The sequence below is a fragment of the Nesoenas mayeri genome, assembly GCF_963082525.1.
Source record: "Nesoenas mayeri genome assembly, chromosome: 5".
NCBI classification, from domain to species: domain Eukaryota; kingdom Metazoa; phylum Chordata; class Aves; order Columbiformes; family Columbidae; genus Nesoenas; species Nesoenas mayeri.
In genome coordinates this window covers 3,028,141-3,285,289 of record NC_137548.1, presented here as the reverse complement: position 1 = coordinate 3,285,289, position 257,149 = coordinate 3,028,141, and the positions used below count along the sequence as shown (strand labels likewise).

General features: G+C 46.4%; 3 protein-coding genes across 4 annotated transcripts; 1 reads left to right on the top strand and 2 right to left on the bottom strand.

Annotated features, from left to right (window-relative positions):
- Positions 1–26,218: 26,218 nt before the first annotated feature.
- On the top strand, positions 26,219–47,287 carry NAA30 (N-alpha-acetyltransferase 30, NatC catalytic subunit). Its single transcript, XM_080346105.1, has 5 exons — positions 26,219–26,313; positions 26,613–27,524; positions 34,773–34,896; positions 37,527–37,582; positions 44,137–47,287. The coding sequence occupies exons 2-5, from the start codon at positions 26,616–26,618 to the stop codon at positions 44,272–44,274; spliced, it is 1,227 nt and encodes a 408-aa protein (XP_080202231.1). The 5' UTR covers positions 26,219–26,313; positions 26,613–26,615; the 3' UTR covers positions 44,275–47,287.
- Positions 47,288–67,632: 20,345 nt separating this feature from the next.
- CCDC198 (coiled-coil domain containing 198) lies at positions 67,633–78,074 on the bottom strand (the record flags this gene model as incomplete). The annotated part of the gene is made up of 6 exons (XM_080344579.1): positions 67,633–67,877; positions 69,185–69,350; positions 70,178–70,276; positions 70,947–71,033; positions 74,788–74,864; positions 77,900–78,074. 6 exons carry the CDS (start codon positions 78,072–78,074, stop codon positions 67,633–67,635), a joined length of 849 nt encoding a protein of 282 aa, XP_080200705.1.
- Positions 78,075–84,584: 6,510 nt separating this feature from the next.
- Positions 84,585–229,435, bottom strand: SLC35F4 (solute carrier family 35 member F4; the record flags this gene model as incomplete). Of its 2 annotated transcripts, none has more annotated exons than XM_080344834.1 (8): positions 84,585–84,826; positions 85,643–85,732; positions 87,305–87,497; positions 89,213–89,338; positions 96,771–96,990; positions 104,630–104,927; positions 109,325–109,513; positions 229,333–229,435. In XM_080344834.1, the coding sequence occupies 8 exons, from the start codon at positions 229,433–229,435 to the stop codon at positions 84,585–84,587; spliced, it is 1,461 nt and encodes a 486-aa protein (XP_080200960.1). The 2 variants fall into 2 exon arrangements, with proteins under 2 accessions (XP_080200960.1, XP_080200961.1); XM_080344835.1 differs by having other exon boundaries at positions 104,630–104,924.
- Between the last annotated feature and the right edge of the window lie 27,714 nt (positions 229,436–257,149).

Sequence of the window (257,149 nt, the reverse complement as noted above, 5' to 3'; positions counted from 1 at the left end):
GAAACTAGGCCTTTAAAAGTATGTAGGCACATTCTCAGCTCCTGTCCCATCCGAGCCCAGAGCAGCCACATCTTCCCTGGGTTGGTCCAGGTGAGCAGAGATACATCGTGCTGGGAAAAAAACACCCTGATGACTACAACAAGCTGTGAAAAGCTTTGAAATGGCCTCAAGGTTATATTCTCAAATTGCTATGAAATCACTTTGCCACTTGCGGGACTTCTCCAGGGTTTATTTTGGTTTACAAATGCCACAAGTGCAAGGCTTGGGAGTGCAATATTATGCACCTTTCACATCTAAACCTCATTAAAAATGCAATAGCAAGCATAAACTATGACTTTGTTTCCATTTATCTACTTATTGGCAGAAAAAAGTATGTCCATACTTCACCCTGAGCTTAATTGAAAGCCAGTAGAAACAAAAGGTCCAGTTGGTGTGGTTGTATTTATTGATACCAGTGGGTGAGCTGAGATTGCGGACTAAACAATTGGAAAAATAACGCTGCTAAAAGTAACGCTGCTAAAACAGACTCATTTGGCCTCAAGCTGCAGGGAGAACAAGCGGCATAAAGCGACATCAATCCATTCCTACAAAATCACTTTTCAAATCACTGCACCAATCCTTGCTCTAATGCATCAATCACACTTCTCGGTCTCATTTGTGTTTGTCCAAGGAGCAAGCTGGAGAATAAGCGGTGCCACATGAAGGGAGTTTTATTGTCCGACTGATTTGAGAGGAGAATTGGGGGCTATCACGGGGGGAATAAGTCATCTCTAGACATTTCTTCACCTTCTCAACATGTGCACGTATCTGTTTCTGCAGCCAAAGGGAGCTGCTTTCCTACATGAAACCGTAGATCCGCAGGCAAGCTCCCGGTGGCACTTCTAATTCAATTAACTTACTCATTGGAACTACCGGAGAAACTAAATATGACGAGAACAAGAGGAGAGGCTGGGCCAAATTAATAGGACGAGATCCTTTTACTGGCTGGCCAGCAATCCTGATCAGCAGCCCTGAAAAGTAAATTGGAACAAGCAAATTGCTGTTGAAAAATTCTTTCAGCACTCGGCTGTTGCTACTCAGCCGGTTATTGCCCGGGAGTCAGAGGTTGAAAAATCCTGGGTTGGTGCTGACAATGGAGGCATTATTATAACAAACATTTACATTTTATTTATTGAAGTGTTGGAGGTAGATTAGTCTCATCTTCAGCTGCTCTGGGTGGATTGCACCATTCTGAGGGAAGACTAAGGGAAACAAGCATTTTATTGTGGGAAAAAAAGCAATCATATTTCCCACTTCCAGCCTAATGAAAGGAAACTCAGGTTTTGAATATTACACTCAGAGAAAGCTTTTTCCCCTCTATTTAGGAAAAGCACAGTATGGGGGATTTTTTCCTGATTCCAAATCAAGTTATCTTAAAAATAATGTCATTTTATTCATATAGCTGACTTGACATGTGTTTCATGCAAAGGTCCTGCAGCTTTTCTTCATGGAGAACAGGGTACGCAGCAAACAACCCATTCAAAGTGTCCAATTGTAGCTTCATACAGACGCAAACTAATGTGTGAATATTGTTTAAGTGGTTGTGTAATCAAATATAGCGATCATATATGCACGGGATATTCATTAGCTCGTAAAAAGGATAATTGTGTTTTCATAGCTGTGATTTTCAGTGAACCTTTTGACTTTAAATGAGGAGGAGGAGAGGGAGGGGAAGCTGAGCTGGGGGAGCACACGCAATCGTACGCACATCACGAAACATCCTTCTTCTGACTTACGTCCCGAATTTTTATTTTATAGACAATAAAGCACTGATTCATCTGTAGAATAAAATATTGGGAAAGAAAAGGGAAATGTGCTCCGAAGCAGCAGGTCCCACACCAGCGCTCGTGTTATGGGGAGGGCTCTGACCCCAGATGTCCAAGCGAGGGGCACAGTCTCCAGGAGTTTTCCTTTGCATCATGTATGGAAGGAACTATTCCACCCATTTGAGATGGGATGAGCGATACGTCTTTATTGGTCCCTGGAGAATGGGTGTACGATCCCTTTACACACCCTTGTAAGCCTAACGCAACCCTTGTAGTGTGAATAGGTGGACTGCTGATACCTAGTCCAAAGAGTAAGGTCACCGTATCAAATTCCTTGCACCTTTTTGATTCCAGTGACTTTATTTAAAGCATTCAATATTTTCTATCATTTTTGTTTCAACTTCTTTTTAGCCTTTTTTTTTCACTGTCAAATGTATTGAAGCTGACATAATTATCGCTCTGGCTTCCCCAAAGGCATGTATTTACCTACTTGTTAAAAGGCTTTTTCCATGCTGCCATGCTGTTGCTGTGACAAGATGACTTTGAAGGCACAGTAGGTAAAATAATATTGTATATTGCACAGCAACCCCAACAACTAAATGTTAATTTAACCAATAAAGTAACCACATCATAATTATAATAATCACTATTCCTTATCTCTTAACAGGGCTAAAAGTGGAATTCAGATTTGCCATGTAGTGCTTGTCAGCTCTGAAATTACTACACAAATCACTCAGAGCAGTGAAGTTTTTAGCCCCACTGCCTCTAAGTCATGGAAAGTGAGGAAAAGATTCTCTGAGGAGATGGATGTGGTCTCATAGCCATCATCTTCCTCCTCCGACTCCCTCCTGCTCCAGTTTCCCCCCCTGCTGTGATTGTCCTTGTCAATGAATGGGATATTTGGGTGGATATTTGAGATTTTTCTATCTTGGTACTTCTTCAGCTGCTGTGAATACATCCCTCTGCTCCATAGTCAAGCAAAAGAGCCTTCTCTAAAGCAACCAGACCCAAGGTATGAACCCTAAGGAGCAGACCAAGGGCAACATCGTCACCCATAGAGCAAGGGGAGCTCTCCATTCGGCCAAGACCAGCTGGTGGCACAGGTTGGACCTACATTTCCCCACGTTCTGTGCTGGGCCATGCATGGTCATCCTCACCATCCAGACTGGGCCAAACCTGGGGACCATGTGGCTCCAAATCTGCTTTATGGGTTTTTGTCTTCCATCACAATCGAGGTTCAAGAGCAGCAGCTCTCAGGTAGGTTCTGCTTCGTCTGCAGGTCATCCAGGGGGTGTGCTGGGACAGACTATCTGCTCAGGTAATTCAAAATCAGCCACAGAATTTAGCCATCGTTCTTTTGTGCTTCTAAACCTCTCTGTCAGCTTTGAAAGTCCCACCCTGAAGCTCATTCCCAGTGTCACATAAATGCATGGATGCCAAGTTCTCTTTTAGACTCAGAAACAAGTTACTGAAAACATGGTCAATCTGGAGCACTGATGGACGTTTAGGAAGGCAAGGGGCTTACAGTGGGAAAGAAAGGGAAAGAGATGGAGAGTCTTTTTGTGTCTGTAGGCATGGCGAAGAGATACGGCAATGCTGCAAAAACTGTGCTTGCCCTTTCGCTAAGCGGCAAGTTAGAAAAGCTGTGGTTCAGCGTAGCTTGAGGGAGGATGATCTAAAGCTGTACAAGGGAATTAGCATGTCTTAATCCGTGGCTGCTCCCCAAAATGGCAAGACGGGAACCATCTCAGGGTGTTTATCTCAGGCCTGGCAAGGAAGAGTCTGGCACTGCAGATCTCACTGCTGGGACCAGCAGGGACAGGGCAATTGGGCCCAGCCTGTGCCCAGGGTCTCACACATGCTACGGAGAGTCCCACAAGCAAAGCCAAGAGGTCCAGGGACTGGGCTGAGCTTGGGAATCGCGTCCAGCTCAAGCGAAAGGGGCTCATTTTCCTGCCCTTACCACCCCCTTCCATGGCAGAGACAGGACGGTCCAGCCGAGCACTAGCTCAGCCCTCAGCAAGGCCAAGCTCAAAAGCCACAAACCCTCTTGAGATGTGGGGCAAGAATTTTAGCTCAAATAGAAATGGCAATATTTCAGGCAGGATGGTGCAGTAAACCTTGGTAAATACTGGGCTGTGGTCCTTAAATGGCACTGAGTGCAAGAAATGAAGCAGCTCTTGATGAGGCCAGTGGCTGCTCTAAGCAAGAGCTCAAGTTGTCCTTTTGCACTACTAGCCAATATGAATCCAGCAAGATATTTCCTATATGTCCCACTGCTCCTTCCAAAGCTGGTCTTTCTTCTTTCTTCCCCTCTAGGGATATCACAGGAGCTGGACACCAGAAAATTACCCACAGAGAATCCATCCTTTCCTCTGGCTAATGAGGAAATGTGCCAGTAACTCTTTCCTCTGTGTTAAAAGAAGGGGTTTAAGCCATCTCCACATGCCTTCTTGTCACCCCAGCGCTCCCAAGAGCTTTTAACACCAAATCCACAACCACGCATGGCATTTCCTGGGAGAAACCTTCATTGTCACTGGCAAATGCCACATTCGACATTCTGGGGACTAATGGTGGGAAAATGTAACCGTGCCTCTTTTTAATTTTCTCATCAGGTTAAAGGCATGTACATCGTAGGGGTTAATTGTCAGAAACTTTAATTGTTGCCCTATGACTCCTGCTTCCCTTGTGTGTTAGTGGCACGCAGTCGGGGCTAATAGTGAGAAAATTTGACTGTAGCTCTGCCACACTCTCTTCATTAGGCTAATGGAACATTTTCCTCTCATTTTCTCCCTAGGGTAGCTGTAGGAGTGCTACCTTATAATTGTTGCTCTTACTGTAATTGGCAGTAGTAGGAGGATGTATAATCTCATTGTCTTTCCTGTGCGGTGGTAGATTTATTTATGACCTATTGACAATTCCCAGCCAGCAGCTGTACCGCAATGAGTATTGCATTAGCCTCTCCCCCCGCAAAGGGACGACTACACAAAGGCTGTTATTAACCAGAAAGAACATGAACCCAAGATGTCCCACAGGACCAAATATTAACATCACCAACTGCAAACAAAGGCATTGCTGACCCCAAAGATACATTGGTGTCTTATTCCCAGGAATAAGAGCAAGCTTTGTGGATTTGCTTGGTTTCTGGCATGCCTCATCTCACCGGTAAAACACAACTGGTTGAATTCATCTCCAGAATTGCTTCAGCAGATTAAAACCAAAGATGGATCTGGTTATCTCTGTGGGTGTGCCACACTACCTTGCACCATAGTTTGGTGAGATTTGGTCTTGATTCAGCAGAGCCCATAAGTGAGAGGGGATATTCCAGCCCCACTTGGCCAAGCACATGAAGAAGTGCTTAATTTTCAGTTCCTGCTTTGGCATTTTGCTGAAGAGGGACCTAAACTGATTTGACATGAATAAACCTGATCTTTCCTCCCAAATGTGGCTGTTAGGATCCAGAAGCAGCTTGTAGGTCGCAGCTGCTGTTGCCAGGTTGCGGAAAGACACGGCTTTCTCATGGATGACACCCTACAAGCAGTTATTTCCATCTGAGGCTGTCAGTGATTTTATTTCTGTTTCCATGCACTTCCTATTGAGGAGTCGCTGCTCCTCTTGTCTCAGCTCCTGGTGTTTACTCATGGATCGGCATTTTCAGCAACCTCAGACGTTTCAAAAAGCTGGGGTCAGTGCAAGCCAGGAAGCTCTCCCAGCTAGAGGAGCATCCTCCTACAACAGCCTGGGGACAGGTGCTTATCCAATGGGCCTGACAGAGCCAGGATTAGGACCTGAGCCATAGTGTCATACTGTGTGACAGCAGCCACTGTCATACTGCTGCTCCACGACCAACTAGGGTGGAGAAAATAAATCATAGAACCATTTTGGCTGGAAGAGATCCTCAAGATCATAGAGTTCAATCATTAACCTAATGCTGGCACTAAACCATGTCCCTGAGAATATGGTTCTTTTAAACCCCAGTTTAAAAGGTTTACACAGAATCACAGAGTCACAAAATCCCAGAATGTCAGGGGTTGGAAGGGCCCTGGAAAGCTCATCCGGTCCAATCCCCCCATGGAGCAGGAACACCCAGATGAGGTTACACAGGAAGGTGTCCAGGCGGGTTGGAATGTCTGCACAGAAGGAGACTCCACAACCCCCTGGGCAGCCTGGGCCAGGCTCTGACACCCTCACCATGGAGAAGTTTCTTCTCGTATTTAAGTGGAACCTCTTGTGTTCCAGTTTGAACCCATTACCCCTTGTCCTATCACTGGTTGTCACCGAGAAGAGCCTGGCTCCATCCTCCTGACACTCCCCCTTTCCATATTGATCCCCAGGAATGAGTCCCCCCTCAGTGTCCTCTTGTCCAGCTCCAGAGCCCCAGCTCCCTCAGCCTTTCCTCACACAGGAGATGCTCCACTCCCTTCAGCATCTTGGTGGCTGCGCTGGACTCTCTCCAGCAGTTCCCTGTCCTGCTGGAACTGAGGGGCCACAACTGGACACAAGATTCCAGGTGTGGTCTCCCCAGGGCAGAGCAGAGGGGCAGGAGAACCTCTCTGACCTACTGACCACCCCCTTCTAACCCACCCCAGGTACCATTGGCCTTCCTGGCCACAAGGGCCCAGTGCTGGCTCATGGTCACCCTGCTGTCCCCAGGACTCCCAGGTCCCTTTCCCCTAAGCTGCTCTCCAACAGGTCATTCCCCAACTTATACTGGAACCTGGGGTTGTTCCTACCCCGATGCAAGACTCTACACTTGCCCAATTTAGTTTAAAACCATCACCCCTTGTCCTATCACAACAGGCCTTGCTAAGAAGTCTGTTCCCATCTTTCTTATCGGCCCCTTTTAAGTCCGGAAAGTCCACAATAAGGTCTCCCTGGAGCTTCTCTTCTCCAGCTGAACACCCCAGCCCAGCCTGTCCCTCCCAGACTGAGCCTCAGTGGTGCCAGGGGAAGTTTTGCTTGCACAAGAGGGAAAACCAGCCCTTATCAGGACAGGATCAGCCCCCACCAACAGCAGCACACACATATCGACAGACAGGATGGATTTTTGGTGTCAGAAGAGTGGTTTTGCTTATCTTCCACTGCACGCAGATGAGCTTATTAAAGCAAAGTAGGTCAGGCACATGATACAACAGTATGATCTATGTAAAAGGCACTGGGAGGTGTTCATTGTGCTGAGACACTCCACTCCTGACAGATTTATTCCTCTTTGTATGAAAAGGCTTGACCAGAGTCAAATCTTCCCAACAAAGCCAGCAGCAAGCTCCCCACTAACTTCGGTGAGACCAAGATTTCAGCATCATTCACTGCTTTGTGCAGAGAATATTTTAACCAGTCCACAAAAGGAATTTCTCCCTCCTGAAATAATGGAAAAAAGAAGCAGCAGAATTTTTCTTTTAAAGCCTGTAAATAAAAGCCAGAGCTCATGGATGTCTTCAGAAGGAGGATGAGTTTATTTCTCCAAGTTGTAACAGTTCATGTCATTACTGAACAGAATTGCTGTTGCTCTGTCAGACCCAAGCTAGCAAATCTGAGATGATCGCGTGTTTCAGAATCACGCCTGGAAAACAACATCTTACAGTTTTCCAGGCTCCCGAATCCAGCATAAATGTTATTGTAGTATATGAGACTCATCTACATTGCGGTCAGGCCTCATTCTTCCCGACGCAGCTGCAGGGACATGAGCAGCTACATCTGCCCCATCATCCAGCTGAAAATAGCCAGGTTTGTTCTCAACTGCATCCTCCCCCTGACCTGGCTGGCCACAGCGTGGGTGCTGGTACAAGCCTGCAGGATGGATATGGCCCAGGACTTCATTTCACCTCCTAGACAGAAGATAATTCTCATTTAGGTATTAGCTGGAAGTGGTTCCCCCTTCGGTTGGTGTTGGATCCAGCAGAAGATCCATCGGCTGGTGGATAATCTCTGTCTCGTGTGCTCCCCAGCGACACGCACCATCCAGCATTATCAAATCCAGCTGGTTCGCCTGACGGGCTCTTGCTCAATCAGCAGCTTATTTAGAAAAGTCGGTTTGCTAATTGAGAAAAGTTTAATGAATTTTTGGTGCAGGAAAAAAAAAAAAAATGATTACTTTATATTACCAATGTGTTCATTTGAAAAATTCATTACATTTATGTATTGTGTTTTCATGTAAATACCCCTTCCAAAATGTATTAGCAAAGAATACAATATTATGGTTCATGGTTCATGTGGTATCTGAAAGGAATAATTGTATAACTAATCAGTGAAAACAAAGTAAATGTTCCTCTTGAGCTTGTACAATAAAAAAAAACTGAATTAAAACTATTCAGGCTCAAAAATGCAAATATGCCATGTTTCCCATCAGCAAGAAAATAAAAGATTAATATTTAGAAACCTTACAGGAGATCCAAGGTCTCTCAGATTTCCTGGCAGTATCATCACAAGGCACTGGCCCAGTCTTTGTTCAAACCATTACACCATCCTACAGCCCACCCCCAAAATGTTCCAGGGCTGCTTTGCTTTTGGGTAGTTTATTTTGGGGGTGATTTTTAATTGCAAATTTGTCAAATGATCTCTCCAGTGTCAGGGCAGAATGGGAGCAAGGTGTTCCAGGGAAACAACCATGGGGGTCTCTCAGAGAGCAACCTGCTGGTGAAGGATATGTTTGAATTTTAATAGATTCAAAGCAGGTAACTAGTGTTGGTATTTGTAATTCAGAGTCAATCCTAGGGGAAGAGAGCTGGGGGAGGTGAGTCCAGCCTAAGCTGCTGTCACCACGACCATGTCTGAAATGGGGTAGAGTTAAGAGACCCCAAATTTGTGCTCTGCTCCGGGTGCTGCTGCATCTCAACCCAGCACCGATGGCATCTCCCACCTAAACCCTCCAGGGTTATCTGGGGTTACCTGTAAAATACAGCCAGGAAGCAAACAGCAATACGTCTGAGTAGGAATATTGATCAATTAAAGTAATTTCCCGGTTATTTCTCATTCAGATGTCTCTTTTCATGTCTGTATGTGGCTCAGACTGGAAGCAGGAGAAAGCTTTTCTCAGTGATCTCAAGGAGATCCCTGTCCTTGCACAGGCTGCTCTGAAAAACCAAGGATCAGACCTACAGCAGAATGGGTTTTTTTGGAAGTAGAGAAGCTGGATGAGCAGCACAGCCCATATAAATGGTACAGCAGGGACACAACCTCTGTTTTCTAGATGACAGAGAGATGTGGCAAGCAGGTCAGAAGGAGGGAACAAACCAAGGGGAGTCCTCCTGACCTTGGGCACTCCCAAAAAGCAGGAAAAAGGAAGTTTTGCTCAGACTACAGAGAACTCAGTGTGGGCACTGATGCTGTGTCTCCAATGGACCCCAGCAACTCAGACAATCACAGAATTATAGAATGTCAGGGGTTGGAAGGGACCTGGAAAGCTCATCCAGTGCAATCCTCCCATGGAGCAGGAACACCCAGATGAGGTTACACAGGAAGGTGTCCAGGCGGGTTGGAATGTCTGCACAGAAGGAGACTCCACAACCCCCCTGGGCAGCCTGGGCCAGGCTCTGACACCCTCACCATGGAGAAGTTTCTTCTCATATTTAAGTGGAGCCTCCTGTGTTCCAGTTTGTACCCATTACCCCTTGTCCTATCATGGGTTGTCACAAAGAAGAGCCTGGCCCCATCCTCCGGACATGCACCCTTTACATATTACACTCCTTGTCCATGCACAATGCACAGCATGGAGCCTCCTGGATAGGATCTGTGTGTCCTGGCAGCAAAAAAATAAAAGCATGAAACAAAGGAAAAATAAAACACTTTCAGCACTACTTTGGGTCTTTCTGATTTTCACAGACAAGCATTGTTTTCATCACTCAGGTACTGATGGGCTTTGGCCAAGCTGCCAGCAAAACCACAAAAAGCAGAGGTAGAGGAGATTCAGCACAGCTAAACCAGCTGCTAAGGCCATAGGGTATGAGATGGAGGGCATCCAAAGCTGCTCACCTGGGGAGGATGCATAGGCAGACCTGCCTGTTCCCAAGATAAATCAACTCATCCAGGATGCCCTGTGTAGGGTGACATGAATCGCATCCCTCTTAACTGAGTGGGGACCCGAACTCCCAGCCCTCAGTCCAGCAGCTGGCGTGTCCCCTTCCCTAGAACCAGGCTCATTCCTGCAGAAAGGTTAATATCCACAGTGGTAAATTATTAACCGCCTCAGGGCACACACGGCTGCCCTGAGCCGAAGCTGGATAAAAGCACTCCTGCAGGCTTTTAAAGCAATTTTGGGGACTGCTGCAGTAGCGTTTATCATTATGGATGCTGTGGCTGAAATGTAGTAGCTGGTGCCTTCTCGGTGGGGTGAGTTCGGTGTCCGCTGCCATCCTGTGACCTGAGCAGGCAGGACAAGCCACAAGGGCCACCCCAGCTTCTCTGGGCTGCTTTGTGCAGAAATGGCCCCGTTCGTCCCTGGAGACATCCCAGGCCAGGCTGGACGGGGCTCTGAGCAACCTGAGCTGGTGAAGATGTCCCTGCCCATTGCAGGGGCTTGCACTAGGTGACCTTGAAAGGTCCCTTCCAACTCAAACTATTGTATGATTTTATAAGTGTGCACTAGCTCTCTCTAACCACAAGAGTGTGCCTGGACCACAGTTTTGGGAAAATGTAAGCATTTGGCTAAGATGATGTTAAAACCTTTCCCTTTCATCTGCAAGAGAAGGGTCCTGGCTCTACCTTCCTACCCACATGAGATCTCCCAAAACATCAGTGTCATCTCCAGAAGCCACTTTGCTCCATTACTGTTCCCATCTTTCACCCACTCTGTCCCCAGTAAAACTGTGTTTTGCCTGAACTACCAAGATGAGGTCTGGGTATTCTGGGAGAGTCTCAGTCTCCCTTCATCAAAGGACCAGCCAGGATCCTCTGTAGGCTTGGAGAGAAGAACCAGACTGATAAAAGTGATTGTTGACCTGCATACGGTTGAGAGTTTTCAGAACACCCAGCTCCATGTGGTGGGATCACACCGAGCATCTGAGGTCTGATTTGGAGCTGAACACTCACATTCCGTGGGGATTTGGATGGAACTGCTTGGGAGACACTTCAGGAATCAAGCCAAGCTGCTGAGTCTTGGGTTTGGTGCAAAGCCGAGTTCTCTCAAAGCAAAGGTGATGGGGAAGGTGGATTTGGGTTGGTAATAAATCCCCATCGTTTCCAATTTGTTAATGAAGACCAAACTCCGCCGGCAGCTGCCATCTCTACCAACCTGCTTGGACACAGCCATTTCTCTGCTTGGGATCCAGGCAAAAGAAGACAGCTGAGATAAATACTTGGTTCAAAAGTGCTCATAGCTTAACAGAGCAAAATGACATATTGCTCATCTGACCACCAGGGTTCCTCCTGGTCCACTGTCTTAACCTCTCCAAAATGGGAATGGTGGATTGCCCTGTCTGTGCATTGCTCTTGACATCAGCTTTTCTTAAGCAGATGGGTGGGAGGAGTGATCATCACATCCATGCTATGAAAGCACTAGAGCAAAGAACATTTTGGAAGCTACCTGGCTATTCCAGCAGCAGTGGTTTCCTGGCTCTCCACCTATGTGGCTGCTCAAATAATTGAACCGCTTTGGTTGTATTCATTCAGCAGGGGTGTTTCTGTGGGCCTTTGTTGGGGAGAGGTTGTTGGTGGCATCTGTACATGCACGTACATGTTTTCTCTGCCTGCCTTGGGATGCAGCAGACTTGGGGAGCATATTCTGACCAGGCTTCCCAGCTCCAATCTGCCCCTCCCAGCATACGATAGATTTGGAGAATTTTGCTTTCCTTCATCCCGCTTACAAAACAGTCAAATATTGTAGCAAATAAACCAACCACAGTGAATTTTTTTTTTTTCTATATACATTGCTTTCTATATACATTACGAATACATTACTTTCAAATGTCTCAAATTATAATTACAGGTGAGCTTGTGCTGTCTGGACTAGAGCAACAGTTTTATTCAACAACCACATGTGGAATTGAAATGAGGCTGACAACTGAGTGCTAAATGCCTATTAGTTATTCTAACAGTCTTTAAAAAAATTGTGGATTATATTAGGAGACAGATTCTGCCTTCTCTTTCTCTGCTTAGTGCATTATTTATCTTCAATTTTACTGGGAATTGAATTTTTGTTTCCATAGAACTATCAATACTGCTACTGAGATTTCCTTCCAGAGCAGATAAGAACCATTAGAGTCTATCATTACATATACATAGTTAGTTATTTTTCTTGTGTTTCTAATTTGGGACTTATCAGAGCTTCCCTGGAGTTTACCCTACAGTCACTAGGTATTGGGATCTATTTTCTTCCCTAGACATTGATCTTTAGCTTTGACTATCCCACGTAATTGTGTACTACCAGCAAGCTGTGGCATCTCAGAAATGCCCTGGTGAGACCACACCTGGAATCTTGTGTCCAGTTGCGGCCCCTGAGTTCCAGCAGGACAGGGAACTGCTGGAGAGAGTCCAGCGCAGCCACCAAGATGCTGCAGGGAGTGGAGCATCTCCCGTGTGAGGAAAGGCTGAGGGAGCTGGGGCTCTGGAGCTGGACAAGAGGACACTGAGGGGGGACTCATTCCTGGGGATCAATATGGAAAGGGCGAGTGTCAGGAGGATGGAGCTCTTCTCGGTGACAATCAGTGATAGGACAAGGGGCAATGAGTTCAAACTGGAACGCAAAAGATTCCACTTAAATTTGAGGAGAAACTTCTTCCTGGTGAGGGTGGCAGAGCCTGGCCCAGGCTGCCCAGGGGGTTGTGGAGTCTCCTTCTGTGCAGACATTCCAACCCGCCTGGACACCTTCTTGTGTAACCTCATCTGGGTGTTCCTGCTCCATGGAGGGATTGCACTGGATGAGCTTTCCAGGTCCCTTCCAATCCCTAGCATTCTATGATTCTGTGATTCTGTGAAATCCATTTTTTTTCTGGTCAGCTCCAAATATTCTGAACAGTTTGAATAGACCTTTAGGCAACCCTGCTTGATACTGTCTGCATGGTGAAAAATGATCATTATTTCTATATTTTCTTTCCTCTCTTTAAAAAAAAAAAATGTAATTACTGACACGGCTTCCCTCTTACACCACGATAATGTCATTTCTTCAATAATTTATTGCGATAAATCCACGGAAAGCCTTTTGTAGTGACTGAGCTTCCCCAGTCTTCAATATTTCCAAGTATCCTAGTGTAAAATTCCATAATACATCTTGCCAATTTGCCTGCTACACAAACAAGACTTGCCAGTCTGTGGTTTCCAGGGTAGCGCTTGCATCGCCCAGCACCATAACCACACCAAAATAGGCTGATTCAACCCACACTTGTTTTATAACTTGTCTCCGGCACGGGCCAAAGCGAACATCAAGGAAAAGAACAGGATGAACATAAAGTGTGTTTTCTCTTACACTGTCTCAGTCTACAGCAATTTGCCTCTTCGGAACTATCAAAACCAAAGATGTTTGCAGATAGAAGCCCTCAGTCGATGCTTCTCTCTGGCCTCTTGAACCCACATAAGCTGTTGTAATTCACAGTTCCACTTGATCTACAGCCTTTTGCCATCCCACTATACATACATATGTTTACATATCCCCCTCTATATCCATAAAGGAACCAGATACTCAAGATGGAGCGAGTCATAGACTTAGATCATGACATGAAAATGTTAAAATCTAGTATCACATTGACCACTTTCCATTTTTCTGGTAGGTATCACTGTGTTCATAAGACTTTTTGGTTACATTTCTATGCTTATTTTTTCTCTTTATAATATTCAAATTTAGGAAGTTTGACATTTTCTACCCTCAGTGTTCCAAAGGATGCTGGAAAACACCCAGTACTCATTTCATCACTTTACTTTTTGGCCAGATTTCAGTGTAGCCCTTTTCATGCGGAATTAAAAGATCATACAACAGATTCATTTTTCATATGTTTCATTGTTTTAAATAATTAGTTTAATTTAGGGTCTTTTTTGTGTTTTCTTTCACAGACTTTGCAATCAATATGTTTACTACCAACTGAAGACATCATGAATATATGTGCGCATTAGCGGATAAATGCAAAAATTACATTTTGAATTCACTGTCACAAGCACTCACCCCTACAACACTCTTTTGAGGGTTTAATCAAGAAACAAAAACTTGTGAACCCAAAGAAAACATCTCGACTTTCTAATTTCATCTGCTAAATACTCGCCTAGGCTGTATATGAATGAATTACCGACCTGAAATTATGCACATAAATTATTCGGCAAACAAGGCTGAGTAATGAACAAATGTGAGTGAATTGCTGTGTTGGGGAAAAGAAAGCGAGGCACGATTCATTCAATCACCTACTCGTTATGGCTGATTCCCTAGGCTCAAATTAGGCAATAATCAAGGATCCTTCAGCATGGCGTTGCTGGGGCTGGTGCCTCTGGCATCCAACTCTCACTCATAGCACTAAAAGCCCTGATAGAAACACTTGGACACCCCACATGCATCAAGAAACTGCAATTCCTGATCTCGCTTCAAAATACTCCCAGGTGTCTTTGTGCCAAACAATAGTCAATGTGTGGCCTAATCCAGAATCATAGAGTCATTTCAGTTGGAAGAAACACTCATTGAGTCCAACTATAACCTAACCCAACTCTAGCATGAAACCACATCCCTAAGAACCTCGTTGAAACATCTTTTAAACCTCTCCAGGAATGGTGACTCCACCACTGTCCTGGGCAGCCTGTTCCAATGCTCAACAACCCTTTCCAGGAAGAATTTCTTCCTAATATCCAATCTAAACCATCCCTGGTGCAACTTGAGGCCAAACTTGAGACCAACTGCTATCTTGTAGTGTAAACTGGGTAATGACATCAGCACAGGTAAAACCCTGAGGAGAAGGAATTGGGAGTATTGGTTGATGAGAAGCTCAACATGACCTGACAACGTGGCATCACAGCCCAGATCTATCGTATCTTGGGCTGCACCCCCAGCCCCGTGGGCAGCAGGTGGAGGGAGGTGATTCAGCTCCTCTGCCCCACTCTGGTGAGACCCCCCTGCGGTGCTGGTCCAGCTCTGGGTCCTCAGCACAGGACAGACATGGACCTGCTGGAGAGGGGCCAGAGGAGCCACAGAAATGATGCGAGGCTGGAACAGCTCTGCTGGGAGGACAGGCTGAGAGAGTTGGGGTGTTCAGCTGGAGAAGAGAAGCTCCGGGGAGACCTTATAGCAGCCTGACAGTACATAAAGGGGACCTATAGGAAAGCTGGAGAGGGTTTTTTACACGGACATGTAGTGATAGGACGAGGGATAATGGCTTTAAACAGAAACAGCGGGGATTTAGATCAGTTATAAAGAAGAAATTCTTCCCCACGAGGGTGCTGAGGCCCTGGCACAGGCTGCCCAGAGAAGCTGTGTGTGCCCCATCCCTGATAGTGTTCAAGCCCAGGCTGGACGGGGCTCTGAGCAACCTGGTCTAGTGGAAGGTGTTCCTGCCCATGGCAGGGGGTGGAACTAGATGATCTTTAAGATCCCTTCCAACCAAACCATTCTATGATTCAATGAAAACCTATTTGGTGTCATATTTGAGTTTCAATACTCACACTGGATACAGAACATGCACTGATGCTCCTGCACACTCTGCTTTTGGCACATCCACAGGATAAACTCCAATGAGGATTTGCTTGCAGCAAGCCCTTTCTTCCAGCCTCAGACAGAAAGGGCCGCTCTAAATCTCCATCCATAATCCTCATCCTTGCAGAGTGGTGGGACAGAGTGAGGATGGGCTCTCACTGCCACTGAGGACATCACCCTCAACCCTCCAGAAGGGTCCCTCCAGTCAACCCAGCACCAAGTACCGAGTCACTGGGGCTGGAGCAATCCCACCACCATGCCACCACGTTGTCACCTGCAAAACTCTCCCCTACACTCCCCCAACAGGTCTAACAAGACTTTGACAACAGGCTTCCCAGGGTTATATTGCAGGATAAACTATTCCTTGTTCTGTTATCTGCTGCGTGATGACTTTCTGCTCTGCGAAGGAGCAGGAGGTGCTGTTATCATTATGCACCTCTGCAAATGGGAACAGCCATTACTTGAAAATGTGGAAAGGATGCACAGACCAAATCAGATCCAAATCTGTATTCCCACTTGTAATTACCAAAGAGGTTTAAGAGTGATTTAGGAGATCTCCACTTCTTGAATAAGGCTGTCTTCTAGCCAGTTCTTCAAAGGCACCTTCTTTTTCCATGCAGAATTCGCTTAGATTTTGTGGTTCACATGGGACTTCTGGAAACCTTGTTCTTGATGAAGGATCCTGACTTGTGCACAGCTTATACATTGGGTGTGACCTCTCACCGCAGCAGCTCATCCAACCATGCCCTCAGCCTTCATTTCCCGCCCGCTGAGACAACACGACACACAAAGTCCAACTCTCAGCTTCCCGGCTGCCCTTTGGCCTCACCATGCATGTGTTTCATAGCTCTGATGTTTTGGGGAGAAAAATTGTGCTAGCTGTGCTAGATGGTTGCTCTGTGCATGCACAAAACAGAGCCAGCATGCAGAGATCTCTCAGGAAGCCAAGGACTGACAAAACACCCTCTGCCCTGAAGCTTTTTTGGTTAAACACCTCTCCGATCAGACTTCTGGTGACTTAATCTTCTCCTGAATCACGTGAAAAGTAATAGGTGGAGGTTTTCTATGCAAACACAGCGCTAAACAGATTATTAGCATGGGACAAAATGAGCTCTATTCTCCTTTCATGTGTCCCCATCGCATTCTCAGGGTCCACCCTGAAGTGCCCACACCTTTGGTTTTGGCTAGCAGTGTTCATTTAGTGCTTAGGCAACATGGAACATATTTTCAAAATGCCTTGAAGGATGTAGAAGTTACTATCCCCTTATTTTTATGGGGATAGCAACTATATTTTAAAGGAGAGGAGAAATAAAAGCAGGAAAGAGATTAAAACCACCAATCATGTAGTGGAGAAAGAGGTTTCCACTGTACAAGTCCACTGTATTGTTGACAGCTTTACCATTAAATGTCACCTGTTTGTTGCAAAGGCTGTAGCAGCTGGTCTGTTGTTTGGTTTGGTTTTTTTTACAATGGACAACTTTTAGATCAAGACCATAAATTTTAACAGTTTTGTCCAGAGCCATGACAGGGTATTGGTAAATGAGCAGAGTAAAAGCATTCAGAGCATCAAGGGTCCTGTTGTTTTCCTTTCAAGGAAAATATACAGCGAAACGAGATCGAATATTCAGTTAAATCTGAATTTTGGTTCTGGTGACCATCAAAACAAATGTAAAGGTGAGATTCCCAAGCCACTTTTACTCCAGCCACCCTCATCCAGCCAATTCTGATTTCCTGAGTAGGAGTAGCAGGTGGTGGAGGAGATACTGCCAAGAGTTACTTGCAGGATATTTTTGAAAGTATTAAAAATAAATATCCCTGGAACTATCCTGAGCACTGCAAGCAGCACTTTTCTGCCTCAGAAAGGAATGTGGACACTTGTATTTCCTCACTAAATGCAAAATACCACTGCCTATCTCTGGCCCTGTGTGAGCCAACTAAGCCTCAGTGTAGAATAGCCAGTACGAGTTGAATTCTTGCCCCAGGGAAATCAGAGCTGAGTTATTGTTTGGTGGCATCAGGATTTGATTCAGGGTGAATCAGAGAAAAATGAAGGCAAAACTATGACATCGCAGCCAGCAATATATTTAAACCCACATCTAAGCTTAAGATCACGAATAGTCCCAAATCAAATACACGTACTGGATGTACTGGTCTTAAGTGAATAAAAATGGGTTTGCGCATGCATGATAATAAATTGTAAGAAGGATGATGGTTTAAGTTGCCTAATTCCCTGGAGCATTTTGGAGTTTCTGCTTCTAATTATCTTAAATATCTACGCCATGATGAAGAGAGAGTGACAAGATCAGCATTGCTGCAGTGTGGTGTGGAGCAAGCAGGAGTTTCACTTCCCAGGCCAGATATTCTCCCTTTCTGCTCCTCAAAGGAGTCCCATTAAAGGGAAATTTGCCCCTGTAGCATCACATAAGAGAAGTAACCAACAGTTTCATATGCCACTTTACACTGAAATGTTCGTTTAATACTCACCGTAATGTAACCTTTGATATAATTAGATTAGCAGACACAAAATACTTTGCTAATTGCATTCTCAGTACCCCACCAGTGAAGTTAGTATAATGATTTGGCGTCAGCTTCACGTTTGTCACACGTGCTTGTAATATAAAATCCACTTTTTATGATAAAAGATTATTCTATTCCTGAAATTTTAATAAAAGCAGAGGATGAAAAGACCTCAAGAACATCCTCTAATCTATTCCTGTGTAACCAGAAAGGATCAGCTATACATTTTTTGTTCTTAAAAGCTTGCCATGGTGATCGTCTCCAGGAGCTGACTGCAAGACTTCACTGTCTGCAGTTAACATATTTTTCAGGATTCTTTTGGTCAGTACTTCTCGCCCTGTCCACTCTGGACATGAAGATGGTGTCTTGTGTTTGTTGACTCTTTCATAAGCTGAAGAACCCCATGACAAGTCCTGGTTTGGAGCTCTCTGCTCATTGCTGTGTGCCACTTTGCATGCTTCTGAATTAGCCCTCGGGGTTCTTGCAGAGCCCAACACTGGGCTCCAGCTGCCGCTTCCCGACAGCTCAGGGCTCCTCTTCGTGCTCTTTTCCAAAGAGCTCCAGCTGCTCTCCTATTGTTTTCCAGCCTGCATTTGTGTAGCTGTTTGTTCCTTCCTAAGTCTAGCACCTTGTGCTCCTCTTAATTGAAGTGTTCTGCCTTTTTCAGACTGTGTTTCTCATTTCTCAAGATCCTTTGCAACTCTGGTCCTGTCTCTGCAGTCCAGCCTTGCATGGCTTTGCCTCCAAATGTAAAAAATACCATTTCTAGTCCATTGAAAATTTTGAATAATACACCAGCTCTCACCCATCTCTTAGACTTTACTGGTGAACCATTGAGAATTATTCTCCGAACCATTTTGCACTCAGACTTTTACAACTTCACATACACCACATTTTCCTGGCTTGCCTGTGAGAATGGCCGGTCAAAGTCTAACTCATGTCAAGACTTACGACTTGAACCATTTCTCCTCTGTCTCAACACCTGTTACTCTTGTCACGTAAGGAAATTAGATCAGTTTAACATGATTTGTCCTTGACGAATCCATGTTGACTGTCACTAATCTCCTTGTTTTCTCTTAAATGCTTAGAAATGTTTGATTATTTGTTTCAGGATTTTTAAGATAAGCTGATGCATCCGTAATTCCTTAACTCTTCCTTCCAATCCTTCCCTTTTCCAGTAAGTTTCCATTCCCATCTTCTTCATCCTCCACAGTTATGAAGGGTGTTTACTCACTTAAATACTTCATATCATAAGGAATCTATAAGCAAAAGTAAAACAGCGGCTGGCAGAGGACCTTCTGAAAATATTATTGTATTTTAATGACCACATGCTAAATCATATTTTAAACAGTTTTAGGTAGCTTTTTTTCAAAAGACTATAGTGTTGATCTGTCTGTGTTTCTGCTAAAGTAAATAAGAGATTTCTCATTGGCTCCAATTTATTTCCTTAAATCCAGAGATGTTCAATATACATTGGTATGGTAAATGGTGAATATGGTGCCTATTGTTCAGCTTTCAGCAAATTCACTCAAAAGGATAAAGAGCCACATGATTTTTTAATCTGCTGTAACTACATTCTCCTTTTGCTTGACAGCTGTAAACCAAACCCAAGCCAAGTGGTCAAACTGAGCCTAAAACTGTTGACGGGTGTTATTGCAAGAATGTACGCCTGGATTTCCTGCCAGCGTGCTCCGTTCACGCAATAAAGTGGGATGGGTCGGAGTGTGTGGGTGAGCAGTTCTTGCAAGAAGATCAGCATATTGACTTGCTCAAGTGAAAATATCTCCTTGTGCAATGCCGAGAGCACCAAACAATGACGGAACGAGCAACCGGCTGGATGAGAAAGCCAAACGTGTAATTCTCACAGCACTTTCCCTTCTATGCCAGGGACTGTTTTCAGCGGAGTTGGGTCTATACACATCACTTAGCTACTGGCCTTAGCTTTGCAGCTCTACATTGAGCTTTCCCGTACATCACATTTGCAGCGTCTCCCTGAACCCTTCCTTCTCTGCCCCTTTTTGATAAAGGGTTGTGAAGAGAAGAGCTGGCTCTGGCTGTCCACAGCGCAGCACATCATTTTAAATTAATAATTCCCCATTAGCTTCACAGGCCAGATGCCAGGCATAACGGAATGTTCTATGAAATCATCTCTAAATAAGCATCTCTGCTCTTAAGTATATTTTTACTGGGTTTCTAAGCACACATCAAGTGCAGGTTCAACAGAAAGGTGGGGAGATTCCCCGTGCTCTGTTGCTTCTTCCAATACCAGTAAGGGCTGCTGTGTCCCCAAGAGATGGGGAGAAGTGAGAGGAGTCTTGGCAGGGTAGCAAAGACAGAAAGAAACTCTTCCTGGAAAGCTCAAGAGCTCCTTATTAGAAGGAGTATTCTCAAATGAGGTTACCGACACACCTTTTACTCCTGCTGAGCCAGGACTTCTTCCTGCCATTGAGAGTAGGCAAGGGTAAGGGAAGTCAGCTTTACTTATCAAGGAGTCATATGATTTCACCTATAGTAGGAAAAATAAAAGGTAAGTCCAAGAAATTGAATAAGTATTGCAATGATTCATCTTTAATAGATCTCTGCTTTATTTGGTTTTTTTTTTTTTTTAAACCCCTCAAACCTCTCTCACTGTTATTTCACACTTGGTTTCAACGTAGCTACAAAGGTGGAGATGGCAATTCTGCTGCTGTATTGATCCTGATGCATGCGAAAAATGTCATCTTCCCAAGGACTGCTGTCAGAAGAGATGCAGATCATGACTTTTGTATCTTCCTCTGCTAAAATAAACTTGGTTTATGGCAGAGGGTCACTGCTGTGGGAATTGCAGAGAGGCTGGAGTGCTGTACAACACTACCCTCTTGTGATTTCTCTTGTTACGACACTTTCTGAACTGCAGTTTTTGCAGACTGACCATTTTACACAGAAGATTCCCTCTCTGAACACGAATCCTACCATTAAACAGCCAGTTTCCTCACTGGGAACTGAACAACGCTATTTGATACAAACATCTACATTTTGTTTTTACTGAATTCCTCTTTTCTTGTGTTTATAACTTTGTGTAATTTTTGTACGCTTCTGTATTTGCTGCTTCAGGAACTTGGACAGACACAGTATTTCCACCTCTGTCAGCACATGTTGCTTCTCCTCTCTGAATGCAGAGTTCAATGCAGAAATTTCAGACTTGCACATACATCTTTGCTATCATAGAATCATGGAATCATAGAACGGTTTGGGTTGGAAGGGACCTTAAAGGCCATCTAGTTCCAACCCCCTGCCATGGGCAGGGACACCTTCCACTAGAGCAAGTTGCTCAAAGCCCTGTTCAACCTGGTCTCAAACACTCCCAGGGATGGGACACCCATCTCCTCAGTTCCAGAAGGACAGAGAACTGCTGGAGAGAGTCCAGCGTAGGGCAACCAAGATGATTAAGGGAGTGGAGCATCTCCCTTATGAGGAAAGACTGAGAGAGCTGGGGCTCTTTAGTTTGGAGAAGAGGAGACTGAGGGGTGACCTTATTAATGTTTACAAATATGGAAAGGGTGAGTGTCAGGAGGAGTGTCAGAAGAGCCAGGCTCTTCTCGGTGACAACCAGTGACAGGACAAGGGGTAATGGGTTTAAACTGGAACACAGGAGGTTCCACTTAAACTTGAGAAGAGGGTAACTGAGGGTAACAGAACACTGGCCCAGGCTGCCCAGGGGGGTTGTGGAGTCTCCTTCTGTGCAGACATTCCAACCCGCCTGGACACCTTCCTGTGTAACCTCATCTGGGTGTTCCTGCTCCATGGGGTGATTGCACTGGATGAGCTTTCCAGGTCCCTTCCAATCCCTAGCATTCTATGATTCTATGACCCACAGCTTCTCTGGGCAGCCTGTCCCAGTGCCTCACCAGCATCATGGGGAAGGATTTCTTCCTTATATCTAATCTGAATCTCCCCTCTTTCTTTTTAAAACCATTATCCCTCGTTATACACTCCCTGATAACTATCCCTCTCCATCCTTTTGCAGGCTCCCTTTAAATACTGGCAGGCTGCTATAAGGTCTCCCCAGAGCCTTCAGTCATCTCATGGCTATTTGAACTGCAGAGGACCAAAGCCAAGCCGCATTAGTTTAACAACAGTCTGCCAGTTGTTCGTATCCTCTCTTTATCCTTAAAGCATCACAAAAAAAGACAAGGAAATCGGCACAGGGAGCCCTGCTCTCCATGGCGAGGTGCAGGGATGCTCATACACCCAGTTGCCAAGGAACAGCAAAGTTGGACGCTGGTTGTCCAGCTGGTTGTGACAGCAAGGTGGGCTGGGTGGAAGAGGTGAGGACAGCAAGGTGGCCTCAACAACAAAGACACAGCCCAGCAGCACCCAAGCAAAGCAAACAGCGATGCTTGGGTGACAGCCCTGGCCCAGGCTGCCCAGAGAGGTTGTGGAGTCTCCTTCTCTGAGACATTCAAACCCGCCTGGACCCACCTGTGTGATCTGCTCTGGTGACCCTGCGTGAGCAGGTGGGTTGGACTGGATGATCTCCAGAGGTCCCTTCAACCCCAACCACCCTGTGATTCTGTGATTTTTGACAGTGACCAGGTTCATCTGAAAGTCCAGATGATCAGACAAGTCCACGCGATGGGGCCAGTGCAGGGAGAAGCAGACACAGTCATGCTGGTCAGCCATCCACTGCACTCAAAGCTGTCCCTGAGCCCAACCATGCAAACCCCCAGGAAGGGGGATGTCCATGGGGCTGTAACGCCGACAAGGCACATGAAAACCTTCTTACTTGAAAAATCAGATCTTACATTTTAACATCTCATTTATTTTTTTACTTAGACACATGGAAAGGAAAAAGTGACAATTTTATTATTGATTTGCTGCTGAACTCAGAGTTCAAGTAACATGGTCACTGTTACATGCTGGGTAACTCTTTTCAAGAGTCATTGTTGATAAGTGAAGAACAATGAAGAACATTTTAGATGGAAGGAATGCTACTTCCATGTCAAATGCTCATGTCAAACTACTTCTCCTTCTTTGAGAAAATAAAAGAATGCTTCTTTGTTAAGCACTGACCTGCTCCCACTGTTTATTGCCCAGATTAAGTACATCTCAATATACTTTCACCGACATCCCTATTTCTGGTGTAGTTGGGATGTCACCTTTATTATAGGAGGGATCGTGGCATGTTTAGATGTCCATTTTCCACCAAGGTCTCCTTGAGTTCAAATCTAACGTAGAGCAACTGTGAAGCTAAATCAATTTGTAGGTATTTCCCTTAAATACTGAAGAGAAGAAGAGGAAGGTCATGAACAGCTCCCTTTCTTTTCATAGATAAGAACTACACAGGGTTTCCCTAAGTGTGGGCTGTTTTCTTAACAAGTAAGTTAGCCATAGAAAACCCCAAGGTCACAGAGTTACTAAACAAAGAACTAGAAACAAGGAGGCTTGTGTTCCAACCCCATCTCTGCTTTAGAAGATGTGATTTTCAACAGCATGAGCATGCTCAGGGCTGCCAGAGGTCCAAAAAACACTGAGAGGAAATCTACAGAATAAAATGTACCTAAAGCTATTTTTAAAAGACAAGAGATAAAACAACTAAAAGGTACAGTAGGGACTCAGACTAAGACCATCTCAGTAGTGACTGTAGGACACCTTCCACCTAACGTCAGAGAGTGACAGCGGGGTTATCTGTCTGAGACAAACCAGTTATGTCAAGTTCCCTTTATTGAACAAGATGACAGCAAATCCAAAGCACAACTTATCTACTTTAGGATGAGCTGGATCCCAGCACAGAAGTGCCTTTTCCTCTCCATCGACGTTAAGTGGAATCAAAGGCACCAGCTCAGAGGCATCTGTCCTGCCCGTGTCTGCTTTGGACAGATGGATCCTCGCTACAGATAAGGAACAGTTAAGACCTTTTGAGGTTGGAAGTGGTTCAACAGGTATTGGAAGCGGAACAAAGAATGTTACGGGTGTGTAGGAGAGCACACAAAAGAGGCTTTTTTTTGCATGGTTCCTGTAACCTCACTGCAGTTAACAGCGTGTTTCCATGATAAGTTAGATGATCTTCACCCTCTCTAATAATGTTTGGTGGCATTGGATCCTCTTCTTAACACAGATATCACCCTAATGTGTGGCTGAGACACCCTCAATCACCCTGCAGCGACATATAGCAAACTAGAACAGAATTTGGGCCACCCCTGCACTGACAGGACATTTGTTTGTTCTTTCTGTTTAAACTACCGGAGGACAGTGAACGTAACAGCACTGCTGGTGAGCCAGAGCAGTTCTGATCAGGCCCACAAGTGTCCTTTGGTGCCCGAAAACACATCAAAAAAACTCATTAAACTCCTGAACAAAATTATGTATGTGAACACTTTTGCAGAGCAGATACAAGTGTCTAAAATCTGCAGAGCAACTGGACACATGAAGCCAATGTGAATAGAGATAATATGCATTAAACTTTCTGAATGGGCACTTGGAAAAGAATAAATATATCTCAAAGGATACAGAGACCAATTTCATTGTCAAAAATTAAGCATTTCCATCATTAATTACTTTTAATAATAGCTTTATAATTCACTCACTTTAAAATAGCTATTTTACTCTTTTCCTACTTTACTTCAGAACTCAGCAATTCATAAACAGAAGCCTGTAACCCCACAGTCTATTTTCTTCCTAATTAAAGAATCCTGTTAGGACACGTAGGGTAGTTGCTGGATTTTCCTTTTAAGTCCAGACCTGTCACTTCCTTGAAAAATAACTGTAGCAAATGAAAATGAGCAGGTCTTACAACAGCCCTGCAAAGCTTTCATGTGAGAACAGACTGAAACACAGGAGGATCCATGTGAACATGAGCAGAAACTTGTTTGCTGGGAGGTGCCAGAGCCTGGCCCAGGCTGCCCAGAGCGGGTGTGGAGTCTCCTGCTCTGAGACATTCAAACCCCCTGGACCCACCTGTGTGATCTGCTCTGTGACCCTGCGTGAGCAGGGGGGGTGGACTGGGGGATCTACAGAGGTCCCTTCAACCCCAACCACCCTGTGATTCTGTGAATAGAAAGAATGCGCTATTTCTTTGTGCCTTGAAGAGTGGTGTGTGTACAATAATGGAAACCTCCGATTGAAAGGATTTGTTGCTGAAACCTAGCAGTGTCTTCTTAAAACTGGGATTATTTAATGTGGAACAGCGGTGGAGAAACTGGATTGCTTGACACTCAGCTTTGTCAAGTTTCCACCATTTGCAGATGCACAAGGCAGCCGTGTGCCCATCCAGCTGAGGAACCACGTCCAGCACGCGGAAGGAAGAGCAACAACTCCTGCACTCTTCCCTCATCTGTAACTGAGCATCACCCACCAGAACACTGTCCCCAGATCCAGCACTGCTGGCAGCGTCCTGTGGGCAGCGCCTGTGCTGACCAAACAAAACAAAGCACAAACACCAGTGCGAGCATCTCCTGGGGCAGGGGAGGTGGCAAAGGGAGATGTTTAAACATAGAATCACAGAATGTCAGGGATTGGAAGGGCCCTGGAAAGCTCATCCAGTGCAATCCCCCCATGGAGCAGGAACACCCAGATGAGGTTACACAGGAAGGTGTCCAGGCGGGTTGGAATGTCTGCACAGAAGGAGACTCCACAACCCCCCTGGGCAGCCTGGGCCAGGCTCTGCCACCCTCACCAGGAACAAGTTTCTTCTTATATTTAAGCAGAACCTCTTGTGTTCCAGTTTGTACCTATTGCCCCTTGTCCTATCACTGGTTGTCACCGAGAAGAGCCTGGCTCCATCCTCCTGACACTCCCCCTTTCCATATTGATCCCCAGGAATGAGTCCCCCCTCAGTGTCCTCTTGTCCAGCTCCAGAGCCCCAGCTCCCTCAGCCTTTCCTCACACGGGAGATGCTCCACTCCCTCCAGCATCTTGGTGGCTACGCTGGACTCTCCGCAGCAGTTCCCTGTCCTGCTGGAACTGAGGGGCCCAGAACGGGACACAATATTCCAGGTGCAACACAATATTCCAGACGCCGACACAGGCTCCGCAGGCGCAGGGACACCGGCTGGGGGCTGAGCGGGCCCGAAGGCCCCAGCCTGACCCCAGCGCCGCCTCATCCGGCCAGGCCGCGACCCCAGCAGCTGCCCTGGGAGCGGGTGTCCCGCCCCTCGCCGGGCTGTGCAGCGGGGGCAGCAGGACCCTGCGGGCACACACACCGCACGGGGGGCGGCGGGACCGGGCCGCCAGCATGATGAACCCGCTCCCCGCCCGCGCTCGTCGCCCCGCCCCGCCGTCGCTAGGCCGCGCCGCCAAGGGAGGAAGTGTCGTAAAGGCTGACAGGAAACTTGGCCGCGGGTTACGGCAGCGGCGGCCGCGCTTGGCGGCCGCTGGCTGAGCGGAGAGTGGGAGCCGCGGCGCTGAGGAGACGCGGGGGTGAGTGGCGGCGGCGGCGGGCGGGGAGGCCGCGGCGGCGGCGGGTGCCCGCCCGGGGCCCGCAAGGGAGCGGGGAAGGGCCCTGGCGGTGGTGGCGGGGGGAACGGGACGGCAGGAAGAGGCGGCGGCGGGGCGGCGAGGCGGGGCCCGGGCACCGTCTCTGCCTTTGTTCGCGCCCCCCCCCGCCTCTTCGCCCCCCTCACCCCGACCGCGGACCGTGAGGAGGCCGCCCCCCCCCCCCCCCCCAGTCTCGTCTGACGCCCCCCTCCTCGGTGGGTTTGTGTCGGTCTCTCCCGTAGGATATGGCCGAGGTACCGCCGGGGCCTAGCAGCGTCCTCTCCCCGCAGGGGGACACGCTCTCCCCCTTCCCCGGAGGAGGAGGGGGGGGGGCTGCTTCCTCCTCCTCCTCTTCCCCCTCCTCTGCCGCCGCCGCCGCCTGCACCGGGGCCCAGGACGAGGAGGCCGAAGAGGAGGAGGAAGAGGAGGGACCCGCGGGCGGCCGGGAGCAGCAGCAGCGAGGAGGAGGAGGCGGCAGCGACAAGGGGGGGCAGCAGCACCGCCTTCACCGCCACCACCACCACCATCCCCCGCACCACAACCACCAGCTCAACGGCCTCATCAGCCCCGAGCTGCGGCACCTGCGGGCCTCCCTCAAGAGCAAGATCCTCAGCTCGGAGGCAGGGACAGCCCCCGAGGGGCTGGAGAACAAGCGAGCCAGCAAAACAATGGGCTCCGGACAGCAGCAGCAGTCCTCGCCCCCGACCACAGCACCGTGCTCGTCCCCCCTTAGCAACCACCTCCCTCCCCAGGGAAGGACTGCGCCCTCTCCTCCTCCTTCTCCCCCAGCAGCGGCAACAGGGGACAGGAGCCAGCCTGCTGCCACAACTACAACTGCTGCTAAGACTGCAGCCCGCAATGGACTGGCAGGAGGGACTGGCTTGGAGGAGGAAGAGCAGGAGGATGGGGATGAAGGAGGTGAGGAGGAGGAGTCCCTGCTGCTGCTCTCCAGGTCCTTAGAGGCAGCTTGCAGTTTGAAAGGCTCGGGAACGGACTCTCAGCCCGAGGAGGACCTAACGATACGATACGTCCGATATGAGTCAGAGCTGCAGATGCCCGATATCATGAGACTGATCACCAAAGATCTGTCTGAACCCTACTCCATTTACACATATAGGTATTTTATCCACAACTGGCCACAACTTTGCTTTTTGGTAAGTGCCGGAGGGGCCAGGGAGGGCAAGAATTGGGAGTGGTTTGGGGCTGGGGAGGAGAGGATTAAAGGGTTGACATTTGTGGAAATACTTCTAATAATATTTTTGTGGATATGGCCAAGGTTTTTTGGAAGTACCTGTCTTCCTAATGAAGTTCCCTTGTGACCTGTGCTTGTATAAGTAAAGCACACGACTGAAGTTCCTACATTCATTAATTGATGTTTTAAGTGGTGGGGTAAAGGTTTGAGCACAGGGCTAGGATCCAGGAATTCAAGGCTTCTAATCTTGGGTTTGACATTGACTTTTGTGACCTTTGGTAGATCATTTTGTCGTTCTGTCTCAGTTCCTAGGTTTGCATTTAAGAAAAGAATGTTCATAGCCCACTAATGTCTTATGAGTGCTTAGTAATTCTTGCACAATGGTTTTAAAGAGACTTCATGGCTAGCTTATAAATGTTAAGTGATACATGGAGAGACAGTTGAAGGTTTTGTAGACTTTTTGATCTACCAGCTTTGAAAAAGACAAGTACAACTATTGCTTCTTATAGATGTGATAGTGTTTGCTGCTTAGATTCTCTTGCTGTGCTAACAATGTGATCAGTTTTATATTCTTCCTACTGTACTATTGGAAAGACTGATGTAGGTGTCACCCTGTCTTTCTAAACGTTCAGCGCTACTTATGGAAAAACTTGTGTTTGGGTTGAAAAGGATGCTTTTAGGATGCTAATCTGTCCACAGATAGAGGAAACTGAGTGTAAGTTGGCCTGGGGGGTGTACGTGCATAGCGTGAGCTTAGCTGTGTTTGATTTACTCACAGGAAAACTGATATCCTCAAAAGAGAACATTTCTGGGAGTGTGTGGCACTTCCTTGTTAAGGTAAATGATGAATTCTTCTCTCTCAGTATTTTAATCAAGGCTGGACACCTCTCTGAAAGGTGTGATTTAGCCAGAGCCAAGACACTCTTCGATTCAGGAGTGTCTCTGTAAAATTTCAATAGAATATGAGTACAGGAGGTAAGACTAATGGAATCCATCTGGCCATAAACTTCCTGAATGTTCTTGGTTTAGGGTCTGGTATAATTTATGGCAGTATTTATGTGATTTATAGGAGGATTTTCAGAACTGTGCTTCTTAAAACCCCGCAAAGGGAATACAGTAGGATTATACGAAGTTGAGCAAAGCATTAACTTCTGGAACAAAATAGAAATATGAAAATATTTGAAAACATTGTTCGATACAGAGTCATGTTTGCCATTATAAGGATGCTGATGGGAGCAGAACGGTATTTTTCAAGCCCTGAGCTGTGCATGCGACCGATTCACCTCATATTGAAAGGAAGTGCTTGTGAACTACAAATGTCCATCCTTTCAGCATCAAGTGTATTGCTGGTAATGTTGGATACTGTTAGATCACAGTGCATCTGTTTAGACTTTAAATGTTGTGTTTGTTGGGGTTTTTTTTGTACAGGAATAACCAGGGAAATTTTGTTAGGAAAAGAGCAATAGCAAGTTGTTTGACAGAGCACTCAATCAGATGATTTCTAATAAGTGCATTCAAAGAATAAGATATCACTCAAGGAAAAGAAAGTGTCTTAAGCTTATTTTGTAATGACAGCTTCTTATCAACAAAACTTCACCTGAACTCTGTGTATTTGCCATTTTTTTTGAAGGGTGGCACAATGTAAAGTACATAAAACCATAGAGAAGAGTATATGGCTATGAATGTCTAAAGCTGGTAGCAAATTGTTATCTACTTAATAATTTCAAGCTTTTGCAGTATGTTGAGTCAAATTTGATGGTGTTTTTGTGACTCATTTTAGTATTTGTAAGGCTTGTTTTTTAGGGGTTGTCTTTAAGACTTTGTGTTCTATAAAATCTAATTTGTTCCTGCAGTTAATGGATTCCTGAACTACTTCTGTCTAATAAGTCTCTTTGAAATATTTATCTTCAGTCAGGGACTGCATATTCCAATTAGCAAAAACAGTGTCAGGATGGTGAACAGCAGCATAGCGCCTGATCTCTCAGAATTATTTGCCTTTGATACCTTGTGGCCTCACACCCGTCTGGTTTCAGGTTTTGGTTTGATTGGTCTTGGAAGAGAGAGGTTAGTCTGCAATTCAATTGTATTTGAAAAAAATACCTCTAGGGGTTCAATCAATTCCTTTACAGAACGTTGGCATCATTTTTTAGAATCTTCCAGTGCATATTCAGCTGTCTTCGTTGCACTGTCATGGGCTCCTTTCCCTTTCTCCACATGCGAGGGGAAAGTACTAACACCATTTAAATTGAACATGGGATGTGTATTTTCCATATGTGATTGGCAACTGTCCTTTGCTAATATTTATTCAATCAACCATCTTAAACCACCATATTTTTGCTGTCTAGCGTTTTGCATACCTGACAATGCAGAGCTGTTTCCTGGGGACGTTATTAAGATTGTTCAGGTCAATGATTATCTCACGGGTTTGAAACTTGATGAGTTTTGGCTTAGCTTTCCCAAAGTGTGCACCAGTGCTCCCAGGGCAAGTGTAATCCAAAAGACTCCTTGCTTTTCCTTTTTGTTCATCTCCCTCTTCCTGGCTTTACTAACCATTGCATTTCTCTGATTTAGGAAGTTAAGGTAGCCCTCCCACCACCACCATATATTTAAAAGTGTGTGTACGTATGTATATATTTTAGGGTCAGGCTTTTGTTGGTTTAGGGCTCCAAATATATTCACAGTAGAATATCACAGGTGTTGGTACAAGGGAAGAGGTGAGAATGCCCAGCAGGAGGGAGGCCATCGGACCAACCCGAACTAGTCACTGTATGAAACCACATCCTATCTGTATGCTCAAAAAAGTAGTTCATATTCCGCTTTAAATGAACCTGGAGGTACTGGGAATGTTCAAAACTAGAGTCAAATGTATCCATGTAACTGTCTTCCTGAATCTAGGGGTAACAAGTTGAGAACACCTGATCAGTTCTGATGTGTTACACTCCAGCAACCGAGCTGTTGCAAGGTAATAACCTTCTCCTCCATAAACTGCAACTCTCTGCTTAGACTCAGGTTTTACCTGTCTTTGGGAGGGCAGGTTCGCACTGCGTGCTGGCTGTGGATGCCCTGTAAATGCTTGGTTTGTACTTATTCCCAGGTGCTCTCTCAGTCCAATTCCTCTTCAAACGACTTACGATAACCACTCATCTGTCAAAAAAATGACAGGGGAAAGGGCTCTTTTCTTTTCTGTGAAGCACTTTTAAGCATCACTACAGCTATGTCCTCGTATGGATTGGAAATGCATTTTCAAAGTTGAAGCTTCCTTTTAAAGTGTTTTCATGGCTTCTGGTCTTAGCGGTGTTCAAGTTCTAAAGCTTCCATTTAGAACTGATACATTAATTATTTCCAAAAATTGTTTTCAAAATACTTTAGCGTGGGAGAGGTGAGTTTAGGAAGCCTTGCTCTGTGTCAAAGTTTGGATAAGACAGGACATAATAAAAGCAGAGTTCGGGCTGGGTTTTGTAACCTCTCCTGTAATTCATAATACCATAGCACTCAGCTGCCTTTTAAGAAAAATCTGGAAAATCTGTGCTTTTATTGGGTTCTTAACTTTGCTACTAGCTATAGCAGCATTTATAATTTAAATTTTCACAAGTTTAAAAATAACCTATTAATTCCATGTGAGTAGTTTTAGATGTGTTGTGAATCCTAAATGACTGCAGTTAAGATCTTGTTTTATATTAATGCTTTGCCTTTTTTTTTTTTCCATTGGATTTTATTCAAAAGTCTGAGCATCCTTCCTGTTGAAATTAAGACTTTTAAGGCATCACCCCTGCTTTTCAGTTGTGGAAACCTTGAGGAATAAAAGAAGAACCAGAAAAATTAGGAAATTGGTTGGGAAGTCTCCTTAGCCTCATGGCAGACCTAGGAAGAAATTCTCTCTCCCAATTTGCAAACTCTCTTTGCATTCCAGTTTCCTCTTAGATACGATTGTGGTTCCAGATACCGACTTGCTGTGTTGCTTCTCACTGTCAGAGGCTTTGTGAAAACTTCGGTTATTGCAGCATCCGAGTACGTAAAAACAACCAGTGTAGTTATTCTGGCAATGCCCTTGTACGGGAGGGAATTACTGGTGTCCGGTTTCATCGAGTGGAAACAGAGCGACTTAGTGATTTGCCCAGTATTGTAAAGAGCTCTGACTGAATTGCCAGACTTTAGGTTAAAACCATTAGCCTAAGTGTATCCTCTAATGGCATTCAAGAACACGATTGCAAAATGTGAGCCGAAGGATTCGTGCAGAGCTGTTTGTGTGATGCTTCAGGATGGATTTTGGTGCATGTGTAGAAGGGAAGTTGTGTTGCGGTAGCGCAGGTTCTGCTGCATTTGAATCACAAAAATATTTCTCTTTCAGGGCTAGTTGGTTGTTTTAATCTTTAAATGGGAACAAGCGTCCCAGAATCTGGGTATGAAATGCATACTCGGACTGTGGGTGACAGACTTAATGCTGTCTTTGCTAATGAAGTTAATGGCAATTGTTTAATTTTGTGAAAAGTAATGTTCTTGCTGATTTACAGCCATTTCTGTGCTAACTCTTCTAGGAATACATGGTTGCAATACAAAGATATTAAAATCTAGTGTATTTTAAACATTTAAACTTATTCATAAGAACAAAGTTGATGCAAATATTGGATTTGAATTCATGTATGTAAATCCTACTAATGACTTACGATTGAAGTAAATCTAAGAGTTCTCTGTGGGGTTTATAATATATAATAGTAACTTGGGCTGAATTCTGTTTGTAGAAACTCATGTATGTTTAGAAGTAATCTATATACCTGAAAAGAACATTTGGCCCATGATTGACTTTTCATGAATGGTGTTCTGTGGCTGCTGCTGCTTCTCTCTCCTCCCCACTCTCTGTATTTCAGTCTGTTTTGGTTTTATTTAAATACTTTAACCTTCTCCAGGGAATTAAATTATGAAGTTTTACATCACATTTTAAGTTCATTTCTGGCTCTAGGTAAGGTTGGAAAGAAGGAGAAAGGAGAGGAAAGGCAACAAAAAACCTCAAATTGAGGCGGAAATAACGCAGCACTCCCTCAGTAAGTGGAAAAAACATAGATTAACTGGCAGATTTACCTGCCTAAAGACAGAGAAATAGATTCACGTGTTTGGGAAACTGATTACAAAGTCATACTTTATTCAGCTCTGTGGCTACAAGTGGTAAAACCAGTGGGTATTTGCTTCTTTGATCACTGAAACAAAATTCTTTACTGTTTATTTAGCGCTTTAAATCTATGATTCACGAACGCAGCTTTTCTGAAAAGTGCCCCAAATGAGAACAGACACAGATATGCAGTGTGTAGAATGTCACTCTCTTGAAGTTAGTAAAAAATACATCTTAAAAATTCTCCGCATGACTGTTACGATCAACAATTTGCACGTGTTCACTTCAGGGCAAAGCAAAAGTGTAACGTGCTAGTTTGTAGTGTGCTGCTTTTTTTTAGTGAGGTATAAGATTACATCTAGGTACTCTGCATAATTATAGCAGTGTTATGAACAGTCTGTCTGCTGATACTCTTTATTTAACTCCCTGGTTTTCTCAGGTCTGAGCCGAGACACAAAACTTGCCTTGAGCTGACACTTTGCATACACAGTTTTAGTATAAGTACAGCTTTTCTAGGGAATAAACTGTATTTTAGACCAAATGAAAGACTGCTTAGAGGCTGTGTATTTCAGGCCTTTTAGATCATGCTACAGTTTTTAAGAAACGCTTGTTTAGATTGTTCAGAGTTGCTCTCGGATACTGCTAAAACATGTATTTTCCTGCCAAATAAAAACTTTGCAATAATTCTATTTGCCTGATGAGCTTAAACTACATTAGAAGTGGTGTTAGGATCATGCTGTGTCATGGAGCTTTGGAACTGCAGCATGTATATTTTGGGCTTCTTCATTTTCACCTTTGATACAGCTACGTGGTTAATAAGGTAGAGATGCTAGAAGACATTCTTTTTAAGACAAAAAAACTGTGGGTCTGTGCCTGTGTTATGATCTGCATGAACAAACCTTCTGTCCGTTGAGCTTTAGCCTACAAGCTGTGCACAAAAATGTTTAGATGGTTGGAGACTATAGAGTCTATACCATAGACATTAGAGATCCCGGCTTTGCCAAGTCTTTTTCATTTGCTGTGTTTTCCTGCTGTAAATTTGGATTATCCCGAAGCACTTGTGGCAGCACATGCTTGTGCCAATCATGTGCTGTAGTCCCGGTTTAGCTGCTGCACTTGAGCCGAAAGCTGGTTCCCCCCTACAAATACAGGTCTGTCAAAGTCTGTGGATCCACTTATACGCCCATATGTACAATTAAGAGTTTCTTTTTATCTCTGTCAGTCTTTCCTGAATGAATAGTGTTTCATTTTGCCTGTGGATGCTGTCCTACTCTGCAGCATTATTCAGTGTTAGTGCTGCAGGTTATAATGTCATTAATCCCTCACGTTGCCTAATCATTCAGTTAACATATGACTTAGTTTTTCTTACAGTCTTTCTCTAATATATTTCATGGTAAAATTTTGGTGAACAGAATAGTTGTGCAAGTAGTTCGGTAAGTGGTTGGGGGGAGTTATTTTCTTTTCCTTAACATTTCAGAATAACTACATCTCCTTGACCACACTTTTTGTGACGGTGCCGTTGGGATTAACTGTCAGTGCGTAGCTCTTAACAAATGGAATCTCTGAACAGTTAAAATGTGTGAAATTGTGTGCTTTTTTGTTTGTTCTTTGGGTGTCACGTGGCTGAAAATGACAGTTTCTAAAGATGAAACACAGCAACATTTTTCTCTGATCCATTGTGGCCTTGACATTAAAACCAGGCAAGAATTAAGCATGTTATCTACCATAGCTCTTGTACATGAAAATTCAGATCAGTATAAAACAGAAATGGACTTTTTGATAAGATGATTTATGCCTTAACCTTTTTTTTTTCCCCTATCACACACCTGTAGACTTCATGGAATAGTACTGTGATTCTCTCCAGGACAACTCATTGATTGTTAATTGACTGTAACTTTATTTGAATGTAATAAAGAAATAAGAGTCCTTTAATGTTATTTATACTTCTGGATAAGTTTAAAAAAATTATTTAGTTGGGGTTTTTTTAATAGCTTTTATGCAAACAAATTTTATGTGGCTGTTTGAGTTAAAATGAACTGGTTTACTGCTTTGGGTAGCACTGGAGATCACAAACTGAGAATGCGTACGTGTATGTTTGTCTTTAAGGCCATGGTAGGTGAGGAGTGTGTAGGTGCCATCGTCTGCAAGCTGGATATGCACAAAAAGATGTTCCGCAGAGGTTATATAGCCATGTTAGCAGTGGATTCCAAATACAGAAGAAAAGGAATTGGTAAGAATAGCCTTTTTTTGTTATTTCCTACTTCAATCCTATAGTTGGGATAACTGTAGCTGTCATAAAGATTTCAGCAAAACCAGACTTCCAGATGTGGTGGTTTGTCTGTCATCCCTGCATTACTCAACCATACGAGCTCCCCGGCGGCCTTTTTTCTTGTGTTAGAATAACCCGAAATGCCCTATGAGGTTTATACCTGGGATAAGATAAAGCTAAGAAGAAAGGCAGTCAGCAGCCCCTTGCTTCTGCCTATTACCACTCTCAGACAACCACAGTGGGAATTGCTTTGCATTCTTATTTGTGCCCTCAACACTATATTTCTGTGTTGTGTTCAGTCTGTCTCCTTTCAGTCAACTTATCCCCTGGCTTTCCCATATCAATTATGCATATATTGCCCATTGGGGAGAATGTATGTAGCTCACTGTTGTATTAATAAGAGAAGAAAAATAGTTGTATGTTGCTACTTGAACAACTGAAAGGGAGATCTGTTTTGTTGGGGAGTTATATAATAAAAGAAATGGTCTTGGCAGGGAGTTTGCCCTCCCTCATTGATCATTTTTCCCCTCCCTCATTGATCATTTTTCCCCTCCCTCATTGATCATTTTTCCCCTCCCTCATTGATCATTTTTGCCCTCATGAAGGAGTTTAATTCTAACACTAGTTATCCTAGTTGGCTTAATTAAAGATCTATTCTAATGTAACTTGATTTTTTTTGCTTGTTGGTTATTGTGAGATGACATTTTAGAACCTTTTTAACTTAAAACGTAGAAGTGAGCTTTGAAGGTTAGAAATGTGGTTCACTGCTCATTCCCACCAAACAGGTCATACTTTTGTGATTAAAGACAGAAAATTCCTTGCAATGGAAAAATACGGTGATACGATGCAGAATGGTACCATTGCCTTTGTTCTGCTCTTCAAAAAAAAAACCCCTAAACTCAAAAAAACTCAAAGCACTACCCATTATCATGATTCTTGAAGCATGTGCAGATTTCTTTTCGTTCTTCAGTGCAGTTCAAAAGCCATTGTTGGTTTCTGAAGTGGAGCAGAGGGAAGAGGATACTGAGAAATCCCTGTGTCTCCTTCCCTTTTAGCTGAGTCACGAAGGAGACTGCCATAATTTAATTGCAGGTGTTTGGATTCATAAGTAAATAAGAACTGATGCTGTTATTATTAAGATCTCTGCAAGATTTTCCCCTCGCTTTAGTCAGTACATTATTTTAGAATTATATAAATAGTATTTATATGTAAAGCATTGCTTACTTTAGCGTTCTGTATGTTGACATTTTCCTACACTTGCCACCTTGCTGTTTCTCAAAGCGTGCTGTTAATCTGAAGATTTGTTTTAAATGTAGTACAGTTTTGTCATACGTTCCATGAAAATCTTAATTGATTAAAGTTTTGAGACTACTCTAAAACATTCTCTAGATTCCTTGGGGTTTTTTTTCCTTTTCCTTAGCTTTCTTATGGAAGTGAGATTTATGCAATTTCATTGAACAGCAGTTTTTTCCACTAATAACTTTGAAATCAACTTTCAATTTCACCCCAATTCTACAGACAGGTAGGGATATTACATTTGTAGAACTGTTGTGAAATAGATGAAAAATAATGATAAAGAATTAAATTAATGCTTGGCTGAGGGGAAGGGATGGGCTTCAACCATATTATTAGATACTAGCAAATCCAAATGGGAGTGAGCCCCAAGAAAAGTGGTTTCATAAGTTCTGTTACTAATAGAAGAATTTGTTTTAGTAAGAGGAAATTCCCTTGGAAGATGAATGTCCTTCAAGTACGTGCCAGCGAATTTTGACTTTAAATGCAACAAAAAGGAATGAATCACATCTTGGAAGGCTATATATAACACTATGTTAAACATTAGAAGCCTGTTTCTAATATCCTTGTGTTAGAAGAATTTTGCGCTCAAGCTGAGTCTCTGGATTACTTTATGGATTATTTTAACATTCAAGCTTGAGACTGCAACTTCCCTTCTCCTCTTTTCCCTTCTCCTCTTTTCCCTTCTCCTCTTTTCCCTTCTCCTCTTTTCCCTTCTCCTCTTTTCCCTTCTCCTCTTTTCCCTTCTCCTCTTTTCCCTTCTCCTCTTTTCCCTTCTCCTCTTTTCCCTTCTCCTCTTTTCCCTTCTCCTCTTTTCCCTTCTCCTCTTTTCCCTTCTCCTCTTTTCCCTTCTCCTCTTTTCCCTTCTCCTCTTTTCCCTTCTCCTCTTTTCCCTTCTCCTCTTTTCCCTTCTCCTCTTTTCCCTTCTCCTCTTTTCCCTTCTCCTCTTTTCCCTTCTCCTCTTTTCCCTTCTCCTCTTTTCCCTTCTCCTCTTTTCCCTTCTCCTCTTTTCCCTTCTCCTCTTTTCCCTTCTCCTCTTTTCCCTTCTCCTCTTTTCCCTTCTCCTCTTTTCCCTTCTCCTCTTTTCCCTTCTCCTCTTTTCCCTTCTCCTCTTTTCCCTTCTCCTCTTTTCCCTTCTCCTCTTTTCCCTTCTCCTCTTTTCCCTTCTCCTCTTTTCCCTTCTCCTCTTTTCCCTTCTCCTCTTTTCCCGGTATCATATCATGTAGGTAGCACATGATAGTCATATATGAACCAGCATCTTTTGCATTGCAACTCTGACACTGAAATCTATATTTCAGGTACAAACTTGGTTAAGAAAGCTATTTATGCTATGGTTGAAGGAGATTGTGATGAGGTAAGATTTTTATAATAATAAACTTCCATAATGTAAATGGTTTGCATTCTTCTATATGTGGATTCATTTCACAGGGTTTTCTTCTACAGGACTTTTTTTTTTTCCTAGGTGGAGAGTGTGTTGGTAAGAAGCTATTTTTTTATCATAAAAAGAAAACCTCAGGAAAACACATGGCACAAGTAGGAGAAGGATTTAAGTTCAGTATAAGTGCTCAATTTCAGGTTTTGTAATATTTTGCGAAGCTGTCCCAGCCTTAGTCACAGGCGCATTTTCCTCCTGAGACTCTAGCGGAAGGTGCTGCTGACCAGTATAACTTGCATGTCGTGTAACGCTTCCGTGCTTTCAGAATGCACGGAGATGCTGGAACGGTACGTGCTGTAGAGCTGCAGAATGTGGTTTTATCACAGCAAGTCATCAGGCTGTTCTGACAGCGCGGAGCTGCCTTACGTAGCACTAACAGAACTCGAATAATCTCGCACGTCAACCAAAACTTGGAAGGAAAGTTGACTGAATCACTGTCAAACTTTCTCTGCCTTATGTTATTAGTGTTCCCTTTTACCAGATTACAGTCCCTACTTTGGTTTTTTGTGTATATAAAGCAACTAACTATCTTTATGTGCTGTTCAATTTGTGAGGAGCTCTCCCTCCATCCAAGCTCCTTAATCTGCTTATCTCTCCCTTTAACTTTCATCTGCGTGCTACAAAGCAATGGTTAGTTTGTTCCTGCTGTGTGAGCATTGTGTCATTTCAGTGTGTCACAGTTAACGATCCTTTCATCTCTCTATTACCTTGTTTCAACTGCTCCCTTAATTGTCCTACTGCTGTGTGGCCAAGTTTCTTAAGCAAAACTTCAATTTTTGTTGCAGGACTCTTGGCACGTACTCTGTTAATTTTTCCGCTTGTGTTGTGCCTCTTGCAGCATCCTTGCATGTGTTCTGACTTCATTCATTGCTTGAGATAGTTATTCTTCCCTTCACATTCCTTCACACCTCTGTTTATTGATGTATTTCTTTTTCTTTCTCTAATTTATGTTGCACTCAGGCAATATAGTGCAATCTGATATGTTCTGTGATTCTTTAAGTTCTTTGTTTTGGCTTGTTGCTTCTATGATTGTGTGTAATGTGCTTTGCTGTAATCTGTTTTACTACTTCCTACACTGAAACAATCAAGAAGAGGGGGTTTGCTTGTTTGTTCTTTTTTTCCATTGCTTTCCACTGTGCTCTTGAATTCATTTGCCATTGCTAGAGTATTCAAAATTTTTAAAAAATTAAGAAATAATTGAGGAATGGTATCACACTGTTCACATCACAGCTGGAGAATTGACATGCAGAGAAGTGAATTGCCTACTGTTGTAGGCGATCACTACTAGAATCACTACTAAAACTGGCTATTTCTACTCAAGCTACCAGCGTTGCAGTAATTACCATAAGATTTATGAGTGATTATGTATTATTCTGTACCACTTCTCATGTAACTTCATTTCTGAATTGGGCTTTCCAACAGATATATGCCAAACGATCTCTTTTGTGGCTTTTTTCTTTTCCTACCACTGTAATATTAGTTCTAAATTCCTTGCTGTTTTCTTTTTCCCTTTGTAAAAATGAAATAAATGATAAGGATTGCAAGCTAATCTGCAGTGAGACCTCAGGAGGTTTAAGTCACAGATTTTCATCTATGGTGCTGTATAAATGGTTTGCACCAAGTGCAGGAGGCATTTTTCAGCCTGTCCCCCTTTAATGGAAGGTGCTACAGTTCCAACTTCTTGAAGCGTGTGCTGGACGGGTACGGGCACGTTGCAGCTCCGCTTTGGAAATCTGTGGGCTGATGATTCTGAACTAATTATCCTCTCCCTCTTGGGGGCTCTTGCATTGGCTGAGACTTGTGCTGGCACAAAATTTGGAAATGGGAGCTTATTATACTTCGGCGACATAGAGCATAAGCAGAGCATATTTCTGACTTCCGACACTGATCAGCACAGGCTTACTCACACTGATTTGATATATTTATGCTCTTTTTCACATACAGGTTATCTATAGCTGAATAGCCAATTTTTTCATGTTTTTTTTGCCACCAAGTGTAGGTTTCTTCCAGCTGTACATGGTACAAAATAATGATGTTGGTCACTTGTACCTCATGGTGGATTGTTTAGTTCTCAGTCATGACCAGAACCTGAAAAATCCAACTACCCACCCATTAAAAACTCTGACAGAGCCAAGACACTTGGCCTCACCAGTTTTTACACCATTTGTTATGAGGACAGTTTCTGTCTGATCCAACATGAAATAGCACATCACAGTAATTTGTCTTTGTGAGATGTGTAAATAGCTTAATAATCTCTGCTGCTCTTAAGATGTTTTTCTACATCCCATCATAAAATCAGAAGCATGGTGAAAATAGAAAGATGCTGCTACTTGATGATATAAAATTAACTGCAATTCAAAAATACAGTGTTTTCTGCAACTTGCTTGGAACAGGATTAAGAACGTGAATATGCAGCTGTGGGCGTCATGAAAGATTTCCAAAGGCTGCTTGGAAACTCTTCCCTTCAATCTAATTATGGAAGAGATGCAGTAAATGTACTTAATTTTAATAACTTGTGGCATATAATCTGATAAATGCTTTGTTTAGTGTATTGCATTTCAAAGTCATATAGATTGGACTTTTGAGGTATCAACATTGAGTCCTGAAGAATATAGGATTTATACACCACCATAGATGAAAACCTTGAAAAATCACTACTGATGTGCTGGCATTTTTAAATATGCTGCAATATTTTAGTGATTAAGGATGTGGTTTTGGGTGTTCATTGGTTATTTTGCCTGTAAGATAGTTTAACCATGGCCTATGTTAGAGTAGAAATGAGGGAAGTGATCTGATTTGGGGGATGGGTGGTTAAACTAGAAATAACCTTCAAGCCTAAAGAAAGGACTTGGATATTAATGAATTCTAATATTTGCGGTAGAGAACTGAAGGTTTTCAAGATTATGATGGCCTGAGTTTCCAATAGGTCACAATGATCTAGAATAACTTTATGGGTTGGTTGCATTAAAAAAATGTAAACTATGGAGATAAATAAAGGAGGAATAGTGTTTCTCCCATCTCCAAAGTCTTGAAGATATTATTGTTCCAGCGTAAAAAGGAAAGTATGTGCTAAATTCAGCAAGCTGGGCATCTGGCTGCTTTTTGTACATTTATTTAGGTTTTATTTTTCAAAAATGGTCCTGCTTAAGTCTTTCATGTGGAACTGGTACATCCCTTAATTGCAGCGAGAAAGGAGCAGTTGTTCATTCATACGTAGGGTTTCCATCTGTAACAAATGACTCTAAGTAATCTGCATACAAATCATTCACTTCATATTACTGAAATAATGTACCGTGTAACTAGGAACTAGTCAAAATAAGACTCCAGTAAGTGGGACTTTTAAGAGCTTTTCTTTAAGCAAAATGTAGAATCTGAAAAGAAATTGCAACTTTTCATTAAAAATTTCCCTTGAAACCTTTAGAGTGATGTAAAGTGGGATATTTTGACCACACTGGTAGATGTGACATTTGAATTCTCTACCCCACTTGTAAAAATTCCATTTATACTTTATGTAGTTCTATTTGAAATGATCAAACTATGGACATGTTAGCTTTTTCTTAATCTACAGATTATCTGAATTATTGTTACATTTTGGGTACTACTTTTCTTTAAAAGTTAAGGCCATTAAACTGATAAGGGACACTGGACAAGCACCTGTAACTTGAGTCTGATATGCCAGACTTACAAGTAAGAATAGCAACCTCTGAGAGAGAACTTTATTCATTTGCTTATTTGATTTGGCTTTATTCATTCTGTGATGTGGTCGCTAAACTTGAGTTCATTCAGAGTTTGAAATGAAGCAGCAAGAAAGCTCGACCTCTCCATTTTTTCTTCCATTTAGCAATAAAAGGTAGGTATCAAAAAGTAATAACAAGCAGCATTGCACTCTGCTCTCGCTTTAGAAGCAGAGTTCTTACTTCTAAACACAGTTAAAATGAGACAGTTGAGATAAAATATTAGGTTTATGAAATTTAAGACATAAGAGAAATGAGCAGCCTTCAGAAAGTTGAAACTTTTGCAGAAAATGCTGTGAAATCCAGTCAGACCTTTGCTGGTCTCCAGGGGAGGATGTGATTGTGTTTAATATTAGAGAACTTAACAGGCAAATGTGTACGACAAAATAGACCCTGTGAGACCAGAAGTAAATGTAATGTTTGAAGGTTTGGAGCTCAGTAGAAGAGACACAGAACAGAAGGGACAAATCCTTCACAAAATGAAGCGAATGAAATTCGGGTGAGAAATTACCGTGTTTCCATTTTAGACAACAGAAATGTGTCTTTAGACACATTGAGATCAGCGCTCCTTGTTGAGATCAGGGAATTATGTTTCACTGTGCTGAGTTTTCCGTAGGAATCCCAAAGCAAATCTCTTGCATTTGCTTTCAAGATGGGCAGTCGTTCAGATAGTGGGATTCCAACAAACCTGAATTTCAACATTTAACCACTCCCTTAAATTCAGTGATCTGTCAGGAATCTTTTAGCATTGCGAGGTGTGCGAGCTTGCAGTTGAATATAGACTTGTTATATCACTCTGCCGTTTGTAGTTCCGAGTTCAAATAATAGTCCCTTGCACTGGATTTACATGGGTCAGATTTGCCCTTTGGCAGAACGCTTGGTGTTAGTTGGAATTAAACAGTTGTACAATGCGCATAATTGCACAGAAATTAGCATTCTTTAGGAAAACTATTGCACTTCCATAATTTGCTAGAAGTTATATATTTTAATGGATGTCACATCTACCAGTGTGGTCAAAATATCCCACTTTACATCACCCTAAAGGTTTCAAGGGAAATTTTTAATGAAAAGTTGCAATTTCTTTTCAGATTCTACATTTTGCTTAAAGAAAAGCTCTTAAAAGTCCCACTTACTGGAGTCTTATTTTGATCAGTTCCCAGTTACACGTATTGAGACTAATTGATCAAGTCACAAGACTGGGTAGTAGTATCCTATGTGGTGCCAGCTAGAGAAATTCAACCTGATTCTTACCATAAGACTAAGAATTGAATTAGGCTTGTCCTAAGTGAGTGGGTACAACAGACTGTCCTGCTGTAACTTAAGAACTCTGACTATTAATATTTTAATGCGCGAGTTCGTTTTCAGAAAACAAACGACTACGTCTTACGTTGTTCATTGAGTTGTTAGCCCCAGGTTTACTATTCATGCAACATCTTTACACTGAAAAGTGCAGGGAGAATTAACAATTGGAATGTGGTTAGAGTAACTTGAGACTCAAGTGCTGGTCAAATATATACATTAAATGGATTTTTAAACCTTATTGAAGGTGACCAGTGTAAGTCCCTACCACCTCTGTCTTTTGAGTTAAACTGCTCTACAAACACAGAATAATATTTTGTTCCTGGTTTTAAGGCGATGGGGTGATGTTAACTACTTTTTATTGGAAGAGAAGGGAGTCCTGGGTTTTGAAGTGGGGTAGATGACTATTTTTTGGCCTGACTACACAACATGGGCATCAAATGCTGGTTTAGAAATAGCCATTAGTGGACTCGACACCAGCAGCAATCACTGGTTTGCTGCAGAAATTGCTTCGGCTGCATTTTCATTCCATGCTCTTTCTGCAGTTAGAATCATAGTATCATTTTGGTTGGAAGAGACCCTCAGGATCATCAAGTCCAACTGGTTGTCCATCAGTTCTTGTTTAATACACGATCGTACATTGTCTGGTCAGCTGAGTAGTTCAGCCTCGTGCAACCATCATCTGTCCTTAATAGCAGAATCCTTAAATAATTGAGTTGGACAAGAGGCAAAACAAGTTTCCGTATTTGACTTCTTCCACCAGTGTAGTTTTTTTGCCTGTACTTGAAACTTCTGGGATAATTTTGAGTCTTTCCTTAAATTAGACTCTATTTACATTTGGGTTTGGGCTGAGCTATTTACGGCAGGTCTTCCTACAACTGGGATCTTAAAACAGGTGGAAGAAGCTGCTTTTTCTTCCCTGATTTGAGTTTGGTTGAGCCCAAATATTGGTAAGCTTGTATTTAAGCCTAAATCTATCGAATTGGAGGTCAAAGATACTCAGTGGCTAAAGAAAAGCTCATGTGCCAAGTTCTTGTGACATGCAAAAGTTCAGTTGCTCATTCAAAGTATGTTTTGGACCTTAACCTGGTTGGTAGGTTGGGTTTTGGGAGGATTTTTTTGTGGGGGAGGTGGGAGTTTGGGGTTTGGTTTGTTTTTTTTTCCCCTAGCTATTAGATAATGAGTTGAAATCCTATTTACCGCAGAGAACTAAAATCTTGATATGAATGAAAGTTGCTTACAGTTCCAATTGTTGATTAACTGCTATATTTTATTAAATGTGGGAATGGAGAGGGGTTGCTTGACTGAGGATAAGAAAGAAATAGTTCCACTCATTGTTAATAAGTGTAGCTTTAAATAAGAACTTTTAATTGGTTCGCTAGTCGTGCAATTGCAACTGCTTTCTAATATCCGCTTCTTTCTTTTGCTTTTTCCTTAAAGGTTGTATTGGAAACAGAAATCACAAATAAGTCTGCTTTGAAACTTTATGAAAACCTTGGTTTTGTGCGAGACAAGAGGCTGTTCAGATACTATTTAAATGGAGTCGATGCACTGCGTCTTAAACTATGGCTGCGTTAAAAGAAACCATCCCATCGAGCAACTGACGTCCCAACAGCGCAGAGTTGTCCTTTGCATGCAATGCAATTTGTCCAAAAATTGCTTTGCAGGTGGACTTAGTAATTTCCATGCAGCTCTTTAATCTGTCAGTGTCTCATTGAGTGTCGCACATATTTGTTGCACTTTGGCATGGCGCATTATTTGTCAGAATTAAACCCGATTGGTTTCAAACTTGGAGTTCTTTTGGTACCAGCGAGATGTGCCAGTTGATAGCCAAGATATGTTCATTCATTTGCAAGTCTACTGACTGTACTACATACACAGTGAACATTTTATCAAAGAACCTGTATGCGGAGCGCGACTTTTGGTTCCAGAAAAACAAAAAAGCCAATGTAGATTGTAAAAATTCTATAAGTATACTAACATTTCATACAAAAATTGCCATAGTTTTCTGGAAAAGGAAAAAAAAAAAAAGGCTTCAATTTTAGGTTTTATTTTTCAATATTGAATTTTCCATTCTTAAATATTGGTACCTCAGTGATTAGTGAATGAAAAAAATGTATTGTAGGGTGGGGTGTGTGTTACAACGAGTAACAGTAACAATTAAATTGCGTCTGCCAGTGCCTGTATAGATAAGTATATTTGTCTTCACCTCTAAGTTTGGAGTGCATGCTTTTATTCTTTTACTCTCTTCAATTGTCTTTGCGAGAAAATTTCGGCTTTTATTTAAATTCTGGATTTGATAATAAATTATTTCAGATTTTTATAATTTGGAATACTTCTCCCAAACGAGGGTTCGCAAGGCCCTTCTTTTCTTATAGCAAGAAGTGTAAGCTATTTTGAAAACCTTGAGTAGCTGCTAAAAGAGAACCTGATGTCACCAGTCATTCTCTGCTGGTTTCGGATGCACTTTTTTCATTCAAAGAGTGAGGGACTTTAAAAAAAAAAAAGAAGATATAGCAAATTAATGTAAATTGGTATGATTTTATTTAATCAAAATTATTGCTAGAAGCTCTGAGAAACAGCTATTTTAAGATAGTTGGAACAATTTTTTTTCAGATTGCTTTGCTTCAGTGTTCTAAAATGCTTCAATCTTTGGTTCTTGGTCTTGGAAATAAATTTCAAGGTGTATTGTATCCATTTTTAGCTGCTCTCATTTTCTCTAAACTTACATGAGCTAAATTATTGGGGGATTTTTTTCCCCTCTAAAATCAAAGCCGTGGGGAAGGACTTTTCTCTCTCTTTCTCATATTCACTCTTGCTTTGTTTTTCTCTATATTTTCCCCTTTAATTGGGCTCACAAAGGTTTTACCCATCAATATTTTTTCAGTAACTCCAACATCTAGATTTTCTTGTTCAACGTGATCATAGAGCCCAGTTCTATGAATCAGTCGGGGTTTTATTTTCACTTTGGAAAAAAGGTTCTTAGTTGACTTGTAATCTGTGAAAAGGATGAACTCAGTGAATCTGCTCTTCTGTAGCTGAGCATAATCTTCAGATTTGCCTTACTACACTTTCTTTTGTTTGTTTAGAGGTTGATTTGAGTCTTTTCTTTTGCTAATTACTGTACATTTAAAAACAAACCCAAGAAACCCCCTACCTCCAGTAACATGTAGAAAAGAGCCCTGTGCAGGAAGACTGGATTTAAAGGAAAGCCTTATTTTGCGCAGATGTGGTGGCAGGCGTTTCTTACCATGTACAAACCACGAGTTGTATTTGAAAAGAAAGATTTTTGAGCGGAAATTGGCCCTTCTGGCTTTTCTTTATATATTTAACACGGTGCCCGAATCAAAGTGCTATAAACTGGAGTCTGTTATTCACAGAACACGTTGGGAGTGAAGCCTCTATTGCCTTGTGATGCACCTGAGCCATTTGTTTGGATTATCCTGACCCTTCAGTTCTACCAGATTCTCTGGGCAGCTTTTCAGGAGGTTAAGGCTTAAATATTGATAATATTAAATGAATCAGAGCAGATTTCTCCAAGCGCAGGAGGTGGTGGTTGCTCTGGCTCAGTTGAACTAAGGAGACAGATCAGGGAGGTTTTGTACCTTGTTAACAGCTATGGGACCTGTATCCCAAACTGCAAACTGCATCTGCTGATGTTTAAAAACTGAAAAGCCAGACAGGCAAGTTTTCTACACATTAATATTTAAGCCGTGGGTGTCTTTGGATTCACAAACTGACTTCGAAGTCGGCCAGAATGGCTTTTCGTGAATGCGCTGCCAAAATGTATTTCCTGAGCAAACTTCCAACACAATTCTGTCTGTTCATTGTAAGGAGCGGTCGTCACCGCGCACGCTTCGAAAACTGCGCAAAATAGGTGCCTGTTTCCTTTATAAAAAGCACATTGCCCAAAAGGTTCTGCTATGGCTGCTACGGAACGCGCGGTTCACAACCGAAGATACTGAAGCTGTATGTGTTGGTTCATATGAAAAGAAACAGATCAGTTCTCTGTGTTGCTTGGGGTTCGAGTATCAAGTGGGAAGTTCCGAATTTGCAAAGAGGTGAAAGCAGGTTTTCAAAACTCAGCCGTGAAAAGCGGGTCGTTTCTCCTGTCTGTTGCTAAAACACAGTCCTCTCCCCCCTCTCACCTTTTGCATTGACAAATCGAGCGAAGGAGTTGATCACTTTTACATTTAAATTTGCTCAACTGTTGCTCTGGGCTGACATGTTGGTATGGATGTTTGCATTATATTGTGGGTTTTTTTTAAGAAACGATCAGGTTCATCACCGTCAAGAAAAGTCGGCAAAATGGAATTGGCGTTGCATAGTGTGTCGCAACCAGTTTTTCAGGGCACTGCAAGAAATTGCTGAAAGCGAGTGCGATGTTAAGAGTTCCAGGTCTTGTATGAACATGGCAACCTGTATCGGAGTTCAGGTATCAGGTGGGCATCTGTGAAAATATCAAATGTATCTCAAAATACTGGACTGCTGTTTTGAGTGGATTATATTCTGTCCCTTTATCCTTTTTGATGAGAACAAAAACAGTGGGGTTAAGAAATGTACAAGCTGTCTAAATACAATGCAGTCAAATAAATGGTTGTTTATCTATTTCCTTTTGAATGGGAATGTTCTAATCATTGTTTTGCTTTGTCGACAAAACACGAAAACACGCTTGAGGGAGAAATGGAAACGTTTTTACAAGAGTTGTTTATCGCTATTTGATTTTAATTCCCATGCCTGTATTGGAAGAATCTTGAGTAGCATTTATATGAACATGAGTGTTATAAATGAACTGAAATGGGTCTTTTTTTCCTATTAAGATATGACTATGTAGCCATTCTGGACTTTCCTGGGAGGTAAGAAATGGGGTTTTTATTACTTCAGTTGTTACAAGCAGGGGTTGGAACTGCTTGCGGCCCTTGTGGAGCTGCAAACTCTTGCTCTTTCGAGTATACAAGGGAGCCTATGGATTTGGAAAATCCTTGGTGCATTATTCCCTCCACAATTAGATTTAGGCTCCTAAATCTTGCTGAGAATTTGCCAGCAAATATTGCACCTGTTTGGCCAGGAGTTGGTAAGATGAGTGACCCAGAGTTGTAACCAGCTCCTGCTAAACTCCCTGCTCACCCGTCAGCAGCTCCATCTCTTCTTCTTCCAGCTGCTTTTCTGATTCCTTCCAGTATCTAAATACCAGGATTTGTTACCAGTGAAGGCTTCACGGACATTTCACCGCTTTTTACTCTTTGTTTGTCCCGGTAGTAGGAACTGTTGCATATAAATGGAAATTTCCAGCTTCAGGAACTGAATGCTGAGTGTTGGATGTACCTTCTCAACCAGTTGTAAGCCAGTGATAACAACCCTGCTGCTTTTGTTTTACTCCTCCAGTTCCTCCAACTATTGAACTCTGTGCAAGATAAGGGTTAAATTATTTTCTTGCGCTGCAGTGTATTTATAGCCCTAGTAGATCTAGTTAGTATCCACGGGCTAAGATATATTTGGAGAAGCCTAACATTTCTTTTAATGTGAAATTATAAGAAGTATTTTTCTCAGAGCTAGTCCAGACTATACTAGTATTTTTAGGAATGAGTGTTTCATGTGTTGCCCACCAGTGCACCCTATAAAAATCTGTGATTTCCTCAAATCTTGCAGGGCAGAGGGATCCCGAGGTATAATTTGTACAGGGGAAAGAAGAATGTCTTTATATCTGCAGAAAAGGTTTTGGGAAAGAAGCGGAGGCTTTTCTCCTATTGCTGCCCGACTCCCTGTGGGGAAGACAGGACTGGGGCTGGTCATTGCAACGCTCAAGGGTGAGATAAGAGTGATATTCAAAGGAGTTTAGAATAGATGACATATTGATGTTCTTAATGGGCAGTGAAGCCCGCGAGCCCTCTGCAAAGGAAATCCTGGATACCCGCAGTTCCCGTGGGTCTGATACTGCCAAATATTTGGGATGAGAGGCCGCACTGGACTGAGGTTCCAGCATAGGATGGAGCAATGCGACCCCATCTCCCAGGGCCCATGTCCCACCTTTACAAGCTTCAGATTCTAAAAACGCTGTTAATTTGTAGACTTCAGATGTGGGGCTCTGGAGGACAAGTGGTGCTTTTATTCAGTAATATTCCTTTACTCTAATTCAGTGCCAGTAAAGCTGCCCTTGAGGATAAATAGGTTTTTGTGCGTTTTCCTCCTGGGCCAGGGGTTTTCCCCCTTGCACAGTCAGAGGTGAGAGCGACACCCTGTTACAACTGCAAAGTGCTTGCTCACCTCGCATTTTTATAAAATGTGCCTCGCTCGACGCTGATCGGTTCTTGCACGTTCCTAGGATCACGTTTGGTGCGATCCGCTGTTGGGGTACAATTGTGTTCTTCCTTCACTTGAACATCTGTTGTCATTTAGAAAATGCAACTAAATAAAAGGAACATCCCCTCTGTCTCACCGCCAGCAATCTCTATTGATCCTCCTTCTGCATAAGAAAGACAAGAAAATATCAAATCCCATTTATGACTGACAATCCGCACGCTCCTCTGCTAAAGCTTGAGGGCAGGTCACTGCATACTCGCTGTATATATTCGTATAGTATAGGGCTTAGGTTGATGATTCCTAGATTTTAGGTGATCGAGTAGGAAACGAGAGGAGATTCTCTTTGTTTTAAAAGATCTGAGTAGGAAAAAGAGCATCCTGAAAAGTTAAGAAAAATGTCCCTGGGAGAGCACATGTGACCTATTAGAGAGCAGTGTAGGGAACGGGACCTGGGGGTCCTGGGGACAGCAGGGTGACCATGAGCCAGCACTGGGCCCTTGTGGCCAGGAAGCCAATGGTACCTGGGCTGGATTAGAAGGGGGTGGTCAGTAGGTCAGAGAGGTTCTCCTGCCCCTCTGCTCTGCCCTGGGGAGACCACACCTGGAATCTTGTGTCCAGTTGTGGCCCCTCAGTTCCAGCAGGACAGGGAACTGCTGCAGAGAGTCCAGTGCAGCCACCAAGATGCTGCAGGGAGTGGAGCATCTCCCGTGTGAGGAAAGGCTGAGGGAGCTGGGGCTCTGGAGCTGGACAAGAGGACACTGAGGGGGGACTCATTCCTGGGGATCAATATGGAAAGGGGGAGTGTCAGGAGGATGGAGCCAGGCTCTTCTGGCGACAACTAATGATAGGATAATGGGCAATGGGTTCAAACTGGAACACAAGAGGTTCCACTTAAATTTGAGAAGAAACTTGTTCCTGGTGAGGGTGTCAGAGCCTGGCCCAGGCTGCCCAGGGGGGTTGTGGAGTCTCCTTCTGTGCAGACATTCCAACCCGCCTGGACACCTTCCTGTGTAACCTCATCTGGGTGTTCCTGCTCCATGGGGGGATTGCACTGCATGAGCTTTCCAGGTCCTTCCAACCCCTGACACTCTGGGATTCTGTGATTCGCATGTTGTTAGATCTCAGTGTTTTTCTTTCTGGTGGGGTGGAAGATGAACAATTCACTGAATTTTTAGCCATTGCTTTGCTAGTGCCTGGAACGTGTGATCTCCAGGTAGGAGACACAGATTTAAATCCCACCTCTGCATCAACCAGAAGTTCCATTCTGGACCTAAGAAATTATCCAACAGTCAAAACCCTCAATATAAAGAGCGACAAAAAATCACCTGTCCAAAATGTTTATTGAACATTGATAGATGTTTTTCCTATTCTTTGCACCAGCTAATGCTTGTGAGTTTGGTTTTTTTTTTTCCAAAAAGATGCCAAAACAGGAAAAAAAATAACATTTCTATCAAAGTGAATGTTTCTTTCCAGGTGCTGGAGAGTGGGAGAAGCTGATAAAGAGGAGGTAGTGGCTGAAGATGTAATATGGCAGATTCATAGGAACTAGTTTCTACTTTGTGGTTTCAGTAGTAAGGTGCAAATGAAAAAGATGAAGCCGGTGGTAAAATATCAATAAGGATGAAGGTTGAAAAAGTAGGTGACTGAGCAGCATTGCTAAGGTAAGAAAGGTTAATGCAAAGCTCACGTTATTATTGATATTATAAAGGAGGGGCCCAAAACTCAGCCCTGCAATCCCTGTCTTTGAAAATACTTGTTCTGCCCATGTCAACACGCTCCTTTCCGTGAGTAATTTAGAGCAGACAACTAATTGAATAATGTTGTGTTGTCGCAGCTCCCTCCTGGGGAACGGCTGCACTGGAAAAGGCTCTTAGTCCAAATCAAAATTAGTCTGTAATGTTGGAAAGGACAAACAAACGAGCTCCCCGAGTTGGGTGCGTTTGCTGCAAGCGGTTGATGCGTCGCTTCGGAATTGCGCTACGTGCTCTTCAGCCTCATTGACTCGGAGCTCGCGGGAGGAGTTAATTATGTTAAGAGGAAAACCAGCTGCCAAATTAAGGTTGTCCTCCTTTCTCCTCTCCCTTCTCCACAGTGATCTGAGGCTCCCGCAGTTTTCCAGGGAACAAACAGCAGTTTCAGGTGTGCAAAGCTGCCTTTGCCCAATTAAAGGCTTGAACCATCCGTGAGACCAATTGCCAGAAGATGTGGGTTTTATTTTTTCCTGGTTTTAATGTTTTTTACACAGATGACTCGACCCAGCAGCTTTTTGGTTGCCTGAGGTCTGAGTGTGTCTCGTGCTTGGCACAAAGTGCTTTTTTAAACCGAGCTTAGTGAGCTTGGCTCTCTAAAAATGTAAACAGCCTCCAAAAAGTAAATAAATTAGGATGTGGTTCAAGCCACGAATGACAGTCGGAGTCTTTTTCTGCAAATAGCAGAGATTTTTATCTTGTTATCTGAAAGTGACATTTAGAAACTTGCTCTCTTGGGGCTGGAAGAGAAGTTCTTCATTACAGCAAACAGGGCTGGATATGATGAAAAAGAAGAAAGTGATCTCCTTGGGCTTTTTTGTTTTATTGAAGCGCCAATTGAAAGCTGCGATCTCTGGGCTGTCAATGAACCGACGAGCACTCCAGCAGTTTCATATATTAGCTGGCAAATGGAATATGTAGAGAGCATCCACACGAGTGCTGCTTTGCACTGAGCGGAGTTAAGAGACTGCTGTGTAGTCTCAGTATATTCAGTCCTCTGTATCTTATTGAAATATGCCAAAAATACATTTATTGAAATGTAAAACTTCAACATTCTGACTGTCCAGGTAGAAATAGCTTTTCTATCTCTCAACGGGAATTCTGCCGTTCTCTGCGAGGCTGTTTTTCAGTAAAATATGCGTTCTTGGAAAGTCCTTCGGAACTTTCCCGGCGTCAAAATCCCAGGAACACTTGGAAACCTACAGAAAGAACCTTTTCTTTTGCAGATCCTGGAAGTGACTTCTGCTCTTTGCTCACCAGCTTAGCAAATACTTCCAAGCGTGGAAAAAGAAAAACCAAAGATTTGGAAAAACATCTTTTACATATCTTTTTAAAGATCTTTACCCAGCTTCAGCCGCCTTCCACTCCTGTTTCAGTTTTGCAGACTTTTAGTCTTTTAACCATTCAAAGAATGCATCGCTGTACGTTTTCTTTCATAAATAGATTCTAGGAAGATTTGAATTTCTTTAAGCTGCCAACTTCTGATCCTTAAAATTGAGGTTTCTTTCCATTGTATCCAGCCTCAAAACTGTCTTCTGTCACTGTGCAGCAGAAATCCAGCACTGTTGGTGGGGTTGGTTTACACCGAGTTGCTTCTAAAGCTTCTCCTGTTGTCTTAATGTGCTCTTGGAAGCCCTTCCCAGTGCTGGGCAGGGACAACCTCATCCACGTGCAAAGTGCATGATCCATGTGCATTCACTTGGATGCCACCAGCAGCAGATGACAAGGGGTGATGGTTTTAAACTAAAGGAGGGAGATTCAGGCTGGACATGAGGAAGAAATTGTTGCCCCAAGGATGGTGAGAGCCTGGCCCAGGTTGGCCAGAGAGGTGGTGGCTGAACCATCCCTGGAGACATCCCAGGCCAGGCTGGACGGGGCTCTGAGCAACCTGAGCTGGTGAAGATGTCCCTGCTCATGGCAGGGGGGGCACTGGGTGGGAGCTGGGAAGGTCCCTTCAACCCAAACCATTCTGTGATTCTATGAACTGTTTTAGGGAAGAGCTGCAGTCCACAGGCAGGGAGGAAAGGGGAAAGAGGGTTCTGCTGGCATCCTTATGACAACCAACGATAGGACAAGGGGTAATGGGTTCAAACTGGAACACAGGAGGTTCCACTTAAATTTGAGAAGAAACTTGTTGGGGTGAGGGTGGCAGAGCCTGGCCCAGGCTGCCCAGGGGGGTTGTGGAGTCTCCTTCTGTGCAGACATTCCAACCCGCCTGGACACCTTCCTGTGTAACCTCATCTGGGTGTTCCTGCTCCATGGGGGGATTGCACTGGATGAGCATTCCAGATCCCTTCCAACCCCTCACATTCCATGATTCTGTGATCCTTTCAGACATACAAATTCTGGCAATCAGAACTGCTGCTGTTTCATCGTACTGCAGGGGATGTGGGTTGTCTGAGTCTCGCCCAGACGGGAGGCTCAGGATACACTGTGGTGCATCATCCTACATCCTTAGGAAACCTGCAGTTTTCATCCTCTGCACTCTCCTCTCTGTTCAAAAAATAATGACTTGAACTAGCGTTAGGCTGCTTAAAACACCAGATCAGACCAAACAGAAAGCAGGAATTTCATTTTGGAGTTATCCTTTGTTGGTGCTTATTTATTACAGGAGCCTGATCTTATGGGCTTGTGCCAAAGCAGTTTTTGCTGGGACTTTATGCAGCCGTGGGGATTAATCCTTAAAGCCGGTCCTGACGCAGGATGGGGCCCCTGGCTCCTGTGACTCAGGTGAGGCTCAAGGCTCAGGCTGCCTCCCCTCACCAAACAGAAACCAAAGCTTTTCCTTAAAATTAGGACTTCAGGGGAAAATGGGATGCTGCTCCCCATTCCCAGCACCAATAGCATCAGGACCACCTGGCTGTGAAACTACACCTGCAGTTGTGCTCCTGGGTATTTTATCCGGTTTCCCCATTTCTCACTGTTCTGCAGCAAGAGGTTTCATCAGGGTGCCTGCAGAGCCGGGTGGTGAAGGCATTGAAGTGGATACTGGGAATAGGGTTTCAAAAGGTGGTATGAAAAAGTGTGTGAAAGTGAGTGAAAAGGAGGGTTTAGTGGTTTATTTTCATGATATATGTGTCGGCTGTGGATAAATGTGCAGAGCCTCTTAATGGCAAGTTAAATCTCCTTTGGAAATCTGCTAGTTTCCTAGTACGCTTGGCAAGCTGAATATCATCCCCAAAATTTGCCTATCACAGTGCTGCCCTAACCTAGGCCAGCTTAACCCAGCTCAAACATGGATTTAAGCAGTGAACAAAAGCTAAAACCATTCCTAAACCTCCATGTGCCATGCGTTCACTGCTCTCTGCCTGCTTGGCTTACTGCAGGTGTATGAGTGAGTTTTAGGTGTTTGTCATGGGCTTACATGCTTAATTTGGTTCCTCTGACAACAAGCCCACCAGCATCGGTTTGTAAACACCTGGACATGGCTCTGGGGGGCTTCAAACTTCTCCACATCCTTGCCCTGAATTAGCAGTGATCACTCAAAAATCATAGAATCATTTTGGTTGGAAAAGACCCTCAAGATCATCAAGTCCAACCATAACCCACTCCTGGCACTGCCCCATGTCCTGAGAACCTCATGTCCGTCTGTCCAACCCTCCAGGGATGGTGACTCCAGCACTACCCTGGGCAGCCTGTTCCAATGCCCCACAGCCCTTTGGGGAAGAAATTGTTCCCACATCCAATCTCAGCCTCCCCTGGCGCAACTTGAGGCCGTTTCCTCTGCTCCTGGCGCTTGTTCCTGGTGAGCAGAGCCCGACCCCCCTGGCTCCAAGCTCCTTTCAGGCAGTTCAGAGATCAGAAGGTCTCCCCTCAGCTCCTGTTCTCCAGCTGAACCCCCCAGGTCCCTCAGCCGCTCCATCACACTTGTGCTCCAGCCCCTCACCAGCTCCGTTCCCTTCTCTCCACTCTCTCCAGCACCTCAAGGCTTTTCTTGGCGTGAGGGGCCCAATGAGACAGGAGAAGGTTGGGATACACAGGTCTAATCTCTCTGCTTGGTTTATAATAGGAAATAAGAGGAAAAGCAGGTGGGCTGTGCTGATGGACAAAGCAGTAACACGGGGCAGAAGATGGAGATGGACACAGAAGTCCTGTATTTTTGTGTGCTTTACACACTTGGGTTAAATCGAGCCTGGTTAAACAGAGTCTTCCTTGAGGGTAAGTGTTTGGTTACCCTTCAAATTACCCTGCAGGGGTTGGGAGAAGGGATAGAGGTGAGGGAGTGATTAGGGGAAGAAGGCAACAAGCAATGTGTGGAGCAGATGAACTGTCTCCTGGGCCTCCTGCATGCATGGAGATACGTACTTGGTGGGACTTGGCAGATTATAGAATCATAGGATAGTTTGGATTGGAAGGGACCTTCAAAGTCATCTAGTCCAACCTTTGATCCATGATAATCCATGAGTGAAAAGCATGAAAACATGGTGCCTGCTGCAGAGGGTTCAGGAGGATCTGCGCTGAAAGGACAACACTGAGGAGCTGCATGTGGCCTGAAGGAGATACCCGAAGAGGTCGAGAGGTGATGTCAGGAAGACTAACCAAAAAATCCTTGAGCACTTGGTGCAGAATGGGCCCCTAGACCCTATGGAAAAACAGAAATAGGGTGAAAAAGCAGTCCTGACTGCAGAGCAGGTGTGTGCCCTCCTCCGAGAAGATCGTATCTTTTGACAAGGATATGCATCTTGTGATGTATTTCTGCCAGGTTAGTGAGCTGAACCAGCTCCTGTCAAGGTTCAGCTAGCAGAGAAAAGGCTGGGAGTGGAGGAAGGGAGAGGTGGACCTCCATATATCAGCTGTGATGGACCGAGAGAGCAGCTCAGCCATCACCTTCCCCTGAAGACAGGTCTCGGCTGAATGCTGACAGCACTACCTGCCCTCTCTGGGTGCGTTCCCGTTGAGTAGCTTCCAACTCAGTTATAAAATAACCCAGATTTTAAACCCAGGTTAAACCCTGCCCTTGTGTACATCTCTTCTAGGAACAAAAATACCTGCCTCTGGGTTTCCAGCCCCCTCTGATTAACCTTTCTTCCTCCAATGTAAAGCAGCAGCAAGGAGCCTCCCAGAGGAGTGGGAAGGTAGAGGGACTTCTCAAGATGTTGACCCCAAGTTCTGTGTCCAGCATGTCCCCTCCTCCAACATGCACATGGCCAGGGAAGGACCACATCCTTCTCATAGGCATGTTCTGGGTGCACTGAGCTGAGCCTCTGGGATGGTTTAAGCAGGCGAATAGATGTTCTCCTATTTAAGAGCAGGGAATTAATCACACCTGCCAAATCCTTCTTGGTAAATAAGATTAAGCTTCACTGAGGAAACCTGAAATTATAAACCATGCTTTTCAATTTGAAAACTCCCCTGTTTCCTTTTAGTAAAGATTTGTATGTCTTAAGAACGCTTTTGGGGTTATTGTCTGGTTCTCGCCAGTCACTGAAATGGGAAAAATAATGAAAATTGTGCAAGAGACCTTTCTCCTTCAGGTAGAAAGAGGCACCATAGGAGATGTGGGCTGTGTCTCCCTGAGCCAGCTACATCTGCTCCAAAACATCCCCGGGAGGGGGATGCTCAGGGGTCCCTGCTCAGAGCTTTCGCAAAGGCCACAGCTTCACATCAGTCCAAAATTACGGTGTTGCACAAGTCCCTGTGACAACCTTGAAGCGCACCCCCCATCCTTAGCAGAACAAAGGGCCTTGTTATGCCTTAAACATCTGGTTTTTGTTACTTTGGGAGTAAGAGATAGATGACACCTCTCGTCTTATCTTTCCCAAAGTTTTATGGCCATGGAGTTGTAAGTATTACACCTTGTAATATAAGGACAATTAACAGTGTTGCTGTAAAAGGTCTCATGGCCTAATTGGGATGATAGAGATGAACCATCTGTCGGACAATCAGCTACCAGAAGAAATCATGAACCAACAGCTACCCCTGATGGGCAAGACAACTCACTTCTGGTCAATACCATGAACTTTCCTCTAGTTTGAAGACCCCAGACCCATTTCCAGAAGAGTCTTCCTAATTAGCATGAAGAGCGAGCAAAGGGAGGAGACGAACCGCCCTCTCCTATCTCACATGTAAATGAACTGGGTTATAAAACAACCCCACGTATGGTACAGGTTGGTGGCATGTAAATCTTCAACGTGTCCCCCTGCTCCAGAGGTCGTTGCGGGACCGATGTACCTGTGGAGTGGTGATGTCTTGCTATCTGTCTCTCTCTCCCTTTCTGTTTCTGATATCTTAGTTTTCCTCTTCTCTCTCTCTCTTTCTTTTTCTTGAACATATAAAAGTAATATCATTGTAAGTTCTGCTGCTAAAGTCTTGTTAAGTTTTACATTACAGTTACTAATTGTTGCCAATCTACCATTTGTAGAAGTACTTTTGCCGTCAATGTGTTGATAACTTTTGTGTTACTATAACATACTTTTGCCAAGTCACTAATCGCTGTAATTTGTATACCACCATGTGTAATGTGGTATACATTTTAGTAAATTCATAATTGGACCCCCGGAGTGATTGCCTGTCATTCACTTTGCATTTCCATGCAGAATTACCCGCAGTTAACTCACACCTGATCTCATCTGTTGAGTCAGGGCGCGTGTCACGTTCAGGGTTAACTCATCCCTCATCCCCTCTGTTGGGACAGGACAGTCCCTCAAGAGGCCCCTGAATGGAGCTTGAGCAGAAGACCACGTCCATTTCTGAAAAAACACCATGGGGAGAAATACATTGGCAATAAATGATCAAGGAGCTATGACTCTTAAACCTTCAGGAAATGTATCGCTGCAGCAGAAGATGTTGCAGGTTGGGAACCTGGGCAAAAGCTGAGTGGCCTCAGGTAATGTCACCTCAAGGGATGGGGAAAAAGCCCATGTTGGTTCTTTCAGGTGACTTTGCTCTTCTGATCTTCCAGCACATTTAACCCAAGATCTCTAGGCTGAGTTTTGTGTTAACAGGCTTATAATTGTGTGGGTAATGCACTTACTTCTCCAGGTGCTGGATTACTGGCTCTCCTTTGAAAGCAAGGATGTTTCTCCTCAAGGTTGGGAGCTTCATGTGCATTCATCTGTCTGGTCACCAAAATAAAACCTTTCTTCTTGGAAAGGAAGGTGGTGGTGGTGCTTTCTGTGCTGTGTAAAAAGCACCAGCAGAAACCTGAGACAATGCTGTTCACGTTTGGGGGTGGGTGGTCGGTTGATTTTTTTTCATCTGGGATCTTTTTGCTTGTCTTTTTAAAAAAGTCATCTTTCTTGGGCTCTTCAGAATGCACCAAGGGGATGATGACGTGCTGGAAGCATCCAGTCTCTGGGTGTGATTTGTATGCTAATCAATAAAACCAGCACCATGGCACGCTGGTACACTGGGATATCAAAGGACATTAGGGAACAGCTTGGAGAGCTCCAGTGATGGCCACGATCCCCAGTGACAGCCATGGGGCGCTGCGATGGCCATGGGTCCGGGGAGCTGGTACTGGTGGCCGGATGTGCCCCCTCAGGACTGGAAGTCCCATGGCAAGCAGGTTAAGACTCGACTTTATTCCTGACTCACTGGTGTTGTTTAATAGGAGAATCTCTTTATGATTGGCAAAATCCACCACTGAAGGGAAGTAACTTCAAGGAAAACGTTGCCCTAAAAGCATTTAATTGTTTTTCTTATGGCAGAAGCCGTCTGAATAGAAGCACTTTGGTACGTTGAGCCCAATTACATCATGCCATTCTCCCCAGCTTTGTGAAACCTTCGTTCCAAAAACATCACGGTTTCAAATACATCCCTAATGACCATCGGTCCCATGAACCCCAAAGGCAAAGGACTTCATTCTATACAAACAAACAAAACGAATAGGTAGGGTTGCCGTAGATGGGTGTTATTTTCATGGTACGAGGCCTGAATGTGAACACATCTTGGTGAAGAGGAATTATTTTCTTTGGAGGTTTTTGTTAGCACGGATTCACTCCCTGCTCCAGATCTCCGTGTTCCTCTCCAGTCCCTGGTGTGAGCAGGGACTCACTGTGCTTAACAGAACATCAGTTACAAAATCTGAGCACTTGAAAGCTGGGAAATGAAGAGGTAAGGCCTCGTTCATTTTAACTATTTCCACATCATAACCACTTCCGTGATTTTTCTTGACTAAATACAAAAGCCTTTTCCATCTGTGCAGCTACTCAATCCCAACTCAGACAGACATTTAACAGTCTTCCTTGTTTTTTTAATAGTGGACTTTTTTTTTCAATTTTTAGTGGTTTGTTATTATTTATCTCCTCCTTACACAGGTGAAGACCAGGCTCTTATAATTTAAACACCTGGATCCAAAAACTCATCGGTTCATTGCATCAAAAGAGCAAAAATGGTGGCTAGCCTTGTATTATGAGCAGCTGAACATCTGTTTTCCCACGGTAAGTGAAGATACGTCACACTGGCCATGTCCCGGGCCCTTCAAGTCCCCTGTCCAGAAGTGATACCTTTCTATAGAGGCTACAGTCCTACAGAGAGAAGGCCAAATACCTGATCCTACAGCTGCCAAATGACACGATCTTCCACTTTTCTTGAAGGGAAGCCCTTTGACAACTTCACAGACCACCATCAACCCCTACAAGCCAGGTGCCAGGCTGTCCAGGTCTCCAGCACCAGTAGGACCATGGTGGCTTTACCTCCTCATCACACCCTTTCTCCAGGCAATGTCTTATTTCATCTAAGCCTGAAGCCATCCCTGTGCCCTTGTGTGCCAGGAAGGCCAATGGTACCTGGGGTGGGTTAGAAGGGGGTGGTCAGTAGGTCAGAGAGGTTCTCCTGCCCCTCTGCTCTGCCCTGGGGAGACCACACCTGGAATCGTGTGTCCAGTTGTGGCCCCTCAGTTCCAGCAGGACAGGGAACTGCTGGAGAGAGTCCAGCGCAGCCACCAAGATGCTGCAGGGAGTGGAGCATCTCCCGTGTGAGGAAAGGCTGAGGGAGCTGGGGCTCTGGAGCTGGACAAGAGGACACTGAGGGGGGACTCATTCCTGGGGATCAATATGGAAAGGGGGAGTGTCAGGAGGATGGAGCCAGGCTCTTCTGGTGACAACCAGTGATAGGACAAGGGGCAATGGGTTCAAACTGGAACACAGGAGGTTCCACTTAAATTTGAGAAGAAACTTGTTCCTGGTGAGGGTGGCAGAGCCTGGCCCAGGCTGCCCAGGGAGGTTGTGGAGTCTCCTTCTGTGCAGACATTCCAACCCGCCTGGACACCTTCCTGTGTAACCTCATCTGGGTGTTCCTGCTCCATGGGGGGATTGCACTGGATGAGCTTTCCAGGTCCCTTCCAACCCCTGACATTCTGGGATTCTGTGATTGGGTCGTGATGGGAAATCTGGTTGCTTAAAGCACGGAATAAGTGCTTCACTTGTTATATTGCAGGAGTCAGTGCTGTGGTGGGAGATGCTGCAAATGGCCGGGCAGGACCAGTCCCCACCACGGGGAAGTTTTTTTACACTGAGGGTGGTGAGAGCCTGGCCCAGGTTGGCCAGAGAGGTGGTGGATGAACCATCCCTGGAGACATCCCAGGCCAGGCTGGACGGGGCTCTGAGCAACCTGAGCTGGTGAAGATGTCCCTGCTCATGGCAGGGGGGGCACTGGATGGGCTCTGAAGGTCCCTTCAACCCAAACCATCCTGTGATGCTGTGAGGTTGGAGGGGGCTCCCCGGGCCAAGAGCAGCGTGTGGGTGTAAGAAAGAATCAGAAAGGGAGGAGCTCCCTCATCCTTAGAAACCGCACGGGGCTGGCTGCCTTCAAAGCAATTTCCGAACATTAACTGAGCTGCGCAAAATCCCTGCAGGTAGTTAATTAAGTATCATCTTCTTCTGAAAGATGGGAAGGAGTAGGAAAAAAAGAAATGAGGGCAGAGCAACATAATATGCCTTAAGGATGAAGGAAGGGGTTATCAAAACAGGCTGTTCCCAGCTCCTCACCCTCAACTTCAAAAGGTGCCTGGGCAATTTGTTTTTAGCAGGTAACTCTTTAGCAAAATAACCAAGATTTAGGGTCTGCAGGAATATTTTGGGTGTTTTTTTGCTTTGTGGCCACTTCCAGATCTTCTCACAACAACAAAGTGGACCTGGAGAGCCTTGGGAATGAGCAAATTCAAAATAAAGTTTGAAAGCAAGAGTTACTAAAAAAATAGGTTGTAGAGACAAAGGGACTCCTTGATTTTTGCCTTATTTTCTGCTCTGGTTTTAGCACAATGCTTTCTACATTTTGGTGATATTTTTGGTAGCATGCAGCTAGATCATTGTTACAAATCAGCTTTACAAAAATAGCGACAATAACTTGTCGTGGCTGAAAATTGGGTTTTCAATAAATGAAAAACAGAGGAAAAACCCCAAGACAAAACCCTACTCTTTAGCTTGTTTTGGGTTTGATTTGGTTTGGTTTTTTGGTTGGTTTGTTTTTAAAGGTGGCCAATTCTTAAGGAAAAAGTGCAATTTAGAAATATATCTTTTGCAAAGACCTACAGACACATTTTGAATGAAATAATATTGCTCAAAATAATATGTACTTCTTTAAGTATCGAGTTTGGGAGAACACCCAGAACCATGTCAGCACTGTGTGCTAATTCTCCATCTGACCTTAAGAAAGGCTTTAAGCACGTTGTTTTGTCAATCCCCATCGCACTGAAGCAGCGATGGGCTCACAGTCCCCCATAGTGCGACACAGGGAAATGAAGCTTCAGTCGCTTCTTTCCAAGACAGAGCAGCACTGTAAGAAAAACCAGCTCCGGCAAGTCTCACAAGGGAGGCTTTGTGTGGCAAAAAGCTGTATTTTTAGGTCAGCTCAGCTAAACTGAAGGAGGTGATTTGTGTGTTAAATAGAAGGGCTGCCTGGCTTTTAAGCTCAGTCTTTTTTTTTATGCAGGGCAGACATAAATCGTGAGCCACGCTGGTTGCTTTTGGGTGGTGTTGGTAACCGGGATCAAGTGGCTACCAGCAAGAGGCAAGTGCTTGCTCCTCAATGTTTAATGAAAGGTGTTTCTGCAAGGCGGGGGCTGCAAAACTGGTGCTTTCTTGCTCCTCTTTTCTCCCAGAGCAGTTATTATCTAACATTTTAATTGAGTACCAAGCTAACGGTTTGGGTCAAAGGGACCTTCAAACTCATCCAGTGCCCCCCCTGCCATGAGCAGGGACATCTTCACCAGCTCAGGTTGCTCAGAGCCCCGTCCAGCCTGGCCTGGGATGTCTCCAGGGATGGGGCACACAAACACGTGAGCTTGGCCCCCTAATGTATATTGAACTCCACCCCAAGCGATGAGTTAGCACCCTTTGTGCATTGCTTGAGCCATCAAAACAGGATTTAAATGAAGCTGAAGCAAGGCAGGGGGTTCTGCAGAGACCTTCTGACTCTGATCTGAAGGCCTCATCTCAGCTAAGGAACAAGGAAGGTCCCAAAGCAAACCAGAGTCCTTAGGGGGTGATGAAAGGAAAAGGAAAATAGATGAACTGGAAATATAGAAGGGGGAGCATCCAAGGCTTTGTTTTGCAAGTGAGACGTGGGATGAAGCAAAGAGTGCTCAAGGAATTGGGCAAGGAGGGAATTATAGAAAGGAACGAAGGATCAAGTACGTGTTGCTCTCCTGTTAGCAAGCCGAGTGCCGAATTTACTCTCGGTTTTATTTTTGCAGAGGGCTCAGCCCATGCCGGACGCGCTACCAGCACCACCGAGCCTTTCTGCAGGAATGCACAGGACGAGCCGTTCCCACAACGTGTCAGTAGGTGGCAAAAAGCTACAACCCTTGTGTTCTGCAGGAAATAAATGTTTTCTCTACTCCCACACGAACCAGAGGTACCTGTGGGCAGCTCCATCCCACCGGTGGAGATGGATCATGTTCCCCTGGGCCGAAGATCCAGCACCAGCACTGCTGTAATATTTGCTAGTTACTAAGTTAGCTTTTTATACTTGTATTTTCCAAGTATTTTCTCCTGACTGCTGTGCTTCGAAGAACATGGGCTTCAAAAATGGGATGAACAGATGAAATGTTTCATGTAGGTGAGGTCCTTAGGGACGTGGTTTAGAAGTGGACTTGGCAGGGGAAGGTTAATGGTTGGACTTGATGATCTTAAAAGTCTCTTGCAACCAAAATGATTCTCTTGTTCTATGCTGGGAAGGAGAGGACATCATCCCAGAAAGGGCAACATCCCACACAGGGAGCAGGTAAAGAGGCTCAGAAGAGAAACAGGAGCTGCCTCCCTCCTCTTAATTCATCAAGGACCCTTGTGCCATCTCATGACTTGAAAATCTGGCCTGTAATTGCTGTTTCCAGCATTGGGAAACAACAGGTTTAGGGCTGCGCTACAGCGGTACAGCCTGAGGTTGCCTACTTAGACTAACCAAAACGTGCCACGGTTGGTATTTTTCAAGCTGATGATAATACTTTAATCTCCATGTACAGCCTGAAACGGAGCTGCTCAAGTCAGTGTTCCTGGACGCTTTTCTCTCACGGCTTTGTGTAAGCAGATTGAGGCAATCCCAGTTGCCTGTCACACACCTTCCAGTGAGGCAGGGCAGATAAAGGGTTTAATAAGGTTAGTGGATATATCCCACTGCCTTTGATGGTGGGGTTTTTCTGCTTTCTGAATGTGTGTGTGTATTAGAGAAGTGAGAATGTTGCGTGAGCTGAAAACCCACATTTCCGAGGAGGTCAAATACTCTGAGCACCAGGTAGAACAGCTGAGAAAGGTTAGAAAATCGCATTAATCCAGATTGCTTGATGGGATCGAGTTACAGCATGGCTTTGTTCAACTTTATTTACCTAACACTTCTCTTTACTAAGTGTAAGCAAATGCTTTTTTCTGCTTAGGAGCAGAGAAATTACAGCCACCCTATACAGCTGCAAGGTCTCTGAAATACCTTCCTGCTTTTTTAAAATACAGGGGTAAAGTTCATCAGCATTTCCTCTTGTAAGTTGGGTGTTTAATTGCTGATGATTTTGCCAGACGTTCCCCACTAGTGCTGACTTTCCCCACCTCAGTTGTCCGCTTCAGGCCGAGCATTATCATCCTTTTTTAACGTCTCAGCAAAACTGGTTCAGCTAATCCTGGGCTGGAGGAACTTGGGTTCCTCTGACCGTGTTCATACCAATAAAACATTCTATTACCATTCCTCTGGGAAGATCAAATGTCCTTGGGCTTTGGGGCAGGGGTCTATCTGACCTACATCTCCCCTTTCTTCAGGGCTATGCCATTTGCTGACATCCATAGCCACATCATTATCTGCATAAAATCTCATTTTTTTGGTCATTTTGGTGAAAAATGACATGAATTCTCTGAAGGTGCTGAATCTGGGCTGAGCAGCCTCAGCAGAGCTCCTATGTGGAGGTGTGTTTAACCTGTAGGATGGGTACAGCCTTGTCTCGAAGCTGGTGTGAGATACAGGAACACCGCTTTAGCCAGCAGGAACTCACTCCATCCCAGGAAAAACAGGGAAATGTCACCCCTGGAGATATAAGAAAGATTGGGACAGACTTTTTTAGTAGGGTCTGTTACAATAGGACAAGGGGTGATGGTTTTAAACTAAAGGAGGGAGTTTCAGGCTGGACATGAGGAATAAATTGTTGTCCCTGAGGGTGGTGAGAGCCTGGCCCAGGTTGGCCAGAGAGGTGGTGGCTGAACCATCCCTGGAGACATCCCAGGCCAGGCTGGACGGGGCTCTGAGCAACCTGAGCTGGTGAAGATGTCCCTGCTCATGGCAGGGGGGGCACTGGGGGAGCTGGGAAGGTCCCTTCAACCCAAATTGTTCTGTGATTCTATGACCCCTTACTCCTTCTCCCGTGCTCTCAGCAATGACCAGTGTAGGTGACTGGTTTATATCAGTGTCACAGCCCTTTGCCAGAATCAGGCCAGACAAATCCCACTCTACTTCCCTGCTCTGAAATCTCCCCTCTTGGCTCTTCCTCCTCTGGCTACACTTTGCTCTGTACCGCCAATCAAACCCAGCTCAGGTTCCTCTTCATTTTCCTTCAAAGCTCATCCCGCATCCATCCTGCCAGCCAGGATGCAGCTTCTCCTCCCCAGGGATGCTCGCTGGGGTCAGGGCAAGGGAATTTCTGTGGTTTCACCGGTTCCTGTGGTGCGTGACTTGGATTGAAGCCACGTGTGCTGAGTTACATTGAGTGGCAGGTTTCATCCTCCCCATAGTTGACTGTAATGACTCAGCCTTCAACTGATGAGCTAATATTGAGCATCTGGAATCGGGAGCTATTCAGAGAAAAACAGGTCTGTGAAGCCTTCCTTGCTGAATTGCAGCATACATGGTGTGGGGTTTTGGTTTTGGTTTTGTTTTCCATCTTCTGTAGTTTGTAGAAAAGTCTAAGTTTCGCCTTTAGTAACAGAGAAAACATTTTCATTTCCAGCCTCTGGAAGGATGTTAGAAAACATGAGATGTGGATGAGTTGCTGTCTGCCTCTCTATAGGATGTGATGAATTAATAAAATCAAGAGCAGCATAGTCAATCAATTTGGAGCACCAGGAGTAGAAAGGTTTGCTGAGTTTATCGCATCCATAAGAGCAAACTTTGCACGCTGCAAATTGATAAATTAGTGCTCAGAGTCTCTTCTCTGCACAGTCTGGGATATGGATTGACTGGTCCGCACGCTCTTCTCCGTGGGCAGCACTCTTTCCCAATGCTGGCAACATGGTTATTGGAAAAATAATCAGCTCTATCTGAGATAAATTGCATTTCCACCAATTATAGCTTAATTGTTGACAGATGGGAACACAGAAGGGAGATGTGTCACATCATTAAGAGGGCAGGTGTATAGACAAGTGCCAGATTAATTGTTCCAGCCCATTAAATCATTGACCTTTTCAGCATACCCTCAACATCGCATTCAAAGCTCTCACGATATTTCCAGCTCCCGCATGATGACTGTGTTTATCAGCAATATTCTCAGGGGCATTTTTGAAACAAGCAGACAACAGCCATTAGCCATGAGCAATTCTCCTTTCTTGTTAAAATAAGTTCTCGTCTTCTTCCTTCTCTTGGTTGGGGTTTGTGTTCTTGGCTTATGGGCTTTCTCCAAGGAGCCGTTTTCTCCATGAAGCATGGAGACATGCTGTAATGGGTTATACATTCAGGGATGTCAAAAAGAGAGAGGAAGGTGAAATCAGGACGGAGAAGCTCAGTGCTGGGCAGCTGTGCTGGAGGCTCCACCTTTCATTTGGACCTTTGGCTGTGATTTCCACCTCCTGCTCTGCCTGGGATTTTCAATAAAGCCTTAGAGAGACAAACAGCTAAATACCACTGAAGCTGAGTCAGCCACGGGTGTCTAATTCCCCCAAATATGCGTAAAAATGTGTCTCCTGGCCTTTTTTTTTGGCTAGGTAATCCAGGAAGCTGAGGATGGAGTACAGACACATCCAAAACATCTTCGTGGGAGGTAGCACAGGGAGATAGTGATGCAGGACAAGCTTCACCTGTCCTGAGCTACTCAAGCCCTGCACTGTCCTGATAATCAAGAACTGGCTCCAGATCTACTTCTTTTTGCATATCCTGACATGAAAAATAAGAGGATAAGATTCCAGCTGAAGGAAATGAAAATCACTGTGATGGTAACTGTATTTGTGACTCCCGGAGTCCAAGTCCTGTGTCAACAAGTGATTTGAAGATGTGCTACCCACTGGTAGGTTTTAGAGAGACTGAGTGGAAAGCAACCCAGGGAGACAAGCAGAAGGTATGAGGAAGGCTTAATGCCCTTCATCAGCTCTTCAAACAGAGGTAAAACTGATGCAGGTAAGTCTTTTCCCAGAGCTGGTGGTGGGCTCTCACCCCCCCTTATCTAGCACTGGTACCTCACATACCCAGTTTGTCACAAGAAAATTTTAATAACTATAAGATGCGTAACTGAAATGTCAGGGAATTACTTCACACATGTGCTTGAATAACTTACTGTTTCCCACAAGGGTGATGCAGCTTTACTACGGTGGCCTTTACAGACCTACAAAGACAACAAGATAAGAGACAGGAGAGCTGGGTGAAGTTCTCTCTCAGATAACACATGATTTTATATGGAAAAGTAGATAACTGTATGAAAAAAATGGTTTAGAAGAGATGGAAACTGCGAGTATCTCTTTGATAGATCTGGTATGCTTCATATAACCATCTTTTTCAATATACTTGGAAATGTCAGGGTGCAACAGGGCAACTTGTTCAAATGCTCCGTGGATGCAGCAGCCTTGACCAGCACCACCTGGGGATGTGTCTGCAGAAGATGCTGGAGATTGCTCAGCTTCCAGTGCTGAACCCTGGACAGAGAAGGTGAGTGAATGAGTCCCAGCTGTTTCAGATTATCCATAGAACTGGAGGTTAGTACTGTAGAATGTGCATATATTTCTGTGTCTGGGGCAGGAGATTAAATTTTTAAAAAAGTCAAAAAGGAATTTTAGAAATGCCAAAATATTTATTTTAAAGGTTTCCTAAATGACTAATTTACGCTTGCATTTTGAGCTGGCTTTTTGTGGTTTAGAAAAGGATATAAGGTTAAAAACAAGTTAAACAGAAAGGCTGAGTAATCCAGAGGCAGGCAAAACATTTCATTGTAGTTGGAACCTAATATCTGGGGTTAACCCAAAATATTTGCCAGCTTCTACTTGTTTTTATCTTTTTGCCAGCCTCCTCCCTCTATCCCCACTTCAGTGTTGCTTGGTCCAAGCTATTTTTTCCCCACATATTTTGATGCAGTCATATAACCCAAGCAGTCATTATTCACTCCACATCAGTGACCTCCTCGTTTCCAGCTGTCCTTTCCTCTGGGCATGAAATGTCATTTATCGCAAGCATTGTGTCGCCACCCTTGGTCAACCCAACCGGGGGTTTTTCAGCCCCCACCAGAGCTGGGGCTTGTTTCTTCAGCTTGTCCCTCTCACCCCACGCCGTCCCACTAGAGATCTTTATCAAAGAAGTCATCAAAGAGAGAAACTCTCTCTGTCCTGGTTCTCACGAGCGTAGGCTTGTGGTAAATCTTCTCTTCCCTTTCCCATTCCTCAGAGTCTGTGCTGGAGGTGTCCCAGAACAGATCCCTCATGCGTGGCTCCATGGAGAACCACAGGTCAACCTTCTCACTCCTGCCTGGAGAGAGGTCAGCCCCACCATGTTGTCCGGAGGGTCTTCCATCCCATGTGTTTCCTTAGGGGAAAGAAATAATAATAATAAAATAAACCCCATAATTTTGCAAAGCTTGCATGCCCAGTCCCCTAGGGTTTAGCTGGAAATGGCTGTGGGCAGCTGAAGGCACGTAAAGAAGATCCCGAGAGATGCCCTCCAAAACCAGACTCCATGATCAGGGCTGGGCAGGGTGAGGTATAATATATTCAGGGTTATATTTGGTGAAATTATAGAGTCTGGTAAGAAGCAGTATGGTTTTATCACCAGGCAGAAGAGAGCTGAGACAAAGAAATGCAATGGAATAGGAGCAGCCGTGTCTGTTACCCTTTCTCTTGGTAAAAGTTCACTGGCAGACAAGTTTTTCACTGATTTAAGCACTTTTACCCTCAGTGATACGTTTCCAGAATGTGCCGAAGGTTCTCACATGCAAGCAAAGCATAACAGAGCTCATGCATTGGAGATGTCAGTACAAAGTTACAGCTGAGATTCGCTTTGATTTCCCCTTCACTGGGGTCAGTGAGGTCAGCTTGTGTGTCCTGGCACCTTCAAACCCCGCAGCTGCACCCCAGCCTGCACCAACCAGTGCCCCAAAGCTTCCATCAGAGTCACGGCCACATCCAAAGCACTGCAGGTTGCCCTCCAGATTTACAGAATCACAGACTGGTTGGGTTGAAGGGACCTCTGTAGATCCCCCAGTCCAACCCCCCTGCTCACGCAGGGTCACAGAGCAGATCACACAGGTGGGTCCGGGGGGTTTGAATGTCTCAGAGCAGGAGACTCCACACCCGCTCTGGGCAGCCTGGGCCAGGCTCTGGCACCTCCCAGCAAACAAGTTTCTCCTCAGATTCAGATGGAACCTCCTGTGCTTTAATCTGTGCCCATTGCCCCCCATGCTGTCATTGGGCACCACTGAACCGAGTCTGGTCCATCCTCTGACACCCACCCTGCAGGTATTGATCAGCAGAACTAAGATCCCTTTCAGCTTCTCCAGCTCAGTAGCCCCAGCTCTCTCAGTCTTTCCTCATCAGAAAGATGCTCCAACATCTCTGGAGCCCTCTGCTCAACTCTTTCCAGTCTTAATCCACATCTGCTCAGGTCTCTTTGGATGATATCAAACAAGTAGCCCAGACACCTGCATCCTGCCCCTCGGCATCACAATGCGCTGCGTTACAGCCACATCTCACTGCTTCCCTCCTTCAGTCTTTTGAATTTTTACTATGTCATAGCAGGAGATGGAGCATTGGAAGCAGCTTCCACTGGGAAGCTTCTCTAATGGCGTTTAAGAGGCTGGTGAGTTTTACATCTCCTTGGAAAATTATTCTACTTACCGTGGTCGTCTCCATGAAAACGCTGATTGAGCTCAGCAGGGACGAGGTCTCGGCTTTCAATGCTGCTGCCTCTCTGGAGAGTGTCAAGGACTTTCTCCGGGCTGAATTCCTTGATTTTTTGTTTGTTGATTTTTGCCTCCCTGTGGAGATTTCGCTTCAGCTCTGCCTGGGTTTGCAAACGAGTCATCAACACGAGCAGCGGAGGAGCCAACACGTTTTAACAGTTCTACAAGGCACAGCATTAGGGGGCCAGGGCTGAAAATAATTACGCAGTTAAGTAGTTTAACCAGGGCAAATGGTATTTGCCAAACTGGATACATGACAGAACATGACCCGTATGCAGATTTTTGGTTTATCCACAGGCCATGGCCTAATGAGAGCAAAGCGTTGCAAAAATCAGAAGTAATTACCGATCGTGGGGGTCCTGGAGGTGTTCACCACTTCGACTTTGCCTAAACTACCAGAAAAGCTTCATTTGGTCTTCCTAGTAAGAGGCTTTAAGCCCTCTGGTCCATGGAAGAGACCCTGGGGATGGACAGACCCCCATCCAAGAGGGGAAGACCTATGGGGAGAGGCTGAGGAGCTGGGCTTGTTTAGTCTGGAGAAGAGGAGGCTTAGAGCTGAGCTCAGCACTCTCTAGAACTACCTGAAGGGCAGTTCTAGCCAGGGGGGGATTGGGCTCTTCTCCCAGGCATCAGCAATAGGACAAGGGGCCATGGGCTTCAACTCTGCCAGGGGAAATTGAGGCTGGAGATGAGAAAGCAATTCTGTGCAGAGAGAGTGCTCAGGCATTGGAATGGCTGCCCAGGGAGGTGCTGGACTCACCGGCCCTGGAGGTTTTTAAAGTGAGATTGGACATGGCACTTAGTGCCATGATCTAGTAAACAGACTAGTGTTGGACCAAGGGTTGGACTCGATGATCTCTGAGGTCTTTTCCAACCCAGTCGATTCTGTGATTCAGTGAACCTCTCCCCAAATCCATCACAGCGTTACCTCTCGGTGCCTGCGTGTCAAGTCCAGCATCTGCAGCTTGTGCAAGTGCTGCCGCCTGCCAGGGGGGTGTCCCAGGCTTTGCCCCCTCTCCTCCAGAGCCTACGGGGTGTTCATAAACACAAATAAATACACCTGTGCTTTCTGACAGAGAAACAGCCACCAGCTCTCAAAGCCATGCCTGCGCGCTTGGGTTCCCCACGGATACAGACAGCAAGCATCTCCCTGCACAGCCAGCTCGCAGCGATTTATCACAGACTTCTATTGCACTTGTAGTTTATCTCATAGCTCTGGGGCACAGTGGGAAAAATTTTAATTAAAACAAAGTATAACTGTTCCTCCTGCCCCCCCCCCCAGCCTCGAGGTGTTACCGCTTTGAGTTGTTTGTCCAAGATAATCTCGTGGTCCAAAGGGAGGAAAAGGCTTTTGCACGTTTGGGGGTGCAGGGGGTGTTTACCGCACTTGCAGCTTTTTCCCTGCCCACTGCAAGCGGTGGGTGCTCAAGTCACTCGGCCATTTCAAAAAGTGGTCCCCAAACCTTTAGCCTCAAACGTGTATAAGGTCCTGGCTCAGCAGGGAACTGTAACGCTGGAGATTCAGAATCTTTCCCTGTATTTCGCATCCTTTCACCCACACACCAGTTATTTCAGCCAGGGATGGGAGCGCAGGTGGCATAAAACACCAACTGCTGCTTTTTGGGGTGCCTGAATTGTGAGGGAAAGCAGTCTGCAGCCAGCAATGACCCATTCGGGAGGCTCAGCCATGTACTTACCTTTTTTTTGGGGCTTGCAGCCACTTCTCGCTGACTCCAGGGCTTTGCAGGAGTGATTGCTTGCACAGGGCCGGCAGGTTCAAGCCTCTACAAGTCCAATATTTATAATATTCAGCATTGCTTGTTCCACATAATCACAAAACCTGATATGAAACTAGCGTGACATTTTTCCAGCTCCAGTTCTGGCCTGGCTGCTTGAGCTGCAGCAAAGAGATTGGCATCTCTAGTAGATGCTCAGTGAGATGAACATTTTTATTACGGTGCTTTGGAAGTGGACAAACCAGGGGGGATACCCTGCATGGCAGTCAAAGTGGCAAAACCCCCGTCTGAAATTGGTTTCATCCCTGTAGGTATTTGTCTTTGAGTCTCAACAGCTCCCAAGGCTCTAGCCAAGGCCAGAGTGAAGACAAACTCCAGCTCAAATTGTTTCATGTCAAAGCTGAATCATGGAGATGTGTCATAATTCAATATAAAGTCTCCCAGCAGGACATCCGAGGGCAGATCCCGGTTACATGAGACCCAGAGCACCATTCCCTCCATCCATCCAGCCTCACAGAATCCCAGGATGTCAGGGGTTGGAAGGGACCTGGAAAGCTCATCCAGTGCAATCCCCCCATGGAGCAGGAACACCCAGATGAGGTTACACAGGAAGGTGTCCAGGCGGCTTGGAATGAGACTCCACAACCTCCCTGGGCAGCCTGGGCCAGTGTTGTTACCCTCACTGAGAAGAAGTTTCTTCTCAAATTTAAATGGAACCTCTTGTGTTCCCATTTGAACCCATTACCTCTTGTCCTATCACTGGTTGTCACCGAGAAGAGCCTGGCTCCATCCTCCTGACACTCCCCCTTTCCATATTGATCCCCATGAATGAGTCCCCCCTCAGTCTCTTCTTGTCCAGCTCCAGAGCCCCAGCTCCCTCAGCCTTTCCACCTGTGTTGGCCTGAGCAGGACCTTTCTCTGCATGGTACAAAGTACCTTTCCTGGTGGCTTCTGAAGTGGGCAGACACTTTGTTTACAGACTAAGCTATACAGACTAAGCACAGATTTTTGTTGTAAGGAGGCAAGTTGTCTCCTTAAATCATGCCAAGCTACTGGCTGATCGTGGGCCACTTCATGGTTTGATATCACTAGTGTCCCCTTCTAGGATGGGAGCTCAAAAATAAAGGGGGCATCATCGAGGATGCCATCAGCAATACCTGGCTTACACTTTATGTGGGACATCAGTAACTCCTTGAATACGAATTAGAGTGTCTTCTAAATGGTGACAATGCTTCTGGCTGCACTGAACTGCCAAAGCCTGAGCTATAATTTGTAAGCCTCTTGTAAATCAATGCAAAACCACAGGAGAAAATAAGCCAGCAGCATCATGTAAAGGGAGAAATCCCTGTCAGTCCTGAATGCCAAGTTCACATGTCTCTTAGCATTAAAAAACTCCTCACAAATCTGAATACGAAGCTTAAAAAATGGCACTAGATGGCAGCATGTGACACCACAAGCTGCAGTCCGGGCTGTGCATCACTCCTCTATGCCACCAAGGCAGATAAACTCCTGCATCTGTCCCCTCATCTCACTGCACCTGGTGGGGTGGCCAAGTCTCAGGATTTTGGCTAAAGTTATGTCACAGGCTGCAAAATCAACTCTTTTGTCTCTGTGAACCTTTTCTCTGGAAACACTCCCTGACTGAAATCCTTTAGAAGTCCTTGGGAAGGCCACATCATCCTGCTTTGCTGTCTTTGAAAATATTCCCCCAGGGATAAGGGGTTTTTCTGGTGCCATTTACACTCCCCAACAGCAATGGCAGAATCAGGGGTAGGATTAACAGTTTTGTTGTCCTGCAATAAGTATTAACAACGTCTGAATAATACATAATTAGAGCTGTAATGGAAATAAGATCAATGAGTAAAAATTACGTGCTGGCAGGAAATTTTAAAATGAGGTTGTGATTCCACGTGACAGTTCACAGGGTGTAGCTGGGCTCATTCCAGGTGTTGCTGCCTCATCCTCACACCAAATCCAAGGACACATTATTCAACAGTCGGTGGCTGCCTGTGCTCTCTGAAGCCACCGGTCTTGGCCTGGAGTGTTGGGGTTTTATCTGACCCTGTCTGGTGTCTCTTCTGTTCTTGATTGTATTAAATAGACCTTAATCACAGCAAGGAAGGCGTGAGCCAAGCAGCTCTACTTCAGCAGGTTTGCTACTCTGGGACATGTGCAGAGGGCTGGTCACCAAATTTTGGGAGAGTGGAGATGCTCTCAGGGGGTCTCAGAGCAGCACAGGGAGGTGAATTGTTCACCCAAGGATTTTAATGGCAAGCGGTTATATAGGTGGCTGGGAAGGAACGTGACCAGCACGGGCAGCTGAAGGACAGGTTGGTCCTGGTGTAACCCAGGGCTGGGACAACCATCACCTACAGGAATGCTGCAGAGAAGGCCATGGCCCATCAGGGCAAATACATCTCTTTCATGGGTTAAACAGCCAAGAAGTGTGTTTTCTTCTGTTTGTCCCCAACCACTGCTAAGGACTCCCTCCATCTGCCTGATTAGGCTGCTAATGTGCCCCATGCAGCTGGGCTCTCTTGGAGGGTCTCAGCAGCAGGGCCTTAATTGCTAATTAAAGTCCTGCCTAAATGAGGGTATAGGGCAATGGGAGAAGTATTTCCACCAGCTGAATACTTCCTGGAGCAGGATACTCTGCTTCACCCATGCTTGAGGGGTCTGCTAAAGCTCTTCCCTTTCTCTGACTGGTTTTATTGTTTGCTCCCAGTGTTAGAGCCCACAGATCTGGGCTGAGCAGCAGAGAAGAAACACAGCTGAAAGCCTTGGGCTGGGATGCCAGAGGAGAAAGATTTGATTAATAAATTGGGGGAGCTGCAGCTCTGGGGCATCCAGAGTGGTGCTGGTGTCCCCAGTGTCCCTCCCTGAGCCTCTGTGGGCACGTGGAGAAGGAGGGAGGACTCCATCTTAGCCAAACGTCATCAGCTTTGCATCTTAAATAATGAGCAGGTAAGAGATGGGAAGTTGGATGCTGTTGCTGGCTGGTTTGGGAGGGTGTTGAGAAGCAATGAAAATGCAAGTGGAGCAGATGAAGGGCTTGAGTTTTAAATAACCTGATTCACAGCAAGAATTGTACAGCCATGGTAATGCAGCTCCAGCTTAACCCTGTGAGCACATCATGGCCTGAGCCTCACCCAGGTTTTGTATTGTATAAAAGCATCGGTGCAGAAAAATATCAGCACAGAAAATGCATGTGGAGGGCTTCTTGTCACTGTTGTTTTCTTTTTAATGAAATGACAATTCTGCCCCTTAAGCAGCATGGTGCACTAGTGATGTTTCCTTTCCTTCTTTGCAGTAGATTATATGGATATAAGTACATTTTTGAGCTTTAGTTATGTTGTGGTAGCTCTTGTGTGGGGAAAATTCCGATTGCCAGGTCAAGCAGTGTTATGGGTTTCAGAGCTTGGAGTGGATGGAATGTGGGAAGTGCCAGAAGGACAAAGGAAAGTCATGGAGGAGTGAACAAGGGTGTTTTATGTTTGTTGGGGGAGGCTTTTTTTATATCTAGATATACAGATGTGTGCATACACAAGTATATAGTGCTGTTGAGGGGAGAAGGTGAAGGTACATGTAGGTACAGAGCACGTATAGAAATTGTTGAAACCTAAAATAAATAAAACAGAACTCAACTAGAGATGGTCATCTAAAGGTAGGACCTTCTACTTGCATTGTAGTAGATTCTTTGTTTCCCCCATCGTGGTGCTGTGACACATGCCCACATCTCCAAGAAAGCCCAGGTCATTGGGTCAATCAGAGCAACACAGGGAGCTTTTCAAACTCGCCTTACTTGAGGTCTTCGGGGTGGGTGCTGTTTAATGATGCTGGTTTCTTCCTTTTCCGGCACCATGTTGAAAGAAAGGGGCCCTTAAAAATCAGAGAAGAAATGGGTGAAGCTACTTTTGGGTGATTATTGGCTGCTAGGCTATACTCACCAATAGTTTTCTGCCCTATTTTTTGATTGGCATGTCCTACTAACATCTCTCTTGGTTTACCCATGTAACACATGGTATAAATTATTCTATTAGCTGCAGAAATAACGAAAGGATGTACCTGTGGTTTCTAACAACTGTGTCTGCTGTGTACCTCTCCTGCTTACCTCTACAGCCCCTCATACATCCTATATGTGACAATAACCATCCTCCCTGTCTCCTGTAGCCTCCCTGACTCCTATGTGTGACCAAGGGTCCTCTTCTCTCTGTGACCATCAGCTGGCCAAGAAAACTGTGAGCTTTACTGCCTCCTCACTGCCTTCTGAAGTTGGGAACAGGCAGCAAATTCAGTTTTTTCTTGCTTCCTGAGACTTTATTATCATTGTTTTTTGGTGGAACTGAGAAATACCTCTGTTTTTACGGACCGTGGCAGAGTTGGGCTACAGCCAGCCAGTGAGTTCAGAAGTTAGTGGGTTACGGCGAGACAAGCGATACGATCACAGACCCTCATCTTTGGAAATAAGCCCAAAATAACGTGCTACACACCAGCGATCGCTTGTTAATTATTAAAGTCGTGCTTTCACTGAGGCCTGAACGTGATCTGGGCCCGGGCCTGTTCTGCAATGGTGCTCTCAAGTGGACATTGCTGCCTTTTCATTTTCTTGCACAAATAAATACTTACTACTGCAGTATTTCTTTTACAAAAAGAGTTTCACCATCCCATTTAGTCTCCCCCAAAACTGCCTTGGTGCATTCAAATGCCATTTTACACATGGAGCTGAGTGAGGTGTTGCTCAGCAGCTCCTGCTCCCACATGCTGAGAGCGCCGAGGTGGCCACAGGGAAGGAGAGCTGGGGATAAAGTGCAGGAGTTACATCTTGATGCCAAACTCAACAGTTATATTAAAAAGAAATATGATAATTTGGGAGAAATATGATAATGGGGGACCTCAGTGGTCACTTTAAATGAGCCCCATGGAAGATCACCAAGGAAGGGCTCTGGGAGAAGAGAGAAAGCGATGGAGGGTGTTGGGATACAGGAGGTGGTGACTCCACCAGATAAATGATTGCTGGGCTGTGCTGAGCGCTGGCAATGATTAACTGCTGCGCGGAGCTGCGGCTGCTCTGCACAGGCAGGACTGGGAGCCTGAGTGTTAATGTCCAGCGCTGGAGGTTCCTCTGGAGACAAACTCCAGCTGCCGGGGAGCATGTGCTGAAATAGCAGCTTGTGATAGCAAAAGGGGGTTATGGAGTTGTCACATCTCAATCTGCAAGACAAATTAGTGCGTAAGGAATTTGTAAGGGGGAAAAGAAAGGTAAGGGAGTGGTTCACGGTGCTGGGAATGTGGGATGGATCAGAGGGATGGAACAGCTCTGCTGGGAGGACAGGCTGAGAGGGTTGGGGTGTTCAGCCCGGAGAAGAGAAGCTCCGGGGAGACCTTATTGCGGCCTTTCTGTACTCAAAAGGAGTCGAGAAGAAAGATGGGGACAAACTATGAAGCAGGGCTTGTTGCAATGGGACGAGGGGTGATGGTTTTAAACCAAAGGAGGGAGATTCAGGCTGGACATGAGGAAGAAATTGTCCCTGAGGGTGGTAAGAGCCTGGCCCAGGTTGGCCAGAGAGGTGGTGGCTGAACCATCCCTGGAGACATCCCAGGCCAGGCTGGACGGGGCTCTGAGCAACCTGAGCTGGTGAAGATGTCCCTGCTCATGGCAGGGGGGGCACTGGGGGAGATTTGATTCTATGACATGGCACAGGCAAGGGGCTGGGGCTCGGGAGATGCTTGTTCTGATGGGAGAATATGGCTTTGGGGAAGTTATTTCTCCCTTATGAGGTTTGCTGGTTTGTTTTGTCCATGTTTGGGTATTTTTAAAATTATTCTCTCTCATCCTATCCATGTGTGTCTTGCAGGAGATTCGCCCTTATCCTGTACAGACACAGAACTGGGAGCCAAGTGCTCGCTGCCCCCAAACCCCCTCAGTCCTGGGCAGGGATGGTCCCTGGTACAGCTGGTGATACCACCAAAGAGGGACCACCGTCCCCCCATTCCATGCTGCCAGCTCAAAGCCACAGCTCAAGGCATTCTCATCACTTTTATTCTTCACCTTTGCACGTCAGTATCTGCAGATTTTCCCACTGGAAGAAGTGGGATTTAACACAAGCCAAGATGAACCCTCCTAAACCAAATAAAAGCTATTCTCTTGAAGGCTTTGCTTAGTTAGTCAGCAGCTCAAGCTAATACATCACTCAAGTACTCTTTTTAATTCTGGAAATGAAAAGTAGTAGAAAAATATATTTATTGAGGGGGGGTTAATTTTTTTCTATAGAAGTACACCATCCAGCTCCTTGATTTGGATGGGCGCAAACCTCCTTCCTCGCCTCTGGGAAGGTTTAGTGTGTTGATGGAGTTTAAGCCCTGCTGTGGAAGGCTGGGGGAGAGGCTGCACGATGCCACTTGTAGGCACACACACACAGTTGTGCTATTTGCCTTGCTCTCCCTCTTAGGTTATGAAATTAGTCCTGTGCGAGACACGGGTGTAATTCATTTTAATGCTGAGTTTTACCTGCTGAGTGCATTACGCAGAATTTAATGCTAATTAAGCTAATGACAGTGATATGCCCAGTGGCAGCAGGTGAGCAGGATGGGTGTATAACCGAGAGTTATGGGGTTGCCGTACAAGGATTTGCTTGAACACAGACTGGTGTCAATGTAGAGGAGTGGTGCTGTTCCTGGGGGGTGACTGATGGGAGCAAGGAGCCTGGGATCTGGGCGCTGGTGATCGAGACACTTCCTAAAACAGGCCACGATGGGGGAAAATAATAGTCTTCTCAAAGCTAAAATGTCCTGGAAATGGCAAAAAGCTACTCACGTAGGATGGCATGTCCATGTACCTACACCCACCCCACACTCCAGCTCCAGCCAATGCCCCTGTCCTCTGCTTCACAACAATTTGGTGACAACCCCCTTACCTGCAGAGGATCTCCCGTACCAGGTCTCCCGGAGAGGTGGAAGTTCGTGACGCAGGCTGGGCTGTCCCGGCACCCCGAGGAGCTGGCATGGGGTGACAAGAGCAGGCAGGTCCCCGGTGTGCATCGGTGCCACCTTGGTCACCTTGGGATGCGCCTTGGAAGAGCTCAGGCCCATTTTGCAGAGCGGTGGCTTTGAAAGGAGAAGGAGAAACCCCTTGTGCACCGTCCTCCCTGAACATAGAGGGATCTTTGTGAGCGATTGTGGCTCCTGGGGAGCTCTGTGCTGGCTGCCAAGGCCAGCGCTGATTCCCACGGACGTGCCCGCATGTTGTTCCCAGCTTGGTTAAACATTGACCCGACTCAGCCATTCCCCCACGGGGAGGAGAGGCGGCTGCTGCTGATGGGAAAGTGGAAAGCAGCTCGGGCAGTCAGCACCAAGCCCTGGGGAAGCTTTGCTTTTACCTACAAGTGACTTTTCAACCAGGGGCACCACCTCAGCTGGCCACAGGCTGACCTGGAGGTATTCCTACAAGCAGCTCTTTTGCTAAATCTTCAGTTTTTGGAAGGAAATTAAATCCTTGGAAGGGTTAAAGTGTGTCTCACCCTGCATGGGAGAACAGCCTGAGGACAGGGGCTGGCTGGGGAGCATCTTCCACCCTTGCTCCTGCCAGCTGGTGGCAGCTTTGGCACAAACCCATCTGAAAACATCAGCCGAAGTGTGTCATACCCTGCAGTTCTGGAGCTGCTGCAGGACTTGTGCCAAGCACAGCAGGATTGGTGCATAAGGGAAAGATCTGCACTTCTCCATTGCTCCTAAGGTGAATGAAGGGGTTCAGAGGCCACAGTTTCCTTGGAGCTGTAGTCAGGTGTTCATTTCCAAGACAGAGCAATTGGAAAATATGTAGGGAGGGTTATTTATGCAAAAAGATTACTGTTGCAGGGTGGGTTTTTTGGTGGGAATAGGGTTCCAAGAGGAGGTCAGAGGACCTGTGGGCTCAGCTGCAAAACATGTGGAAACCAGCAAAAATGGAGTGTGTGAGGAGAGCTCAAAGAAGTGTCAGAGCTGGGGTTCATTTAGCAGCAGCTTATCCCCTTGGGACCCCTGGAGTGATCCTGTAGAGGTCAGGAGCAACGAGGGCCTCTTCTGGTTTTTATCTTGGGAGAGGGGTGCTGGGAGGAGGCTTGTGCAGGACATGAGGGTCATGGTAGAGCCAAGTGTCCAGCACTCATGGCCAATAGATCCACAGATGGAACCACTCAACTCCCCATTGACAGACACGAGGAGGTTTCGAGCTGCAAAATACCACCGGCCAGGGGTGGCAGCTCCCAGTAGAAACTGTTCCTTCCTGGAGCAACCCAACTGGTTCATGTTTTCATCTGCAAAGCACCAACATCATTCACAACTTTGCTTTGCAACAAGTCACATAGGGTTTGAGGTAGCAGCGTAGCTTTGTCTGTATTTTTTTTCCTTCTTCTTCTCAAATGAAAATATAAAAACAACCCCTGGCTTGCATCCTGAGTTCCTCAATGCTTAATGTCTATTTTTCCAATTTATTTGTTTCTCTTTCCCCTCCCCTGCTGAGAACAGGTAACTCCTGTTAAGCAGCTTGGGAAACTGAATTGAATGCAATGTTGGTGGTGTCGGAGCAGTGGAAAACCCACATGGCTGTTAAAGATGGTGCCTGCCATGTATCTGGGTGTTTCACCTGGCTGCCACACTGTGGCCTTGGACCTGCTGAAGTCCTCACAGGGTCCCACTGCTCCCCATGCCACCAAACCCCCTCTCTTGGCCAGGTTTCTTTCCAAAGCCACATGGGTTTCCCCACCTGTCGTGTAGGATGGCACCACAGCCCATTGTAGAGTGATTTAGGGAAGAGGATTGCAAAGGGACAGACGTACCTGAGGCTGATATTGCTCCAAGTGATACATCCAGAGGAGTTTTAGGTGCAGAGATGTTCCTCTTTGCATGTAAAGGTGTTGCAGTGTCCTTCTGGGACGTCACCACTCCCCTGCTGTGGTACAGCTTTGGGGGACACGTGCCCCAGGACATTAGTGTGACCAGGACCTGCTGGAGAGGGGCCAGAGGAGCCACAAAAATGATGGGACACCTTTGCTATGAGGACAGGCTGAGAGAGTTGGGGTGTTCAGCTGGAGAAGAGAAGCTCCGGGGAGACCTCATTGTGGCCTTTCTGTACTCAAAAGGGGTCGAGAAAAAAGATGGGGACAAACTATTAAGCAGGGCTTGTTGCAACAGGACAAGGGGTGATGGTTTTAAACTAAAGGAGGGAGATTCAGGCTGGACATGAGGAAGAAGTTGTTGTCCCTGAGGGTGATGAGAGCCTGGCCCAGGTTGGCCAGAGAGGTGGTGGCTGAACCATCCCTGGAGACATCCCAGGCCAGGCTGGACGGGGCTCTGAGCAACCTGAGCTGCTGAAGATGTCCCTGCTCATGGCAGGGGGGGCACTTGGGGAGCTGGGAAGGTCCCTTCAACCCAAACCATTCTATGATTCTTGATGCTGCATCAGTTAAGGACCAATATCTCTGAGTGTCCCTAAGAAACTTGGCGTCTTTGTACCTCGGAGCTGTGCTTTGATTTTTCACATGCCTTTACTTTGTAAATCGAGGAGCGCTGAGAGCAGCCAAGAGCTGTGATGTGGGTTTGGGGTGAGGGAGGAAGGCAGGATGCAAAAATATCCCTTCCTGCAGGTTTGGCGGGAAAACCAAGAGCAAGCTTGGGGTTGAACTGACTCCCAAAAGGGCCCAATGGGACTGGAAGAGGCTCCCAAATATTATCACTTGCAATGGCTGTGCTAAAATGAACCTTTTGTGCCTTTGCCTGGGCTCTGTGCACTGCAGCTGTGCAGGGCGCTGGGTGGGTGTTGTGGGGTTTGCTGGGTGAGATGTCCACGTGTGGTGGTGGAGATCATGGTTATCAGCATCATATCGACCTGCTCAGCAGAAAGCAGTAATCCCACATTAACCCCCTTGCTTAAACCTGCCTTTAACACCAGCATCTGACGGGGGAAGGATGGGCTGAGGTGTACCTGCTCAGGCTGGCTTTGTCACTGATCCGATGTTGTTAAACTCATCCTTTTCTTTAACTGGGGGAGTTTATTGGGTTGCAGATTTTTTTACCTGTATTTAAGGTTTGGTTTGATTCCCAAGTGCTTTAGAAACATGGGGCTGGAAGGAGCTTTGTTCTCATTCTTTGCCATTAGGGACATCATGTGGTCCCTCCCAGGACAGACAGAAGCTCTTTATGCCTTTCTCCCGCTTCATTTATTGCCTGAAACCCTCCACCAAATTCAGCTGGAGCCTAAAAGTGATACCGATCTTCTCAGAATTGGATTTTCCAGCAAGTTTAGTGTAGTCAAAATGAAATCATTCACCCTGAAGTGCTCTGATGCCCTTATTTTAAGGAAGATACTGGGGAAAGCTCAAGGGTAGGGCAGTGCCGTGACTTGGGGCAGGGTGTTTTCCCACGGAGGAGCAGACTTTGCTCCATGTGCAGGTAACAAAAGTGAACCAAGGGCAGGATTCAGCACAGGGCACCGGTCCAACATCCAGCTGCACCAGCAGATTGCCTCTGTCTTAAAACTCCTCCTTAAAAATGAGCTTTAAATTACAAAAAACACAGGCACGGGAGGAGATGCAAAGTGGGCAGCAGTGATTTTTTTTTTCCTGAAATAATGACTTTATGCGAATCTCCGGACAGTAAAGCAGAAAGAACCATAACAATGTGATAGTGTTGGTGTTGTTTATTATGCTGGAAGCGTGTTTAGCTAGAGATAGCACGAACAAACAGCGCAGCGAAGAGAGTAAGATAATCCTGCGCTGTTTCACTGGCTGGGATGCACACCGGTGCGACTAATAGATCCTGGTATTAGACATCTGTAATGTCAAGAAATACGGCTCATTCCTCCATCTGCTGCTTGTCGCTTGTATTAACAGGGGATGTTCATCTTATCGCAGGCAGGGCTGAGGATTCCAGCGGTGCTGAGATAACACTGTCCGCAGTGCCCGGTTGCTGAGCACTCTGGAGCGTGTACATGCAGGCAGCGATGCTTGAGGTGGGTTATTTGTAGCATGTTTTGTTTTCCTCCCAGAGAGCCAGGCCCTGGTGTGAAGGAGAATCTGATAACACGGCTACCAGCTCAAAACTGGCAAACAAGATGGTGCAAACAATATGAAACCCTCACGTTTTGCTGGAGGTGATTGAAGGGCTCATCAGAGACACCCAGAAGTAACCGCATACTGATCAGTGACTTGACAGGTGCGATTATTGGTTTTCATTAATCTGATGGGTAATCAATGTGGTTGTGGCAAACAGCCTCCATTTATTGTCTGATTTCTTGGTTTAATGGGTTTTCTCTGGCTGAAAGGCAGAGTTGTGCTCTAGGAAAAACAACTGCCTCCCTCTTCAGCCTGGAGAACAGGAGCTGAGGGGAGACCTTCTGATCTCTGAACTGCCTGAAAGGAGCTTGGAGCCAGGGGGGTGTTGGTCTCTTCTCCCAAGTAGCAAGTGATAGGATGCAAAGAAACGGCCTCAGGTTGCACCAAGGAAGGTTGAGGTTGGATCTTGGGAACAATTTCTTCCCCAAAGGGCTGTGGGGCATTGGAACAGGCTGCCCAGGGCAGTGCTGGAGTCACCATCCCTGGAGGGTTGGACAGATGGACATGAGGTTCTCAGGGACATGGGTTAGAGGTGGACTTGGCAGTGCCAGGTTAATGGTTGGAAGTGATAATCTTAAGGACCTTTTCCAACCTAAAAGATGCTGTGATTCCATGGGGGATGCTCTCTTCTAGCAGAAGGCTTGGCCTGGGTTAGGTGTTGTCTGTTAAGCCTGAGATGAGGTGGATGGCGGCTGCTGGGCTCAGAGCTACGTGTCCTTGCTTCCTGCAGAATGTCAGGGTGATACCCTGGGGATGGGACAGCAAAGCGCTGCGCCCCAATGGGAAACATCCCAAATAGGGGAAAACCAACTCAAACACGGGGATTCCACATGATTTTTCCCTACTGAATACTCAATGAGGCTCCTTGAAGGATCCAGTCCTGGGCCTGAAGGTGCTGCCATGAGGCTCCTAGCCAAAATGTACTCATCACTGCATGCTGAAAGGGAGTGTTTGTTTTTCCCATGTGTTCAGTTTGGCAGGAGCTAAAATCCCAGTAAAACCCATCTCCAAAACTATGTAGTAATGGAAATGAATATGCCAACTCCAAAATGGACTTGGGGCACTGCTCAAGCTGCCATGTGCTCTTTGCTCTCAGCTGTATTGTCCCACCAGTATCTCCTGTTCACCATAAATGAAAGCAGCACACCGGGAGCTGAGTCCATCTTCTCAAAAGCTAGAAGAGACTTTTAAAAGACCGTGTGTGTGTGTGTGCATATGGGAACCTTACAAATCTGTATTGAGTGCAAGTGGTTGGTTGAGTTGGTTTTTACAGCCCTATTCTGCAGTCATAAGATGACAGAGCCCAAGTTTGTGTAATTTTTTGGTTGGTTGGTTTTGTTCGGTTGGTTTCTTGTTGGTGATTTTGTGGGTTTTATTGTTTTTAATATACACAAGTACTTTGTTGGCTCTGCTGGTTGCAAGGAACAGTTTAGACAAGAATTATTAGAAGATAAAAGCCATAAAATAGAAGGGAGCCAAATACAAAAAGGTGCTTTTGTTATTATTTACACAAATTGCTTTGTTTGCAGCAGTATTAAGCCCTAAGGACTGAGATAAATACCATTAAAAAAGCCCTACTAGCTGCTCATCCAACTCCCAAACAGTGGGCAGGAATGCTGTGAGAGGGAACAGCCAGTCTAAACTACATGGTGATGGGTTGAGTATGGAACTGGGTAGGCTGGTTGGTTGGGTTTGGCTTTTGAAAGCCTTTTCTGCATATTTCTTTGCCTCAAAACTCACAAAAATACAGGTTGTTGCAAAAAAGATGGACCCAATTTGAAATCACTTCATCTCTGCAACCATGAGCTGCCAATGAATTAAACTCTTACAGTCCATTAAGCAGATGTCCTGGGTGTTGTGTTGGGTAGGACATCGATGGGTTTCCACTGGCTGCAAGCACAATATTCAATAGAGAGGAGGTGAGTTTGCAGCACTGGTGCATGTCCAGGTTGTACGTGAAATACCTTTCATCACATATTCCACAATAACGTAATGAAAAATTACAGTTTCGCACATCACAGAATATGTATTCTGCTAATATTTCCTAATAATTCCTAATATCACTGTGAGCATCGGCTTCTTTTGGAGACGAATGCCAAGAGAGGTTTGAAATGGCCTTCCAAAACTACCACCTCACTGAAATGCCACTTTATTGAAAGTAAGTAAGTCGACATGTTCAATTTTGAGATCTAGCTGGAAATATCCAAGATTTGTATCCTTGAGAATGGCAGCAAAAGGAGATAAATGATGTAGACATGATCCATATTTTAAACCCACCAGTTCAGTAAGACACAAGACTAAATGTTTTTTATTACAAAACTTTTTATTATAGTTATTTACACCCGTTCCTTGATAAGTGTATAAATGTAAACATTTATTATAGATGTATTTCTCTTATCTTACAGTTCAGCTCCAGTTCAGAGTAAATGTCAGTTTTAAGCATACAAGTAGTGAGGGAATTTAAGCTATATTCACAGAATATACATCTGCGTGCAGTTGAAGTCCACCAGCCCTAAGCTAGTGGTATAGACACTGTCCCATTAGCTCTACTTCTGCTTCTCGTGTGTACGCTGGACTCTGTGATGTCGTCGACGTGATCCTCACTTTTCTTCTCCTTCAAGCTGTTGATGAACCTCAGGGTTATTTCATCCCATTCCTCAGGGAGCAGCATCAGCAGAAACCCCATGCAAATGATGATGGTGGCTCCCAACCTCACCACGCTGAAGATCATTTTGTGCTTCAACAGATCAACAGCTGTGAAGGAGAAACAACAATGCCATGAGAACTGCAAGGGGATGATCTACAGCATCAGACCAAGCTGGCACATCTCCATGTCACACTCTGAGCCCTCCAGAGTGACAGAATCACAGGCTGGTTGGGGTTGAAGGGACCTCTGGAGATCACCCAGTCCAACCCACCTGCTAATGCAGGGTGACCAGAGCAGATCACACAGGTGGGTCCAGGCAGGGTTGAATGTCTCAGAGAAGGAGACTCCACAACCTCTCTTAACTATCTCCAGCAGGTTGCATCAGGATAACGTTTCCTCGGGGTTGCATGGACCAGTGATGGGCAAAGAGCAGCATGAAGGTCAGAATGCTGGAGTTGATGCCTCCAGGCCCAGCTGTCCAACTCCACAACCAGCAACACCAGCACATCTGAGCCCTTCAGCAGCCTCTCACAGGTAATGACTGTTGCACAGCTCTGACCTGCATCCCCCCAAAACCAGATGTTTCTCTAATAACAGATGCGCATACACAGCGTGGTGAGGGTAACGGGGTGGAGGGGGAGACTGGAAGAGCAGAGATGGGGTGATTTAAGAAGACTCTGCAGTAAACTTCTACCCTGCACCATGGGTCCCATCACATCTCAGCAGCAACCAGCTTTGCTGGTTGGGTTTTTTCACCAACTGAAACACCCACCATCCCCAGGAGCATCTGTGGAAGCTGACGGAGACTGAACTGCTTTTGAAATATGTGACAACAGATTTACATCATTTAGACAACAAACGTTTCTGCTGCCTGCACGCCCGTGTGCTCGTCCTCCTCCCACCAACCACCACGGCGCTTGTACCTGCGTTTCCAGGGACGCTGAGCACCGTTCCGATGGAGATCAGAATGGGGTAGGTCAGCACTACGCCAACGTTAACCAGGATGTTGAAAGCTGGGGAAAACCAGAAAATAATAACTATGGGGAAAAGCACCAGAGTGAGACTCTTCTCCTCCACCTTGACCCTACGAGCATGATATATACTCTGTGTGCACGAAACAATGAGGTACTTGTCCAAGTGACTGATTTCTTTTCTTCTTTTTTTTTTATATATAAGATGTGAAATGAGGAGAAGTTCCTCTTGGGGCAAGAATGAGGGCTGTAGGTCCTTTCATAAACTGTAACACCGAGGTTATCACACTGCTATTTCACAGGTTTGTCCAAGCTTTAATTAGATACCAGCATCCTAGTTTTGCTGCCGTAAACCATCATTTCTCCTCCTACCAGGAGGATGGTGATCCCAGTTTTTCCTTTGGGCTGAGGCCATTCTGTCCTTGTCTCAGCAGGACCTTTCCCTGTTGAAAGGCCTCATGCTCCCCCAGCCGGAACACACAGCAAAGGTGACAGTAGCAGGGAATTCAAGCTCTAAAGGACACTTAAATACAATTAGCTGATGGAGATGTTAATTGCAGAATACGCAGACTGGAGTGACACCACGGTCACGCTGCCATGTTGAAGGCAAGGTGAAAACTGACAGAAATACAAATGTTCAACACTTAAAAACCAGAAAATCCAACCCATAAATTATTTTTTAATGTGACAGCATTTCCAGGCAGCTCCACTTTCCTTTAGTTTGAAAGCAGACTGCAAAAACTTCCCTTTTGTACCATTTTCTAAGGTGCTCTTCCAGCTCTCACACCCAGTTCGTGAGCCCCAAGGTTTCTCTGCTCCACAGGATTGTTCCCTCATGGCTGGGGTTATATACTTGGGTAGATCTCTGGGTGGTAAATGATCCCTATTGTTTGTCCCTTAGGTGCTCATAGAACAGCTGTAACTCAAGCTAGAGCAGTTTCAAGGTGCTCTCAGCACCTCGGCCACGTACCTGGCAACGCCATCCTCTTTGTTTCCATTTAATAGACTCACAGTGGAGACAAAACCCTCTTCAATTATGCAATAATGGAGACTTTACTAAAGGAAAGGATGTTGTTGTATTTGGAAATTAAAATGCCCCTGGGCTGAATCCAACAGCTATTCTGCCTGGCTAGAAGACTCAAGATCTGCAGGTAATGAAACAGCGTCAGCCTTTGCATGCTATAGCAAAGCTGTGCAAACTCTGCCCAGCGCCCTGCAGCACCCACTGAACTGTGCCCCAGCGCCGGGGGTCCCCGTGTCCTGCAACCACGACCCACAGAACACACCAGGAACCCGCTGGGTACACGCAGCCCTTGGAAATTGGAGCTACAGCAACCAAGCTGTGCCAGAGACGGGGAAATCCCAATGAAATTATGGGAGGAATGCAAAGACGGGAAAACAGACAATTAGTATGACTACTTCGTGTTTATTCTCTATTTATATTAGTATGAAGGCTGCTTATGAAAAACACAAACCATTTCTCAAGGAGCACCTGTTAGCAGTGGGATCAGATTTCTCTCTCCTTAAGGGGGGGAACTGTTTGTGCCCGAGGCTAATTTTGTATTGGGTGGGAAGAGAAGAGCAGTACAATGAGCAATGGTTTTTAACACTTACCTAACCAGAGGCCGGCTACTCCGCACAGGTAACCCCACGGCACAGCAGAGAAGGGGGACCAGTACTCCACTTTTGTAAAATACAGTATGATCGGGGTAACGGAGATGAAAATTAAATTGAAGAAGCCCAGAGTGGAAACAAAGTGAGCAGCTTCCCCAAAGTTCGCACTGCCAAGAAACATTTTGAACAAAACCTGCAAAGGAGAGGAGAGTTTCAGAGCTCATGCATGCCATGGGAAGCAAAATTACCCACTCCCTTGGGGACAGGGGGTCACAGAGCAGCCCTGACCAGGACATCACGCCACAACCTGGCCCTTTCCTAGATAAAAGCTTTTCAAGGGGCATTTTGGACTGATTTCTGCCCTTTTCTGCTTTTTAGCACTGAGGGGGATATCATGTTATTACCATGGAGGGGGTCGTCTGTATACAAAATACTGCTGAACACAAAATACTACTGAATACAAAATGCCATGAGAAGCAAGCGTAAGGAAGAACCCAAGAAATACACCATCCATACACTGTCAGGGTTTTGAGGGGACTCCAGGGACTTCCACAGCATGAACCAGCTGTGAGAGCAAAGCCCGGCATGGAAGAACTCGCTTCAGGTTCACAGGCAGCACGACCCTCATGGAAGATGTGTCCTACATGAGCCTATACTTATGTACTTAGAGTGACTTGTAAAGGGTCAGAACAAATTTATCAAGGAGACAATCAAAGTCTAAAGCTGGGAGGCAGCTTCTCATCCCACTACAACTAACTCCAATCTCCTCCTCCTCTTTACACACACTTAATCACAGAACCATAGAACAGTTTGGGTTGAAAGGACCTTCCAAGCCCATCCAGTGCCCCCCCCTGCCATGAGCAGGGACATCTTCACCAGCTCAGGTTGCTCAGAGCCCCATCCAGCCTGGCCTGGGATGTCTCCAGGGATGGTTCAGCCACCACCTCTCTGGCCAACCTGGGCCAGGCTCTCACCACCCTCAGGGACAACAATTTCTTCCTCATGTCCAGCCTGAATCTCCCTCCTTTAGTTTAAAACAATCACCCCTTGTTCTACTGCAACAGGCCCTGCTCAAAAGTCTGGCCCCACCTTTCTTATCAGCCCCTTTTAATTACAGAAAGGCTGCAATAAGTTCTCCCTGGAGCTTCTCTTCTCCAGCTGAACACCCCAGCTCTCTCAGCCTGTCCTCCCAGCACAGCTGTTCCAGCCTCGCATCATTTCTGTGGCTCCTCTGGCCCCTCTCCAGCAGGTCCATGTGTGTCCTGTGCTGAGGGCTCCAGATCAGGACACAGAACTGCAGGTGGTACGTACTTCACCCTCCTTGAGCTGACAATAAATCCATCCACCTTTAGCCCAACCTGTTTCTAACTCGGACACATCCTTGCCCTTTTCATCCCTCTCCTTCCGGAGCAGCCACAGCTTCCAAGCAGCTGGCAAAGCCTCACGTGTCTCTGATACCAGGGGCTCTGAGCCCAGCACGAGCACGGAATACGCAAGAGAGCTGCAGTGCGGAGCAGGACGAGCTGCCTGTCCCTGCGCGGGGACAGCGGCACTCTCCGCATTCTCTCTCCTCCCTCCTGCATATGGCGAGTCCCTTTGAAACGGTGTCGATAAACCGTGGTGGCGGGAAATGATTAAAACACAATCCTAAACTCCTCACAGCATAGTTAATGGAGATTTCATTACAGGCTCATCAAGAAAAGTCACGCCGAATGTTTGGCAGCAGACAACTAATTACCCCGATAGTAGAATTCCTGACATCGTGACATCGCCTGGTCACAGTATGAATGATGCAGGAGGGATTAATAAAATAAAACATTGCTTTTATAGCGATCCGCTTCGTACTCGTGCATTTTAAACATGCAGAGTTAAAGATTATAAGAATACTAATAAACAGTTATGACCTACCTTATACAGTGCAGATGTAGAGGCTGATCCAACAGCATATGCTACCCCGATAATTGAATCACCCTGGAAACCATCTGCATATGCCATCATTACGATTCCTGTGATTGCCATTATCGCTGCGACTATCTGCAGAGACACAGCAAAGCAATGTAAAGCTCAGCGCGATTTCATTACACGGAAAGAGATTACCGCTGCATGGGGGTTTAATGAGTGCCACTAGCTACTTTCTCTGACTTGAAGCTTTCTTGCTTTCCCTTAAACAGGGAAAATTATGTACAGTTGGGAGAGATGTAAAACATAATGGAAGTGTATGCACTGATAGTGGTATGGATCTATAGCATTGCAAACACTCCTGGGACCTACTGACAGAATATTCATCATTAAGTATTTTATCAGCTATACATCTACTTCAGAGATACAACTCCAAGAAATTTTTAGACATTATGCTCTATATACAACAAGAGAAATATTTAGCAATGCCATAAATTTGGCTTAAAACACCAACACTGAGATGGACATCACTGCAGGAGAATTAACTCTGTGCTGGGGAACACCAGTGTCTTACTGGGAGCTCTTCCAGGCTGCTCCGTATATCCTAACAGCCCTGCCAGCTTTCTTGGGCAGACACAACCACAGCTCTTTATGAAGCCTTTACCTTTGCATTTAGGTTTTTAGCCTCATTTGAAAACCGCAGACAGAGCTTCTAAGGAGCTTCAAAGAGGAAGAACAGAAATGAGTAACTACATCATATCTGAAATCCTGGGTCTTGACTCCAGGGACCTTAAGGAAGTGGTAAGGAACCCAATGTGTTCTATTCTTTGAAAAACTCCTCCTCTCTACTGAAATGCCCTTAACAGGTAAATAGAGAATCTGAATTTCAAAGACACTGAATACCATGGACCTCAGAGGAAAAAGTGTTTCCCCAGACCTATGGAAAGTCACAGCTCCATTCCTGAAACATAGTTCTTTTAACAGAGATTTAGAAAAAGATATTAGTACGATGTTAAACATGTTATCATTATAAAAAAAGGTTGTTTGTGTATTAGAGCTGGGTGTAGAGCGGGAGATGCACAAATGCCAATACCAAAGCTGGCTGTTACAGAATCAGCAGCGACATTTAAGGCTCAGACCCTGTTTTCTATTCCCATGTATCTATTAAATCACTGTTACCGAGGCAAGGCAGTTCTCCCCACTCATACAAAAGGAAGAAACTAATGATGTTCACCTCGACAGCACTAACCCCCACAAACCAGCTGTCTCCTGCAACAACTGAGCCAACACCAATGTGAGCTGGACACTCGCTTCCTAGAAAAACCTCATTAAACTTCCTTTAAGACATATTTACTGCAAGATAAACCTCAGCCTCACATGCTCCACGCCACAGACTCTGAAGGCATCTTGACCAAATTTTGCAGAGAAACCTCGACTTTCAGATCTCACGTAGTTTTACCAAGAGTCCCAGAAAACCCACTGAGGCTCACACCAAGCAGACGGGAGCCAGAACCTGGCAATAAGCACAAAACCCCCATAAAACAATTTCAACACAGCCAGTCAGTAGAGAAAAAACACGTTTCAAGGAACACACGCCTGACTCAGATAAAGGTGTCCATGCATGGGGGACAACCGGGAACCAAAAATCAACCCCCGGGGTTGTGCCAATCTCTGAAATTACAGTAAAAATGTTAGTCCCACTGGCATCTAGGCCAACTTCTTCACGAGGGACACATCTCCTGGGTGCAGCGTTAAGCACCTCCCTCTCACCATCAGCCCTGTTTTACCAGCAACCAAGGCACACGGATTCCCCATCACGTTGCAGTCGCAGTGACAACGGCAGAGTCACAAAGCACAGCACACATCTAAATCCCACCTTGCTTCTACTTATAACATCCAAGCTCCAGTCCAACAAAGCTGCCCAGCTGTTACTTAAACCTGAAGACAGAGAATCCCAGAATGTCAGGGGTTGGAAGGGACCTCGCAGGCTCATCCAGTGCAATCCCCCCATGGAGCAGGAACACCCAGATGAGGTTACACAGGAAGGTGTCCAGGCGGGTTGGAATGTCTGCACAGAAGGAGACTCCACAACCCCCTGGGCAGCCTGGGCCAGGCTCTGACACCCTCACCGGGAACAAGTTTCTTCTCATATTTAAGTGGAACCTTTTGTGTTCCAGTTTGAACCCATTACCCCTTGTCCTATCTCTGGTTGTCACCCAGAAGAGCCTGGCTCCATCCTCCTGACACTCCCCCTTTCCATATTGATCCCCATGAACGAGTCCTCCCTCAGTGTCCTCTTGTCCAGCTCCAGAGCCCCAGCTCCCTCAGCCTTTCCTCACACGGGAGATGCTCCACTCCCTTCAGCATCTTGGTGGCTGCGCTGGACTCTCTCCAGCAGTTCCCTGTCCTGCTGGAACTGAGGGGCCAGAGCTGGACACAAGATTCCAGGTGTGGTCTCCCCAGGGCAGAGTAGAGGGGCAGGAGAACTGTTGATACCTCCAAATTCACCATGAAATGGCACTCGAAATCACAGACCCATTTTGGTTGGAAGAGACGTTCAAGATAGTAGAGTCCAACCACGGCCCAACTCTAGTACTAAACCATGGCACTAAGAACCTTGTCTATGCACTTTTAAAAATATTTCCAGGGATGGTGACTCCACCAGCCTGTTCCATTGCCTGACAACCCCTCCCAGGAAGAATTTTTTCTTAATATCCAATCTGAACCTTTCCTGGCACAACTTGAGGCCATTTCTTGTCCTATCACTTGCTCCTTGGGAGAAGAAACCAACCCCCTCCACGCTACAACCTCCTTGCAGGTAGTTGTAGAGATCAATAAAGTTTTCCCTCAGCTTCCTTTTAAATCCAAGGTCCTCAACCTAATGGGCAAGGGTGACAAGGGCTGGGGTCACATACATACTCACAGTCTCTCTGGGGTAATGCAATGGTTCCAGGAGATCTGGAAGTGCTTTAGCAAATGGGGACCAGATGGCTTCCCACCATCCATCCCAGAATAACACATCCCAGCAGTCAGGTCATCTCAGGAGTGCTTGAGTCCCTTTATCCAGGGGAGGGATCCAGGATCCATGGATCCAGGGCTGCCACCTCTGGACTTAAGGCTGTCACAGGTGAGCTGCTGAGGAGGACAGGGGAGCACGTTGAGTTTTCTAGTGCCTAAATGGGAATCTAGCCTAAATGAGCTGGGGTGCTGGAAAGGATCCGGCACAGGACGCACACACCATCACCCAAGGTGCAGCAATGCTTATTCCGATCCTTCAGCATACATCTGTACAAGCACACAGTTAAATTCTCTTAGAAGAAAGAGTTTCAGTCCTGTTCTGTGGGAACGGTCCTCCAGAGCTTCTCCCTCCTACCTTTGCTTTAGCAAGCAGTTCGTTAGTAATATAATTGTCTAATGCTGCTGTTCTCCTTACAGCTTTCCCTAAGATACAAATACCACACAAGTCCAGCCTTGAAGCAACACAGAATTACAGCCAGCAACTCTCAGACACCAGCGCTGTCCCTCCAAACAGTTTCCAGAAGCTTCTCCTTGCCCTGTTACACTGCCTGGCTGGTTCCATCTCAGGCTGTACGTCTTGCCTTGCACATAAATTCAGATCATAGAATCACAGAATAGTTTTGCTTGGAAAAGGCCTTTAAGATCATCAAGTCCAACCATTAACCCAACACTGCCAAGTCCAGCTCTAAACCATGTCCCTAAGAACCTCATCTATGCATCTTTTAAACACTTCCAGGGATGGTAACTCCACCACTGCCCTGGGCAGCTTGACACTCAAGGATCCACAAGAAAGGCCACATGAATGCCCCCAAACCAGGAAACCATCGATCTCATTACAACACTCAAGAACAGTGCTTGAAACATCCTAGTTATCAAGCTCAATCACCCACAAGACACAGACCAACTGGAAAGACACTTCAACAGTTCTGGAGGTCACAGAACTATTCTTTAATCATTGGAAATATATTTTGAAATTCCCAATTCTTTTGAACTTTCTGTCTCCCAATAAGGAAGTGTGAACCTGGTCAGCCATCTCCACGAGATTTACACAAGTAAAAAATACTGCTGTAGCATTTCATCTGTCAGCTGGGATATTTCAGCTGTAATATATCAAGCAATGCCTCTCACAAGGCAAAACAAAAGTGCAATGAAGTTATCTCCTCCTTCCAGTGGAAATGATCAAGGTCTCATTGTCAGTGAACTTGCTGCTCAGACCCAGCAAGGGACTCCTCTCCTTATATTAATCAGTAGGTCCATAATCCCTGATAGGAGATTCTTCCTATTGGGAAAAGAAAAAACCTTCCCAGTCTGACTACACCAAATTTAGAGAGACAGTTTCCTTATTTAATCAAATATTTAGAAAGCCAAGCACTTGTTTTCCTGAAATGACCAAAATGATGGATACATCAGGAGCTCTATCGCATGAGACATCAGACAAATAAGACCTGACACTAGAAAACAGCAAGAACATCATTTAAGTTGCATGTTCCAAGCTCTTCATGTAAATTATACACCACAGCATTAGCACAGTTGACCTCTACTGAGTAACTGTCCCGTGTTTGCATTTGAAACCTGGTTGTTGTAGCTAGCAGCACATTAAACGGGGCTTTTAATGAATGGAAGAGGGTAGTACCTTTTTTTCCATGTAGAGCACAGCAATAAATGAGGTGCTGTAGTAAAGAAAACTGCCTCGAGACTACAGACAACGTTTTCGGGGGGAAAATGTCCCCAGACCACACCATAACTACCTAATAAGCATTAATTCAGCTTCCCAGATGAAACAAAACCAAGGGCTCAAACGTGCAAACATTTAAGTATGTGGCTAAATCCAAGCAACACAAGCCAACAGAACTCCTCAAATACCTGAAGTCTTTAAATATTTGTGCTTGCTCAGAGCCAAAGCTGTCTGAGCTTCCAGAAGTCCCAGCGTAACAGGGATGCGTTATTAATTTGTGAGATGCTCAGAAATGCCCAAGAAAGATTACGATGCAGGCGGGATTGTGCTGTTTTCTTGTGCAGGGCACCAGGTACTCAAGGGTCATAGAATCACAGAACACTTTGGGTTGAAGGGACCTTAAAGATCATGTAGATCCCACCCCTACCATGAGCAGGGACATCTTCACCAGCTCAGGTTGCTCAGAGCCCCGTCCAGCCTGGCCTGGGATGTCTCCAGGGATGGTTCAGCCACCACCTCTCTGGCCAACCTGGGCCAGGCTCTCACCACCCTCAGGGACAACAATTTCTACCTGTGCCACTTTTACAGGTAAATAGCTACATAGCCATTGCTGTACATGTCCTCATATGAATACCCTTTTCTTCGTGGGCAGGGAACTGGTGATGCTGAGATCTGCTGCAGAGCCGCTGAGCCTTGATGGACGTTGGTTCTCAAGCCTTGGAGGATGGAAGTTGTCTCAGGTACACAGGAGCCGGCTGCATCCCCATCATGTGCCACAGACGTGCCTGACGGCTCTGAAGCTCCAGAATCGCTGCTGGGAGCTGAGCCCCTTTGAAAAACCAGCTGTGCTCCTGCTTTTGCACTCACAGTATGCGATTAAGCCCATATTTCTTTCTTGTCTCCTTACTGTCCAAATAACCTAATTACATTTGCTCTGCGAGAGGCTTGGGGGGTGAAAGCAGCAGAGGCATTCAGAGCACAAAAGGCTGAGTCCACGCTGCTTCGTCGTGTTTTAGTTCTCAAAATACTCTCCTGCGTGGTTCTGAACATCATTAAGCGTTATTCTGGTAGGAGGGCTGCTGGAAAACGCTGCTATTACTTTTCCAGTGTTGTGCATCCACCATCTCCCAGTTAGCAGCAAAACCCAGTTTCTTTTATGTGCCGGATTTGCTGCTCACTTCTGCCAGATGTTACTTGTGCAAGCCTCATGGTGTTTACAGCATTAATACTAATGCATATTTATAGTGATGATTTCTTAGTAAGCGAAAAATTAATAAATGAAAATAGCTTTAGTGTTTTTCATCTGGGCTTCTTTAAGAGAACAGGCTGAGAAAATACAATAGCTGTGCTTACTCTTCTAGAAAGAAGTTGATTTTAGGCAAAAAAATAGCTTAAAAGGATCAAAATTTCCGATTTTTTCAGCTAGACTCAATATCAGCTTACACAAGCGAGTAATAACAGAATCACAGAATGTCAGGGATTGGAAGGGACCTCGAAAGATCATCCAGTCCAATCCGTGGAAGCTGAGATGATCAAGGGCCAGAGGAAGGAACTACAGCCTCAGAAATTACCATTCCTGTTGATTTCTGTAGAGAAGAGCTGAGGATTTGAAACCCTGCTTAGTCTTCAGCAGGCTGAGGGTTGGTCACACTCACCTGATAATGCTATATTTTAAATTGTATATGAAATATACAGGTGTCTGGCTAAATTTAGCACTGCAAGATGAAATATTTGTGTCCGTGGATGAACTCTGTGGAACAAGGGTTCACCTCCTGGGCTTTGTCAGGTCTGGACAGACCCTGTCCTGAGCCAGCCTAACAAAACCCTCCTGGCAGATCCTCGCCTAAGAGCTCACTTCTGTGAGTGTGTCTTGAGGTGCTCAGGCTTCAAGCCATTACGAACTGCCCGAATACCCCTGTCTGACTGGGAAATTAGACCTTAAATTCAGTGTTTAAGACTAATTAGAATTTAAACAATTTCTTCTTCTGTTCCCAAACCTCCAGCACAGTGCTCTCCATCTGCTGGTGGCTTCTCCATCAGATGCCAATGGATCAGGATGCCTTTTCCGAACCCTTCTATCACACTATCAATCAAAACAAGCTGCTGCCCCCATTTCTTTACAAACGAACCAACTCAGATGAATGTCCTGCTCCACCACGTTGCCCATGGAAATTAAATCCAACTGCTGGTCACAAGCAGCAGACCTGGCCCCAGCCAGTCCCTGATGAAGTTCGAGGCTCTGGACAGTTCAATCAGGATTGTACCCAACACAACCATTAGTCGTTGAGCCCTTTCAAAGGGGGAATCTCCATCAGCAGAATTGGCAGGGTCCATATTACTGCCAGTGAGTCCTATTACAATTTAGTGCATAATAAACCTTCATGCAAAACAGCTGCGGTCCCTTTTAATGTATATTTGGCCCATGCACAGGTCTATGCATTTATGTGTATGTAGAAAGTAACAGGGTGGCATAAGAAAAACACATTACATACTGGAAACAGCTATCTACCCAAACAAGGAATAAAATTGCTTTGTTTAGAATGTAAACATCAATCACTAAGTTAAAATAAAATTAATTGACTGTATTTCAGCACTGTAACCCAAGAAAGAATAGGCTTATATGGAACTGGAAGTCCTCCTATTCTAATCGATCAAATTACACTTAGCTGTAATAGCTTCTTCAAATTCCCACATTGTATTACCTCTGGAGCCTGAGTGATCTTCAGGCTTAGGTTTGCGTCATAAAATTACATGAGAAATGGTTTCATGGTATACACAAACCATAATGCAGCAGTACAACGGCAGCACAATAGCTTATGGATTTAAAGGCAATTATGAAAACAAGAGAGAGTTGAAAATCAGGCATGTCATTACCCTTGCTCCCATGAACCTGTCTTTCAGCACAATCCAAGAAAGCAAGAAGACAAAAGCTTTGTTACAACAGAATAGGGCAGAGACGTCTGTGGCTGTCAGCTTCTTTAAAGCCAGTAAATACAGGTAGTTAGTCAAAGTCCACAGAATAGAAAAGGGAGCAGTCCTTTTAAGAAAGAGTTTCAGCGTCAGACCATCTTCACCAAAAATCCGACTGCATTCCCTATGAAAAGAAAAGAGTTTAAAACTCAGCTAGGATTTTCCTTAGCATTCACCCCAGCACAAAAACCACATCCTTTAGACTTTTATCGCATTCAATTAAGTGCTTTTCCTAGCTACTCCGCACACCCATAAGAAGCTGTTGTTTAATTCACAGAGAGAAAATAACCTACAAGCTCCTTAGAACAGCAGTTTCACAAATAGAAAAGCAGCGACTTACCTGGAATAATCGCACTCTATGCAACAATAATCCCAGGGACTCACAGGCAGAAATGTGGGTTATCTATAATGCACCGACAGTTCTCAGACTCTGCCTTCGAGGCCGTGAACAGAGGGATTATAGCTGCAATATTTTCCCTGTAGCTTGATAAATTTTTCTTGCTCTGCTCCAAAACCTGTTTTGCTTCTTATTGAAACATATGGCCAAGTAAGTTTTGACAATCACCTAAAGATACTTGAAAATACTGCCAGGGACATCACCACGGTGGGAAAGAGCGATGGACCAGTGGGACTGAGTCAGTCAATAAGAGTGTAAGAAAAGGAGGGAGAGGGAGGAGTATTTAACAGCTGTATTTTGTTTTATAGCAAAAAGTTGTGTTCACTTAGAGATCCTTCTCTGTGGACTAAATTGCAAACAACATCTCCAGTTTCCCAAACACTGCGTCTCACACAACTTGAGTGAGATGTTTGTTTCTGAGGGTTTCGAGAAAGGGAAGGGTCAGCTCAGAAGACATGGCTTTTGGGGTTAGCACAAGTGGTACCTGAGAAGACCAACACGCAGCTTGACTAAAGGTCCATCACTGCATCCCTCCTGAGACATCTCAACCTCTCCCAAGCTGGGAAGGATGATTTTTAGCAACTCTACTGTCTGCATTCATGGTGAAAGGGATTCCTCGTGATATTCCCGATACGCTTCATTTCTTGATGTGGCAGGCTCTCTGAAAGGTCAATTTAAAACATTCCCAAAGCGACTGTTTCGTACAACCGAAATGCCAATGAAGCGAGCCAAGGTGCCATCAAACACAACACATCCCTTCGAGGCAACATTAAAGGACTGATTGAAATGCCGTGAGGCCTCAGGGCCCCAGAGCATTCACAGCCAAACACGGCTGTGTTTGGAAGTTGCTAAAATGCTAATTATGTAGAACTAATTGGTAACTTCAAAGACTGTACTGCAATGTGAAGTCAAAACTACTTGCTATTTGGGGGGTGATGGTAGTGGTGTAATAATTATCCTGGTTTGGCTTTGCCTTTAAAAACAGAAACATTTTCGGTTGTCCTAAAGCCCTTTTTGTAATTCTGGGGAATTCTACTGTTAAAAATATTGTAGCTTATTACTACAAAGAATGGAAACCAGCACTCTCATTTCGAGGAAAGTAGAATAATAACTTCTGTGTAATATATGAGATCAGCTATGTCTTAATAACCATTCATTCCCTGCTGGCACTAAAATGATCTGAGGTACAAAGCAGTCATTTCTGGCAATAATAAATTCCTTTCTCAAACTCTGTGCCAGGGTGTCCAACGCTCAGGCAGGCAGATCCGCTCATTATCTCCTTCCTTCTGGTTGGCCCAGACCTTCTCACAAGTTAGTCTGATCTCCAAAGATCAGAACAGAGATGTTACACATAGAACGGGAATAGTTTGTATCATTTACCTGAGATGCAAAGCAAATCAATGCTCACGTTTGACTGTAGGCTTTCGTATCACCGATTTCAACAACACTCAAAAGCGATGAGGTTCCTTGTCTGAGAAGGGTCTCAGTGGTAGCACAGACCTGAATGTTTGTTGACATGCAGATGCAGTAGTTTACGTTTAAAAGATGTTGAGGCTTAGGTGGATGCAGAGGGTGATTCTGAGCTCAGACTATGTCTCATTTCAAGATGTGTGGCCTCTGAACCGGGCTGTGCCATGGCTGTGTCACCACGACGTGACACCAGAGCCAGGATTTCTCCTGGCAAGAACAGATCCGTGCTCTGAACTACAGACCTGTCCGGAGCTGCTCTCTCCAGCCCAGCGGGAATTCTGCCGTCGGTTCTGATGCACCACTGGATCGTTACACGGTTGTAAAACCAACCTGTCTCAGAAGCTGTCAGGATCTGTCTTAGAGGAAACAAGCTTGTGCTGTGTTAAAACATGAGAGGAAGGTACTTGGGCTGCGTACAGTAACGCAGAGCGCGGTTAAGCAGCCCAGTGCTATGTTGACAGCGTACGAAGGCAACAGCAAAACCAGCCAAGCACATCACTGATGGAGTCTGCAGGAGGAAAAGCTTCTACAAATGTGCCATGGGAAACTGTACCCCAGTCACCCACCGTGGTCCCCCACGGCCGGGGAGATGCTGGGAAGATGCCCGGAGCTTCTGCTTCTCCATCTACGGGGAGGATGGGTGCCTTGCACAGCCAAAAAGTGGTGTAGGATGCCAGATGGGTCAGGGTTTGCTTGTCTGCAGATCTCTGGGATGTTTGCACACAGACAAAGTCAGAGCAGGGTCAGGAGGATGGAGCCCAAAGTGCCCTGACGGTGAATCCTTGGGAGGACGACGCCTCATGGATTATTATATTATTCCGAGCTGGACCCCGTGGGCTGATCAGCTATTTGGGAGAGGCCGTTGTGGCAACGCTGCAAATGTCACTTATCTCTGAGTTTCCAGAAGCAGTGGGAGGGATGAGCACAGATTCACCGCTAGGAAAAGAAATCTGGAAGCACTTCAGAGGCCCCGGGCAATGATCTGTTTGAGCAGAGGGAAGAGCCTCCAACACACAGAGCAGCGTACAATGACCAGACAAAACAGGGGCCAGCGGTTCCTCACCTCTCAATTAAAAATAAACAGTGAAGACTTGTGACAGGCTCATGCTGCGTAAGACAGAGACCTGATGAATTCGCCCCTGTGCCTAGGAGAACTCCATGATTAATGCTCAGCGAGTGAGGAGATAGGAAGAATGCTTAATTTTCCCAGCCATGGCTACAGGAGATCGCCTGGGGCTCTGTAAGGGCTGGTTGCTCAGTGGTTAACTCAGCCTCTTTGGCATGCAACTAAAATTAAACTTGCAGGAGTCACCATGACATGACAGCGATTAAAACCCTGGGCTCAGGAGAGACGGCTCCATGGATCGCTCCCCATACGGATAACATCCGCAGGCTGTTGACTTAACGGCAAAGACATATCTAAGGGCAGCTGACCCTGAAACTATGACACAAACTATTTCCAAATGCACAACAAGTCTATTTAAATCCTGCCCTCTAACATAAATAGCTCTTTTTATTTGCAGGTAGCCCTCAGCCATCAGCTCTGGGCAGGGTGCCACGCTCGCAGGAATTACAGCACCTCAGGCAGCTTTGCCTCTGGCACCCACCAAATAGCCTGTGTCGTCTCTCAGTTATTCTGGTGCCACGTCCTGCCGAAAAATGGGTTTATTCACCCCTGACGCGCAGCAGCCTCTGGAGTGTAATGCAGCAGCTGGTTTTAAAACAGCTGAGAGGAAATGAAAAGAGCTAACAGACGCGACCTGGGGTAACGCGAAGACGGTGAATGTAATTACATCACCTGGATTAAAACTTGGCAAGGCCACCCGTGACATTACGGCAGCAAGAAGCACCACGAGAGCTGTTGTGAACACAAGTTGTTACGATGCCATTTGGTCCCTTTATCTCGATGATGGCATCTGCTGCAATAAAAGATCTTCTAGCTCCATTTCATAAGATGAACATTGAACAGAGTAATCATGGTTATGCAACTGGTGAATTGATTTCCAAGACCGATCGAGTTCTCTTGTTTTTTGTCTGAACATTAAGAAAGAACCTGGTCAGCTGCATTTGTCTGCTCGGGAGCTGGAGCACAAGGAAAGGGGATTGTGTGTGAACCTCTCACATAAGCAGAGGCTGGCTTAGGGGAGCAGCACCACAGCATGATGTCCTCCAAAAAGGAATGGCCCAAGGGAAGCTGCTTTGTGCTGCTGGGTTGAGCCATTCGGAATCAGCATCTTCAGAGATCCTCATCTCTCCTCTGCAAAGACCCTTGGAGTGAAGATCCATATTTGCACTGCTATTCCAGAGGGGGAATAGATGGAGAGACTTGTAGGTGACAAACTTGCAGGTAGAATCATAGAACAGACTCATAGAATCATTTTGGCTGGAAGAGACCCTCGAGATCATCGAGTCCAACCATTAACCTAACCCTAGCACTAAACCATGTCTCTGAGATCCTCATCTATACATCTTTTAAACATCTTCAGGGATGGTGACTCAACCACTTCCCTGGGCAGATGACAGATGATGGCAAATATCAGCTACTTTGGACTCTGGTTTTACTTCAAGTGATGGTCACATCTTGTTATCCTCCTTGCTAGAAAACCAACTCTTCCCAACATGTTCATATTTATTAAACCTGCGCCTACCAATACTCTTCCCAGCCAGTGTCTCAAGGATGCACAGTGCCTGCAGGAATAACCTCAGGACTAACCACATCATGGATATATTCTGGCAGAAAGCTGCTGAATGTCACAGTGTTTGTCCTTGAGAAGCCAGGACAGTGGATGGGGAGGCAAAATCTATTGACATTCAAAATACCATCCACCTATTCCAAATCATAACTCTCTTAGGATCCTATGTCGAGTCTGTGAGTGTTTTCTGCTGTGGTAAATACTGGTAGGGTTAGATTTCCTATTGCTGAGCTCGCTGAGCTTCAAATCATTTTATTCACCACTAATGTAATGGGTTTGGTCTCACTCACATTTCAAGCTCTTTATGTGGGACATACTTGTTATCTACAATACTGGGAAGGTACTAAAAGTTGTCTCTTCTGCTTCAAAACAACCAAGATATTTTACTGAAAGGCAGCATGGAGGTAATAACTGTGAGTTAGTTTCTAAGACCATGAAGTTTAATCTCTAAGGTAAGCCGTGAAAGGGAAGAAATACCTAATTCACAATTTTGAAGATTATAAGCCTTTCGGAAAGCCCATCTAAAGTTGAAGATTGAGACTTTGATCCTTCCAAGTGGGATTTATTAAAGTTGCAGTGGCTCCATGCAGCTTTGCCAGCCCGGGGCAGCACTTTGCGAGTCACTCGCACCATCACTGATCTCAGCCAAGATCTCGTACACACCGTCTGTTCTGATCCACCGGGAATATCGGCTGGACAAAATGTCTTTAAAGCACCTAGTGAGTAACTCCAGCCTTCAGAAACACAAGACAAATCACCTCTGGACTCTGAGGTACGCCTGGAATCATTATAGGATGGGTTTTGTTGACAAGAACTGGTGACTCCACAGAAATAAGACCAGCAAAGAGGCAACAAGAAATCTTACAAAATGTAATAAAAAGCCCCGTAACAGGAACAATATCAAGAACACAAACCAAACAATTACACAACCGGTTGATCTGGCTTTGAAAAGAACGGTGCTCTGCGTAGGAGGCTGGGCTAAATGATCTCCAAAGATCCCTTCTGAAGTAAATCCATCTATAACTCTCTGAATTTAAAACTACAAATGATGCTTTTCAGTTCTTTAAGCCATCAGAAAATCGAGTGCTCATCCTAAAGAGATGTCCATTCCCATATCCAAATGGGAAGAGTTTGGGTCGTCGAGTCATAACAGGCAAGACCAAGCAGTTGGACCTCATGATAAAGTCAGTACCTGCCAGCAGTTTCCTCCTCCCTGATGTGAATTCCTGGAGTAGGAAACACTCTGGGAAGATGCCCATCAGCTCTAACACTGACCTCCCATTTCCACACATTCGCACACCAACCTCACATCTCCACGTGTGCACAAATTCCTCTGGGTACGTAAGCATGAACTCCTAATAGCTTGGGAAATGTATCCATTATTTAAGTGTACTGATATTATGCATTGCCACAGATGTTTTACCCAAATTTTTTGCTCCGATGGGTATATAACCAACCAACTAACTGCAGAGGATCTACCTGCAGGGATATTTATTCTCACCTTCGTCCTTACCTGCTGTGCATTTGTTGTTAGTTTACCCCGTACCCAGAAGCCAAGCTGACACTGTTGACATTCCCACAAATACTCCAGCAAGAATCTGAATGAAGGTGTCATTAATGCACAAAAGCACCGGGGTTTTCAGAGAAGCAGTTAATTAAGTGCAACCGCTCAATATCAGTCACGCTGACTTGACAGAAATGATAATTTAGGGCCATATTACACCCCAGATGCTGGCAAAAGCAGTCGAGGGAAGAATTTGGCCCCGCTATGCTCCAGCGTGACAGTGACAAATTGAATTCCCTGTGTGGTCGGTGACAGCTGTGCCGAACCCCTGTCAGCGGGAACAAGGCACAGGCCACAGGCTGGTTAATACCTTTGTAGAACAGACAATTCTGCTGAAGTCAATAGGGTTGTTTTCAACGCAAGTCTGCACTGGAGCAACAGAATGAGGTCCCAGCTCAAAATTTTCCTCGGAATTTCTTCCCTCCATGAGCAAGGCGTGTTATCTCCTGGCAAGCTGAATTTAGTTCCATCCTTTAAAGCAGTTTCTACGTCACTCTCAGATTGGTGGGATAATGGAAGTGGAGGAGGAACCGTGAAGTGAATTGTCCCAGAAGGTGGTGGTGGTACTTCTAAGACCTGAGGACAGGTTAGATGTGGCTTTCTTAAGGGCTAAGACGAAGCTAAGTCAGCTTGGTCCTGCTGCAGTGCTGATAGTTGGGCTGGATGATCTCTTTGAGTCTAACCTTGTATTTCACCACAGCTACTGAAGAGGGATGTAGAGATTTCCACCCTGCAGACTGATGTTCTATTCAGTACTATGGGCCCCTTTGCAGCCACGGAGTGTGGAAGGTAGGAGTAAGGAAAGAAGTAAGGAAAGGCTGAGGTCAGAGGTGTCTTCCCCTGGCTCTCATGAAACAAAGCATGAGGTATTTCCACGTGGAGCCTGACAGAAGATGGGACAAAGTCTTCACATCATTTCCTCAGGACAACAGCCACTCAGCTACTACAGAATCACAGGGTGGTTGGGGTTGAAGTGACCTCTGGAGATCACCCAGTCCAACCCACCTGCTAACGCAGGGTCACCAGAGCAGGTCACACAGGAATGCCAACTTACCCCTCACAACTACAGTGGGACAGGAGCCAAGAGTCTGCTTTAATTCCCACCCCATGGCCAAAGAAAGCAGAAAAGGGTCCTGGGATGCTCCTCCTCCATGCTATGACTGAGTGGGAGGGGGAAAGGGCAGTTTTCATCCTGCTATATGAGCTGAGCATAGACAGCAAGCCATGGTCTTCCTCATGGAAACCATATTCTGGGCTTTGAGCACCGTTCTTCTCAAGTACGAGTTGTTCTGGTTGCACTTTACGCTCCTGTTCTATCATAAATGGACTAGAACAGATTAATTAATGGTCTGATCCAGACGAGAACACAAAATATAGTGCTGTTAGAAGCATAACAGCAAGATTATAAGCACATTACTGACCTTTTCAACTCAGTAAAAAACCCTCTCTAACAATCAATTATCCATTTATTCAAGATATCACTCATCTGTTAGCCTTCTGTAAGCTATTTATGAATGAGGTTTTCTGCAGCATGACCTTTATTCTGTCTTCAGACACCACGGGTCAAACTAAGAAGAGCAGTGACCTCAATCCACAGAAATCGGGTTGTTTAAAGGGATATTGCCACGATAAAGCCTACCTGAATTTCTTGATCGGTGACTGCTTTTCCTGCGCGGTTGCAAGGTGCCCAGAATAATAAATGGGAAAAATCATAATGTTCCAGTTTGTTGAGAACCAAGTCATGAAAAAAGGACAGTCAAAGGTCTCATACGTGATTTTGACAAACTGCGTGGTCCCAACCCAGGAGGATGAGACGGACAAAATGATCAGAAATCTCCAGATAAGCTTGAGAAACGTGGATGTGCAAGACTGGCATCGCGTCTGTCCTTCAGCTTCTTGGCTGCTGCTCTCTGTGTGCGTTTGCGTTCCTTCTTCTCCTGGAAAAAAAGGCAAACGAATAAGAGAAATGCTGCACACCTGATAAACGCGTTCAAAACAATCCTTGCCTCCTCCCTGTAACTCCTCTACACCCCACAAACACTGAAATCCTACGTAGAAATACTTCAGGAGTACTTTGGTAATGCCACCTCTGTCATTTCAAGGGGATAGGAACAAAACACAAACACAATATCGAGGATTGAGGTAACAGCGTTATCAGCTGTTCTCTCCTTCTGTCAACCAAACCTTTACCATAGAGCTACGTCTCTTGGAACCAACCACATTATAAAGTCAATTGCTGTGCAAGTGTGCAACATAAAAACTATCTGAGACCGTACATCGGAATCCACGAAGAAGTTCTTATTATTCAAGATTTTAACTTGATAATCGCACCTTTTTAAAAACAATATTTGCAAGCTGTGAGGGGAAAAAGGAAGAGTTTGGTGGTTCTATGTACCCAAGTGGAGAAAGGATTTTTGGAGTCAAGTGTATTTCTATTTTTGAATTTAAAAAAAGGGAAACTACACAAAACTGAAGCTTGGCATGCTGTCCTGGTTTTGTTAAAAAACATGTTTCTCTTTTAGTGAATTTGCCTGTCAGCTAAAGCTTCATATCAGCTGCATTTTCCTGGAGAACCGGATACGTGTTTTGGTGAACACAGCAATGGAATGTGAAGTTATTGATAAGCATGGATGGACATCTCGCCAGAGGAGCAACGAGAAACAGGTGACCAAAAACTGACCAACTGAATATAACATCCCATTCATGTGATATTTCATATAAAAGTGGGAGATCATGAGGATCTCGTCCCTTTTCCTTATGGCGACATTAGGAGAAGACCTTGCGAGTTGCCCCTGCGAACTGAGGCCAGTGACAGACTGAATCCAGCTCCGGTTGGCTGCAGAGTCCAGTCCAGGACTTCGGCTGCCGGCTCTGCAGTTGCTGAGACTTTCAAGATTGGTTTTGTATATTTTGTATTATTTTCTCTATTCTTATTAGTAGCATTAGTAAAACACTGTTAATTTTTCCAACTCTCTTCTCTCTGTCCTTCTTTCCCTCCCGATCGCCTGTGCTGAGTGGGAAGGGGGAGAGGGAGGGATAAAAGGGGGAGGAGGAGGGAAGAGGGAGGTTAACAATGCATCTGCCAGGGTTTTATTGTCACCCCGCAATCTTGCTCTCCAGACACATCTTTCCCAGGTACAACCCACAAACCCCATTTCTGATTTCACAGATCCCGGCTGAAAATGAGGGACCAAACGGCGCTGGACGCTGCGGAGCAGTAAAGTGGTGACACGAGCTCAAGTGGCACCACTGAACTCCAACCATTTACCAGTTTAATACTAGAAACAGGAATTCCCTCTAAAAATCACGACCTGCAGCTATTCTTAACTATTACTACCAATTACCAGTTGCATCAACACATGATGTGAGATCTATAAGAAACAATATACTACAATCTTTGATGGAAAAGGAGCTATGGACCCACTCCAGTGAGAGCATATGCTGTCCTATATTCAACTTAAATGTGAAAAAGTTACCCCTTCAGACCCAGGTTTCCTTTCCTTTTATATTACTGTTTCTGCTACAGCCATAAAGAAATGTCAGACTGAAGTTTCCAGTTATTACTTGAGACCAAAATTAAATCTAAAACCCGATACATCGCAGCAAGGAGCGCATTTGCAATCATGCATTTTCCCAACCAGGACAAGGAGTTTTCTGTAATTGCATGTTGTGTTTTTTTCCTAAAAATAATTAGTATTTAGTGGCTCCACTGTTTAGTAGTAAATCAGGAATTTAAATAAAATTACAGGTTTATTAAAAACACGCAGAGGATAATCAGATACAGGTCTGAAAAGGCAAGTATTTTAACATTATCTTTGGCTGCTGAGAGAAAATAGATGTTTTTATGGTACTAATAATGACTGACGTCCTCTATTAAAAGGTAAATTACAGATTATTTGCAAGTTAGAATGGCTTAAAAAGTACATATTATCTAACATACGCTTGCGGGTTTTCCTGCTAAGCACAAGTACCATGCAATTAGTCCTTCTTCAGCTAACAATTACAATAATCGCGCAGTGATACAAAACCAAAGCACCTTTATCACTGCTTTCTATTCCTCAGTTATCAAATAACTATGTAATTGCTGTTACTATACATGACATTAACATTAGCATTTCACTTGGATTTTACAGTCCCAGGTTTGAATGCTAAGGAAAGGCACAGGAATATAATCTTGTTCCAAGTCCTACCTTAGTTTCAAAGATCTATGGAAGTTTTAGCCCAATTAAATGCACAGTGGGGAGCTTTCCTAAGTACTTAATGGGTATGATTAATCCCTAGTAATGTAGTTAGCAAATAATTGTGTATTCAGACTAAACATATTGGCTAGGGCCCCTTTATATTTAATGATAATGGACAGGCATGGTGAGAAGGTACCTGATTTCATCCTCATATATAATATATCTAAGTCCACTGGAGATGCTTATGTCTACCTAGGTGAGATATTTACATTTAAGTGAGACTGAGATGGATCCCTGGACAAAGTGACACAGTAGCTTGTTGCTTTCACCTAAATGGTGGCCAAAGCATCGAAAGGTCAAGATAAGAAATAATTGCAAAAATAATCGCAGGGCTTGAACTCAAAGGCACACGGCAAGCCGGCACACAATTAATACTAAATAGGTTTGAGGATTTCCAAGTCACGAAGTTGGGGCTGGACAGAGCTAGAAAGTAGCACTTGTGTCTGATAGCAAATGATTTGCTAATGAAGGGAAAACAAATTGATCAGCCAAAGTGGTTGGCAGATAGTATTTTACAGATAGCGAGGTGGCAGAAACCAGTTCAGTCTGAACAAAAACACCCAACACATTTACCCTGGCAAGAGCACAGAAACAATCTGAGAACTCGACAAGGATAAAAGGACAGGGAAAGGATGGAGATGACACTGGTCAACGGCAAACTGTGTTGAAAGGCAGAAATACCCCTGCACAGTCCTATTGTCTATAATATAATTCTTGCTTGTGACGTCTCTGTAACAAGACAATGACAGAAAAGCCTTTTGCTTTCGTTTTTCAGAAGAGAAAGACGAGGAAAACCAAAACTTACAGCTTTTCTTCTGGCAACTACATTCTAGAAAATAATATTCTTAATATTTGTTCACTTACCTGTCAGGTCAGTCCTACTTAGACCTCACTGATGAGGAACTGAAAATCAGGATTAAAAGGGAAATTAAAAAAATGCAAACTAAATGTTTAGAAGAGTATGATGTCAAGGCACTACTCTTTTCACAAGGGGAGTAAAGTCTTGTCTTAGAGAAGATGGATTCTGATTTGGATGTATCCTAGAGCCAGCATGCACAGAGTTATTTCAGCCTCATATCTGCGAAAATGAGAATAAATTGGTTTTCTGGTATCTTAGGTATGATCTTTACCGCAAAACGCTGTATCATCCACTCTTTGCAGCAATAACCACCTCCAACGTTTTTCTGAGGCCTTCCATCAAGAGAGGACTCCTAGAGTATGAGATCCCTCCATCCTCCAACACAAGAAGAAAGTGGTGGACTCTTGCTGCCATCAGTGGTGAAGTGACACGAGGAAGGTTCATCTCCAACAGTTCCAGTATGCAAGGGAGATCCAACCTGTTCTTCCTCCCCTTTTTGCTCACCATATCTACACCAACAGTCTTCCCAAGAACTTGGACAGTTAAATAATTCCAGTCATCTAACGGCTCTCTCCTCAACAGTACAATTCTGCAGACTCAAAGGCCTGTGGTTGCACATTATAACTGTTCCCATCCCATCCCTGCTGGTGACGGATGGACACCATGGTGAGGAAGTCTATGTTCACCATATCTATAGGTTCCTTTGAGCTAAACCGCTGCAGTAAAGTGGGTGACACAGTGATGGAAGCCCTGATGTGCAGGAGATCGATGATCTGAACAGCCATGGTCTTCCCTAGATATCCTTCCACCTGTTGCTCCTTCTCTTCCTCTTCATCAGACCGTCCATGGTATGAGCTGAGATTGTCCTTGTCTTTGAGAAGGAACATGGCTGGCTCTTAAAGGTCCTGGTCTCTGGCCAGGCCGAAGCTGAGGAAACACAACCACTTTGTAAAAAGTAATTTGCGTGCTAACGCTAATCACCCTTTCAAGACCTTCTGTGCATACTGGCCTTATAACTCCACAGCGATCTACCACATCACACGTTCCTACGGAGGTCTTTTCCTCCCATCCTCGCTTCCTTCCCGCCTAACCCCAGTTTGCACCCCGGTACGGGAAGGACTTTCCACCAACGTCAACACGCTGGGGACTCTGCCCCATCTTTGCAAAAGACAGACGAGAAGGAGGCCTTTCGCAGGCATGCTGTGGGGCCGGGGATGCGGCTGGTCGTGCCTACCTGATCTGCTCTGCCTCTCGACTCTGCTGTGCCGACAGATTCCCGAGGGACTTCGATTCTGCAGCTCAAGAATGGGAGCAGCAGAATCTTCAGCAACAGATAGAGGGGAGAGCTGCCTAGTCATGCCTCTGTGTCTGCTGGGGCAGTTGCCTCCTGGCTTGCATTGGATGACAGATGATCGTGAGGCACCTGAGAAGAAAGAGTTTGCATCAGTTTTGGCTGTAAAGTCCCTGGAGGAAAGCGGGGCTTTCAAAAACCCTGTCAGTGAAATGCGTGCAAACAATTCAGCGGGAGGAAAAGGAAGCATACTGCGAAAAATCAACGTTTCAGCTCTGGTGAGAATAAAGTAAATAAGTAAATAAATACTTAACTCTCTCCCCCCTTATAGAAAAAATCAAAGGTGCTGCATGAAAACCAGTCTTTCCCCTGAAGAAACAAGAGCCCTACGCTGCAGTATATTCTCAGCCCTATGTCTCTTTCCATAGGGTCTGAACAGGCAAAGGAATTTGTACTCACGTGGGCCCCTTCCTGAGCACTGACACTGAATCAGGCCAGGGGAGAGGTCACCGTTCTCCCTTAGGGTGGAAAGAGGGCTGAGGAACCACCGCCTCCCAGAGGAGAGCGTCCTCCTTCCATCCTCCAGAATGATCCTTCAGGCTCTTGCATGGAGTGAAGCCACGGTCACTGACAGGTCTTTTGGATGAAGACTTCTGCTAAACCATTGAAGATGCCAGTTTTAAGCCTTTGTATTCACCAAATCAGAATCTCCACATGTTCTGAGAAGCTGCTTTCTCTTCTTCTGGTAGGTGCAGACAACACCAAGACGCTGTACAGAGGCACAAGGCAGCAGAGAAGACCAGGTCCCAGAAATACCAGTGGTACCAGGCAAAAGGTTTGCCAGTAAGAAGGACACCATATTCTACAACTAAGAGCTTGAAGGACTGGATGAAGAACCAGCAAACAACCGAAAAGAGTGAAGCGGTGGAATCTGGCAGAGTGAACCTGCACATAATTTATTGAAGGTGGTTGTTTAAGAGGTGGATGCATGAGCAGCACAAGAAGATCCTCTTCTCAGTCAGAAAGGCAAGATGACAGGCCATCTTGGTAAGTATAAGCGTGTGTTCACGGGCAGTTGAGATCACCCACCGCTTGTTCTGCAGCTGCTGCTTCAACTGGTGACCATCTTACCTAAACTTACAGTACATACATGCACCCAGAGTAGCCACTGACCTTGCCATGACTTGGAAGGATTTAGTTTGACAATCACACCTACTTCCCATTGAAAAGAATACAAAAATACACACAAAACCTACATGCAACGTGTCAAATGTGCAACAAATACAGCAAACTTCTCAGAGGGCAACATTCCTTGCTGCAACTCGAGCTGTTTCAGTACACTGTGCAATAACTCCACGCCAAACAGCAACACAAAAGTACACTAAAAAGCAAGGACTGTGTTCAAGATTGAAGAGATTCCATGAATCAAGTCAACACTCTTTTGCCAGAAGAAGCTATAGGGTTCAGATGACCTTTCACGAAGTTAAAGCCATGTTTGGTACACCAGGTCTAACTATAATAAAAAAATCACAAATGAAGAGATGTATAGAATACAGTATTATACAGAAAAACCCTCTCTCTGGTTATTTAGAGCCTCCAAGGGTAGTTTTTACCCACCAAGTAGACAAGTGACTGAACCAGCAGCTAAGCCCCCAGAAATGATCCTTCTCAAAGATGCTCTTCCCCTTCTTCTCTGTCCAGTATAAGGGGACTTTGACACAAGGGGACACCCAAGTCTATGTTGCACCTTGCCACGTGTCCTACAAATCCTACCAATGCCATGTACAACCCACAGTCTGCAACTGTACACCTAGAAAAGTCAACTTTGAAAAATGAAGACCTATATGAACTTTAAACACTGTACTGTTTCCCCTCATTTTTTGGTGAGCTTTACTTCCCAAGAGCTTTTTAGAGCCATTCAACTTCATATACATATTTTTTAATGGAGAAAATAATAATCTAACAGCCACACAGCTCCCCCCATGACTTTGTTCTACTCATTTCATGACTCCGCTTGACTTTGTTCTACTCAATTCGTAACTCCACTTGACTTTGTTCTACTCATTTCACGACCCACTTGTCAAACAAGGAAAACATTACCTGCTTCATAAGACTGTAAACATCTTGCAAGTCACTCTGAGGCTGAAAAGTACATTAGAAACGGCAGCCTTTGGCCACTCACAAGCATAAATAAAGACATTACGCCTTTCTTTGACAGCCAGAAGTTAGTTCCAGCCTCTACGAGGTTAAGACAACCAGTACTTTTCGGGTTAAACATTCAAACAGGCACTTAAAATTTTTCAGGTCCGCAACATAAAGAAGTTTGATTTTCAGAAAGCACTTTCTGACTGCTTGTCCTCTGAGAATCAGCCACCAAGGTGTCCTGACCCAAATCACCACTCACTTTGATATGCATCATTTAAAGAGATTTCACTAAGTTGAAAGACATGTTACATCTCCATTTAGATATAATTTAGGACACGATCAAGATTCACATTGCACTCGGCAGGCGTCTAGCAGATGATCCGCAACCAAAATTTCAAGGAAACCTGTTTCTCCTCACATGCAAAAAGAGCTCTGAGTTATTTATATCTGCTACAACAAAGCAGCATCAATCTTTCCCTGTACACTGAGAAACTCAGCAGTTGGGACCAGAACAGCAATTCAAGAGATTGCATTTAATCGAAAGTCACTGCTTGATTCAATGAAATCTTCACTCTGCTTGAAAGCAATCAGATAGTACAGCGATTTATCAATATTTCATTGCTACAGCTAGAAAGCCTGCACCATCTAATGCTACTGAAACTGAACATATTTTAAGGATATACTTTCTTGGGGAAGGTGAATAGATATATGCTGGCCTAACTTAACCAAACCTGGTCCCAGCAGCAAGGACAACAAATCACCATTTGCACAGAAGAGCAATGAAACCTCATACGTGCGCCAAGCTGCCCCATGTGAGAGGAAGGGAAGGAAGAACTCATGTAACTTTGGTTGTCTCATGCAGCAATTATCAGCGATCAAGTAAGGATCACAGAATCCCAGAATGTCAGGGGTTGGAAGGGACCTGGAAAGCTCATCCAGTGCAATCCCCCCATGGAGCAGGAACACCCAGATGAGGTTACACAGGAAGGTGTCCAGGCGGGTTGGAATGTCTGCACAGAAGGAGACTCCACAACCCCCCTGGGCAGCCTGGGCCAGGCTCTGCCACACTCACCAGGAACAAGTTTCTTCTCATATTTAAGTGGAACCTTTTGTGTTCCAGTTTGAACCCATTACCCCTTGTCCTGTCACTGGTTGTCACCAGAAGAGCCTGGCTCCATCCTCCTGACACTCACCCTTTCCATATTGATCCCCATGAATGAGTCCCCCCTCAGTGTCCTCTTGTCCAGCTCCAGAGCCCCAGCTCCCTCAGCCTTTCCTCACACGGGAGATGCTCCACTCCCTGCAGCATCTTGGTGGCTGCGCTGGACTCTCTCCAGCAGTTCCCTGCCCTGCTGGAACTGAGGGGCCACAACTGGACACAAGATTCCAGGTGTGGTCTCCCCAGGGCAGAGCAGAGGGGCAGGAGAACCTCTCTGACCTACTGACCACCCCCTTCTAACCCACCCCAGGTACCATTGGCTTCCTGGCCACAAGGGCCCAGTGCTGGCTCATGGTCACCCTGCTGTCCCCAGGAACCCCAGGTCCCTTTCCCCTACATCGCTCTCTAATAGGTCATTCCCCAATTTATAATGGAAGGATCCACTAAGGCCCAAAAAATCAAAAAGCAGCATCTCCCTTTGAACTTTATACCTTCACAAATCATCATAGAATCAGAATGTTCCAAGTCGGAAGGGACCCATGAGGATCATTGAATCCAAATCATGTCCCTTCATAAGACAACCCCAAAATTCACACCATGTGAATTCCACACACTGCACACATCCCACATGTGGTGACCTCATGGGTTTAGGCAGTGACACCATGTCCTCTCCGGAAAGGACAACAGCAGTGTGCTGATACAGCTTGCCACGTGCAAATGGAAAAGCAGCTATGCAAAAAGAAGGTACCATAATACATCTCCACAGCAAAGGAGCTGGACTGACTTATTTTAGATGCCAACCTTAGGATGAGAAAAATAGTGCCCTGGAACTACTGCATCTCCCTGTGTCCATGACAAGGACCATCCTGAGCAGAGATATTTATGCTGGGTGGAACTTTTCACCTGACTACCTGACGTAAGAGGTTGCAACAGATACTGGTAACTCAGTGTGGACAGAAGGCTCATCCAGTTCCTCGTAGAATGACCCAGTCAACTCCATGAACGTGATCCATGGTTTTAGCACAGATGAATCCCAGGCTGAGAATGAATCCGCAGTTTGGGCATCATTTGGTATTTTAAGGGAATGTTACTGGAAGAGATTAGGAAAAATCCTAACAAATAGGAAAAAAACTTGCCAGACTGCCAGATCTCGCTGCTAAAAATGTTCCTTGATTACTTGGAGCTTATAATTGCCCAATTATTTTCAGAGTGTTTACATCTATATGACATATTTAGCATGTGCTTGGAATACGAAATACCCCTCGCGCAATTTCATTTGGGACAACTTTTCTGGTTTCAAAGCAACACTCAGTCCCACAGTATTGACAAAGGAAGGAACTGGAAAGGACCACACGCGATTGCATCAAGCACGTCTTAATGAGCCAAATCCATCTGGATGGCTTTTCATCATTGGATAAAAATTAATCCCTTCTCTTTCCCAGTTTTAAAGATTATTTTTAGTTTATCATTCAGTTTCAACAAAGCCTTTCCCTTGCCTTGCAAGTGTGGTCACTTTACAGCATAGGAAGTAAAGCCATTTCTCTGCACATGGAGACCAAAGGGAAACCAGCAAGGAGAACCTGCAGCTTTCCACATGCTTCCATAATAACAAAGTCCGTCCTTGTCTTGAATTAATTATGATATACTTATTCCAGCCTACGTCAATTTAGCAAGCTAATTATGCTTATGACTACCCTAGACCACATGATTAATATCACCAAATTCCATGTTCTTGAATATAGGAGGAGAGGAGCCACCATGAGCTGCTGCCGCCGTGTCCAGTCAAACCAGTAACCAGCAGCCTGTACCTTGTCCTGAGCCATTCTCACCTACCATCTGTAACCTCCTGATCCTCTGAAAGACGTGATACCTTATTTTGTGCATTTTAGTTCATACACAGACTTCACACACAGTGAGACAACACGACCTCTCCTCAGCTGGACAAATCCCTCCTGTTCTGCAGCGGGCTTGGAGAGAAGGGATTATGCTTTGAGGTTCAAACCCAATTATTTTCAGAGTGTTTACATCTATATGACATATTTAGCATGTGCTTGGAATACGAAATACCCCTTGCGCAATTTCATTTGGGACAACTTTTCTGGTTTCAAAGTTATTACTAAAAATAGATTAAATGGACTGACTGGACCCCCCCCTTATAGAAAAAAACAATCAGAACGTCCACATCTTCCAAGCAGTTGCTTTCTCTTCTTCTGGTAGGTGCAGACAACACCAAGACGCTGTATGGAGGCACAAGGCAGCAGAGAAGGCCCAGGTCCCAGAGTAAAATAATGAATGCAACATGAAAATGCAGCCCTGGAAGTAATTTTTATGGCCACAGAACTGATTTTTTTCTTTTTCTTGTATTTTTTTAGCCAACTGCCTTGCTGGAAATTTAGAGCCTCTCAAACAGGGAAATCAACTCCCTTCCAAAAGCCATCCCTGCATTCATGAGCCTGGATTACCAACATGAAGCGCTGGCTTATTTGGAGACAGCAACACCTGGCTTGCTGGTATGCGCCAAAATACATCTTCTCTTTTTGATGACATAACTAAATCAATGATTAAATGATATAAGCGAGCTGGACAGTTTCTTCGTACCATGTTCACAACACCCTGAAGAATAGTGGTCACTGCTGGTGGTTTGGAGAGAGACTAGCTTTTCCAAAAAGTCAGTCAAGGCATCTACAATCTATCTTACTCATTCAGTATTAAAATACACTTACTCCACTGTGTCCTCAAAATCTCAGCTCCTAATATGTCATTGTTTTTGCATTGTCAACACGATGCCCTCACACCACTGCCGCGGAAACAATCGCCGGGATTTGACAGATGGATGGAGGTAGAAGCCAGCCTGGTGTTATGCGGCATGTACGTCAATCGAATGTTCCTGCTAAATGGGGCTCTGGTGAAAGAATTGACAACATTTCCTTTACCCTGTGATGCTACCTGCGAGGAGTGAGCATCCGCGGCGATGACGGACCCGCTCACACATCACGAGCCTATTGTTTCCTGCAGCCTGCGCACAGGCTCACGTGGATAAGAATCAGTTCACCATCGTGAGGGCTGGAGACTTAATTCTGGCCATAGTGTCACGCAGTGAGAAGATTACGTGAATTTTGCAGCCAGGGAAATATCAGACGCATACGACCCCATGGGAAAGGGGACTGAGTTGCACTGCTACTGGTAGAGGCGAAGAGAGCGTATTCTGCCTGTTTAACGACAATAAAACCTCATTAGCTTGGATTAGTCACGGCTTTAAATGGATTGTTTGCTACTCTTAGCACTCAACTGGGGGCAGGGCTATCCAACACCATCAATCCATTGGTGAGTTAGGTCCATAGCTTGTTTTATTTCAGCTAAAGTGACTTTAAAATCAAATCCTGCCTTCCCTTATGCTGGTGTAAACCCATAGCAACTCAGTACAATCAGCAAAGCTGTTCTGGGCATACACTGGAGTGCCTGAAGGTACCAGCTGAACTGGGAAGTTAAAATTCAAGGGCAAGCTCTCCCCAGCTTTTAATGAGTTCCGAACCAGCAGTTTAACTCAGGACATGAAGGTGTAATTACATTTACTAAACCCAAGCAAAACTCAGGGAGCTTGTCTTTGCAGACAGCGTGTTCCACAGGTTCGAGGAATAAGCATCTCTTGTTCAGTGAAGAAAAACCATTTTGCCACATCTCAGATGTTTGGAGACGACGTTCTCCTTTTAAACACATCCTTCCGAGACACTGCTGTGGTCTGTGTATTAGAATTATGCACATATGTCTGCTCAGAGTAAAGCCTTACTCATTTACTACTTGCTTGTTTTGGAAGTTTTTGTGTTTGCAGGGGATAAGAAGGTTACAACATATCTTGGGGAAAACAAGGTTTTCAGATTTTAATGAAAAACAAATGACTCAGTGATGGCGTACAGCATTTCTCTTGTACTATGATTAACTATTGTCAAGAACAGAAAGCAAAAAAGCAGATATTTTTGTTGTAGTTTAACAGTGACATCCATCAGCAATTTCTGCCAATTATCCCTTCGGTGTCTGTACACAGCCATCCACTTCAGATCAGCAGACAGCAACTTCACTCACAATTAGAAACCTCAACAACTTCCATGTGTCCTCCTATCCTTGCTATAAAGCGAACAAAGAGGCACCAGAGGGGGTAAACAACCTAAATTTCACATCCTATAACTAAATTAGCCCCTGATCAAGGGATGTGTCACTCTATACCCTCGCACCTACTTACCCTTCCAGATGAGAAGTTCCAGCCTGATTGAAGGAAAGCTCTGACCACAGTGACCATTAAGAGACAGAGAGACCTGTGGGGATGGCCAAGGTGTATCTGACTCTACCTTAGAGTCACAGGTAACTTCCTGACGTCACCTTGCAGCCCTGCATCTCCTTGGCTTTCTGATGGTCACAGTGTTGGGACCCGGTCCCAAGGTGCTAACTTCTCCTGATGTAACATCCAGACTGATGAACAAGGTGGCCATGGACCTTGACACCACTTACAGCTAAGATCTAGAGAAGCAGCACAACAATCTAAAGCAATATATAAACAGCAAGAAAACCTGATAATGCCCGGATAGACCAACGATACATCATTAGGTCAAAGAGAAAAGATGAGCCCAACTCTGCCAAATCCAAAACCGTAAGTTTTGAGCAAAACAAATAAAAAGAGCTAAGGAGAAGGAGTTGGGTGCATCTGCATCTATAACACTATGAGATCTGGCAACTTAAGGAATTCAGAATTTAACTAAAACTACTGGAATTGGGCAAGACCATCTGTGTATGGTCCACCTTAGCTGTGAAAGCAACCTGGGATTGTGTATGTGCTCTCAGCTTCTTCGGTTGCCACACAGCAGATGGTTTTGGGCTGCACTGCCAATATGGAAGTTACATCATGCTGCTGCCCCTGTGCTTGATATGATCTGTCAGATGAAATTTGAGGTCAGAATATCAGTGACATCTGTTCATACAAAGTTCAAGGTCTGTAAAAGGCCCCGGCAAGACAAGGTGTAGCATTTGTACACACTGTCTGTGCTTGGAGTGGAAAAATTGTAAGATCTGTACACCAAGGACATGCAAATGTACATTATTGTTAGAAGTAGTAGCAGTAATAATCATACTGAGATTTAACACACATATATTGAAGAGACAAGGAGCTTCCATTTACGCTATTCTGCTGACTCTGCCCTGCTCTGGTGAGACCCCCCTGCAGTGCTGGTCCAGCTCTGGGTCCTCAGCACAGGACACACATGGACCTGCTGGAGAGGGGCCAGAGGAGCCACAGGAATGATGCGAGGCTGGAACAGCTCTGCTGGGAGGACAGGCTGAGAGTTGGGGTGTTCAGCTGGAGAAGAGAAGCTCCGGGGAGACCTTACTGTGGCCTTTCTGTACTTAAAAAGGGCCAATAAGAGAGATGGGGACAGAGTTTTGAGCAGGGCTTGTCGTGATAGGACAAGGGGTGATGTTTTTAAATCAAACAACAGGAGATTCAGGCTGGACATGAGGAAGAAATTGTTGGCCCATGAGGGTGGTGAGAGCCTGGCCCAGGTTGGGCAGAGAGGTGGTGGCTGAACCATCCCTGGAGACATCCCAGGCCAGGCTGGACGGGGCTCTGAGCAACCTGAGCTGGTGAAGATGTCCCTGCTCATGGCAGGGGGGGCACTGGGGGAGCTGGCAACGTCTCTTCAACCCAAACTATTCTATGATTCTGTGATTCTGTGATTCTATGATAAAGATTCTCTATGAGAACACATCAATAACAACTTCTGAATGAGTTCCTTGAACACACGTTCCAAGGGATGTCTTCCGCTGCCAAAGATCTACATGACTTTGTTTTCCCCAGATAGGCTTGACCTGACACCAACTCAAGCCAGTCACAAGATTCATCAGCCTGAGACTAAACTTGCTTTTCAGCACTTCAGCACTGACTGAGCAAGAGATAAACACAAATCACTTCATTCAAAGCTGCACATCGTCCCATTAAAGAAAACCTCTCTTATAAACTTTGTAATAAATTATACCAGATGAACCTCCAATAGGTTCACCATTCATATACTTTACTCCAAAATAAAACGTTACAAAACTCTATAAAGCTTCCTTTGAAAATGAATCTTGTTATTGCTAAAATTGAGTGACATTTCCAAAAAGAAATGGACATTCTGAATTACACTCTCATTTTTACTTTCAGTGCAGTAAACCAAGAGTAGTTTCAAGGAAAGACATGCGACTGCTTTGACATAAAGTTGTTGTGAATGGAGTTTAGACCCAGGACACTGCAGAAAGCACTCATATGCATCTCATTATTAAATAATTATGATATAGCATCTACTTCCAAGAAACACTGCAATAAATCCAGGCCAGTTCACGTGTGTGCTAAGATCCGAGCGTAAAAGCAGTCAGCACACTGACACACAGCCCAATATCAAACCACCTGTACTTATCTCCTGTTTGATGGGTGTCTCCAGAGGGTGATTCATGACACCAGCCTTGGGAGATGAATCAGCTCTCGGAGGTGCCCACCTCTCCTGCTGACTCCTGGAAGCTCAGACAACTTTCTTAGTACTTACTGACGGTGACACCCCTGCCTTTCCACTTAAATTTGAGAAGAAACTTCTTCTCAGTGAGGGTGGCAGAGCCTGGCCCAGGCTGCCCAGGGGGGTTGTGGAGTCTCCTTCTCTGCAGACATTCCAACCTGCCTGGACATGTTCCTGTGCGACCTCACCTGGGTGTTCCTGCTCCATCAGGGGGACTGGACTAGATGATCTTTTGAGGCCCCTTCCAGTCCCAAACATACTGAGATACTGTGATTGAGATGCCTCGGGATGAGTCCAACCCTGGCGGTCTCAGGCTCAGTGTCCGTGGCAGCACTGCAGTACATGAATTAAGCACATGCTTTAATTTCCTTGCCTTAGAGTCTAATTAAGAACATTTGAGGAAGAGTTAAAAGAACATTTTACAGGTAAGCAGCTGGGGCAAAAGACAGGAAAGGAGGCTGAGGGGAGACCTTCTCGCTCTCTACAACTGCCTGTAAAGAGATTGTAGCGTGGAGGGTGTTGGCCTCTTCTCCCAAGGAACAAGTGATAGGACAAGAGGAAACGGCCTCAAGTTGCGTCAGGGGAGATTTATATTGGATATTGGGAAAAATGTCTTCACTAAAGGGGGTTTTCAGGCATTGGAACAGGTTCCCCTGGGAAGCGGTTGAATCATCATCCCTGGAGGGGTTTAAAAGAGGAGTAGATGAGATTTTCAGGGACATGGTTAGGACCACCTTAGGTTAATGTTAGACTTCATGATCTTGAGGGTCTCTTCCAACCAAAACGATTCTATGATTCTATTTATCACTGTATTCCTGCATTTTGTAACCCCAGGAGATACTTCCAACTGTTTTCTCCACTGCCATTCGGGCAATACCTCCGACAGGTCTCACCCCTGCCTTTCCACGATGGCGCATTTGGGATAAGTCTCATTCTCAGGGTGTCCATACAACCCACCCGCCTCAGGCGCTCACTACATAGAGCCCTGGTGCTGTAGCCAATGCTGGGACGGGAGAGCTGGCCAGACCAAAACAAAGGCACGTTCTGAAAATTACTCAGTGTTGTGGGTCTCACCTCAATACCCCCCTCACATCTCCCCGAACCACACAGACCACGTGCCAACCCTCCTCGGCAGCTGTCCCCACTCCATTTCTTTCCACGTTAGAAGAGCTTTCTGTGTGGTGATCTGCAAACATCTGCGTGCCTCTTTACTACTGAAGGAGGCTGCTTGTTTGGATTTCACTCCACCACGCAGGAGCCAGCAGTTTCTGTGATTCTACCAGAACATTTCTAGGAAGCCACAAACCTCAAGTGCTTGAAAATGGGCAACACGGAGCATGCTGGTCCCTGCTCTCCAACCAGAGCACAAGATGCTGCAGCATCTGTTCCACGTGCCCTCCCCACGCCAGGGAAGGGGACAGGATCAGTGCTTTTGGGAAGCTGACTGCCCTACCCCATTAGGATTCTTTGGGAATCCCTGCTAAAACCTTTGCTGATCTGTAAAACTGGCTGCAAACACTCACATTTAATGTATGGGTCCAGTATTAGTTGAGCTTGGCCGGCTTCGTCCCCAGCAAGAACCTTTCCATTTTCAGCCTGTCGGATCTGACAAGCGCTGTCATGTAGTCACTTCCAGTCTGTTGCTCTTTCCTCCTACCACGGCTGGATTTTCCCTGCCTAAAGAAGCAGGCAGCGCAATATCTGACGCTGCTGCTGCAGCCCAGCATGGGGAGGAGGTTAAGACCGGACGGAACAGAACCGCCCGACAGCACTTGGAGTGGTTACGTTGGAGGCGACCGCGACTTATGAGTTGTCTTAGACCCTACAGGGTAGGGACGGTCTCTCGTCCTCTGCATTTACTGCCTGGTGTGACATGAGCCCGGGCTGTGCAAGGAGCCCTCAGGGAATAAAGGGCAGCAAATCACCCTGTTAACCAGCACAGAAGCCAGCGCACCTGGCCGCAACGCTGCTGCTTTTACAGCAGCCGACTGTCTGAATTACAATGCCGCACGTCCTAAAATCTGGTGCTGTGCAGCAGCGACGGACCGACATCAGCAGGCAGGTCCATCAGCTCCTTCAACTTTCTTTAAGGCATTTTTTCCCCCTCCAGAAAGGAACACCAGGTAACCACCATGCCTGCAGAATACTCAATAGCACACATACGTTCCAAGGGAAAACGAGACAAACTATTGCCTGCTGTATCAAAACCCAGCCCTGTTTGTAATTTAACCAGCCTGACCCAGGTAGATCGAAGAACTGGAAGTCACGCTCTGCTGACAAGCGCTGCACCGTGGCTCTTGCTTTGTTTTTATCCTGGATGTAGCACTGAATTTAACTCACCGCGAGGAATCACATTTCATTGTTGGTCGGCATAAAAGCTCAAACCAGAGACAGCACACACCTTGCGATTTTACGGCTCGGGTGTTCTCAACAATGTACCACATCTGGTGGGAAAAGGGTCCATTTCTGGCAGAAAAGCAACTTCAGAAAGTACCACTCAGCTCTTTAAAACATTTGACGCTGAATATAATAAACCTGCAACAGTGCAGTCAAAGCCTGAGGTTTCTACAGACATTGAAAACAAAAACTTGAACATCAGGAATATTTTTAGAAAGCTTGACTGTCCACCTTTGATTTATACCACACATATACCCGCTGTATTTTTTCAGCATGCCGAGCTTTATATCTGCATCACAGCTACAAGCGCAGTCGTATCTCAGGCTGGACAACATCACCACATTCCCAGTTGACACTGAAGTGTGATGTGAAGTCGCGATGTGCTCTGCAAGGAACGAGGCTGTCGTGTCCGATTGAGAGCACACAACAGATCCACAATCTCTATCTCGTGGTTTTTGTATTAGGTAATTGCCTTAGAGCTGACACTTCTAAAAATAAGGGTGGGGGAAAGCAGCTGAAGGGAACAATTGCTATCTCAAGCTCAGGGGCAGCAAGCACAAAAAAGTTGGTGACTCTGTCTCCAAAGCAAAAAAACCCAAAAAATCTAGTGCACAATATTAAAATACTACAGAAAATCAGATAACATTATGCGGACCTGATTTCACATCATTTTAAAAGCCAGAATTGAAGTACGACAACTTTATCAGTTGTTCACATTTCAACAGCAGTTTCTTCATCAGGAATCATTCACACAGCAGTTGAATACGAGCAACCGGAATGTAACTGTACTTTTCCTAGATGATATTAAAGTGCTAAAAATGCTGTCCAATAATTACTTTAAAAATATACCTACACATACACACACACACTCACATTACTTTGCATGGAACAGAGCAGGAGCAATTACTTTGCATGGAACAGAGCAGGAGCAAAGTAAATCCCTGCCTAAGGTTAGATATATAGGAAAGAAAAGAATTTACCGTCTGGCACAGGCGAATTTAATTCAGAAACATTGTAAGACGGTAACGGTGCCACTCTCGCCGAACGTTTCTTCATCCTTTGAAACTGCTCTCCCACTCACACGCTCGCTCCGTCTTTGGTCTGCATCGCGTTTGGTCCCTAGTCCTATAGTAAACCCCCGGCTATGGCTGGTGCTGGATGTTTTTCTGGAGATGCTGCAGCAGGCTATGAGGACTGATTTGCTGTTTCCCTGGGAAACCATTTGCAACACATTCAAACAATGCTTGACCCCCGCTAACACTTTTTCTTTCGTTCAACTGTTAAGCGCGGCAGATAAAATACAAATATATATTAGCGATCGCGCTGCGTAAACTTGAAAGCGCGGCAACCCCTTTGCATGAAAGCAAGGGTTTCATCAAATATCCGCGCTGTGGTAGCAAAGCAGACGGCAGATTTCTCAGACAACTGCAAGAGAATTCTGCAACGCAATTTTCTGGTTCCTTACACTGTGACAATATAGGGATGATTACAGTAATTATTTTAAATAAACTTTGAATAATGCAACTCCTATAGAGCTGCCAAATCAGGAATGCCTTGGGCAAGAGAGCCAGTAGTATCTAGCTCTGTATCAGATAGCAAAGTAATGGTATTGGAGGAGTCTCTTCTTTTAATGCCCTACAAAATTTGCCACCACCAGGAGATACATATATATATATATATATATACATATAGGCCACAGTTGGTCTACATTTCTTCCTCACTTCCCTTGAGGCAGCTGGGACATTTTTTTCCCCTCTTTCCCTGACATCTTCTCACTCTTTTACTCTCTTTTTATTATTATTATCTATATTACTGGGAGTTGTTCCCATCCTGGGGCTTGGTCCTCCATCCCCTACTATATCACCAAACAGGGAGGAGTCACCAGCTGTAAGAGTCGGCATGAAGAAGGCTGAGAGTGACCTGATCAATATCTCAGGGTGGGTGTCAGAGGATGGACCAGACTCCGTTCAGTGGTGCCCAGCGCCAGGGTGAGGGGCAACGGGCACAGACTGAAACACAGGAGGGTCCATGTGAACATGAGCAGAAACTTGTTTGCTGGGAGGTGCCAGAGCCTGGCCCAGGCTGCCCAGAGCGGGTGTGGAGTCTCCTGCTCTGAGACATTCAAACCCCCTGGACCCACCTGTGTGATCTGCTCTGTGACCCTGCGTGAGCAGGGGTTGGACTGGGGATTTACAGAGGTCCCTTCAACCCCAACCACTCTGTGGTTCTGTGAGGAAGGACATTTGAAAAGGATCAAGAATCACTGACCTAGAATGTCACACGCTGGGCTTCCTGAAGCAGCTGGCTGGCATCTCACGTGTTTTACACAATAACAAGCATTGTGATGGGTATGTGTGCAAGGACCCGTCCCTTCACTCACCCATAAAGAGCCAGCACACACAGAGGAGCAGAGGGGAGGAAGCAGAGTCCCCACCAGACCATCCTCTGGCCGCAGTCAGAGAAGAGCCTGGCACATGAGGAGAACTGAGCTACAGCAGCTCATGACTCCACCATACCCAGAAGGGGCAGGAGACCACCCTTAGGTCTTTGTGGCAACCAAGCCAGAAGCACAGGACATTACTTTAAATGCATGACCTTGCTCTGCACATCCCTTTAATGCCGCTCTCCTATTCCCCTTTGGGAGACAGTGCATCCTGCACTCTTTATTCTGTTGATAGAGTCAGGGAGAGACAGTGGTTAACCCTACAGAAGGGCGGGAGAAAGGACCTCATCACTCCCTCTTCCCAAGGCCATCCTGCCCCAGTATCTCATAGTTTATAGAATGTCCTGAGTTGGAAGGACCCACAAGGATCATGGAGTCCAACTCCTGTCCCTGCACAGGACACCCCAAAATTCATACCATGTGTCTGAAGACATTGGCCGGTCTCTTCTTGAACACTGTCAGGCTTGGGGACGTGTTCAGTGCCAAGTACCAGGGACACACTACAGAACAAGTACATGGAAAAAAAGTGGTTACAGTTGCTTGGTTTTCCACCCAGCACGTCCTCTCCTAGAAGGCTTGGAGCTCTCCTTTAGGATCTTCATTACATTGCTCGCGACTGATAATGCTCTCCACCGTGACAGTCTTTTCCAAAGCAACGCACTGCGTTGCATAAAGCTAACTGGCTTTTACTGCTTATCTGCATGCAGACGATTTCCAGCACTGTGTAACAACCACTTTTCCAAACAAAATTATCTCCTCAATTTGCAGAAGGAATTTTATTCTCCCATCTTAAGCGCTGAGAGTCAGCAGACTTTGAGATAGAGCAATCACCAGTCAAGTAATTGCTGGCTCCACAATCACAAGTCTATCTATTAATCCATGTCTAGTCCTTGAGCACTTATATAATATAAACAACATAATAATATAACACAGAGATTGTTTTTAGAAAACCATTTCTGCAAATAGGCGCTTATAATGGAATCATTAATGAACCTTAACAATGGTGAGGATGAAATGCATGAGACAATGTCAAGCAATTCGAGACATTTCTTGCAGACAATTTCAACACTAACAGGAGAACGTGATTCCATCTAAAAGCTGCTGCATTTCCTTCCAAGGAAAAATCAGCCATTGTTCTAGCACTGTAACTCAGAAGCCATATGCCAACCCACAAAGCCCTCTTTCAAATAACCACCCCAGCAACCTCCGCTTCATACAACACTTACAAGAGGAAAGAAGCCAATATAAAACTGTTTTAAAAATATGTGTGATTGGTACCTGTGACTCCCATCAGACTGAAGCTTCTCTGGTTACACAAGCAAGAGCTTTGGCCGTCTGTTTCTGCTCCTACTACGAACACCTGATTGCACTTCTTATGAGATGCTATTCATATGGGTGCTCTGATCTTTCCTATGTACTCTCTATCTCCACCCTAAATGTGCTGAAGAATGAAACAATATGGAGCAGAAGTGAGAGAAGCAAGCTCTGTTCCTCTCTCCTGAGGTACATCAGATGCAAATCCATCTACAAGCGGCGTGTGATGCCCAAATTTGCCAGGATGGTATGATAGTTACTGCTCAGACCGCAAGCCAACATCAAATCTGTGCTGCTGTGCCGCATCACCTCATGTTTATGCAAGACACCACAGTGGGAAAATACGGGTGTTTTCCCCCAAAAAATTAATCAGTAAACTAGTTTTCAAGTACCTTTAAAACAGATCTCCATATGCTGGTGCTTGACTCGAATTCTGCGCTCTCAGTCTACAACGTGTTGGAGTTTTCTCATTCGCAGGGAATGGGAGCCATGGGATACCTGGAAATGCAGCTCACGACTTCTCTGACCACGTCTCCTGCTCTGAGACATTCAAACCCGCCTGGACCCACCTGTGTGATCTGCTCTGTGACCCTGCGTGAGCAGGGGGGTTGGACTGGGGGGTCTACAGAGGTCCCTTCAACCCCAATATCATCCTGTCTTTCTGAGCCCCAAGGTCCCTGCCAGTTGCTGCCGAGCGTGTGGGCTCCACAGTCTGGAATTAACAAAACCCAGTGCGATCCAATGCTCCACATAACCAATCTACATATGCAATTATTTCACTCCGGGAGTCCCTGTTTGTCAGGAAAACATGCAGTATGAATTACAGCAGTGCAAATTATACAGCGTGTAACTAACGACACAGTGAAAACGAGAACGCGGGCTGCAGGCTCACAACCTCCGCATCTGTTCCTAGTTGAAGCGAACACTGCTAAGACACCAACCAAAGCTCTCAAGACTGAAGCAGCATCCATTCCCTTGCACTGATTTTATTGCAAAAGATGATTATCAGATGTGACGTGTCTCAGGAGAGATTCCTCATCCCCAGACAAGCGTCTCAGTGGTTGGAGGCCTCTGAACTGCATCCAGGTTGCTTCATACAGCCATCCTTGTGCAGGCACGCTGCCTGCAGCTCTGTCCCTCGGCTCACTAAATATTAATCTGGACAGGAGCACGGGGAAGCTGGGGCTTGCTGACTCACTAACCAGAGAGCAAACCAGCGCTGGAAGCGGAGTCAGAACTAGAGAGTGCTGAGTCACATCCACTAACAAGTACTCCACGCTCACGGCAGAAAGGGACCGATGCTGTCAAAACACACACCATCCTCCTGGCTTGCAACATCTCTGTTTGCAGCAGTCAGTCATACATATTTATGGGATCTACTCCAAAACTAAAGGCTATTTGCTTCACTGAAGTTGTAAGCTACATCAATTTTTCTACACTGAGGGTGGTGAGAGCCTGGCCCGGGTTGGCCAGAGCGATGGTGGATGAACCATCCCTGGAGACATCCCAGGCCAGGCTGGACGGGGCTCTGAGCAACCTGAGCTGGTGAAGATGTCCCTGCTCATGGCAGGGGGGGCACTGGATGGGCTTTGAAGGTCCCTTCAACCCAAACTGTTCTATGATTCTATGTTCAAAAGCTGCAACTGACCTCTGAGGTTTATCTCAAGTGTCAGACTCACGTGGATGGATGCTTGCCTGTGGCCAACCACGCTCCAGTCACAGATGTACTCACTTTCTGCTGACAAAACTGGCAAGAGAGACCAAAATCATTCGGAGGTTTACCTCGTGGTTCAGATATAAAGGACAAGGTCCCTGTGAAGGACACTACACCGTCTCGCATCACCAGTTGGTTCTGATGTCTACAGTCCTAATCAGTGAACAAATTGAGCTATGGCAGGTTCAGCTTAGGGGGCTTTTTTCCCTATGGGAAACAATTAATAACCAAAATTACAATATGAATGTAATCCCAATGGGGAGTGACAGAATATCTGATCCAGAGAAGATGACAAGTGCACTATGGCCCCAGGGAGACAGAATCATCTCAGCTGAAGGAAAACAGCTGCACAAGTACAGGAAACACTGATTTTCCACACTGATAATGCGATTCATCTCACTTGGCTTGGGACACCAAAATCTGAACCAGCTATTCCAAACTCTTTTTAAGGTGAATGGTTGGAAACTGGCAACTCTAGAAGACAACTTGCTTGGTCTCTGTTAGATGTCTACTGTCAACTGAGATTAGTAACGCTGTGAAGGCACCCACTTCAACCCACTGACCATGATGACGAGGAGGTGACTTGCTCACGCCTGGTCACCCTAGTTAAGGCAGATGCTCACAATGGGAAAACACATTGTGTGAAGACCTGGTAAAGACACGAAAGGACTTTCTTTGACTCAAATCCATTTTGTGGAACAGTGTTCAGATACAAAACTCTAGTCTTGGTTTGTTTTGAACAGCACTAGTTACAAGATCCATATGAAACCCACTTTGCATGCAATCCTGTAGCCAACAGGTCAGTCTGTTCCCAATCACTAGACTATAAGACTCTCATAAACATGACTTTTATTGGCTCTTCCAGACTGAGCATGTGATTTAAGATGACAAGCTAAAAGGCCATTACCAAGTTCATTTTATCCTGGTGGAATACAAATCAGACGCAAGACGCCAAAGAGACAAACAGTCAAACTGAGATGAAAACAGGCGTAGCCCACAAAAGGGATTTTTATGTGTAGCAAAGTCAGGGCTTTAGTTTGAACTTTTACCTCGCTTCTAGCAAAACTAGAAGCATGCAGCAAATGTTATTTAATTCAAACAAACTCAATCCAAAACAACTTCCAAGGCTCGCAGAAGAAAGTACAATGCGTCTCACTGCTGTGCCCAAAAATCCATATGGATTTTTGAAGAATTGAATCCTGAATTCCTTACTCTGTCTTAACTTTCAGTGACTTAAATACTTTTGGATACTCCTGCTCAACAACCCAGAATATTGGTTGTGTTTGATAAGCATTAGGGAAGTTCCTTTTCCTTAGGTTTCCCATAGCAGAGACTTAGGCATGGATTCCAGAAATTCTTCTAAAATTAATAATTCATTCACAAGCTACAGCGTAGAGCAGCTCAAGCTGGTGCCTCCTGAAGAGGGACCCTGGACAATTATACCCCCTCAATCCAAGCTCCCGTCCCCCAGGTGTCCCTCTGGGCCAATGGCAAAATTGGAGTCTGGGGTCTCCCTGTTCTCCACTGGATCTCTTAATTATCATCAGGTGGGTTGTCAATTAAAATTCTGACCTTCAGGTGCTATTTTGCACCCACAGCTGGAGCCAAACATCATTCTGTTAGACACGTCCTGTTCCTTTACTTATCTCCAGGGACGTAGCTCTCCTTATCTTCCAGCTTAAAGACTCTGGGGCCTTTTTTCCCTTAACGAAGCAGCAAGTTCAAAGGTTCACAGCTTGCAGAAGTTACGCTAGGCAAACTCACACTAAGCAAATTCTATATAAGCAGTTCTATATTCTATATAAGCAACCTGAGCTGGTGAAGATGTCCCTGCTCATGGCAGGGGTGGCACTGGGGGAGCTGGAAGGTCCCTTCAACCCAAACCCTTCTGTGATTCTATGATCCAGTAGCTACATGACCAAACACCTGACTGCACCACAGACATACGGCAATTAATCATTCCCCAAGCGTAAATTAACCAGCATTCACAAGCCCATACTCCAGTGGTGGCCATGGATTCACACACCCACAGGAGCCCCAGATTCGAGTATATAAGTGCTTAGAGGGTCCCACTTGTTTAAAACAATTGTGTCCTCCATCGGCTCCCTGGTGGATGGCATCAAAATCACTGTGCCAGCAGTGGCGAGTTCCTGCCTCTCTTCTCCAGATCTTCTGTCCAAAGAGCTGGAACCAGCAAATGATTCTACAATAGCATTTCAGCCTGGGATCCGCTGCTCCCAGCCAGTCCCTGGCTTGTGACATTAACAGAAAGACACCCTTAACCTCGACCTCGCTAATAACCAGGTATGGTTTGAGAACATTCATATTTAAGGCACACTAAAGCAGAAGAGGCAGAAACTGAGCTTTATCCCAATTTGCTGGCATTCTGCAAATACCAAGAAGCAAGGTACTCATTGCCTGCTAAAATCTCACCTAACAAATGCGAGAAATACTACAAAATCTGAAGGGATTTTAATTCCCCTGGTGTCTGGGTGTTTCTACAGTGATGTCCAGTTCACGCTAACATGAGTTGCTATTTTCAGTAAATCAGCCCAGGAATTCACTCCTTAATACCCACCCTGTTTTCCTAACAGGAAAAAAATGCAATGTGATCTATTTTTAGGTTTCCCAAGCAGGCAATTTCCAGAAATCAGATTAACAGCACCAGCTAAACATCCTTTCAAAGGCAAGGATGTGGACATAAGTGGCCTTTTCAGCCTCCGAGGAGCTGCTGCAAACCAGCCGAACTGCTGGAAAACCCATTTAAAAACGCTTCAATCCCCGACAGCCGGTTACAGAATCCCAGAATGTCAGGGGTTGAAGGGCCCTGGAAAGCTCATCCAGTGCAATCCCCCCATGGAGCAGGAACACCCAGATGAGGTTACACAGGAAGGTGTCCAGGTGGGTTGGAATGTCTGCACAGAAGGAGACTCCACAACCCCCCTGGGCAGCCTGGGCCAGGCTCTGCCACCCTCACCTTGTCATTCATTCACTCCAACTACGTTCAAGTAACACTGAGCTAATAACAAAAAACTTGCTAATAATAAAAACTTGCTATTATTAGCTGAGCGAGTAATAAAAACCAGGGTGAAGGAAAGAGACTCAGAGCTCAGAACGGGTGTCAGAAGTAGGATGCTCTGCAGAATTCCCAAATAAGCATCTTGTCCCTGCATCCAAACCACTGCAAGTGGTGTTTTCCATCCTGTATACCACAGGCAACTCAGAACGGCTGTTAAAGACAGGCACAAAATATTAGAAAGAAAAACAAACCTGGTGCCAGCCTGGTGCTATTCGGCCTTCTGTGTCTTCTTTGGAAGCAATTTAGGTCTCTCTAAGTCAAAATAGTTTGACACCCATGAGCATCAGACACTGGGTTCCAGCAGATTCCCGAGGCAGATGTGAAGCCTTGTGAACAACTCCTGCACGAACACGAGGGAACACGAGGGAACACGAGGGAACACGAGGGAACACGAGGGAACACGAGGGAACACGAGGGAACACGAGGGAACACGCCCTCCGTATCGCAGCTTTTCAAGAAGAACAAAGCGACCAAGTCCTGATCCAATGGCGGACTCTGTTTTAGGACTAATTTCCAGCTGCTCTGGTAGTCATAAAATCTCCCACCCCTTGGTTTCGGGCTATTTGACTTAAAAGCATTTTAGTTTTCCATTTTAAGTGCTGATGTAACGCCAAGGTGGCTTTGCTTCTGCAAAATTACAGCGACATTTACTTACCGATGGTGAAATAACAGCCAAAAATTGCAGCTGCAAGAGATCAGCCCGACTCCACCGCAACCAGTCCTTACAACTGCGGTTGTGAAAGCTCAGCACCAAACACATTCCAGCACCCAGAGAGCTCCTCTGACACCATTGATCTCTGCTGAGGGGCCAAGTTTACCTGCACCCATCAGCACGGGTACCACGGAGGATGCTCATGTATCCCTGGTCCAGCAGAAGGATCCTGTGTGAGTTTAATTCCCCCTCTATTTCCCCCAGAACTTAGGCTGGCTTTAAAAACAATATTATACAAACAACAAAAAGATCTCAGGTGACAAATTCAGCTCTTACTAGTCTGGAAAATAAAGCAGTGCTGAAGTTCGACAGAATTCTTTAGATCAGTAACAACTTTTTGAATTTTCTAGCAGGAATTCTCTACAAATTCATTGAAAAATAAAACAACGACCCAGTAAAATCCTCGCACTATAGGAATGAAAAATTTTGGTACTAAGAAATCTCCAACCTTTTGTGAGTACTTGTTGTCTAATCTTCATATAATCCTCCCTAATACCTTTCAGTGTAAATCTCTGTTACGTGCGACATCTTATTAGCAAGACAATGAAGAGAACACAAGAAAAGGCTCCTGAGCAGCATTAGGGGATAAAGGAAGGATTAAACAGTCGTGACACAATGGAAATGTGGGAGCTGTGTATTCACCAGACCAGTCCGGTTTCTAATACTCTCACTGGGTCAGTTACTGAAGTCCCTGCACTGTCCTGCAGGACTGTGCTCGGGGTGACGGGTGGTGGCAGGACCCGGCCATCGTCTCACCACTGGAGATGGTTTTCCAACATAAGAGGGGAGACACGGATGCTGTTCTCGACATATATGAAAAGCTGAGTGCATATGCACCAGAAACAGTCAGTAAAAGTGAAACAGGCTCTTGCTTTACTTTTACACTTACAATTCAAGCCTGGAGAAGAAAAGGCTCTGGAGTGACCTTATTGCAGCCTTTTCATACTTAAAAGGGATTGAGAAGAAAGATGGGGACAGACTTTTTAGCAGCGCCTGTTGCGATAGGACAAGGGGTGATGGTTTTAAACTAAAGGAGGGAGATTCAGGCTGGACAGGAGGAAGAAATTGTTGCCCTGAGGGTGGTGAGAGCCTGGCCCAGGTTGGCCAGAGAGGTGGTGGCTGAACCATCCCTGGAGACATCCCAGGCCAGGCTGGACGGGGCTCTGAGCAACCTGAGCTGGTGAAGATGTCCCTGCTCATGGCGGGGGTGGCGCTGGGTGATCTTGGAACGTCCTTTCCAACCCAAACTATTCACAGAATCACAGAATCGACTGGGTTGGAAAAGACCTCAGAGATCATCGAGTCCAACCCTTGGTCCAACTCTAGTCTGTTTACTAGATCATGGCACTAAGTGCCATGTCCAACCTCACTTTAAAAACCTCCAGGGACGGCGAGTCCACCACCTCCCTGGGCAGCCATTCCAATGCCTGACCACTCTCTCTGTAAAGAATTTCTTTCTCATTTCCAGCCTAAATTTCCCCTGGCAGAGTTTAAGTCCATGGCCCCTTGTCCTATTGCTGACTGCCTGGGAGAAGAGCCCAATCCCCACCACTCTAGTTATAGAGAGTGATGAGGTCACCTCTAAGCCTCCTCTATGTTTCTATGATTTCTTTAGGATGATGATATCCTTTCAGTAACGTGGAAGGGTCTGTTTCCCAGAGAGGAACCAGCAGCCCCATGCACAAGGAACCTATTCCAGGGACACTTTCACAGGTCACCCTCTCCACACACATCCCCATCATGGGCTGGGGAAACAAACACACCACCCCAGCGGCAGGGCCAGGAAACCCGCTTCATCTGATGGAAATGGGAGATATTTTTATGAGTAATTTCTTCAGGTCCTTGCTCCACTTAAAGAATTGACCGGTGGTTCAAAACAAGGTGGTCTCAAGTGAAATTGCTCCAGTCAAGGGTACCCCTGAGACCTCTGCTGCCTTCTAGTTGACAGGGAGGAGATGTACCCCTGCTTATACTGGCTCCCCAAGCAAGGCTTTGCAGAACCCGAGATCTGGACCAGCTGGGGGCCAGCAGCCATCCACAGGCTTGATCTACTCTTTACTTGAAAGACCAGTGCACTCCATCCTTTAAAAATCAGACCTTAATCCAAAAGAAGTTCTTACTCAATACTTAAAATCAAGACTATTTACTGCAACAGAGTACAATATTGATCTGGAGCTGGTTTAACTTGTCAGAGGTAAATCAGAGCCCGCAGCAGGATTCTATTAAGTTATTGAAGAACCCATCTCCTCGTTAGGCAACTTGCTATGCTATCAGCACTCAGTTCCCAAACCAATTAATCTGCCATCCAAGCATCCTCTTATGTCCTTTGCTGGATAGCGGCATCTTCAAGCCCAAGACAACCCTCTGCTTACAATACCTGTGTGTCAGCGTAGCCTGTTAATGGGTAGGAATTGGTAGGTCTGGTCAGAGAAGATCAAGTGCACAGATCTCAAGAGATTCAGCACAACTTCCCATAACCCATGGGACACGGTTGCCCACTCATAGGATTATTTTTAACACCTCCACATTCATGTTAAATATCTGAGGAGGGGTTGCCCCACTTCTACAAAAACATTTTCAGAACCTGGAATCAATGTTGATGAAAAGATGGAGGTTTTTTAGACCTTTTTCTTTTCCTTGTCTATGACTTTCTTGCAAACCATAGAATCATTCTGGTTGGAAGAGACCCTTAATATCATCCAGTCCAACCATAACCTAACTCGAGCATTAAACAACGTCCCTAAGAGCCTCATCTAAATGCCTTTTAAACCCCTCCAGGGATGGTGACTCCAGCACTGCCCTGGGCAGCCTGTTCCAATGCCCAACAGCCCTTTCCAGGAAGGAATTTTTCCCAATATCCAACCTGAATGTTCCCCGGCACAACTTGACACCACGTTTTGCTCCAGCCATGCAACAAATCACAGCACAACAGCTGATTGCCACCATTTCTGAATAGATACCACATCCTGCCCACTGCATCAGTGTACACAAAAGGTCTCCTCCCAGTAAGTGCTGCTCAGGGAACAGAAGGACTATGATTAATCCTGGCTCTTAAACTTACCAGGTAAGGTTCCTGGTGCCATGTGGACCACATACAGCCAACATCATCCATCACAGTATCACAGTATCACAGTATGTTTGGGATTGGAAGGGACCTTGAAAGCTCATCCAGTGCAATCCCCCCATGGAGCAGGAACACCCAGATGAGGTGACACAGGAAGGTGTCCAGGCGGGTTGGAATGTCTGCAGAGAAGGAGACTCCACAACCCCCCTGGGCAGCCTGTTCCAGGCTCTGTCACCCTCACTGAGAAGCAGTTTTTTCTCAAATTTAAGTGGAACCTCTTGTGTTCCAGCTTGATCCCATTACCCCTTGTCCTATCATTGTTTGCCACCGAGAAGAACCTGGCTCCATCCTCGTGGCACTCACCCTTTATATATTTATAAACATTAATAAGGTCACCCCTCAGTCTCCTCTTCTCCAAACTAAAGAGCCCCAGCTCCCTCAGCCTTTCCTCACACAGGAGATGCTCCACTCCCTTCAGCATCTTTGTTGCCCTACGCTGGACCCTCTCCAGCAGTTCCCTGTCCTGCTGGAACTGAGGGGCCACAACTGGACACAAGATTCCAGGTGTGGTCTCACCAGGGCAGAGCAGAGGGGAAGGAGGACCTCTCTGACCTACTGACCACCCCCTTCTAACCCACCCCAGGTACCATTGGCTTCCTGGCCACAAGGGCCCAGTGCTGGCTCATGGTCATCCTGCTGTCCACCAGGACCCCCAGGTCCCTTTCACCTACACTGCTCTCTAATATGTGATTTCCCAACCTATACTGGAACCTGGGGTTGTTCCTGCCCAGATGCAGGACTCTACACTTTATGGTGTTCAGCCTTGTGGAAAGTGGGTGTATTTGCTGGCACTCATGGGCGCTGTGGGCTCATCTCCCTGGCACATTCCACCAGCTCTCCCGGGCTCGGCCTCCAGCACAGACAGCGGCTTGGACATCTGCAAACTGGCACTAGAAAACAAGGCTGGCCCAGCACTCCTGTGGCTAAACCGGTAGCTTTGCAGGATTACAAATGCACAAGTCCAAAACAGCAGTGCAGCATCAGTGAGGAAATGTGACCTTGAAAACGAACCACTACAAAATTCTGAGGGTACACCATAAGGTGCTTTGTAGCAAGCTTCCCAAGCCTCAGGCTGGGCAGGAACACACACAGATAAGGGCAAAGAAAGAACAAACCCCATCTCTGGTAGGTGTGGTGTCCTTCCCTTGGCTGGGACATTGGGGAATGAGTCACCCCGAGATGCAGCAGCACCAACGGCTGCTCCCCAGGGGGCTTTTGCAGGTGGGTGTTGGGACCTGGCAGAGGGTCCTTTGGGAGGGATAACGCAGGGTAATGGTGCAGAGACCCTGGCAGAGCACACAGACTCTTCTGCTTCTTACAGACGCGACTTGGCAGCAAAAACCCTTTGCGTTAGTTTTTGATGTGTGTAACTTGCCTGTGGGCCTCACTCTGCAACGACTTTGTACAAATTCAGTTTCCTGAGAGCTCGGTCAGACTAAGAATCTATTTGCTCTCTCCACCAAACTTCAAGAGTCTGAAGAAAAAAAAAAACAAAATTAAAAGCAGATTTCCATGTGTCATGCCCACTGTGCAGCTCACCCAGTAATGCAAATCTGCATTTACTGTGCACACAAATTGCTCTAATAATGAGAACTATGCGGCGAATTGACCCCGGGGAACCACACGTCCTCCTGTATTGCTTGGGATCCATTACAGGTGGAGCCAGCCTGGCCTCTCTCACACCCCATTCTCATCTGAACAGCAGCTTTTCCCACAATTGGTATTTTCAAACTGTTTTTACGCTGCAATAAGCCATCCACAATGGCTTTCCCTGCTCTGAGGAACCCTATTTCAGGAGATCTTCTCTAGCTATTAGCTCCTGGGGTTTGTAAATGAATAAAAACTCAGCATTAACCTCATTAATTACTTCAAAAGAAGGTTGCGCGGGGTTTCATTGCACTTGTTCTTTTATATCTCTCTTTTCTCTTTTAGATATATTTCCCTGCCCTTTTTGCTGCAGGATTCTGGGTGTTTAACATGATTCCCTCCTGAATGCCAAAAGCAATAAAAAAAGGTATAAAAGAAAAGAGGCACAGGACAGCCCACCTGAGACAGGGATTTCATGCACATTAGCAAGTTGGTCCTTGAAGTGATGTAGTGTCTTTCTACCTAATGAAGCTTTGCCTTCAGTTTCTTTGGCCTGTGAGCACACCTGTGCCACTGTGTGTATATATAGAGGATATGTCTATAATTATATGTTTTTTATATATATACATACATGTACATATACACATAGGCTCTGTGCTCTGCATTGCAGCCCAGCCCAGCTGTCCCCTGCCATGCTGGGGTGACAGAGCATCTCTCCCACGAGTGGCGGAACAAAGGGATGTTCTGGCTCACACAACCGCTCTGCCTGTCATATAGCAAGGAACGGGCCCAGGGTTTAAGCCCAGCTCATTCAGGCAGCCCTGGGGCTTGGCTGGTGCTGTAGACAACACTCAAGTGTTGCTGGCATAAGCCTGGACAGCTGAGATGTCCCTGCTTGGCTCAAGAGTCCCCAGAGCTGTGGAGTGGTGCTGAGCCAGGCTCTGACACGGAAAAAAGGAAAGCTAGTTTTAATCTGGTCCCCAAATGACCTCCTGATGGTTTTGTCAGGGTGAGGAGCTGAAAAAAACAAAACAGGAACAAATGGCTAAGAACGCACAGGCCAGGGATGAGGTTAAACCAGCCCTAATTCTGTAAACTGATCTTGAAACTCATTCCTTTCAGAGCAGCGCGAGCTACCGAGCTTGCGGCGATTAGAAACGACACACATGGGAATGCAGAGATGCACACACAGGGATCTTGTCCAGGAGGGAGCGCAGAGCCGGGCAGAGCAGAGAGCTAAGCCAGGCTGAGCCCTTCTGTATTATCAGTGACTATTTATAGGATTTACAGATACGGACCTGGACTAAGATGTTACATAAGATGTTTTTCCAATAATTGCTATTAAAAACACACCACACTGATGTTATCTTTGTTTCAGTTACGTTCCCACTCATTCACAGATCAGGCCCAAGGACATTCACACATCATACATATGGGGGTGGTTTTCTGACCCGAGATATCATTCTCGCTGGCCTGGGCTATCACTTCTTACACTCATAAAAAACTATACTTCTGTAAAATCTGTCCAAGGCCCCTTAGCTGGAATTGCTGTTCCCACAGAGCTCTGGGCTCAAGAGTCCTTGGTCCTGCTCAGAGCAGGTACCACCATGAAGGACCTCAGAAGGATGCAGCAGTGGGGCGCTCCGGGGCAAGGGACAGGAGGCAGCCTGGGGATGCTGCTGGGCACGGGTGGGACTGAGAAGACAGTGATGGAGATCAAGGCAAAGGGCAGGACAGAGGGCAGCAGCCCAGGCGGAGAAGCAACGAGGCAATGAGGAGGGAGGAGGACCGCCGACAGTGAGCAAGCACTGACAGGAGACCAGCTCTCCAAGATAAAGCTTTTAGAAGTCACATAAGTCAAATTCAGCTTAAATCACCTCTTCTTTTAATCTCTGGTTGTTTAAAGTACCTATTTAAACACTCTTGCCAAGGAGGGAAAAGCTGTGTTGGGAGAAGGCATGGAAAACAAAGACCAAAGCAGCTGCTGCTCCTCCAGCAAAGCTCCAAGCAGTGGGGCGGGATGCCAAGGACTTGTCTTGGTGTACGAGCATGCAGGAGGCTTTGGAGGGAGAAGCTGGATGCTCTTAAGCTAACAAAGAAAACCTCTTTTGGATTCTCTGCATACAAACACCTTTCTGCTTGATACTCTACGCTTTGGTTTCGTAGAACAGGGCCCTGGGTTGCGCAGCTATAGAAATGAAAAATCCTGCAACCACATTCTTTGCAGCTTTTATTATCTCGTGCCTTCCTAACCAGAGACTCAATTTAATTACAAAAGCTGTGCTAGGCACAGCTGCCAACAACACAGCCAAAAGCCCAAAACTGTTTTCCTAGTGGCGGGTGAAGCAACTATCTCTCTTTGCATTGTCAACAAGCATCTATCAAACTAGTCCCTCTCCTGTCACACCTTCCCTTTCTTGCTCCAGCCGCAGCTCCCTCTTATTCCACTTCCAGGCAATCAACACTTGGGTTTTTGGCTTTTTTTTTTTCTGAAGCACAAAGCAAATTAAAAGATAAAAGGGACATGTGCACTCCAGTGAGATCTGGACATTTCTCTCATTTACAGAGCCCCTGTATTCCCCACTTGCCCCGGAGCAAGGACACCCCATAAGGTGACTCCAGCAGAACAAACCCATCACCTCCCTTGATGACGCTTTCTTGCATGAGCTACTGTGGCGTGAGTAAAATACCCACAGGATCCACTTTCTTTGTGGGCTTCCTACCGTGTTTATAGATCTTAATAAACTATAAAAGATTAATAATTTCTCTGCCTGTTTCCCAAGGGGTCAGCAGGACTTGAAAGCGTGAAGGTTCGGGCAGAGCAATCCGTCCTTTGGTTCCCATGCTGGGTGCACAGCTCAAAGAAAGGCTGAAAAGCACCAAGCAGGGTCACCAGCACCAGCTCAATCTATCTCAGCTCTAATACTGGCTCCCTGTGCCCCCAACAAGGGCAAGAACAGCATGTTAGTCAGTCAATACCTGCACCCTGGGAAAGAAAGATATATAGCTGCTGTTGTCCCCAGCAGTGGCAGCTGTATTTTGGTTGGTTTACAACAGGGTACCAGCTCCCTGATACAGGAACCAATCCATAGGATAATCTACACCTCAAAAGATTTTTCCTTCGCATTAGTGGGATACTGGCTAGGAAACTATTATCCCAAATAACTAAATCACTGGTATAATATCAGTGTTACACTCTCTTAAAATAAAACACAAGCTGCGTTATTCAGCGTGCAGCACCCCAGCAAAGTGCTTTTTCATAAGCACAACCTGCTGTCCCCGTTCTGATTTTCATCAGTTCTTTAAGCGGCAAAAGAGAAAAATCAAAGACCAGGAAATCTGTGGGCATTTTCGGTTGTGCTCATTAGTGCTAAATCACCGCTATGCACTCAGATGGGTAATCTAATTTGAGCTGGAGCCTTACCTGAGAGCTGCCATGATATACCCACAGCTGTATTTCTCCGTACGCCTAAATTCTGGATTTTATGTTCTTATTAAAAACATTCTCAGTCGCCTGACTGTATCCCTGCTGTAATCCCACAGACAGCAACACTTCCAGTGGCTCTAAGACATCAGAGCTGGCACCGCATTAGGATAATTATACTGCAAAGAGACAAAGTTGTGTGGTTGACCTCCAGCCCAACCGCACCAGCATCGTTTCCTGCGGGCAAATCCCTTTCAGCAACGGGATCAGATCAGGGTAACGGCTCCAGCTTTTGACAAATGCCTACAGACACGTTTCCCGAAAGCCAAAGTGAAACGATGGATGTGAATTCAAGGACTTGCAATATTTCACCATGGGGATGTGAGTCTGTGATCACTCATTGAGAATCTCATATTATCCGTGACATATTGAATGGGTCTCTCTCCCCAAAATCCCCATTTCACTCTGTAAGGGACTGACCTGGGCTGAGCTTCCAACCTTCCCACAACTTAGTCTCTCCAGCAATAACACAATGGTGGAGATCAGGCTCTTCTCTCCATGCTCAGGACCCAAATATAAAAGCGACCTGATTTCCAGGAGTCCTGAGCATCATAAATTCCCATTGAAATTAAGGATAACAACAAGATTCAGCACCTCAGAAAACGAGGACATGTGCACTCCGAGCTGGCTCGGCACAGATTTAGAAGCGAGTTTGAAGATCTGGCCTGCTAATTTTACTTTCCAACAAACTGTTTCTTATTTATAGCTCAGACTCTATCAAGTATAGCACGTAGTATCCACCCAGGAACTGGGGTGAAAGGCAAGAATGAGGACAAAAAAGCAAGAGGTGTTTAAAAAGCTTTAAAGGAGAGAAGGGGGAGGGAAAGCACCTATTTCTTCCGAGCAAAAATACGCTGGATGTTTGACAATAGGCACAGCCCAACACATAGGGCAGGATCCAGAGCAATGGTCAGGGGATGCTGATGGCGCTCAGAGCCACAGATCACCTGGTAACTCGAGCAATGCCATTATCCAAAAGGTGAGGCAGAAATTGGAGATCTGCCGTCCTCCCTCGCCCATCCATAATCAGACACTGAAAAACGTATCAAATCCAGCAGAACCAATGTATTTTTATTCTCCAAAATCAGGACTTGATTTCCAGGTTGAGACCTGAGCAACGTACCTCATGCAGCCCACAGCACAGCTCACACAGACGAGTAGCAAGACAAACTTGGGGCTCCTGTGGCCAAGACCAGCATTAGCCTCCCCCGGCCATCCTTTCCTTTGTAAGAGAAAGGCTGGAAGAACACTTCACATGAAGCCAATTTTAAAAGATTGACCCTTTATCACATGGAATTGCAATCAGGTGTAATTTAAAATAGACAGGTATCAATAAGCAATGAAGCTTAACGTTTGGATGGCAACTGCAGTTCCCTGCATTTAATTCACATGTCCACAACGGCAGCAGATTTGGGAATAAATCTTCTATTTTTTATGTCTGTTCCCCAGGGAAAACATCTTCCAACTTCCTCTCCAGATCATTCAGGGTTAACTAGTAGCAAAGTAACCCTAGAAGCACAACAGATGCCTGAAATGTCTTTCCTCTTCTGCCCATTCACACGTGTGTTTTACGCCTGGGTGAACCCTTCTGCATCTCAGCAGAGTCCACAGCTCCCTCTTGTGTCACTAAAGCATCGCCGGTGCTTTCACCTCCGAACTCTCCAACCACCCCTTTGCATCTGGACACCTCAACCTCAAGCACAAACTCACCCCAGCTGCACCGCAAATTCACTGGCAACCTGCAGCAGCTCCTGCAGTCTCCTATTTTTCATGCCTCCTGCTTGCACATGGTGCTTTCCAGGCTGCGAGGTCACAGATCTGTATCTCGGGGCAGCGTTGAAGGGATGAAGTCGCTCTGGGGCAGAGACTGTGTCTGGATGTATTTGCAGGAAGACAAGAAGTCTGCGGTGACATACTGCTGTAATTCTGCACCCGACGAAGCGCTTACGTTCGAGGTTTCAAAGCACATTTGAAGGCAATATCTGGGAGAAGAGTGTTTCTTACATTTTATGAGCCTAAATTATTCATTATTCCAAAGAAAAGAACAATTAAAAAAAAAAAAAGGAAGTACAAATCCAGAGAGAAATAAACCAAATACAGAAAAATGCTCCAAAATACCCTAATTTGAAGAGAAATGTGTTAAGCAACCTGGTTTTTGCAGCAGGGAGCTGTCAGGTTCCCTGACTGCAGCTACATTAAGACAGTGTATTCTCACTGGCGCTCTCCCAATGAGGCTTTTCACACGCTGTCCCCTTCTAATATTCCTCTTCAGATCCAGAGGAAGTGAAGGACGAGCTGAATCGGAGCCAAGATGCATTTGTATCCGTTTTTGTCCATTTCCTCTCAGTTTGTATCACCAATTAAGGGTTAGCATTATGTAGTAAATGGAATTAGGTTGTCGTTGCAAGGTGGCAACAGAAGGAAAAGAGATTTATACGCTGCGCTGTTCTCCCCTAAGCAGCTTGAGTCTGATGGATGTTACCAGGTATTGATGACTACCAAATGAAACTAATTGAACCACGCAGGTAATGAACCCTGAAGGAGGAACAACTTCAAGGTGACCCCATCAAGGACAAGCAGGAATCACCATGCCAAATATATTTGAAAGAATCAGTAGCTGGCGTGCCAGCAGTGGGTTTCGGCCTTTCTGCAGCAGGAGCTGGTCCCTGCTGGGACACTGTGAAGAAAGACACAAAGTTGTGGGGCAGGAAATATTGCTGTTTAATCAGCCCTCCGCAAATAGTTGTCACAGAAACATAGAATGTCCTGAGTTGGAAGGGACCTGCAAGGGTCACAGAATCCCAGAATGTCAGGGGTTGGAAGGGCCCTGGAAAGCTCATCCAGTGCAATCCCCCCATGGAGCAGGAACACCCAGATGAGGTTACACAGGAAGGTGTCCAGGCGGGTTGGAATGTCTGCACAGAAGGAGACTCCACAACCCCCTGGGCAGCCTGGGCCAGGCTCTGACACCCTCACCAGGAAGAAGTTGCTTCTCATATTTAAGTGGAACCTCTTGTGTTCCAGTTTGAACCCACTGCCCCTTGTCCTATCATTGGTTGTCACCAGAAGAGCCTGGCTCCATCCTCCTGACACTCACCCTTTCCATACTGATCCCCAGGAATGAGTCCCCCCTCAGTGTCCTCTTGTCCAGCTCCAGAGCCTCAGCTCCCTCAGCCTTTCCTCACACGGGAGATGCTCCACTCCCTTCAGCATCTTGGTGGCTGCGCTGGACTCTCTCCAGCAGTTCCCTGTCCTGCTGGAACTGAGGGGCCACAGCTGGACACAAGATTCCAGGTGTGGTCTCCCCAGGGCAGAGCAGAGGGGCAGGAGAACCTCTCTGACCTACTGACCACCCCCTTCTAACCCACCCCAGGTACCATTGGCTTCCTGGCCACAAGGGCCCAGTGCTGGCTCATGGTCATCCTGCACAGGACAACCCACAGTTCACACCATGCGTCTGAGGGTGTTGTCCAGTCTCTTCTTGAACCCTGTCAGGCTTGGGACCGTGACATCTCCCTGGGGAGCCTGTTCCAGTGCTCCAGCACCCTCTGGGTGAAGAAACTTGTCCTCATGTCCAACCTGAACCTCCCCTTTGCTGCAGGAGCTGCTCCGCAGTGTGTCAGCAACAAGTGAAAGCAGGAAAAGCCTCCCCGCAGTGTAAGCAGACCAAGCTGTGATGCCAGGTCTGCAGCACAGACACTGTGGACCAAGGCTCTGGGGGACAGACCCTCTGGTGTGTCCCCACAACACTGCTAACAGAGAGCAGGCCCAGGGTGGCAGGGCAGGGCCTGCCAGAGGAGAACGGCTGCAGGCAACTTCATCTGCTTGTCCCCTCGTCGCCATCACCCTGGCCGTGGTCTCTTTTCCATGCCTGCTTCTTTGCTTGTCTCCTGCCACCTGTTCCTCCCTCTGTTTCCAACCCATGAGACATCTCTCAATGCCTCTGGCCTCCCAACATAACCCAGACACCGTCTGGCCCAGCCTGGCCCCTCATTCAGGCACAAGTCCTGGATGGCAACCTCCCCATTGGCCCCACACACCTCAGACCAACTTGAGGGAGAAGCCACCAAACCAAACCCTGCTCAGACCTCCCCCAAGGCAGATCCTACCCAGGGCTGGTGAACATACACACAAGGCACAGACACTTGTCCCATCCAAGCACTGGTGCTAAGATGGGGAACTCCTGAGAGAAGGTCTGAGTCCATGCAAAACATCACCCTTGGGTGCATCTCCTGCCTTTACATAGACAAGTCCTCACTCTTGGTGTGGGGACGAGCCAGTGTCTAGTTGAAAAAAATGACCTCATTAATGGTTTAGTGCTGGAGTTCCATTAGGTGATGGTTGGACTCGATGGTCCTGAGGGTCTCCCAACTGAAACGATGCTATGGTTCTGTGAGGCTAGACTTTCAACTGCTATTAAGTGACTTCATTTTGCTCCATCCTCTGGAAGCTCCTCTCAAACAGGGGTTATTCTTGCCAACTCTTTATTATCATAAGCTGTTTGTTACAGTTCTGGAGCGTTTGGGAATTTCATCCCATTTCCAGGGGTTTATCACCTTCCAAAACTGCTCCCTTTCAAGCCAATGTTTCTCACACTGGCATTCAGCCTGGAGGTGAATTTCTTCAGAGAGTTTAAGTATAATCTGTTCAGTATTTTCCTTATGATAATCAGAATACAGAGTGGTACAATCTTCTGATGACATATTTCACGCAAAACTGCACTCTTTGTTTTGCTTTAAAAGGAATTTTATCGCAGAAGACAGATAGGGCTTTCGGTAAAGTAAAATCAAGGCCATGAATTGTACAACATCAAGAGACGGAGACGTAAAGCTGCAGCAGCAGCTCCAGCCCCCTCTTTCCAGTGTATGTATTGCATCCCTGTGCAGAAGCACAACATAAGCCAAGTGATGCATGCTCAGAAAAATACTACAGAATGGGGAAAAAAAAGGTTATTCCTCCAAGAAAGCTAGATATGACTTCTAGCTTTTATATAAAATTAACCTTTAAACTGTAATTTTACCTTTAAAGTGGATCTTTCTGGATACCTATGCAGCATTTTGGGTCAGCGCCTTTAAAATGCACCATCACAGAAGGAGATGAGTGCAACCAGGGATGCACAGCTACAGTTTGCTCCGGGAACCTTAACTGAATTCCGCAATTTAGCTGCAATTAAAATCTTAAATTGACTTAGAGGGAGGCCAGGTTTTCTTCCTCAGTCATTTCAATGGAAGATTCCGACTTTACCAGAATCTCAGGAGGTTAGGTAATTATTTACCTTTCCTCTTCCCTTTAGGAAATTTTAAAGGGTGATTTTTATTTCCTTTGCACAAAGCTTAGCCTTAGCGAGAGAACTGTCGAAAACCAATAGCTAGTGTTAATTATTCATACACCATGTGAAAATTCCCTTCAGTAGATTGAGAGAGGTTCTCCTTCCCCTCTACTCTGCCCTGGTGAGACCCCATATGGAATATTGTGTCCATTTCTGGGCCCCTCAGATCCAGCAGGACAGGGAACTGCTGGAGAGGGTCCAGCGTAGGGCAACAAAGATGCTGAAGGGAGTGGAGCATCTCCCTTATGAGGAAAGGCTGAGGGAGCTGGGGCTCTTTAGTTTGGAGAAGAGGAGACTGAGGGGTGACCTTATTAATGTTTATAAATATATAAAGGGTGAGTGCCATGCGGATGGAGCCAGGCTCTTCTCACTGGCAAACAATGATAGGACAAGGGGTAATGGGATCAAGCTGGAACACAAGAGGTTCCACTTAAATTTGAGAAAAAACTTCTTCTCAGTAAGGGTGGCAGAGCCTGGAACAGGCTGCCCAGGGGGGTTGTGGGGTCTCCTTCTCTGGAGACATTCAAGACCCACCTGGACATGTTCCTGTGCGACCTCACCTGGGCGTTCCTGCTCCATGGGGGGATTGGACTGGATGATCTTTTGAGGTCCCTTCCAATCCCAAACATACTGTGATACTGTGTGATACTGTGATTTAGCTGACACTGAAAACTGAAGTATAAATTTAGTTATTTCTAGATTTAGGACTTTTCACTGGTCACTTACCCACTAAAACCAGCGTGGAAATCACACTGAGGCCGCGCACGGACGGTGTGATCCGCAACATGGAAGCAACACTGGATTTGCACCTAAAGGGTAGAACAACACCAACTCACCTACACCAGGTTCGGTGATGGTTGAGAGCCAGCCCTTGGGAAATATCTAGTGTGATGGTTTGAGCAAATCTGCAGTTAAATTTGGACCACTGACTTTGGATGCTTGGCTAACACATTTGAAACACATTTTACCTTGCCTCTGCCTTCTGCCAGCTGTCTCAGACATACGTTGTGCTGGCCACCAATGCTGTGAGGGCATGGAGCTGAATGGCTCAGCAGCTGGAGGACCTTCCCAGTTCTCCCCTCCACTGCACCCTGGTAGAGACCACATCTGGAATATTGTGTCCAGTTGTGGCCCCTCAGTTCCAGCAGGACAGGGAACTGCTGGAGAGAGTCCAGCGTAGGGCAACAAAGATGATTAAGGGAGTGGAGCATCTCCCTTATGAATAAAGGCTGAGGGAGCTGGGGCTCTTTAGTTTGGAGAAGAGGAGACTGAGGGGTGACCTTATTAATGTTTATAAATATATAAAGGGTGAGTGCCACAAGGATGGAGCCAGGCTCTTCTCGGTGACAACCAATGGTAGGACAAGGGGTAATGGGATCAAGCTGGAACACAAGAGGTTCCACTTAAATTTGAGAAGAAACTTCTCAGTGAGGGTGGCAGAGCCTGGAACAGGCTGCCCAGGGGGGTTGTGGAGTCTCCTTCTCTGCAGACATTCAAAACCTCCCTGGACATGTTCCTCTGTAACCTCACCTGGCTGTTCCTGCTCCAGCAGGGGGATTGGACTGGATGATCTTTTGAGGTCCCTTCCAATCCCAAACATACTGTGATAATCCACCCTTACTGCAGCCCAGAACGACACCGAGCCTGTGAGGAGTCAAGGGCAATGCCTGCAATAGGTCATGCAGCTGGCCAAGAAAAAAACCAAGTTATTCTTCAAAGCTACAACTTTGAATCACACACAACAGGGCTAAGAAGACACCTCCAGAGGTCACTCCATGCATTTCTCCAGCACAGCGAAGCCTTGCAGGAGGATGGTGTGTGCCTGACCTGCTATCTAAACCCTCCAGTAAGGACTCCACAATCTGCTCAAGAGATTTGCTGCTCTGAAGAGATAACACAACTCTGCCCAGCTGCAGTTTAAGCCTTTTAACTTCTTGTCCTGTTCCCGGTGGCCACCACAACTAATGCAAGTTGACCACCTCCATCTGGGAGGGTCTGCAAGCTTTTCAAGCTTTACCATCTGCTCCAACATCTTTCTGAGCTCTGAGCTACTGAGTGTGCATCAGTTTAGAGGTACAGTGGTTCTCTCACGTGTGGCCACGGGCAGGTTAAAGTTGTTCCCACAAGAGCAGCAGAAGAGAGATTTTCAGTTGCGTTACCAGTAGCATTGACACAGATGTGTGTGATGGTCACGCTGCGGGTTTTGAGGGCAAAACCCAGGAGGAAAACCGCTGCTCTTACATAAGCAAACACTGAAGTTCGACAAATATAGCTCAGCTCATCCTAAAAGGTACTTCCCTGTAAATTAATGGGTGAGGGAGGTACACACAGCGAGCAAGATGTACACACAGCGAGCAAGATGTACACACAGCGAGCAAGACACACTCAACTCAACCACAGACTTTCCTACATAAAGGACAGCTCTACAGGCAGCGCTCAGCCTGCTGTGGTTAGAAACAGAGAGAATCATTAATATTTGAAGGAAGAAGGGTTGTGAGGCTTGCTGGTAATTCTCTTTGGTATCTCTACGCCTGCGAGATGTATCCAGACAGGACAGGCTGGAAGGAAATCCTGCCCTGGCTTGGTTTTGTGCACCTGATGAAAAGCATAGACTCCCCTTTTTGTGAACAAAGCACAGCCAGCTCCCAGAGACATCGTATTTCCTTGCCTGCACGATTTTCACAAAGCCATTAGACCACCCTAAAACTCACCGACATCCCCCTCCTCAACGCCATGATGATATTTGTGGATAATACAATATTTGGTTGTGAAGCATTGGAACAGGCTGCCCAGGGCAGTGGTGGAGTCACCATCCCTGGAGGGGTTGAAAAGACATAGAGATGAGGTTCTCAGGGACAAGAGGTAGTGCCAGGGGTGGACTCAATGATCTTGAGGGTCTCTTCCAACCAAAATGATTCTATGGTTCTGTTCTACGATTTAGCAAATCAATCCCACGAGGCAAAACAACTTCCCATTTGACTTCTTCAGGGAAAACATCAAAGTGCTGTGCTCTGCTTTTTACCAGAGCGTGGTGCTTCATCCTGCCTTTTACCACGAAGGTTCGAAGGGACCTCACGGTGCTGTTGCACCGACACAGATACCGCATTACAGAAAGATTCCATCCAATGGCCCCCAACAGCAAAGAGCTCCCCGTGCTGCAAGGACTGAGCTTGGATGTTCCAGGCACGGATTGCTCCTCTCTCCATGGAGGAAAACAGATCCCTGGGGAGTAAAAAGTTCAAACTACTCGTTGTCTTAAGCACAGACACTCCAATAGTCACGTTACCTAAATTAGGTATCTGTTGTAAGCAGATCTCGAGTCTGCGTGTGTGAATTGGGACGATCCAGCTGGCAGATGGGCATATGGTGTTTATCTGCTTCATATGGGTGTAGGATTAAAAAAAAAACAACAACCAAACAAAAAAATCAGACAACTAATTCCTGAGAACTACTCTGAGATCCATTGTCAGAGAGTCAGAAAAGCAGTCCAGCGCCATCACAGCTCAGTCCCTTGGGAAGGAGCTGAACATCAATGGGTTTATGGAGATCAAGGTAGCAATAAAGTTATAAAGCATCATAGACCTGATCTTTGAAAATACAGCTACCAAATGATGTCAACCACATCCATCAATCTACTCAAGTCCATTCAGGCCCAATATTTACCACTACTCTACACAATCTTAACGAAAGTCAGCATGAAGTGTTTCTTGCCAACTCTGCTGGCATTTGGGGAACTGAAGTCTGAACTGTTTTCTGTACTGTTTTCCTTCCAGCTTTCCGGAGTAAGAAGATGTGGTGCTTGCAAACCCTCTAAAAACCACCTTCTCTGGCAGTCCTGACCTTCTCTGCCCCAGGGACTCAGCTCAAAAGCCTTTCAGCTTCTGGAGTCATTGGTTTCATTTATCTCTATGCAAAGTGTGCATCAGCAGTGTATGAAACAGCAGAGGTTAGCAAAGTGTGATGCTTCATATGCTTTTGGAACAGGCATCACAAATAGCAGCTACCAGAGAATGGAGAATGAGACTCTGGTCTAGGATATTTTTAGTCATTTAGGTTTTGTTCCTATTAAATAAATGAATAATCATAAAACTGTTCCACTGAAATCAATGGCAGTTCTAGTAATCACCTTGCTGGGTTTAGAGCCTGACCCTAAATACCCTTTTTCTCTGCCAGCCAATGTACCAGAGCAGGCAATATGCTCCCAGACAAAACGTAACTCACCTTTAGATTCTGTTCTTCAGGAAATTTCAGGAGCAGGAGGGAAGACAGAAGCGCCTCATTACAATTTACACCTCAGTCAGAACAACAGCCAAGCTCTCCTGGGGCTCTCAACCCCATGGCATGAGAGAGGACACCACGAGGGCTTTGTGCCCCAGATGTCTTTTGAAGAAACCTCAGAGGGTACACACTGAATTATTTTGGTTGGAAGAGACCATCAAGTCCCACACAGGCAGTACAGCCCATCGCCACAAACCTGATTGAGCAGAAGGACCTTTGGTTTGCACGTCTATGCTACACACAGTATCATAAAGGCTTGAACACTGTCTCTTTCCTGTTTTTTTTCTAGAAAAGCAACCACAACAGCCACCGTGCTTTAGGGCAACGCATGTCAAGGCCAAATCCTTGTCAACAGAAAAGAGTCAGGAAGCTCCACTTCACTACCGCTTGTACAAGAGGAGCCAACCCCAACTGTAGTAACCAATTGCAAGTGTACCAAGAGGAGCTGGTTCCTGGCCCAAGGAGGATGCGTGCCAAGGGATACAAGAGAAATAGTTAAGATGGAAGAGGAAGGAGGTATGACTGTGTTCATACACCTCCAAAAGATATCCACACACTTTGTTCTCATCAGCTAAGGGACCATTTCACAATTCCAGACCGGAGTCCACATGTCCTTTCCAAAGGTGAAGACAAGTCAAGCCTAGAACTGAACTGAGACCTCAGCTGCTGCTCAATAACTTCATAGCAGGCCTGTCCTCTCCCTTACTAGTCAGTCCCCAAAAGATATTTACAGCTTAAACGTCAGGGTGAAGCTTAAAATTACCATAAGAACCAGACAACCACAGTGACTTCAACTAAAGTTGGAAGTAAAACCACCCTGAGGCTCCGCACTGCTCTGCTCTGCACTTCAAGGCAGGGAAGAAAGGTAAATCCCCTCTCCCTCATCCAAACACCCGTTGTTAAAGTAAGAGGGAGGACACGTTCCCCAGAAGACTCCAGAAACTCTAATTGCAACATCCAATTCCAAAGAAAATCCAAACACATTGTATTAGGAAAAAATAAAATCCGTTATACTAGAAGCATCATTGAAATAATGTGATCACACTAATTAGGAGTACATCAGTAGGTAGCTCTGCAAGTAAGAATCTTTTACTAATGTCTCAAGGGACATCTGTCAAGCAAGGCTTTGATAAAAAACACAGCTGATTTGGGGGCTCTGTATTGTGAAGCTGAAATGGGCCTGATTTTCAGAAGATAATGGGACTTTACCTCTAAAAAAGGAATAGGCTTTAAAGTGCAAGACCCCAAAATTGCTAGGCAGTTTGAAAACTATTTCCCACATCCAGCCCTCTGCTTCCTGCAAAGCTGCAATGAGCACGTTCTATTCCTGTGACTGCGGGGAAACAGAACCCACCTGTGTCCCAGCCCCTCATCCCGGCTGCAGAGCACCCAGGACATGACTCATCCATCCTTCCCCAGACCCACAGTGGGCACCACAACCAGGGCAGGAACCACAGAATCCCAGAATGTCAGGGGCTGGAAGGGACCTGGAAAGCTCATCCAGTGCAATCCCCCCATGGAGCAGGAACACCCAGATGAGGTTACACAGGAAGGTGTCCAGGCGGGTTGGAATGTCTGCACAGAAGGAGACTCCACAACCCCCCTGGGCAGCCTGGGCCAGTGTTCTGTTGCCCTCACCGTGGAGAAGTTTCTTCTCAGATTTAAGTGGAACCTCCTGTGTTCTGGTTTGAACCCATTACCCCTTGTCCTATCACTGGTTGTCACCCAGAAGAGCCTGGCTCCATCCTCCTGACACTCACCCTTTCCATATTGATCCCCAGGAATGAGTCCCCCCTCAGTGTCCTCTTGTCCAGCTCCAGAGCCCCAGCTCCCTCAGCCTTTCCTCACACGGGAGATGCTCCACTCCCTCCAGCATCTTGGTGGCTGCGCTGGACTCTCTCCAGCAGTTCCCTGTCCTGCTGGAACTGAGGGGCCACAAGTGGACACAATATTCCAGGTGTGGTCTCCCCAGGGCAGAGCAGAGGGGCAGGAGAACCTCTCTGACCTACTGACCACCCCCTTCTAACCCACCCCAGGTACCATTGGCTTCCTGGCCACAAGGGCCCAGTGCTGGCTCATGGTCACCCTGCTGTCCCCAGGAACCCCAGGTCCCTCTCCCCTATGCTGCTCTCTTAACAGGTTGTTCCTCAACTTATACTGGAACCTGGGGTTGTTCCTGCCCAGATTCAAGACTCTACACTTCCTCTTGTTATATTTCATTAAATTTTTCCCTGCCCAGCTCTCCAGCCTGTCCAGATCTCTGGATGGCAGCACAGCTTCCAGTGTCACCACTCCTCCCAGGAAGAAGCAGCACAAACCCCTGAGAAATGCCCCTTGTTCCACGCCAGGCTCCAGCCGGCAACACGCCTGCAGCCAGAACTGGATGCATTTTTAAAATCAACTTAGCCAGTGCTTGACTCAAAACCTCATGGATCAGTGCTTCGGTGAGAAAAATCACTGCAATTGGTGGGGGGTGTAAATTCAATCCCTCTTGCTTATTCATTTCAGTGCTTAACTCGGTATCAGGCAGTACGGTCCAAGCAGCCTCCCTGCACATCATGTATATGTTGTTTTGACTCTTCACGCCAGGGAGCAGGGCCCGTGGATGCTAACCAGAAGGGAGGGCTTCATTTTTTTGCTATTTGCAGACATTGCAAGTTGACATGAACAACAGCTGACAGGGAAGCGCATGAGGAATTAAGGTTTCAACTGCTTTGAGGGAGGAGGGGTAGAGAGAGGAAGATCACCCGGTTGGAAGCATTTGGGAAAGGGATGGAGCTGCATGGTCAGGGAGAGGTGACTGGCAGGAGTGGGGCCAGAGGAGTCCCTCGATGGCCACATCCAGGCTACACTCTGCAGAGTCAGAGCTCATTTCCCCATCTCCCTCCTCTCCTGCTTCATTTGTCAGTTTCCTCCCCAGCAGAATTTGATGCCAAGGTTTTCAAACTCTGCTTTGCCTCGAGTTAGACACCTCAAACCACGTCCTGCCAGCACCTACCAGAGCCCTTCGCAGGAGGAAAACACTAACAGACTCAGTGACTTCAGTGCCTATTTACCAGTTCCAGAGACTCAGATGGGGTATCCGAGCTCAACAAACATGAAATATTTGAAGTCCCATTGATATTCCCCCTACTTCTTTTACACCAGTGGAAGCGTGACCAAGGCTGACGTGTCCCAGCATCAGCTGATGCTCCTCTCCCTGCTGTGTGATCTACCATGACATTGACTCATGCAGATCAGAGAAGAGCATGGAAGGGTGATTATCCCGAAAACAACAGCCAAATATGCTCAGTACCTTGTACACAGCGACGATGCAGCTGCAGAGACGTGCAAGATGTGTTTAGCAATGCTTAGACCTGTTCTAGCTCCACCTGGGTGTAACCACGTTGTACATGCATTGACGTGGTGCAGCCCGTGGGCAAAGACTACAGCTTCACTTTGAGAGCAGAGATGCCACCTCAAGGAGAACAAGCCTTTCTGGTCCATTAAGAAAGCTGTTGGGGCTTTTTGGGTGTGTAGTGAATTTTTGGGGGGAGTGTTCAGCTGTTCTTCATGGTCATGAATCCTATTTGAGTCTGTATATACTATTACAGTTGACCAAAACTACCAGGTCTCTGCTTCAAGACCTTTCACGTAGAGTATGGTTCAACAGGACTTTTGTCCCACTTGGGGTGAACTTCAAACTCTAAAGCAGAACTGGTTTAGACAGACTGTCTGACCACATATTACATTTATCTGTCTGACAAGCCAGCATCCCATTGTGGTAGCCACAGTCCAAAAAAATTCTAACTGGAAACTCTTTCTCCTTCTGATTCAAAGTATTTTGTGTCAGGGGATAAAGAGTATTTCATAGCAAGGTTTCCTCAGGGTGCCTGACAAAAAGCAGGAGTTTCAGGTCACGTCTGTTGACACAGAGTGAAAACATTCAGGAAAACTGACATTTTTAACGCAATTGTCACCCAGCTTAGAGCTTCTGTTCCCACGGGCAGTAAGAACAGGGACATAAAGCAGAACATCTGGTCAGTCCTGAGGGACAGTCCCATGAGTTCACCTTTGGGGATCAGGTGCCGGGTTACGGGACTTGCTGCGGGGGTTTGAAGGCACACCAGGAGACGAGGTTTTTAAGCAGAGATCTGAGGGACAAGCAGAAAGGACGTGGCTGTTGGGAGGAAGCCTCCTTCGTGCAAAGGGCAGCACAGGTGAAACACTGAGGGTGCTTTGTGACAAGCTGCCTTAAACGGGCAATGAAGAGCAGCTCTGCAGAGCAAAGCCAGACAGGACACGGATGGTCAGCAGAGCCCTCAGAAACCAGACACATCATTTACATCTGAGACAGAGGAAAAGAAAGGAGCTAAAAAGAACAAAGAGCAGCCGCCCCATGGCAGGGCAGTGAGCTTTACAGCAGCACTTAGAGGGGCATAAAGCAGGCAGAGGGGAATAAGCACTCACAGGGATCTGTGGTGGATTTAGCTGGATTTAGCTCATCGTCCATCTGAGCCGGAGAAGACAGGAATGCTAGAACAGCCACTGCTGCAACTGGATGTTCTTATTCACACAGTCTCCGTGTATCTCTCCCACTTGCAGAGCTGTAACAGTGATGGATTTGGGCTCTAAGCACATCACTCATGACCAGGGTTAACCATGTTCTGTACTGTCATTTTCTTCTTCCCAGACGCTGCTTGCATTGGCAGAACATGACCTTTCTATTCCCCAGTTTCCTGCAGCTTATTTGTTTGTGATGGACAGAATACTAACGCACCTGGTGACTAGTTTTCCACACATTTTTCTCTGACACATCTGAAGGTGAGCCCAGCTGAAGACAAATCACAGGTCTGAAGCAGCGTGCCTCCTTGTCCGTACAGCACTTAAAGCTTGTTCTGGCCTCCGACTGCAACTCTGAAGAGATAAACAGCGACAGCTCGTGAGCTGCAGTGCAGAGCCCCTGCGCAGCCTCTGACCCTGCTCGGTGCATCTCCGCTGTCACCAAACAGCCACGGAGCGGCAGACGAGGTCCCCTGGAGCACATCAAAACACCCTCCTGCAGCTGAGAATGTCTGCGGCACAAAGCTCCCCGCGCTCAGCACCGTCCCAGCCTTGCTGCGCTCTCCAGAGCCGAAAGGGATCATTTGAAGCCCTGGGACAACTCCAGATTTTGCAAAATTCAACTACTTGACTGGCTGGATAGCCCTGTGGGATCCTTCCCTATAGATAACAGCATATGACTATCCCATATATAACTTTGTGAAGTCAACACAAAACAACTCCACTAGAGAAGGAAAGGCTCTGGGGAGACCTTATTGCGGCCTTTCTATACTTAAAAGGGGCCAATAAGAAAGATGGGGACAGACTTTTTAGCAGGGCCTGTTGTGATAGGACAAGGGGTGATGGTTTTAAACTAACGGAGGGAGATTCAGGCTGGACATGAGGAAGAAATTGTTGTCCCTGAGGGTGGTGAGAGCCTGGCCCAGGTTGGCCAGAGAGGTGGTGGCTGAACCATCCCTGGAGACATCCCAGGCCAGGCTGGACGGGGCTCTGAGCAACCTGAGCTGGGGAAGATGTCCCTGCTCATGGCAGGGGGGACACTGGATGGCCTTTGAAGGTCCCCTCCACCCCAAACTATTCTATGATTCTAATTAAACAGCAACAAATTACCACAGGGAAGCCAGTGTTGTGGGCAGCACACCCCAAACTTCCATTCGGCTGAGACTCAGTGACTATGTTCTTCAGAGAACAAAAGACAAAGTTATCTCCACAGAGAGCTCAGCAGCTCCCCAGCAGGCTGTGTGATGATGCTGGGCTGCCCTTGCTGTTGTGTGGCCCTGGTCAACAGTGTCTTAGTTCCCCCTTCATCCCACAGCATCTCCTTCAGCATAGATCCAGCTGCACAAAACCACCTCATTTGTATTATGCTTAAATCACATCTGGCTCAAAAGCCACAGGTTGATCACACTAATCTCAAGGCTCAGCCTTACAAAAAATCCAGAGCGGAACTGGGTCCTTTTTCCCCATCCTACTGAAGGCAATTCGCACACACAAGCCCATAACCCAAATACCCTGACGTTCCACCTGGAGTCAGCAGAAAGAGCTGGCTTCAAATAAAAGCCACATTATCTTCTGAGAAATATCTGTGCCGTAATATGCATGAGCCAAAAATAGACGCTTCAGTAGAAGTGAAACTGCCTCCGGTACCGGCAGCTCTTGTCAGTCCCCTGCTCCATCTCTCCTGCAGTTCTCTGCTCACACGCTGGTGCCTCCTTCCTTGGCCTAGAACCGGCTGGAATGCTTTTCTCCTAAATCACTGAACTATACATATTAGGAAAGACGGGTGAAATCTTACCTAGGTCACGTTCCAGCGCTTGGCTCTCAATGCGAATTTAATGGAGGCCTGAACTTCTCTTTTCAAGTCACGTAAAGAGAATGGGAGAACATGGGCTGCTCCTTTCGACACAACCACCGAAGAGCCACATTGCAGACGTCAAAACAAGTGATTGGGTTTGAAATATGGGGAAAAGTTCATTCTAATGATCGTAGCAGCTTACAGACTTATGTAACGTTAAAAAAACCCAACAACCAAAACAACAGTAAAGCATTCTCCAACTTCCCATCGCTTGGTGGGGCGATGGTAGACATGGTGTGCCTACAAAACGTGTTCTTCTCATTCCAGCCCAGTGAAACAGCAAAAGGTACCACGGTCTGCAGAAGGGAGCTCATTGGGCTTTTGTTTAATATCTGTCTCAGCTACAGACACCCTCATGACTTGGCCCTAATACATTCACCTCTCTGCAGCTTCCTTGTCCGCTTGAATCGGATGCTCTTGGGGCAAGATCCGTCTCTAAAATCCAAGCATGTGAGCAGCACTTCAGCACAACACGTTTCACACGTCAGAGACAGCCTCTCCGGTGCTGCCGCAACAGAAAGAAGAGTAAATATTTGCTGTAATTCTTCAGTACTGTGGGATTTGAGCCTGTCAGATACTGATGCAAAAGCAGGTCAAGAAAAGTGGAAATGGCTCAGCTGACAGGCTCCCAAATTTGACCTCCTGGCTCTGTGGAAAGCCATTGAGCTGGCACTCCCAAAAGACATGAAAGCATAGAGATAGTCCTGGCAACCAAGAACATCACTGGTGATGGGCCAAGCAGGGGGGCCCAGCAACCAGAGCTGGGGTTGGTTCATGAGCTGGGTATGAGGTTTGGGGAGATCACAGGATCCCAGAATGTGAGGGGTTGGAAGGGACCTGGAAAGCTCATCCAGTGCAATCCCCCCATGGAGCAGGAACACCCAGATGAGGTTACACAGGAAGGTGTCCAGGTGGGTTGGAATGTCTGCACAGAAGGAGACTCCACAACCCCCTGGGCAGCCTGGGCCAGGCTCTGACACCCTCACCAGGAAGAGGTTTCTTATCAAATTCAAGTGGAACCTCCTGTGCTCCAGTTTGCACCCATTGCCCCTTGTCCTACCATTGGGTATCACCAGAAGAGCCTGGCTCCATCCTCCTGACACTCCCCCTTTCCATATTGATCCCCAGGAATGAGTCCCCCCTCAGTGTCCTCTTGTCCAGCTCCAGAGCCCCAGCTCCCTCAGCCTTTCCTCACATGGGAGATGCTCCACAGATAAACTGGGAGCTGACCGGTGCTTCCAGTGGGAAGGACCTGTCTTCTCCTGAAAGGTCCCACCATGCTGATGCCACAGGAGTCACCTGGAAAATCACGTGTGAAAACCAGCCTGGCCCTGGTCAGTCACACGCCAAGGGAGAAGGGAGTAACGTGAGCACCAGAGAGAGCAGAGGGCCTGTAGGACAACATAAATCATGGGATTTGAGACAAAGTGACTCACTGACCTCGACAACAAGCTCACTAAGGTAGCTGGGACCACATAATCTCTAGATGGCCACCACCACCCTTTGCACAGCTCATTTGTTGAGCGCAAGGCCTTACCCAAGGTAGAACGTGAGCCCAAGGGCCCTGAAACCAAGGTCAAGAAGATCAAGAATCTTGTAAGTTCAAGCTAAGCCTGGGGAGATTTGAAAAACTGATGCCTTGTCCACATTAGGACAGTGAAGAGGGTCCCCCAATGCATCCCATGGCAGAGCCACAAGCCAGGAGGAAGGGGGCAGATCACAGATCAAGATCAGGACCTTGTTTATTGGGTAAAATTCCAGCAAATTCTTCACTGTTTCTGGTCAGCCTTGTAGCTCCTCAAACCAGGAACTGGTCTGGGCTCATATGGCTCTGAAGAAATAATAATTATTTTCCAAAATTATTTAAACTGATATGAAGAGTTATTTATTGTTCTTTTTACTCATTTTTACTTAATTTATTCACTTTTCACCCAAGCAGTACATTGCTTTTTAAAACCAGACTTCAGAATATATTTAATTCATTGATTAATAACAGAGTAAATTAGTCTTACTTTTTGCTTAATGACCTAGCAAAGGCCTTGGAATTTGGCTTAATAACAGTGCTGCAAGACACTTCAGCTGATGAATTATAGCATAATAATTAACATCCTTACAGTTGTCAGGCACAAAGCCCAGTGATGTACGAAGCCTCTGCATCCGCAGGATATAAATGATTCCAGTAGCCAACAGTCTGATGTGTTTATCGCTGTCATATCACAGCTGATATTTAATATATCTGTAAAATATCCCAAGACTATTCTTTCTTTCAGTTATAGAACCTATAAACATATTTAAGCTCCGGAACATCAACTGCAGGTTTAATACAAACTGTAAGGAAACAAGCCCTCTCCCAGACGTTTTTGCCTCAAGAACCCATTAAAAATATCAATTCAAATTTTGCTTCCAGAAGAATCTTCTGAGCATTAATCAGCGAGCTGTTCCCAGCTCTACGATTCTCTAATCAAAGTTGATCCCAGCCTGACCTAAGCCAGAGCAATTCACAGCAGTTAAATGGCTGCTCTTATTTACATGACCTGGCTCTTCTGAGAGCACCCACTAGCTCAGAATATCTGTAGGTCCTACACTATGTGGTGTTTCATCTCTTCCAGCTTTACACGAAACAGCTTATAATAATGTGGAAAACTCATTTTTATTTTTTTTTTTTAAAGAAAGAATAATTCAATCTGGAAAGAGGAAAATATTATAGCACATTTGGACAAAGCCACCTGAAAATGCACCCTAATTCTCTACATGTGGCACGGCACCGATCTCCTTGAGCATCAGTAAATAACAGGGCAGGAGATTCAGGTGATTCCCAGTGCTCCAGCACTCAGATGCTGCTTTGTGAGAAATACACCTGCGAGCTGTGATGCTCAGAGCTAAAACTCACCTGTCGAAGCAAAGGACGTGCCCGACCAGCTCCTCCGTTCTGGTTGTGATGAGGGTTGTAGCAAAGTCCAGTGGGACCAGAAGGTCCTCAACTGGCACAGCAAAGATCCAACTGGGTGTTTCTACCCTTTCACCAAACAACCCAAGTAAAGCCAAAGATGGCCAAAACTCCACTTAAAATGATAAAAATTAGGTGTATTCAGTCAATGAGAAATCTAGCACAGCAACGTCCATGCAGACTAAGTTGTCTGGATACAGCGATAAATATTAGAGCAGGAACTTCCCCAAAGCCCTCTGGTTTGAAACAGGCACCTTTCACTCAGAAGCCAACAAGACAATCATGGCTGTTTGAAAACCTGCCCTTAAACAACACGTGAATGTGTCCCCATTCAAAATAAGAGCAGATTATAAAAATCACCTCAGCTCACTTAGCTGTAAAACAATTGTGTATGTGCAGTTGACTGGACTGCTTCATCGGAAGTTGTTCACCTCTGGAACCTCCAAAATGCTGCTCTGAGGATGAGCCAAGAGCCAAGGGGCTTTTTGCAGGGGTTGTGCAGGTTGTTCAGGGTCTTCTGACCACACTCATCTATCTTCTCTGAGGAAAAGAACATGTGGAAGTGTCTGTGGGGTGGAGAAATCTAGAGCAAACGCTATAGCAAGGAGACATTGAAATCCATCTGTTATACCAAAAGCAACAAAAAATGAGGAAGGCAAGAACACACCTTCTAGAAACTGGTTCTGTTATAGTGTTAAGATACCAGTTGAACCTTCAAGACAAGCCTAAACAAAGTGAAGGCTTGAGCTATGACTTCAAAACATATTCTTTTGACCAGGTAGGTTGAGTAGTTTCAATCTTCTGATTAAAGTTGTGACACCGGCGTAATCACCCACCTTGCCTTATCAGAGCAGTTATCACAGGCAGCGATGGCCTGCACCCACATCCACCTTCGCCTGAAGAAAGGTCTAAAGTTATGAGCACAATTTCTGTACTAAAACAATTAAAATGGAAGGTTTGCAGCAGCTCACGCTGCCAGGGAAGTTGTCAGCCCTCAGGACATCCAAGTACAAGTGGTCTCTCCCACTCGTCCAGCCAACGTGGAGACAACTGCTGAGTTCTTGCTTCACTTACAAACAGGACTATATTGGCATCGGCACGAAATCACAGACTTTCAAGGGCAAAGTGGAAACTTGCTGCACAGGATCCACCACGTACCCGATGCCAATTTGTTTTAGCCACTTTGGCATTTATACATATTGGATAGCAAGTGGCTCTTCCATGAAAAGGATTAAGTGTGGCAAAATTCAGCCAATTTTGAATGCTCAAGACCGAGCCTAAACAGACCCTCTGATTTCTTCCAAGAAGTCTTAGGAGTGAAAAGGATGCTCCAGCAGAGAAGATGATCCGGTTTTGGTGGTGTTTGCTTCGCTGAGCACACTTCAGCAGAACATTTAATCAATCCATTTAACATAAAGTGACGGTTTGCCTGCACATGCAGAATTGAAAGCGCTTTATTTTTAGGCTCGAGTGGGAGAACTTCAACCTGACCATGGCAAACATCGCAGTGATTTAATGACCACATCATTTTGGTCACCCCAGCAGCTTGCTGACATTCTGTGTGTGAAAGCGAAGCAGATGCTCCTCGGCTTTCCTGTGATGATTTTTAAACCCAGAGGTTTTAAATGTAGCACATAGCAGACATCAGGCCCAGGAATGACTTTAAAGACAGCTTTACAAACCCCACCTTAACGACTGTGGGTGTCATTGGGAAATGACTGCAAAGCACAAAGGACACTTGGTGAAGAAGAAAGGAGACGTTGTGGGTTATAAGGACAGAAGAGCAGAGACACCACAAAAATTCACTGAAAGGCTGGTGAGAAACACTGGAAACTGCCATGGAAGAAGAATACAGAATAAAAGGGAACTGGAAAGGAGGAAACACGCAGAGGAGAATTAGCTTGAAGGGCAAGAGGTCCAGCAGAGATAGCACATTGGCACCAAAGCTTGGCCTCATAACCCACAGGGCAAGAGAGCGTTTTGGGACCAGTTTTCCTACCTGTGTGCCCTTCCAGGCCACCCCAGCAAACAACAGTCCTGTCAAGCCTGCAGGCAGTTTCTATACAAACCAAACAAGATGTCAGAGAGCTCCTTCAGGGAAAGGATTTGCTACAACCATCCACTGCATTGTACTGATGTCACAATAGCCCTGAAGCCACCATTCCTCCAAAGACGTAAAGAAAGCCAAATTTTTAAGCCTCTCTCCTCCAGAAGGGCAGTAAGTTCTGAGAAATGATTTGCTGGGTCCTGATGCGCTCCAGACAATGCCAGCAATCTTGTGATTCCAACAAAAATCAAGGGTCTTTTCATGAGGCTCTTGCTCTGTTCTCGTCCCTCCTGATCCGAGTCCACAGGGACAGAGCAGCATTAAATCACCAGCACTGCTACACATTACAAAGCAGCACACGGCAGCCAGAGATCCCTGGCCAGGCTGTCCTGGTTTTGTTAAAAACAAGTTTCTCTTTTAGTGCATTTGCCTGTCAGCTAAAGCTTCATATTAACTGCATTTTCCTGGAGAACCAGACACATGTTTTGGTGAACATAGCAAAGGAATGCGAAGTTATTGATAAGGACAGATTGACATCTCGTGAGAGGGGCAACAAGAAACAAGTGACCAAGAAACTGCTCAACTGTGTATAACATCCCATTCACCTGATACTTCATATAAAAGTGGGAGATCACAAGGATCTCGTCCCTTTTTCCTTATGGCGACATTAGGAGAGGACCTTGCTATCGTCCCTGCGAACTGAGGCCAGTGACAGACTGAATCCAGCTCCGGTTGGCTGCAGAGTCCAGTCCAGGACTTCGGCTGCCGGCTCTGCAGTTGCTGAGACTTTCCAGATTGGTTTTGTATATTTTGTATTATTTTCTCTATTCTTACCAGTAGCATTAGTAAAACACTGTTAATTTTTCCAGCTCTCTTCTCTCTGTCCTTCTGTCCCTCCTGATCGCCTGTGCTGAGTGGGAACGGGGAGAGGGAGGGATAAAAGGGGGAGGAAGAGGGAAGAGGGAGGTTAACAATGCATCTGCCAGGGTTTTACTGTCACCCCGCAATCTAAACCCTCGACACGGGCACAAAACGTTCTTGCAGCAGAGTCGGCTGGCACCAAGTTTAACCGGATCCCTCCTGCTCTAGGGCAGGACAGCTCGAGAGGTCTCACACCACCCCAGGTGTGAAGGATGTTGTGAAGCACTGGAACAGGCTGCCCAGGCAAGTGGTGGAGTCACCATCCCTGGAGGGGTTTAAAAGACATAGAGACAAGGTTCTTAGGGACACGAGTTAGTGCCGGGTTTAGGTCAAGGTTGGACTCGATGATTTTGAGGGTCTCTTCCAACCAAAATGATTCTATGATTCTGTGTTGTCTCCTGATGAAAGCCAAGCCATACATCCGCAGAGGAACGTCTTCTCATCTTCTAATGAGGTGTCAGGGGAGATGAGCTGTGACTGTCTTTTGGGAAATACATCATTCTGCAGGTAGCAGACGGGCTGAAATGCCACCGTTTGAAGGCTTTTGAGAGCTCTAAGACCTCAAGTGGCTTTGGACTAAGGGGCTCAGTGTCTTTGAAGAAAATTATTTTGGCAGGAAGTTTTGTCAGAAAGGACGAATCGAATACCCAAAGGAATGTCCCAAAGAACTCACCAGTGATGAGAGACCTCGCAACTCTACCAGGTACACTGCAAGAACTCCATGGAGAATATTGCGACTGCGAAGTTCCCAGAAAGCTCGTAGCAACAGCTCTGGCTCAGGTGGATGTTGGGTTCAAAGTGGAAACAATCACCAAGTCACAGACACTGTTAAACCACAAAACGCTTTCATGCTGCAGCACAACAAATGACAGGACTCCTTTTTCAAGGCAATAACAACAGGAAAGCTATTTTGCCAACAGCAGACTTACCACATGCAAATAAACGTTAAGATTAGTGTAAGGTGGGCTGCTAACATGATCACTTAAATCCTTCCTCCAAGTTATGCTGTAGTATATTAGAATTTCTGAAACCCAAGATAGGCAGAGCAGGCAGTCTCCTTTGCATGAAGATCAGCTAAAACAATGGCTTAATCTTTCTTCTGGACTACTTAAATCCGTGTTTCTCTTCAAGAATCCACGAGGCAAAATTAAACACAGATAAAGCCACTTTGAACATAGGCAGGACCAATGAGAAACAAAATAAAAAAGCCACAAACCCTTGAAAGTGTCTCTGTTAATTATAAATCACTGAGGAGTGTTCGGTCAGTTAAGGTGGTGCAGATTATAGCTGGCATGGACAAAAGGCAGAGACACCTTTCCTGCCTGCTTGTTAGTCTTGAGTTTACATTGAAGTTACACAAAGGGAAAAGCTGAGGCCTCTTGGCCATGACCAGAGTCACAATGAGGTTTATCGGCCCCTCTGATTTCCCAGTTTAACCAGTGGGAGTAGATCATGCAGCAGAACCATCAACCCAAAACTGAGGAAGATCCACCGGGAACAAAAGGAGACAGACTTAGTCAAACTTGGTCATAAATGAAGACTTCCAGTCCACAAGTGTTCCCCACCTAAATTACTGTGACATGTAAAAAAGAGACATGTTGCCTCAACTTTGCAGAAAGCTTAAAAATATTCCCAAAGTCTCATGAGGAGCTTGTGGAATTAAAACCAAACCTCAGTCCCATTTCCAGCCTTAACCTCCGTATCATCCTTTGTCTCCTCTGCGAAGGCTCAGCTGAGCAGACACAAGATCATTCGTAAGCTCTAAATAGAGTATAAAGAATGGAAAATAACTTTCAGTGCTGACAATATTGTCCCTATTTAGCTAACAAGTATTGATTTTTCCCCTCAGCCATTCACACGCAGATGAAAGCAGCACAGATTTGGTTCTTTTGTTTAATTCCCCGAATTCAATCAGTGTTAGTGATGCTATCGCCAGGCTCTGAGGACTGATTGCCCATATGCTATTTAAAGGCAGAGAGGTGCTTACATCTCGTTTTATTTGGGACCAGCGGGGGATTGTAGGTTACGCAGGAAGTTTGAGCATTTTTCCCCTCCTTTTTTTTGTTGACAAAGCTCTCCCGTGTGAAGGAGATCTTGGAAAAACAAGCTGTTCTCAGAGCAAGGGAACAGATGACGCCTTGTTCTCCGACAGATTTATCCCTTTTCTACCCAAATACCCTGTTCCACTCCTGCTGCAGTTTCATCCCTCCATGAAATTCTCAAAGAACTATTATCTTCCACGAACCACCTTGTCAAGCCCTTTCCCTGACATTTCAAGCCGAAGGAGCTCAAATGCTCATACACAAGCTGCAGCTGAAGTTTTCCACCTGCGACCGAGAAAAACAGAAGCAGTGGGGGAAAAATCAGCGTATGTATCATTTATTCATTCTCTGCAGGTAGATCTTCCCTCTCTTAATTCAGACGAAACCAGCGCTCAAGCATTTGCCTGCAGTCTCACCGGTTGTCCACATCTGTTACAAAGAAGAGCCGTCTTGACTGAGATGACAAATAAAGACGCTAATTTATCAACTGCCAATATTTCTGCCAGCTTTACATTAAGCAAAAAGCCCCGGAGTTTGCAGGGAGGAGGGTCACAAGGCATCACTCCAAGCCTCACAGCCGTAGGCAGGAGCAAACTTTGGAGGGTTTTATAATCTTTACGCTTCTTTGCCTTCAAAGCCATCCCATTGGAAAAATCCGTTCTGCTTGCTCACACAAAGCAGAACCTCACTCGTGGCTTTCTGCTTTTGCTCAGCTCCGTTGTTGTGTTGCCACATTGAAGATATCTAGTCTTGATGTCAGGATTTCAACTGAGAGAGGATTACAAACCGGGCAGGTACATCTGTATGCCTTCAACATATACATCCACCTGGTACCACCTGTATCCTACACAGGCTCATGTACCAGCTGAATCCACTGTCCCTCTGCAAAAATCTTCCCCAGAAATCAGGTACAGCAGCAGATATATCTCTTGAAATGATTGTTGGTCCATTTCCCATGTCCCGTCAAGGGTACAATCACAGATGGGGTAAAGTGAATACAACAAGCAGCAGCACCCCTGCATTTCTGGAACATCCTTAGGAAACACAAATATGCCCCGCAGCAGCAGCAGCACCATCTAAATTCTGTGCCCGTCGCTGCGCTTCTTTCCCACAGTTGTAAATCTGTTATCAAACATACTCTCAGACACAATCTGGGACACATGCCTGACGCACGTGGTATTGGGCTATAAATAGTCAGATATAGACAATCGCACCAGAGGTACTGGAGATTATTTGATTAAGCTGGGACTCTGCCCTGCTGAACAGCCCGTGATCAGTAAAGACACCTTGTAGAAGCTGGGTGGGAACAGCACAACCATCTCTCAGGAGCAGAGAGATGCTGGAAGGCTGCACATATACTCTGTGCCCTTGTAGCCTTACGTTCTTTTAGTTCACACGATCAAGGCTTTTCTAATAAGTGGAAAACTTCTGTAAGCAATAACTGAAGAGTGTAGGACCTCCTGGAAAGTCCAATAAAGCCTATATGAATTTTCAGTGGTGTTTTTTTACTGGTCCCTGCTGGTTTTATTTGGGGATTCTGGACTAAGTGAATGCTCACTTCTTCATTGAAAAAATACTTGGCCGACAAGGACCAGTAGGGACCATTGGAGCATCTGCAGCCAGACTTGCTAGAAAAAAGAAATCCACCTTCAGAAGGCAGGCAGGCAGCAACAGAAGGTCAAAACAACTCTAAATACACATTATTATCACCTTATCTAATATCTCTGCACAACCCATAGATACTGCAAAATGTTTAACATCGGGGGAGCTGTGTAACCCTTCCAGAGCTGCCGCATCTCACACACTGGGCATGGAATTGGTGCACGAACCCAGAGCGTGAAGGCAACGGGTCCTGCACGGCCCAAGTGACACACGAGGCACTTCAGACCACACGAGTCCCGGCCTCGCCAGGGCAGCAGAGCAGAGAACAGCAGACACCGAACTACATCCTTAAATGCAGACAAATCTGAGCACATGCACCGAACCCGGCCCTGGGTATCACACTGTGTGCTCATCCTCTAAGGAACACTGAAAGACAGCAGCCTGGATTCTCCAGGGGTTGGGCGTGTTGATTTAAGGGTGTCTTCAAACAAAAATGGTTCTATGTATTTGGCATTGTCACATTCACCCTTACAAACCTGCATTGTGCTTTTCTTCAGATCGGATTCTCTGGAGCACTTTAACCCCGCTTTGTTCACATACAACGAGTTTTGCGAACCACAGGTAAAAGCCAGGCTCCCAAAACTCAATAAACCAGCTTAGATTCAGGGCAGAAGAGGAACATTTGGAGCATTCAAAACCCACGTTTGAAGCCCAGACTGAAAGTCCCAGCACGGCGCTGCTCCCCGCTGCGCTGACAGGGCAGCGAGCTCCCTGCCTGCAAACAAGATAAATTATATATAAACCAAACTACCTGCTGGGAACAGCCACGAGCTGCTGCGAATGGTGCTGCCACAGCGGCTGTCGGGTTGCTGAGCTCAGCCGAGCTCTCGGCTTGCCGCAGCGGTGACCGCGCTGGGACACTGGCGAGACGGATCTGTTTTCCACATCCAGCCCGGCCAAGCTGCAGAGATCTGACTCACACCACGGGGATGGTTCGACAAGGTGCCAGTTTGGGCAGAAAAGCCGGTTTCAAGCGTTTCCATGCTTTGCCTTCCCTTTCTGAACATTTATTCGTGCCATGCTCTCCCTTCCCACCGCTTCCACCCTTTGGCCGCGTCACGCTTGAGGGCCTGTTTCGTTAACTGGATCACTGAACCGACCAGGATTATGACGGTGCCAAGCCCAAGCAGAGAGCTGGTTTTGAGAGACAAGGCCAGATCACTCCTCCAAAGGGATGCAGCAGCAGAGGCTGCTGACCATAATGCTGACCATAACCCTAACATATGTTAAACCATAAGCCTAAGCCTCACCATAGCCGTAACCTAAGCCTAACCCTAACGCTAAGTCTAACGCTAAATCAACTCTAATCCGAACCCTAACTGTAATCCTAACCCTAATCGTAACCAAATCCTGACCCTGACCATAACCCTGACCCTAAACCAAACTTAAGTTTAACCATAACCCTAAACCTCAACCTAACCCTAACCTAGGCCTAATTGTAATGCTAAATCTAACCCTAAAACAAACCGAATCCTACCCATAACCCTAACTCTAACCCAAAACCTAACCCTAACCCAATCCCTAACCTCCCATAGGGCCCCCAGGTCTACCTCCCATAGAGCCCCCAGGTCTACCTCCCACAAAAAGCCCAGGGAGGTCTGAGAGTGCTGTTTCCTCCATTTGAGCTATCCAGGTCACCAAAAAGCCACCGCTGAGGCACTAAGTGATGTTTACACCGCACGATGTGGATGCTGTGTCCTATCCAGCCAAGGCAGAGGTACCACCTCTTGCTTGCCAGCTGGGAGGAGACCTCAGCGCATCTCCTGCCCGAACCCTCGGTCAGCCCGGGGACCCAACAATCGCATTTGAACTGCTCCACAACGCAAAGCTGACGAGGCCCAGCCCTCAGCAATGAACACGAGCCAGCATGGCCAAAAAGGCCAACAGCATCCTGGCGTGTATCAAGAACAGTATGGCCAGCAGGACTAGGGCAGTGACTGTCCCGCTGTACTTGATGCTGGCGAGGCCACATCTCAGACCCTGGGGTTGGTTTTGGGCCCCTCACACCAAGAAAGGCCTTGAGGTGCTGGAGCGAGTGGAGAGAAGGGAATGGAGCTGGTGAGGGGCTGGAGTACAAGTGTGATGGAGCGGCTGAGGGACCTGGGGGTTCAGCTGGAGAACAGGAGCTGAGGGGAGACCTTCTGATCTCTGAACTGCCTGAAAGGAGCTTGGAGCCAGGGGGGTCGGGCTCTGCTCCCCAGGAACAAGCACCAGGAGCAGAGGAAACGGCCTCAAGTTGCGCCAGGGGAGGTTGAGGTTGGATCTGGGAACAATTTCTCCATGGAAAGGGCTGTGGGGCATTGGAACAGGTTGCCCAGGGCAGTGCTGGAGTCACCGTCCCTGGAGGGTTGGACAGACGGAGATGAGGTTCTCAGGGACATGGGGCAGTGTCAGGGGTGGGTTATGGCTGAACTTGATGATCCTGAGGGTCTTTTCCAACCAAAATGATTCTGTGATTCTATGAATGCAAAGCTGAACTGTTCTCCAGTTCACAAACTGGTCTTTGGAAGCTACCTGCATCCAGCTGGCCATGTGCAATCTTGAAAGTGTAAAATGTAGCTGAAGAGGAAAAAAACATTAAAAACAATTGCTTGATCCAGATATGCATCTTACCCACTTACAAAGGAGGGAAGGAAATCACTGCTAACTGATTAAAGTACCTCAAAGGCACACAGTCCTCATGAGGCAACATTGCTCTGCGGTCACAGGGTCTCCTTATGAATAAAACACAGACAGTGGCCGGACACGACCGTAATTCCTGGTAAAGCCAAAGGTACAGGGAAAAACGTCACCACGCCACAGACAGAATGAAGAAACGCCGTGCAAAAGGGTTTGTGAAATGGGCTGTGCAGGAAGCAGCTGCCTGGCCTGCACCAGGATGAGCAGAAAACCATTTAACATGACAACATAAAACAAAGAAAAGCAAAGAACAGCCAGTCACCATGAGGTCAGAATATCTGCAAAGATCAGTGTCCAATTCCATGTATAATGAATTTGCCAGAAACAGCAACCAGGTGGAAAACCAAATATCTGTTCACACCAAATACATGTGTTTCTAGGGATAAACCCTTCCCGAAAGAAAATGTTCCAGTCAGGTTATGTCCTACAGCATCTCCAAAGCCTAGAAGACATTCAGAGCTCAAATAAGAAGTGAAAAAGATCACCTGGCCAGTGAAAGTTATCCTCCCAGCACAAACCTACTTCTGCCCATCACCCCTTTTGTTTAGCCCATTCTATGGTATCACCAAGTGCATCCTGCAAAAAATAACAAGTGTTGAACTAAGCGACAAGTCAAACTCCCAAAATATTTTACAGCCTGTTGGCAGCAGGGATTATCATTGCCTTGGGCAAGTGAAAGCTAATGCAAGACCAATTCTGCCATCACAGTATCACAGTATGTTTGGGATTGGAAGGGACCTCAAAAGATCATCCAGTCCAATCCCCCTGCTGGAGCAGGAACACCCAAGTGAGGTCGCACAGGAACATGTCCAGGCAGGTTGGAATGTCTTCAGAGAAGGAGACTCCACAACCCCCCTGGGCAGCCTATTCCAGGCTCTGACACCCTCACCGGGAAGAAGTTTCTTCTCAAATTTAAGTGGAACCTCTTGTGTTCCAGCTTGATCCCATTACCCCTTGTCCTATCATTGCTTGCCACCGAGAAGAGCCTGGCTCTCCATCCTCATGGCACTCACCCTTTATAAATTTCTAAGCATTAATAAGGTCACCCCTCAGTCTCCTGTTCTCCAAACTAAAGAGCCCCAGCTCCCTCAGCCTTTCTTCATAAGGGAGATGCTCCACTCTCTTCAGCATCTTTGTTGCCCTACGCTGGACTCTCTCCCTGTCCTGCTGGAACTGAGGGGCCACAGCTGGACACAAGATTCCAGGTGTGGTCTCCCTAGGGCAGAGCAGAGGGGCAGGAGAACCTCTCTGACCTACTGATCACCCCCTTCTAACCCACCCCAGGTACCATTGGCCTTCCTGGCCACAAGGGCCCAGTGCTGGCTCATGGTCATCCTGTTGTCCACCAGGAATCCCAGGTCCCTTTCCCCTACACTGCTCTCTAATACATAATTTCCCAACATATACTGGAACCTGTCAGCTTAAAGGTCCATCCAGGCAGGAAACCCATCTCCAGTGAGGGCCAACAGCAATGCCCAGCAGAAAGCCCAAGATCAGAGGTAAAGCACATTCCTCAGTAACTCTGAGGGTTCCTGGTGTATTATCCAGCAATATTTTTAAAGATCTAGCCTGTATTCAGTACTTCCTTATTGCTGTAACACAAATGCAAACCAGAACTAAAAAGGCAGCTTGGAGCTGTTACATCCTGCATGAAGAACACAGAGAGGAATATGTTCTGCCTTCTCATCAAGGTCAAGGAGGGAAAGGGGACCCTTAGCCACTGAAACACACTGGAATAACTTACAGCCACCTAAGGACAGACATGGACCTGTTGGAAAGGGGCCAGAGGAGCCACAGAAATGATCCGAGGCTGGAACAGCTCTGCTGGGGGACAGACTGAGAGAGTTGGGGTGTTCAGCTGAAGAGAAGCTCCGGGAAGACCTTACTGCGAATCTTCTGTGCTTAAAAGGGGCCCATAAGAAAGATGGGGACAGACTTTTGAACAGGGCCTGTTGCAACAGGACAAGGGGTGATGGTTTCAAACTAAAGAAATGAGATTCAGGCCAGACATGAGGATTAAATTGTTGGCCCTGAGGATGGTGAGAGCCTGGCCCAGGTTGGCCAGAGAGGTGGTGGATGAACCATCCCTGGAGACATCCCAGGCCAGGCTGGACGGGGCTCTGAGCAACCTGAGCTGGTGCAGATGTCCCTGCTCATGGCAGGGGTTGGACTACATTTATTCTATGAAAGACTGCTCTGAAATCTGCAGGACACAAGGCAGATCCCAGGTACTGCAAGGATGGTGGGGGCAGGTGGAATCCACCTCCCCGTGTTGTGCTGAGCACAGCTTTGGGATGCAGCTCTGTATCACAAATCAGAGTTTAAACTGCTGTTTGACCTGAACCATTCAAAAGCAGTACAGCATCCTTCTAATACGGTTCCCTTGCCTTTTCCAGGCTCTGCTAAATACCGACTCGCTCCATAGTGGAACATCAGAGATGAGGATACAAGAGGCACAAAACGCACAGCCCTGACAGCTTCTCCCAACATAACATCCAACTTGCTTCCCAGAGAGCAAACAAACCGAGCTCCCACTTTTATTTAACCCCACACAGCAGCATGAGCTGTGCTACAACACTGGCTTCAAACAAGCCCCTTCCAGGCTCACGTTCTGAACCCAGAAGTGCCACCTTGCCCAAGTGTCCTGCTGAATTTTAGCCCCTAATCACACTTAGCAGTGAAATCCCAACTCAGGTAGTGAATCTAAAAGCCAGCGACTGTCCTCGAATACAAGATGCCATCATATGAAAGGAGGAATACCATACCCAAAGCTGATGCAGTTAGGTTAATCCCAACTAAGTATTAAAATATTAAGTGTTGTCCTATGCAGGGACAGGAGTTGGACTTGATGATCTTTGTGGGTCCCTTCCAGCTCAGGACATTCTATGAAAGCAAATGGCCTCACCAAAACCCTCCTCTTCCACCTTCACCTCTGCTTGAGGCGGGGTGGCCGGCGGGCGTGCCTGTGACGCGCTCTGGCGCCTGTGACAGCACAGGGGACGAGTCCCCACGGGGCGGTTATCAGGGGCGCCAGCAGCAGCGCTGCCCCAGTCCGGCCTGGGCCAGCGGTGAGTGCGCAGGCGGGGGGAGGCCGGGCTGGACGGGGCCGGGGCAGAAACGCAGCCCCCGGGGGTGGGTTCTCACCCTGCATGGAGGGCCCGGCCGCTCGCGGGAGCACCTTGGCCAGCACCCTCCGTCCCGCCCAGCCCCACTGAGCCCCTTCTCTCTCTTCTCCGCAGACCATGGCTTTTTTGGACGTTTTCTTCGTGATTTGGCAAATTCTTACGCTGAACGTGCAGTCGGTCGGCTATGAGCCGGATGAGGAGACGCGCAAGCGCATGGAGCAGCGTGCGGAGATGCTGAACCGGGAGATGACTCGGGTGTGGCAGGAGGTCGAGGAGAGGAGCCGGGAGCAGAGCAACCAGGAGCAGAGCAACCAGGAGCAGAGCGGCTTTGCCTGGCCATCCCTGCTCCAATCTGCCTTGCAGCACTGGCACTGCTGGGCCCTTGCTGCAGTCCTGCTCCTGCTCTTCGGGCTCTGCTGCTGGCTCAGGAAACGGAGCCGTGAGCCAGAGAGAGGTGCAAATGACCTGCCAGGGCTTGTTGCGCAGCACATCCAGAGGCCAGTTCAGAACTGGGACCGAGAGAGCGAGGCTGTTCAGTACCTGGTGCAAAGATTCCTCTTGCTCTTCAAGTATGTCTTCTTCGATCCCTGGCACCAAGTGCTGGAAAATGCCATTGAGGTGGGCAGCGCCTTCGAAGGCTGGAGTCCCCGTCAAGAAGACATCACCTACTGCCTGCTTGTGCTCCTGAAGCCCCCCCGTGGACACACTTTCCACCTGGAGCCCAGCCACCTGGGGCCCGTGAGGAACTTTTGCATCCGCGTGGACTTGGTGTGTACCTGTGAGGTGGAGCCGCCGGCAGGAGAGACACGTTGCTTCCTCCACCACCACGAGGAGGAGCAGTGGAGGAACGAGGGCCCCAGCATCCTACACGACCTCTGCACTGACTCCTACCTAGATGTGCAGAAAATTGCCCGCTGTTTCCAGGACATGCTGAGGCATTCCTGGCGCATTCTGCCGGAGTCAGCCACACACCGCCTGACAGTGCTGCCCTCTGACCGCTCCTGCAAATTCCAGCTGACACAAGGCGGGGAGAAAAGGCTCTTTGTTGAGTTGATGTTTGGGGTGAGGCAAGGCGACTCGGACATCTTCGTGAGCAGCCAGAACGCAGAGGCCGCCTACACCCCAAGCACCATGTGGCCAGAGAGCTACGCTGTGGCAGAGATGAAGTTCTTGAGGCACATTGCCAGCCAGGCACAGCCTGACAGCATCCACCTCAGATGCCTGCAGCTCTGCGCCCGCAGCCTGCTGGACACAGACTTTTCCACCCGTACGCTAAAGACCATCGTGATGCACCTGCTGACCACCATACCCCTGACACACTGGGGCAGGAGGGATTTCCTGGAGCGGCTGGAGGACATTCTGCTGTACCTGCAGAGCTGCCTGGAAGATGGACGCCTGAACCACTTCTTTATTGGCAATGAGCAAGTGCCTGAGGAGATCATCTTGCCCCAGGCTTTGCGAACGGCTGAACCGCTCAACCTCTTCCGCCACCTGGAGCAGGATTCCGATGCCTGTGAGAACGCGTGGCTTGAGTTTCTCATGCTGCAGCGTCGGCTTCGTACACTGGTGCTCCAAGGACGCTAAAAGGTCTTCCTGCACAGAGCTGTGTTTGCGCAGGTCACAGCTGCCGGCAGGCAATCATGTCCTCCAGGAAAAAGAGAGGGGACAATGCAGGCCAGAGAAAGGAAAGCGAACACCGCGTGCAGCAGCCCTCTGCCAGGAGCGGCAGCGTTCCCCTCTCGATGGTCTCCCCAGTGCAGCAGCCGGTGATGTCTACACTGGGGACAAAGGGCTCCATGTGACTCTGTGTGTCCTCTGGGGCCTGGGGGACACTCTGCCCACCCCAGACACTCCCCGGGGAGCTGGTGCCGCAGAACCAAGCACGCTGGACACCGGGAACACGCTGATCAGTCGGCAGTGGGAACCGGTGCCGCACCTTTCCTGCCCAGCAAAAGCCCATGCTGGGGAGGGGGATCCGATGCAGCTGGAGAGGCCATCGCGAGGAGCCTTGCGACAGGGACTCCGTTACCACCTGCACAGCAACCGCACACTTGACTTCAAGAGCGTCCATTCCTTCTGGGAGCTTTGCCATGTGCAAAGTTGCCAATAAAAGTTGTGTTTGAACGAATGCTGTATCTGTGTCTGTGCATCACTCGCTCGAGGAACACAAGCATAGGGTGCAGCTTCTCGCAGAAGGCAGCCCTGTAACCCCTGGCAAACAAGACTTTGCCACACAAAGACATCCATGATGACCTGATGAGTCACTGTCATTAAGGATCATGCCACAGCCACCACCCTCATGTGCCACCTCTGGTGATGAAAGCACCTCTCTCCTCAAGCTGCCATTCTGCCGACCACACATGCTGATGTGGGCACATCCAGGCAGGGTTCAAACATCCCTAATTAAACCCAGGCCAGCTCTGTTGTGAAGAAATGCTGCTCATCTCTAAAATCATGTCAAAGCACCAGCTCACAACACTCTGGACCGCTAGACCTGAGCTCAGAACAAGCCCTGGTACAAACCAGCAGAGCACCAGCTTTTCTCCCCAGGTTTACACACAGAGTCCTGCACACCAAGACTCGTTCCTGCATCTGCAGCAATGGTACCCATCTTTTTGCTAGAATAATTCAGAAACAAGATACTCCAGGAACAACAAAATCCTTGCTCTTCTTCCTGGAGAGAAATCTGACCCACCTGCTTTTCCATAACGTCACTATTTCTTCACTAAACATGCATATAACCCACAAAAAGCTTAGAACTATCAGGGAAATAACCGCCGTAAAAGAAGGTTTTGTCTCCTGCAGTTACTTGGTTTTCATATCCAAGATGATGTGAACTCAGACTAAAGCATTTCTTGTCATTAGGAAGTGGATAAGGACCATCTCCTTGTTGTTCCTCTGATGTCTAAGGGTTGAGTTCACACTGTAGTTTCCCAGAGCTGGGTGCTGAGGACTTCTCTCCTTACCCTGCCTGCTGTATGCACAGAACGAGCAAATAGAATCTCTCTTTGAATCTGAATTCAGCTGAGATTCCAAGAGATACAAAGGTCCAAGAGATTCTAAAATTCTGGGGAGCACCACACATGCAATGACAGCAACATCACTGCTTTGTGCCCTGAGAAAATGAGGTTAAAAGAAGAATTATTGCAACAAGCGTTTGAAATATGTGAATGAACAGCCAGCAATACATAGAACGAGACTCCAAAGGAATTCCGGATGAAAGGGTTAATAAAGGTCAAAACAGTATCAATTAACAGCAAAATGAACTTGTGTGAACCAACATTAGGGAGCGTCCACCACCAACCTTGGAAGTACGTGTCAGAATTGGCCTCCAGCTTCTCATCATCTGGCAGCAGAGAAACAAGAGGAGGGAAAGGGACCGGCATTGCTGGTCTTGTAGTAAAAATATTCATTAGTCTCAGCAGAGAAGTCAAAGCTGGCCAGTAAAATAGGATTTTCCATCCCCTGGAGAATCCCAAAGCAGTGAACAATATCAAGCTCATTCAGCAACATTCCTCATTTGAGGTAAGCCCATTTTTTAATAACTTGCAAACCTTCCACAAGTGCAGCTTGCTTTTAGGGAGAGGCACTCTCTTTCATTAGCCAAATTGATATAGTGTCATTAAATCTGACACTTGAGCGCTTCCAGCTACTAAGGACCAGGGTTATTTTTAAAAAGTAGCATTAAGCAGAAGGAGAAGATTCTCCAGCAAACCACAAATGTCTTTAGGTAAAGTGCAAGGAACAAACCCAGCTGGAGAAACTTCTGTGTTCCAGAATATTAAGTCTTCCTTAGTGATTAATTAGTTTACTAAAGGCTTGGTGAAATTTCAGTCTTTAAATTGCATGCAAATAGTGTTCTGGCTTTATTGTGTTCATAATATGTTTGTGTAGCTCAGCAAACCCTATGTCCCATTCCCTAAATTCACAGGCCGCATGCTTTTCTTCCTAAGGACAACAAATTGATTTAAACTGTCTGGGGAGCCGTATTCTCTTGAGAGTTGTCACTGGGGATTTAATTTGAAGCACTGATTTTTTGCAAGTAGCTCTCAATGCTTTGGTTGGAAGTTGAAGGGAGAAGCTCCATTCTGGAGACCAAAATTCATCTGTAGACAGTCAGAGACTGGTTTGAGTACAACTCTTAAAATTGAGCCTCTTTAATAAAATGAAGGAAAAAAGTTCTGGTTCAAACATTTGGCTGGGGAGCATCTCTGGGCCAAATTGCCTGGTCTTGATTAAGTGGGTTGGCTTAGATGATGTGCACCCCAGTTTAAAATCTCCAGGACAGATCATTACTGGAGTTTGTTTCTACTGGTATCAAGATAAGCAAATATCAGTTATAAGAATCTGAGAATTCCACAGTGAAGATGACAACAAGTGTTGCACTGGGACAAGTACTTGGGGTATTATTAAGACATCATCAGTCTGCTGTGTATTTGTACAGCACACAGGCCCCGTCCCACCGGGGGGTTTCACTTGGTCACTAAGGGGGGACTGAGGCCCAAAGGTTTTTCATTGATTCTTCCCTCAGAAAGAGCCCTCAACAAGCCGTGAAGTTTCCTTACACCCACCTCAAGTGAGAGGACAGTCTTTTTAGCAGGGTGATAGGACAAGGGGTGATGGGTTTAAACTAAAGGAGGGAGATTCAGGCTGGACATGAGGAAGAAATTGTTGGCCCTGAGGGTGGTGAGAGCCTGGCCCAGGTTGGCCAGAGAGGTGGTGGCTGAACCATCCCTGGAGACATCCCAGGCCAGGCTGGACGGGGCTCTGAGCAACCTGAGCTGGTGCAGATGTCCCTGCCCATGGCAGGGGGGGCACTGGGGGAGCTGGGAAGGTCCCTTCAACCCAAACCCTTCTGTGATTCTATAACACATAGGTCAGATTTTCTCAATTACACCAGTATAAATCTCCAACAATTTCAGTAAAATTTGTAGGTTTCCACCAGGGTAAATAGGTGGAAAGGGCTCCCCTGACTGCCACTGTTAGTCTTGAATTCCACCAGTAAAGGTAACTAGAATTTCTCATCAAGGCTGGTCTCTTTTTATATTTAAAATATGGGGGAAAAAAAAATAAAATCAAAACTTCATTCAGGGATAGAGTCAACTAGAGCCCATAATTACAGTCCCTTCCAACCCAAACTGTTCTATGATTCTATGACCGACAGTACGAACAACCATTTCTTCTACCAGGCTCTAGGCTGCAGTGCCAGCACATCTCCTACAAACTGATTGCAATTAGAAACCAAGTCAAACAAAAACAAAGTCTATACACAAGGTAGGAGAGAAACCACAATCTCCAGCATTACAGTCGTGGTCCTTAAACAGCACCAGTACTCTACAACCACCACAGACCTTTCCTTTGCAATGGATCTGCCTGTGCTCCACTAATCCAGAATTGGCCTCCTTAGCAGCTGGCAGTAAAAAGAAAGTGCCAAGTCATCTATTTCCACATTTGGGGATGATGAAAAGCACTCGAAAACGCTCAGCACTTCTGCGGTAATTATAACAAGCACAGTACTTCTTTTGGGAAAGTATAATGTATTCTGGTGAGCAGACTCACATCAAAGAGGAAGCTTTCAGACACTTCAAGGAGCAGAATACGAAGGCATATATAGAAAGATATAATTATCACCAAGGTCACTAGTCCCTCTTGGCGAGAGTTATAGGAAAGAGAAGCAATCAGTGTGGCGTAGTGGACATATACCCTGTTTTCCTTAAAATAAGACCTACCCTGAAAATAAGCCCTAGCATGATTTTTCAGGATGCTCAAAATATAAGTCATACTGTAAAAATAAGCCCTAGTTCAGTTCATAGAAAAAGTCCATTTAAATAGTGTCCAGGCAGTTATACATGTAGAAAAGTAAAATTAATTGGCAATAGATTGCAGCAGGACAGATGTGACAGAATGTGATGACACGACCATATTTGAATAAATGTGGGTTTTACAAACGTAAATTGTTATTTATGGAAAAATAAGACATCCCCTGAAAATAAGTCCTAAAGCATCTTTCAGAGCAAAAATTAATATAAGACACTGTCTTATTTTCGGGGGAAACAGGGTAGCTGAGGCTGTATGTTGGTGTAACAGAAGTTCTCATTACCTGGATACAGTGCAAGCTGGGCTGCTCCTGCAGCAGTGCCGACCACTTTGCACGACTTCTCTACCCAAGGATGAGCTACAGCTGGTCAAAAACCCCCAATCTTTCTCTTGGGACAGCTGTCTGCTTCCTCTGAAAGGCTCAAAGCTGGCGAGCAGCTCCAACACAACTAATCGCAGCCTTTCCAAAGGTCTCCCTGCAAGTTTCCTCCCCAAAATTTCCATTCTGCGACACCTGGCTGTTCTGGCATCTGTGCACATCTTCCTGAAAGATACCTCCACCCCATCACCTAACGGATGTGAGTGCATGCAACAAAAAAAGTGCCACATCTGCCATTTTCCTCTGTCTATAGTCCCATTGCCAGGGGAAGGTGGTTGGAATCAGTAAAAAATCACAGGGATTCAGTTGAACAAGGCCAAGTGCCGGGTCCTGCACTTTGGCCACAATAACCCCCTGCAGCTCCAGGCTGGGCACAGAGTGGCTGCAGAGCAGCCAGGCAGAAAGGGACCTGGGGGGACTAATGGACAGGAAGCTCAACAGGAGTCAACAGTGCCCAGGTGGCCAAGAAGGCCAATGGTGTCCTGTCCTGTATCCAAACCAGCGTGGTCAGCAGGACAAGGGCAGTGATCCTTCCCCTGTGCTCTGCATTGGGGAGGCCACACCTGGAGTGTTGTGTTCAGTTCTGGGCCCTCAGCTCAGGAAAGAGATTGAAGTGCTGGAGGGTCCAGTGAAGAGCAACAAGACTGGGGAAGGGACTGGAACACAAGCCCTATGGGGAGAGGCTGAGGGAGCTGGGCTTGTTTAGTCTGGAGAAGAGGAGGCTTAGAGCTGAGCTCAGCACTCTCTAGAATTACCTGAAGGGCAGTTCTAGCCAGGTGGGGCTTGGTCTCTTCTCCCAGGCATCAGCAATAGGACAAGGGGCCATGGGCTTCAACTCTGCCAGGGGAAATTGAGGCTGGAGATAAGAAAGCAATTCTGTGCAGAGAGAGTGGTCAGGCATTGGAATGGCTGCCCAGGGAGGTGCTGGACTCGCCATCTCTGGAGGTTTTTAAACTGAGATTGGATATGGCACTTAGTGCCACGATCTAGTCAATGGACTGGAGTTGGACCAAGGGTTGGACTTGATGATCTCTGAGGGCTTTTCCAATCCAGTCGATTCTGTGATTCTGTGAACGTAGCTGCTGGCTAAGCCACGTTCAGGAAGTTTGGCCAAGTTATATTGTTTAATTGGCAACCAAATTGGGGACTTATTTTAATCAGTTCAGCCGCATCATCAACAACTGCTGAGAAATCTCGTGCAAAGTAACTTGCAGCACGTCCTCATCACAGGTGCAAGGTGGGATTACATGAAAAATGACTGCTCAGTTTTGGCAGAATCTAGGAAACAGGAGGATTTGGCCTCCTTTGGAGGTAGGGGAAAGAAAAAAAATCTGGTGCACTTGAGATAAAAAAAATAAGTAACACAAAGCTAAAATGCATTTGAAAACCTCCATTGGTACTTTTATGCCTTTTGACTTCCAGTCATCATAGAATCCCAGAATGTGAGGGGTTGGAAGGGCCCTGGAAAGCTCATCCAGTGCAATCCCCCCATGGAGCAGGAACACCCAGATGAGGTTACACAGGAAGGTGTCCAGGCGGGTTGGAATGTCTGCACAGAAGGAGACTCCACAACCCCCTGGGCAGCCTGGGCCAGGCTCTGCCACCCTCACCAGGAACAAGTTTCTTCTCATATTTAAGTGGAACCTCCTGTGTTCCAGTTTGAACCCACTGCCCCTTGTCCTGTCATTGGTTGTCACCGAGAAGAGCCTGGCTCCATCCTCCTGACACTCACCCTTTCCATATTGATCCCCAGGAATGAGTCCCCCCTCAGTGTCCTCTTGTCCAGCTCCAGAGCCCCAGCTCCCTCAGCCTTTCCTCACATGGGAGATGCTCCACTCCCTGCAGCATCTTGGTGGCTGCGCTGGACTCTCTGCAGCAGTTCCCTGTCCTGCTGGAACTGAGGGGCCACAGCTGGACACAAGATTCCAGGTGTGGTCTCCCCAGGGCAGAGCAGAGGGGCAGGAGAACCTCTCTGACCTACTGACCACCCCCTTCTAACCCACCCCAGGTACCATTGGCTTCCTGGCCACAAGGGCCCAGTGCTGGCTCATGGTCACCCTGCTGTCCCCAGGACCCCCAGGTCCCTTTCCCCTACACTGCTCTCTAATAGGTCATTCCCCAACTTATACTGGAACACTGGACACGCTCGAGTCCCCTTGGCATGGAAATAAGCAAACCCAGAACAGCAGAGCCAGCAAATCTTATGGCTTTGCCACTCCACACTGGCCTCTTACATCAGTTCTCTGACTTCCAATACTAACTAATTACTCATGGGATTTATAGGACCTTAATACTAATCATTAATTGTTATTCCAATAAGAATAATTTGTAAGACCGAATAACCCCAAGACCTGCATCTAGCTTGTTTTAAATAAGGCACTGAGTACGAACAAGGTGAACTGCACCAACACACAATCTCAATTGTCTCCCAAGAAATTATGCTAAAATACAGTCCAGAAATAAATTCTTACAACATTTCTCATCCGCCTGAAGCCAGGATTTACTGTGCAGTTTCTCAGATGCATTTTCTCTGCAATGTTTCATAGAGTAACTTGTTATTTTGAGCGAAGAAGATTAAGAACTGAGGTCATTTGCTGCACAGGGGCTGACAGCTTTATCTTGTTCGATAACCAAAGTCCTTCGCCTGGCAGGGCACGAGCACACGAATACTAAAATTATTCAGCTGAGATGAGGCAGCGTTATCTGATCTGAATAAGAGGAAGGGGAAAGTGAGCACAGAACAGGTATTGCACATTTCCATAGACAGAAAGCTCAGCCCAGCCCCTTTCCCCAGGTGCTCAAAGGGTTTCTTTAGGGTTTTATTCTTCTGGGAGCCCGAGATATTGGTGCAATGTGCTTGCGTGATCCCCCATAGGACTTGTGCAACCAGGGGTGTATTTTGCACCATGACCATTAGGAAAAAGATCTGTGCACCCACTACCTGCCCTTGTTCTTCTTCCCACAGCAATCCTGCTTTTGCCTCCAGTCACACAATCTCAGCTCTTCCCTGCACAGCTCCCAGTGTTTAAAATTGCTAGATGAACGAAATAAAAAGAATATTCATGCTTCCTTCTCTCCCCCAACGTTTGATTTCTGCCATCTTAGTGAGATAAACCAGCACAGCACCGGGTCAGATGCACGTAAAGTAGCAGCACGTACCTTGCGGTGTTGCAGTGCTACACGCTGGAAATGCAGCAAAAGTCATCTGAGACTTGGGATTTTCATTCCCCCCCCTCAACAAGAACCTGCTGAGGGTTAGAGCTGCCACCTTAAGCCTAATGTTGTGCCTCACGGACTCTTTAAGCACCACATGGACAAGGAAAAGCAGGGCCACATGCTGGACCCCTCCAAATCCCTTAAAATCTGCCTTCAGACCACTCTGCCAGTTCCATCTTCTGCCATTCGAAAGCCCCTCAGCCCCCATCATCAAACACAGGCACTTCAGAGCCCATCCCGGCTCGTAACACATGCAGCAGGACATTGCCCATCCTTCTTCACCTTCCACCAGAGCAGGAACAGTGATTTGCATGAGAAATGACCATGGACGTGTGCTGGTGGTTCTGCTGAGCCCAATTCAGCTGCCAAAGCAGGAACACAGCGAGAAAGGGCAGAAGAGGAGGAGGAAGGAGCTTAAACCTGCTCACAGTGACAATTCCTCCTTCATCTTATTCTTCCCCCTGGGAAGATCAACCGCATCTTCTGGGTCACCTGAAACAATCCTTCTCCATAAGCCTGTTCTGCTCCAAAATCCACCTGCCCCAATGTCCTGGTTTTGTTAAAAACAAGTTTCTCTTTTAGTGAATTTGCCTGTCAGATAAAGCTTCAGATCAGCTGCATTTTCCTGGAGAACCAGATACATGTTTTGGTGAACACAGCAATGGAATGTGAAGTTATTGATAAGCATGGATGGACATCTCGCCAGAGGGACAATGAGAAACTGGTGACCAAGGAACTGACCAACTGTGTATAACATCCCATTCACGTGATATTTCATATAAAAGTGGGAGATCACGAGGATCTCATCCCTTTTCCTTATGGCGACATTAGGAGAGGATCTTGCGAATCATCCCTGCGAACTGAGGCCAGTGACAGACTGAATCCAGCTCCGGTTGGCTGCAGAGTCCAGTCCAGGACTTTGGTTGCCGGCTCTGCAGTTGCTGAGACTTTCAAGATTGGTTTTGTATATTTTGTATTATTTTCTCTGTTCTTATCAGTAGCATTAGTAAAACACTTTTAATTTTTCCAGGTCTCTTCTCTCTGTCCTTCTTTCCCTCCCGATCGCCTGACCTGAGTGGGAAGGGGGAAAGGAGGTTAACAATACATCTGCCAGGGTTTTATTGTCACCCCGCAATCAAAACCCTCAACACCCAAAAAAGCCAGAAAGCACAGCAGACAGTGCTGGAAGGGACCTCAGGCTCTGCCCTTCGCTCAGCCTTATGACAGGCTCTGCTGTACTTACCATTGCTGACAAACTGCCAATCATCCTGTTCAGAAAATAAAAGAACAGTCACAAGCAGCGGGTACTCCTTTTCAGTCAGTCTCACTGTTTCATATGTTTTTCCCTATTGAATCTTTGTGAAGTCTCTCCCGATAAAAAGCCCAGTGCTGGCTCATGGTCACCCTGCTGTCCCCAGGAACCCCAGGTCCCTTTCCCCTACACTGCTCTCTAACGGGTCATTTCTCGACTTATACTGGAACCTGGGGTTGTTCCTGCCCAGATACAAGACTCTACATGATGCTACACATGATGCTGCCTTCTCCTGACTGCTACTGAACTGCTTTGCTGAATGCTCATGGGAAACCACAAAGATTGAGGAATGGGTCTTTTTTAAGCCTCCATGGAAGATGAACAGCTGGGAGCAGCTGCTTGGAGGATAAGAGGGAGCAGTCAACCTTGTGCCTGGAAACATGGATAGATACCAAACAAAGCAAGGCCACAACATCCATGGGATTGTCGTGCTGACTGTTGACTTGTCTTGTCCCCTTTTGTGCCCCAGCGGTGGCACAAGAAGGCTGCGCGGTCACAGGAGAAACTGCAGGGATGGGACCTGCTGGGCAGGGATGCTGAGATGTGTTAAACTGCGTCAGGAGGACTGAACACACACTCTGACCGTGAATGGCAGCACAGAGACCAGGACTGGGATAAACATGTGGCTGGTCCTATGATCACCAACACACCGGGCCGACCTCTGTTTACTGGGGGGAAAAAACACCGAAAGGGGAAAGCAGAGAGTGGCGACCTTGAGTTATGCTGAAACTCCTTCATCATGTACCCCAAACATAGAATTTTGTGTGATTATATGATAGCACCACCTCCAAGAGGCACAGAAAGTACAAGAAAGTCATTCTTCCTGCATGACTTGTTACATTTCAGCCATGGCAGGCTCTGCTGGCAGGAGGAAGCACGACCCAAAAGGCGTTAAGAGGCAAATGTGAATCCCTGCCCTGCCCCACATTGCCTGGGTAACCTTGGGCAAATTACTTCATCCCTCCATAGCACAATCCCTCATCTGTAAGGTCAGCGTGACAGAGCTTGTTCCACAGCATATCCTCAGAACATCCCAGAAGGAAAATGAGTCACCGAAGCAGCAGAGGCCAGTTTAGATGGAATATATCTCCACAGCACGAAAACAGCCACAATGATTACTGGTATCATCACACTCCTAAGATAAATAAGGACCTACTCAGAGGAGAAGAGAAACGGCCACTTCCATAACAAGTCAACTCTTCCAGGAGGAAAAGCAAATGAAGATTTTTCACTTCCTCCCCTCGGCCGTCCATCAATAAGTAAGTCTTCTAATTGGCAAGCAGCAGAAGCAACCGCCTTTGACCCGATGCCATAAATTGGCTTTCAAATCAACCAAGCAACAATATTCCCTTCCAAAGCAGAAAACTTCTCAGTGCTTCTCTTCCTCATACTTGTAAGGGCTTAGTCATCAAAACAGACAAGCCTGGGGCAGAGCCATGTGCTTCATTAGCATTGCAGACCCAGCTGGGTGACTGACAGAAGGAGCTGCTGTCACCAGCAGAGACACTGTCGCTCTATGGACCCACCAGCACCCACCCCCCACCAGATGCCAGTGAGATCCAAGGAGTGTATTTCTCATAGAGACACACACCTGGAACCAGCCCAGCCCGCTGGAGCATCTGCTCTGTATCTGCATCACTACATAGGATTCTTCCACTGGCTTCTTCACTGCAGAGATGCCGGCAATAAAAGAACAACCTCTGTGGTTCTACCTGTCTCACCTGAGCTCTGTGATTATCGCTGAAATAACGACAACAAAAACTGGAACAGAAACCTGAACTCTGCTCTCAGTGAAATCATCTGCAGGCTCAGAATAAACTACGGGCTTAAGAGCTTTGCTGTACCAAGCCCTAAATCACGGCGGTGGGAAAGGAACAGAGTCCACAGCTACTACAGGACTGTGAAACGCAAAGTGAGACCTTGCATGAACAACCCAGACAAGACAGAGAATCCAAACACAACCACCCTGACACATTCTTAATCAAAATATAAAAAACACCAGAGAGCAGGACAATGCTTCAGAAACACAGGCAAGAGCCTGAGTGCTGTGAGGGGATCACAGCAGCCCTGCCAACCCGCTCCCACCTCGGCCATCGGCGCCAGAAAAGCCCCCTGAAAGAGACCCTTCTCTGCTCATTAAGACCCTCTCTCCGCTCATTAAGAAGCAAGAACGGAACAACTGAAGGAAGCCAGGAGTTTTCTAGTCTCAGGTCACAATCCTGTTGATACATTTATGAAATGTGGAGGGGGAAAAAAAAACACACCAAAAAAGGAGAATGAGTTGCTCATTTTAGTCTCTCTTCTTGACCATGTATTGGAAGACAAAGTCACAAGTTAAAAAAATGAAGACAGCTGCATTTCAGCTCTTGAAGAAAGGCAGAACTCAAGCATCTCTTCCTGCCTTCACCTCTCAAGAGCTTCCAAGATATTTTCACCCCACACAAGTCCTGCCTCCCATCCACTGGAGATCCCCCAGTGCAACCCCCCTGCTCACACAGGGTCACAGAGCAGATCACACAGGTGGGTCCAGGGGGTTTGAATGTCTCAGAGCAGGAGACTCCACACCCGCTCTGGGCAGCCTGGGCCAGGCTCTGGCACCCCCAGCAAACAAGTTTCTGCTCATGTTCACATGGACCCTCCTGTGTTTCAGTCTGTGCCCGTTGCCCCTCACCCTGGCGCTGGGCACCACTGAACAGAGTCTGGTCCATCCTCTGACACCCATCCTGAGATATTGATCAGCATTGATCAGATCCCTCTCAGCTTCTCTTCTCCAGCTCAACAGCCCCAGCTCTCTCAGTGTCTCCTCATCACAAAGATGCTCCAGACCCCTCAGCATCTTCATGTCCCTCCCATGGACTCTCTCCAGTAATTCCTTGTCCTTCTCAAACTGGGGAGCCCAGACCTGGACACAGATCATTAAAAGTAAGCATACACAGTACATGCAATCCAATCTAGACTGTGCTGTGTTTAAGTAAAAGGAGGTCATCTTTATTTCCAACTATGTGCTTCGTTATTTTTTAATTTTCATTAACAGTGTGGGACAAAAGTGAATCAAGCTCCTGTTTCCATACGAGCCTTGCACCTCACTGGGGACGCCAGCACAAAAGCAAGAGGCCAAGTGACAACATGGGACCAAGAGCTAACGGAGGTGACTTCAGCCTTTCCTCATTAGATCTACAAGGGGGAGCTAATTAACTGAGGATGGCTTGAGGGCACAGAGCAATGGCCAAGGATTCAGCTGCCCTGTCCCACCAGCACAGAGGCTGAAGAGCTCCCCTCTTTTGTATTGGAAGAGTTGAAGCCATGTCCCCAGTCTCTGCAACAGCAGAGAACTATTTAAGTAAAAACATATAGCATCAAACCTTAAATACAGGGAAAGCCTAGCCAGGAGAACACCTTCTTCCAGCCTCATCACTTAAAAACTCACAAGCAGAGAGCAGTTATGAAGCGTTTAGAAGAGCACACATCCTGGCAGGCTGAGAGCAGGAACGAGAAACCTCGTCTTCACAGGTCATTTTTTACTAAGTTATGAGCAGGCAGAACCACGGCTTTGAACTAAAGAGCCAACTCAGCTTCCACTGGAGCCCCAGTGCTGCCGCGCCAGCATGAATTTTAATAAAATAGCAATATAAATGTAGTCTTTTTACCCCTTGAAGTGTTGCTGTATATAGAACGAGACTCGCAGGCCTTTAAATAACAGTCCATTCAAGCATTACAATGAACTATTTTGCCTGCGTAAGTAGGTACTTCATTCCGGCAACCTGACAGTGATTCAGAGAGCTGCCTTTCCTTATTCTGAGCCATAAAGCCTCTCCACATACTGACAAACCTATTTGTCAGGTCTACTACTACTAAATCTTTTTCTTTTCGGCCTGTTAGTCTATGACTTTATCACCAAACAACTCACAGAGTCATAGAGCATTAAACTTTCATTTCTTTTTTAAAGGAACAGCCTCTTAGCCATTGTAGCACTGATTTAAACTGAGATCAATGTGAGAGATCAAAGATAGTGTAAATACATGGTGTTCCTTGTAGATGCTGATGCACCATAACACAATTATCCTGCTGTTCCTCGCATGCTCAGTTGATGAATCCAACCATCATTACACAAAGCTGGGCTGGAAGGACTGACTGACCAGAGCAATTTCATATATAACGTGTGCACACGGTGAACTCAGATACAGACCAAAGATGCTCTACAAAAATCCTCCATCACCCGCTACAGCTGGGAGTAAAGTCCTTATAAAGACCTACATACAGACGCATCTTTATAAAGCTATTTAGTTTTTATTACCTTTAAATTATGGCACAACCACACTCATTTCACAGTTAAGGCAAGAACTAACATTAACATTTGTAAGACAGTTATTTCTAATTTGCCCCAAAAGGCTGTTTCTTCATGCATTTTTATTTCTAACCCAAGGAGAACTTGGCTTGCAAAGTCTACCATAAATCAGGCACACTAAAATAGAGGTGAGATTTCCCTTTTCACAAATGCAACCCTCCCAGCACTGTACCTCAAGAGCTTAGCCTAGAAAACCCAGAGCTGCCTTATTCACAGCTTCTATGTGAGGGCCAGTATTTGAGAACCTAAAGTCTTGGTGGTTAATGGAGGAAAACAGCACAGTTTCCAAACAAAAGTATTGTCTGGGTTTGCTTCCCGCTGACATATTTCATTTATGAGATTTACGTGTTAGGTGAATGCAGTAAAATGGTGCTGAGCGACACCAGACAAGTCGGCATCACTCCCACTGAGAATGTGCTGAAAATACAGAGTAAAGCAAAGGAGAAGGGAGCATCGCTGAGCAGAACATGGATAACCTCTCCCCCTCAGCTCAGGCACACCAGTGATCTCCATCCAGAATGGGAAAGTGAGATGCATTGCATAAAACCGTGGCTTTTATATTCTATATCATTTTTTAAGCAGCCCTTGGGTTCCTTACAGTGCCAGCAGCAACCGCAATAGAAACAGGAAAAAAGCTGCTCCTGAGTTCAACCCAGAATCCCAGAATGTGAGGGGTTGGAAGGGCCCTGGAAAGCTCATCCAGTGCAATCCCCCCATGGAGCAGGAACACCCAGATGAGGTTACACAGGAAGGTGTCCAGGCGGGTTGGAATGTCTGCACAGAAGGAGACTCCACAACCCCCCTGGGCAGCCTGGGCCAGGCTCTGCCACCCTCACCAGGAACAAGTTTCTTCTCATATTTAAGTGGAACCTCTTCTGCTCCAGTTTGAACCCATTACCCCTTGTCCTACCATTGGTTGTCACCAGCAGAGCCTGGCTCCATCCTCCTGACACTCCCCCTTTCCATATTGATCCCCAGGAATGAGTCCCCCCTCAGTGTCCTCTTGTCCAGCTCCAGAGCCCCAGCTCCCTCAGCCTTTCCTCACACGGGAGATGCTCCACTCCCTTCAGCATCTTGGTGGCTGCGCTGGACTCTCTCCAGCAGTTCCCTGTCCTGCTGGAACTGAGGGGCCACAACTGGACACAAGATTCCAGGTGTGGTCTCCCCAGAGCAGAGCAGAGGGGCAGGAGAACCTCTCTGACCTACTGACCACCCCCTTCTAACCCACCCCAGGTACCATTGGCTTCCTGGCCACAAGGGCCTAGTGCTGGCTCATGGTCACCCTGCTGTCCCCAGGACCCCAGGGAGGGGTGGTGTGGCAGGGAGTGGAGGTGACACAAAGACAAACAAAACTGTAGAGAAAAAAAGTTTTAGAAGAGAAACTCCTCAGACAGAAAACCGAAATCATTCAAGCAACGCTGCAACTGGGCTCTGTCAGCAGGAAAAGGGACAGGACCTTCTCGCTACAAGGGCCACCCGGATCAACCACAGCCCAGGGCAGACAATGAGCACACCTGTCTGAATGTCCCCATGGCAGAAAGCGGCCCTGGCCCCTGTGCTTTGTGCGCGGCGGCAGATGGGTTCCAGGACAGAGCTGGCTTTTGTGCCAGCATCACAAATCCACTTCAGAGACTTGAAGCGGAACAGATTGTTCTCCTGTCCATGTTCTTCCCAACCGCGCAGCCTCAGGAGCTGTCAAGCTGTCCTGTGACGCACGGCCTTGTGCCCCACACCGGCTTTCCAGAGCCAGCTGCACACCTGGAGATGGGATGATATGAGGGCGACTGTGGCCCTGCCTCCTGCCCAATTCCACCTTGTGCTTCATGACACAAAGGCAGAAGCAGCCACACATCCCCCCTCTTAACTCCTTCGTGCCTCTGAAACAAGGAGCCATTCGAGCAGGTGAACCAGCTCCGTGGACTTTAGGGAAAACTACTCGTGTAGTAGTAGAGAGGAGTCACTCCTCTCGGTATATTCTGCTCCAACATATGTAAAACAACCAAAACACGCACAGAAACGTGGTTGGGTCTCATTTTACCCTTTCCTGGTCCAAGACACAACCAGAGGTTTGTCCAGACTGCTCTGGAAAACCACCACACGGAGAAATCCATCCCTGCACCTCCGAGCACTGACCCATCTTTCCTGAGGTACAAGTGAAACATCTCCTGTTGCAGTCTCAGCCCAAGGACTTCTTGTCCTTGACTTCAAGGAACGTGAGGAACAGCTCATTCCCCTCCTTTTAATGTTCTGAAGACAGACACTGTACATGGCCTCAGCCCGCTCTGTTCCGTACCGAACAAGCCCAAGTTTTCAGTCTTTGAGGACAAACCACATATTTGACTCAGCCAGAGGTGATCGCCCATCTGCTTTCAGAAAGGCAATGGAGTGACACTGACAGGACCAGAAATTGTGATACTGGATCTAGATAACTGGTCCAAATGGTTTAAATTTTCCCCTCCAGCAGCTGCGATGTGATTCGCATTTGCTGAACAAGCAAAAGATCACAGATTTTGCTGAGGACCAGCCTTATCAAAGGCTGCCAAGCTGGGAGGCACACTCCATCTCCTCCTGATCACCATACTTTGCCACAACAAAAGATTTAATGGAAAGATTTCTTCCAATTTCAGGCCCAGTGTGAGCAGCAATTTTAACCTCATTAACTTGCAGGATGTCCTGGAGCAGCCTGCACATCTATGAGGCTCCTCCTTTCCCCTACCAGAGCCCAACAGGGTGTCACAGAATTCCAGAATGTCAGGGGTTGGAAGGGCCCTGGAAAGCTCATCCAGTGCAATCCCCCCATGGAGCAGGAACACCCAGATGAGGTTACACAGGAAGGTGTCCAGGCGGGTTGGAATGTCTGCACAGAAGGAGACTCCACAACCCCCCTGGGCAGCCTGGGCCAGGCTCTGACATCCTCACCAGGAAGAAGATTCTTCTCTAATTTAAGTGGAACCTCTTGTGTTCCAGTTTGAATCCCTTACCCCTTGCCCTATCACTGGTTGTCACCCAGAAGAGCCTGGCTCCATCCTCCTGACACTCCCCCTTTCCATATTGATCCCCAGGAATGAGTCCCCCCTCAGTGTCCTCTTGTCCAGCTCCAGAGCCCCAGCTCCCTCAGCCTTTCCTCACACGGGAGATGCTCCACTCCCTCCAGCATCTTGGTGGCTGCGCTGGACTCTCTCCAGCAGTTCCCTGTCCTGCTGGAACTGAGGGGCCACAGCTGGACACAAGATTCCAGGTGTGGTCTCCCCAGGGCAGAGCAGAGGGGCAGGAGAACCTCTCTGACCTACTGACCACCCTCCTTCTAACCCACCCGAGGTACCACTGGCCTTCCTGGCCACAAGGGCCCAGTGCTGGCTCATGGTCATCCTGTCTAGGCTGTCTAGGAGATGATGATGGCACAGGGAGCACGAGGTTCTGCAGAGAAGGGCTCACAGCTTCATCTTTCCTCTGGTCACAAGCCATCTGCATGCACAGGGCCCATCATCATCAGTTCATCACCCTTCCCTACCCACAACCCAGGCCTCTCCTTTCCTCTGTAACCAAGGGTTATGTCAGAGCCTACACGGGATTCTGTAAACACAAGAGCTGCCTAGAAAGCAGATGTCAAGATTTTCACATTAAAGTTTTTCTACAGAGAGAGAAAGCTGAGAGCCTACAACACTTATCATGGCAAAACAGGGAGAGGGACCCTGCTCTTCTGGAGCAGGGAGCCCGTCCTACACTCCAGCAGCCCAGAGAAGGGCCCCATCTCCTCCTTGAAAGGCTGTTCAACCACTAGAATAGGAAAGCAGGGTCTAGACAACCTCACCTACAGCAGCCAACACCTCAAACCTGGGGGCACTCAGCAGGACTTGGAAGATGAATATTTAAATCATGACAGATTAACTGAGGCTTGTGGGGGACCTCCACATCCAGCCAGGACCCCACATCACAGTCAGGGTTCCTTATCCAGTCAAGTTGTGCACGTCTCCAAAGACGAAGATTCCCAAACTGACCCCTATTTCTGCACTAACTTCCTGTCATGGTGGATTCCACCCCCTCACCCATATCCAATTGAATTTTCCCTGTTGCAACACACATCCACTGCCTCTTTTCAGAGTTGCATAGCAGAGGGGCATCTTCTATCTAACACATCTTTAACTAACTAGAGACCACAACTACATGCTGTGTCCTGACCACCTTAGTGGTCATCACTCCATTTTCTTTAGTCTGGAGATCTCCAGCCTCTCTTGAACCACAAAACAGAGCGGTCCAGATGTGGCCTCACCAGTGCTGAGACAAGAGGATTAATTAATCACCTCCCTCAGGTGGCTGGTTACACTCCAGCTAACGCAGTCCTGTCCTATTAGCTTTCAACACCCACACACCGACTCAAGTTCAATGTGTTCCTCCCCAAGAACCCCAAGTCCTGCTCTGAACCTGCTTTAGCAGGTGGGTTGGACCGGATGATCTCCAGAGGTCCCTTCCAACTCAACCACTGTGTGAATCTGTGCAGGTTGCTCCATCCCAGAGGCAGGATTTTGCATCTGGACCGGTTATTCCCTTCAATCGGAATGTCTTCATTTGACCTGGAAGGTGTTCCTCATCTGTCAGTTCGGATGAAGCTTTCCCACAAGAATGCCATCGCTCCAACAAATTGCCATCTTCTGGCATCTGTCAGCTGGAAAATTCCCAGCTGGGTGTTAATGTGATAAAGCCACTGCTCACATTGGAGATCTGTCCTGCCTCAATTGGCTGCCCAGGACATATCGATAACAATGCGTGTCTGATACAGGCTGGAAACAGAGGCAAAGTAGTAACATTCGGTCAACAATATTGACACCTCCCAGTGGCAAACTGATGCCTCTAAATAGTGATGGATGATAAGTAGAACCAGCTGCTGGTTGCTTTTGCACTGACTAAGGAAACAGGAGCAATACCCACAAAAAAATAAATCAAAATTGGAATTTGTCTCAGGCTGTGTTGTCTTTCTGATGTGAACACTAAGTCAAAACAAAAAGACATCAAGATAAGTTGAAAGCGTACATCAATAAATTAAAGTAGATAACAGTCAGGTTTTAATATTTTTCCCACCTAAAAGCAGGATGTGACCACTGTGAGCAACTAATCTAAACCAGGTTTCTCCCTCACTTTCAGGGCAATATTCACTATACACTCATGTTCACTACAGGATCCGATAACAAAGCAAGTATAGAACTGCCAAGTTAAAACTGCAAATCCCAATCTGTGATGGATATGCAGGTTTGCGCACTCGCCCATCCTTAACTCTTCCCTGCTAATTATACCAAGAGAAAGGCATATGAGCGGAATGATGATACTCCAGCAATGTGACAGTAGAATAAAATACATTGGAAAGTGGCCAATTGCCTTAGTTCCCCAGCTCCTGTCCCCCCGCTTTCTGCCAGTCCTACCATCATACAACGGGAATTCTGCACAGCAACAACAGGAGCTGTGATCCTGTGACAGGTTCAGCCTTCCGAACACAGCAAAACACACAAAACCTGGAATCGAAGTATTTCATGCACCAGATCAGCTGAAGAAATCAGAAGCGTTTAGGTGGTTTAGGAACAAGAAGCCTAGCAAGAGCAGAACTGTTTCTAAATTCCCTTGGGCTGACTCCGTGTAAGCGTTTAGAGAAATAAGAAGCACAGAGAGGTACCAAACCCTTCCCACGGGCAGAACCCTGGTATTTGGGCAAAACCACCATGGGACACTCAGGATTGCTGTAGGTAGAGGATGCACCAGCTCTACTGTCAGAGAGAGAAGCAATGATCTCAATTTCACTCCATGGAGTCAGACGCTGCACTGTCCCATTCATGGAGGTAAATGTGCCCCAGCAAGCGCAAAGCTGGGGTGCAAGCTCCATAGCTTGTCCTCCACCTGATGAAAAGTCTTCATCAGATTGCACCTGCTTTTTCAGTAGCCTTTGGCACTTGTGTTGTTCCACTGGACTCGCTTCAGCTTACGAAAGCCACTGAGAAAATGTCTGATAAAGCCAAACAAGCGAGGCAAGATTATTTGCACAGTGGATTTAGTCACCAAGCCCATCTCTGCAGAGCTGGCATGCAGCCCGAGCACGGCAGGCAAACAAAGGAATGATGGATTGCTGTCCTGAGCAACATCGGGTACCAAACAGCAGCAACAAGAGGCTAAAAACCACGTGGAGATGTAGAGGTTTACACACTTGCACGTGCAGACATGGCTGGACTCCCTCAGTCTGAAACTTATCTCTGTTTGAACTACGCAAGTTGTTGTCTGGCCCCTGTGCTCCTTTCTCCTCGCTGCAGAGGTGGGTAAGGGCTAAAAAGCTGGTGTTAGCCTCAAGTCAAGATGTTCAGATTTGCTTTAGGAAAACCCCAAGGGTAGATCTGGACAGGAGTAACCGTGGCAGGGGAAGCGTATTGGAGACTGAGCTGGCACAAAAGAGCGTCAGGTCTATGGGATCACAGAACCACAGGGTGGTTGGGGTTGAAGGGACCTCTGGAGATCCCCCAGTCCAACCCCTGCTCACGCAGGGTCACAGAGCAGATCACACAGGTGGGTCCAGGGGGTTTGAATGTCTCAGAGCAGGAGACTCCACACCCGCTTTGGGCAGCCTGGGCCAGGCTCTGGCACCTCCCAGCAAACAAGTGTCTCCTCATGTTCACATGGAGCCTCCTGTGTTTCAGTCTGTGCCCGTTGCCCCTCACCCTGGCGCTGGGCACCACTGAACAGAGTCTGGTCTGTCCTCTGATACCCACCCTGAGATATTGATCCCATTGATCAGATCCCTCTCAGCTTCTCTTCTCCAGCTGAACAGCCCCAGCTCTCTGTGTCTTTCCTCCTAAGAAAGATGCTCCAGACCCCTCAGTATCTTCGTTGCTCGCCACTGGGATACAAGGCACAAATGACTCGGTGATGTTCGTGAGCATGGGAAAGGTCCTAAAATCACCCAAGACATTTCAGAGTACACCAGAGCCCTGAGTCCATTCAACCCAGCACATCCCACAGTCCAGAGGCAGCAGCACTGCACCCTTCGTCATGCAATAAAATGGATCGCGAGCAAACCGGGATGTGCATTTGTTTTACTGTCAATCGAAAATCAGGAAACTACGAGTCAGACTTAGAGCAGCAGGACAAGAGCAAAGGCTGCTGAATGGATCGCTGGAAAACACTGCTACCCCCTGCAAAACTATCCATGTTTCAGCAAAACATTTAGTGGGATTACCTAAGTATCAAAATTACTGAATTGTCCATGAAGACCTTGGATTATTGTGCAGTTGTGTTGCGGCAACAAGACGGAGATAAGAAGCATCAGAAAAAATATCATTCTTAAAAGTAAAAGCAGGATTGTGCTCTCACCTGCCTCATTACTACATTACTGCGGTGCTCATTCCATTAAGCAATCCATTTCACATGGCATCTATGAGCTGCACATGCAGTTCTGCACAAGGCTTGATGCCGCTGTGTATTTCCTTGGAAATAAGAGGCCTGAAGAATGGGAAGCACAGACTGGGAAGTTCCCACCGACCCGAGTGCCTGTGCAGTCTGAGCATTGAGATCTTGGGATCAGTTCTCTGCTGGCATCGATGGGTAAATTCTGCCAAACTCCACGGAACTGAGTAAGGGGAATTTGCTTTTACCTGCACAACCACCATCCACCAGAACATTCCAGGTGTGAAGTCCAGATGTTGCTCCATACATCATGGTAATAAGCAGCTCAGATGTGTATTATCAACAGAACGGTGAACAATGAAAAGACCACAGAATCACCTTGTTTGGAAGAGACCCTCAAGATCATCAAGCCCAACCATAACTTATATCTGGCACTAAACCACGGGCTTAACAGCCTTACCTATGTATCTTTTAAACCCCTCCAGGGATGGTCACACCACTACTGGGCAGCCTGTTCCAATGCCCAGCAACCCTTTCCATGGAGAAACTGTTCCCACATCCAACCTCAACCTCCCCTGGTGCAACTTGAGGCCGTTTCCTCTGCTCCTGGCGCTTGTTCCTGGGGAGCAGAGCCCGACCCCCCCTGGCTCCAAGCTCCTTTCAGGCAGTTCAGAGATCAGAAGGTCTCCCCTCAGCTCCTGTTCTCCAGCTGAACCCCCAGGTCCCTCAGCCGCTCCATCACACTTGTGCTCCAGCCCCTCACCAGCTCCATTCCCTTCTCTCAACTCACTCCAGCACCTCAAGGGCTTTCTTGGTGTGAGTGGCCCAAAACTGAACACAGTACTCAAGGTGCAGCCTTAACAGATAGGACTTTCCTCTTCGCCTTCACTTCAGAGCAAAACCAGCCAAAATGGTCCCACCATACTGCACTCAGTGCAGATCCTCATGACGAGCACCATGTGCTGATGTGGACATCTGGCCACGTTTGCAACCATTGCTCGCTGCTGCTAGTCTCTCTTTTCCACTTCCTAAATGCTCAATACCAAATCAAACTCACTGAGATACATATTGATCTTGACCATTCATGGCAGGTTCTTCAGAATACAACCATAAAGTTCCCACCAAAGGGTCAAGCACAGTGATGCTTTTATACTGCATTTTGTTTCACTTAATTGCAAGCAAGAACAACTCCTCCAAAATCAGTTATTTTCTAGAAAAAAAAGCCTGGTTAGCTTAGCTGGGCAAATCACAAAGGTTTATGTTGACCTTAGTATTTGTTTTACAGTCTACAGGACCCAGCACTTAAAGAATCTTCCTAAAGAAAGAAATAATTCACCTTTAATAAATATCTTGTTAGCATTGCAGCAAAAGAACCTCGCTGAGGAAGGCTGATTGATTATGTCAGGCATTGATTCCCGCTTCACATATTTTTTTACTTCATAATAAAGATGTTTGAAAGGCAGAAATCCAGCAGTTGCACTAATACAATTCAAGAGAAATGACTATAACTAGCGGACAATCTTGATTCTGAGTTTTCATCCTTGCATCCTTGCATCCCCTTTTCATCCTTGCACCCTTACACAAGCATAATTAAATAATAGGAGGTGGAAGAAATACACATCACACGCACAATTGAAATAAATAAATGAATAAGGAAAAGCCCTACTTAATACACTCCAAATCATTTCACACCAGGATAAAGCAAAAGTCAAGGAAGTTAAATGGGAAGAGATCAAAAACACCTTTGCCTGCATCAACCAAAATTGACAGCAATACTGCTAAGGAAAAAAAGCACCACAGAAAACCAAAGCAACAGTCTTAATTTACTGCTGAATCTTCCAGTTCTGTTTCCTTCCTTTGTCTTCCTTGGAAAGGGCATGTTTTATTGATGATTAGAGGAACTTATCCCTGAAGGGCATGTCTCATCAAGCTGATCTTTTAGGGGAAAAAGTAAATTTAATATGAACTTTGTCTGCTTCAAATTGCCAGAATGTTAAATGAGCCCATATACTTGTATCAGATTGTCTTATTCAGTCGTTGTGTGTTGGTTCTAAAAGAAGGAGCAGGCTCCGCTGCTGGAGTTAGGAACGGCTTAAGTTCACTCAATACCTCCTTTCACCAAAGACTTCTTACAGACAATATTATTTTCCAGAGAGTCAGGTAAAGCTCCTTATACTGATAAACTAAGCCAAAGTTCTGCAAAAAGAGCTGATCAAAAATAGTCAAAAATCCATGTACTTGCCTTTGTCCAATTTCATCCTACGCAGAATTTCAAGAGACTTTTGTCAAAGGTCCATAACAAACCAACAAAAAAATAACCCCCATGCCTCTCACCCTAAAAACACAACCTCTTGCTGTGGGATTGCCAAGCACTCATAGTTCTTTATTCAGCCAACCTAAAACCCTTTCTGGAAGTTGTCCGAGACTTCCTGGAACAGCCGGTGATCACCTTGAGGAACATTGTCCTTGAACGTTCCTGTTCCACCACTGGAGATGACACAACAGCCTCCTCCTCACCCCAGCTGATGGGGACAGCAGACATGGCCCCTCGAGCAAGCTCAGGCTTAAATTTAGCTCAAAACCACAGACTTAACGAGTGGTTAGATGGAGCGTGAACAAGCTTCGTTGGAAGATGGACGTTTGATTTAACTAGCTCAGTCTGCACCTACTGGAGTGGGTCTCTTCAGCACCAAGGGCCACACCTGAACAAGTGGTAGAAGGTTTTAAATGCTTTTGCTCCACAGGAAAGAGACAAGGAAGGGAAAAAGGGGAAAGGGAAAAAGGGGAAAGGGGAAAAAGGGGAAAGGGGAAAAAGGGGAAAGGGGAAAAAGGGGAAAGGGGAAAAAGGGGAAAGGGGAAAAAGGGGAAAGGGGAAAAAGGGGAAAGGGGAAAAAGGGGAAAGGGGAAAAAGGGGAAAGGGGAAAAAGGGGAAAGGGAAAAAGGGGAAAGGGAAAAAGGGGAAAGGGAAAAAGGGGAAAGGGAAAAAGGGGAAAGGGAAAAAGAGGAAAGGGAAAAAGGGGAAAGGGAAAAAGGGGAAAGGAAAAAAGGGGAAAGGAAAAAAGGGGAAAGGAAAAAGGGAAAGGGGAAAGGAAAAGGGGAAAGGGGAAAGGAAAAGGGGAAAGGAAAAGGGGAAAGGAAAAGGGGAAAGGAAAAGGGGAAAGGAAAAGGGGAAAGGAAAAGGGGAAAGGAAAAGGGGAAAGGAAAAGGAAAAGGGGAAAGAAAAAGGAAAAGGGGAAAGGAAAAAAAGGACACACTATTGTTCTCAGCACATCATTTGTTTCCTGCCTCCAGCAGAGGAAAGCAATCCTACCGTTGGCTGATGACTAAGTAATTCAAGGCGGGGAAAAGCCAAGGAATAGTCCTATGAAGCTGCCCTTTCTGGAGCTAATCAAATCTCATTTCCTCTAATTTGATACTTATTAGACTTTGCAAGAAAGATTTTCCTCGGGCCATCTATAAAAAATTCCTTCTTTTCTTTTTGTCGTGCTGTTTGTAGGAAGAGAATACATTTACACACAAAGAGCAAACTATCTCCAGATTTTCCAGCGGGCCTGAAATGCTGTTTACACAGCAAATCCCCTCAAAGACAAGAGAACAGGACTGAGAATACCTGTTCGTGCCCAAAGTGCAAGTTTTTGTTTAGTCCTCCCTTCGAGTGTTTGTTCATCCCATTAGAGAACTCTCACCACTTGCAAATTATATTAAGTCCCTGCCAGGAGAATCATGGTGAGTCAAATGCTTCATTATAGAAGGTAATTCTCTAAGTAACCCTCCAGCTCCTTACACCAAACTTCACCTCCAACTTTCTCATCTTTATCAAATCAGCCTTTAAGTTCTCCTGGCTCTATTAGGACTAAGTTAACACACAGGTGTCACAAAATGGCCCATCAGAAGTGACAAGAAGTTGCTTGTGAAGAGCAGAGATTTTGCATAGGCAACGCTTCCCACCAGGAATACTGGTGTTAGCAGACTCCACCAGTATGGAGCTCCCAGTTAATATGCTGGGGCATTTAGTACTCTTAAGGCAGCTCTTATACACGGAAAATAAAAGCAGTTCTTCCATCGTGTGCTTCCCCACACAACACAACTCTGAGAGGAGCTGAAAGACAGCAGGTCATCACATCTCGAACTTCTCATCGCCAGATGGGGCACTAATACTTGTGGGATAAGGAATTAACACTAGTAAAGAAAATACTCCGAGTGTGAAGAACGAAGTCAAGCTCATCCCCATAGACAAACTGTTTCATTCTGAATCCTCCTATTCCAGCTGCAAGTTCGTGCTCACACAAAGCCAGGTGCAAAAACTAAGCCTACAAAATACAGTCTTGATGCAGCAGCATCTTTTCTGCCTTGCTGCCCAATTCCCTGCTCCAAAAGAAGGAGGTGAAAACTGGAAAAAAACCCCAACCATAACACACACAATCTCTCAACAACAGTGGTGATAGGTACTAATTAAACACAGCTCATCAATGAGTCATTTATAAAAAGCAGCCGTTCTACAGAGTCATAGAAATGCGGGAGACATTGGAAGGTCCCTTCCCACCAACCTCCTACTCAAAGTGGTACCAAGGCCAATATTAGATCAGGTCAGCCATGGCTTTATCCAGCAACATCTTGGAAAGCAATGATGGAGATTCCACCACTCCTCGGGCCAGGCTGTTCCAGTACAGCTCTACCTCTACTGAGAATCCCAAAATGAACCGCCCAACCTGCAACTTGAAAGACATTGTGCCCTATTGTATTGCTTGCTCTATGCTGAAGAGTTTGCCTCTATGGCCTTTGCAACACCCTTCCAAATAAGCCGAACGGATTCACCATCATGCTTAACTCCAGATGGGGCAGCAAGACGCAAGGAACAATTTTATCAGTTCTCGAAAGATGAGATTGTGGCTTGTAGCTCCTGCAGAGATTAATGCCAACGCAACAACTACGGAGCACCGAGTTTCTTCAGGTTCCTCAGCTTTGAATGGGTGCTGAGTGACAGAGGGCAGATTTTAAAGTTCTCAGCAGCATTTTGTATCAGGATGGCAAGCACAAAGCCACTGCGGCAAGACCCTTCAATAGCTGAAATTCAGGCATCCCACTACTACTCACTTGCTCACACACAGCGAATGGTGGAGCCAAATAAAACAGGCCAAAGCAGAAGTTTGGATGGCTACAAAGAGACTCTAAAACACACTCTCTAAAATGAAAATCATAGAATAGTTTGGGTTGAAGGGACCTTCCCAGCTCCCCCAGTGCCCCCCCTGCCATGAGCAGGGACATCTTCACCAGCTCAGGTTGCTCAGAGCCCCGTCCAGCCTGGCCTGGGATGTCTCCAGGGATAGTTCAGCCACCACCTCTCTGGCCAACCTGGGCCAGGCTCTCACCACCCTCAGGGACAACAATTTCTTCCTCATGTCCAGCCTGAATCTCCCTCCTTTAGTTTAAAACCATCACCCCTTGTCCTGTCACAACATGCCCTGCTATAAAAGTCTGTCCCCATCTTTCTCATAGGCCCCTTTTAAGTACAGAAAGTACTGTTTGTTTTCCCAAACACGTGTTGCTGTCAATGCATCATATCCAGAGCGTGAAATAATTAAACCAGAAAGAAATGTAGAATCCTAGAAAACCATGAAGATTGGCAGATTTTCCTTTGTAATTTCATTGACCTCGGCCAGTACCAGTTCTTCTGTCATCACACTTCAGCTTTTCTTGCCCCGAATCCACTGTAGGGTTTGTAGGAGGGATGTTTGTGTGTGTGGTGGTGGATGCTCAGCAGCCGTGGACCTGCCCAATGAGGGTCAGAATGGCGATGGGCAGCTGGCCCCATGAATGGACAACTGCTGTCCATTGCTCTGGGCAACCTTCTTCATGTCCAGCATGAATCTCCCTCCTTTAGTTTAAAACCATCACCCCTTGTCCTATCACAACAGACCCTGCTCAAAAGTCTGTCCCCATCTTTCTTACAGGCTCCTTTTAAGTACAGAAAGGCCACAATAAGGTCTCCCTGGAGCTTCTCTTCTGCAGCTGAACACCCCAACTCTCAGGGGTCGCAGTTCAGCGCAGACTCAACGCAATTCTTGGGGCAAGAGAACACCATTTAGTTACCCAAGATTTGAATCCTGGATTAAGCAAACGAGATGCTAAAGCTGGTCCTAGTCCTGTCCCAGCTGGTGACAGCATTGTGACCGTGCCCCATCCTTGGTCTCCCTCTCCGGAGCCTCAGCCGAGGGGACGCTCTGTTGTACGGACATCGCCTCTTGCTCCGTGTATCTGCACAGCAGGATGAGGCCCCGATTCCAACCACAGTGTTCAGGCACTTCTATAAAACAAATAACACTTCATTCCTGCAACAACAAAACATCCCCAAGACTTCAGGAAAAGCATCACAGATTTTTCCCTCAGTAAGTTATTGGCATCAAGTGAAATGCAAACTTCATTGGGTTTTTTTTTCCCCTCTTAAAACGACCATTTCTCAGGCTTTGAAGCATGAAATAAGTGAGCCCCATAGAGAACAGTATTTTTAGCTTCCAGGATCACATGATGTGCCAATGGCTTCTGTCGGGTTCATCAGTCTTTGAAAATTAAACTGATTGAAGCAATGAGAGTGCTTGGCAAACATATTATGTTGAAACATATAAAAGGCAAAAACTTCTAATCAGACAGCATGAAGTAAATCCAATCCTCTTTATAAAACTCCTAAACAATTCATATTAGCAGCACTGGCAACAAGCTTACTGGCTTGAAAAACTATAAAGAATTTTTAGTCTTATTTTTTTTTAATTTTGTCATATCCAGTTATCTTCTTATTGTCAATGTGTCCTTTCTTCCCATACAAATCAGCGTCATCCATGTTAAGAATCAATTAATTCAGTATTGTACAATAATTTCTACTTGAAACAAAGAGCTGGATACCTGCAGTTATCCTTATTATTTTCTTGGATGGATGGGATGCAAAACAGGCAAAAATGTATCATGAAATACCCTTATGAGCCAGGATTTATACTGATCAAAGACAAAAGAGACAGAGAAAACCTTCAGAAATCCTCTTCAGTTTTGGTGGGGATTTTGAGGGGTTTTTTTGTTGTTTGATTTGGGGGGTTTGTAGTTTTGGTTTTTTTGGTGTATTTTGTTTGTTTGGTGGGTTTGTCTTTGTTGTTCTTTGGGGTTTGCTTTGGTTATTTCGTTTGTTGGGTTTTTGGGGGGGTGGTTTTGTGGTGGGTTGTGGGGTTTTTTTTGTCTGGTTGGTTTAGGTTTGGGGTTTTTGTTTGTCAGGATTTGTTTGCTTGTTTGGGGGGGTTTGATTGGGTTGGTTTGTTTGCTTCATTGCAATCAGCATTACAATAAAACCACAATGGACAGCAATTGCCCGTCACCATTCTGACCCTAGTTGGGCAGGTCCACAGCTGCTGAGCATCCACCACCACACACACAAACATCCCTCCTACAAACCATACGGAGGATTCAGGGCAAGAAAAGCTGAAGTGTTGAGGATGACAGAACAACTGGTATTGGCCAAGGTCAATGAAATGACAAAGGAAAATCTGCCAATCTTCATGGTTTTCTAGGATTCTACATTTCTTTCTGGTTTAATTATTTCACGCTCTGGATATGATGCATTGACAGCAACACATGTTTTGGGAAAAACAAATAGTACTTTCAGTATTTAAAAGGAGCCTATGAGAAAGATGGGGACAGACTTTTGAGCAGGGCCTGTTGTGATAGGACAAGGGGTGATGGGTTTAAACTAAAGGAGGAAGATTCAGGCTGGACATGAGGAAGAAATTGTTGCCCTGAGGGTGGTGAGAGCCTGGCCCAGGTTGGCCAGAGAGGTGGTGGCTGAACCATCCCTGCAGACATCCCAGGCCAGGCTGGACGGGGCTCTGAGCAACCTGAGCTGGTGAAGATGTCCCTGCTCATGGCAGAGATTGGACTGGATGGGCTTTGAAGGTCCCTTCAACCCAAACTGTTCTATGATTCTATAACACACGAGTTAGATTTTCTCAATTACACCGGTATAAATCTCCAACAATCTCAGTAAAATCTATAGGTTTCCACTGGGGTAAACAGGTGGAAAAATCTCCCCTGATTGCCACTGTTAGTCTTTAATTCCACCAGTAAAGTAACTAGAATTTCTCATCAAGGCTGGTCCCATTTTAGATTTAGAATATGAAAAAAAAATAAAATAAATATCAAAACTTCATTCAGAGACAAAGTCAACTAGAGCCCATAGTTACAGTCATATCTAACTGTTAAAAGGAGGTGACTTAAAGGCAAGCTCCACGGACATGAGCTCGAGTGAGGCCACACAAAGGACAAGCCTGTGGACAACAAACCAGTTTGCATTTGCTCCCATGACTAAAAATAATTGTACTCTCGTGTTCATTGATTGGTATCTATAAATACTCACTTAGAGCCTGAAATGACTTTCCCTTCAGCTGGGACTAACCAATTTCTGTCCAAACCCAGGAGCGGGGCACAGTGTCCGAGTTCATGTTGTCTTGCAAGGAACCAGGGAGTGTGAGCCCAGCGACAGCCAGAGACTGCAGGGACTTCCTCATAGCTTCAATAAAGAACTGACCACTATACTACGGTTTTAAGACACATGGCTTAAAATTACATCACATACATGTCTTGGTTTATATATCAGATGTTAGACTGTATAATCATACATATTTGTGTATAGTGTAATACAAATATAGAGGAGGTCAGATTAGAATCCCAGAATGTCAGGGGTTGGAAGGGACCTGGAAAGCTCATCCAGTGCAATCCCCCCATGGAGCAGGAACACCCAGATGAGGTTACACAGGAAGGTGTCCAGGCAGGTTGGAATGTCTGCACAGAAGGAGACTCCACAACCCCCCTGGGCAGCCTGGGCCAGGCTCTGACACCCTCACCATGAGGAAGTTTCTTCTCAAATTTAAGTGGAACCTCTTGTGTTCCAGCTTGATCCCATTACCCCTTGTCCTACCATTGTTTGTCACCGAGAAGAGCCTGGCTCCATCCTCCTGACACTCCCCCTTTCCATATTGATCCCCAGGAATGAGTCCCCCCTCAGTGTCCTCTTGTCCAGCTCCAGAGCCCCAGCTCCCTCAGCCTTTCCTCACACGGGAGATGCTCCACTCCCTGCAGCATCTTGGTGGCTGCGCTGGACTCTCTCCAGCTGGAGAGAGGGGCCACAGCTGGACACAAGATTCCAGGTGTGGTCTCCCCAGGGCAGAGCAGAGGGGCAGGAGAACCTCTCTGACCTACTGACCACCCCCTTCTAACCCACCCCAGGTACCATTGGCTTCTTGGCCACAAGGGCCCAGTGCTGGCTCAGGAAACCTTAACTGGCCTTAAAAACATCTATCGGTCACAAGGCTTGGTCAAGGGAACTGGACTAGACAAGCAGCTCCCCGGGTGAAACGTTTTGGAAATCTAAGGGTGTTGCTGGTGGTGGCAGACAAGCAAAACTCACAATCCACAGCGAGCAGGTTGTCTCCAAAGGAATTATTAGGCAAACATGGTTTCCTGTTATACTGCTGGGTGAAACTCAGCAGCTTCGGAGGTTCTTCTCAACCAACATTTGCAGAAATTCCCTGTCCTGGTAGGATCACATAGACACCTCCAGCAGCTCAGCACCAAAACTGGTAAAGGTTGAGCAGAGTTTACACCAACGGCATTTTAAACTTGTACCTTCGTGTTTAATTTGAGTGGACCACAAAGCACACACACGAAGGAGACTTCTGGAGCCCAAATATTAGAGAATCCCTTGAGAAGCAGCTCCAGAGTACAGCTGTCCTCATGAAAATTCAAGAAGATCTCAGAGGATCCGTGATATCGAGGAGGCTCCACCACTTGTTTATTTCAAGGCTTAGTCAAACCTCTTCTCCCACCTGCTTTCCTACGAGAGACAGCTGGAAATTCAGATGCGTTGCACCTGGGTGAATTAGATTTGGATGAACTAGTAAGAAAATCCCACAGGAATAAAACATAGAGCTTTTATTTATCATGTTTTCTTTAATGCATGGCAATTAATTGAGAGGAATAAAACCATTAGTAGCCATCCGCAGAGGTGGCAAAGCAAAGAATACCTATGCTGAACAGGAGTTATTTGTAAGCAGTTACTTTGGGCTGAACCCAAGCTCACGAATGGCCACATTTCACATCTTGGAGGGGAAGGTGACAGCTTAATAAAGAAGTATTATTTTCAACTTGAGCAAACTCTGTGTATTTTCTATTTAAAAACTACCCCGACTGTCCAAAGGAGCTTGTGTGTCAGATGCTCAAAAATCTGTGTTATAAATAGACTCTATCAGCCTTCTGAAAAGCACCGAGACATAAGAATTGTCAAACACAGACAAAGCACCTAAATATTCAGTGATCTGATCCTGATCTCACTCACACACGCTATACACTGGTGTAATGCCGTATTTTTTAATGGAGAGAGGATTCATCTATACGCAAGATTAGTACTCCATATTTATTTCTATTTTTAATCCTTGTGATTAATAATTAACGTGACACGGTATGTTTAAGATAAGAACATATTGCTGCTCCAGAAAAACTAACGGAGTAGGCTTCCTCGCTTTGAGATAAAAGAAAATAACAAAGATACAATCTTCACAGAATCCCAGAATGTGAGGAGTTGGAAGGGCCCTGGAAAGCTAATCCAGTGCAATCCCCCCATGGAGCAGGAACACCCAGATGAGGTTACACAGGAAGGTGTCCAGGTGGGTTGGAATGTCTGCAGAGAAGGAGACTCCACAACCCCCCTGGGCAGCCTGGGCCAGGCTCTGACACCCTCACCAGGGACAAGTTTCTTCTCAAATTTAAGTGAAGCCTTTTGTGTTCCAGTTTGAACCCATTACCCCTTGTCCTATCATTGGTTGTCACCAAGAAGAGCCTGGCTCCGTCCTCCTGACACTCACCCTTTTGCTGATAGTGCACTCTATTCCCTCATCCAAGTCATTGATGAATATATTGAATAACATCGGCCCCAGCACTGCCCCTGAGGCACTGCACTGGATACAGGCCTCACCTGGACTCTGCCCCATTGACCACGACTCTCTGGCTTCTTCTCTTCAGCCAGTTCACAGTCACCTCACTACCACGTCCAGACCGCACTCCCTCAGTTCAGCTGTGAGGATGCTGTGGGACACTCTGTCAAATGCCGTACTCAAGTCAACGCAGACCACATCCACTGCTCTGCCATCATTCATCCATCTTGTTATGTCCTCATAAAAGTCAATGAGGTTGGTCAAGCACGACTTTCCCTTGGTGAACCCATGTTGACTGCCCCTAATGACCCTCTTATCCCTGATACACCTTGAGATGGCATCAAGGACAAGTCATTACATCAGTTTCCCAGGGATGGAGGTGAGGCTGACCGGTCTATAGTTACCCAGGTCTTCCTTCTTGCCCTTTTTGAAGACTGGAGTAACATTTGCTTTCCTTCAGAGCAGTCCTGTCTTCCTGCGATCACCAAATTAACAGTGCTGCTATCACTTTGAAACGATATATAACACTTAAGATTATTAGTCGGCTGTTTGCTTTTCCACAAAAAAACCTCAAATACACTCCACAAAGCAACAGACGAACATCTCCCAAGCGATGTGCTCTCCCAGTTTGATCCTTTCTAGTTTGCAAGTTCGGGTCTGCACAAATCACTGAAGAAGGCAAAAGAAAGCAAGTTACAAGCATAGCGCTGATAGATGAGTACCTGCAAATAAGTACAAGCCAAAATCAAAATTAACTCTATGCACCAGTAAGTACAAGTCTATTTGCAAGCAGATTCGAACAAGACAAAATACTGCAATGGGAAAACAAGACCTGACTCAAGGCAATATTGCCATTAATGTCAATAGTTTGCTTGGGTCAGGACTGCAGCTCTAGAACCCTGATTACAGCTGAATAACCAACCTACAAACGACTCTGCTGGTAAATCAGTGCCTCCCTCTAAATCATGTAAGAGAGAGCAAGATTTTGCCCATGGTTCGCTGCTTCTCCATTTCCCACAACACGGCAAATGCGCCGTTCCCGCCAGCTCCAGCCAACGGCAAAGCCAAAGGCTTTGTCACCAACATGCAAAGCTCAAGTTTTGGTTCTGAAAGTGACTGATGGCCTCACATTGGGAGGGGGTGACAGACAAGGGGCACTTCGTTCATGTCCTGTTTTCTTTCCTACAGCATCTCCAATGGGCTCTGCTGTATGAAGCTCCCATGCAACACAGAATTTGTGATCTGAAATGCTGGATTTAGAGCCCAGTTATTCACAACTATTTCTCTGGAGCCCCACAACCGCACCAGGCTCTCAGCTATAAAGACAGATTTCTAACTTTTAACATTATTTTTTTAAAACAAAAAGGTTGACAGTTTGATCAAAACATATCACATACACCACACATCGCTAAAGTCTCCAAAGACACAGAACAGTAGTTTGAAGACAGATGAGTTGTCAACCCACTTTGAGCTGTATGAGGATTTTCATGCTTAAACCAAGGTTAGGCCACCAGGAATACAACAAACACATCGCAGGGGACACACAGAGCACCAGGAAAAAAAACAAACAACAAACTTTAAAATATTAGTGAGAGTCACACTAGCAAGAAACACATTGGCGTTTACGAGCTCAAAAACTGATTTCCAGGAATTTTCAGAAACCAATATGGTCATAACCAACCCAGCCAGGGCTTGGGATGTGGCAGGTGATGAAGAGTTTGGCTTGTTGGGCCTTTCCCTTGGGTGCTGTAAGGAGATGTCGCCTCCCAGAGACCATTTCTGGACAGGAGATCCTCCTGCCCAAGGTGGGATACACCATATATGTTATGGTAGATCACAGAATCCCAGAATGTCAGGGATCGGAAGGGCCCTGGAAAGCTCATCCAGTGCAATCCCCCCATGGAGCAGGAACACCCAGATGAGGTTACACAGGAAGGTGTCCAGGCGGGTTGGAATGTCTGCACAGAAGGAGACTCCACAACCCCCCTGGGCAGCCTGGGCCAGGCTCTGACACCCTCACCAGGAACAAGTTTCTTCTCAAATTTAAGTGGAACCTCCTGTGCTGCAGAGGAAAGGAATGGTCAGAAGGTGACCATGACAAGTAATGGGTCTGAACCACAAGCCATGAGGAAACAAGAGCAAGCGAAGCACTGAAACTGACAGCCTGGAAGGTTGGGCGATATCCACCATTCACATTTTAAACATGGATTAGACATGTATCCATGAAGAACGCCATAGGTGACCCTGCTCATTAAGACCCTAGTTACTTCTCCAGACCTCTGACAGTTCTGCAATCCTCTTATGAGATGACCACTGCTCAACCTGCAGAACTCACCAAAAAATTACTTGAAAGTGGCCAAACTCCACACATTGTAAACAGACAAAACTTTCCCCGACTCTGGAATCTGGATCAACAATAAATACCAAAGGCCACGTCAGGTTCTGTCACTCTTCACCATGCAGCTTCATCTGAGGAACAAATCATTATTCAGCCTGGGTAACATCCCGCTGACGCACAATTTGGATGCCTGTCCATGATTTTGTAAATTTGAGGAATACCTTTGTGGTTTTACACTTGCATCCGATCTCCACAATTACTTGAAAATGTGCTGCTGTAATAGAATAATCAGAAGCAATTATGGAAGGTCAGAGAAAGAGCGGGCATAATAAATTCTGCTGGCTCCTTCTGATAGTTCGCGATGTGGCGTTTTATTAATGTGTCTGGGACACATCCCCCAGCGCTCCCTGGGGACAGCGCTGAAAAAGATAAACATAATGAGTTCCAAAAGTCAAATGGGGCAGTAAGAATAGGTGGCAGAAGGATTGGGGTATCCTATCAATGACTTGGAAAGCCAAAGCTCAGCCTTGCTTCAGGTGTGTCCCCAATTCATCCAGCTCCAAGCAGCTCAGCCCAAGCGTTGAAAAGCGGCTGGTTATAACATGAGCCGCTCCAGAACCTTATGTAGTGATGATCACAGGCGGTGCTGTGCTTTAACTTCACTCATCCAACAAGGTGTAAGGTCTGAGGGAACTGTCACCATGGCCAAAATCCCCAAAACTGTCCGAAGAGGGAAACTCAGAACTCTTCTACTCATCTCACATATCAGTGCCAGGCAAGTGCAAGTTCCAATTTATGGGCTGGTTGTCCTTCTCATCCGACCCACTCCAAGCACACAACACGTTATTTCCCCTGCTCCTTGCGCTCATACGCACGGATGGGGCAGACAGATGCCGTTGCATCTCCATCTCTTTCAGAGAGCAAAGAGCTAAGCTTCTGATATTTTGCCACACTTCACATTAAGGCCACATTTATAGAGCATATATAGAGTGTGAATAAGTTGCTAGTTACGCCAGTAAGCACCAAAATCAAAAGATCGTCACATAAGTTATAAAATCTACAGTCACCTAGCCATATGCTTCCAACAATGTGTTCCTATTTCTATCGTTATAATAAGACGAATCATCCTGACTGTCCTTCACCAAATCTTGCTCTGTTTAGAATGGGAGTAAAGAAACATTTCTCTCTTGGACATGCCCCACAAATGACTTCTGTTCTCAACACCCATCTCTGCCACACTACAACTGACAAGTTACATATGATCACAGTTAACCTACAACCTTTTCCTTCCAGCTAGTAACAAGGACACATTTACAAAATTCAATGAAGATACCAATAAATGCTGACACACTTGCTCCTTAACTTCTTCTTTCTGTATTCTACTCTCTCAGAGCAGTACTGAAATTACGAGTACATCCGCACAGTCTTTTACAGGTAGATATCAGCAAGTTGATGCAACTTGGAGCAACCTGAGCTCGTGAAGATGTCCCTGCTCATGGCAAGGGTTGGACTGGATGAGCTTTGAAGGTCCCTTTCAACCCAAACTATCCTATAATTCTAAGTTGTGGTCCCATTGAGAGCCCGCCACCCACAACAGGGTTTATCAGTGCTGCCACAATGCAGAGCTGCCATGGCACCGTGGTTTCTAACTGGGAGGTGCCCAACATCCACATGGCTCACAGCATGAGCAGAGTAAACCCGCCTCTACCCAAAGACTAAACGTACACAGGAAGAAGCTACAGCCAGTTCCTCTAGAGCCTCTGCATCTGCTAACGATGAAAACTCATTAATTGCCAGTGCTGTATGTACCTCTCCATCAATCACAGGACCCCTAGGACTCCACCACAAACTCTGCTCCAGTACCTGATCTTGGTATAGAATCATTGAATCATTTTGGTTGGAATGGACCCTCAAGACCATTGAGTCCAACCATAACCCACCCCTGGCACTGCCTCATGTCCTGAGAACCTCATCTGTCTGTCCAACCCTCCAGGGATGGTGACTCCAGCACTGCCCTGGGCAGCCTGTTCCAATGCCCCACAGCCCTTCCCGTGAAAAAATGTTTCCCAATATCCAACCTAAACCTCCCCTGGCGTAACTTGAGGCCATTTCCTCTCATCACTTGTTACTCAGGAGAACAGACCAACCCCCTCCATACTACAACCTCCTTTCAGGCAGTTGTAGAGAGCGAGAAGGTCTCCCCTCAGCTCCCATTCTCCAGGTAGAGGAAAATGAAGAAAGCTGAAGTGACTGAAAAATGCCTTGGGACTACTGTTTTTCTCAAGCTACCTGGATTTCTCTGCAGCCTCTGCCAAAGCAGAGGAAGTCAGCTCTAATTTGCTCTCCAGCTGCAACAGTCGCTTCCCAGTTCCCATCAGCAAGATCAGCAGGTAGCTCCAACTCAGCGCTCGTGGTCTGCAAGCGGCACAGTGCAACAACACTACGAGTAGAATCAGCGAATGTCCTGAGCTGGGAGGGACCCGCAAGGATCATTGAATCCAACTGCTGTGTAGGACAACCCCAAAATTCACACCGTGTATCTAAGAGCCTTGTCCAATCGCTTCTTGAAGACTGTCAGGCTCGGGGCCATGGCTGCCTGTCCTGGTTTTGTTAAAAAACAAGTTTCTCTTTTAGTGAATTTGCCTGTCAGCTAAAGCTTCATATCAGCTGCATTTTCCTGGAGAACCAGATACATGTTTTAGTAAACACAGCAATGGAATGCGAAGTTATTGATAAGCATGGATGGACATCTCGCCAGAGGGACAACGAGAAACTGGTGACCAAAAACTGACCAAATGAATATAACATCCCATTCACATGATACTTCATATAAAAGTGGGAGATCACGAGGATCTCGTCCCTTTTCCTTATGGCGACATTAGGAGAGGATCTTGTGAGTCGTCCCTGCGAACTGAGGCCAGTGACAGACTGAATCCAGCTCCGGTTGGCTGCAGAGTCCAGTCCAGGACTTCGGCTGCCGGCTCTGCAGTTGCTGAGACTTTCAAGATTGGTTTTTGTATATTTTGTATTATTTTCTCTATTCTTATTAGTAGCATTAGTAAAACATTGTTAATTTTTCCAACTCTCTTCTCTCTGTCCTTCTTTCCCTCTCGATCGCCTGTGCTGAGTGGGAACGGGGAGAGGGAGGGATAAAAGGGGGAGGAGGAGGGAAGAGGGAGGTTAACAATACATCTGCCAGGGTTTTATTGTCACCCCACAATCTAAATCCTCGCCACTGCCTCAACCCAACTCCATGCACGGAGCCCCCAGCTGCCCTTCTTCTGCAACTTATGCTTAAACAGCACGGAAGTCGGAGAACTAGATTAGCATCATTGAAGAAATTCAGCACTTCTCTCCTCCCATCTCTCATTAGGGCGCTCAGCCCCATTCTCCTGTAGTGCTCCCGCAGGTCAAGAGCCAACCCAGAGGACCTGGCACCCGGATGTTAAACGTGGTCTAACGGTCTCAGCCCTCAAGGAATATCTTCAACCCCGTAAGGTCAAACCAGGAGATAACTTCCTAAACCACCTTCTGTAGGTTTGCAAACATTATCTCATCATCAGCCACTTCTTTGTGCATATGCTTATGAAAGCAAGACTGAACTTCGTATTTTACCTCCCAAGCAGAGCAGAGTCCTCCCATCCAGCAGTGCCACATAAATGAGTTTCACACCAGCCTAATAGATTTTGTAGGTCAGTGCTTCTGGCAGATATTTCTCTAAAGACTGTGGCTTGAGTTCAAGGGAAAAAAAACCCAACCCTTCAACTAGATTTTCAAAGGCACAGTCCAGTAAAAGTTAATATGATTGGGGAAGAAACAGAAGGAGGGAAGAGCTCAATTGATTTGCTGTAAGCTGATCTGAAGGGGTTTCGAAAATTCAGAGCATGTGAGCACAAAATAAATAAAAAATATATTCTAGCAGCAAACAACTCAAAAATAAAAATAGCAGCAGTGGCTAAGAACAGTTCTTCAAAGGGATGTCAGGCCTTGCAATACTTCGCACAGCAGCAGCGACTAAAAAGGCTTCGTGTTGTCACTACATGGCGATATTAAAAATCAGCGTTCATTTCTTTAGGAAAAAAAAAATAACAAAACACATACGGTGGAATAATAGAATGCAACCATAGGAAGGTTGCTTTAAATCCTAGTTATAAAACCCTGGGGCGTTTTTCTTTGTTCAGCGTGGCCACCACAATATCAAACTCTCATTCTGAGCACAGGTCAGAAATGTCATAACTGGCAACGCAATGGATGGCACAGTATCACAGTATGTTTGGGACTGGAAGGGACCTCAAAAGATCATCCAGTGCAATCCCCCCATGGAGCAGGAACACCCAGATGAGGTTACACAGGAAGGTGTCCAGGCGGGTTGGAATGTCTACACAGAAGGAGACTCCACAACCCCCCTGGGCAGCCTGGGCCAGGCTCTGACACCCTCACCAGGAACAAGTTGCTTCTCATATTTAATTGGAACCTCTTGTGTTCCAGCTTGATCCCATTGCCCGTTATCTTACCATTGGTTGTCACCAGAAGAGCCTGGCTCCATCCTCCTGACACTCTGCCTTTCCATATTGATCCCCAGGAATGAGTCCCCCTTCAGTCTCCTCTTGTCCAGCTCCAGAGCCCCAGCTCCCTCAGCCTTTCCTCACACGAGAGATGCTCCACTCCCTCCAGCATCTTGGTGGCTGCGCTGGACTCTCTGCAGCAGTTCCCTGTCCTGCTGGAACTGAGGGGCCACAGCTGGACACAAGATTCCAGGTGTGGTCTCCCCAGGGCAGAGCAGAGGGGCAGGAGAACCTCTCTGACCTACTGACCACCCCCTTCTAACCCACCCCAGGTACCATTGGCTTCCTGGCCACAAGGGCCCAGTGCTGGCTCATGGTCACCCTGCTGTCCCCAGGACCCCCAGGTCCCTTTCCCCTACACTGCTCTCTAATATGTAATTTCCCAACCTATACTGGAACCTGGACACGGGTGGCAAAAACAATTTCTAGGAACTCAGTCTTTAAAATAAAGAAACAGAACTGGTGGCATTTCTGCATTGCCTTTTTTAAAGCTTAGAGTTAGACCGAGGATAACATTTGCTAACAGACAAACTTCGATGCCTTATAAGAGTCCTCTTGTGCAGCAACGTTTCCCTGGGTCCTGAGGAGCCGAGGTGTGTGACAAGACTGCAGAAGCTTTTGTCTCACTAACCTGCAGCAGAAATAGGGGGGGAAAACCTTACTTCTCCTTCACAGGGCACCATGACATATTTGTGAGCCTAATAACATCCTTGAGAAGTAGATAATATATTAAGTATGATCTCTACATTGCACCAGCAGAGAAATAGAAGGCCAACAGCCAGCCACCAGCATTCTGCAAGTACAAAATTAACCTTGGATTTATTATTTCAAATAAGAGGAGATGATCATCATGAATATTTTATAACATTTTCTGTAGCCTTAATAAAACAACTACGTTCTCTGCATTTTTTAAAACTACAAAGGTTTCACAACCACCATCTGCGATGCTCTACAGGCCTTTATCAATAGCTGGGGTTCTGGAAATTCATCTTTTAGTCACTGAATTTCAGACCAAAACCTGAAATCGTGCTGCATCATCTCAAACCCCAAACAAAGGCAGGTGGACCCTGTGAGATTCCTGGCTGTCCTGGTTTTGTTAAAAACAAGTTTCTCTTTTAGTGCATTTGCCTGTCAGCTAAAGCTTCATATCAGCTGCATTTTCCTGGAGAACCAGATACATGTTTTGGTGAACACAGCAATGGAATGCGAAGTTATTGATAAGCACGGATGGACATCTCGCCAGAGGGACAACGAGAAACAGGTGACCAAGGAACTGCCCAACTGTGTATAACATCCCATTCACGTGATACTTCATATAAAAGTGGGAGATCACGAGGATCTCATCCCTATTCCTTATGGTGACATTAGGAGAGGACCTTGCGAGTCGTCCCTGCGAACTGAGGCCAGTGACAGACTGAATCCAGCTCCGGTTGGCTGCAGAGTCCAGTCCAGGACTTCGGCTGCCGGCTCTGCAGTTGCTGAGACTTTCAAGATTGGTTTTGTATATTTTGTATTATTTTCTCTATTCTTATCAGTAGCATTAGTAAAACATTGTTAATTTTTCCAACTCTCTTCTCTCTGTCCTTCTTTCCCTCTCGATCCCCTGACCTGAGTGGGAAGGGGGAGAGGAAGGGCCGAAAGGGGGAGGAGGAGGGAAGAGGGAGGTTAACAATGCATCTGCCAGGGTTTTACTGTCACCCCGCAATCTAAACCCTCGACACTGTCACCCCAGCACAGCCTGGAGAAGTAGCCAAACAGTATGAAGCCAACATCTCCAGGCCAGTATCTATGTGCTGGAAGGAGTTATGAAATAAAAGATGCGTTGGCTTCACAAGATGCTTATTCACACCAAATAGGCCAACGTTTTGTTTCCTTTCCCCTCCTCTGTCTCCACGTATATGGGGGTAACTGGATCCAAGACTCCATGGGAGTTCCCCCCATCCACCATCTGAAGAGCCGTATCCAAAGACCCAACAGCAGAGACAAGCAATGCTACAACAACAAAGTGGACAAAACCACTTTCCTACAGAGTTGTGTCTTCTGGCCAGGTTCCTCAGTGTTTAAAAAGCAATTAGACAAATTAATGAAAAACATATCCATCAAAAGACGCTAAAATATACATATACCAAGAACTTTCCAAGGCACACACCAAAGGAGGATGGAAGTGCACCAGGAACTGGCATTATACTCTTGTTCACACAGCTCCTGTTGAGCACTGTCCAAAGCTGCATGTTAACTTGATGCATCATCTTTGATAAGACCCCCAAAATTTTATATCTTCAGGAGTGGAGGCAAATTCTACAGCTTTCTCAGTGCGGGAGAACCCAGAGGTCCCCCTTTTCTACCTGCTTTTATAAGGTCATCAGGGCTCCAAGCCTTTCACATTCCCTGACTCCTGGTAAATTTTGCTTGGATTTGGCCAGTAGATTCAAACGTTACAGGAGAAGGGAGTAGGGACAGAGATGTGATGTTCACATGAGCCTTGTTTCCTTAAGAAACCAGGTTAAAACAATAAACAGATGACGAGTTACAAGACATTCTGTAATCTGCTTTTAAAACACCCAGGAATGAGGTGCAAAGTCCTAACAGGGTATACAAGGATGTGTTTGACAAGGAGCAAGTGCTTACATTAGGCAAAACAAGTTCATCTTAAATACATTTATATTTATATATATATATATTCCATGACAAAAGAGAGACTCAGTAGCAACTCCAAAGAGCAGGAATTTGACAGAGTGTCCCACAGCATCCTCACAGCTGAACTGAGGGAGTGCGGTCTGGACAACCGGGTAGTGAGGTGACTGTGAACTGGCCAAAGGGAAGAAGCCAGAGAGTCGTGGTCAATGGGGCAGAGTCCAGTTGAGGCCTGTATCCAGTGCAGTGCCTCAGGGGGCAGTGCTGGGGCCGGTGTTATTCAATATATTCATCAATGACTTGGATGAGGGAATAGAGTGACTGTCAGCAAGTTTGCTGGTGACATCGAGCTGGGAGGAGTGGGTGACACTGGAAGCTGTGCTGCCATCAGAGACCTGGACAGGCTGGAGAGCTGGGCGGGGAGAAATGTAATGAAATAGAACAAGGGCAAGTGTAGAGTCTTGAATCTGGGCAGGAACAACCCCGGGTTCCAGTGTAAGTTGGGGAATGACCTATTAGAGAGCAGTGTAGGGGAAAGGGACCTGGGGGTCCTGGGGACAGCAGGGTGACCATGAGCCAGCACTGGGCCCTTGTGGCCAGGAAGCCAATGGGACCTGGGGTGGGTTAGAAGGGGGTGGTCAGTAGGTCAGAGAGGTTCTCCTGCCCCTCTGCTCTGCCCTGGGGAGACCACACCTGGAATCTTGTGTCCAGTTCTGGGCCCCTGAGTTCCAGCAGGACAGGGAACTGCTGGAGAGAGTCCAGCGCAGCCACCAAGATGCTGAAGGGAGTGGAGCATCTCCCGTGTGAGGAAAGGCTGAGGGAGCTGGGGCTCTGGAGCTGGACAAGAGGACACTGACGGGGGACTCATGCCTGGGGATCAATATGGAAAGGGGGAGTGTCAGGAGGATGGAGCCAGGCTCTTCTGGTGACAACCAGTGATAGGACAAGGGGCAATGGGTGCAAACTGGAACACAGGAGGTTCCACTTCAATTTGAGAAGAAACTTCTTCCCGGTGAGGGTGTCAGAGCCTGGCCCAGGCTGCCCAGGGGGTTGTGGAGTCTCCTTCTCTGCAGACATTCCAACCCGCCTGGACACCTTCCTGTGTAACCTCATCTGGGTGTTCCTGCTCCATGGGGGGATTGCACTGGATGAGCTTTCCAGGTCCCTTCAACCCCTGACATTCTGGGATTCTGTGTGGAATGTGCTTGCTCACAGACCCACCACAAGGCACAGGGCTATTCTTTCCTTTCTAAATCATCCCTTTTACTCTCTTCCAGCCCTTAACAGACTGCTCCAAAAATACCATAAATTATAGAGTATGAATGATGTCAAAGCCTGCTCTCAGAGGAAGGCTGGGAACAGCAATCATGTTCAGCTTGGGGATACACAGACACAGTTTTTGTTCGTAGCCTACAAAAAAAAAAGGCTCTGCACATCAAAGGCAACAAATATTATTTCCTTTCAGATCTTTCCTTTAACAAGCCCAGACTGATGCTACAGACACAGGGAGGTTCATAGGATGAAAAGGGAAAGCCTGGGCCAAGGAAAATGGCTTAAACCTCTGAAATACACAGCAAAAGCATCAATGCACCAGAACACCCAGTACCTACATATTCAGTTCTAACTGCACTTTGTTGTTCCAGCTGGCATCCAGAGAGACCTGCTTATGAAGCCCTGAATGTGACAGGAGATAATGACCATAACCCTCAAATTAAGACATATGAATCTTCTCATCATGTGCATAAAGGATATTTGGTAATTCAAGCTGTTCCAAACTACATTACCTGTCCACAGTCCCAAAGAAGGAAACAGAAAAATTTGGGCAATGTTAACAAAAGAAAGAAAGAAAAAGCAGAGAAAAGGATCAGAACCTTGATGCTGTTCTCCAGACCTACATTAATCAGAAAATCCTTGAAAAGGGGCTTAACTTTTGTCTACAACTAAACCAACAACACCCTCAGCTGTGAACACCCCACATCTCTGAGCAGCTCTGGAACTACAGTAAATCTGACCGAAGTCATTTGAGATTGGTCCCTTACTATTATTTGTGCAGCAAATCTGAGATCCCAGCTAAAACAAGAGACCAAACCCACCATCTTTTAATAATGTGCATGGTGATAGTGACAGATTTCTTCTACTTTCCATTCCCCTACATGGGGTAAATCTGAGAGCTGTAGGTCCTATTTTCTGCCTCCTTACAGTAGCAAAGTAAAAGTCTTATCACTGCAAAGTGCTACAGAACTTCATTACACTGTATAAATGTTTTACACCGACAATAATTAAGAGGTACATTTTCAAATAAGTGCCTCTAAAAGTTAAGCACACAAATCTGAGAGCACTGCAGCTAAGTCCCATGTACGTGCCCACCAGAGCGGTAATTGCAGGTGTCTGCCTTGGAAACTTTGGTTGCATCTGTGCAAAGTGTGAACCATAGAAATCACAGAATTGTTTTGGTTGGAAAAGATATTTACGATCATCGAGTCCAACTGTTAACCCACCACTGTCAAGTCCACCACTAAACCATGTCCATGAGAACCTCATCTATGTGTCTTTTAAACCCCTCCAGGGATGGTGACTCCAGCACTGCCCTGGGCAGCCTGTTCCAATGCCCCACAGCCCTTTGGGGAAGAAATTGTTCCCCACATCCAACCTCAACCTCCCCTGGCGCAACTTGAGGCCGTTTCCTCTGCTCCTGGCGCTTGTTCCTGGGGAGCAGAGCCCGACCCCCCTGGCTCCAAGCTCCTTTCAGGCAGTTCAGAGATCAGAAGGTCTCCCCTCAGCTCCTGTTCTCCAGCTGAACCTCCCAGGTCCCTCAGCCGCTCCATCACACTTGTGCTCCAGCCCCTCACCAGCTCCGTTCCCTTCTTAAAACTCACTCAGCACCTCAAGAGCTTTCCTGTAGCAAGTTCTCTAGAGTCTTCCCACATACTGAGGGTACTGGATCCTTTTTTTTGGAGGAGACTGAGGGGTGATCTCATTCATGGTGATCAATCTAGAAAGGGTGAGTGTCAGGAGGATGTAGCCAGGCTCTTCTCGGTGACAACCAGTGATAGGACAAGGGGTAATAGGTTCCACTTAAGGTTCCACTTATAGGTTCCACAAGAGATTCCACTTAAATTTGAGAAGAAACTTCTTCTCAGTGAGGGTGTCAGAGCCTGGCCCAGGCTGCCCAGGGGGTTGTGGAGTCTCCTTCTCTGCAGACATTCCAACCTGCCTGGACACCTTCCTGTGTAACCTCATCTGGGTGTTCCTGCTCCATGGGGGGATTGCACTGGATGAGCTTTCCAGGTCCCTTCCGGTCCCTCACATTCTGTGATCCTGTGATACAGACATCTTTTCTTCTAGCTGACTTCTCTAAGCCCACAGTCGAGGATTCCTGTCTTCACAAGATGCTCAGAACAGTTTCTCTGACTTTACTTCAAAGCAGAAGTGCACAAACCCACTGTCCAGACACTGGTTAGAAATAGACCTGCCCTCATTTGATCTAATTAACCTCCTTTCCAACAGCGAACAGGTGGAAACAAACAGGACGCATCACAAAACCCAGCTAAGGAGCCTCTTCCATGCTACATAAAAGTACAACCTCAACCTTTAAGTCAACCCTCTGCACAGCCAGCGGGGCACTGGAGACCAGATGGCCTTCAGAAGGCACACTCCTGGACCCATGCCCCTGTGGAGACACCGGGTCCGACAGCAGTTGTGCAGGTGAACCATAGAAATCACAGAATTGTTTTGGTTGGAAAAGACCTTTAAGATCATTGAGTCCAACTGTTAACCCAACACGCTTGAGTCTACCACTAAACCATGTCCCTAAGAACAGCAGTTGTGCAGGTAACCGCACGCTGAAGTCAGTGCAATGCCCCTCCGACTGCCGAGCTTTGTGGCGCACAACCACGGATAAATCAACCCCAACGGTTCCCCAAGAAGAGTGACACAAGTCCGGCCTCATACTGGATGAATCACCTCGGCAAGACACATATGGCTCGACACATCAACAGCTCAACTAAGTTTTTCGGCTGAAAAAATGTCTTTTGTTCCTTCCTGAGGGTTGTTGAGCATTGGAACAGGCTGCCCAGGAAAGTGGTGGAGTCACCATCCATGGAGGTGTTTGAAAGACACGCAGATGATGTTCTTGGGGACATGGTTTAGTGGCGGACTTGGCAGTGTCAGGCTAATGGTTGGACTCAATGATCTTAAAGGTCTTTTCCAACCAAAATGATTCTGTGATTCCTCCAAGGCTTTTTTTTTAATGCATGTGAGAAGTGCCACTTCTTCAGTGAATTCCAGACACTTCACCAGTCTGAATTGTTTTTTCTCAGAAAAAATGTCCTCAAAATATTTAAAGTTTTCTTCTTATCTAATCCCTCGCTGTTTTTTCCCCACTCCATCCCACCCTGGAAAGACACAAGAACTGATAGGAAAAACAAGGAAACTTCATCAGACGTGTTCTTCTTTCCCATCTTCCTGGCCAACGCTAAGTTCAATAATTTACCACAAGTTCTTTGTGTTCGCAGCCTCACTGAGTATTGACAACTGAGTCAATGCCTTCCTACGTGTAGAAACAACCCTTCTCAGGTAGAAGACCAAATCGTGGTACAGAAACACCACAAAGAGTTCACTTTCCTACCATCCACGCTGTCAGCATTGAAAAACTTCCTCTGGTGGAGCCCTGAGAAGCATCACACTTGCACACAAGCTGCTACAAATTCCAGCCCCTGTAACATATCACACAACAGGTTATTTCTGGCACTACAGAGAAAAACCCCAATCTGCACCCATGCAACTCCAAGGCTGCAAATTCCACATTTCTTGCCTAAGAAAAGGGTTTAAAGCCCCGGGATTTAGACATATGAAAGAAAAGGGTCATAACGACTACACTATAAACTGCGCTGTAACAGCTATGCCGTATTACTTTAAGATAATGAATATAAATCACTCTGTGCAAACTAATGCAATCGCTTTCCTGTCTTGGACAGAGAACATGTGTTCTGGCCCTGATTCACGCTTATCTTACACAGGCACAGCAATGTTGTCCTTAAACACTCAGGTATACGATGCCCATTAGCTGGAATGGACCCGGACGGTTGTGTTCCTATGAATCATATGAAACAAAAAAGAAAACAAAAATCAGTCCCCAACAGGACACTATTTTTGAGTGAAGTGTACAGCATCTTCAGCTATCCCATCAATAATAGAGGTGTATGCTAGTCCTCGTCAAAAATGTCCCCCAGAAGACTCATCCTCTGCTGGAATGGAGATGGTTGTATTGCTTCAGCAGGCAATTGCTCAAGCAATACTGCTTCAGTGCCATCAACAGCCACTTCCCAGTCATAACCCAAGCACAAAATGCCCGAAATGCGAAGAAATTACATGGGAAGAGCCACCAGTTTGGCTTCGAGCTACAATTTCTTTCTCACATTGGATGGAGAGATCACCACCAGGTCTACCATAGAATCACAGAATCATTTCAGCTGGAAGAGAACCTCAGGATCATCGAGTCCAACCATCACCTCATCTAACTCCAGCACTAAACCATGACCCTAAGAACCTCATCTAAACATCTAGTAATGGATTTGGTAGAACTGTTTTGGTGGACTCATACTGATCCATGAACCACCATGCTGGTGCTTCCCTCTCCTTTACGCTCCAAAAAAATGTAATTGGAAATGTAAATGAGACTCAAAACACGCATGGAAGCTCCTCTTGCACCAGCCAAAATAGCACTGAGACAAGAAAGAGCTTTGAGATCATCAGAAATGGCAGAAAACAAACACCTTCCACCCCAGACCCAAATCCTGCTCCCATGCATTAGCTCATAAGGAAATCAAAACAAGAAAAAAAAAAAAATCACACACAGAATCACAGAATGGAGTGGGTTGGAAAAGCCCTCAGAGATCATCCAGTCCAAACGTTGGTCCAACTCCAGTCCATTGACCAGATCATGGCACTAAGTGCCATGTCCAATCTCAGTTTCAAAACCTCGAGGGCCAGTGAGTCCAGCACCTCCCTGGGCAGCCATTCCAATGCCTGACCACTCTCTCTGCACAGAATTGCTTTCTCATCTCCAGCCTCAATTTCCCCTGGCAGAGTTGAAGCCCATGGCCCCTTGTCCTATTGCTGATGCCTGGGAGAAGAGCCCAATCCCCACCTGGCTAGAACTGCCCTTCAGGTAGTTCTAGAGAGTGCTGAGCTCAGCTCTAAGCCTCCTCTTCTCCAGACTAAACAAGCCCAGCTCCCTCAGCCTCTCCCCATAGGGCTTGTGTTCCAGTCCCTTCCCCAGTCTTGTTGCTCTTCTCTGGACCCGCTCCAGCACTTCAATCTCTTTCCTGAGCTGAGGGCCCAGAACTGAACACAACACTCCAGGTGTGGCCTCCCCAATGCAGAGCACAGGGGAAGGATCACTGCCCTTGTCCTGCTGACCACGCTGGTTTGGATACAGGACAGGATCCCATTGGCCTTCTTGGCCACCTGGGCACACTGTTGGCTCATGTTGAGCTTCCTGTCCATTAGTCCCCCCAGGTCCCTTTCTGCCTGACTGCTCTCCAGCCACTCTGTGCCCAGCCTGTAGCTGCAGGGGGCTGTTGTGGCCAAAGTGCAGGACCCGCCACTTGGCCTTGTTGAACTTCATCCCATTGGAATCAGCCCATTTTTCCAGTCCATCCAGATCCCTCTGCAGAGCGCTCCTGCCTTCCAGCAGGTTGACACTCCCTCCCAACTTGGTGTCATCAGCAAATTTGCTGATGATGGTCTCAATCCCCTCATCTAAATCATCAATAAAGATGTTAAACAGGTGTCCCTGGGGAACACCACTAGCGACCGGCCACCAGCTGGATGCAGCCCCATTCACCAGCACTCTCTGGGCCCGGCCCTCCAGCCAGTTCTAACCCAGGAGAGAGCCCTTCCTCACCCCTAAAAGAGGACAACAAGAACACCCTTCCCACCCCCTCACTTTGCTACCCCAACCCAGGGAACGCAGGAAATGCAAGTCCATTTTATCGACAGCATTTGCAAGCAAAGTCAGGAGGAATCATTCTGGTTGTGAAGGAATATCAGAAAGGTGCCTGCGGCGAGATTGGCCATTTTGCAGAGGACCAGCCCAAATTCGCAGGGCCACCAGGGAGCCCCACTTCACCTTACCACAAGGATTTTCATTCTCACTAAGTAGAGCCGGCCCACTTACTTTTGGTGAATAATTCAACCACTCCGTTAAACAGTTCGCTTTATTCCTCCCCACCCTATTTGCACATTTGCCACAAAGAGACAGCGACTATTTTCTTTTCCGCGGGCATTTTCATTATTCATTATTGCGATCATCCAGCAGGAGGTTTGTGTGAAAAAATCCAGCAAGCCGCAAATCCATTTTCATGGGTCAATTCTCATGCACGTAGCTGAGCAAAAGCCCATCAGTTTCCAAATGTGCAGAAGAAATAACTGCTAATTTTTAAAGCTACTAATAAAAAAGGAATGCAAGCTTTGGAAGGATAAAGGCTTGCTCAGAACCATCTGTCATTTCGTAATATTATTTTACCACATTTAACCAAGACCAGCAGGGCCTGCTGTGGCAGGACAAGGGGTGATGGTTTCAAACTAAAGGAGGGAGATTCAGGCTGGACATGAGGAAGAAATTGTTGGCCCTGAGGGTGGTGAGAGCCTGGCCCAGGTTGGCCAGAGAGGTGGTGGCTGAACCATCCCTGGAGACATCCCAGGCCAGGCTGGACGGGGCTCTGAGCAACCTGAGCTGCTGAAGATGTCCCTGCTCGTGGCAGGGGTGGCAATGGATGGGCTTGGAAGGTCCTTTCCAACCCAAACTACTCTATGATTCTACACACCTGCCTGTCTGAGAGGATGGAGAAGACAACGTGAGGGAAAGAGTGCTGGAAGGACAGTCAAAATGAGGGATCTCTCTTCTCCGCACCTCTAGCAAACTGAGCACCAGGCCAAGTTCAGCACAAGATTTGCTGTGTAGTCACCAGTGGAGGAAAAGATGGGTCCATCAGGGCAACAAAGATGCTGAAGAGAGTGAAGCATCTCCCGTGTGAGGAAAGGCTGAGGGAGCTGGGGCTCTGGAGCTGGACAAGAGGAGACTGAGGGGGGACTCATTCATGGGGATCAATATGGAAAGGGGGAGTGTCAGGAGGATGGAGCCAGGCTCTTCTGGGTGACAACCAGTGATAGGACAAGGGGCAATGGGCTCAAACTGGAACACAAGAGGTTCCACTTAAATGTGAGAAGAAACTTCTTCCCGGTGAGGGTGGCAGAGCCTGGCCCAGGCTGCCCAGGGGGGCTGTGGAGTCTCCTTCTCTGCAGACATTCCAACCCGCCTGGACGCCTTCCTGTGTAACCTCATCTGGGTGTTCCTGCTCCATGGGGGGATTGCACTGGATGAGCTTTCCAGGGCCCTTCCGATCCCTGCCATTCTGGGATTCTGTGATCAGACATCATGGCTTGTTCTGCACAATCTCTGACAAATTAACATCCACACACACCCCTTACTGTCTCAATTTCCCCTGCCAAATACGAGTAATTTTTCTCAAAATTGTGGCAAACTGTTTTACGAGATATCTTTAAAGCTTGGGAAATAATTCTTATTTAGATACATAAGGCTGGGAAAGACTTTCTGGCCATTAATTTCAGCCTTCTGCTAATTTCCAGCCTTAATTTATTCATGGCCTGCTCATACCCATTTGTCTGTGTGCCAACATGCTGCTTCAGTTTAAATAATTCTCCTTTCCTACATTCCCTGTTCGTCCTCCCAAGATGTTTCTAGTGCAGGAGCCATGTTCCCATCTTGGCCAGCCTAAGCAAGCCAAGCTTTGTCATGCAAGGATACGCTCCCCATCACCCTGGTCCCCATTGCTGATTTAAATCCACCCATGTGCCCATACGCCATGGTGTACCCAGGTACCATAATTTCGTGGCTCATCTCTCCCGGGTTTGATCCAAAGAGACCAAATCAATCCCTGACAAGGCCAAGGGCTGAACCAGTTCCCTCTAATGAGACCCCTTGTCCCCCAAAATTGTTCGAGTCCCTAGATGAAGGGCACTTCCAGCCGCCCCAATGTCCCTCCCAGTGCAAACAAACCTGCGCAAAGCCTGGCCCTACTTCAAACAACATGCACCCCATCCTCCCAAAATTAATGGGCAAATGAGTTTTTATATAATATTTATAATTTTTTTTTTCTGAAAGAAATTACTTCATAAGTTATTGCTACCAGTGCTGACACAATATAAAGCCATAGATTTATTTGGGGGGTTTTTCTACCTGAACAGAGAGACAAGCCTGCAAGGGGAAGCAACTACAACAGGACTGCATCCCACACCAAGACATCCGCTTGTGCCTCCAGAGCTTGTGGGGGAAAAAAGAAGACTCTTAAGGCTACGGATTGCAATCCAGCCCGCACGGCAGCACATCTTCCACAGAAAAACCACCAGAAAGGGAAATCACTGCCCAGCCATAAGGAAGAGCTTTGAAATAAAGCTTATCTGGAGCCCTTGCAACCCAAATGCTGTTGGATGGCACAGGGTGGCTGCACGGTTGGTACAGGCTGAAGCAGCCCTGAGACTTCAGCTCAGAGAGCGATGCAGACACCACTGCCCTGACCCCCTCAAACACAGCTCGGTGAAACCAGCCTCACACACCAAAAATATCAAAGCCCCTTCCCCTCGAGTGCTCCTTTCCCAGCCTCTCCTGTCGATGTCGAGCGTGCTCTGCATGGAGAAACCGGGGGTTTTGCGAACTGCTGGAGAAGCAGCCGGGTGCTCCAGTAATCAGAGCGAGACTTGGTTCCCGAGGCTGGAAGCGACAAGCACCGGGAGCAGGGTGCTCAGCACGCACGGTGATGATCCGGGCTCACCATGTGATCCATGCTGCAGCAGAGCTGCTGGCACAGCTGCTCTAATAGCCAGGAAAATATTCCCTCCCATGTTCCCGAGTTAGGTTTCCGCTCCACAGCCTTCGACTCTGCAAGGGAGCTGAACTGCCAACCCACTGATGCTGGCTCAGCGCGCCTGTAATCCCAGTCTTATTAAGCAAAGCAATTAAGCATGGACTTAACTTTAAACACATTGTCAAAGCCCAGTGGCTTAGTGCAAGTTCAGGCTTAAGCAGATGCTTAAGTCCATTGCTGACTTGAGGCTTAAGCTGCCAATTGAAACCACGAGACCTTGCTTGAGCTGTTCCAGTGAAATAAGAAAACACAAAGCTTACTCTTCTCAGCAACTGTGCTGAAGTTAAGGACAGGTTTAGCGTTTTGTTCCCAGGCGCCAAGCACCACCAAGGACACACGCATTGCTGGAAGGGTTCCCTGCAGACACATCTGACCACGCTGCTGCACCACAGGGGTGGTCACCCACCATCACAGCGTGTCCCCAGGGACACGGCCGACATCCCCACTGCTGCACCACAGGGGTGGTCACCCACCATCACAGCGTGTCCCCAGGGACACGGCCGACATCCCCACTGCTGCACCACAGGGGTGGTCACCCACCATCACAGCGTGTCCCCAGGGACACGGCCAATGTCCCCACTGCTGCACCACAGGGGTGGTCACCCACCATCACAACGTGTCCGCAGGGACACGGCCAACGTCCCCACTGCTGCACCACAGGGGTGGTCACCTACCATCACAACGTGTCCCCAGGGACACGGCCGACATCTCCACTGCTGCACCACAGGGGTGGTCACCCACCATCACAGCGTATCCCCAGGGACACGGCCGACGTCCCCACTGCTGCACCACAGAGGTGGTCACCCACCATCACAACGTGTCCGCAGGGACACGGCCGATGTCCCCACTGCTGCACAGACACCAAGCTCTGCTTGCAGGGGCTTGCACAGGTTTCAGAGCAGACCTGAAGGAGAGGAGATGGGGAGCCTGAAGCAGCACAGGACAACGTATAAATGCTTAAATGTCTAGCAAATGCCTGCTGAAGGGTGGCATTCTGAAGCAGTGGGAACCAAACCCTCCCGAGCTGAAGGAGAGATGCCAGAAGGTCAGAGATAAGCTTTACATATTAAGAGAAGCAATATGATGAAAAAGGAAAGGTGATGGCCCCCGTGAAGAGCCAGGAGAACAAGCGCAGCCACTGCATTTTCAGCAGGGTTGTGGTGTTCTTGTGTTGCTTGTGCTGCTTGTTCTTTTTCTTGTTTTCTGAGAAAACAGCGGTACGGAAACACACATCTGCGATGCTGAGAGCCAGGACAAGACATAAAACTGCGTGGATGGTGGAAAGGGCTCCAGCAAAAAGTCATTACACAGGCAGGGGCTGCTTGACTTGGAGGTGGACTTGGTGAAGCTGATGAAGATGAGAGATGAGAAGCTTCGTTTTAATTCGGTGCAAGGCACAGAAAAGGTGTTAGGACAGACTTGAAGGAGAAGAACTTTGCAGTGTGGAAGTAAAGAAGCTTTCAGTGCTGAGATGAAAGGCAGATGGGGTGGCAGTTGGAAAGAGTCAAAAAAGAAAGCAGAAAAAAAAGGAGGAAAAAAATAAATAAACAACACACGTACCCTTAAGGCTGGAGACACTAAACACGATTGTATTACCAGCAAAAAGTTAGAGAAGGATGACAAGCTATGGCAAAGATCAGGAGGGGAAACAACGTTTCCCACTGTTTGTGTAGATGGAAAAGCTGAATCAGACCAAATGAAAATGCACATGTTGAAACGTGAAGTCAAGGGGTCAGGGACACGGGAGCACCACCGGCAGCCTCTGTTCTACACCAGCACCGTGCCCTGGGAAATTATGGAGTAACATTGAAGAAATGCACTGGAAAAGAGACACAACCCCTCTCCCCTCCCACAGAAGCCACAGACCTCATACCTACCCTGTACATTTTTAATGCAGGAACTGAAGGATCAAGTCGTGCATCCAAAGGCACAGGCTGACTGGGAGCAGGAAGAGCCCTTTTCACCTCCAAAACAGGTAGAGTGGGGAAAAAATCCACATCATATCTTGCTCCAATTCCTGTGACTAATATAGGGTTGTTTTTTTTTTGCTATAAGACATGCTTCTGCTTAATCAAATGACTTAGAGAGAAATAAACAAGGCATTTTCCTTCTCTAACAGCTGGTTTTTAAGGATAAATAAAATTATAAAAGTGCCTGACTTAAAATTAGCAAAAGAATAATCACACGCACGCTCCCAAGTCTGAAGTAGGTTAGTGCACACAAATATAGAGGATGAAGCAAAAGTCTCTAGAAAATACTGCAGTTCTTTGTAATAACAATCCTTGAACATGACAGAACTCTGACATAACATTGCATGGTGATCTGTGGCCAGTCCTCAGATCTGTCCTCAGCCTTCTCACAAGGAAACCCAGACGTGACCTCCCGCTAAACCACGGAATAAATGCCAATCCACTCAGGGCATGTAATTTACCGGGACAATTCACAGAGCCTTGGGCTTTTTTTTGACAAATTCCAGGACCCCTTGAGCGTGAGTAGAAGAGCAGCCACCCACCCCCTGCCCTCACCTGTCCTCATCATGAGAAATGTCCCTGGCCCAAGTTGGCTGAGCAAACCCAAGGGATCACAGACTCCCAGAATGTCAGGGGTTGGAAGGGCCCTGGAAAGCTCATCCAGTGCAATCCCCCCATGGAGCAGGAACACCCAGATGAGGTTACACAGGAAGGTGTCCAGGCGGGTTGGAATGTCTGCAGAGAAGGAGACTCTTTGTTGCCCTGCGCTGGACTCTCTCCAGCAGTTCCCTGTCCTGCTGGAACTCAGGGGCCACAACTGGACACAAGATTCCAGGTGCGGTCTCCCCAGGGCAGAGCAGAGGGGCAGGAGAACCTCTCTGACCTACTGACCACCCCCTTCTAACCCACCCCAGGTACCATTGGCTTCCTGGCCACAAGGGCCCAGTGCTGGCTCATGGTCACTCTGCTGTCCCCAGGACTCCCAGGTCCCTTTCCCCTACACTGCTCTCCAACAGGTCATTCCCCAATTTACACTGGAACCTGGGGTTGTTCCTACCCAGATACAAGACTCTACAGTTTCCCTTGTTATATTTCATTAAATTTTTCCCCACCCAGCTCTCCATCCTGTCCAGGTCTCTGATGGCAGCACAGCTTCCAGTGTCACCACTCCTCCCAGCTCGGTGTCACCAGCAAACTTGCTGACAGTCACTCTATACTCAAGAAGCAGACAATACAAAGCCATTTTGGGGACAACAGCTCATCCTCAGCTGCCTTCTTCCCCAGGCACCGTTCAGGAGCAAGGTGACAGCATCAGAGATGACTGCACATGCTACATGACATGACAACCGCTCCTCTGCCACTGGCGAGGGTAGGGACACAACCCACCTGAAAGTTTGGGCACATTGCATGTCCCCAACAAAAGCCACAGGCACCATTTAGCTGCACTAAAACCACTTTGGATAGCGGCGACAAAATCACGCCCTCTTAAAAATACACCGAGATATCAGGTACATGAATACTCAGTTGTACGAACTTTCCAACTTAAGCCCTTACAGTTTGACAGTGCTGGGGCTGTATTGAGCAATTAGCTGAGAGAAGAACTGTCAGGAGCACTCTGAAGGGCCACATGAAGGCAACACTTGAGTCTAGAATGGAGTAAACTGTCCAAGCCAGGACCTCCAAGAGGGACTTTCATTGCACCAGTGCCAAGAGGCTGTATATGTTCAAGATGCCTGAATGGTGCCTGTTTATTCCTCGGTAGAGGCAGAACATCTTTGTGAAAATCCTGACACACTGGGATAACTCTGGGTTACACACTCAGTGTTCCTCTTCAAGCATGAGGGACACAAATTTTGCTTCTCTTCTTCAATCAGCAAAACCTAAGATTGGTTATAAACCCAAAACACACAGCCACGAGGACACAGTAGTCATTCACCAACTGAAAGCACTCCAACAATTCTGATGATGGTTCTAAAATTTCTGAGACGGCTTTAAAAAGCATTCATAACTTGCAAGGGGTACATGCTTTTCATATAACTGAGGGCATTGAAGTATTGGGATAACTCTGGGTTGCACATTCAGTTTTCCTCTTCAAGCACGATGACCACAAAATCAGCAAAACCTGAGGTACCAATTGCTTTTGTTTTCCCTCAGCACCCGTTCTTCAAAGGTGCAAAACACCAGGAGATTTGCAACAGAATCCCAAGAGTCAGCACTTCTGAAAGCCTTGGCCTCTCCTGTCACGCTCTAATTTGAAGCAGATGGAACTTGTAGCATCTGCAGAACCTGGTCCTGGACTAGGAAAGCTTTGCTTTGCCCGGGCAGTCCCCTCCTGGCCTCCCTGTGCAGAGCCCCTCGCATTGCCAGCGCTGAGCTCAGGTTTGCGTTTGGATAGAGAGCGGGGGCATTGCTGCAGACTGAAAGAATTGCATTCTGCCACCAAAGCAAACTCACGACAAAGTGTTAAGCCAGCACCCTCATCCGCCTGGGTAAATCACACTGTAGAGATCCTCCAGAGCCACCGCGGAATTCGGAACACGGGTCCCACCTGGCTCAGACTTAAATAGTCCCTGGATGTGGTGCAGACATTCCTCCCGATTGCTCTGAGCTTCACCTCAGCTCCTCCGACTACAGACAAAGCAACTGACCCCACCAAGTGACCCTAACACCTGCCATGCTGCAGATAATAATAACAGCTGAATAATAGTAATAATAAACAACCTCTGGGCTTGACTGCTTTCTCAGATTACCCTTACACAAAGGAATGATTTTAACAGGTTCAATGCATGCCTTTCTTCCCTCTGTCATAAAAGACCCACAAACGTGTATGTCTGCTACGAGCAGTTAATTAATTGTGCTTTTGTTTATTACTGTATTAGAGATGGAGGGCACTGCACTGCCTGTCCTGCCAATCAGTTCACCCCTTTGATTTCAAGGGGAGTTTAAACACACAGCAGAAATCCTGCTCGTTTAGTGCTCATCTCATGTAAGGACGTAGAGGGTTTTCTGTTTATTTGGGGGTTTTCTGGTTTGGTTTTTTTTCCTTTTCATTCCCACCCACCTTTGCCTCCATCCTCCTTTTGTTTTTTAACCTGCGGCACGTCGCAGCTTTTGCAAACTCCAAAGTAACTATTAGACAATAAAACCCTGATGCATCTATTTCCTCAGCGGCAAAAAGAAAAATATGAATAATTTCTTTCATTAGCGTAACTTCCCCTTTCAAATAGCTCTACAGAGCACTGGGACACCCACAACCTCAGAGAAACCCACTAAGGTCCTCCCAGCTGCCAGAAACCCGCTGCTCCTAATTAAAAACTTCAAATAAAAATAGCGAATTTCTGCAAGGACCAACCGCTTCAATTTCAGCTGCTTCTTTTAAGGAAAAGCAAAGAAAAGCACCACCACTAAGCCCCTAAAACACAAGTGTCTCGTATTAAAACAGCGCAAAGGAAAACCCCTCGGTAAAACTCCCCACTTTTCTGGAAAAATCTAATTAGTTTTGCGAGGAAGATGAATAATCCAGGAGCTGAAGCGGCCGCCCCGGGGTGGGGGGACCCACCGGGACCCAAACTTTTCGCGGAGCAGCGGGCGAGCAAAACCCCCCGCGGAGGTGGGAGGGGGAGAGGATGGAAATAATGACAATAATAATGATAATAATAATAATAAAATATGGAAATGCCAGTGAAAGGTCCCCGCACCGCTCCTGAGCGCTGGCTGCAGGATGGAGCCGCGGGCGCCGAAGTTCCGCGGCCAAACGCCGCCGCTCCCCCCGGGCCGCGGCGCCAAGGGCTCGCCCGGCCCCCCCCGGTCTCCCCGGGGCACGGAGCTGCTCTCAGCCCCCCACACGCACCCCCCGAGGGATGAGGAGGACATTTGGGGGGGGCTACAGGCACCCTCAGGCTTCTGCCGCCACCTCCCCACCTCACAACCCCCCCACCAAGGACGCGGAGAGGCGGGAGGGCGCCTTACTTTTCTGGCTGGAGTAGCCCGGGTAATATCCATAGTAGCCCGTGATCCGCAAGATCCTGTCCTCGATGGTGGCCACGCCGTTGGGTGCTGCTTTCCCATCCATAAGAGGGCGGGAGCCGCTGGCGGGGCGGCCGCCGGGACGCCGAGCCGAGCGGAGCCGGGCTGGCAGCACAGCGGGAGGCGGAGGAGGACGAGAGGAGGAGAGGAGGAGGAGGGGGGCGGCGCGGGCACGGCCGCCGCAGCCCGCGGTGCCGCCGGGGCGCTCGCTCTGACTCCGCCGCCTGGTGCAGCACGCGCTCCGCAGCGCGGCAGCGGCCCCGGCCCGGCCCGGCCTCTCCCCCCGCCCAGCCCCGCGGGGGAGGGGACGGGGGAGGGAGGGGGGCGGTAGTTCACAGGAGCACAGGATGTCAGGGGTTGAAGGGACCGGGAAAGCTCGTCCGGTGCAATCCCCCCATGGAGCAGGAACACCCAGATGAGGTTACACAGGAAGGTGTCCAGGCGGGTTGGAATGTCTGCACAGAAGGAGACTCCACAACCCCCCTGGGCAGCCTGGGCCAGGCTCTGACACCCTCACCCCCAACAAGTTTCTTCTCACATTTAAGTGGAACCTCTTGTGTTCCAGTTTGTACTCATTGCCCCTTGTCCTGTCATTGGTTGTCACCCAGAAGAGCCTGGCTCCATCCTCCTGACACTCCCCCTTTCCATACTGATCCCCAGGAATGAGTCCCCCCTCAGTGTCCTCTTGTCCAGCTCCAGAGCCCCAGCTCCCTCAGCCTTTCCTCACACGGGAGATGCTCCACTCCCTGCAGCATCTTGGTGGCTGCGCTGGACTCTCTGCAGCAGTTCCCTGTCCTGCTGGAACTGAGGGGCCACAACTGGACACAAGATTCCCCAGGGCAGAGCAGAGGGGCAGGAGAACCTGTCTCAATCTATCAACCACATCCCTACTAGTTCAGCTGTTATTTAAAGGCGGGGTTGGGGTGGTGGGCTGGCTGCCTCCTTTGGGCTGCAGTTGAGGTGGGAAGGGGGTGTGAGGGGTGGCTCTGGCCCCCAGCACACTCAGGGGGTCTCTCTTCCAAGCAGCAGCTCAGCTGGCTGCAGTCTATGTAAATAAATAAAGGTGGCACTCTATTCATGCCAAGCCCCCTAAAATCCCTCCCCAGGCTCATGACCACCCAAAGGACACGGTAGTCTGTGGGGTTCATAAAACCATTTTGGTTGGAAAAGACCCTGAAGAACACAGAGTCCAACCATAACCCACTCCTGGCACTGCCCCATGTCCTGAGAACCTCATGTCCGTCTGTCCAGCCCTCCAGGGATGGTGACTCCAGCACTGCCCTGGGCAGCCTGTTCCAATGCCCCACAGCCCTTTGGGGAAGAAATTGTTCCCCACATCCAACCTCAACCTCCCCTGGCGCAACTTGAGGCCATGTCCTCTTGTCCTACCCTTGTTACTGGGAGAAGAGACCATCTCAACAGGAGTTTCCTACATGCAGGAAAGTGTTTCTCACAGCTCAGTCTGACACTGTGGAATACTCATTCCCCAGGATCTCCACCATCATGAGCATTTCCATCTTTCATTTGTATTTTTGATGATACGAACACGTGGAAGACCACTATAATTTATTTAATTCAGAATCGCTCTGGCTTGTGGGATGGTCAGCACTTCCCCACACACGGGTCGCTGGGGGCTTGACATGAGTGAGGAAGGTGGCGTGGCATGGGACCTGCGAAAGGTCCGGATCCTCAGATCTGTCCCCCCCATGAGTGTCAGAGAAAGGACAGAGGCCAAATTTGGCCTCAGAGGATCATGGAGTGGGGAAGGTCTCACCACTCCATGTCCCTCCAGAGGAACCCGCGGCTCTCCCCATGTTACCGGGATGCTCAACTGTGCTGTCCCACACAGTATCACAGTATGTTTGGCATTGGAAGGGACCTCAAAAGACCATCTATTCCAATCCCCCTGCTGTCCCACGCTGTGGGAAAGTTCAGAAGAGGAGTTGTATACCTGCTCTAAGATCTCTCCATAGGCTGTCTTCTAAATCCTTGCCTGCATTTGAAAAAAAGAGGTGAGAAATCCACCATTTGGCTTTGTAACTCATTCCAAAGGCTAATTCTCTCTTTGGTGACAGGCTTTGAATCACTTGACTTTTCCTGCTACTCTTCCTTGCTACGCTTCTCTGTGCTAGACTGAAAAGACCATCAGTAAGCAGCCTTTTTTCCTCCAAGGTGGGTTTCTAGCTAGTAATCAACTCACTTTATTCCAGCGCGTTCATTGTTTTGTGGCTCTGTCGTGCCTTCCCTTATCTGCTCCTTTTTCATCCAGCCATTTCCATTAACTGGTGCACGGGGAACCCGCTCAAGACATTTCATATCTCTTGCCTCCACTGCTGTTCGCATTCATTCTTCTCCCTCCCATGCTTGGCTAAATCAGCCGGTGGCACAAAACAGCCTTTTATGAGCACAAACAAATAAGAGATGTTTTAAAAATAGCTGTCGCTGTGGCTTTGCATGGGGAGTCATTAGCTAGTTCGTGTGCATACGGTGCTTTGAAGATCAACATTTTCTGGTGTATGAATGCAGATATAATAAATGCACTTAAGGTATTAAATCCCCTCTTGAGCTTGATTTCTTGTTTCCTGCCACGCTGGATAATACTGAGGGCAGTTACAAATTAGTGATAAATCAACCACCTATAACTCAGGAATTCAAGGTATTGCTCATTTCACAGCGTCTTCACCTCGTTTTAGGCTAGCTATGAAACAAGATGAGTGACTTTTGATGTTTTTCAATGCATAGATTTTCTTTATATATATTCTTTTTATTTGTCCAACAGAAGCACGAACTCTCGCCTGGTGAATTTACACTGACTGACAACACACATTTCCCTCTTACTTCTGATCTGTGGAGTGTTATAAGCAGCCTGCGCCCCTCCAGGATTTCACAGAGCTTGGGACAGAAGCAGCTGAGAGCCAGACCAGGTGTCATTTGGCTTTGAGAGGTGCTGGGTCAGTATGAGCTGGTGAGGCTCTAACCCCCTCTGCAACATTAAAATTCTCTGTCCTAGTTAGGGAAGCGCAGTTGATGCAAAAACCGCTTGTCTGGTGTGTTGTGTGGAGTCTCTGAATACAGCACAAGTCCCCCCCCCTTCCCAATTTCACCTCCAGTGGGAGTTGGTGTTATGAGAACATTACCAGCATTGATCTCAGCTTCAAAGTCAAATTTCAGGACTTAAAAGTGTTACTTTGAAGAGAAGGCAAGAAATGACTGGTTCATTTGAAGGTTAAACTAAAGTGCCCAGAAACAACTCTAAGCTTCAAATTCTTTCCAAATACCTTAATTCTGGCTTAATTTTTCATCTCCTCTCTTCCTTTTATCCCTGGGCTTTCAAGGACATGCTGCGCATGTTTAAACATCACTAGATGATAACAGAAGCAAAGCCACTCTTGAAATTGCTCCTATGGTTCCCTTCCCTTCCAATATCACTCTATGTAAGAGATGCGCAGTGTCCCTTTGAAAGCTTGGAATGAATTGCAGCTTTGGATTGTTTCTGAATTCTTACTATGATCATTTTTCTCTTAAGAGAAACCAAGCAGGTCGCTTTTTGTGCAATCAGGTTTTTTGCAAGTTACAGTTAAAGGAGTGCAGAGGAAGCCTGGCTGAGCAAGATGGATGAACTACCATTTATCACCAAGAAAAAGACACTTAGATGATTAGGGGCACATAGGGACTTATTTGTTTCATCTTTTCAGGTTAAGAGGCTCATCAGAGTCGCTAGTTGCATAAATATGCTAAAATTATTTTGCAGAGAGTTTAGTATAGATACCGGCCTGTGATTAAAATCTAGGAATTGATCTAGAAGAGAGTTTTATAAGCATCAGTTTAACCCAGAGCTTGTTGTACAGGTCACATTTCCCCCAGACTCTACAACGGGTATTTTTCTGTAGAGAAAGGAGGAGATGGGCACAGTTTAAAAAATAAACCACTACAAAGGGGGAAGAAAAAGGGGGGGAGGAAAAAGGGGGGGAGGAAAAGAAGCGGGGAGGAAAAGAAGGGGGGAGGAAAAGAAGGGGGGAGGAAAAGAAGGGGGGAGGAAAAGAAGGGGGGAGGAAAAGAAGGGGGGAGGAAGAGGGGGGAGGAAGAGGGGGGAGGAAAAGAAGGGGGGAGGAAAAGAAGGGGGGAGGAAAAGAAGGGGGGAGGAAGAGGGGGGAGGAAGAGGGGGGAGGAAGAGGGGGGAGGAAGAGGGGGGAGGAAAAGAGGGGGAGGAAAAAGGAGGGAGGAAAAGGGGGGAGGAAAAGGGGGGAGGAAAAAGGGGGGAGGAAAAAGGGGGGAGGAAAAAGGGGGGAGGAAAAAGGGGGGAGGAAAAAGGGGGGAGGAAAAGGGGGGAGGAAAAGGGGGGGGAAGGGGGGGGAAGGGGGGGAAAAAGGGGGGGTAGGGGCGGGAAAGGGGGGGAAAGGGGGGGAAAAGGGGGGAAAATGGGGGGAGAAAAAGGGGGAGTGGAAAAGGGGGGGAGGAAAAGGGGGGGAGGAAAAGGGGGGGAGGAAAAGGGGGGAAGGAAAAATTAAAAATTGAGTAAAAAAAAAAAAGAGAAAATTTAAAAAAAGAAAAAAGGAAAAAAACAAAACAAAAAACAGACCACACCACAAACTTCAGGCCATATGTTTGCAAAAATAACCTCTTGAGTGAGAGAACAGTGTAAATGTCTCCTGATCATCTTGCTGATTCTGCAGACAGACAGTGCCAGTGTCTTTTTTGCTGCTCACAGCTTTCCCAGACAGCCTCAAATAGAAAGGAACAAGAGTCTGGATGTATTTCACAGCTGCCTTTCAAATCCCGCTGGGTGGTTCTGTCATGAAACAGAGAGCATCTTCACACGGGTACAGCCTGGAGAAGCAGATCTTTCCTCACCTGCCTCTTCTCCAACCACAGCAGCTCCGGTTCTTTCTCCGTGAGGCATCATTGCCTCCTTTTTGGTTCCTTAATTATGTTGCAAAGTACCCGAAAGACCCAACAGTCATCAAAACTCAGTAGGTCCGTGTGTTGGACAAACAGCCCAAGGGGTTAAGGGACAACGGGCACAGACTGAAACATAGGAGGGTCCATCTGGACATGAGCAGAAACTTGTTTGCTGGGAGGTGCCAGAGCCTGGCCCAGGCTGCCCAGAGCGGGTGTGGAGTCTCCTGCTCTGAGACATTCAAACCCCCTGGACCCACCTGTGTGATCTGCTCTGTGACCCTGCGTGAGCAGGGGGGTTGGACTGGGGGATCTACAGAGGTCCCTTCAACCCCAACCACCCTGTGGTTCTATGATCAACATGGGAGCAAAAGGGGTGGCAAAAATGCTTAGAACTGGAGTGATCACAGATCAACCACAAGCTCAGAGGGTCACAACCCAGTTCTACTGCTTCCCACACCAGTTTCCTACCCTGCTCCATCACTACTTCATCCTCCTCCATGTACCTCCCCAGTCCGCCTGGAAGGAGCGATCTGTCCATGAGCAGAGGTTGCTGCCCATCCTGCTGCCTCAGCCCTTTGGAGAGGTTCTGACCTCAACTGTTATCAGGAGTGAGCTATAAAAAACACAGGCAGCTTTGGTCTGTTAGTGCCCGTTACTTTCTGGATGTGGCTTTACCTATGAGATCGTGAAAAAAAAGCGACTAACAACCTGCCACAGCAAGGAAAGTTTAATGCCAAGTGACTCTTAACTGAAAAATTGATTACAAGTTGATCATGCCAAATTGTTTCCATTCCAATAGACCATTGTGGGTTATTGTTTTTATGTTTTTTAAACAGGAATGTGACGCTTTGACTTGGACTTCAGCTTACCAAGAATTTTTTAGCAGTCGTGGCAAATAGGATTTCTCTCGTGTCATTTGGAGAAAATTGGTTTGTGTGTTATGGCCCCAGTTCTCCTCTCAGACAGGACTTGGTGGTGTAAAACCAGCATAAAGGTGAAGAAGTTGGACCCATAGATAGAGAAAAGAAAGTCTGTAGTGTTTAAATTGTTGTCTCCAGCACAACCAGGTCCTGCTCACTCTGCCTTACACACACCAGGGATGAAGGCTGGACCAGCTTCTCCATCACCATCAAGGTCAAGAAGGACTCATTGACAATATGAAACCATTTAGTACGAAGATGCCTGAAGCTGGCAGCTTGATTTTAAGAGCTTTTCTCCCCTGAAAACTGGGGAGATTCCAGCTTGGAAGAAAATCTGACGTCTAGTTCCAAAATATTTCAGAGCATCACCAGATATTAAAAGGTTTTGATTTGGCAATGAGTTAGGCAGCTTTTTCAATGCCAGTTGATTTCATTGAAGGGAGGCAGAACAAGAAACAATCAATTCTTCCTGAAGCTAAGACACAAAGGTGGTATGAAAGATGGAGGAGAAAGCTGCCAGAAAAATAACACGAGGAACGTTGAAGAGCAAGGAAGAGAAACGAGAATGAGCAGGAAAGGAAAGAACAGAAAGTAAAAGAAGTTTTGCAAAAGGAGGAGGCCAGCAAGTGAGATGTGTCCATGCAGAGACTGGGACAGCGATAAGCCGAACTAGAAAATAATACATAAAAATGCAAGCCCCCAGCTCTGTACGTTTATTCTAATGAAAGCCAGCAAGAAAGGAGCTTGCAGGACACTCATCATTTTTGTTTCCAAGTAGCAAAGGGAGGTAGTTACCCCTCTGAGCCCATGCTCTCCAACATTTCCGAGGTGCATTTATTTAGTGGTGGCACTGCTGATTTACTGATGCTTCAAAGGGCAGGGAAGCAGATAGAGACTTGGTCCAAATTGCAAGCGGTTGTTGAAAGTATTTGCTCCCTAAGGGTCATTCAAGGCACCTCTGCTCATTCTCAATGGAAAAAGAAGTTAAGAACTCCATATAAATGGCACATGGCTGCTGCGTTCCCCATCACTTAAGATGGGCTGAGACACGTGTTTTGCAAACTACTGACCATGCATTTTGTCTGCCTGCTTCAATGGCTAGAGTTAAGCTCACATCCAGCTGATGGACTGGTCTTACCCATTGCTTTACATTTTAAACTCACACCGCTTCAGCAGGGTCTGAGAGCGATGAATGGCCACAACTAGGTTCTTGTGCTGTTCTCAGTAGAGCCATGACCATGTAGACCAGCAGATGATCTTTGTTGGGAGCAGTAAGAATTGGGGTGGACCAAGTCTGGCTGCAATGTCAGATTCGAGTCTGACTGCGGTGGCAGGGATAGGAAATCATTATTTGTAGAGAAAACAAGGTACTTTTTAGAATAAATCTATTACGGTATTTCCAAGGAACCACTTTCCTGCCTTTCCCATTCAAACCAGGATTTGATCTCTGAACAGTCTTCAGCGTTTGGTGCACAAGGAGTAACCAGAGCTCTACACTGTGGCTCAGGAATCAGCTGTGATGGGACCCACACGGATTTCTTGAGCACCTGGTAAGATTTTGTGCACTTGTCCCCATCCCTGGGTTTGGAGGCTGATGTCACTGGAAAGTGAACGCACTGATGCAGCAACATGGAAGTGTTTGAATGGCTGATGGTCAGGACAATACTGAACTCACGATTCAGTGTCAGAAATCCTCTCTGCCTTGTTGCTATGCTAGTTTTTCAATTCATTTTGGTATCAGCAGGAGGCACAACAAGCAACGCTGCATGTAACACACACAAGAAACCTGCAACACTGGGCACTTTTACAAAACAGCTTTAAGTCTTGGCTCTTTCAATACATCTGCACCTATGAAGCTGCCCAGAAGGTATTTCGAGGAGATATGAGGGTTAATGAGAAGTGGTAGGAAAACTCAGAAATCTCTACTACCTCCTGGTGGTGGAGATTTGGTCTATGTGTGAACAGAGATGCCGATGGAATGACACCCGCTCATCTGACATCACTGTAAAGATTCTGGTGTCTTCAGGTCAGCTCTATAACCCCTTAGAACTCGCAGTGACAGGTAAGGTATTACCTGAGCAGCAGCTGTCAGGTCTATCCTCAGCTTTTCTCCATGCCTACATCAAATCGACTTCTTCAGGCTCTTCCACCCTCCAGCCAGTTAAGCCGAAAACAAAGATCGTTTTGACATAGTGTGTGCTGCTGGAGAAAGTGATCTTCTCTCCAGACTCATCCTAAAAACATGGAGATTAAATCGAGCAACCTGACTTAGCCCCAGCAATATAATTAGTCCTGTCCCCTGGCCTTCACAGGTCTGTCAGATCAATATGGTATAGAAGATAGAGGCTCATTCTGATGACCTAGGCTGAGTCTGTAGCTGATACCTAAAGAGAGGAGCAGCCTTATCAATACTTCCTGCTCAGGAATGAGCAGCTGGATAATACAACCGTGTGTGCCACAAGGACCCTCCAGTCCCAGCTCTCAAAAGAAGAGCTCGCAGCTCCTGCCCAAGGGCCGTTTGTGCCCGGTCCCATCACACTAGTTGCACTTTCACTCCAGAATGCTTCTTCTGTCTTTCACTCCAGCTCTTGCTATGAGTCAGGGCTCAATTTGTTGACCTGATGCGCTGGTTTAGCTGAAATCAAGTTAATTTTCTTCAAGCAGTTGGAAATTTCTTTTTACACAGCTAGCACAGTCAGTGTTTGGATTTAGTTTGAGGATAATAAGATAACACCCCAGAACAGAATTAATGTTTTTCTTCAAGCAGCTTTCCAGTGGTTTTGAGTTGAAATGAAGAGAATGTAAGAACTTACTGTTATCTTAACTGTCGTCTGGGAGACCAGGGTGCTCTCTTCCCAGGACTGGCTGCTCAACACGGACAGAGTTCATGAAGAATTGCATTGAGTGTCTTCTATTTTATATTCTCTTTTAATTTTATATATATTAGTAGTAGTAATAGTATAGTAATCATTATTTTATGTTATTATACTATTTTTATCTCCACAAGTTTCTCCCCTTTCAATTCTCTCCCTTAGCTGGGGGTGAAAGCAAGTGAGCCAGCAGCTCTTGTGGTTTTGATTGCTAGCTGGGGTTAATCCACAACACCTGAACATCATCATCTGGTGTCATGGGCCACCTGAGAAACCTGTGGAGCACCGGCAGGTATGAGAGACGATTTAAAGAATTAGTGCATTTTGGTGCTGGCAGCTACAAAGTGTTTTATAGCACAGCCCTGAGGCTGCATGCTCTGAGTTACCTGAATTGCACAGGGGGGATACAGGGCAGCACAACCCAACAGATGCCATTGACAAGCACTCAGGTTAGCTGAGTGTGTCTGTGTGTGCATATCTCCCTTGAAAACATGCCGGCCAGTCAGAAGGATAGGTTATGTGGAGAAAGTAAGGCCTCCCAGACACAGGACAGGACCTTTGGCTGCTTTCTGCTTTCCCCGCTAGCTGCAGGAGGAGAAATGAGGGTGCATCACTCGCTGGAGGAACACAACTGCAAGCTGAGCCTTTTTGCCTTTGGGAATGAGGTTTTTATGGCGTGAGCTGCCTGCGAAGGTGAGGTTGATTGTTATCCTTCTCTTCCCATCTGTTTACCATGCTGGGCTAAGTCGAGCAGATTGCAATCGGTCTTCGCTGCCCAGCCTCGGCGTGCTGACTTTGTCACGTTGCCCAGCAGCGTTGACATCCCTGACCGCTCTCCAGAAAGAGCTCATGAATTCAGGTTCCCTGGGCTTCTTCCAGTCCGGTTTGTCATCTTTTGGCACCCTTATCATGTGGCATATCTGGCTGGAGCTCCACGCACCCTCCTCTTTGGGCTCATACCTGCCACATTTGTAACCCAGCACCCTGATGTCTCTTCTGCCTTACAAGTGGGCATGTAAGACTTGTGATCTGCTGCTGATGCTACACATGCAGCACCAAAAGCCCCCCCAAAAGAAACTCAGCCACCTTCCCCGATGAACACAATGAACTTGACCCAGATTCCTCATGCAGGTCTCACCACATGTTGCAGCCCCCTTGCTCAGACCATTCATCGAATCCTAAAACAGAGTCATAGGATAGTTTGGGTTGAAGGGACCTTCCCAGCTCCCCAGTGCCCCCCCTGCCATGAGCAGGGACATCTGCACCAGCTCAGGTTGCTCAGAGCCCCGTCCAGCCTGGCCTGGGATGTCTCCAGGGATGGTTCAGCCACCACCTCTCTGGCCAACCTGGGCCAGGCTCTCACCACCCTCAGGGACAACAATTTCTTCCTCATGTCCAACCTGAATCTCTCTCCTTTAATTTAAATCCATCACCCCTTGTCCTGTCACAACAGGCCCTGCTAAAAATTCAATCCTGTTCCATATGCCCCAAATCTGGGATCTCTTGTGACAAAATGTAAAATAAACCTGAAAGGGTCTGGCCAATACCCTGAAAACACTGTGAGCTCTTTCCATATTATTTACTGCAGTGCATATTTGGAGACTATTCTATTAATATTTTTCTGCCTTTGTAGCTACTTCATAGCCATGGGAGAAAACTTGAGTCAACTAAGCCTTTCTCTAAAGGATCAGTGAGTGAAGTTTGGTTTTTAACATCTGATTTCTCCCTGGAATCTCTTTGGATTAGATGCATACATAGGAAAAAATAAATCTGGAGTCCCACTCCCTCTGCTGGTGCAATTTTTCAGCATTACTTTATACCAAAGGCAAAGCCTTTTTCCATTTCCCTTTCCCCTCTGTTTTCCATCGCCTAACCTGGCTCTGCTACTGGGAGACATGTCACTGTGTGCAACGAAAAAGCTTCATAGGGACAGCAGAGCTCTTTTTGCAGAGAGTTTTATAATGAAACCCAGGTTGTTTCTGCCACTGGACTTTCTACATGAAATCTGCTATTTGGAGATCTATTTCTGTGTCTGCTGCTACCCAAAATCTTCTGCTTGTATTTTTTCCTGCTTCCATAAGCATTTCAAAACTCACATGTATCACTGTATCTCCTCCTCCAAGCTCACCCAGCCTGCTGCTCCTTTCACTTCAGTGCTTCAGCCATTAGTGTACACATCTCATTCTCCCCTTGTATTTAAAGAGCTTTCCAGACTGCTAACAAGCCCTGGGCAATCCTTTCAGTCTGATATTCTTGTTTAAAATCAACCTTATTCTTGCGTGTTTGTCAAATGCCACACAGCTGTTTAAAAGCAGGTAGAAAAATGAGCTATTTTGCCTATTACCACCAAGCACAGGCAGGGATGTCTCATCCAGAGACCTGGGCCAGGTGTGCATCTCCAGATGTGCCACAGATTTGCTCCCATCCTCAGGAGCCCCAGGGATCATAAAACCATTGAAAGCTGCACCTGAAAAAGCATCTCGGGGGGTCATTGCAGCCAAGTCTTCCTCACGGCTTGGACAATCAGCTCTACCTGTATCTCGAAAGATTCCCACAACAGAGTCTCCATCCAACCCAGAGCACAGGGAGTCAGTCCTAGATGCTGCATTGTTAAAAGTAAATAAATACAATTAAAAATCATTTCCTCTCTCTCTCTTTAGGGCAATACCCCATTCCAATTCTAGTTACTTCAATTTTATTATGCAAGATGAAAGCAAACATGAACTATAGGGCCAGAAGGAAAAGGGCAATATGGTTCTTCCTTTAACAATCCTGCATATTGCATTGGAGCCATTTAAATATGGTCTAAATACGGTCTTTGGTGTTTACACGATCAGAGTTCGGCTTGTGTACCTAACAGGCCTTGTCAAATATTGGCCCAGACCAACATATTCTGCAGCCAGAACTTGCTGTCGTATTCAAATAGTGACCCAGATAGCATCAAAACTATTTGCTATTCATCACGGAAATTATTAAGTCTTTCATCAGGAATGGAGCCAGATGTTAAAGTATTTAGCTAAATACATAGTTTCTAAGTTATAGTACCTTTTTTTTTCCCATTTTCTGAAGTTTTCAGCGACAAAAATGATCCTTGGAGTGGCACTGAGATCTATTTGACAGAGCACTGGCCCTCCAGAAGAGAGGAATTTAAAAATACATACATATATATATATATATATATATATATATATATATATTTTACATGACAGCCCAATGGTATTTGGCAGAAATCACACCGCAGGGCAGAAAACCTTCTCCTGTCACAGCCAGGGTGTTGCTGGGTTTCTGTTTGAAGTGTAACATGGAGCTGGCACATCCACCAGCATAATCTCTAAAAGAAAGAAATTCACTAATCCCAGGGCTGTGACTATTATACTATTAAAATTTAGAGCAGTAATAACTATTTCTTATCATTTGGTGTGAAGAATAGGGCCTTCCAGTCATTTTCCTTTGTTTGTAATAAGTTACCTCCCTGCTAGCTATTTGATTGTGGTATAAATCAAATGTTTCCATTTCCAGGAGATGTCGTGTATCTGAAACTTCTGTCACTGCCTCTCAATTTATTACATGGACAACAGAGTCTGTTAATGTTAAGGTCACAAAGCCAAGCACTAAAAAGCTCAGAAATGCCAGGCTAAAGGTTGTCTGTGCCATCGAGACTGTGCTGGATGGGTTTTAACCGCCTGTTAAAATCATGTCCCGCACACAAACTGGCTGTTATTACAGAATCCCAGAAAATCAGGGATTGGAAGGGACCTGGAAAGCTCATCCAGTGCAATCCCCCCATGGAGCAGGAACACCCAGATGAGGTTACACAGGAAGGTGTCCAGGCAGGTTGGAATGTCTGCACAGAAGGAGACTCCACAACCCCCCTGGGCAGCCTGGGCCAGGCTCTGCCACCCTCACCAGGAACAAGTTTCTTCTCAAATTTAAGTGGAACCTCCTCTGTTCCAGTTTGAACCCATTGCCCCTTGTCCTATCACTGGTTGTCACCAGAAGAGCCTGGCTCCATCCTCCTGACACTCCCCCTTTCCATATTGATCCCCAGGCATGAGTCCCCCGTCAGTGTCCTCTTGTCCAGCTCCAGAGCCCCAGCTCCCTCAGCCTTTCCTCACACGGGAGATGCTCCACTCCCTTCAGCATCTTGGTGGCTGTGCTGGACTCTCTCCAGCAGTTCCCTGTCCTGCTGGAACTGAGGGGCCACAACTGGACACAAGATTCCAGGTGTGGTCTCCCCAGGGCAGAGCAGAGGGGCAGGAGAACCTCTCTGACCTACTGACCACCCCTCGACCTATTAACCACCCCAAATGGCTGTGGCAAACCCACCCCCCTCCCTGTACAGCTGCCCCACTTCCAAAACATGGATTATTTAAGCCTAGCTCAAAGCATGGCTTTGGTTTTGATTCGGAGGCAGAGCCATCCCTGTTCTCGTTCCCACCACATACATTCCCCTCTAACATCTCTAGGACTTATTAAGTAGCACAACCTCCAAGGCTTTTATTTATCTCCCTGAATCTGAGACCATATTCCATGACATAATTTTTCCTGCAAGTCTCTTACCTCCTGGAGGCGCTGACACAGTGGGGACAAGACACCAAGTCAAGTTTTGTCCACACTTATTAGTCTGTGTGAGAGCTGAGCCCCTGTTTTCTGCACGGCAACAAACCTCTGCACTGAACTGAAGAGAAATAATTCCCTGTAGGACTTTTCTGGGACACTCATCACAGGGAAAACTGGGAGTCTGGCAAAGTGCAAAAGTCACTTTGACTTCATCTTCACAACACGCTGCGAACGTCACAAGGCCTCGCTGCCCTCATTTTGTACGTGAGGAAGTAGGTGCAGAGTCAAAGGCACCGATTTTCCAGATATTTAACTGTGTTTTAGCGCTCTGTTTGTTCAAAGCACAGCTCACTATGGCTTCAGTTGTAGCTTGGAGAGCTCAAGGCATCTCCACATCAGGTCCAATGGGTGTCAGAGTGGACCTCACAAAATAAATCACTGCTAATCACTAACCGCATGGGAAAACATGGGATGAGAAACTTGCCCATCATTCCTCCTCATGTTTTGGTTGCCTTGCCAGGGCACACCGGGCGATGAAGCATTAAAAAGGTTTTGCTTTCTTCTTCTTTTGCGTTGCTCAGTGAGATGTGGGAGGAAAATGATATTCTACAGAATCACAGAATGGACGGGGTTGGAAAAGACCTCAGAGATCATCTAGTCCAACCCTTGGTCCAACTCCAGTCCATTGACTAGATCATGGCACTAAGTGCCATGTCCAATCTCAGTTTAAAAACCCCCAGGGCCGGTGAGTCCAGCACCTCCCTGGGCAGCCATTCCAATGCCTGACCACTCTCTCTGCACAGAATTGCTTTCTAATATCCAGCTTAAATTTCCCCTGGCAGAGTTTAAGTCCATGCCCCCTTGTCCTATTGCTGATGCTTGGGAGAAGAGCCCAATCCCCCTGGCTAGAACTGCCCTTCAGGTAGTTCTAGAGAGTGCTGAGCTCAGCTCTAAGCCTCCTCTTCTCCAGACTAAACAAGCCCAGCTCCCTCAGCCTCTCTCCATAGGTCTTATGTTCAAGTCCCTTCCCTAGTCTTGTTGCTCTTCTCTGGACCCTCCAGCACTTCAATCTCTTTCCTGAGCTGAGGGCCCAGAACTGAACACAACACTCCAGGTGTGGCCTCCCCAGTGCAGAGCACAGGGGAAGGATCACTGCCCTTGTCCTGCTGACCACGCTGGTTTGGATACAGGACAGGATCCCATTGGCCTTCTTGGCCACCTGGGCACACTGTTGGCTCATGTTGAGCTTCCTGTCAATTAGTACCCCCAGGTCCCTTTCTGTCTGACTGCTCTACAGACAAAGATACATCATGACTGTGTTCCAAAAACAAACAAAAAACACCCAAAAAACCACCCAACGCACAACATCAAATACAAGCAACCACTTTGGAAAGTACCCTCAAAAGGCAACTTAAGAGATTACAAAACCAGCCAAACAAAGCCAGTTGGATTTGTAATACGCAGAATTATTATCGCAACTGAGGGGACACTCGTGGCTTTCAGCGCTCCTGATCCCCTTTCGATATACGCGATGATCGATGCCAGTTGCGTATCAAAGGTTGGACCATCTCCCCTCTTGTCCCTTCACTCTGAGCCACCTCATCTTGCTCTGCTCCCTTCTGGATCTGCTTCTTATCATTTCAGGACATCAAGTGCTGTCCCTGTGTTTATCCGGCATTTAGCCGGAGAATTCAGCTTGTTGCTGACTCAATCACAAGTTGGGCTCATCACCTCATACCTGAAAGAATTTATCTTCCTACAAGCCTTGTGCAAGTGGCTTCTAAGGAGAACTTGTCAGAAAAGGTGGAAAAATTTAATCGCACCTTCCTAAACTGAATCTTTATGTTCCTGCTCTAATCAATGGAGAAGGACAACCAGTTCCAGAGGATGCTGCATCCCATCCTGGTCCAAACACCTCAGACAAACTACATGACATTTCTACATGTAATTGTTAAGCTGCGTCGAAAAGGACTTTCCGTCCCTGATTTTTTGTGAATGTCTGTGGGCTTTTCTGTAAACAACGTCTTACAACAAGTTCCTTGCATTAAGATGAATATTGTGAAAGGAAATTTATGTTGTTACTTTAAAACCTCCCACTTTGACCACCTGTTAGTGCCCTTTACTCTCTTCATTATGAGATGCAATAACTGCTCCCTTAAATGTTTTCCATGCTACTGCTGCTTTTACAAAACTCCATCATATTCTCTCCCTGTTAATCTCTGTTCCAGGCTGGAGTGGCTTCTTTATTTCACATTCCATGTCTTCGGCCATCTCTGATGTCCTTCACTTTGTCTTTCTCTGGTCCTGCCTGTCCTTTTTGAGATGAGGGACCAGCTCTGCACACACTGTAACTGCAGACACACTGCAGGAAAGGCCAAGGAATAGTTTCTGATTTATTTATTCCCACCTAATAGTCCATCCCATGCTGTTTTCCTTTCTGAGCACCGCTGAGGCTGGAAGTGCTTTCAAAGATATTGCCACAGTTTGAAGATCTCTCTTTTCTGGATGGTAGCAGCTAACTTAAAGCTTGTTTTGTAGCAACACCTTCCTCCCTATTTACTACCTTCGAATGTCATCTAACATTTTACCACTTCATTAGAGCCTTTATTTTCCACTTGCATTTTTACCACCCTGAAGAGAAGGAGCCTTGACGACAGCCTTAAATAGATGCCCACCTTTTAGGATCGTATCCTAATAGGCACTTGAAGGAAGATTAAACAGAAAACTTTCCAAACAAAGAGAGCAACACAATAATTTCCGCCGCTTGTGACTCAGGGGAAACCTCCATCTGTCAGTGTGACTTTAGGCCGAATTTCAACTCCTTTTGCCTCAGGCTTCCTCGTCTGTAAAATAAAGATGCATTTATAGTGCATGGCAAAGGCTAGAAAACTTCCCCAGCCATTTCCACCTACATCCTCCCAGGCTGCCAGAGCTCGTGCATGTTTTAGCTTGATACTCTGAGATTTCTCCTGATGGGCGATACCTGATTGTCAAAATAGACCCTCACCATGGAAAAAATAAATCTTTATATAAATCCTCAGTTTATAAACTCCCTTCAAAGTTTATTCTCCCGTATAAGTAGCTTGGTAGGTCTGCAGATCCTTTTGGGTGGCTTGAAGTATGGCATAGCAAAGGTTAATTCAGCTTTGCTTGCAGGCAAATAGTCCCTTCAGCCTGATCCCAAACGTGTTACATGGGGTACAAGTACAAAACATCATTGCTAGCTACCTGTAAAAAAAGAAAATAAATCCACATTTCCTCTATAAGCATGTCCTTATTATTATTATTATTATTATTATTATTTTAAAATCTGGAGCCTTTTCAAGCAATATCCCATCATTTGTGGACCCTTGGTTCATAGCTCAGTCTTACACCAAAGAGGCAGACACTCCACCCTACTGCATTCAGAATGGTTTTGCTTGGGCTGTTGGAAGGCAGAGACCGCCAGCAGCATGGACAGAGGACAATTTATAGTCATTATACGTTTTCATTTCAGATCTATAAGGAATAAGCGACCTCCTCCAGCAGCCTGGACAGCACAGGGTGATGCTACGTGAACAGGGGATGTGGAGGCAGGAGGACCACTGGATCTCTGTGCCAGATCCAGTGAGGATCCTTGTCTAGCTGACACTTCATGCCCATGGAGCATCGGGGACATCAGCGGCCAGAGACTGTTCTGAAGAGAAGCTGCCAAATTAATGTACACTGTGATTCAATTACAAAAAGATGTACCCATCACTAACTAATTGACACAACAAATGCTTTCTGACCACCTGCAAAACGAGGGGATATTTTTCACGTTTTAGATCCTTCTGCACGACAGGAAGGAGACAAAAGGTTAAGTAATGCATTGTTTAGAAACAGAGTGCTTAGTTTATATTTAACTGTTAATTAATAGATATATTGTGAGAAACTAAACAATTATAACTAACTTCATCGATTATTTCCTAGTATAGCTGTATTGTATGTTGACATTTTCAAAAATCGTAACACATATGTAATAATTATGTGAATATAAGCAACACAAGAGCGTTGGATAGTCTTGGGAGCACTTATGGAGGATGATCCCCAGAGCTCCCCAGCACTGTCGGTAAAATAATGCCTCTTAACAGTATAATTGATTCCGTTGTTAAGTTTGTTTCTTCGTTTCAGTTCATTCCAGTCTGCTGACCAGGATGTGCCCCACGAGCAGCAGATCAACGGCGGCGTAAGGTGATCAAAACCAGGTACATCGGCCTCATACCTGACATCCGCAGCCCTTGTGAAGACAGTACCTGTCTATGAGGAGAGAAGAAGGGGCCTTTGCGCTCCATTTCAACCCTGATTTTGTCTGAGTGATCAAAGCGTCCTTGTCACGCCGCAGGCAGGAGCCGCGCTCTGTTTTGTCTGCAGCGGGTGATGCGCAGACAGCAGGGAGAGATGCGAGGCTGTGCTCCTCGCCAGAAAGACAGCATGACAAGAAGAGGGAGGATCACAGGATCACGCCAGAAAATGCCACCGGAGAGCTGTGACACAACCAGCCAGTTTTCTTTGCTACAAACAGCCTGGGAGTCTTTTCTCTGCTCCAGCAGATCCCTGGACTGAGTCTGCAGGGCTGGATCCTCAAAGACTCATCAGTCTCATGCAAAATCCTGATTGCAGTGTGGAGCTCCGAGGGTCACAACACAGAGCGTAGAGAGAGTTGATGCTGAGAGATGGGACGCTCAGAAGCCAGATTTATGATGTGAGGCTGTGCAGAGACTGGGAAGCGGGAACAGACACATTAGTTCAGTGCTTTGCCCTCCCTAATTAGCCTGGTTTCTCAGCTGGCTGCATCCAGGGTCTGCTTAATGCCTTTGCAGTCACTTCAGGTACAGACAAATCAAAGGACTTCCACCGGTCAGAAGAGAAAAGGGAGAGAAGGAGTGGAATTAAATGGATTAAGCAACTGGTGTGGTCAGAGATAAACCATGATGTTTTCCTTCCTGGGATTAATCTGTTGCTCCCAACAAAGAATAAACTTCATATCCAAAGTAGGCAACAGGCTAATTAACTGGGTTTGGAGATGGAAATCATCTCCGTGATGTGGTGTGGAGACTTACACTTCCATTCATGTCCAACGCAGAGCATCCTGGCCACCAGGACAGCGCTATGACTCTTGGCCAGTCTCTTCTCTACAAATAAGTAAATGCTTAGTAGACCCTGACTTTGGTGTGTTTCCAACCTGAACCAAAAGACTTTATCTAGAAATCGTTTGTGTATAGAAGTGGCAACTACTTTTAAGAGAAGGAAAGAGTAATTCTACACAGATGGTGGCCAGCACCAGTTCATTGCTCCTCCAGCTTCTCCAACGGTGACTCCACCAAATGAAATCCACCACAGAAACTCTGTGTTTAGTGTACAACCAAAAGAAAACATCTCAGCACTGTTTGGGGAATGATGGAAAACATAAGTAATAAGAAAAGAAAAAGTTGTGTTATAGCAAAGCCCATGGAGGGAGTTTGTGGGTCTCTCTGCAATCAGCATCAACATTTCTACTAGCACAAGAAAATGAACTTGCACTGAGAACATAAGTCAGAGTTGAATGAGCTACGTAAGGCAACAAGCTGGACACCTTGATCAGGAGCACGACACTCTCTTCACTATGGCAGGGACTGTGGAGGTACAACTTCATCATATCAAACTACTCACAGCATACATAGTGTTTGTTGTTTGCATATCAGGAGTGCTTGGTATAGATATCGCGCTGAAATTGTGAATAACATGCTCAAAAAAAAAGAAGCACTACTGAAAGTCTAATATGGGCCTAATAATAATAATAATAAAGGAAATCTCACACTTATTCCCAAGCTACACAGCACAGTTCAACAAAGCCAATCTTTCTAAGCCTTTGTTTCAAGATTCACTTGCACTGAGGGAGATTTAGAAGCAATTACCGTGGCTTTCATAAACTAGTAATTTTTATCTATGCAGTTCAGATACTGATAGTAAATATGACAAAGGGGCACTAAACCTTTAAGTAACTCAAAATATTGCTGTGTTTAGAGTAAGACAAACTGAAAGAGAAGCCAGAAAAATACTTATGCAGGCCATGTTATCAGAAACGTTTAAGGAGATGGCATTTGTAAAATTCTTAGTTATTAGCCAAAAAGTGGAGCAGTTCATTGGCAAAGACACAATATTACACAGCAGGCTGCTGGAGCTCTCAGGGAAAATACAATTAACTCGGTAACAAAATTAAATATAGTAGATCTATAATAAGTGTGAGTAGCTTATAGTAAACCCAAAGGGAGTATTAAGAATACAATCCATCAATCATCACAGCACGGAACCACCCCCGGACAATGCTGCTAAAAACCTGTTTGTAATTTTTACGTCGGTTCCACTTACTATATGAATAAAGCTGATCTTTGATTTTAACTGCTATGGCTCCTTGAATTTCAGTACAAAAGTACTAGTGCACACTATTTTTATAGTCTTGATTTATAAATGTGTTAATTGTTGCAGCATTGTAGTTAGAGCACTGGACTATTTCTACCTCTGCCAAATGGTCTTCGACAAGATTTTCACCAAAATGTGACTCATTTCCTCCATCTATAAAATGTGGATAATGACATTACTTTCCATTACGATCTGACTGAAGACCTAAGGCTGCTTAATGGAAATGTGTTGGTAGTGCCAGCTCTCCTTTTACCAAACCTATAGTAATCATGAGTAATGCCACAAGCTTGTTGAAGTTATGGTAAATCTCAGCACAAGAGAAGACTGTGTCTTGAATAATTCTAAAGAAGAAAACATCAATAGTGTTATCACAGTTTACAGACAACAATCCTGCATGAAAAATTGCCGCCTGCTTTGTCTCATTATGATAATCAAGATTAGACTCCAGAGTGGTGATTTGAGATTTCAACACACTTACTCAACAACTTGTCATTTTTCACAGCCTCCCTTCTCCATCACAGGACAGAAAAACACGCTCTGTCTCGGCCCCACAAGGAGGACCCTGGAAAATATAATCCTCTCTTCTTCTTTCTATTCAAGATCGCATTATCCCAGGTAGTCAGAAGCGGCTTTAAGTGGAAATCTCAAGCTGTGCTTCCAAACGATCCTGGGACACTGGCCACCATTCGTAAGATCACCTTGTACTTTCAAAGCCCTCATGGGGTGCGTAGCGCTGGTGTGTGCTGACTCCTTCACCCCAAAGAAAACTGGAGAAGCTGCAGCTCCCAGGAAGATCTTATCTCTCTCCACAACTACCTCAAAGGAGGTTGTAGCAAGGTGGGTGTTGGTCTCTTCTCCCAAGTATCAAATGGAAGAGTGGAGAGGAAATGGCCTCAAGTCGCACCAGGGGAGGTTGAGGTTGGATCTGGGGAACAATTTATTCCCCAAAGGGCTGTGGGGCATTGGAACAGGCTGCCCAGGGCAGTGCTGGAGTCACCATCCCTGGAGGGCTGGACAAATGGACATGAGGTTCTCAGGACATGGGGCAGTGCCAGGGGTGGGTTATGGTTGGACTCAATGACCTTTAGGGTCTCTTCCAACCAAAGGATTAGGAAATATTGCAATGCAGGACCTGCAAAACTGCAGAAAGCAAGAGCACGCACCTGAAAGCGGAGGAATGCTGCTTTAAATACCAGCCAGTAAAACACATGGTGCAAGACCTGTCTGAAAGAGCACTGAAACAGGCTGCCCTGGGAGGTTGTGGAGTCTCCTTCTCTGGAGACATTCAAGACCCACCTGGACATGTTCCTGTGCGACCTCACCTGGGCGTTCCTGCTCCAGCAGGGGGATTGGACTAGATGACCTTTTGAGGTCCCTTCCAATCCCAAACATACTGTGACACTGTGTGAAAAGTTGCCACTGTCTTCCTCTCCAACAAAAGCGAATGCTCCCACCAGCTGGAGTGAAGTCAGTGCTGGTGGATGCAGCAAGGATTGGCGAGGACTATCCATCACACATAGCTCTTTGAAAAACCTCATTTTCCCCTCAGAAAGGTAGACAAGCAACAGCTCTTGTTATTGGCAAGTATGCTGAGGCCAACACTGCCATCTATTTTCCTAGCGAAGCTGAGAGAAGAACAGCAGCTTATAACTTGGTTTCAATGCCTCCTGAGGGATGCAAAGAGTGGGACCCGTCACCCTTGTAAGTGGCCTCAGAAATAATTTTACTGAGCGCCCAGAGAAACCACATTGATGGAGGAGAACAGGTTGTGCTTATAACTGAGTTGTGCATCACTTGTAACTGAACTGTGTGGTTATCCCTGTATTCCAGTCCTGGAAAAGGCTTACAGGAGGGAACCAAAGCGTACCTTAGAGGACAAAGGTGTTGAATGAGGGAGAAAATCTAGGAGATAAAGTTTATATCAGTATTTACTGCCTTTTTGCAGGCCTCAGAAGATTATCTCCACATTGGCTTTGCCCTTTTCCTGGAAACATTCAAGGTTAGGCTGGACCAGGCTTTACGCAACATTTTCTAATTGAAGATATCCCTGCCCGTGGCAAGACAGTTGGACTAGATGATCTTTAAAGGTCCCTTCCAACTCAAATCATTCCGTGATTCTGTCTGCCTACCAGCTTCCCTGGATCCTCATCGCACGCTTATTTTCTTACCCATCTCCATTCACAAATCAGGGAAAGCACTAAAGCAAAAATTCCCACAGCAGGAGCATTTTAAACTCAGACAATCTCCACCCAAGGCAATTACAGAGAGGAGCTGTTAATCACTGAGCAGACAGGGTAACCTTTGAGAGCTGTGTGATGAGAATTTGAGGAGCTGGAGTAAAAGCATTTGCTTGAAACATCTGGATTCCCACACTGCATTTTCTTGGAAATATCAAAGTTCTACCTCCCCACAGCCTCCTTTTAGGTCTATTCAGCAATCATCCAGGAAAACAACATATATGTATATATTTTCAAATCCCACTAACCATTGGTATTATGAAAACTCATTTCAGAAAGCAAGTCTGCACCAGTTGCTTTTCTACAGAGACAAACCAAACGTTTCTAGTCCTCTTGCCCTGTGCACTTTGTTAAGGAAAACGCACACGTTGACTGAGCTCTCTGTGCAAATCAAAGCTATTGTCTCACCCACAGAGACCAGGGGCTGCTCGTGCCCCAAACTAGGGCACACGGCGAGGTGTGGGTGACCCTCCAGCAAGTGCTTCCAGCACCAGGAGCGTGGCACGGACCAGTGGTGACAGCAAGAGGGGAAACATGGACTTCGAGTAACAAGTGTGTTTACAATCCACAGGATGCTGCTCCAACTCAGGCGATGCAGAGCATCCTCCAGGACAGCCCAGAGGAGTCCTTATTCACCCAAATTGTCCTGTTGACAGGGTTAAGCAGACCCTTCACCTTTTCTCTCTCCATTCATGTGGCTTGAGGTAGCAAAATCTTGCTTCTCTTACGGGAATCCAACCCCATCTTGCTTCCCTCCTGCCATCCCCATCACCACTCAGTCCAAGGATTAGCAATAGATCCAAGACCAAAATCTACAAGCTCGGTTCTCTCAGGTCAGCTGATGACTTATTTCTTCTCCATTTAATTCCCTAATCCACACACACAGCAGTGGAGGGTCCGTTGCCTCTATTTGAGGCACTCCAACAGAGACTTGTTAGCCAACAGCAGAGATGCTCCTCCATTCCTGGGAAAAAACAACAGACCATGGAAGCTGTGTAGACAATACAAAACCTGGACCAACGTGGACGGAAGCATTCCCATGACAGACCTTCCTTGATCCCAAGGTGGCCCCTGCAGTGATGGGCACAGAGATGCTCACCAAGGGTTTGATCACAGTCAAGGAAGGTCTGTATGAAAGGCACTGTTGACTTCAGAAAACATGGAATCAACTTGGTTTTGCTGCCACCCTAAGCAGCACTTATTCAAGGGGGCAGGCAGGGTGGATCGGCACATTTGATGTGAGCAGCAACGGCAAGAGGTTGGCTAAAAATGCAGAGCCTACGTACACCAAGCAGAACAGAACTTTGTCACCTGGGACTGTCCTTCAGAGTGCAGCTCAGGTGAAGCCTTTAAGCAGAGCAGCCTTTAACGTTTCACAGAAATAGGCTCTTAATCACCAAGGAGCCCCTGGACCTCACACGAGCTGTTCTGATTTAACCTGCATTAACAGAACACTGTACCCAGCTGCAGAGATTTATCAATGACCTTCCTCTCACTGCTGGTCATAAATGCCAGAGCCAACTGCCACCTGGAAGCACTAGCCGAGATAATTCATGTGCATGCGAGAAAGGGGCTTATACCGATTAAAATAGGCTTTGGATCATCCCCCAAATACACCCAGTTAAGCTATCTGTTTAATTAAACCACTGTGCCAGCACATGCATTGATGGGTCTTGACAACTTAGGAGAAGGATCTTAATTTTTAACATGGAGCTGCAGCTTCATTGATGGAATGCCAGCTGTAATATTTAGCAGTGCTGCCCTGCCCAGTAACATATCACCAGCTACCACCCATAACCTCTCAGATTGGGCAACAGACCACGATTTTGGCGAATTATTCATTACACTGCAGAACAGTGGGGAGCGACAACCATGGGCTTTAAGTATAGAAGGAGCTGAGAGCAACAGCTACTTGCCCTCTCACATGTTGTGCCTGTTTTTGTTCATTGCTGGCAGGTTTCCATGTGCCTAATGCTAAATTCTATACTAAAAACAAAATTATGTGGAAGGTGGAAAGCTTCTGGTTAAAAAAATACGGTTACTAAGCCAGAAGGTCCTTTCATAGCCCAACAATTGCTGTCTTCAATATTTCTCCCATGTATCCTCTAGAGGCTGCCCAAAAATTCCCTGAAAATTGTGGAAAGTTGCATCTTTTGGCACAAAGATGTTTCGTAGATACATCTAAATAAAGCCATGAAACGTTGCTACTATACTTACTGGCTTCAGAGACAGCCTGCACCGCTGTTCAGGGTGTTGTGGTGACTCTCCTGATACCTGACAGGACTCTGAGAGCAGCAGCTCCTGAGACCTTGGGCTGGATTCAGTATCTCAGAGACCTCCCTTGCTCTTGTGTTTGCTGGAAGAGCTTGAGCTCACGATGGGAGCGAACACAAGACCAAAACAAAAAGATGAACCTCTCTTGAGCTTGTTTCTTCAAGCTTCTGATTCAGAAGCTGGAGAAGAGCCCCTGCTCATGATTTTGAAATATTTTGGCAGACCAAAGGGCATTAACAGAAGGCTTTCAGGGAGGGGTTAAGAGGATGCTGCACTTTTTCTTCCCCCCAACCCTTCAATTTCAGCCCTAATTTGTAACCAAGATGAAACAGAGCTCTGTTTTTCCTTTGCTAGAGATAAGGAGACTGGTTTGTGAAGAGCTTACCACTGGCTTAGAAAAGGGACTTACCAAAATCTCCCTCTGTTTTGCCTGGAAAGTAAGAGTCCAGCTCTAACTCCTCTTCATGGAGGAGCACACACTGGCTGTAATAGCTGGGAAGTCATGCGCTTCTTTAAGCATCTTCTTGCACAACCAACTACTATTGAAACTTCTTCCCAAGGAAAGCATTCACCATCCATGAACCCCTGTATCAGAGGAGATCTGTGGTGGTATATGGACCAATACATGCTCCCCAAACCTACCCCAGGCACCACCTTCCCAGCTGAAAGTAAATAGATGATTCTATTAGGTGGTGAGCTTGCTGATATGAAGGCAGAACAATCTGCCCATGAGGCCGTTGGGACAATAATAGCCACCTGAATCTTTGCCAGTGTGAACTGGGTCAGCTCCACCGCAGCTGATGAAGCTGTGCTGATTAATCAGGGGTGAAGGTAGTGAGAAGTCTTAGTTGTGGTGAACTTTGCCCAGTGCATCATCCCCACACGGTACCTTGTGGGTTACACACTTTCTACAAGGAGTTATGGGCAGAGAACTAGTTGGTCTAGATGACCTTTGAAGGTCCCTTCCAACCCAAACTATTCTATGATTCTATGAACATCTTACTTCTGTCAAAGCCAACAGCAAAAATCTATTCACCTTCAGAGAAGGCACAAGCATATTTATTTAAAAAGTTAATACATATGCTCTCAGGGAAATGTTCTGCTGTCAGAGTAGGTTACAGCAGCACTTGATCTATAGATTCTGAAGCTACTGGTGGACATTGTGTTCTTTATGGGCAGTTATATACCTCTTTTTTCTGTATCAGGCAGATTATTCCACTTGTAGCCATTATGTTTTTGTAGGTCTTTTTTTTAAGGACTCTGTGCTTTTAAATAAGCCATTAAAATAATGGTTCAGGCTCCATCCTCACCAAGAGCCACCCCAAATGGACAGATGTGCTGTGAGAACAATGTGAGCAGGGTCTGTGGTTGCCCAGAGCCACGACAGCATTGGGTGACATCCTGCTGCAGTGTCCCCATCCCAAATGAGCCTCTCCAGGACAGCAGCAGAGCATCGCTGATCGAGACACACTGCCCCAGCTCCTCAGCAGCATTTCCTGATGTATTTTCAGAAACAAGGTGTTTTATGTGCCCTGAAACATGCTGGGATCCAGCATGCATGGCCTCAAGAACACTAAAGGTCTCCAGGTCCGCAGGTGAAGCTGTCACAGCATCATACTGTGGAGAAGAAAAGACTATTTTGGTGGGGTTTTGAGCACTGAGAAGTGCTGATCTAGGGCACAGTTGTTTATCTACCACCCAGGAGCAGGTGGTAGCTGAGGCAAAAGTAGAAAATGCACCTGGAGACGTGGGATATAGCTGGACACAAATTGTTGTTGATCTATTAATGTAATGACTTAAAGGAACAGTATTTTTATACCAGTACCTGAGTGAAGTTTTTCCATTGAGCCCTGTTTAAGAGGTGAATTAAGTTATTTTAAAGTCCCAACCCAAACTATTCTATTATTCTATGCCTGGGATGCAAAATTGCTCAAAGAAACTCAAATGCACTTTTTCCTCCTACCTAAGAAGGGACATTCCCTTATAATTGATATACCAGATGCATTATCCCAGACTGGGCCTACCTCTTTTCCTCTTGAGACCTTTCCCCTTCCCTACATCCCACTGGTGATCTCAAGCATCACTCAAGCAGAGACCATCACTTTCTAGTTATGGTCATTATTTGAACAGATCGTCATGACCAGGGCTCCCATCCTCCTTTGGTGGAAGGCCAACAGCTGCAGCAGACATTGGCCTGAGCAGTTTGTCCCTCAGTAGTTTTCAGCCTGAGAAGGAAGATGGAAATCTGTTGACTGACGAGCCCCCATGTGCTGGGCAAAGGACCCAATTTCAGCCGTGCCGCTGCTGGTGGATGCCGGTTACCAGCAAAAAGGTCCAAAATACGTGGCAGCTGGTGGGCTGCAACCAAATGGTGGATCTGAGCCAACTGATGCTCAGTTTATTACAGAATCCCAGAATGTCAGGGATGGGAATGGACCTGGAAAGCTCATCCAGTGCAATCCCCCCATGGAGCAGGAACACCCAGATGAGGTTACATAGGAAGGTGTCCAGGCGGGTTGGAATGTCTGCACAGAAGGAGACTCCACAACCCCCCTGGGCAGCCTGGGCCAGGCTCTGACACCCTCACCCCGAACAAGTTTCTTCTCAAATTTCAGTGGAACCTCCTGTGTCCCAGTTTGAACCCATTGCTTCTTGTCCTATCATTGGTTGTCACCAAGAAGAGCCTGGCTCCATCCTCCTGACACTCCCCCTTTCCATATTGATCCCCATGAATGAGTCCCCGCTCAGTGTCCTCTTGTCCAGCTCCAGAGCCCCAGCTCCCTCAGCCTTTCCTCACACGGGAGATGCTCCACTCCCTTCAGCATCTTGGTGGCTGCGCTGGACTCTCTCCAGCAGTTCCCTGTCCTGAGGACACTGAGTCTGGTGGATTTATCCACCAATTTTCCCACCTGGATGTAGATGGATTCCCCCTGCATTCAGCCAAGACCTCTCTGGTTTCTCCTCCACCATCGGACATCCTGGAGATTATCATGTCACCACCCAAAGCTGTTTCATGAAGTGGCCCTGTGGTCACCACTCCCCACTGCCTCAGCACCACAGTGGATCCCAGATTGACCACATCTGCAGGAGAGTCGGGGGTGCCCAATGAGGCAGGTGGAGAAGCGAGTGGTAGATCTGCTCTCCCTGTACATGAGACTCGGAAAGTCTGTGACTTGCACTTCCAACGTGCCTCTGAGCAAAGAAAAGGGTCTCGCTCACCTTGAAGCGGTGGGAGTTGGGGTTATGGACAGCCTCTCTTTTTCCCTTGAAAAGCATCTGTTAATACAGAGGAGTCGGAGGGGAGCATGAGACAAAGAGACATCACAAGCACGATCCTCCCCGTCGGAGGAACTGCCGCTTGCTGGGAGGTTTCTCATGCAGCCTACGCCTGTGATGTGCTATTATATTTTATGAAAAGAAGGGAAAATGTCAAGTTAAGAATGCCTTGGCTATTTCCAGAGGATTCATGCTATTACGTCTGTGAGATGACACGCAGTGGAGACTGCTGCCTGCTCCCAAGCAGCAATTGGGAGCCCAGCTCTTTGAGGAGTCATCTGAGCCAAAACAAAACCAATCCCAG

What these genes read in the sequence shown, in the direction of transcription:
- NAA30 (XM_080346105.1), top strand. Translation starts at nt 26,616, where the DNA reads ATGGCCGAGGTACCGCCGGGGCCTAGCAGCGTCCTCTCCCCGCAGGGG. An exon ending in ATACAGAAGAAAAGGAATTG is followed by an intron (nt 34,897 to 37,526) that starts GTAAGAATAGCC and finishes TCTATATTTCAG; the next exon opens with GTACAAACTTGGTTAAGAAA. An exon ending in TTGAAGGAGATTGTGATGAG is followed by an intron (nt 37,583 to 44,136) that starts GTAAGATTTTTA and finishes TTTTCCTTAAAG; the next exon opens with GTTGTATTGGAAACAGAAAT.